The sequence below is a fragment of the Heteronotia binoei genome, chromosome 17, assembly GCF_032191835.1.
Source record: "Heteronotia binoei isolate CCM8104 ecotype False Entrance Well chromosome 17, APGP_CSIRO_Hbin_v1, whole genome shotgun sequence".
Classification (NCBI taxonomy): domain Eukaryota; kingdom Metazoa; phylum Chordata; class Lepidosauria; order Squamata; family Gekkonidae; genus Heteronotia; species Heteronotia binoei.
The window spans coordinates 25,499,832-25,788,189 of NC_083239.1; the positions used below are offsets into that span (position 1 = coordinate 25,499,832).

The window sequence follows — 288,358 nt, forward strand, 5'->3', positions numbered from 1 at the left end:
TGGTGCTCCATGGCCTGCACTGGCTGCCTATAGAGTACCGGATCTGCTTCAAGGTGCTAGTTCTGACTTTCAAAGCCTTACGCGGCCTGAGACCAGCATACCTGTGGGACCGTCTCTTCCCGTATATGTCCCAGAGGTTGCTTTGTTCGGCCTCCTAGGATAGGCTGACTGTTCCCGGCCCAAAAGATGCCTGTCTTGCCTCTACCAGGGCCAGGTCCTTTGTGGTCCTGGCCCCAACCTGGTGGAATCAGCTCCCTGTAGAGATCCAGGCCCTACCTGGCTTACTAGCCTTTTGTAGGGCCTGTAAAATGGAGCTGTTCCACCAGGTCTTCGGGTGAGGCGGCAGGCATATACCCATTAGATCGGTCGGCCTCCCCTACTGTATATCCTACTGCGCTGATTTGCTGCACTGTCCAGTTGCACCATTTCATCATAATTGTTCTGCTGAGCTATTTTGTTTATGGAATAATTGTAATTGCTTGTATTAATATATTATTTTAATGTGATTTGTATTTATGTTGTGCTCCGCCCTGAGCCCCTACGGGGGAATGGGCAGAATATAAATAAACATAATAATAAATAATAATAATAATAATAATAATAATAACAACAACTTATATAACGTTTTGTTTGGGGTCAGTCTGATTGGTCCTCAAAAATGGTATCACATGGATTTCTTTGCTTTTTGATTTTTTTGAATGGACCAATAAGCCTGCATTATTTTTTTCTATCCTTTCTCTGAGCTGGAGTTGCAGTTCTTTAGTTTTTAAGTCAAGAGTTTTTAAGTTGACCGAAAACCAAACATTCCTGGTTTGAAGTTGATCAATCATCTGTACCACCTTAAAATTGGTAAGGGGTATTTCTGCATATATCCAGTGCAGATGTATCATAGAAATGTAATTGTATAAACTCACTGTCTCCGTGAAAGCGTTTTCAGATTACAGTTATGCTTTTGCTGCTTTTGCTGTTATTCTTTTGCCAGGCTCTGTAAGTAGATTTCTGATTTATTGGAAGAGGTGATTCTTTTGACAGGGGCGAGTTGGAAAGATCTGACTAAGTGGTTTTCAATAAGCCATTGTGTTTTCTTTCTCCCTTGCTTCCAGCTATGGTGAGCCTCTGATCCAAAAATTTGGTAGATGCTTACAGTGGGTAAGGACCTTGAAAGAATAGTAATGGAAGCATACTGATTTGCACTGCCCTCCCCACCCCACCCACCAAAAAAACCCTTATAGTACAGTCAGTGACTACCCGCAGCACAGAATTGCTGCTTAAAAACTATAGCATGGAAGCTGTTTTAGTTTACTCAGAAGTCCTTTGATCTCTCTGTGTCTCTCCCCGCTTAACTTTAGTGTTTGAGGGAAGCTCTTTGAGGGATTTAGCAGATGTTTATATAGTGCTTAAGTGGTTTACATTCTGAACCTTTATTTGTCCACAGATCAGCATGAAAATTACTTTGTTGGGTGGGTCAAAGCTCTGCCATCTTATCAGTCTTCAATAGCAGTGCACTCTCCAGTGACTCCATAGCCAAGGGGCAAAGTGCTGAATTGGAATGTCTAAATAGGTTTAAATTTTGTTAACGGGGGCTTAAATAGAGACAATGCACTACTCAGCCACTACAGATGTTAAACATAAACAGTGAGCCTGTATTAGCAAAAATTATAGCTGTTCTGAATAATCATCGTACTTTGATTTATTTTTGAGTTTGGTATAGAACAGGGGTGGCCAAACTGTGGCTCAGGAACCACATGTGGCTCTTTCACACATATTGTGTGGTTCCCAAAGCCCCAACTGCCCCGTTGGCCAGCTTGGAGAAAGCATTTGTCTCTTCAAATCACTTCGCCTAGCCAGCCGGGAGCTTGAGGGATGCATTTAAAGTTAAAGTTGCTTTCTTTCCACCTCTCTTTCCTCCCTCTATTTTCCTTCCTTCCTTCTGTCCTGCCTGTCTGCCTGCCTTGTGGCTCTCAAACACCTGACATTCAAGTCTTGCGGCTCTCAAACATCTGATGTTATTCTATGTGGCTCTTACGTTAAGCAAGTTTGGCCACAACTGGTATAGAATCTCTCACTTGGCTTGGATAGCTTAGGCTAGCCTGATCTGATCAGAACTCGAAAGCTAAGCAGGGTCAACCCTGGCTGGGATTCAGATGGGAAGCCTCTGAAGAATAGCAGGGTCATTCATGATGTGAAGGCAGGCAATGGCCAACCACCTCTGAATGTCTCTTGCCTTGAAAACCCTATGGGATTGCCATAGGTTAGCTGTTACTTGATGGCAATAGGAAAAAAAAAAATAGAATACTCCAGATGTTTCTGTCTGCGGTCTTTCATTATTCTGTTCATGATTCTACCCCAGGTGTGTTGACTGAGGATTCTTGCAGGAGGGCTTTTTTCCTGAGGGAATGCAACAGAACAGAATTCCGGAACCTCTTTGAGGAAATAAAATTCTCAAAAAATGTTTACAAGTTCATGAGGGGCACCCATATGTTTCTCCTTCGTTTCCATCTTGAGAATTCCAGCACCTCTTTTTCCAGAAAAAAAGCTCTGCTTGTCTGGGTTTAATGTGTCACAAGGCTCTTGATTTTATATTGCACTGGGGACCCATGGCTGGATTTCCCCAACTGTACATTATCTGTAAAAAGTGGCCACTGGTGTGTGTGTGTGTGTGTGTCATAGTTGCCAGCTCTGGGTTGGGAATTCCTGAAGATTAGGGAAGTGGAGTGTGAGGAGGACAGGGTTTGGGGAAGAGAGGGACCTCAGTAGGATAGAATGCCATAGAACCCATCCTCCATAACCACCTTTTTCTCCAGAGGAACTGATCTCTGCTACCTGAAGACCAGTTGTAATACCGAGAGATCTCCATCCACTGTCTGGAGACTGGCCACCCTGTGTGTGTGTGTGTGTGTGTGAAAGAGGGATTTGACTGGGACTGTAGTGCTGAAGGGGGGGGGGTGGTAATAGAAATTGGAGAACTCTAAATAGGGTTGGTTGCCCCATGGCGCAGAGTGGTAAAGCTGCAGTACTGCAGTCCAAACTCTCTGCTCATGACCTGAGTTCGATCCTGGCAGAAGCTGGGTTCAGGTAGCCAGTTCAAGGTTGATTCAGCCTTCCATCCTTCTGAGGTCAGTAAAATGAGTATCCAGCTTGGGGGGGGAGTGTAGATGACTGGGGAAGGCCATGGTAAACCACCCCATAAAAAATCTACCGTGAAAACATCGTGATGCAGCGTCACCCCAGAGTCGGAAATGACTGGTGCTTGTACAGGGGACTACCTTTACCTTTTAAAATAGGGTTGCCTGTTCTCAGTTGGAAAATATCTGGATATTTGTGGGGAGGAGCCTGAGAAGGGCAGGGTTTGGGAAGAGGAGGGTATAGTGCCATAGAGTCCACCTTCCAAAGTGGCCATTTTCTCCAGGAGATCTCTTATCACCTGGAGATCCACTGTAATCCCAGGTGATTTCCATCCACCCCTTGAAAGCTGGCAACCCTGACAGTCACCTAGAAGCCCAGCTGGGGATAAAAGATGAGCAGCACCCTGTCTTTTTGCCGAGTGAGGCTAATATCAGCTCTCTTGAGTTCTGCTTCTATTGGTGAATGAGAGAGAAGGGCTGACTCCTTTGCCCCAATACAGCAGTAGTGTTGGTCCAGCCACTGGGAAGATGGCAAGAAAGCCAGGAGAAGGAGCAGGTGGGCTTCTACTTCTGAACATTTATTTCCCCTTATGGAACAACCCAGAACAAAGCTTTCCCTCTACTTTACTAAATAAGCTCAGGACAACAGTTGGTAAGGCTTGAAGGGGGAATGGAACCACACATCACTAAATAAAGCCTTCCCAGTTCTCCTGTTGCAGCCATGGACATTCCTATCATTTGAACCAGGGCAGCCAATAGCAAGCTCTGCTTTACAATGGTGCCTCCCAGTTTCTGAACAACTTAGTGCTTAGTTCTCATGGCCCTTTCTTACAAGCCCAGGGAAATGCTGAACACCACTTTTGAGGTCAGGCAGGAACTTTTCTCCAGGCCAATTTGGCCAGGAATCCTGGAGGACTTTTTTGCCATCCTCTGGGTGTGGAGCAGGGATCACTGGTGTTTGTGGGGGGAAGTATTTGTGAGTTTCCTGCATTGTGCAGGGGGTTGGCCTAGATGACCATGGAGGTCCCTTCCAATGACAATTCTATGAACTCATTGAGTGTTAGAAGAAGTGGCAGGCGCTCATGGGGCTGTATTGAGAAGCCTGACTTAGACAAACACTGAATAGCAACTTTAAAAAACACACACAGCATTTATTTAAGAGTGATTTATATGAATTGTGGCTGATATTACTATGTAAAGTCACAAATTGACAGAAATAAAGATTGCTTGCCAAAAGGTTCAACAGAATTCTGTTGGGATATGTGGGAATGTGCGTGCATGACTTGTACTGTTGCGAAGGAACATGTTGCCGCAACCTGCTGTACAGCTCCAAATGGATCAGTAGAAGAAAGAAGTGATCAATGAGCAATGGGCTGCCTGATCCCAACTAGCAAACTGTACTTGAGCCAAACAGGCAGGCAGTTGGAGCATCCCTAGCGGCAGTTCTAATTGCCGGTGGCTGTGAGGGCTTCATTTCAGAGCACGTGGCTCCCAGAACTGCTTTTCCAACCTTGGCCAAGTTTCTGTAAAACTTGAAAATTCCCAGCTGTGCATTTAAATGCTTAATGCCACATTTAAAATTCCCCTTCCTCTATGGATGGGGGTAGGGCTATCTGTGTTCTGCATATACCAGGAAGGGGAGAGAAAACCCTTAACCCCCCTTTTTCTTCAAAAAGGGAAATCAGATCAATATTCAGGGTCACTAAGCACGTACCAGACAGCCTGCAAAACGCTTTGAAGTTGATTCCATTCCAAGAGCCTTCGTTAGCAACAGATGCAGCTCGATCCTGGGGCATGTTCAGTATCTGCCCTTCACTTTAAACCTGTTAACTGGGACTGACTTTGGGCTGCTGGTGGAAAGTAAGTGCCGTCAAGTCACACCTGACTCATTGTGGCCCTGTAGGGTTTTCAAGGCAGGAGACAAACAGGTGTTTTGCCATTGCCTGCCTCCTCATCACAACTCTGCTGTTTCTTGGCTGGTCACTCATCCAAATACTAGCCAGGGCTGACCCTGCTTAGCTTCCGAGATCTTATTAGATCAAGCAAACCTGGGCTATCCTGGTCAGGCTGCAGATTATAAACTTGTAGGTCAGCCCATATAAGGCTTACTTGTTTAATTGTTTTTAAAGCATACCTTGCCTTGTTAGCTGCTGGTTCCCATCGCATTTTAACTATAACTCAGACTCCCCAATGTGGCTCCCGTGGCCACCATAGCACCTACCAGTTCCTTTCCTGGCACCCATGTTCCCTCTAAACTGAGTTAGCCTCCAGCTCACACATTTTTGTCTTAGCTCAGGAAGGATGGCCCCAGATCACACTAATTTATGCAGTAGATCACAACTTTAATGCCAGTAGCTCACAAAGTAGAGTTTTTGCTCACAAGACCCTGCAGCTTAGAGGGAACATTGCCTGGCACCCAATAAGTGTTTTTTTGAAAGTGGGTAGGTCCAGGAAGGACTTTTGCCCAGCAGTGCTTCTGATTGGCCATTGAAGATACTGGATTTATATCCCACCCTATACTCTGAATCTCCGAGACTTAGAGCGGTCACAATCTCCTCTACCTCCCCCCCCCCCGCCCACAACAGACACCCTGTGAAGTAGGTGGGGCTGAGAGAGCTTTTACAGCATCTGCCCTTTCAAGGAGAACTCCTACAAGGGCTATGGCTGACCCAAGACTGTTCCAGCAGGTGCAAGTGGAGGAGTGGGGAATCAAACCTGGTTCTTTTGATTGCAGCTTTGATTGGTGGTGGAGGTTTTTTTTAAAAAAATGTTGTTTGGGCAGCAGTAGATTACCTTTAAAATGATGTTGATACCTTAGCACAGTGGCATTCACTCATGAAGATTTTCCAGCTGAGCCACTTTGTGTGCACTAGGTGCTATCAAGTAACTTCTGACTTATGGAGACCCTATGAATTAATGATCTCCAAAACGTCTTATAGCTAACAGCCTTGCTCAGGTCTTGCAAACAGAGTTGTGGCTGTTGGGTCTGGTTTAGGATGGCTGGACTGGTCAGGCAGCCATCCTTACCTTTACCTAGCAGAGTGCTCTTTCGGAGCTTCACAGCAGTGTGACCTAATCCAGTGGTTACCACACTATCTCACAAATTGCACAGAGAGCCTTTGTTTTAAGTTAAGAAACCAATACTGGTGGATTTATTTAAAGAAACATAACATATAAGTGTAGTGGAGAGAAAGAGTGACTAAACTATTCTATCTAACTGGATGGCTTTGGATTGTAGGAGGCCATCTTCTTAGTTCAGTTCAGGAGGAGAGACACCATACTGTTCCTCCTGATGCATGCAGGGAAGAAAAAGGAAGAGGAGGAGAACAAAGAGGAAGTTCCCTGAGATTATGTTCTATTGGTTAGAGAGGGTGAGTGAAAGCAGAGCAGACAAGAAGAAGATATTGTCCTAGCGATCTAGCTTGCTCTGTAGTGTTTGTAGTTTTGGAGGACTAAGCCAGAGATATCACCAGTCTGTTCTTCTAACAGTGGCTTCTTTGACTGAGTCACTCCTTCTCGTGTTGGGTCTTCCTCTTCTCCTGCTGCCTTCATCTTTTCCCCAGCATTATTATCTTCTCCAGACAGTCTTGTCTTCTCACAATGTGAACAAAGTACAATAGCCTTACGTTTAATTATTTTAGCTTCAAGGGAGAATTCAGGCTTTATTTGATCTAAAACCCACTTATTTGTCTTTTTGACAGTTCACGATATCTGTAAAATTCTTCTGGTATCGCCTGCATAGAGCTGCCCATTTTCTCCATGCCTTTTGGAAGGGCCTGTTGCATAGCGAACAAGGATGTTCTCCGCAGCTGAGAACAAAACGTCTGGAAGAAAAACTTTCTCCAGTAGAACATGGCACTTGAGCCCGAAAGATTCTACAAACCCTAAGGGTATCATGGATTGAGAAATAACTGGAGATTTGTGGGGTGGAGTCTGGGGAGGGCGGAGCTTGTGGAGGGGAGTGACCTCAGCAGGATATAATGTCATGCAGTCTACCCTCCAAAGCAGCCATTTTCTCCAGGGCAGATTGTCTCTTCAATTATAATAGCAGGAAATCTCCAGGTCCCACATGGAGGTTGGCAACCCTAGTTCATGTCTCCTGCCTTTCTTTCCTTGCAAGCATGCTGGGAAGAGCAGGAAGAAGGTGAAGGAAAGAAGATTCCTCCACACATTGTCTCTTGGCTTGTCCCTCACTCCCATTCACCTCTTGGTCAGCTTGTATTTCTCGTTTCCATTTGTTTCACTCTGTTGACTGTGGTCCTGGCCTTGACACAGGTAGGGTCATAACTTTAGGCCATCTTCTTCTTGTCACATGACTTCCTGTCATGTGCTTGCCGATGTGAAAGACCATTGCCTTACTAGGACCCGTCAAAATATCTCAAAACAATAGGCAAGCCTTTTAGTTCAATAGTTCAGTGCAAAAAGGTGAGGCTGGAAAAGAGAGACAGATCCCCAAATTCTCCATGTGGTGGTCCTTATCAAAGGCTGTTGATTTTTTTAATTGCTTTTTAAGACTATTCTGCCTATATAGATGGATAGCAAAAAAGGAATGGTACAAGATGTCTTGGAAGGATGAGGGCACAGCTAAAGAGGAGACTCGGTCAGCTAAATCTGGCTTCCATTATCCTTGTGTCTGAGCTTGGGAAAATAGGAAAAGCCAAAGTGGGGGAGGTGTTAAATCACACACATGGCTTTCCTGCAGTTGACATAACAAGACATTTGCCTTGATACAAACAGAGATCCATTTGCAATTTATCTCTGCTCCACTTTTGCAAAACAACACATGGTAGCAATGTCTGGCTAAGTGTACCCAGCTGTGAGAACTAGGGTTGCCAACTCTGTGTTGGGAAATTCCTGTAGATTTGGAGGTGGAGCCTGGCCAAAGTGGGGTTTGGGGAAGGGAGGGACTAGGGATGTGCAAAAAAAAAAATCGGTAGTACACGGATTCGGAAATATACGGGGGGGGGGGGGAATACGGAATCCCATATATTTCTGAATTCCATAGTCGGAATAGCTGCATATACGGTAGATGCGCAGCTATTTCCGAATATACGGCTGCATTATACCCTAAGGGCCATTGAAATCAATGGCAAATAGGGTATATTTGAAGCTGCTTGGAGGGGAGGGGGTTTGAGGGAGAGCCCCCAAATTTACAGGGGACTCTCCCCTACAAACCCCCCAAGTCCCAAAAAGATTGGGCCAGGGGGTCCAATTCCTGGGGCACCCAAAGCCAAACCTAACTTCACACCAGAGAATCTCTATAGGACCCAAATGCACTATATACATCTATCTACTCTATGAACCCTGCCACAGAAAACACAATCTGCTCAAACCCAGATGCCAGCTCTCCAGCCCTGCCCCAAAGAACGCGGGGAGAGCTGGCCAAGCACAACAAGCATGCTGGCTCTGGGTCTCTCACCCAGGTGCCAGCTTCCCTGCCACAGAACACACAATCTACAGATGCCAGCTCTCCAGCCCTGCCCCAAACAACATGGGGAGAGCTGGCCAAGCACAACAAGCCTGCTGGTTTTGGGTCTCTCACCCAGGTGCCAGCTTCCCCCCCCCCCCCAAAACCAGAACCAGGAAAAGAGACAACAGGAGAAGGCCAAGAAACTCAACTGTTAAAAAAGTGGCCTTTTAAACAATGAAAATTGGGCCAAATAGCCCCCCCCCCCCAAGAACCAGAAGAGAAAAGGAACAACAGCAGCACAACACAGCAGCAACAAATCAAACACAGAATCCTTTTAAAACAGTAAAAAACTTAACTTTTAACAATACAGGAACTTTACCAACCCCCCCCCCCCCAAAAAAAAACCCTTCACCCTAACCCCAAGAAATCCAAGCCACCCAAATCAGGAAAAGTATAAGGACACTGCACTTTTAAAAGTCCTCTCACTAAAGTAAGATATGGGCAAATTGGCAAACCCCCCCCCCCGGTCCCCTCCCCCATCAGAACCCCCTAACCCTAACCCCAAATAAGCTACCCACCACCCAAATCTGGATAAGTAAAGGGACTCTGAGTCTTAAAAAGTCCTTTTATCAACTAAAATAAAAACAAGAACCCCAAGACTATCTAACCTTAGACGTCTTCTCTACTCCAGGCAAGTCTGGTAAGGCTGAGAGAGAGCAGCAGCAGCTGAGGCCAAGGGCCAGCACAGCACAATCTCTTTCTCACACCAACACACACCAACACAGCAGCAATGGAAGAGTCCAGCCAGGCAGACTCCTTAAAAAGGTTCTCTGGCCCTACAGAAAGCAGTTTCAAAAAATAGCACTGCTCTGTGATTGGCCAGACAACAGTGCTTACTTGGATACCAAGTAAGCAAAAGATCAAAAGAACAACAATGTTGCTGATGGCTGGGGGATCAGCTACACAACAGCCCTGCAAAGCATGCATTTGCAATACATTTTGCAAATGCATGCTTTGGATTGGCTGCTGGGGCTCCTCTTCCTCCTCCCCCCTCCCTAATCCCAGGGAGGCTATGGGAGAGGCGGAAAAAGGCTACCAAAGGCGGGAAAGGAGGCAAGCAGCTCCCCTGAGGCTGCAGAAGCCCCTTTCCCATCTTTTCCATGGATTTCCGTATACTTCCGAATATCTATACGGAAGTATACGGGGAGCCATACTCGGCTCCCGCATAATGGGCCCAATTGGATTCAGCTGTATGCGATTCCGTATACAGCTGAATCAGGGGTGATTTGGCGGTTGATTCAGTTCGGCCGAACCGAATGCACACCCCTAGGAGGGACCTCAGCAGCGTATAATGTCATGGAGCTCATCCTTCAAAGCAGCCATTTTCTCCAGGCAAACTAGTCCTTGTAGTCTGGAGATCAGTTGTAATTTTGGGAGATCTCCAGGCCCTGCATGGAGGTTGGCAGCACCAGAAATACACCACCTAACCTCGTACAGCTCTTCCTGGACTACACCACTCAGAGCACATGGGTAGGATTGTGCTGTTAAATGCATCTCCAGGTGCCCCCTTGTAAAGGGGAATTACCATCTTGTAAAAAGTAAGCATGTGAAAGTGAAAAAAAGTTTAGTTTCTGTCCAGCATGCCAGTCGTTTTTTAAAGGGCACATTTAATTCTGTAATACCCCTTTCCAAAAATCAGCAGTCATACAATCCGGAGAGGACTATTGGACACAGGGCTTTAAAGTTATTATTAGCAGGAACACAGTTCTGGCTGGCTTGGTGTCAGGGGGTGTGGCTTAATATGCAAATGACGTTCTGCTGGGCTTTTCCCACAAAAAGCCCAATGTGAAACCATGATGATGCCAGGAGGTGTGGCGTAATATGCAAATGAATTCCTGCTGGGCTTTTTCTACAACAGAAGCCCTCGTCGTCCATAATATTTCTGAACCTTCAGCCCAGCTGTAAGCTATACATGCTTCTGAGTCCTAAGTGCCTCTCTTGGCTGAGGGGTCCCGTCAGTCAACATGAGCAGAGCGTCTGGGCAGTCCTGATGGGGCGCAGTCATTAAGCTTCTAATCTGCAGTTCCTCATTTGGAAGATGGAAGCATCCAGCTCACAAAGGAGGGGACGTGTGCTAGGAAAGTGCTTTATTCCAGTCAGGACTTTAGATCACAGCAAAGGAATGTGATTCTGGAGAAACACTGAGTATGGTGGGGGGATGACTCACGCTAAACAACATACAGCTGGAGATGTGCTTTGGAAAAAGTCTTGGGGAGATGGCAGAGATGCCATTTCAGACAGAGTCCCTGTTCCCTGGATTGTGTTGTGAGTGGTTGGACCAGGATGAGAGGGTTGGAACTGCTGGGCAGCTGCTAAGGCCTCCTGGCCTTGGGACTGAAAGTTTGGCATAGTGATTAAAATGTTAAGTCAAGGATCCAGAAGACCCAGGTTTGAATCCCTGCTCTGCCATGGAAGTTCACTGGGTAGCTAGTCACTCTCTGTTGGGGTGTCATTGTGAGGGCACAATAGAGAAAGCAAAAATGTTGTTTCAAGTCATTTTGGGTCCTTATTGGGAAGAAAAGCAGGCTATGCACAGGGCTGTTTTTGAGCAGGAACACACAGGAATGCAGTTCCGACTGGCTTGGCATCAGGGTTGTGTGGCCTAATATGCAAATGAGTTCCTGTGGGCCTTTTCTACAAAAGAAAGCCCTGGCTATGCATGTTCAACTAGATACCAATTTCCCCCTTGTAGTTCTCTGGATGACCTTGGGAAGTCATACATTCTCATCCTGCCCTGCCTCACAAGGTTGTTGTGAGGATGAAGTGTGACAGGGAGACAGAGGAAGTTCTAGTGCATGCAGATTCTGTGTGTGCACACTCACTTGCCTGCTAGAAGTGGATATAGATTTAAAGATTAGTGTATGGCATAACACATAAAACTTCTAATTCTTTGCAAAGTTGGCTGATAGCAATTAAACAGTATACAATTTGCAGAGAACACGCGTACAATCTGTGTATGTTGTACACTTGATTTTTCTTTATATGTGTGCTGAGTAATTCTTTTGTGACATTCAAGTCATGTACAACTGACTGCGGAACTGAATGCATTGAACAACTCATTAAGCAGCCCTAGACTGAATGAAACCACTAGTCCGTCAAGGTCAATATTGTCTGCTCAGACTGGCAGCAGCTCTCCAGGGTCTCAGGCAGCAGGACTGGTTCTACATGTTTTTTGAGGGGGGGGGGGGCAAAATTTAAAAATGATGTCCCCTTTTGGGCCATTCTATCATGGTCCCATAGAATACAATGGACTCCATACCCAATTTGGCGCCCCCCCCATCGGCGCCCAGGGCAAGCACCCCCCTCTGCCGCCCCCTAGATCCGGCCCTGTCAGGCAGAGAGTCCTTCACATCGCCTACTGCCTGTTCTTTAACTGGAGATGCTGAGCGCTGAACTTGGAATGTTTGCATGCCAAACAGATGTTCTGCCACTGAGCCACAGCCCTTCCCAAACTTCACATTCATCCAGGAATTGGTCTCCAGTTTCACTTGTAAAGTGAAACACAAACTGGCTCTTTCTTACAAACACATTATCGGGATATTGGGTTACTATAGCAGAGTTTGCCCAGTCATAGAAGTGTGATACTGAGTCCAGTACATAAATCTCCCAGGAAATATATTGCAAAAAAAGGTAATTCACAAAAAAGTATATTGCAAAAAAAGTAATTCACAAAAAAGTAATTACACTTATTCAAGTAGATCCAGTTCACATTCAGGTTGCAGTCAAGAGAAGAGGAAGAAGCCTCAGCTAAAGAGTACTTTCCCTGTCACGAAGGGCCGGCTTGTCTGCCATCATGTGTGTGCGAGGATGAAGCCACTGTATCTGCAGGAGAGACCTGCAGACATATGTCTCCATGGAAGGCCATGTACAGAGGGAAGAGGACAAAGTGAGAGGAGGGGTCAGAGGGCAGCTCCCAGGTTAAGACAAAGAGGCCTCCCATTCAAGGAGGTAACGCCCATACACACTTAGAATGATGTAGTGCCCCCCCCCCCCGCCTTGTCCAGGTATGCTAAGTCACTCCTTCTAATACGTATACACAAGTACGTACATGCAAGATGAACTTGTGTTCACTGTAAGATGAACAAGAGTGGTGTTGTTCAGTGATTAGAGTGCCAAACTAGGATCTGGGACACCAGATTCCTCATTCTGCCATGAAGTTAATTGGGTGACCTTGGGCCAGCCATTATCTCAGTGTAGCCTATGGCACAGGGGGGTCGTGAAGATAAAGAGGGCTGAAAGGAGAAACCAGCATGCCACCCTGAGCTCTTTATGAGGAAGACATGATAAAAAGATTATGAAAATCAATCAATCAGGGCTTGAGTCAGTGTTCCCTCTAAGCTGAGTTCGCATGAGTGAACTCACAGCTTTTTAGCCTCCAGCTCACACATATTTGTCTTAGCTCAGGAAAAATGTCCCCAGAGCACAATAATTTATGCAGTAGCTCACAACTTTAATGCCAGTGGCTCGCAACTTTAATACCAGTAACTCACAAAGCAGAATTTTAGCTCGCAAGACTCAGCAGCTTAGAGGGAACATTGGTTGGAGTAAATATTTTCTTTCTAAAATTACACCTATTGTATTGTCATTCCCCACACCCCTCATCCAGTTTTTCTGGATCTGGAGCAGCAGCTTATGCTGATTATATAAAGCTAACTTTATTAGTGAGTCGCTGTGGAAAACTTCAGGCCATGTTAAGGTGAGCAGAGCTGCTGGAACTGTATTCTGAAAATAAAAAAGACCCAGGAGACTGAGGGAGGGGGGTGTAAAGTACATGCAGCCAGCCTTGAGACTCTTGATTGACATTTGCTGGTCAGATGGCAGATGGTAATATAATCAGCAATGTAGAGTCATGCAAAGAAAGGAAAAAACAGAGGAGGAGGAGGAGAAAGAGAGACACCTACTATTCAGCTGGCAGCCTCGATTCTTACGGTTCCCCTCCAGCTGGTATGGCTGTTTTCACACCAACATATGCAAACAAAGTTAGGTGCTTCTGCAGAGATGGTTGGGACCCACGCATCAGTTGCTTGGGTTCAATGCAAACTTATAACATGTGCCCCCTTCCCAGCTCCTGTTATATTGAAATATAATATAATGATTAAGTGCTGTCAAGTCACCACTCATTTGTGGTGTCCCCTCATGAAGTTTTCAAGGCAAGAGACATTCAGAGGTGGTTTGCCATTGCCTGCCTCAGTGCTGTGACCCTGGTGTTCCTTGGAGGCTTCTCTGCATAGCAACCCTGGACCTCCTTGGTGGTCTCCCATCCGAGTACTAACCTGGACTGACCCTGCTCAGCTTCTGAGATCTGATGAGATCCAGCTAGCTTGGGGAATTCATATTCAGGCCGCTGTGACATTCATACCATCTCCCCAAATGCAGGTTTTCTAAAATGTTATAAATCATAAAATTAAACTGGGCTTGCAATCTAGACCAAAGCGCATATAATACTTTTTATTAGTATAGTAATTAAGTGCCATCAAATCACAACTGTCTTATGGTGACTGCCACCCCCCGCACTGGGTTTTTCAAGGCAAGAGACTAACAGAGATGGATTACTATTGTCTGCCGCCATGTAGCAACCCTGGACTTCCTTGGTGGTTTCCCATTCGAGTTCTAACCAGGGCCGATCCTGCTTAGCTTCTGAGAGCTTGAGTCATCCAGATCAGGGTTCCTGACATTGTGGGACTTCATCAAGCTTCATTCTTTATTGCAGATGCACACTCTGACAGGTTTGCTCAGAATAAACAAGCAACCAGTGCTCAATTTAGTGTAGTGGTTAAAGTGTGCAGACTCGTATCTGGGAGAACCTGGTTTGATTCCCCACTTCTCCACATGCAACTGCTGAAGTGACATACGTCAGTCATAACTGTCAGAAGCTGTTATGTGAGAGTTCGCAGCCCCACCTACCTCACAGGGTGTGCGTTGTGGGGAGGGGAAGAGAAAGGAAGAAGAAGATGATACTGGATTTATACCCTATCCTACACTCCAAATCTCAGAGTCTCGAGCACCTTACAATCTCCTTTACCTCCCCCCCCCCCACGCCCGCAACAGACATCCTGTGAGGTAGATGGGGCTGAGAGAGCTCTCCCAGAAACTGCCCTTTCAAGGACAGCTCTGCAAGAGCTATGGCTGACCCAAGGCCATGCTAGCAGGTGCAAGTGGAGGAGTCGGGAATCAAACCAGGTTTTTCGATGCCCTTTCCACCAGGTACAGAGGGATAGGTTTGTTTCCCCGTTTGTAGTTAAACCAATGGCAGACGCGGACGAGGCATGTTTGGAGAAACTTTTGGTGGATGCAAGTCCAACTATCTCTAGACAGATAGCCAAATTTTGCCATTATCTTGTGAAGTTCCATACTAAGAAACAAGAAACTGCATGTCTTGTATGATCTCTTGGAATTTTAGTTTATAAATGTTTTTATATACTCTGATTTAAAGGATTTATATAAATTGGAACTGACTTGAATTTTAAAATTGGTTCAATTATATTTTAGTTATCTTGGATTGTATAGGTGGGGAAATGTTTATGTATTTTATTGTATTTTATGTTTTTTTAGGAGGGTATTTTATACTATCTTAGGTATTTTAGGAGGGTTTTATATGATGTGTTATAGTTTTTATATTGGTCTATGACTGTAATAAAGTTCATTCATTCATTCAATCAAACCAGGTTCTCCCAGATAAGAGTCCGCACACTTAACCACTTCACCAAACTGGCTCTTGAGAGTTTGCAAGCCACTCTGAGACTCCTTTGGGTAGTGAAGGGTGTATAAATCCAGTTTCCTCCTCCTCCTCTCTGTAAAGTCCCCCCCCCCCCGCCCCATATAGCAGGAATGCCCTTACCCAATGCATTTTATTTATTTACTGTTCATTTATAGAGGAAATTTATAACCTGCTTTTCCACTGTAAGGTTCTGAAGGCAGTTGTTTAAACATTTTAAATCACAGAACTGCAAGATGTCAATATATCACCTAAAAACAGACCTAAGAATCCAGGAGAGAAATATGAGATGGCTGCAGAAGTGGAAACCCTTCTGCCCAGTGAAGACTTTTTCTCTGCAGGAAGTTTGTTTTCAGAGTATAGCCATGTTGGTCTGCAGTAGAATTAGATGAGTCCAGAGCACAAGATTTCCAGGGTAAAAGCTTTCAAGAGTCAAAGGGAAATCTTGATTGTCTGTCTCTAAGGTACTACTGGACTCAAATCTAGTTGTTCTCTGCAAGACTTCCTTTCTTTTGATCTTCTCCCAGTGGGAGATTCCACATTTCAAGAGAAATCAAACCCATAATTAACTTAACCTGGTGCCAAAGAGATGTTAATATAGATGCCCGAGGAACTTGACTACAGTTCCACAAATAGGGTGCCACCACAGAGAAGTCCCCACCCAAAATAAATGCCCACCTAACTCCAGAAGGTAGAGGCGCACAGATAAAGAATCTTTAATAAAGATCTGATGGGAAGTTGTTTTGAAAATGCTTGGTCTAGAAATCCAGGTCTCTGCAATCTACAGTTTGCTTTTGGATTGCCAGCTATTATTTGGGAAGATGAAGATCCATCCCAGCCAAATCAGCAAGAAAACGAAATATACATTATTAATCAGAGGCATAATTGAGTCATGCATTCTCTCCGGGCAGTATAAAAGATTCCATCCTTCTTTGGCTTTTATAACATTCTATTATTTATTTGTAGATAAATTTTTATGCTACAGCCAAAAAAGAAAAACTCATGTAAATGTCATCCAAATATTGAATCGTACCAAGGAGAAGATTAAAATGATCTGCTTCTACAAGCACTTTCCCCCCCAGTTAATTTTCTGCTCATCTCATTGTGCCCAGACACAATATCTATGTTTCCAAGGCTCCCAGCCTTGGAAAAGTCAGTCCTTGGCAAAGGATGTTAGAATGACACTGCCTTATAATGAGCAAACCTCATTAGTTGGGGCTTATTACCCAATAATATCACTAAAACTTAAATAATCCACATTGTATATGGTCAGTGGCCTTAACAATAAAAGTCTGTCTGACTGCAATTTCAGTCCAGAAGCTCAGATTATACCTCTATCGTAAAAACCATTTGTGATCTTCTTGCCAGCTATTTGTGCTCTAGTATCAGCCAGGCTAGGCTACTGTGACATATTATACTGGGGGCTACCTTTGGAAGCTTCAGCTATTCAGCTGTTTTGTGCTGGTCCATGACCATAATAAACCACTTGTTCGACTGTTCATTTATTTAGTACATTTGCGTCCTGCCCTTCCTTCAAGCGGCTCAACAAGGTTCTCACAACAATGGCCTTGTGAGGTGGGTTAGGCTCAAGAGAGAGTGACTGGAACAAGGTTATTGTGCAAACTTGCCTAACAATTAAGATCATCACAGGAAATTCTTTTCTCAGTCTTGCTGCCTTTGGAAGGTAAAACAGACCAAAATCATGAGTAATCAAAAATACCACCCATACAATATAGCAAAGAATCTTATACAGGGCTTTTTTTGTAGCTTTTTTCCTTTGCATATTAGGCCACACGCCCCTGATGTAGCCAATCCTCCAAGAGCTCACAGTAGGCCCTGTACTAAGAGCCCTGTAAGCTCTCGGAGGATTGGCTACATCAGGGGTGTGTGGCCTAATATGCAAAGGAGTTTCTGCTACAAAAAAGCCCTGATCTTCCATATTTAGACTTCCACACCTGTTTATAACCACAACTTCAATCCACAACTTCAATATTTTAATTCATAAACACATATAAGAACAGAATAAAGTCCTTAAAGTCCATCCAAACTCCAGACTTGAAAATCCGAACTGCAGACTTGAAAGATAGAAAGTGCTTGTAGTAGAAAGTACTTGTAGTGCTCACATGTCCTTTCTTCCTATGGGTAAGGAACCTCTCATGCCTCCTCCTACAGAGATGCCCGCCTCAGTAATCCTCCATTTCAAAAAGCCTTTATCAGGGAGGGGTCGAGAAGAAATCCAAAACTCCAGCACTTCCAGATTGCATTTAAACATTACAAGCACCAATTATTTGGAGAAAACAATCTCCATTTGATGCAGCCTTTGGAAGGTAGACTGCTGACTACTGGAGATGGGGTCCTCTCTCTGATTTCACCCCTATTATGGAACCACTTCCTGAGGGATACTCACCTGATGCAGTCTGTGTCATACTTTACACACAGAGCAAAGTCCATCCTGCATGTCCAGGCCTCTGGAACATGTGTTTGCTTTCTATTTTTGTGTCTCTTATAAGTTTTGCAGTTGCTTTTTATATTGTTGCTGGTTTTAATGCTGCTGATTTTTATATTGTTGCTGACTTTAAATGCTGCTGCCTTTTATGTGGTTGCTGATTTTAAAATTCAGGTTTTTAATGCTGATGGTTTTGATGTTCCTGTTTTTACATGTCTGCTGATTTAAATGTTGTGGCTTTTATATTGGTAATGTTAATGCTGCTATTTGTTGATGATTTTTAAGGTTGCTGTTTGTGTTGTTGCTAAATTTAGCAGTGCTGCTTTTTATATTGCTTCTGCTTTTAATGCTGCTGCCTTTTGTCACTACTTGCTTTGTATGTTTTATATTTGTGGCAGCAAGGCAGCATATAACCTTAGTGACTATATTCCTCAAATGTCATCTAGTGTCAAGTCTATACATTGGGGGATGGCATAGTCTTCCTGGAACCATGCTACTTTCAAATGCAGATGTGGGATTCATGATTAAATGCTCTTTGGGGGGAAATAATTCATTACCTATACACATGAAGCTGCCTTATGCATGGGCAGATTTCTAGTCCATTGGCTCAGTTTTGTTGACCCTGGTCGGCACTGGCAGTAGATCCTTGGCTAAGAGGAGTCTTTTCTAACACTTGCTACCTGAGCTCCTTTAACTGGAGATGCTAGGAATGGAAACGGGATCCTCCTGCATGCAAGGGAAATCCTCTACTCCTGAGTCAGTCTTTGGCAAAGGATGTTAGAATGACGCTGCCTTATAGTGAGGCAGACCATTGGTCCAGTAAGCTCAGCATTGTCTCTGCCAACTGATAACAGTTCTCCAGCCAAGAAGGGGTTTTCCAGTCCCTGTCACCTGAGGTCCTTTAACTGGAGCCAAGAACTGAACATGTCTTTTTGCTTACACTCTACCACTGAGCCACAACTTATCTGCAAAAGGGAATCTATCAGAGGGGAAGGTTCTAGAACATCTTCCACAACATGCTCTTTTTTAATAAGGTATTTCTGGTCTTGTCTGTCTGACAACCTGATAAAGGAGTGACTCACACGCGTGGACAGCTCAAGCTGGAAGTGTGAACCACTTCTGTCCCGGCTTGCAAATCAAGAGGTTCCTTTGGGTTGATGTCAGATAACACAGAGTCAGTTGGTGTAGTGGTTAAGAGTGGTGGACTTTAATCTGGAGAATCGGGTTTGATTCCTCACTCCTCTACACAGTCAGCTGTGTGACCTTGGGTTAGTCACAGTTTTCTCAGAGCTATCTCAGTCCCACCTACTTCACAGGGTGTCTGTCATGGGGAGGGGAAGGGAAAGGCGATTGCAAGATGCCCTGAAACTCAAAATTGAATGGAGGAGTATAAATCCAGTCTCCTCCTGCAGTGGCTTCTTGGAAATCATCTATGATTTTCTTCCACAATGTGAGTGTAAACAAACCCTTTAAAACAGGGGTCCTTAACCTTTTCTGACCTGCAGACACATTTGGAATTCTGGCACTGCACAGTGGGTGCAGCAACAAAATGGCTGCCACAGGAGGTAGAGCCAGTTACAAAATGGCTGCCACAACTTAACTTCAGTAACACTGTGGATCCTTGCGCTGTGCTGGCAACTTCTACCAAAGCAACATTCTAAAACATCTGCATAACCAATCAACTCTCCAATAGCCAATTAGAAGCCTTGTTGCAGAAAAGCCCAACCTAGCTTCACCCACTTTCCAAAAACACTGGGCAGGTGCCATGGTGCCCAATGGCAGCACGTCGGAAAACCCTGCTTTAAAGGGTTTGGGAGAACTTGTTAGTTTGGCTGACCCATATATGACAATAGAAGCTGAGCTGGTACTTCTGTGCCCTCCAGTGAATACAGACCAACATTTATCCAGGCTCAAGGATTTTCTGCCTCCCATAACTCACGGCAGCCCAGAATACACCTGAAATCCTGTTTTGGTGGGCGGGGTTCAGTCTCCAATCCAAGAACAAGACTTGGGGATGAATGTTGTGGTTATACCTCATGATACCAGGTGCTGGGAGAACTCAAAAAAGGAGAATTGTGGCTTTCTCAGATTGCTTGTGAGCTGCTTCCCAGAAGCGCCTGGCTGGAAAAAGGAGTTTTGGACCAGGTGGACTTTTGGTCTGAGTCAGCAGGTTGTTCTTAGGTTCTTAGTGTCTGGGAATGAACATTTGTAGCCAGATTCTCTAAAGACTTCTAAGCTGGTTCAGGCAGGTTTAAACCTCCCCCTCCAAAAAGCATCTATCATATCCCCCATCAACTCTTCATGATGTCTCATCCTTGCCTGTAGCTGCTCCAAAGACGTCTTTGAGACATCTGGATGCTGCACCATCGAAGGCAAAGGTGGTGGATGGATGACACTACAATCCCATTCCATGAGAATGTGTCAGGAGCGAAGAGTGTTTTTAAAAGCTTGCTTGATGGGTCTTCTGAGATCCAGCATGACCTGTTGACTAAGCTCGCCTCTGATAGGGAGCAAAAGTTCAGGCTCAGAGGGAACAGACGTCAGCCAAGTTTGAGAAGGAGAATGTATTTAATGAATATCCCAGGGCCTTGAGCCAAGTAGTGTGAGCATTTGGAGATGGCAATCAGATGGCTTTTCAGAAACTAGTTAATACACAATAGTGGGGAGCTGAGAAGTAGGGCTGGATTTCCACTGAATGGTGGTTTTGAGGTTGCCTCAAAAGTCCTCAGCAACTACACAGGACAAAGCATGAAACGGAACATCTGCTAAACTTGGCAGTTTGCAAAGTAGCCCACAACATTGCAGAAGGAACCACAAATGGGGGCATTTCTTTGCCAGGTCGCTCCAGTAATCAGGAGGCTAAGATTTCCTTTTCTTGACCTATATTTTGTAACTTGCACATCTTTCATATATAGCCCCAATAAATTGCCCTTAATTAGATTAGTCCTCCGGGGGAAGAGGGAGATGACCTGCAGATTTATTCCCAAACTAGGCCTGTGATGAGATTTTTACAACATTGCCCTCCCCCAGTCCTGGACATCTAAACCCAGAGACATGAGAACTTTATTTTGAAAGTTAGAGCCTTGCCATAAAAGGGAAAAAAAGAGAAAATGGAAATTGAGGTCAAATCACTAATGCAAGTTAACGCTGCAAGTTGAACTTTGCAGCCGAGAACAGATGACCTGTTGCATGTAACACCACAAACAACAATATGCAAGCCAAAGAAATCAGCCATTGCTCTCTTTGCATTAAAGTGCTGGTTCTTTTCATGAAGCTCTGTTGACTCTGAACACAGGAGGTCCACTGAATTAAACCCACCAAAAGCAGCTGCCAAGACCGTAAGATGAACCTCTGTGGTGGATGGATAGAAAAAATTCCAGGGGGGTGGCTGGGTTAATCTGTTGGAGCAAAACTAAGCAGAAGTCCAGGGGCACCTTAAAGGCTTAACAAAAGTTGTGCTGCCATCAGCTTTGATGAGACAGAGCTTACTTTTTCAGATGACTGGTAACCCCCTTGACTGTCACATCTGGGATGCATGCTTGCATCAGATCAAAAAGCCGTCAAATAAGCTTGTGTAATAGGTTCATCGAAGAGCATTTCCCACAGTCTTTGGGCTGGCCTGACCAGTGTTCTGAGACGGGACTCCCTCTTACCTTTCTATTTCACCTTTTTAACAAGGAGCTCATACTTTGCTGTTCCTCCCAAGGAGGGATTTGAACCTGAGTCTCACAGTCTAGCCAGGCACTTTAACAATGGTTAAAGACCCTAATCAGAAGAGATGAAGTTGCTAGTTGCCTTCTTGCTATCCCCTTGTGTTTCCCCACACATTGCTTAGTCCATTGTTAACCAGAAGTTTGAACAAATACTAGTGATGGTTGACTTGGTACCAATCTGATAGATCACATGAGGAAGCTTTTCTGACTGGTGTGTCAAATTGTGTGATTTACTCCATATCTGCCGTTTGCTTGGCCTGGAGTTGTATCTGTGCTCAAGCATCAAAGCGATGGGTGGGTTTTTTTGCAGAAATCTACAAAGATGAGCGTGTCATTTTGATGTCATTAAGAGTATTGTTTGCTGTGTGGCATTTAATATGTCAAGCTAGGGATGCCAGCCTCCAGGAGGAACCTGGAGAACCCCTAGAATTACAGCTCATCTTTAGATTACAGAGCTCTATCCCCTTGGAGAAAATGGATGCTTTGGAGGGTGGACTTTATGGCATTGTACTCCTCAGAGGTCCCTGTTCTCTCCAGGCTCCACTCCCAGATCTCCAGGGATTTCCTAACCTGGATCCGTCAACCCTATCCACCCATGCCCTTGCCAGGTCCTACCTCTCTGTCAGTAGGGAGATCCTGGTGCTGCTCTGGAAGTCTTCTGGCACACGCGCTTTGTGTGTACAGTGTGATGACATCACCTGGAAGTGATGTCATTGGGTTGCTAATGTTACATGCAACACAAAACCATAGAGTTTGCCCAAAATCCAGAGTATTGCCGCACAATGTCAGTGATGCAATGACATCACTTCTGAGTGACATCCACATCAGGGATGTTGCAGCACAATGTTCCTGTTTGGGGGTAGGGTCTTTCCCTCTTGCCAGCTGGGGGTGGTGGTGGATTAGAGCCCCTCAGACCAGGGGATCCCCTGACTGGACCAGGGGTCTGGTGGCAACCCTACATCCCCCACCAGTGGCCAAGGTTGATCAGGCAACCCTATCTCAAGCTCAGTTAGCAGATCCAACAAGTAGGCTTCCCAATCCCCAGGTCCCAGCGGGGGATCCCCTGTTTTTACAGGCTTCCCCCCTGCCCTCAGCCAGCTGGCCGGCAGGGGGAAGCCAGGCCCCTACAGCCACCAGTACCTCTAGATAAGAAAACTGTAAACTGGTCCCATTTTTAAAAAGCCTCTGTGTGTGTGTGCCCCTTTAAAATTGAGCAGGAAGTACTTCATGGGGAAGGGTCAGAAGTAGAGCCTCCTCTTGTTTTGCTTTCATTTCACAGAGAGAGAGCGCGCGGTGTAGTACCTGTAATTGTCAGATGTCGTAGAGGAATCAGACCCAGTGAGTGAGAGAGAGAGTACTTTTCAGAAGTCTTTGTAGGGGAGGCAGTAATAGTGTGTCTGTCTCTGTGCTTGTTCTGCATTGTTTTCAGAGTCTTTATATAGGAGCCTGGTTATGGGATAGAGGAAAACTCCACCTCTCTCTCTTTTGTTTGCCTGTGTTAGGCTGAAGAACAGCAGTTCCTGTGAGTAAAGCCCCAGGGAGATCACAAAAATGTGAGCTTGCAAACTGCATTTTGGCTGCTTTTTGTGTGTTTACACTTTCATTTACTAGAATTGCAGCTATTGGGGGTGAGGAAATGATGACTATTCAGGTGAACTGCACTGCTATATTTTTGTACATTTATTTTGGAAATGGGAAAGTCTGGCTCCGCCCCAAAGTCTCCTGGCTCCACCCCCAAAGTCCCCAGATATTTTCTGAATTAGACTTGGCAACCCTACCAACAAGAAAGCTATCTATGTTATTCTACTCTCTTATATTTGCATTGTGCAGGGCAGGAAACACATGAAGCTGCCTTATACTGAATCAGACTCTTGAACAGTCACTTTAGTCTTCTGTGCTCTGAGCGGCAACAGCACTCCAGGGTCTCAGGCAGATGCCAACTGTAGGCTGGTAAATCCCTAGAGATTTGGGGGAGGCCAGTGTTTGGAGACCTGAGGGCATTCAGGTGGGGTATAAAGCCAAAGGAGACTTTGGGGGTGCAGCCAGGAGACATCGAGATGGAGTCATGTGCAAGGCTGTGACAATCGTAATTGAACTCCAAAGGGAGTTCTGGCAATCATATTTAAGGGACCACACAGCTTTTAAATGCCTTCCCTCCATTGGAAATATTGAAGGATAGGGGCACCTTCTTTTGGGGCTCATAGAATTGGACCCCCTGGTCCAATCATTTTAAAACTTGGAAGGTGTTTTGAGGAGGGGCACCGGATGCCATGCTGCAAATTTGGTGCCTCTACCTCAAAAAACTGCCCCCCCGAGCCCCAGATACTCACAGATCAATTCTCCATTATACTCTATGGGAATTGGTCTTCATAGGGAATAATGGAGTGCCCAGCAGACATTTCCCTCCCCCCCACTTTCTGATGACCCTGAAGCAGGGGGAGGGCCTCCAAACTGGGGGATCCCCTGTCCCCACCTGGGGATTGGCAAACCTAGCTGGGACTAAGTTGTTACTTTGCACTGACAGAAGCTGTGGGTCAGCAGGAAAGGTCCAATTACCTTTGCCACTGCCCCCTTTTTAAGTAGAAGGAGCTGGTTCAAGGGACTCATGCAGATGTCTGCAGTCATGAGCAGCATGTGCAGAGCCTTAAGGGTAGGGGCACAGTCACAGCTCTGTTAATTATGCAGAGGGTCAGATTCAACCACTTGGCATGAAGATCTGATGAACAAGCAAGTCAATAGGAGGCCCTCTACTCTCCTCCTACTGTGAAACTAACGTGGGCTGGATTTCCCCATAAGAACATAAGAGAAGCCATGTTGTATCAGGCCAATGGCCCATCCAGTCCAACAGTGTCACACAGTGGCCAAAAAACCAGATGCCATCAGGAGGTCCACCAATAGGGCCAGGACACTAGAAGCCCTCCCACTGTCCCCCTCCCCAAACACCAAGGATACAGAGCAACAACAGTCCTGCAAGGTACATTAGGCTTGAGAGAGAGTGATTGGTTATTCAGTGAACTTCCATGGCAGAGTGGGGATTCAAACCTGGGTCTGATTGCCTGCAACTGGACATGGTTAAGCTCATGTGCAGAGTTCCACCACCTCCTTCTGATGCTTGGGTAGACTCAACTTTAGCTGGTTTGCCACTCCTTAAGGGGAAAGGAACAGATCTTTGGGCTTAACAGAATGTGGGTTTGTGTTTTGTTTTTCTATAGAATGATTTACTTGGCCCAGCCAATCTCTGAAAGCACAAGAAAATATTTCCTGCAGGGTGGAGTGTATTGAAAGAGCCATCCCTGCAGTGTGAAATATAGTTTCAATCTTTCCCAAAGGAGGAAAAGGGCCCATCGTTCATCTGCATACAATGATTTATTTAAATCTAAGCCAGGGTTTATTCTCCTTCATCCTCCCTACACACCCCACCCCTTCACCTGCCAGCAAACACTCTGAAACGTCTTCTAACTGAAAGAGAGGAAATAAAAAAGGGAAAACAATAAGGAAAGAAAGAGAAATGACAAAGGGATGAAAGGATGATGAAAGAGAAGGAAGGAAGGAGAAGGCTCTGAATTTCAGAGTCTTAGAGTGTCTCACAATCTCCTTTACCTTCCTCCCCCACAATAAACACCCTGTGAGGTAAGTGGGGCTGAGAGAGTCCCAGAAGCTTTTCTTTCAAGGACAGCTCTGTGAGAGCTATCGCGGACCCAAGGCCATTCCAGCAGCCGCAAGTGGAGGAGTGGGGAAATAAACCTGGTTCTCCCAGATAAGAGTCTGCACACTTAACCACTACACCAAACAGGAAGGAAGGACGGACGGAAGGATGGACGGAAGGAAGGAGGGAAGAATTTTCTTTCTTATGCAGTATTTATTTTCATTTTCTATTTCTTTTTTATTGTCTTGTTTCTCATCTTTTTAAAGGAGTCACATAACTTCCTTATGGTTGCCAACTCCAGGGTGAGACACTCCTGATTCCCCATGCTCTGCAGCACAGGAACCTTTCCCACCATGCAGCCTTTCCCCTCCCTGCCTAACCCGTATCCAGCTGCACAGGGAAATATACTCTGGACTCTAAGCCCTTTTGCAAACTGCCCTGTGATGGCATTGAGGCTGATTAAGAACAACAGCAACAGGCAAGCCAGCCAATGTGCAGTGAGGAGGGTGTGGGTGGGAATAAAGAAATTACCCTGGAAACTTTCAAGGCAAACTAGTTCCAGGGCTGGGCTGAGTTGTGCCGGGTTTGAGGATATAGAAGAGTGACCCTAAACTCTAGAGCAGCCAGTACTTTTGTGTTAGCTGAGCTTTACTGTTTCTGATACTTGACAGTTCTTCCTCCCTGCAAGGGGCTAATGCAGGGGGAAAAGGCAAGGAGAGGGTGTATCAGCCCCCTCCCCATCCCTTCCCACAGCCGACATCATGGAAAATGTTTCTGGGCGCCAGCAAAACTCACTGGCATGCCTCCCGTAGCACAGCCGATTCCTCGTTGCTCATGCCAGCGGCAGGGTGAGAACTGAACACAGTGTCCCCCCCCCCTGCTCCCGACTGGCTCAGCTGGCCTGGTCTTCTCTTTTCCCCTCCTTTCTTCGGTCAATTACCAACTTCTTAACAAATTTGGTGACATCCAGGAAATGCAGAGACCTGTGTGACAGCAGCCTCCTTCTCTGCCTCTTGACATGTTACTATTCCAATCCCAAGAAAAGATCTGTGGCCATTTCTCTCAAGAGGGTCAGAGGCGAGAAGTTGCCGTCTCCATCCTTAAGCAGTCAATTCTCACAGCATTGTAAAGATTCCCAGATTTATTCTGGCAGAAAAAGTTGTGGGCAGGAGCCAAAATCTAAGGAATGGTCACAAAAGCTTAGACTACGGTGATCCTGCTGATCCAGGGTCCAAGCACTGGGGAGGGGGGGCTGCTTGGCCCAGAGGAGCCAGAGATAGCAGCTCCAGCTGCAAGACTGTCACCAGGATGGAGGTGACTTTAGATTCCACCTCCTCCCCTTTTACAACTCATAAACAGGGCTGGCCCTAGACCAGGGTGGCCAAACTGTGGCTCTTTCACACATATTGTGCAGCTCTTGAAACCCCCCACCGCCCCATCAGCTGGCTTGGAGAAGGCATTCCATTCTTTAAATCTCTTCTCTAAGCCAAGCCAGCCAGTGGCTTGGAGAATGCATTTAAAGTTAACATTGCTTTCTTTCTACCTCTCCCTCCCTCTCCCCAGCTATTTGTCTTCCTTCCTTCCTTCCTTCCTTCCTTCCTTCCTTCCTTCCTTCCTTCCTTCCTTGTGGCTCTCAAACTTCTCACATTCATATTTTGTGGCTCTCATATTCTATGTGGCTCTTACATGATGCCGGTTTGGCCTCCCCTGCCCTAGGCTGTCTGGCACCCTAGGCATGACTAACCTCTGGCACACCCCCTGCACTGATAACATCACCAAGACGCATCAGAGGTGCCCACTTCATCACCCCCAGAAGGCCAGCACCTTAGACCAGGGGTTGCCAATGGTAGCTCTCCAGATGTGTTTTGCCTATAACTCCCTTCAACCCAGCCATTGGCCATGCTGGCTGGGGCTGATGGGAGCTGTAGGCAAAGAAACATCTGGAGAGCTACTGTTGGTCACCCCTGCCCTAGACAATTGCCTAGTTTGCCTAGTGGCAGGGCCGGAGCTGCACATAAGACTGTTATCATGGAACCTCTTCCCCATGCTGTTTTGCAAAATGGGAGAGGCTTCCTGCCCCACTGAGGAAATATAGCTAAAGAGTGCTGTCAATACGCAACCGACTTATGGAGATCCAATCCTGTGGTTTTCAAGGCAGCAGACGAACAGAGGAATGGTTTGCTGTTGCTCTTCTCTGCATAGCATCCCACCTCTTCCTCGGCGGTCTCCCATCCAAGTACTAACCGGGGCCAACCCTGTTTAGAAAGATCTGTCAAGCAGCCAGCTTAAGACAACGCGGCAGGATTTTGAAAAGAAACAAATAGAGGTGGTTTGCCGTTGCCTGCCTCTGCGTAGCAACCCTGGACTTTGTTTTTTTGTGGTCTCCCATCCAGGGCCAACCCTGCTTAGCTTCCAAGCTATAATAAGATCAGGGTAGCCTGGCTTATTTATGCTGCTCTGGGGAAACATGCCAGAACCCATATCAGTACAAGTCTGCTTCTTCTCTATCAGGGCACATAGCAGCTCCCTAATGCAGACCAGTAAAATGGCACCGAAGGGGAGGAATAACCTTAACCCTCCCACATGCACTCCAGACGAGAACTGGGTTCCCCTTGTGCCTGCAAATTAAATGGTTTTTTTTAAAACACCCTTCAATGACCTTGAGCCTTTTGGTGTCCTTTCAAACAAGAGATGGGGCTGTGGCTTGGTGGTAGAGTATCTGCTTTACATGTGGAAGGTGCCAAATTCAATTCTTGTGATCACCAGTTAGAAATCATCAAAGTGATGTGAAAGACCCCCCACTTGAGTCCTTGGAGACCCAAACCCAGTCAGAGTAGACAGTACCGACTTTTGGGGGGAGTATTTGTGTGTGTGTCTCTGTGCATGCATCCCTGGAAGTCATGGCTGTCTTCTGCTGACCCCTGGGGCTTGGACATCCAGAGAGGTGGCTTCCTATTGTCTGCCTCTGTGTCCTGGCCTTGGTATTCCAAGGAAGGCTCCCATCCAAGTACTCGTCAGGATTGGCCCAGCTTAACTTCCGAGATCTCACATGGTCAGGCTAGCCTGGGCTACCTAGGGCAGGGCTAGACAGTGCAGACCATAGACCGATGGCCCAACCTCTACCTGAGATCCTGAAAAGCCGTTGCCAGTCAAAGTAGACAGTACTACCTAAGCCAATGGTCTGACTCAGTATAAGGCACTTTCATTCATTCAAGGACTGAATGCTTCTCAGGGCAGTTAATTTTCCCTCTAGCAAAAGTTTGCCAAGGTTGTAAAGACAGCTGAAAAATGTGAATGAGTTGGATGTATGATACAGAGGTCATGCAGTACGTAGTGAATAAACTGGAGATTATGTGGATACTCCATCACTGGGGTCAGATTGACTTTCCCACTGAATCATGTGGAAAATGTTACTCGCCTGTCGTCCTAAAAATGGATTGTGCAGGCTGAAACAGCCATTGAAACTGGGCCAAAGTCATGCAATATAAACTGGTCCATAGGCAAATGGCTTCAATCCCACCTAGAAAACCGTTTTACTTTCTTGGTGACTTTTTGGTCCATTTTTATTAATAACTTAGCAGTTTCCATCTTTTTGTTTGTTTACAGTATAAGAATTTGTTAAAAAGCCTCCTCTGTATGTGAGGATTGTGTAAAGGAGGGACTTTGAAGTGGACCGTTTTTATCCTTTTTGCATATTTTAAAATTTTGCAAAGCTCCCTTTTTTCAAATACTTTTATTCTACTGTAACAACCATGCCTAAATGTTTGAGTACTTTGGACATTGGATTTGAATGCATTGGCTTCTTAAATTGTTTTTATTGGTTATGTACTGTAATAATAAATAATCTCTCTTATGTTCTTATAAATTGTTGAGCAGACAGGTTAAAACGGATAAAAGGAAGTACTTCTTCACCCAAAGGGTGATTAACATGTGGAATTCACTGCCACAGGAGGTGGTGGCGACCACAAGCATGGCCACCTTCAAGAGGGGTTTAGATAAAAATATGGAGCACAGGTCCATCAGTGGCTATTAGCCACAGTGTGTGTGTATATATATAATTTTTTTTTTGCCACTTTGTGACACAGAGTGTTGGACTGGATGGGCCATTGGCCTGATCTAACATGGCTTCTCTTATGTTCTCTTATGAATCTGCCTCCTCTATAGAAATCCCTTGTTGGGATTCCGTGGCTCAGTAGTAGAGCATGTCTTTGGCATGCAAAAGGTCCCAGGTTCAGTCCCTGGCATGTCCACTTGAAAGGATGCAGTAGTAGGTGATGTGAACAACCTTTGCCCGAGACCCTGGTGAAAGTCTGAGTCGACAATACTGACTTTTGATGGGCCTAGGAGCTGATAAAGTGACTTCACGTGTGCATGCAAATCAGGTTTTTGTATCGTAGATCTGAAAAATCTCTGCAGGGGAACCAATTGCCAGAGAGCAGAGGAAGGTGCTAAAAAGGAACAAGGGGGAACTTCCACTTGGGATAGAGACCCAGCTTCTCTAGTCCTGGCCCTGGATCCTCCTGGCTATGATGCCACCACTCCCCCTTTCTAGCCAATGTCAACTTCGCCCTGTGGCTCTGGAGTAGTGAAGGACATGGAATGGTTCATTTTGTTTCGTAGTTTGTTGGTTTGCCCAAATTGGTGGTTTGTTTTGTTTCAGTTTTTTGCCTTCCCCAGTCATCTACACTTTACCCCCCAGCAATCTGGGTACTAATTTTACAGACCTCAGAAGGATGGAAGGCTGAGTCAACCTTGAGCTGGCTATCTGAACCCAGCTTCCACTGGGATTGAACTCAGGTCATGAGCAGAGCTTGGACTGCAATACTGCAGCTTACCACTCTGCGCCACGGGACTCTTCTTCATCCTCTCTTATTCCTTTTTAAATTCTAACAGCCGCTGCTACATCTCGTGACAGAGTTCCACCAGCTAAATCTGCATCAGATGAAAAAGTACTTCCTTTTCTATGTCTTGGATCCCATGTCCATCAAGTTCACTGGTTGACCTAGGATAAGAGAGGGAGGAAAAGATCTCTCTATCCTTTTTCTTTGCCATCAATCATTTTACAAACCTTCTACCTCATCTCCCAAACACACAGTCATCTCATTTCATAAATGAAAAGCCCCAAATACCTCAACCTTGACTCACTGGGAAGTCTTTCAAACCTTTGACCAAGTTGGATGGCTTTTTCTGCACCTCATTCCAGCTCCACAGCATCCTCTGTTTTATGATGGGCCAACCAGAACTTTGCTTGATACTCTAAAGGGAGCCGAAGAAGAAAATTGCATGGAGCCGACTGTGATTGACAGCCATATGTGGCAGTGTGCCCTGAGACCAATCTTTGATGATTCTCTGCAAATTCTGCCATTGTACCCTGCTGGAAACTGCATACACATGACTCTTAAGGGCTTCTGGGATTCAAAAGAATGGGGGGGGGGGGAGGGAAGAAACCATTCATTTATACATTGCACACTTAGCAGTTTGATCGGCTTGTGAATGAGCCAGAAAAAATATAATAGCTAATGACAGATGTTTTAACAGCATGTTTCATGGAATGTTCCCTCTAAGCTGTGGAGGCTTGTGAGCAAAAATTCTACTTTGTGAGCTACTGGCATTAAAGTTGTGAGCTACTGCATAAGAAGAAGAAGACTGCAGATTTATACCCTTAGATCAGTTCCGCAGGGCCTGCAAGACCGTCCTCTTCAAACAGGCGTTTACTAATAACTGAATTAATGTTTACCGTTAGATTAATAATGTTTACCGCCAGTGCTGAATTAGGAATGTTTTAATTATTGATTGTTTTAATGTGAATTTTAATGTGAATTTAATGTTTTATTATTGTATTGTATTGTATTGTTTACTTGAAGTGCTGTTAGCCGCCCTGAGCCTGCTTCGGTGGGGGAGGGCGGGATATAAATAAAATTTTACATTACATTACATTACATTACCCTGTGCTTCTCTCTGAATCAGAGAGTCAGAGGAGCTTTCAATCTCCTATATCTTCTCCCCTCACAACAGACACCCTGTGAGGTTGGTGGGGCTGAGAGGACTCTCACAGCAGCTGCCCTTTCAAGGACAACCTCTGCCAGAGCTATGGCTGGCCCAAGGCCATTCCAGCAGGTGCAAGCGGAGGAGTGGGGGATCAAACCTGGTTCTTCCAGATAAGAGTCCACACACTTAACCACTACACCAAATTAGTGTGCTCTGGGGCCATTATTCCTGAGCTAAGAAAAAAAATGCACGAGGCAAAAAACCCCTGTGGGCTAGCTCACACTAACTCAGCTCAGAGGGAACACTGTGGACTGGTTTCCAGTCTGCAGAGGGGAGGCAGAGAATGTGCCGTTGCAAGCTCACACTTGCTTTGTGGACTAGGCTGTCCAGGCAACCAGACCTGCTGCGCTGAAATGCTGGCTCCCAGCAGGAGCACTCATGATGCTCTAAAGGAGCTACAAATGGCTTGCCTCTGGACTTCAATGCTGGGTATCGCTCAGAAACGTTCCATTCATGGCTGCTCCCTCTGCTGGCCGCTCTGGGATGCTCAGGAGGAAGCCGGTCCAAAGTTGAGTCTCCCATCCATCCGAGCTCAAGCAGTGGCCGGCAGGGTGTTTGGGAGAGTGTGCTTAAGAAGGTGCTGTGACAGATGTGGTGCTAATCTTAGGAGAAAGACAGGAAGGAAGCAGTAGTACATCTTCAAACCTCCCTCTTTTGGCTCCGTTGCAAAAAATTAGACATATAAGGAACATGATTTTCTCAAGACGACCAAGAGGGTGTCAACAGGGCAGTTTGAAAAAGTGGAAATAGTGCTGGTGGGGGGTTGGGGGGGGGGAGTGAAGCTTCTTCTTCCTGTGTGCCATGCTCACAAGCAGGAAATGGCCCCTGTGCATCTGGGAGGCATGTAGAAGAAGAAGAAGATGTTGCATTTATACCCCGCCCTTCTCTCTAAATCAGAGACTCGGAGCGGCTCACAATCTCCTTTATCTTCTCTCACAACAGACACCCTGTGAGGTGGGTGGGGCTGAGAGATCTTATAGAAGCTGCCCTTTCAAGGACAACTCCTACGAGAGCTATGGCTGACCCAAGGCCATGCCAGCAGGTGCAAATGGAGGAGTGGGGACTCAAACCCGGTTCTCCCAGATCAGAGTCCGCACACTTAATCACTACACCAAACTGGTGTAGGGTTGCCAACCAACAGGTGGTGGCTGAAGATCTCCTGGGGTGACAAGGGATCTCCAGGCAATGTAAATCAATTCACCTGGAGAAAATGGCCACTTTAGAAGGTGGACTCTATGGCTTTATACCCCATTGAAATTCCTCGCCTCACTCAGGCTATTACACACCCCAAAATCACCAGGTATTTCCCAACTCAGAGCTGTAGGGTTGCCAGCCCAGTGTTTAATGTGGCCAGCTGCAGCCTGGGAAATACTCAAAATCAAAGATTTTGGGGGTGGAGACTGAAGAGGGTGGGGTTGGAGGAGTGGAAGCACCTCATTGGATGTAATGCCATTTTTCTCCAGGGGAACCAATCTCTGTCAGCTGGAACTCTGTTGTCGCTCCGGGAGATCTCAGGCCCAACCAGGAGGCTGGAAACTCTACCCCATGAGTGTCCCCCTAATAAATCCCACAGTTTCTATGACCCCATGGAAGCAAAGCCTGCTTTTTACTGTGTTTGCTAGCAGAAAGAGGCACACAAAAGGGATTCTGCACATGAAGACAAGTTGGATTTTGCAAGGCGCTCGCGAGGTCTCGCATGTGTGGCTCATTATGCATCAAAGGCTGCCCAAGTTGTTGCACATGGCACCAGCAGTCCCAGGCCCTGCAAACAGCCTGTAATTGCTGCCAGATGGGAACATTAAGCCTTGGATGAAGTTGGAAGGAGGCTTCTCTTAGCAGGATGGAGTGGCCGGTAGAAAGAGGCATGTTTGAAAGCAGTTTTTGGGTTGTTGTTTTTACATTTCTTTTGGTCGCTCCAGCAGCCACTTTGCCAGCCACAATTAAATGAATACCAAAATTATACCAAAATAAATGCTTTTTTAAAAACCCAGCAGGACTTGTGGTCGTTGCTGTTAAGTGAGGGGGTGTGCCCCCAAGATGCCCCACTGTAACTATCGGCCTGGTTGCGGGTCTTCCTGAAAGCATAAAGCCCTCACTACGCATTCTGCCAGTTTGTTGGTGGATATCACAAGGACTTCATACCAGATGCAGGGGTGCCAACTCTGGATTCCTGGTGATTTGGGAATGGTTGCCTGAGGAGGGAGCTCAGATGGGAGATGAAAGCATAGAATCTGCCCTCCAAAGCCCTCCACCATTTCCTCCAGTGGAACTGATCCCTGTCACCAGGAGAGGAGTTTAAATTCTGGGGAAACTGCAGACCCCACCTGGAGATTGGTAACCCTGTTTATGTGTGTGCCAAGAGACTCAGTTTGGTGTAGTGGTTAAGTACATAGACTCTTATCTGGGAGAACTGGGTTTGATTCCCCGCCTCTCCACATGTAGCTGTTGGAATGGCCTTGGGTCAGTCATAGCTATCATAGAGCTGTCCTTGAAAAGGCAGCTTCTGGGAGTGCTCTCTCAGCCTCACCTACCTTACAGGGTGTCTATTGTGAGGGAGGAAGGTAAAGGAGATTGTAGGCTGCTCTGAGATTCAGAGTGAAGGGCAGAGTATAAATCCAATATCATCATCATCTTTTTCTTCTTCCCTCTAGGGTCACTTGTTCTCCCACTCTAGTGGGAGAAGGTTGGGTGTCAGTTGTAAAACAGAAATGACCTCACCTTATTGGGGTGATGCTCTAGGATTCACCCAAAATTCTGTGATAAAACCATAGAGTCTGGGGGTGAATCCTAGGGTGTCACCCTGATAAAGTGTCATCACTTCCGGGTTTGCACTGGAAATAACATCACTGTGTCAGTGTGCCATGGATCATTCAGACTCTATCCCCCTGCATCTTGAGGGGGGGGGGGTAGGGTTAACAGCACTGGTGAGGTGGCCAACTGACCCAAAAAATGGCCTAGCTTGCTCTTTTGCTTTAAACATCTTAAATCAGAAAGTGAAGTATACCACAGAGATAAATGTTATCACTTAGCTGCTATAATCTGAATGCTGTTTATGACACAGCTATGCTAGCTAGCTGAAAAGCTGGCAACCTTAACAATATGCTGGTGGGAATTTAGCCAGGCCATGGCTATAGTGGCAACAAGAAAAAAAAATCTATCATTCTTCTGACAGAACAGCCTTCTGCAAATACAGCAACTAATTTGCTGAAATAATTAATTGCTGTCCAGAATAGCAGACTGGCTTCCATTACTTGATGAGGACCAAGGCAAAGAAGTTTCCCTAAGCCTTACATATAGGTAGAAAGAGAGTGGGGAAGCGCTAGGTAGAATCAAGATGCCTAAGTAACTCAGCAATAAGTATAGCTCAGATTGGAGTAATCTAAGTATAGCTCAGATTGGTTCTCTCCCAGGCTTGAGGAAGTCAGCTTCAATGCATCTGGAGATGTGTGTCGGCACACAGGAGCTTATCCCCAGAATTAGACTCCAGGAGGATTGGCTGCATCAGGGTTTGTGACCCAATATGCAAAGGAGCTCCTGCTAAAATTTCACCCCTGCTTCTGATCAACATGGCTACCCACCTTGATCGACTTCACAGGGTTACTGTGAGGATAAGATGGAGAGAAGAGCTGTCACTTAGAGGAGTCCAGGGAGCTGTTCATGTTGGCAGCAGAGGAGAGGACTCACAATAATGAGTTTAAATTAAAGGTGGGAAGGTGCTGGCTGGATATTAGGAAAAACTTTCTTACAGTAAAAGTTGTTCAACAGTGGAATCAGCTACCAAAGGAGGTGGTGAGCTCCCCCACACTGGTAGTCTTTAAGCAGCAGCTGGAAGAACATTTGTCAGGGATGCTCTATCCTGCATCAAACAGGAGGGCTGGACTAGATGGCCTGCAGAGCCTCTTCTAAATCAGTGATTCTATGAGAACATCATAAGCTGTTTTGGGTCCCCACTGGAGAAAAAGGTAAGGTGTAACCCTGCTTACTGCACCCCCATTTCATTGTCAGATGAAGTGTGCATGTACACGAAAGCTTAGATTCTGAATAAAACGGTGTTGTTCTTAAAGGTGCTACTGGACTCCAACTTTGTTCTTTTGCTTCAGACCAACATGGCTGCCCACAAGGATCAAAGTAAAATAATGTTTGCCTGCATTTCCATGTATGTGCGTGAAGACAGCCGGTGCTGGGTAGGGGTTAGGCCTACCCTTAGGGTGTCAGACCAGGATCTGGGAAACACAGGTTCAAATTCCTCCTCTGTCACAGAAGCTCACTGGCTGCTGTCTTTCAGCTGCTTCAGGTCACCACTGGGGAAGCAACGCAGGCTGTAGATAGTAAAAACCTAAATGCATCAAATTTTCCCACTCAAGAGATTTTACTTCTAAAGATCCCATAGAGGGAGTGGAAAGCTGAAGAATGAATTGATTTCAGCAGCTGATGGCATTTTAAAACAGTCCTTCTCAAAGGCAAACAAAAAATCACAACAGCAGTAATTGGCTGGGAACAAAGCCAAGAAAATAGAGATGGTCCCTTATGTATTGGAACCTTAAGTGATAAAATTGGTTGCATAATAAGTGGACAGCTTAAAGTGTTGAAACTGGATCCCAGGCTGTGGATTCCCAACTGCTAGCCTGATCTCATCAGATGTCAGAAGTTAAGCAAGATTGGTTCTGGTTCATACATGGACAGTAGACTACAAGGAGTTCCCAGGCCGCTACTCATAGGCAGGCAAGGGCAAACCCACCTCTGTTTGTCTCTTGCCTTGAAAACCCCACTGGGGTTACCATAAGTTAGCTGCAACTTAACAGCACTTTGCGCACACACCAAGGCTGGCAGGTTCCCCCTGACCACCAGTGGAGGACGGTGGAGTGTAGAGTTGCTGGATCCAGGCTGGGAAACTCCTGAAGATTTGGGGATGGGGCCTGGGGAAAACAGGGACCTCAGTGGATCACACCCTCTGAAGCTTCCCTTTTCACTAGGGGAACTGATCTATGGAGATCTGGATCTCTGGAGATCAAGTCCTATGAAGAAAGGCTGAAGGAGCTGGGCATGTTTAGCCTGGAGAGGAGGAGGCTGAGAGGTGATATTACCACCATCAAGTACTTGAAGGGCTGTCATATAGAGGATGGTGCAGAATTGTTTTCGGTGGCCCCAGAAGGTAAGACCAGAACCAATGGGTTGAAATTAAATCAAAAGAGTTTCCGGCTCAACATTAGGAAGAACTTCCTGACTGTTAGAGTGGTTCCTCAGTGGAATAGGCTTCCTCGGGAGGTGGTGGGCCCTCCTTTTTTGGAGGTTTTTAAACAGAGGCTGGACGGCCATCTGACAGCGATGAAGATCCTGTGAATTTAGGGGGAGGTATTTGTGAGTTTCCTGCATTGTGCAGGGGGTTGGACTAGATGACCCTGGAGGCCCCTTCCAACTCTATGATTCTATGATAGTCTGGAGGTGAGCTATAATTCCAGGGGATCCCCAGGTCCCACCCGGAGGCTGGCATCACTAACACACATGTACACACACCCCGAGACCACAAAGAACACTGCCCTTATACACCGAGGACTCTTGAAGACTTCCTACTGGAAACAGAACCCTCCACAGCTTCTGGAGCTGTATTGCAATGCTTTGATCTGAGGACTGACCCTTGGACAGAGACTCTGTCAAGACTATACTAGCCTTTGGGGCTAAAGGAAACCACCTGCTGCTTAAATTAATTATGTAAAATTCAACTGAAGCTGTGAGTGGGAATGAGGACACCTTGCTGTTATGTGTTGGGGGAAAATGCTTAATATGCTAAATTAAAGATGTATGTTGAACCAAGAAGACTCAGATATAGTTCCTTGCTTGGGTGTCTTGGGACTCAGCTGGACACTAGCTAAGTTCCCTGTACTTGGAACACTGAAAACACTCTATAAATAGGGTTGCCAACCTCCAGGTAGCACTTGGAGATCTCCAGGGCTTTTTTGGTAGAAAAAGCTCACAGGAACTCATTTGCATATTAGGTCACACCCCCTGATGTCACCATTGTTTTACACAGGGATGTTTTGTAGGGAAAGCCCAGCAGGGACTAATTTGCATATTAGGCCACACCCCCTGATGCCAAGCCAGCCGTAACCGTGTTCTTGTGTGTTCCTCCCAAACCCAGCTCTCCCCAGGCTCTACTCCCAAATATCCAGGGATTTCCAAATCAAGAGCTGGCAACCGTGGTTGTTAGATATTATGACCAGGGATGCTGCAAATAAATTCCAGCTCTGCATGGAAACCAGGAAAACCCCAGATTAAAGGGAAACTTCCACATCACATCATGCACATTCAGCAGATTTTCTTAAATGTGTTTTTTCTGGTTTAAAGGGGTGGCTGCGGGTGATGTGGTCATCAGGATGTCCCACACATAGCCATTCTAGCTGGTCAGGGGCGGGGCAAAGCTCCATTTGGCATACACCACTTCCCTTCCATTTTAACCCTTTATAGGGTTTGTTCTACTTTCCCATCAAGCTCTGCTGTAGATTACATCATAGGTCCTAGGGAAAGGAGGAGGCTGCAAGGGCAAGGCGACAGAGACCAGGGTGCAAGGCCTGAGGTTTGTGTAAGACTTTCCTGGTTGCTGCAGTTGTGGTAGGGATCCATTTTTGCACCCATTCCAGGAGCAACCTGTATGTAGACTGGGGTGGCCAAACTGTAGCTGGGGAGTCACATATTGTGACTTTCACTCATATTGTGTGGCTTTCAAAGCCCCTACCACCCCATTGGCCAGTTTGGAGAAGGCATTTAAAGTTAAAGTTGCTTTCTTTCCACCTCTTCTCCCCTCAATCTATTTGCCTTCCTTCCTTGCAGCTCTCAAACATCTGATGTTCTGATGTACATGTCTTGTGGCGCTCAAACATCCGACTTCTATTCTATGTGGCTCTTACGTTAAGCAAGTTTGACCACCCCCGATTAGACTACAGCCTCTGTGTATGGGCTCATGTCTTTATTTATTTAGCTTCATAGGGTTGCCATGAATTGATTGTGACTCAAGAACACACATTCACACACCACGCTATGTGACTTGCTGATTTTTAAAAGCACTTTCCGGTGGTGAGAATGGCCACTGTGGAGGACTGGAGCAATGGAAATGGTGCTGATGCTGTTGGACTGGGAACATTCTGACTTCCCCATCCACATGCCCTGGCCTTGCTGTGACCTTTTCTAAAACATTGCAAACAAAGCAGGATCCAGTGCGCATGAGTTGTTTGCCCCAACTTGGCTGTTGCTGGGGGGCCTGTCCCATTCACTTCCCCACAGCATTGTGCTGTTTCCACGGTGGTGGAAAGTGCTGTTGAGTTGTACCCAGTTTATGGCAGCTCCATAGGGTTTTCAAGGCAGGAGACGTTCCGAGGTGGCTTGCCATTGCCTGCCTCTGCAAAGCAACCTGGACTTCCTTGGTGGTCTCCCATCCAAGTACTGATAAGGTTGTCAGGTCTGTGCTGGAAAATACCAGGAGACTTTGGGGGTGAATCCAGGAGAGGGCAGAGTTTGGCGAGGGGAGGGGCCTTATCATGGTGCAATACCATAGAGTCCACCTTTCAAAGCAGCCATTCTCTCCAGCAGAGTTGATCTCTGCTTGCTAGAGATATGTTGTAAAAGCAGGAGATCTCCAGGCCCCACCTGGAGGCTGGCAACCCTAACAGAGCCAACAGTGCTCAGCTTCTGAGATCTGACAAGATTGCACTAACCCAGGGGTGGCCAAACCTGCTTAATGTAGAATATACATTAGATGTTTGAGAGCCACAAGATATGAACATCAGATGACTGAGAGCTGCAAGGAAGGAAGGAAAACAGATGAGGGAGAGAGAGGTGGAAAGAAAACAACTTTAACTTTAAATGCATTCTCCAAGCCCCAGCTGTCTTGTCTTGGAGAAGCAATTTAAAGGGACAAACACCTTCTCTGAGCTGGCTGATGGGGCGGTGGGGGCTTCAAGAGCCACATAATATGTGTGAAATAGTCACATGTGGCTCCTGAGCTACAGTTTGGCCACCCCTGCAGGGCAGGGCATGGGGTTTCTATGCACTTCCTTGATTTCCCCCTGCATTTCCTGGCACCTTTCCAAAACATGCCTTTGTGGGCATCCAGAATTGATCCGAACACACTTGTGATGCAGGTGTTTGCAAGTTTTGGCGGAAACTCTTGGTCAGACAGAAATGTGCTCTTAGGAAGGCTAACTGCAGAATATTTAGGACATCCTCCCTCCTCTACAACTGCACCCCACCCAAAGTTGGTTTTAATAATGTGTCACTCAATGCAAGGATTGAAAAGCTCTAGAAGAGAACGATCTGGCCAGACCGACGTGGATGTTTTCACAAGGGAAACAGACCCAGCTTTCCCTGACCTGGTTCCAATTATATAATGGCTTATATATTTATATAAAAAGATGGTAATATAATTATGTCAGCATTGTGCAGCTATGGAAAATACAATAATGTGATTATGTTTGTGCTGCATTCTTTTCTGAGCAGTACAAACTTCTGGCTCGGCTTTTAGCTGTTCTCTCTTTTTCTAAGATGTTTGAGGCTGGTTTCAGGGGGGTTTTTTATGGTTAGTTATGCTGCAAATAAGGATTGAAGTGAAAAATGCTTCATCTCAGAGGAGGAGATTATTGAAGGAAAGAGGTCTTCCTTCCTGGTGCTACTGATATTTACGGAGGTGTTGCAGACTTAGTTGTTGCATCTTGAAATCTGTTTTGCATCCTGCACCACCTGATCTAAAGGCTGTAACATTTCCCAATTTATTTTATAGGGAGGTGAACAAGCTGCAGACACTGGACTTTCCCACCATGCAGTGAAACATCTTTCTCCTCCCCCACACGTGGCTCCTGAGCCCAGGGCCGGTGCATCCCAGGAGGCCAGGTAGATGGCTGCATAGGGCCCTACCTAGCCTCGGGGGCAGCATGCCCCATCACCCCTGGAGCCCCTTCCCAGTCACTGCTGTGCTCATCCTTGCTGCACACCTCTCTGCCGCCCTCCTCCACCTCTCCACCTACTTGCAGATGGGTGGCAGTGGCGGGGAAGGGCCACTGGGAGTGGCAGGTGCACTTGGAGGCACTCTGGCTCTGAGCACCTCCAAACGTACATGCTACCCTGCCGACCCCACTCCGCTTTACTGGGTCTGTGCTTTTAGCGGAAATTTGGCTACCCCCGCTATAGCCTTCTGCCTTGTAAAGGTCCCTCCCTAGGCTCCATCCTGGAATCAGCAGGGATTTCCCAGTTCAGAGGTGGCAACTCTACGCCCCAGCGCATATTGAATATCCACCCTGATGAAGAGTTCTGGGCAGCTCGGAAGCTTGTTTCTTGCTTTGTGACCATTCCCTGCATCAGGGCTGGATTAACAATCAGGCCAAGTAGGGACTGGCCTATGGGCCCTCATGCCTTTAGGGGCATCGTGCCGGCAACATCACACACGGCTGCTCTAGGTGTTTCTGGGAAAACTCTATGGTTTTCCCAGACACTCTACCAATTTAGGAGGGGGGCTCTATGGTACAATAGGTACAATTTGCCCCTCCCAAATCACTACAGCGTCCAGGAAAACTATAGAGTTTTCCTGGAAATGCCTAGAGCGGCCCCACGCACTGTCACCGGCATGATGACATCACCCAGAAGTGATATCATTGTGCCAGCAACATCGGGGGAGATTTCCTCCGCTGGCCCAATGTTGGCTGGCGGCTTGGGAACCTCCAGGGCAGGAGAACCCCTGCCCGGCCCAGGGGCATAGGGTTAAGGTTAGCTTGGCAGCCCTACTTGCAGCCCTCCCAGCCTGCACACACAGCCATCAACTGAGCCTCTCTTTGCCCAACCTGCCTGGTCCAGTTGATGATGGCGTCATCGCCAAGTTTGCCTCTCTCTACTTCTCACCCGCAGCTTTGTCAAAGGGGCTTTGGAAAAGGTGCCTGCAGGCTGCAGCAGAGACCACGGGTGATGGGGCAGGGACTCCAACTCTGAGATAATCTGCGAGGGAGCCCCCGAGATATTGACTGCCTAGGGGCCTCCACAGGGTTTAATCTGGCCCTGCATGCAGCTGCCTTTATACAGATAGTGTGGGGTGGATAGCAGTGTTGTTCTGCAGGAGGAGAGCAAGGCTGGAGTCCAGGAGCACCTTAAAGGCCAAGAAGATTCCCAGGGTATCAGCTTTTGAGAGTCAAGGAGGCACCCTCTGTCAGAGACAAGTAGGAATGGGGATCCTGGAGCCCTGGGAGATGCCTGGAGATGTGGGAGTGGTGCTTGGGGAGGACAGGGTTTGGGAGGGAAGGGAGCTCCGTAGAGATTCGATGCCATAGAGCCACTCTCTGAAGCTGCCATTTTCTCCAGGGTGACTGATCTCTGTAGTCCAGTTGTTATTTCAGAAGAACTTCAGGCCCCAGTTGGAGGTTGGCAACTCTGTCTTGTGAACTTTGTGAGACATTTGCTTGGCTCCACTGGAGGAGAGAGGATGATGGCTAGATGGACCCTGGGTCTTATCCAGAATGGCTCTTTTTTTTTTTACCTGCTCTGACCGAGAGATGCCAGCCTCCAGGTGGGACCTGGGGATGCCCTGAAATTAGCGCTCATCTCTGGACTACAGAGATCAGTTCCCTGGAGGAAACAGCAGCTTCAGAGGGCAGATGCTGTGCATTGCATCCCACTGAGGTCCCTGTCCTCCCCATCCCCAAATCTCCAGTTTTGCAGTCTGGATATGACAACCCCATGCCCCCATCTCCCACCAGTGGCCAGGAGGGGGAGCTGGCAGTTGCGACTCCTATGGGAGTAGGGTTGCCAATCCCCAGGTGGGGGCAGGGGATTCCCCTGTTTGGAGGCTCTCCCCCCACTTCAGGGTCATCAGAAAGCAGGGAAGGGAGGAGGAAAATGCCTGCCAGGCACTCCATTATTCCCTATGGAGACCAATTCCCATAGGGTATAATGGAGAATTGATCCATGGGTATCGGGGGCTGTTTTTTGAGGTAGAGACACCAAATTTTCAGCATAGCATTCGATGCCTCTCCCCAAAACACCCTTCAAATTTCAAAAAAGATTGTACCAGGGGGTCCAATTCTATGAGCCCGCAAAGAAGGTGCCCCTACCTTCATTATTTCCAATAGAGGGAAGGCATTTAAAAGGTGTGCAGTCCCTTGAAATGTGCAGGCCAGAACTCCCTTTGTTTTTCAGTTAAGCTTGTCACAACCTTGCTCCTGGCTCCACCCCAATGTCTCCTGGCTCCACCCCCAGAGTCCCCAGATATTTCTTGAATTTGACCTGGCAACCCTATATGGAAGGTTATTAACTCCATGAAATCGCTTCCATAGCCCCCCTCTTTCCTTTTGAGCCCTACCAGATCACAAGTCAAGTCAATCTATTTAAAGGCAGAATATTTAAAGACTGATTACTAGCATTTTTTCAGGCATGAAGGCTTATCAAAACATCAATGGGGGAAGAGGGAGGGTGGAAGGAAAACTTCCCTGGAAACTTGCATGTAGACGATCATTTTGCTGCAGCATGAAAAGAAATTAAAATAAAAGCCAAATCCCAAGCTTGTTTTCTCTTCCCTGTAGCAGTTACATAATGCTCTCATCTAATTTTTATAAGGGAAATATAAAAATTGCCAGCAAAAATTTTCAAAAAAATAAAAATGACTCAGTATAAAATTCAAAGCCAAAACGCCTCACTTATTGGAAGTGTAAATTACTCTTTTGTCTAACACAGGTTCCCTGGAAATGTATGGCCCCTTACTATTGAAACATAACTTGAGTAAAATCCCTCAACAAAACAGTATTTGATACGAAAAGCAAAACAGCTGACTGCTAGCTGCCAGATTGGCAAACCCATCTTTCATTCCCCCTAGCCCTCTTTACTGCTGCAATTTGCTGAACTTGCTGTGATGTCATGGACTTTTCTCAAGCATACTGAAAGTGAGAGTGAGTGGGCTCATCCACAGAAGGCTAAGCCAGAACAGAAACATGTTAGTCTTTTTAAAGAGCCACAAGATTCCTGCTTTTTTTTTTTAAAGGGTGTGTAGGTTTGGAAGATCTCAGGTTTAATTGCCAATTCAGGCTGCACATAGAGCTTTGTTAAATAAGGAACTGCACACTCGGAACAAACTAGTTTGAGCCACCCCAGAAGGGATAGATAGGAGCAATTGCCTTTTTGCATCTGAAGTTGCGCAGTAGTGCCACCCAAGGACATGTGAAGACCCTGCAGCTGCTGGTCAGGGAGAGTGCTTTTAAGGAACAGGGTTTCTTGCACCATTTGCTATATGTATTACCCTGTTTTTACGACGCTGAATTATAGAGTTGGAAGGGACCACCAGGATCATCTACCCAGTCGCTGCATTGTTTATGGCATACCTTATAGGGTTCTAATTTTGTAATCTGTTTTGAATCTCAATGAGGAAGGACAGCAAATAAATACATGAGCAGAAGTGAGAATGTTTTGCTGACCTCTGGTCCCAGATTGCTAGCCCAGCATCTTTTATTCCTGCAATAAGAGGTTTTTGACCTTGGCTGCCCTGGTGAACACCAAGTGCCCTTTTAGAGGGGCAATTATGCCCAGCCCCATCTTTGAAAGATTGCTCAGGAGGGAGCTGATTAGATCAAAGAACACAATGGACAAAGAGCTTCATATGTCAGTCATCGCTCCGCAGTCTGTCATAACAAACTAAACTAGGCACAGATTTCGAAATGTTTGAACAAGCTCGGAAGCAATAACCCCAAGAGAGCTATCAAGGCTGTGATGTCTAGACGGTCAGGAGGGGGGCGTCTCTTCCATTTTGGATGAAAGCCTAGCTTCTTGGAGATCTCCCAGCAAAATGTCTATGGATGCAGATTGCTTCTCCCATCAGTAGATATGTGCACTACCTCCAAGAGTCCCTATTTATCAGGGACATCCCCTGCTTCGTAGAATTCATCCCTGGGCAATCACAGACCTGTGTTTTTGTCCTGAGCTTTGTCTTTGAGGACTGGCTTGTGAACATTTTGCCAGAATTATCATCCTCAAAACTCCAGAATCTAAAGAAGTTATAAATAGAGAGAGACAGGAGGAGAGGTCAGTGAATCTCATATTTGATGTGTATGCATGGGAACATAACAGCCTCATAACAGTGAGAGTGCATTCTACCCTGAAAGCCAGTTTGGTGTAGTGGTTAAGTGTGTGGACTCTTATCTGGGAGGGTTTGATTCCCCACTCCTCCACTTGCAGCTGCTGGAATGTCCTTGGGTTAGCCATAGCTCTCACAGAGGTTGTCCTTGAAAGGGCAGCTTCTATGAGAGCCCTCTCACCCCCCACTCCCCAATCTCACAGGGTGTCTGTTGTGGGAGGGAGAAGATATAAGCCGCTCTGAGTCTCTGATTCAGAGAGAAGGGCGGGTTATAAATCTGCAGTCTTTTTCTTCTTTCTCATGCTTGGAGAGGCTGAGTCTGGAGGCTGCCGACAGACTATGATGCTGGTTTCATGTTAGCATCTCTTCGGCTTAAAGCTGAAACGGCTTCTTGGGTTTTGTTCTTTAAACAGGGCCTGAACCGACAATTGCAGAGGAAATGGGCATTACAGTCGGTAGTTAGAGCAGAACCATTAATAATGTGCAATGGTGGGGGGCATGGGCAGTGACCCTTGTGCTGGGAATGGGGATGTTATCAGAATGCCCCTGATAACATCTGTGAAATGTTGGAAAGTATATTTGTGGTGCATATGCTGATCTTTGCAATGGCCTCTGTGACTGATTTATTCCAGGGTTCTATATGCCTTCGCAAACCAGCAATTTCCCATCAGGTCTGTGGTTTTAAGGAAACATTCTGCTTGAAAACTGGAATGGGGAAGACTTGACTTGGGAACGGGGAAGCTTCAAGAGCAGAAAAGACTTTAACAAAGGGGGGGGGGAATGAAGAAGCAGGATTGACTAGGAAAGAGAGGACCTGAATCAGAAACTGGGTGCTTTAAGATCATTCTTGTCCAGATGTTACAATGGCACATACTTGGAGCCTGCCAGTTCTGTTGTATGATATTAGTGCTGTCTTCCTTAATGGTAGCAACCAGCTGTCCATGCTAGGCTTAGAAACAAACTTCCAGGGTTGGTCAAATTTTGCTTCAACTCCTGAGGCATGTTGGGAGGTTACAATCATAGCATGGTTATGTTTACCTGTGTGACTTGATGGCTGTCCAGTGATCATCTGTGTATTCCCACATGGTAACTGGGCATGAACAATCCCCATGTAGCACCATACAGAGACTGTAATTATGAACTTATTTTCATTAGCAAGAAGTCTGGCTGGGTAGCTAATACTGGATCAACAGGTGATGTCAGAGGGCAAGCAACTTCTGCCTAGGAGAAGATCCAGAGGAATTTACAGATTCATCTCAAAATAAACACATTGATGCACTTTATTCACATTTTCTGAGTGAAGCATGGATGGCAGATAGCAAACACCACAAGGTCGTTTTAAAAAAATAGTAAAATTGTTATGTACGTGCCTTAAAGTGTGTACTTCCTGCTGGCTCATTGGAGCCAGGAAAGCAGAGCTTGGGGACTGTATAACAATGGGTAGTGGGATCCAAATACCTGCCGCCCTGCACCTATCACAGACCCCTGCCTGTTTGAATGAACCAATGGCAAGCTAGCGCGGGAGATTAGAGTTGTATATAGGTTTGGCCCACAGGCCCTTAGTCATTTGTGGAAGCAGCCATCACCATGCTGCCCCTAACAAAGAGCTGTCCTCACTATGATCTCGTCTCTGCAATGCTTTAAACCCACTATATAATAAAAATCATCTCAAATATTGTAAACCAAAGTCCCACAAAGACCTCCTCTGCTTTGCATGTGCCTCAAAGGCAGGAAGTAATATGGAGATTTCAAAAATAAACCCGCTCATCCCATGATGGACAGCATGTCAGAAACTGTAAAGCTTCCTCCTGCATAAATCCCTTCTCAAGGCATGGAAGCAGCGAGGCAGGAATTCTTGCAGCCAAACTAGCTTCTCCCCTGGGCCAAATATATATATATTTTGCTTTGCTTGTAAAGAGTATCATTGTCACTGAAATTCTTTTGTGTAGTATCTAAGATGATTCATTCCCCAGGGCAGAAATCTATGACCATTAGATTGTAAGGACGATAGTTTCTGATGGCATAGAATCTTTTTTTTTTTTTTTAAACTAAGATTCTCCAGTGAAAGGAAAAGGAGACAGGGGAGGGGGTGTGTCTCTCAACTAAATAAGGAACGCAAAGCAATGTACATAAATAGCAAAATTATTCAGAATGAAGATCTTCTCTTTGCTTTGATGGTCTGTGAAGAACAGTCCTTAAACCATGTCACACATGGAGTGACGGATTCCCTTGGGCGCATACATATGGATTAATAAAAATGGCTCTTCTTTTCTTGACAGATATTCCATCCGATGGACATAAATCCCTTGGAATCAAGCCACTTCGGCTTTTTAAAAAGAGTGATGGGATGCACACATAGAGGCTCCCACCCCCACTTACTGCCAAGCCATCTTAGCAACTTAGAGAAGATCCCATACCATACAAAATGGCAAGAACTAAAACAATGATTAATGTGCTTTTATTTGGGTGGGGAATGATGATACTCGCAATCATCCATAGTCAGTTAATCTCCATCTCTTGCATGTGGAGGGAAGCTTCTTTCTAAAGCCTGGTTCACCCATGTCGGAGAGGGAGGCAGCCAAGCTGAGAAGTGACAGAATGGATTGCATTGGCCTGCAAGCGAGGGATTCTAGCTTGGAATGTTTCTTTGCACAAAATCCTCCATTCCAACAGAAAACATAGCATGATAGGGAGAAAAGATGTAATTCCCTTTCTTTGCATGCCTGGCTAGTTTTTCGTCTGTAGGTGAATACGGGGGAACACCCCAAAGAATAACCCTCTACATCAGCATTTTACCACCGCTTTCTGTTGCTTGTGCAAACCGGATGGAGTGTCTTGATGTGGGTTTTCAGTTATTCTTCTTAAACTGTGCTAAAAATGAGGCAGCAGGAAAGATTTTGAGCCTCAACATTATAACTGAGGTACAGATTGGTTCGATTCTGTCTGGATTTGGAAGGAATAAAACTATATTGCTGACTTGTGGAATTCATGCCCGGCAGCAGAATTCTGCAAGGCCATAATACCAAGAATTCTCCTTTGACTCTAGCTCAGGTTGCCTCCCCTGCCCCCAGAGACCTCCTACCTAGCTTTAGAACATGCTCAGTAGCATGTGTGTTTTGGCCATTTCCACATGGACTATCTGACCCTGCTTCAATGCTGTTGGGAAATGAGTTCCCCCCCTTGCTTCCCCACAGCATCATGGCACATGGTTGCTAGTTTCCCTGACCCTGCAGCCGCCATTTACTTCCCCCTGCCACCTAGGGCTTTTAAATAATCGGCACTGTGATATCTTGTATGTATCTATGCAGGACTTTTGTTGAGCAGGAACACAGTTCAGGCTGGCTTGGTATTAGGGGTGTGGCCTAATATGCAAATGAGTTCCTGCTGGGCTTTTTCTACAAGAAAAGCCCTGTCTCTATGCAATGATACTTCGCTCCCTTCATTACTTTAAAAACGAAAGTTGAGTATTCAGAAAACCTGATATACATGTTGTAATGTTATATTGCTATTATATTCAATTGCCAATTTTAACAAAGCCCCCCCCCCACCCATCAGTGACACCACAGAGACAGGGGTCATGGAAAATGGCTTCCATGTGGTAGGAAAACCATGTGGTAGGAAAACCTGAACTATTAGGAAAAAGGTATCTGAAAAACAGGGGCTTTATTTTTAAAAGAAAGCGGGTAACTAATAGACCGTTATACACATATTGAGGAGGGGAGGAGTTGGTTTTATACATTGTCATTCACTACCCAAAGGAGTCTCAGAGCAACTTAGAATCACCTTCCCTCCCCCGCCCCCCCAAAACAGACACCCTGTGAAATTGGGGGGGGGGGGGAGAGGCTGAGAGAGCTCTGAGAGCTGTGACTGACTCAGTCACTCAGCTGACTTTATGTGGAGAATGGGGAATCAAACTGATTCTCCAGACTGAGTCTGCCATTCTTCACCACCACACCAAACTGGCTCTCCAGAGACTGGGGATAACGAGATGGTGGGGAAACCTGCCATGTGAAAGCTCCATTGATGCTGTACTGTCTCATTTGGCAGCAGTACCTATGGGGAAATCACACATGTAGAAACCACCGTTGTCTCCTCTGCTACTTGCCTGAGAGGTTCCAGATGAGGCAGTTCCCTGAGTTGCTGAAATTTTATACCAAGATTATGGCTGCTGTTTTCATCATCTTCAATTTTTAATTGTTTAAAAATAATTTCCCTTTTAAATACAGGGCCTTTAATATATAAACTCAGGGTCAACCTGAATGAGACAAGGGATCGGGACACTTTTCCTATGACAAAAGGCTAAAGAGACTTTTCATTTTGGAAAAATAGATGACTGAGGGAGGAAATGGTAGAGGTCTAAAATTATGCATGGGGCAGTCAAATCCAATGGCACCCAATGAAAGTTCATGCAGGAGAAGGAAGTGAGTGTCTGCTCTCCTACTCCTCAAATCTGAGTAGGCTATTGTGGCCTTAATAGATTCATGGGAGAAAAAGGGAACTACTTCTTTACCCAGTTCAGATGTCAAATTCATTGCCAAAAGGTCTATTGAGGGCCATTAGCATGGATGGCTTTAAAAATGTTTTAGATAAATTAATGCGGGAGAGGTCCGTCAGTGGCTGCTACTAAAAGGAACCCCCATGATCAGAGACAATAAACCAGCAGTAAACCATTGAATACTAAAGCCAGGTGACAGCAGGGGAAGGCCTTGGCTTCTATGCCCTGTTTTTGGTCTTCCAGAATAACTGGTTGTGTGTGATGGGATACTGGACTAGATGGACCACTTGTCTGAAGCAGTGAGGCTGTTTTATGCCAGTCATACCACATTTCCACTTCTGTATAACTACACTATGGAAGATGCCCTGAGACTTGGTATACAAAGCTGGAACAAAACCTCCTTTCACAACACTTCCTTGGAAGCAACCTGCCTTATAAAGAAAAATCCTGAATTGTGTTACTGTATGAATGTGCTGCCCTTTGCAAATACACCGAGTTCATTGTTTAACCAACTTTATTTCCATGGGAATGTGTCAGCTGTTTTACCTTGCAGAGAAAAGTATGCTGAATATGCCCTTTGGCAATTATCCTCTCTTACCTCATGAGGAATGTATTTTTAAAAATATGTATCTGACCCATATAATTTGATGCTTTCTACATAAGCATCTTGTTGTCAGTGCCCACTTCCGATTACGAAGAGAGATTCTCTCTACTGGCCTCAAATCAGCGATGGCACTTCTGTGTGGCAGGTTTTAAACTCCTTAACTTCTTATACAAAAATAGAAGGTTATGAGATGCATTGGTTCTGCAGACTTAGTTAATACAGTTCAAATTCAGCAGCCTGGTATACTGATTGAAGAGTTTTGGGTCATCATAACTTGTGATTTTTCTGGAGACCGGGGGGGGGGGGGGGACGGATGTGAAACGGATCTAACCAAAAGCCACTCTTCACAAGTGAACATGTCACAAAGTTGCCTATGAGGTTTATAAATTAAAACAGGTGGTTCCTTAAAAGATGTTGCCACTGTGAAAAAGAGCTGTGTGCCATGTGTCAACTCACACTTCTCCTGCCCGCAATGGAGAAAATGAAGATCAAACCTTTTCACCTTCTCTCATCTATTACATTCTTATTCCTTCCTCCTTTCAGAGGCTCAGGAGAAGATACGATTCTCCTCTCTCCATTTTTATCCTCTCAAAGACCTTGCGAGGGAGATTGAGTGTGCGACTGTCCCAAGACAGTCTCCCAGTGAATTTCATGGCTGAATCGGGATTTGAACCCTCATCTGTTCAATCCTCATCCAGTGCTCTAAAGTAGATTAGCTTCACACAACCAACCCTCCACATGAATTAATGTCTAGTTTTATTTGGGGCTGGAGAAGACACTTCTGGCCAGAGAGACTACAGCACAACAAGGAAACATGAGTGGTCACCTTGATTTGCGTGCAAGAGAGAGTCAACAAGTGTTATGTGGTGGAGCGCAGAAGATTTTCCATGTCTGAAGGGAGAGACTACATGCTTGTTATCTGTTTCATAGGTGACACTATACTTTTCTTTGGAGACATACAACTGCTTGCCTCTTTTCTAGTGTCAGCTCCTACATACAAGTCAGCACAACAACTACAGGCTGTCACAGGAAAAACAGCAATGGACAAAACTGATTTATTTGTGTTTCCTTTCCCTACAAGCTCTTTGTCAGATGACCTGAGTTCTTGGGTCAGAACCCTTGTCCTGCATCCCCTTTCCCCAAACAAAAGTCTTAGCCACTTTAGTAAACAAAGCAAAAAAAAAAATCCCTCTCTCAATAAAATATTTGCCTGTTGTACTGTGCAGGAGATTTGGGTAACTGGCCTTTGGCCCAGTACGATAGGCAAATACTCAAAGACCAAGAAGACTATAGGCCCACTTGGGGCCCAAACTCTCCAGTCTCTCAGCAACAGGCATAGAGCCTTTAGTGCACCTGCTTCAAAGAATAATGGTGCTTCAGGACATCCTTTTATTTTAAGAAGGCTGGAGTCAGCCTGTGGGCAAGCCTCACTAAAACAAACAGAAAAGAAGCAAAACAGCCATGCTTAAGAGACTGCAAACTTAGCAGAGGAGAAAAGCAAATTGCATGCAATATGTTGGCAGATAAGCCAGCTATGTGTATAAAAACCTGTACTATTTCTAAGGACATTGGATCTTTTTCCAAGTAAGATTTCTTGCCAAGAAAAGAGGGGGTCAGGAGCGGGAGTGAGAGAGAGTGAATGAAGCATCCATAAAATAGGCATTTAAAAAAACAACAACAGCCCCCTTGTTTTATCAGGGCTCCCTGGTATGTTTTGTGCAGTTCATTCAAAACAACTCAGCGCTCAAATGATGGGCCTGCCTTTTGAGCCCTCTCCTGTGACCTTTATTAACTGTGCCCTTCAACAATGCAGCACACTGCACAATCACCATACATGGAGGTGGACTTCATGTGGACCCCCTTTCCTCCCCAAGCAAATGCTGCTGGACTTCTTTTAAAAAAGAGACAAACACCAAAATTAATTGGCGGCATTTGGATAGCTGAAAAAGAAGGATTTCAAACTAGTCTGGGAAGAACAGATGCCTGAACTTCCCGGTAATAGGAACCAAACAACACTGTTTTGAAGACTCTCCCCATTCTACTAAAAAAACCCAAACCACTCTCAAGGCTGTGCAGACAGAAGACATCAAGGACTCTGGAGACAGCCTGGACTCTCTTTCTGTAGGCACTGTCAACAGGAAAGTCACTTTGCTTGATCGAGATTGGCTCCCCACCAATAGCAATACCTGGGATTCCTCTTATAACTGGAGGCGTCTTCAAGATCTTCACAAAAGATCAATATAACCATATCCAAAATTCAATTAGAAAAAAAAAGTAATAATCTCTTCCTAGAAGGGAAGCCACTGCATTCATTCCAAGTGGCAGAAGGGATTCCTCTTCTTCTTCTTCGGGATCCTTTCAGTAGATTCTACCCAAGTCAGTCTGAAATACAATTTAAGGCCATGCTGCCTTTCCAAGGTCCCAGCCTATTCAGAATTGGTTATGGGGGGGCTGGTGGACGCTCACTTTCCTCTGCACAAACTCCAACCTTGTGCCCCAGCTTGGTCAGGAAGGAGGTGTCTCAAGCTTCTTCAGCTGTCTTGAACATCAGGATGGCATTGTATATTTTCAGTGCAGGCCCCAGCTTGATGCTCAGGATCTTAACGATGTCTGACTGGTTTAGGAGAAGGAAAGCTTCGCCATCGATTTGCTGGAATGTGAGAAAAGGGAAATAAAGAAATGGTGATGGAGGACAAAGAGCTTCTGTGATGGACGGGCCAGAAGGGCTTAAGGCTGAGAACGGGCAACACAATCAGCTACACCTGCTAAAGCCCCTGCCATACCATTTCTCTTTCAATGGTGACTGTATGAAACTGCTCTGTGCCAAATCAGATCACTGGCCTTTCTAAGCTTGGCACCGCTCATCGACTAGGGGTGGCTCTCCTGGGCTTCATGCAAAGCAAAGTCTGAGAACTGCTTTGATTGAGGATGCCTGAGATTGAGCCAGGGACTTATTCTGCATGCAAAGGAGGCGGCTCTACCACTGTGCCACAACCCTTGCCTAATATGCCACAGACCATTTGTGAGTGGCCTCCTGTAAGAGAATAAATAATAACAAACTTACTGAGAAGAGGTGGGTATTACTCATAAAGCACTGGAACAAGTTTTAAGATAAAATACAATTATATGCCCTTGACTCAGAAAGTGTGATTGAATAGATTTACAGACTATTGGAAGTTACAGTATTAACTGGAAATACTATAATGATCTCAGGTGCGGGGAAGAAAGTTAATATTGTTGTATCTGAACTAGCTTCCCCTTTCACAACTTTTAATTTAATTTTAGAATATTGTTATTATTTAAGAAGGGGCTTTATGGATGATTGGAAATGCCCGGCAGGCCTCTCCTTCCTCACTGAGCACTTTATACTATTTTTAATTATTCATAGTTCTCTTTTTTGTATGGATGTGGTCATGCTATATTGGATGTTTTAACGTTTTGACTGCTCTATAAAATAAAACTTTTTTTCAAGGTCTGGTCCAGTAGAAAGGAACTGAATTCTTACAGGTCTTACTGGTCCAGTAACTGAATTTTAAGCAGTCTATGTACATAATTGAGCAGGGACTCCAAATGGATCAAGATGGGTAGCTGAGTTAGTTTGTCTCTAGCAGCAGAAAAGAGCAAGAACATAAGAACATAAGAGAAGCCATATTGGATCAGGCTAACGGTCCATCCAGTCCAACATTCTGCATAACACAGTGGCCAATAATTTTATATATATATACATACACACTGTGTATATATACATACACACTGTGGCTAATAGCCACTAATGGACCTCTGCTCCATATTTTTATCTAACCCCCTCTTGAAGCTGGCTATGCCTGTAGCCGCCACCACCTCCTGTGGCAGTGAATTCCACATGTCAATCACCCTTTGGGTGAAGAAGTACCTCCTTTTATCCATTCTAACCCGACTGCTCAGCAATTTCATTGAATGCCCACGAGTTCTTGTATTGTGAGAAAGGGAGAGAAGTACTTCTTTCTCTACCTTCTCCATCCCATGCATAATCTTGTAAACCTCTATCATGTCACCCCGCAGTCGGCGTTTCTCCAAGCTAAAGAGCCCCAAGCGTTTTAACCTTTCTTCATAAGGAAAGTGTTCCAAGCCTGTAATCATTCTAGTTGCCCTTTTCTGCACTTTTTCCAATGCTATAATATCCTTTTTGAGGTGCAGTGACCAGAATTGTACACAGTATTCCAAATGAGACCGCACCATCGATTTATACAGGGGCATTATGATACTGGCTGATTTGTTTTCAATTCCCTTCCTAATAATACCCAGCATGGCGCTGGCCTTTTTTATTGCAATCGCACACTGTCTTGACATTTTCAGTGAGTTATCTACCACGACCCCAAGATCTCTCTCATGGTCAGTCTCTGCCAGTTCACACCCTTGTATTTGTAGCTGGGATTCTTGGCCCCAATGTGCATTACTTTGCACTTGGACACATTGAACCTCATCTGCCACGTTGACGCCCACTCACCCAGCCTCAACAGATCCCTTTGGAGTTCCTCACAATCCTCTCTGGTTCTTACCACCCTGAACAATTTAGTGTCATCCACAAACTTGGCCACTTCACTGCTTTTGCATTTGGATCTCAACTCCAAATCATTTATGAACAAGTTAAAGAGCATGGGACCCAGTACTGAGCCCTGCAGCACCCCACTGCTTACCATCCTCCACTGCGAAGACTGCCCATTTATACTCACTCTCTGCTTCCTATTAATTAGCCAGTTTCCGATCCACAAGAGGACCTGTCCTTTTATTCCATGACTCTCGAGCTTACTAAGGAGCCTTTGATGACGAACTTTATCAAAAGCTTTCTGGAAGTCAAAGTAAACAATATCTATTGGGTCTCCTTTGCCCACATGTTTGTTCACCTCCTCAAAAAAATGTAACAGGTTAGTGAGGCAAGATCTTCCCTTACAGAACCCATGCTGAGTCTTCCTCAATAACTTGTGTTCATCAATGTGCCTACTCATTCTGTCCTTGATAATGGTTTCTACCAACTTTCCCGGTATTGAAGCCAGACTGACTGGCCTGTAGTTACCCGGATCTCCTCTGGAACCCTTTTTAAAGATGGGGGTGACATTTGCTACCTTCCAGTCCTCAGGAACGGAGGCAGATGTCAATGAAAGATTACATATTTTTGTCAGAAGATCCACAAGTTCAACTTTGAGTTCTTTCAGAACTCTTGGATGTATCCCATCCAGACCTGGTGACTTCTTGGTTTTTAATTCGTCCATCAGTTGTAGGACCTCCTCTCTTGTCACCTCAATCTGGCTCAGGTCTTTCAACACCCCTTCCAATAGAAGTGGTTCCAGAGCAGGTAAACACTTCTCATCTTCCACAGTGAAGACGGAGGCAAAAAATTCATTTAACTTCTCAGCCATTTCCCTATCCTCCTTCAGTAATCCTTTGACCCCTTGGTCATCCAAGGGCCCCACTGCCTCCCTGGCTGGTTTCCTGCTTCTAATATATTTGAAGAAATTTTTATTGTTGGTCTTTATTTTTTTTGCTATATGCTCCTCATAGTCCCTTTTTGCCTACCTGATCACAGTCTTACATTTAATTTGCCACTGCCTGTGTTCCCTTTTATTAATCTCACTTGGACTAGCTTTCCACCGCTTAAAGGAGTCCGTCTTACCTTTTACAGTTTCCATTACTTTGTTTGTTAACCATGCAGGCCTACTCTTATACCTGTTCAGATATCTGAGGAAGTGAGCGGTGACTCACAAAAGCTCATCCACTGCCACAAATTTTGTTAGTCTTTAAGGTGCTGCTGAACTCTTGCTCTTTTCTGCTACTACAGAGAATTCAGAGAGAGAGAGAGAGAGCCCACCCAGCATTTTCATAGCATTGGCACTGAAACTGTATAAAGGAGGAGAAGTAGAGGCCTATGGGAAAGGGACTGTTGTTTTCCCAGCCAGAGCAAAGGTGCAAGCACGTTTGCAGGCTACCTCTTTCTCCTTTGCAACAAAGAAGAGATAAACTGCTGGTGCTGGGTCACTTTAAAGAGAAGTACAATAAAATGAATACAGCACCAGACAGGGTGGGAGGGGGGTAGAAAGCTACTTTTAATAGCCTGGAGAGTGACTGGTCATTCCTGAGTGACATTTCACCTGTCCCTGCTTTGCAAGGCAGGGATACTGAAGAAGTCACAAGTCTTAATTGAAGAGGACTAGTGAGGGTGCCAGATTATATGCAAACCTATAAAATATGAATATATAAATATTCATACTAGAACTTGTGTCCTATGTACTACAAAACACAGAATGGTCAATTGCTGCTTAATATATTTAAGGTCAAGTGCTTAATGCCCCAAAATGACAGCCTATGCAAATATATTTAATAGACATTAAAATCTTTGAACAGATCAATGGAAAGCTTGCATTAAAAAGGTGAAATTTAGGAATTAGCTAAGTAGGGTGCCCATTTAACTAGGTTGTACAGCAATGCAAAAAAGGCTTTGACCTCAAAGTCACACGTTCTATATCCCTTCCAGAGTCCACAGTGTCCTCTGGAAAGCCACAACCTCCCTATTCCTCATCTTCTGGAACTGCAGCTAGGTTTACACAGGTAGAAGAAAGAGGCAGCAGGATCCCGAGGTGGTAAAATGGACAGCACAACTTCAGACTGTATGTGGTGGAAAGTTGTTTTTTAAACCCTCAATGTAGACAGAAAATGAGATCAACAGTGGAAAAAGTCCCCCCCCCCTTTTGGTCTTTTGTTTATTTCTCCCCCTGCAAATGCAGGGACACATTCTAAGACAGGGATCCCCAGGAGCCTCCTGCCTTTTTTTAGCACTCACCAAGGAGAGTTGAAAGAAGAGCTGGTTTTTATACCCTGCTTTTCTCTACCCTAAAGAGTCTCAAACTGGCTTACAATCACCTTTCCATCCCTATGACAAGCACCTTGTGAGGTAGGTGGGGCTGAGAGAGTTCTGTGACTGGCCCAAGGTCACCCAGCAGACTTCATGTGGAGGAGGAGTGGGGCATCAAACCCCATTCTTCAGATCAGAGTCCGCCACTCTTAACCGCTATGCCAAACTGACCAAGTGTTTTTACAAAGTAGGCAGGGCCAGCAAGGCTTCTGATTGGCCACTGGAGGTTTAATTGGTCATGCAGATCTTAAAGACACAGCACAAGAATCTTCACTGTATGACTGAAGATAAGCTGAGGAACCATTTTGTTTGGGGCTGCGCCCACCACTGTATCAGAATTCCAAAGGTGCCTGCAGGCTTAAAAGGGGACCCCTTTTCTAAGATACGATCCTCTGCTTGCAGGCTGAGTTGGTACAGCTCATTCTACTAACTCAGCTTTTGACCATCTGATTCTAATGGCATCTATGGGCTAGGCAGCCTAAGAAAAGGGCACACGGAAAAGCCTTCAAAGGGAGACTATGCTGACAAAGCCTTCAGGCTGCTGGAATATGTTACATGCGAACTGATGACCAACCACTAACCATGGTCCATGTAATACGTTTTATTAGGAACAACCAAAATGACACCAAACAGTGTGCAAGCTTCCGAGTTCTCCAGAGCTCTTTCTCAGTCTGATGTTCTCTGCACAGTTTTGCATCATTTTTGTTGGTCCAAATAAAAGGTGTTGCATGGAATGGGGTTTGGTTTTGGATTGTGGACTGGGATGACTGTAAACAGTTTCAAAATACTAACCTTCATGTCAGTAAGAGACAACAGTACAGAAACCGTTTGGATTTTGATGTGTGGCCTTTCATTCCTTTCCATTTGATGAACTACCAAAGGCAATGAGTTGCAAAGACCTCATCTGAATGCGATCCTAAGATGGGGGCATCACTCCCTAGCTTAGAAAGCCAGTTCGATGTAGTGGTTAAGTGCATGGACTCTAATCTGCGAGAACTAGGTTTGATTCCCCACTTCTCCACATGCAGCTTGGGCTGACAGGTCTGACTCAAGAAATAACTGGGGGTTTGGGGGATGGAGTGAGGAGCAATGTAGTGACAAGCACAACTGAACTCCAAAGGGAGTTTTGGCCATCACATTTAAAGGGACCGTACACTTTTTAAATGCTTTCCTTCCAATTGGAAATAGAGGATATGGGCCCCTGCTTTTGGGGCTCATAAAATGAGACTCTCTGGTTCAATCTCTTTGAAACTTTTTGGAGAGAGGCACCAGATACTGCATGGAAAATATGGTGCCTCTACCTCAACCCCCCCCCCCCCCCCGAGACCCATGGATTGATTCTCCATTATACCCTAAGAGAACTGGTCTCCATAGAGTATTAACGGCGTGCCCAGTGCACATTTCCTCAACCCCCCCACTTTCTGATAACCCTGAAGCAAGGGGAGGGCTTCCAAACTGGAAGATTCCCTGTCCCCCAACTGGGGATTGGCAACCCTAAATGTAGCTTCTGAGTGATGTTGGATCAGTCACAGTTCTCACAGTGCAGTTCTCTCAAGAACAGGTCTCTGAGAGTTCTCTCAACCCCACCTACCTCACAGGGTGTCAGTTGTGGGGAGAGGAAGGGAAGGAGACTGTAAGCCGCTCTGAGACTCCGAGTGAAGGGCAGAGTATAAATCCAATCTCCTCCTCCACCTTTGGCTCACTAGCAGTTCTGTTGAATCTACTTGGCTTTCTTTTATCATACTTTGCACAAATTTAGTCTCTTTTCAACTGCCATTTAGTAAATAAACTGAAAATTAAAGTGCAGCCACCCACTCCCTCCTCACTGCCTATCATTACTTACCTAAATACAGTACATTTGGGCAGCTCAATTGCTGCTAATAGACTGTTATAGCAGAGTTCAGCAGTTCTGTCACCCAGTGCTTTATTCCAGCCAGAATCTAGCAAAGGGGGTCTTAAAATTGGCTTAATTTCAGCCTAGCCTAGCTTGGATGAGAAATGTAACTGCCTCATGCCAAGAGGGGAATCTAGGGCCTAGCAGCCTTTATCTGAGGGATAAATACGAGAGTCACTATGTCTAGAAACACACTGGGGCCTTAAGATCAAATGGCAGTGAAACTGTACTTAAGAGCCAGGGTGGTTAAGAGTATCAGGTGAGGATCTGGGTGATGCAGGTTCAAATTTCCCCTCTGCCGCGGAGGCTTGCTGGGTGAAATTGGGCCATTCATACACATTCAGCCTAACTTTACTTCACAGGGTTGTTGTGAGGATAAAATGGAGGAGAGGAGGAATGATCTTTTAGTGCTGCCTCAAATCTCAGAATCGGGCTACGTGTCTTTCCCAAGATAATCTGGTACTGATCTTTTCCCCTTCTAGCAGAGGGCTCACAGTCTGAAAATAAGATTTTTCACATTTCAAGCAAGAGCCAGTGGGTCAGAAGTGCAACCAATTCCTGCTTTGCAGAATTATAAAAAATCAATACCGATAAGCATCCCTTCACTTTTAACCCTTACACGGTACAGCTGCTATTTATTAAAAAAAATAAGTCCATTCTTTATGTGTAGACTGGCTAGTTCCCAATGATTTACTGCAGATAGCAGGGCCACAAAGTAGCTGGTCATGGGAAGCAGAAACTGGCAAAGCCATCATAATTTAAACCCAAAGTGGAAGGTGCAGCTAGGGATTATAGAAGACCCCAGGGCCGCTAACACCATGGAAAATACTACCAGCATATAATTTTTCCTGCCCTTCCTTAGATGGCCCCGGCTAGTCCAGTCTCGTCAGACCCTGGGGTTGGCCCTGCTTAGTACTTGAATGGGAGACCACCAAGGAAGGCCAGAGTTGCTATGCAGAGGCAGGCAACAGCAAACCACTTCTGTTTGTCACTTGCCTTGAAAACCCAATGGGGGCACCATTAGTCAGCTTCAACTTGATAGCACTTTCCATTACCAACGTTTTTCCGTGCGAGGAAAAATTCTCACACTGAAATTCCCAACTGCAATAACTGCTGTGGGTTTACAGGAGCTGCAGCTCTCAAAGAGAATTAAATTGCAGATGGCTGTGTGGCCATCCACCACTGATGTTAACTGGCAGTGTTAAGAGCAGTCTTTAACTTTGCAATGGTGATATGTGTTACCATTGCAACTACTGTAAAAATAGCTGTTAGTATGAAGCCTAATAATAGTTGGATCACCAGGGTAGTGGGCACATCCCTGGTTTGTATCAAGAAATGCTAAAGGACGAAAGAGTGGCCTGCAGGTATCAAATGTTCTCCCAAAGAGACTGCACCATTAGCAAGATTTAAAGGTTGTCAAGAGGTCTTGCGCACAACAGTAATCTTAGCTTTGATAAAAGACTAGAAGGAACTGAGGAAAGATGTGCAAACAAGATAAATCCACAAACCCCTAGACAAATGAGAGTTCATGAGAAGAAAAGTCCACTGGGGGCCAGAGAGGGTTGTAGCTGTCTTAGATAATGGTTTGTCTGAAAAAGAAACTGTTATCTAGATTGCTTTGGGCACCAGTGGAAGAGGCCTGACTATTTGGCTACCATACTTTGGATCTAAAGCTTTTAATTAGTTTAATGGTAAATAAATTAATCAGTTGAATCAAACAGCAGCTTGCAAGGCTCTGTTTTGGCACCCAGTACACTGATAAATGTAGTGTAAGTAATAAATGTCACTGATTTGGCTGTGCAAGCTGCGGCTGCTTTGATTTGGGTATTTTTGGTAGAAAAGGATGGAAGTGTATGGAAAAAAAATATTTGGGGGAGGTTAGAAAGGGGAATTCTGACATATTACTAGTCAGTACAGGAAGGAACCACCCTGAGAGCAGGAAGTGAATGATGGATGGCTGTGAAGACAACTTCCAGCGTCTGGGAGGTGAACAGGAGGAGGAGGAATGTTCTGTAAGGTGGGAATGGTGAACCTCATAAGGACTGGAATGATTTCCCCACTGAAAATGGGACACTGAATAATGTATCAGCCTTATCTATCTCACAGGGTTGTGGTGAGGATAAAATGGATGAGAGGAAATTCATACAAGGTTCACTGGTTTCCCTAGGGTTGCCAAGTTCAATTCAAGAAATATCTGGGGCTTTTTGGGGGGGGGGGCAGGAGCAAGGTTGTGACAAACATAATTGAACTCCAAAAGGAGTTCTGGCCATCACATTTAAAGGGACCGCACACCCTCCATTGGAAATAATGAGGGATAGGGGCACCTTCTTTTGAGGCTCATAGAACTGGACCCCCTGGGCCAATCTTTTTGAAACTTGGAGGGTGCTTTGAGGAGAGGCATTGGCTGCTATGCTGCACATTTGGTTCCTCTACCTAAAAAAAAAAACACTAACTCACAGAGCACAGGTACCCATGGATCAATTCTTCATTATACCGTATGGGAGTCGGTCTCCATAGGGAATAATGGAGTGCCCAGCAGATACCCCCCCCCCGCCACTTTCTGATGACCCTAAAGCGGGGGGAGGGTCTCCAAACTGGAGGGTCCCCTGCCCCCACGTGGGGATTAGATACACATAGGCTACAAAGAGGAATGAAGTTGCAGCCAAATAAATCAAAACCACTCTGTGAACAATATTATTACAAAATGTAATTCATACAAGGAAAAAAGTGAATTTCAGCAACCTCATCATTTTACATACCGCATGTGCATATTTATGCACATATATACAACAGTGTGCAAATAGTTCAAATAATAAATAAGTCCAAATCATAAATCCAAAAAGAGTTGTTGTATCCCACCTGGGGATTGGCAACCCTAGGTTTCTCACTGAAGAGAAAAGTGGAATGTATAAATCCATTTTGGAATGAGCGGGATATAAATTGAAAGTAAATAAATAAATAAATAAATAAATAACATGAAGTAAATAAATAAAGCTGAAGGCAGGAGGGAGAGCAGATAAAATAAATGTTGGTGCTGAGGAAGCAGAAAAGGAAGCAGGGAAAGGGAAGAGATTATGGAGGTTGGCAGGTAGAGAGACAGAGGAAATAGGGTGGGGAAGGGGATATGGGGGAAATAAAATGACCATTCAAGCCCTTGTGCATTGTGTGTGTGTCCTATATAATTCCTGGCCTATCCTAAGTAACATAAACATAGACTATATTACACAGAAACACAAAAATGTCAAAAGTCCGTAATTTATATAATAAATGCAGCATTTTTGCTTTTCCGGAAGAAGAATTTGCCTTATTTGATGCATATATTTTATTTTTTAAAAAATTAAGGGAAATTACATAAAACTCTATAGGGGTCCTGTCTGCCTTTTAGAAATAGCAAGCCCATTTGATGTACCCTTTTGATGTATAGAGAAAAGACTCACTTACCTCTTGTCGGAACAAAGCAGCCTGGTCCTTGCAACCTGGCAAACGCTGGACAAAGCCAGCCACCTAAACAAGTATTGCAAACAAAATGAGGAAAAGTTAAAGGGAGAACTGGGAACCTGTCACCAAAAACACTTTATGAAAGCCGGACCGTTCCTGCTTTGCTAATACATTTGTATTCATTTGAACAAAATGTTGTAGGCATTAAGTTACTAGTTTTCAAAATTCAGGACCCAAACCAGAATATGGACTTCGAGTGTGGATTTTTACTGTGTAAGAATAGCAAATACCCAGTTGCAAAACATTATTTAGTGTAGTGTGAACACACCACTGCAAACATGAAGGCAAAGCAGAATCCCCTGCCCCCATTTTTATGTAGTGGCCTTGGGAGGCAGAACAATGGCAGTAACTATGGTTTTTAATTCAGATATTGTGCCACATCTATAGTTAGCACAAAGTATGGTTTGCAAATGAAATCACCGTTTCAGATTGCTGGATGGTTGTGAATCACAATCTGTCAGTTTGGTTACTGTAGGAAGCTGGTGTTGTGCATTGTGCAATGTCAGAACTAGCTACAAACAAGAACAGAAGCAACAACGAAGAAAGAGAAATCTTGAGAATAACCAAAACAGAGCTAGCACAACTACAAGTTGCTCATGCAATTGCTTGGGGGCACCAGCAAGGCAGCCCCACAGTAAAGAGGCACATGTCTTTGGATCATGCAATACAGGTGCTTGGGGCAGCACAGTAAATTGAGCTGGCTGTGGCCCAAAGAGACAAACTGTCACAGAGAATTTAAGAACAAGAGAAAGAATTTGGTGAACACATGTTTTGCCCCAGCTTCAATATTACTGGGAAGCAAGTTCCCCCACCCTTTAACACCGTATTGCAGTGTTTCCACCCACTTCCCAGGTTTCCCCCATCTTTCCTGTGCTCTTTGCCAAGCCTTCTTTGCTGTGATGTTTTGGTACAAACTGCAGAAAAAAGGGTGTGTGTGCAATCATGTGAAGAGGAATGTCCACGTCTTCCTGGTTGCATATACATCAGCACCATTTTTCCTGCCCCAGTTCCATATGGCAGTTTTAAAAAACAGTTATTGGCAATTTGACCAATCATTATGTTATCACAATCTGTCTATCAGGTTCTCTGAATTCTCAGAGTCCATTTTTAAGAAGCAAGTCCCTAGCTAGCCTCTTTGGTTGCACACATGTCTTTCCTCTTATACCTCCACAATGAAATGGACTGGAGGCTAACGTTTAAAAATGAAAGTTGGGAATTCAAAGAACCTGACAGACTGTTATAATGTTATACTAATACATTAATTGTAAGCTGGAAAAAGCCCCCCTACTGGGAGAGAGAGGCAGGGTGACTGCAGGGAAACATGTCACATGGAAGCTTCACTACTGTTGTGGGACCTTGCTTAGTTCCACAAGGCTTGCAAGACAGTATTATTCCAGCTAGCCTTCGACTGAATTCCTGTCAAAGGACATCTAAGAGCACTGAACGCCATCGGAAATTAACAATCTTAGCACCAACTTGTTTTTAACTGCTATATTATTGAATATTGTATTATTTTTAAATGTATAACTAATGTTATTGTGATTTTATTCTCTGTGAGCCGCCCTGAGCGTGCTCTGGCGGGGAGGGCGGGATTTAAATCTAATAAATCAAATTAAACATATTGCCATCTACAGAAACAACAGGGAAACCACACAAGTCCATCCTCAAGATGAAAAGTAGCAGGAATAACTGTCACAGTTATGTTATCTAAGGCCATAAGAGGTGGGGGGTGGGGGGAAGGAGAAGCACAAATTCCTCTACAACTGTTCACCTTAAACATCTCCAAGAAAAGAAGGCACGCTTGGATCGAGCAGCTCAGTAATCTGGAGCTCCCTAAAGGGAACAGTTCTGTTTTACAAACATTCTCTTGACTTTGTACAGAAGTGACATTCCTACTGCCAGTATCAAGGCACAAATAGTTACAAGTGACACTGCCACAAACAATTTCCTCCTTTGAAATTGGTTATCTAATGTCTTGCTCTAAGCTTCTGCAAGAAATGCGTTCTTGCCCATTCTCAGCCAATTTAAATTTCTCTCTTGGCTCTCCTTGGACAAGATTTATTTTCTTTACTCTCACATTGATGTTACCCAACAGCCAAACCCTCCCCTAAGGAAGTGGGTCTCATCCTAGTCCTGCAATTCACATTGACCCGTTCATTTTAATAATACTGTGGATGTGTGTGATTAAGATATCAAAAACAGCCCCAGTTCTCTTTGTATGACTGATCTTCATAACATGGGATGGGGGGATATGGGATGGGTACAGAACTGAAGCATTTGCATGTAAACAGTTGAGGGCAGAGGCAAGAGCAGATTGAGGTTAATACTTCTGAACAGCTTGCCATAAATGCCTGATTTCCCTACTGAAAGTTCCACTAAAAACTAGGTCCTAAAGACTGAAAGGTGAAAAAAACCCCATAACTTGGGCATTTTAAAAAATATATCCCACACCAGTGCAGATGGTGCTGCTAACCCAGAGGGGGGTGGGATCTCAATCCACCCAGAAAAGTGCTTAAATACTATTCATTAGTAACCACAAATAGTTTCCTTAATAGCACAAACCAAAGTAGGATTTGGGATGCTTTTGACATTTTGCAGCCATCCTCAATAAGAGATTTGGACAGGCTCCCCACCCCTGTATTAATAGCTCCCCGGGGATTAGCGATTGGGAGTTAAGAACTGTCATACTTTAATACATTTCATGATATAAACTCAGCCTCTCTTCAACTAACATTCGGGAAACATGGTAAGAAGCTTTAGAAAAATGGGGGGGGGGAAACCTCAAAACTCAAATGACAATTCTCACTAGAGGGAAAAGATTATTGAGAGCGAGCCTCTGCGTGAGGTCTTGAGTAGCTAACAGATCATTTTATGTTCTTCCTAGCAAATGAGGGGATGCTGCTAGGTCAAGTTGTGAAAATTAAAGACAGCCTCCTGGATTTTGCCTGCATATCACTCAAATAATGTTAGAAGTCCTCTTTCTTAAACTTCCAGCTCTAGGCATTTATGAGCATCTCATCAAGCCAGCTCTAGCTCTGCCCCTGTTATCTCTTCCTCTAAGGCTGATGGCTGAGCTTTACATTTCCAGATTCTGCTTCTTCCTTGGGACATCTGAAAGTGGACAAAAGGTGAGAGCTTCCACAATTGAGCCCATTTTATGGGCTGCAATCCAATGATCACTTTCCTGGGAGTCAGCCCCATAGAACAAAATGGGACTTACTATGGCGTAGACCCGCTTAGGATTTCTTCCTCAGACAGTACTATTATGGTCTCAGCAACTTCACTCTGTTATACATTTCCTTGAGTCTCCATGCTTCATGTTCTCTTCTCCACTCATACAGCACTTCATGAGAGTTTGTGTGTCGGGTTAAGATACAGATAATTCATTACACATTTGGCCTTGTTCAGCCATTCGTTTTGTTCTGTATTTGATGTACTTATGCCATTTCTTTTTAGTTTCATCTGTTTGATTGCTGAGAGGGAAGATGGCATGGTAGAGTCTAATCTCATCAGATTTTGAAAGCTATGCAGGGTTGGCACTTGGATGATGGGACCACCAAAGTAGACTGCAGAGGACGGCAATGGTAAACCACCTCTGCTTCTCGCTTGCCTTGAAAGCCCCTTGCTGGAGTTGCTCTCAGTCATTTGATAAGTTACGATTTACTGGATCACTTGGAATATACGATGATTAGCTTTGATTGCCATCGTATTGTAGTTGTTGGTTTTAAATTGTGATAGTTTCAGACTTATTTAAATATATATTTTATGGTTATGGTTATGTTGTAATCTGCCCTGAGCCAGTTTGTGGGAAGGGCAGGCTAGAAATCAAATAAATCAACTAGGAAAACTAGGATGAATTCCTTCCTTTGTCCTAAACATGCTGTGAAGAAGCAGAAGAGGAGGAGATTGGATTTATACCCCACCCTTCACTTGAGAGTCTCAGAGCCACTTACAATCTCCTTTCCCTTCCCTTCTCCACAACAGACACCCTGTAGGTGGAGTTGAGACAGCTCCGAGAGAACTGCTCTTGAGAGAACAGCTCTGAAAGAACTTGTGACTTGACCCAAGGTCACACCAGCTGCTGCATGTGGAGGAGTGGGGAATCAAACCCAGTTCTTCTAGATTAGAGTCCATGCTCTTAACCACTACACCAAACTGAATGTCCAGAAACTAAGTGAGAACAGCCTATCTGAACATAAGAATGCAAGAGAAGACATGTTGGATCAGGCTAATGGCCCATTCAGTCCAACACTCTATGTCACACAGTGGCCAAAGTCCAGGTGCCATCAGAAGGTCCACCAGCTGGGCCGGAATTCCAGAAACCCTCCCACTGTTGCCCCCTCTAAGCACCAATACAGAGCATCACTACCCCAGATGCCCCTAGTGTTTCATCTATAAAGGTAAAGGTAGTCCCCTGTGCAAGCACCAGTTGTTTCTGACTCTGGGGTGACGTTACTTCCACAACGTTTTCACGGCAGACTTTTTTATGGGGTGGTTTGCCATTGCTTTCCCCAGTCTTTTACACTTTCCACCCAGCAAGCTGAGTACTCATTTTACCAACCTCGGAAGGATGGAAGGCTGAGTCAACCTCAAGCCGGCTACCTGAACCCAGTTTTCGCTGGGATTGAACTCAGGTCATGAATCGAGTTTAGGACTGCAGTACTGCAGCTTCACCACTCTGCGCCACGGGGCTCTATACCTTACAGCTAATTAATTACAGTTTCAGCTAGCTCTCTCTCTCTCTCGGCTTGACTTCGCGAACGAAGATTTAAGAAGGGTGCAGCAGTCCACGTCTGCTGCAGGCTCGTTGGTGGCTGACAAGACCAATGCGGGACAGGCAGATCCGGCCACAGTGGCTGCAGGGAAAAGTCTGATTTGGGGTTGGTGCTGTAGCAGTGCGATTCTTCCTCAATCTTCTTTTGTCCTCAAGGACAGCTATGCGTGCGTTCTCAAAGGAAGAGACAGCCTGGTGGATGGTGTGCCTCCATGTTTTGCGATCTGAGGCTAGGTCAGACCACTGGTGATGGTTGATGCGACAGGTGCCAAGGGATTTCTTCAAGGAGTCCTTGTACCTCTTCTTTGGTGCCCCTCTATTTCGATGGCCGGTGGAGAGTTCGCCATACAGAGCAATCTTGGGAAGGCGGTGGTTTTCCATCCTAGAAATATGCCCTGCCCAGCGCAGCTGCGTCTTCAACAGCAGTGCCTCAATGCTTGTAACCTCCGCCCTCTTGAGGACTTCAGTGTTGGTCACAAAGTCACTCCAGTGGATGATGAGGATGGTGAGAAGGCAGCGCTGATGAAAGCGCTCAAGGAGTCGCAGGTGATGACGGTATAAAACCCACGATTCGGAGCCGTAGATGAGGGTTGTCATCACAACCGCTTTGTAAACATTGATCTTTGTGCCTTTTTTCAGATGCTTGTTGCTCCACACTCTTTTGTGCAGTCGGCCAAATGCACGGTTTGCCTTTGCCAGCCTGTTGTCAATCTCCTTGTCGATCTTGGCATCTGAGGAGATGATGCACCCCAGGTAGCTGAACTGCTGGACTGTCTTCAGAACTGATTCACCCACAGTGATGCAGGGAGGGTGATAATCTTCCTGGGGTGCAGGCTGGTGGAGAACTTCTGTCTTCTTCAGACTAACTTCTATGCCGAATAGCTTGGCAGCCTCTGCAAAGCAGGACGTCATATGTTGCAGAGCTGATACCGAGTGGGAGACGAGTGCAGCATCATCAGCAAACAGTAGCTCTCGGATAAGTTTTTCCATTGTCTTGGAGTGAGCCTTTAGTCGCCTCAGGTTGAACATGCTGCCATCGGTGCGATAGCGGATGTAGACACCATCGTCATCATCTAGATCTACTGCGGCTCTTTGAAGCATCATGCTAAAGAAGATCGTAAAGAGAGTTGGTGCGAGAACGCAGCCTTGCTTTACACCTGTGCCTATTGGGAAGGGCTCCGAGAGGTCGTTGCAGTGTCTGACTTGGCCTCGCTGGTCTTCATGTAGCTGGATGATCATGCTGAGGTACCTTGGGGGACATCCTAAACGTTCCAAGATTTGCCACAGGCCTTTCCTGCTAACGGTATCGAAAGCTTTGGTAAGGTCGACAAAAGTCACATATAGACCCTTGTTCTGTTCCCTGCATTTCTCTTGGAGCTGCCTGAGAACAAATACCATGTCGGTGGTGCTCCTGTTAGCTCTGAAGCTGCACTGGCTCTCTGGGAGGAGTTCTTCTGCAATGGTGGGCACCAGTCTGTTCAGGAGTATTCTGGCAAGGATTTTGCCTGCGATGGAGAGCAGGGTTATCCCCCGGTAGTTGAAGCAGTCTGACTTTTCCCCTTTGTTCTTGTGTAAAGTGATGATGATTGCATCGCGAAAGTCCTGTGGTAGTTTGCCTTGTTCCCAGCAGGTGACAAGTACTTTGTGAAGTGCGCTATGTAGTACTGTGCCCCCATGCTTCCAGATCTCTGGTGGGATTCCATCAACTCCTGCTGCCTTGCCACTTTTCAGTTGCTTGATGGCTTTAACAGTCTCTTCTAGGGTGGGGATCTCATCCAACTCTGTTTTCACTGGTTGAAGTGGGGTGAGGTGGATTGCTGAATCTTGAACTACGCGGTTGGCACTGAAGAGAACCTGAAAATACTCCGACCACTGGTTCAGTATGGATGCCTTGTCTGTGAGGAGCACTTGGCCGTCTGCACTACGCAAGGGACTCTGAGCCTGATATGATGGGCCATATACTGCCTTCAGGGCTTCGTAGAACCCTCTTAAATCACCAGTGTCTGCACACAGCTGGGTTCTCTCTGCAAGCTTGGTCCACCACTCGTTCTGAATGTCTCGAAGTTTGCGCTGGAGGTTGCTACATGCAGCGCGAAAGATTGCTTTTTTCCCGGAACAGGAGGGCTGAGTAAGATGTGCTTGGTAGGCAGATCTCTTTTTCGCTAGTAATTCTTGGATCTCTTGATTGTTCTCATCAAACCAGTCCTTGTTCTTCCTTGTGGAGAACCCAAGGACTTCTTCAGAGATCGACAGGATGGTAGTTTTTAGGTGTTTCCAGAGTGCTTCTGGAGAAGGGTCTGTGGGGCAACTGGGGTCCTCAATTCTTGACTGGAGTTTTGCCTGGAAGGCAGCTTTAACTTTGGCTGACTGAAGGCTGCCAACCTGAAGCTTCCTCCGAGGGATACCTCCTCTCCTGGGTGTGGGTTTAAAGTGAAGACAGAGATTGCAGCGTACAAGACGATGATCCGTATGATATTCCGCACTGGGCATTACTCAGGTGTGTAAGACATCTCGAAGGTCTCTTTGGCGCACCAGAATGTAGTCGATAAGGTGCCAGTGCTTGGACCGTGGGTGCATCCAGGTTGTCTTCAGGCTGTTCTTCTGCTGAAAGATAGTGTTGGTGATGGTGAGCTGATGCTCCGTGCAGAATTCTAGCAGGAGGCGCCCGTTATCATTGCAGTTGCCAATGCCGTGTTTGCCAAGTACTCCTTTCCAGGCTTCCGAGTCTTTACCTACTCTGGCATTGAAGTCGCCAAGGATGATCACCTTGTCCTCTGTAGGGGTCTTCCGTACGAGGTTGCGTAGATCAGCATAGAACTTGTTCTTTTCTGCAGGATCTGCTTGAAGGGTTGGGGCATACACACTGAAGAGTGTTGCATGTTGCTTGTTTTGAAGTGGGAGGCGCATGGACATGATGCGATCTGAGTGACCTGTTGGCAGGTTTTCGAGTTTGGAGGCAATGGCGTTCCTGACCATGAAGCCAACTCCAGAAAGGCGGTTCTCAGCCTTTGACTTACCCGACCAGTAGAGGGTATAGCCAGCACCATGTTCTTGAAGACTACCTTCCTCAGGGAAACGGACCTCACTGAGAGCTGCTATGTCAATATTCAACCTGAGAAGTTCGTGGGCAACTAGAGCAGAGCGTCGTTCAGGGCGACCACTGTCTACTGTGTCAAGCATGGTTCTGATGTTCCAACACGCAAGCTTTAGTCTTTGCACACTTTGTGAGGCAGGTGCATGCCTTTTCTTTGTTGTTATTTTTTGACCGCAAGTAAGGATGCCCGTTGACCGCGGCTAGCCAACTGGGGTGGGGGAGACGAGCTTTGTTTAGGCCACCTTTTCTAGGCCCCTCTCCGTGTGGAGCATGCAGTGCTGTCCCTAGATAAGGCTGCCTGGTCGTTCAGGGTGCTGCCGAAAAATGCTTTCGTCTCCGGGTCAGCATCAGGCGACCAATACCCTGAACCGCCTACATGCAGGATCGGGACTGCGGCTTCCAGTGGCATCTTCCACCTGCCGTTTCGCCCCTTGCCCATCGCTGCAGGACTTGGTGTGTTGTGGGTTGTGGATGTGGATATGCCCTTCAGGCCTGTGCAGAGGAATTTTTAGGTGAAGCACAGTGTGCGCAGTACTGGCTCCACCCTTTCACCTTGGGGTCATCTGCCATGGCCCAGTAAGCCGGGACGCCGGCAGCGAGTCCTCCAGGTGGTAGGTGTTATATTAACGAGCTCTATCTGCCCGGGTTTGATGTTAGAGTTTTCCTTCTCTTGGCTGGTGAGGTTGGTGAGCCCAGCCTGCCCATCCGGTTATACCGCCGGACATTCGGTCGCACCATGACGTGGCAAACTCTGTGAGAAACGGGGGGGGGGGGGGACCAGCGGGAAGGTGTTGCCATGGATGCAGTAATGCAGGAGAGGCCATTGCAGTGACCATCTGCCAGGCATAGCCGGACAGTGACCACGCGGCATTCACTACACCGGAAGGAGAGGCTATGTATTGCGCATACACTTTCCCTGGGGGGGGCAGGATACCCAAGAGGGAGCCCACCCCTCCCCCCCCCCAGTTTCAGCTATACCTTACAGCTAATAGCCACTGATAGATCTGACCTCCCACTATCAGAATAAAAAGGGAACTGAGCTAAATGCTAACTAACAGAAAAGACAAAATTGACAAACATTTGGTACCCAGATAAGAACAGGCACATAACTTGGAAGTAAGCCCTACTGAATTTAGTGGCACTTTCATCTGAGTAAATACATGTAGATTGTGGTGCATGCTTGGCACTTCCTCCATGGTAGCATAATGTCGATTTTTTTCTAGTAAAAGATGCTGACCTTTGAGAAAAGTAGATGTGCTAAGTATTTTAAAAACAAAGAAAAAACACTTTTCATCCTATTCTGATTGGTTAGAAAGCTCTATGCAGGAAGTGTTCTCTTACGATCTCAAGGCACTTTTAAGATGCTCAAGAACAGCTGGTGCAGTGCAGAAAAGAAAGCCTGCTCCTGGCTTTACAATGCAATCCTAGGCAGAGTTAAATCCTTTCAAGCCCACTTTCTTCAAAACCCTGAGAAACGACTTACAACTGCAGTGTAGGTTTATTTTGTCTTGCACAATAACAAGCAAAACTTGAAGAAATAATTTAACTGGATGAAAGCAGCAGTTGTGGTCAGAGAGACCACCATTAGCAATCTTCAAACCAGTTATTTAAAGAATTATAGGGACTATTAGGAAAGGGATTGAGAATTGAACAGACAATATTGTAATGCCCTTGTATAGATCTATGGTGAGGCCTCATTTGGAATACTGTGTACAGTTCTGGTCACTGAATCTCAAAAAAGACACCACAGAGTTGGAAAAACAGAGGAGGACAACCAAGATGATTAGGGGGTTGGAGCACCTTCCCTATGAGGAAAGGCTGAAGAGTCTGGACTTTTCAGTTTAAAGAAGAGACAACTAAGGGGAGACATGACAGATGCCTATGCAATTATGCATGGGGTGGAGAGAATTGACAAAGATAATTTTTCTCCATCTCCCAAAATATTAGAACTCAAGGGCATCCAATGAAGCTGATGGGCAGTAGGTTCAGGATGGACCAAAAGAAATACTACTTTACACAGAGAGGGATTAAAATGTAGAATTCGCTGCCAGAGGATGTAGTGATGGCCATAGGAATAAACAGCTTTAAAAGGGATTAGAGAGATTCATGGACAATAAGTCTATCAATGGCTACTAGCCATGGTGAGTGCGGGGAACTTACACGTTCAGAGGCGATAAACCTCTGAATCCTAGAGTTAGAAGACAGCACTAGGGGAAGGCCTCTGCCTCTATGCCCTGTAGTTGACTGTCCAGAGAAACTAGCTGATCACTGTGTGAGACAAGACATTGATGGATCATTAGTCTGATCCAGCAGGGCTCTTTTTATGTTCTTAAGAAGATGTCATCAATTCTATATTGCTAAATTCTTGTCATGTGCCTAAGAAAGAACACATTTTGCAAAGTTATATTTGCATTGGTCACATGAGCAGCTGCTGTACTGTATTTCTTTCATGCTCCCTATCCAGAAATGCAGCAACCTAGGGCAGAACTGTGTCACATTCTGTGTTGATTTTCTCCTCTTGAAAAAAAGGAACAGAATGAAGTTCTGGTTGCTCTGATATAAAGTGAAGTTTAATGTACATTTTCTTATTGAGGTTCATCATCCAAACATTATGTCCTGTCTATTTCTTCCTTGGAAAGTGGGAAACAATATTCAGGAGATTTGGTGCTATTAATAGATTTTACATCTTGAACACATAAGAGAAGCCATGTTGGATCAGGCCAATGGCTCATCCAGTCCAACACTCTGTGTCACACAGAGGCCAAAAAAACAGGTGCCATCAGGAGGTCCACCAGCAGGGCCAGGACACTAGAAGCTCTCCCACTGTTGCCCCCCAAGCACCAGAAATACAGAGTATCACTTGCCCCAGACAGAGAGTTCCAGCTATACGCTGTGGCTAATAGCCACTGATGGACCTCTGCTCCATATGTTTAGCCAATCTCCACTTGAAGCCGTCTATGCTTGTAGCTGCCACCACCTCCTGTGGCAGTGAATTCCATGTGGTAATCACTCTTTGGGGGAATAAGTACTTCCTTTTATCTGTTCTAACCTGACTGCTCAGCAATTTCATTAAGTGCCCATGAGTTCTTGTATTGTGAGAAAGGGAGGAAAGCACTTATTTCTCTACCTTCTCTATCCCATGCATAATCTTGTCACCCCTCAATCATCATTTCTCCAAGCTAAAGAGCCCCAAACATGTTAACCTTTCTTCACAGGGAAAAAGTTCCAACCCTTGAATCAGCAGTTCTGAAGTGGGCAAGCACTTCTCATCTTCTGCAGTGGAGACGGAGGCAAAAAAACGCATTCAGCTTCTCAGCCATGTCCCTATCGTCCTTCAGTAATCCTTTTACTTTACCCCTTGGTCATCCAAGGGCCCCACTGCCTCCCCGGCTGGTTTCCTGCTTCTAATGTATTTGAAGAAATTTTTATTGTTGGTTTTTATGTTTTTTGCAATATGCTCCTCATAGTCCCTTTTTGCCTGCCTGATCACAGACTTGCATTTTATTTGCCATAACCTGTGCTCCCTTTTATTAACCTCACTTGAACTAGCTTTCTACCACTTAAAGGAATCCCTCTTACCTTTTATATCTTCCATTACTTTGTTTGTTAACCATGCAGGCTTTTTTATATGCCTATTTGTGACTTTCCTAATCTGCAGTATATATTTTATCTGAGCTTCTAGAATTATAGTTTTAAATAGTCTCCAAGCTTCCCCAAGGGTTTTGGCCCTTTTTACCTTTCAGTTTCCTCTTCATATGCCAATTCATCTCAGATAAGTTACCCCTTTTAAACTTAAAAGTGGTTGTGTTGGTCTTTTGGGGCAACTCCCTATTTATACAAATGTTGAACTCAATTCATGTTTTACAGAGCTGTTCTAGGCAGAGTTATACCCTTTAATCCCATTGACTTCAATGGACTTAGAAGGCTGAAACTGCTTAGCTTGGCACTGTTAATGCCTCCATATCTTGTGGCTAGAAGGGGCTCAAACCTTCTTTGGTTGGCTAATATAAACTGAACTAATGCTTTTAAAAAACATAGTTATATCATCCCTACACACCTTTTGTACAATAAGAACTGCTAGTGACAGAAAAAAAGCTAGACAGGACAGGAATAGATCCCTTCATAAATAACCGCTATCACAACAAAACCCTTTTGACATTTCAAAGCAAAGCTGTACATACTAACATTTTAAACTGTCAAAATCTGGTTGTTGAACTTTTCAAAGATCACAAGCATAAAAACAAAAAATAATGTAAGTTTGATAATACAGAAAATTACAAAACAAAACAAATGAAGCTTCCAAAACTGGGGCAAGTGAAAATCGGATCCAAAAGACTTTTACTCAGCCCCATGCTGTCCTGGCAACACAAGAATTCCCTCTCTGCTGTCTTGAATCAGGCAGTGCAGCATGCGCTGTCACCACAGACAATTCACACAGAGCCTGACATGCATCATATACCAAATATGTGCTGTATCACTTAATCCCAACTGCAGGGGCAGTATCCCAAGTTGCACCAAAAGTATGCCATGATTTTTCCACTGTTAAAAAACCCCAACATAACTCTGACAGAATGAGTGTGCCTGCCAGCAATCATGTCACACTGTGGGGATGTTTTGTGACACAGCCATGCAAGCATGCGCAAGACCAAGCGTCAAGTAAAAGTGAGTCAGCAGCAGTAGAGAAGGAGGGGGGAAGAGAGAGAGACAGCATGCACACAGGAAAAAAAAGCTATTGTCAGCAAAGGCCCTAAATGGGGTAAAAGCCAGTTTTAAAAAATATCATGGCTAGAAACATAAGAATCAAGGCATTCATATCTTGTCTGTGTCCTGGGCTAAACTTTCGGCTGGACTACTACAATCCAGAACCAACTGCTGCAATAAAGCAGATAGATTAAAATGAAATAAAATCTTCACCACTGTATTAAAATAAATCTAATGAGCCAGAAGGGGAAGGGGGACCAGCAAGACCCACTTACCTCCTCCACGCTCCATTTGGCCACGTTCTTGGCTGTAAGGCCTGAGACCTCCGGCAGCAGCTTGCAGTGTTGCTCCCAACAGAGATGGAGGCGGTGGGTCGGGTTTGTGGAAAGGGACGGCATGAAGACAGACTGATGGAGGGCCTGCTGCAGAGCAAACGCCGTGTCTGAGGGGGAAGGAAGCAAGACGAGTCAGTCCCTGGTTGGGGCGGGGGGGAATCTGAAAAACGCAGGTACTTTATTCCCTGGCCGACTATGCTCAGGGCATCCCTCCCCTCCTTCCCCCCACCAAAAAAAATTGGAAAGGGAGAGGAAAAAAAGAAGTCCCTGTGCTGTCAGCTGCTCTTAGGGAAGAGAGGTCCTGATGCTAACATGGGAGGGGTTGCCAGCTTTCTCTTGCCAGGGTGGAGGAGGTTGGATAACTGCATCTTCGGTTGGGAATTAATGGCACCATTCCAGCTTACGGGGTGTTCCCAGCTTGCTAAAACCACTCTACATGCCAGTTAATGACAGGCACCGGCCACGTTCCAGGGGGAAAGACTCCAAGGTCAGGGAGGCTGGCAGTTCCCTCCAGACGTTAGTATCACTCTCCATTTGTCAAACAATCGAGGCATGGAGGGGGGAACCCTCCCTTCCTTCCTGTCTCTGTCCCTGCCCTCTACGCACCACGTATGAGATCATTTGGTTATTGCTGTGTCATGGTGCGGCAGGGATCTGTTGCCGACTGCATGATCCATCAAACAGCAGAGCCGCTGATGAACACGGCATAGCAACATTTTGCCAGCTAATAACACTGGCTAATTACGTTTGCTGTTCCTCCTCCTCCATCAGGACACGGCTCCCAGCTTAGAAGGCGATCCGAAAAACTGGGTCCTCCCTTCCCTGTACAAATTATGGGCAAGGTTTATGGTGACACCTAGTGGCAACAAGGGACAACTAAAACTTACAGCTTATGAGAGAGCAAGGGCTGAACTGTCAGAGAAGCTCTGTCTAATGTTGTTTCCACTATCTTGAAAAGATTTAAAGCAAGGGTCTGCACCCTATACCTCAGGGGCCAAATGTAGCTCAGTAGAGAATCAAATATGGTTCTTTTAAAAAGGAAAACTAAACCTTTAAATTAAAGTCCACTAGAGAAGTAGTTTGAATGCTGGCAATCAGAATAGTTTAACTGGGGGGGGGGCCTCATCGGAGCTTGGGAGTTAAGCAGGGTCGGCCACAGTCAGTACTTGGATGAAAGAAAGGGGTTGCTGTGCAGACAAAAGCAATGGCAGACCACCTCTGCTCATTGCTTGCCTGGAATGACCTGTGGATGGGGTCACTGTGAGTTCATTGTAAGTTTATGGCACATTCTTCTTTTTCTAGATTTTTATGGGGCTTTTTAGTGATGCTTTGCAGAAAAAGAGATGATAGAGGTGAACAGCTGCCAGGACGCCAAGTGAGAATTATGCAGATTTATCCCAGTGCATTACAAGAAATGTGCAGGGTGCTCTTGTGCATATTACTTCTTGAGAAAGCTTGTGAGTGCCACTGCTTAATAAAAGACTCAAAACAACCAGTGTTTGGGATGACAAAACTTTAAGAATAATTAATCACATTCTTATCAGTAATGTTAATCTTAAATTATGCAAATTGGTTCTTTTCTACTGGGTCTGTGTTGGTCACTTACTCTGAACACTGACATAGCTTGGCTCTTTAACTGCAAAGGGTTCTGATCCCTAGGTTAAAAAATATTAAAGACTTCATCCAAAAGCCATTAAAAGAAAACACACTTTAAGAATAATGGCCTGAACCACTACATAAATGTTTCAGATGGGATCCACCAACAAAGTAATGGTACAAAATGCCCAAGTAGAAATCCAAGATGCTATCTCAGTAAGGAGCATTAACTTGGCCTTGATGGATTAATCAGCTTTGTGAGAACAATTTATTTTTTTTAAAGGATTTGAGATTAAATTCTTCTTGCAAGTACCAAGGACAATGGAACATTGTCCTGAGAAATCAGAGAACCAAAATCCAGATTATCTTCACTAAGGTTTTCATTTCAACAGAAGCAAACTTACCTGCTCAAAATACTGTGTTTAATAGAAATGCTGAAGTCTTGTACCACTAACAAAATCAACAGAAACAAGCAAGGGGTGTCTACGTACTTGAGGGGTTTCTTGCGTATGTAGCAAATATGGCTTTGTAAATGAAGAAAAAGGAAAGTAAAAAAATCAGGCATATAATGGTAAGAGTAAGCAGAAGATTAAACTAAAAATGATGAGGAATTAGCATGGCCAAGCTCTTGGGAAGACATGGAATCTTGGAGGAGGAGATCTGGGGAAAAGATTTTTGGACTGTTCACCATTCCCTTGCTCTCAGTAATTACTAATAACAAAGCTGTAGAATTTCTAATTAAGGGGTCTCGTGGTGAAGAAAGCCTTCCCTGGGAGTTGCGCTGGCTATACTGATCAGTGGTGAATAGAGAGAGATACTTATGGATTGCCAAACAGCCACCTGAATTCTGCAGAAGCATTTAAAATTAATTTTAACAGCAGGGATTAGGAAAGAAAGGAAAAGTGAAAAAATTTAAACTTATAGCAAGCACACAAAATAATTGGTTTCAATCTTCCATTAGAACATAAGAACATAAGAGAAGCCATGTTAGATCAGGCCAATGGCCCATCCAGTCCAACATTCTGTGTCACACAGCGGCCAAATATATATATATATATATATACACACACACACACACACACACACTGTGGCTAATAGCCACTGATGGACCTCTGCTCCATATTTTTATCTAACCCCCTCTTGAAGGTGGCCATGCTTGTGGCCGCCACCGCCTCCTGTGGCAGTGAATTCCACATGTTAATCACCCTTTGGGTGAAGAAGTACTTCCTTTTATCTGTTTTAACCTGTCTCCTCAGCAATTTCATCGAATGCCCACGAGTTCTCGTATTGTGAGAAAGGGAGAAAAGTACTTCTTTCTCTACTTTCTCCATCCCATGCATTATCTTGTAAACCTCTATCATGTCACCCCTCAGTGGACGTTTCTCCAAGCTAAAGAGCCCTAAGCGTTTCAACCTTTCTTCATAGGGTAGGTGTTCCAGTCCTTTAATCATTCTAGTTGCCCTTTTCTGAACTTTCTCCAATGCTATAATATCCTTTTTGAGGTGCGGCGACCAGAACTGCACACAGTACTCCAAATGAGACCGCACCATCGATTTATACAGGGGCATTATGATACTGGCTGATTTGTTTTCAATTCCCTTCCTAATAATTCCCAGCATGGCGTTGGCCTTTTTTATTGCAAACGCACACTGCCTTGAAAAATCCCATTCAATAAAACTTAATGTAAGTGACCAAAGAGCTACACAATCTGAAGTGCAAGAATCAAATCTAGTAGCACTTTGAAGACCAACAAGATCTCCAGGGCAGAAGCCTTCAAGAGTCGAAGTTCCCTTCATCAAATACCAAAAGAGGCTTTATACCCTAGAAATGTTGTTGGTCTTTAAGGAGCTACAGGACTCAAATCTTGCTCTTCTACTGCAGATCGACATGGCTACCCAACGGAAAAAATCTGAAGGATTTGCAATAGTTTAAAATGACAACAACCAGTTAACTAACCTCTTCCATCAGTTTCTTGTTTCATTAGCTGGAACTTTATATAACCATGTGAGCAACCAATCCTGAAAAATATAAAAGAGAGAACAATAACCATATATTTGAAAGGACTTCAATATTTATGGAGAAGTGAGTTGTAGTCCCTGAAAGCTTGTGCCACAATAAATCAGTAACATCTTTTAAGGTGACCAGGCTGCACATTTCCCTCTAGAACTCTGCAATGAAAAAAGGCAGAGATTTACTTTTCTTGAAAGGGGTGGAAAGCTGAGAACTAGTACATTGTTGCCAAAGATCATTGTAAGGCTATAGTAAACTAGCAATTTCTAATTTTTCTTTTTAAAAGGCCTCTAGTTCAATGGCAGGCAGGCAGGTGATGATGAAAGTGCCACATGGATGCAAATACAGCAGTAATGAGAGCCACACAGAGAATCTTTGTTCAGAAGCAGCCTTAGTTTGGTTCCCTGGTTTTTTCTCTGAGAGAAAAAAAAAATCCGAAGATCATCTTCCTATCAACAAACCAAAATCTATTTTCAACACTTCTTTCCTCACTTTGAATGTAGCTGCCCCACAAATGTGGAATCTTATTAACAGCAGGTTTCACAGGCTGAAAACTTTTGCTGACCTTTTGGATTTGATTTTGGTGATAGCAGACGATTCTGATTCTGTCCAGTCCTTCTCGTGGCTGGTCTCGGACTGCTCTGATAGACTGTGGACACTGCTTCTTCCTGATCTCTCCCCATCTTGTGTGGAAGACTTTCTAGGAAGAAAATAATTTCTGTAAAAGGCAATTACCAATGATCTGTCTAGCTAAGCAACCAGGACAGGGTCATACAGACAGAAGCTGGCTTGGTTCTCAGTGGCTCCCACAGATTTCTTGGGGACAAAGAAAACAGGCTGTTGTTTGGGATGCAGCTGAGAAAGGGAAAAACCTCTTCTTCACTCCAGATATTGAGATCACCTGGGCCAAGAGATAGGTTTATGCCTCCACCTTGGTAGCATTTAATTGAGTACATTTCTCCACTTGCTCCCAAAGTTAACAGCTGGCATTCATTCTTATAAAGAAAAACACAAATGATGACTTAAAAAGAAGTTTGCAATGTGCCCAAAACCTGGTCTCCACTTTAATGCACAGCATTTCCAGTAGGAACCCAATGGAAGGAGCAGTATCTCTCTCCTTCCTGAAAGTTTTTCCAGGTTGTAGGAAAACAGGTTTCCAGTGTGGTGAACCCAACAATCCTCCAAGTAGCCTTCCTCTAGCTGAAGAGCCACTTTAGCTGAAGGCCCCATACTTTATTTTATGTAGATCTGTATTCCACCCTCCCTACAAGTAGACTCAGGAAGGATCACAATAGAAGAAAACACAATACAATAGTTAAAAGTCCAATTGTTCAGGAATTAAAACAGTTAAAAATTTAGAACCATCTAATATAATAATGAAATGTACTAGATTTCCACAGTCTCAGCTGGAGCCAATGGGCCGAGAAGGTGTAATCAAACTCAACTGGGCCACCTAAAATAGAATACTTCAGCATATTTCAGCAAAGGAGGCCAATTCAGTTTGGACACCTACCACCTCATTCAAAGGCCTGGTGGAACAGCTCCATTTTGCAGACCCTGAGAAATGGTAAAAGGTCTGGCAGGAGAGTATTCCACCAGGCCAGGGCCTAGGTGAGCCTAAGCAGATGGCCCTTGGGCTGGAGACAACTAGCATATGTTGATTAATTGAATGTAAGGCTCTCTGGGGCACTTATGGGAAAAGGCGGTCCCTCAGATATATCAGTCCCAGATGCACTGGGCTTTAAAGGTCAATACCAAGACCTTGAAGCAAACCCAGGCTTACAAGCAATAGAGTGATTAGCAGACATTCTCACATTCTGACATGTTACTGTTTTATTGGTTTCCCACGCTAATGCTACCCAGGTTTGCTCAATTTGTTAATTTTGCTATTCTGCCACTGGGTTTTAACTTTGTATCATTTTGCATTCGAAACCACTGCCTACCAGCTATATGTAACTCTGCTCACTGTCCCTCATTCCTCATCTGAAGAAGTGTGCACGCACATGAACGCTTACATTCTGAATAAAATGTTGTTGGTCTTAAATGTGCTACTGGATTCCTCTTTTGTTCTATTGCTGCAAACCAACATGGCTGCCCACCTAGATCTATCAGTTGGTAAAGGTAGTCCCCTGTGCAAGCACCGAGTTGTTACTGACCCATGGGGTGATGTCATACCATGACATTTTCTTTATTAGGAGGTGGTTTGCCATTGCCTTCCCCAGTCATCTACTCAACTGGTAGCCAGTGCAACTGGTGCAGTGCTGGCTGAATGCAAGCCCACACAGGTGATGCCATCAGCAAGCATGCCGTCACATTTTGCAACAGCTGGAGTTTCTGGATTAGCACCAAGGGCAAGCCTGCATAGAACAAGTTACAGTAATACAGCCTGGAAGTGACCATTGCATCAGTCACTTAGCTAAGTCCTAGGGGGAAAGGTAGGGTGTCAGTTGCCTGATCTGCTGAAGACGGTAAAAGGCAGACCTGGCAGCTGTGGTGACCTGGGCTCCCACAGAGAGCAAAGCATCCAGAATAACTCTCGGGCTCTTCACCTTCTGGGCTGGCACAAGGAATGCACTGTCCAGGGTTGGAAGCCTGATACCTGATTCCACACCACTCCAGCTCAGGTACAGGACCTCCATCTGTACACCAGTTTGGTGTAGTGGTTAAGTGTGTGGACTTTTATCTGGGAGAACCGGGTTTGATTCCCCACTCCTCCACTTGCACCTGCTGGAATGGCCTTGGGTTAGCCATAGCCCTGGCAGAGGTTGTCCTTGGAAGGGCAGCTGCTGTAAGAGCTCTCTTAGCCCCACCCACCTCACAGGGTGTCTGTTGTGGGGGAGGAAGGTAAAGGAGATTGTGAGCCGCTCTGAGACTCTTTGGAGTGAAGGGCGGGATATAAATCCAATATCTTCTTCTTCTTCTTCTTCTTTGTTGGATTAAGCTTCAGCTGGCTCTGCTGCAGCCACCCAGCCATGGCCTTCAGTGTCCCAGCTAGATGCTCTGGCATGGAGTCCAGACGGCCATACATCAACAGATAGAACTGGGTGTTATCTGCATATTGGTGACAACCCAGCCCAAACCCCTGGACTAACTAGGCGAGGGGGGCGTATATGATGTTAAGCATCATTTGTGAGACAATCGCCTTCTGCGGTACTCCACATTCAAGTGAGTGCTGTGAGGAGATCTGCTCGCCAAGCACCACCCTCTGTCCCTGACTGTGGAGAAAGAAAAAGATGATATTCGATTTATATCCTGCCCTATACTCTGAATCTCAGAGTCTCAGAGCGGCTTACAATCTCCTTTACCTCCCCCCCCCCCCCCACAACAGACACCCTGTGAGGTAGGTGGGGCTAAGAGAGCTCTTACAGCAGCTGCCCTTTCAAGGAAAACTCCTACAAAAGCGATGGCTGACCCAAGGCCATCCAGCAGCTGCAAGTGGAAGAGTGGGGAATCAAACCCGGTTCTCCCAGATAAGAGTCCGCACACTTAACCACTACACCAAACTGGCTCTACAGGAGAAAGACCACTGTAAGGTGATCCCCTGAACTTCTATTTCAGCGAGGCGGTGGGTCATAAGATTGTAATCAACCATGTCAAATATTGTTGTGAGATCTAAAAGCAGCAGCAGCGCTGATCCACCCGGGTCCAGATGCCTCCTGAGGTCACCCATAAGGGCGACCAATGTTGTCTCCGTCCCAAGGTCAGTGCAGAAATCAGACTGGAATGGATCAAGGACAGAGGGATCCTCCAGGAAAGCCTGGAACTGTTCAGCTACTGCCTTCTCAACTACCTTACTCAGAAGCAGAAGATTTGAAATTGGTGGTAGTTGGCTAGGACCATAGGGTCCAGTGTTGTTTTTTTTTAAAGTGGACAAATCACCCTACTGGGAAAGTCCCAGAAGAAAGGGACAGGTTGACAATTTCACCCAGAGGATGGGTAGTGGAGTGGGAGGATAAGGGCAGGAGCTACCCCTCTTTTTGCCACCATCCTCCTGCCTCCCCCCCAAACCCACCCCCCCCCCCAACCATCAGGGATAGCTTTGGAGCTGGGAAGAGAGTTACCCCAAATACAGCTTCTGGTTTGGGGACTCATTCCTTTCTTCTTGGTCAGGGTCTGGAGGCCAGGTCTGATTGGCAGCAACAGGAAGAAGGGTAACGTTTGGCCCATTCCTAGCAGTCTTAAACAGTGGTTGCCATAACTGGGGATGGCAGAAAAGGTGTAAAAAGGGGGCAACTGAATCAAGGGGATGGACACCTTTGCTATGAAGAAAGGTTAAAAAGCTTAGGGCTCTAAAAATGGCACATGCAAGTTTCCCTTTCTCACCCCAAAAGACCAATGTTGGCTGTTGTTTTTTTCAGGTCAGGTTCAAAAAGTGCATGGAGTCCTTGGTTTGGATTCATACTAAACGTTCTGCTAACAGAAGGGGTGTAGTAATTCCCAATTATTCCTCCTTCCTGCTGCAGATACTCAGTTTGCCTCTCATGTTTTTTCCCCAAGGACCCCCCATCCCCCAGAAGTAGGATTCCCGCCCCCCCACCCAGGAAAACTAGTGGGCTCCAGTTGGGGGACAGGAATGTTCTGTTCTGGTGGCAGAAGTGCCTTGCACAAGCAGAACATTTAGCCTGGATCCAAGCCCTCTGATGCAGAGTACGATTGTGTAATGTTGCCATCTAGTATTTCTGTGTATGAGACAGAAAACAGCCTGAATGCTTTTTAGCCAATACTTTCTGGTCAGCTGGAGATAAGGGCAGGGGGAGTGAAATGGAGTACGAATTTGTGGTCAGTAGGAAAACAAAAAAGCATTTATTTTAATACTACAAAAGAATCTCAAAGCTGTGCACAAACATCGTACAACTGGTATTCTGCTTTAGTATATAGGCAGAAAGGAGCAGGTGCAACAAAACTGGTATGTGCAAAGCTTAACAGGCATGTCTTAAACCAGGGGTGGACTGAACCGAGCCATGTGGGGCCTGGCTGGCCAGCGAGGATCATGGGGCTCAGCTGCACTGTGCAGCAGTCTCCCCAGGACCAAAGAAGGATCACAGGGCCCAGATGTACTGTGCAGCAGCCTCCCTGGGGCCTGGCCGGCCGGAACTGCTGCAGGGCCTGGAAAAGTTACTGCCACAGTTCAGTTTGCACTTGATTATCCCAGATGGTGTGGCCTAATATGCTAATGAGTGTGTGACCTAATATGCTAATATTAGGGGATATGGTCTAATATGCTACTAAGTTCCTGCTGGGCTTTTTCTACAAAAAAACCCTGGACCTATGCATTTGCTTAGTGAAGCGGGCCAGGTGTGTGTGTGTGTGTGTGTGTGTGTGTGTGCCAGATAAGACTCTCCCCACATGACTTCAAATAGAAAAAACAATTATTTGTATTAATTTTGCTGGCCTGAATCGTTCTCCCTTGGCAGAGCACTGTTTTTTAAAGTTGATAATTTTTTATGGCCCGCAAATGATGTTATAAATATCCATATGGCCCTTGGCAGAAAAAAGGTTCCCCACCCCTCTCCTGAACATTTAACCTAAGCTTCACCTGGACTGCGGAGAATCCTCCTGTAGATCGGAAAGTGGCACAGAAGGCTCAGGCTTCTTGGGCTTCTGAATACTGATATTTGGTAAAGGTCTCTCTCCACCTAGGCGATCCTGTAAGGAACTCTCTCTGTTCCGATTGGTTTCTGAGTAAGGGCATCCAATCAAACTGCATCAAAAGAACAAAAAGAGTTACCAGAAAATACATTTCTTAGAAAACTGAGCTGGTCCACCTCCCCTACCTCATGGTTACACTAAATAAAAATGATATAGCAAGGGAAACCCAAGGGCTGACAGCTTCTTAGAAACAAAAGTTTCGCAGACACAAACTACCCAGAAATACTAGGAGGTTGTTTGCCATTGCCTTCTCCAGTCATCTACTCAATTGGAAATACTGCAGAGAGTGTGAAGTTTCAGGCACAGAAAAAAGGAAGGCAGCTGCCCAAATGACCCTGCTCTTCAGTAACTCCATAAAGCTGATTGAGCTTGGGGAGATGTCAACACAAGCAAAATCACGCCCAAAATTCAGTGAATGGGACAGACTGAAAAGCTAGTCAGAGTTCGAGAGCTGCAAAAAAGGTCAATGGAGATGCACAGCATGGAGGGTCAAGAGCACAATGACCTAACTGAAGGCCCTGGACAGTTTGGTTAGGAAGCAAAAGGGGAAGGTGGGATTATGAACTGGCACATATACTGAATAGCATGTGAAATAGGTGCTAATCTTCCTTGGAGAGGGACAGTGGCTCAGTGGTAGAGCATCTGCTTGGGAAGCAGAGGGTCCCAGGTTCAGTCCCTGGCATCTCCAAAAAAGGGTCCAGGCAAATAGGTGTGAAAAACCTCAGCTTGAGACCCTGGAGAGCCGCTGCCAGTCTGAGTAGACAATACTGACTTTGATGGACAAAGGGTCTGATTCAGTATAAGGCAGCTTCATATGTCCATATGTTTTTGCTGCTAGCAGACACACTTATGTTACCCTGCTGATGGCCAAGGGCACATGCTTTTCATGAAAAGAATGTCTATTAACCAAGAGGGGGGAATCTTTCCATGCAAACTACCACTAATTCCAAGCAGCCAAAAACACAGCAAAGAATTCCCACATGCGTATTTACAAGATTTCTACATGTCAGGGTCAGGCTTTGTGACCGAGAACTCCTCAGCAGCTTTTAAGGTAGATAGCTTGAGAATTCTGTGAATTCATAAATAAGCAGACATCAGAGCTTTCAAAGAGCCTAGCTACACCTTATAACTGCAAAGGCACTGAAAGCAAAATTTGCATTTGTGTTGCCATCTTGCTGCTGGTATTCATTGGGGAAAGAAAACAGAAGAATTGCTGTTTGAAATTTACTTGCTCCTTTCCTGATAAACACCAATATACACAGAAAAACAGCTCAGCCAGCAGTGAGACATTACTGTTAGTCTTAAGCAGAGGGGTACTTCCTCTTTTTCTGTTTGTGCCCACAGCTCTTCCTAGGAGGGCAGGAAAAGCTGAGGAGTGAACTTCAAGCCACTCTGGACTTCCTGGCCAGTTGGGGCAGTTGTGGGTTGGAGGCCTTTGAGATCCTCAACAGACAAGAGCCAGCTGAGTTTCATCTGATAGTCAACCAGGTTCTATCACTGCTTTTCTGTGGTGTCAGTATTAAGCTTGTGAGTGAAAGCTATATGCAAAGCACAAGAGGGAGCTCAAGCACAGCATTTTAGAGCAAAGACATTTCATCGTATTTATTGTTTCAGTGAAACTGCATTATTTTAACAACAGGAGCTCGGCAATTAATACACCCCCCCCAATAAAAGTCCACTGGGAATTACTCCATTATCCCTCAGTCCACATACGTGTAATGTGTTCCATATCTGGGTCCCCTGACATGACCCATCCCCTGACAGCCAGGAGTAGGGCATCCCTGTCCCACTGCCCCTGATGGATCTGCAGTCCCTAGAAAAAGCAAAATTTGTTCAGGAATATATTTCATTTGACAGCCTTGTTTTTAAATAACTGGACATTCAGGGGGGAGATACAGTATCATGCATTATTTCTCTTCTCACCTAGTGGGAGCTGCAAGGGGTGTCCTGTTTTTGCACACCAGCCCATGGGGTGAATGTCTGGACTGTCGGCATCTATCCAGAAATCAAAGATAGGGTCCCAGCCATCGAAGTGTATCTAAGCAGGAGGCAAAATAACCAGGAGAGAAAAGGAAAATTAAGTTAAAAAGAACTAAATGTTAGTTTTTTAAAAAGGTCATTGGGTTGTACAGCTAACTTAACTGGAGTGATTCAAGTCAAGTTAGGTGACAAACACAAATTTATTTACAACCTAACACTTCACCAAAACAGTGAACCTGGAATAACCTCAAGGACAAGCATCCTTGCAGACCCTCCTCAAAGGCACTTGAAGAAAATGATCAAATTCCCCACCAGGTTCTGCCCACGGAATGTTCCAGAAAAATCCATGAAAGCTGCCATTTGGACTGGGCATTTCCCACATGCTTCAGAGGTCATTCATAAAACAACCCTGTGGAGGAAAACTCTGCATCAGATTATACCCCTAGTGTTTGTTTAAGTTGGGGACTTGACACTGCTACTTAACCACCAGGCTATGCCTCGATCACCTTGGAGACCAACAAGATTTTTGGGGTATAAGATTTCAAGAGTCAAATCTCCCTTTGTCAGATATGAGTTGAAACAGAAATCTCCAGCCTTTATATCTCAATAAGAAGGTGGGAGAGGTGTTGCAAAGAAGGAACCAAATTTTGGAACCACAGTTTGCACTGATAGAAGTTAGAATAACTCTTTCCTTCATGACATGAGGTGAAAACGTTAAAAAACATGAAGGGTATCAAGGAATTCTTCTGGACTGTCTTATGATAACTTCTGTTATTTTTCTATTGTGCACTAGTCTCTGGAGAAGACAAAAATCCATCTGTATTGTATACAAGGGGCTGCTAAGTTTGCTGTTGAGCAAATCTCCGGCAAAGGGACTGCAACCCCTGCACATTCCCTGAGATGATCAAATCTAGAACACCAATGACTACTATTTTCTCAAAGACATTATTGGGATCAAGGGTGACATAATTAAATAACGGCTCACAACAAAATACAGAGAACTTACAAGGACACACCAGGTCACACTTCCAATCTTCAGTCATAAAATACATACAAGCTTAATTGCTTGTTTAATTATACAGTACAACTCTAGCCCAAGGCGCTATGATAACCCACTGGAGCTAGTTTTCTGCACTGAAATAATCCAGGAGTTGTTTCATTGGTTAAAGGCAAATGTAGTAAGAAAAGAAGCCTTTAACAGTAAGCTGCAGGTTACAATAAGGTTTGAGCTTAAAACAACTGAAGCCATAATTATCCTGTAAAAAAAGCTTGCTGGTTTCAGTATGGGATGATAGTATCACACTGAGTTCCAGTAAGCAATACAAAATACAGAACTGCGCATCTGAAAACTGGAAGCACTTCCTTGAGAAGGATACCCAAGAGTTCCTTACACTGCCATCCTAAGGAGGGTTATATCATTTATTGCCACTGAAGTAAATAGGCTTGGGAGGGTACTATACAATTGTAATTGATAGGAATATTAATGGTCTTCACTAAACCAAATTAACTTCTCTAACAAACATTGGAGGCATGTTTTCCAGCATAGCCAGAGGTATTCTCATTAGCTTTATTTCCGCTGAATTTCATCCCAGTTGCATACATAACTACCATAACCTGCTCCCTCTCTTTCTGTGTACACATTCAAACACACACAGTAAGGATAAAGGTAAAGGTAGTCCCCTGTGCAAGCACCAGTCGTTTCCAATTCTGGGGTGACATCGCATCATGACATTTTCATGGCAGACTTTTTACGGGGAGGTTTGCCATTGCCTTCCCTAGTCATTTACACTTTCCCCCCAGCAAAGCTGGGTACTCATTTTATAGACCTTGGAAGGATAGAAGGCTGAGTCAACCTTGAGCCAGCTACCTGAACCCAGTTTCCGCCAGGATCAAACTCAGGTCATGAGCAGAGAGTTCGGACTGCAGTACTGCAGCTTTACCACCCTGTGCCACAAGGCTGCTGAATACACACAGAACCTCTGTTATATTATAGGGAAAAAATCTTTCCAGGATCCTGTTGTTATCAGGAGCATTTCAGTACAAAACAAGATGATTAATTGTTCATCAAGTCCCATAAAAACAACTTTATCTGTTAACTTATTTATTTAAAACATTTGTTAGCTACCTTTCTCCCTTGTGTAACTCAAGGTGGCTTGTGATATAAATAACACAAAAACACAGCAGAAGCAACAATTATAAAACTGATAAAAGTCACAGTTAAAACTTACCTCCTTCAGCAATATCCAGGACTTTAATTAAGCATCCCTAAATTGCTGGCACCTTTCCAATAATGAGTTAATGCAATGTTTGCTGCAACCAGAAAATTTTGTAACAATAATGGCCCCTTGGAAGTAATTGTCAAGCTAATTCAAAATTACACATTAACACATCAAATTCTAGCAGTAGTTTGAGAAAGAATTCCTAGTACTTTGAACCAAAAGATTTGTACAAAAGGACGGTTTCATCATATTATGTCTATCCAGCACGGCATTTCTGTAGCTTAAAAATACTGGTGCAGCAAAAGCCATCCTATGCATTAGGCCAACTGCCCAGGAGCCTTCCAGCAGAGCTGACTTCCAAAAGCTCGAGGCAGGCTGAGGGGGGAAGGTGGCAACTGAAGATGACCTCCATGGTAGTGCAGGCTGTTGGAAGCGAGCAACAGCTGGCCACATCAACCTGACTGGCTGAAGAAAGTGGAGAATGTATGTCCCTGAAGATGCAGGGATATGAGAGGAAGCAGCATTCCCTCTGGATGATGCCAGTTAGCTGAGAATTCTGGATAATGACTTTTTACTGCATTAAGTGAGTTTTTTTCCTAATCTCATGGGGGTCACTGACTAGTGGCAGACCCATTTATACAGGGTGTCTCTTAAAGATAAATATAGAAGGATGAATGTCTGACTTCTATGGGACAGTTCCCAATTCTTTGACCCAAATGTGTTTTGTAAGTATCCCTTTTACTGCAACATCTGGTAGATCAGGCCAATGGGGAAACTTCCCTAAGACATCTGCAGCTGTAACTGTATTAAGTTCTCCATAAGCAGCCCTTTACTTTTATCAACCCAGAGTAAAGCATGCTCCAACCATAAAAAGGCTATCCCTAATCAACCAATTCTGCTGCTTCATAGTACCATCAGAAACAGGAAAACACAAGAATGCCATTTGAATAGATTTCTGCATAGAACTGCTTTTTGCTGGAGAGCTTTTTCTTGCCTGAAAAATCATTCTTCTAGGTGCTTCAAATGATTGGGGGGGGGTGCTAAAATTCAATGGTACAGCATCTGTATAGCGTGCAGAAGTCCCAGGTCCTCAGTATCTCCATCTAAAAGGATATGGTGGCAGGTGATGTGAAAGACCAGTCTGAGCGGACAGTTTCAAACTTGATGGACCAATGGTCTGATTCAGTACAAGGTAGCTTTATGTGTTCATGTGTGAAGTTCAACCAACATCAGTGGATGCAAGACTTTAAAAAAAATGTCCAAGCTTTAGAACAGGCTGCTTAACTAAACAAATGTAGGAAAGTGAGAATACTAACTCTACCTCTCTCTTAATTTTCTGAATAACACCTCAAACTGTTATGGATATTACATCAATCTTATTTCTAAACATGCTGCACGAATTCAGTAATGCATAGAAAGATTTTTAAAAATGGAAAACTTCTTGCCTAGCCACTGAAACAGGTGAGGTCAAGTCACAATCCATGTTTTACTTTACTTTCATCAATGTTAGTAACTTGGACACGTCTCTAATTAATTTATGCAAAAAATAAATTGGTCATTGTAATAGATGGGGTAAAGAATCCAGATACTGCTGTAAAGGCATCAAAATAGGCTTGGATCCTATTTTACTGGAAGTAAGCTCATAGAATGAAACTGGACTTACTTCCAGACAGAATTTAGGATTGCTCCTTGTATCATCTACATTTGTGACAATTTTAACTTTGTCCTATTCCAAACTCCTTAATGCAAACATTACTTCTTATTAAGACAGTTAAAAGTTCTATCAGTGCAAGCAGGAAGCAAATTGTCCCCATGCCTTGTTCCCCATTGGTCAATGAAATAAACTCAGTTGATTCTGATTTGATTATACTTAAAACACTGCAAGCTGAATATGAATCATGGATAGCAGTACACACCCAGAGTATAGTCACAATAGAGCACTTCCAAAGACTTAAACAAATAAGTCCATTTAATGTAGTGACATTTACAAAAGAACTAAGGTTGCAGTCCTACTGATCTCAGCTTTATTGATGATGTTAATCACCCTTGAAATATTACCAGTCATATTTCTTCCTTTATTAAAACCAGCTTGACCTGAACCAATATTTCTAACCTTTAATGCTGTAGAGACTATTCAACTATGGCCAGTATTTCATGTTCCTACTTCTAACAAATTGGTTTAAACCACTGTGGTCTTTTCCTTTTAATTAAAGGATGAAATATTTTTACTTTGATCCCAGTTGCTGGGGGTAACTTTTTGGACAATACATACTCAGAATTTCAATGAAACTCATACTGGAACTAATGAAACTGGGGCTTTATTCTCTAGGGGTTTTTTAACCTCCTGAAGAGGGGATGGTACATTTGACTATCTTCAAACTGTAACTCTAAATGTTAGGTAACTTCTAGATATAACCAGATATTAATTTCTAGAACTGACGTTCTTTGATAGAGGTGCTTATATAATTTTTCCCCTTTTACTATAGCTGATGGTAATGTATACAATGACCCATTTTGACAACCCTTCCCTATACCTGTTTTCATTTTGCAGAAGAGAAATGAAGCAACATAAGAAAAACAAAACCCAAACCAACTTGAGTAAAGAATATTCTGTGTGCAGACAGGATCCATGCATTGCTATCACTGGGACTAGACTACTGCAATGAAGTCTACATAGTTTTCTTTTCAAAATCATATTTGAGACTACAGTTGGTGCAGAATGCTCCAGCTTGGTTATTATCAGGAGCTGGGTGGAGCACGTGTATTCCTGCAGTCACTCTATTGGCTGCTCATTAGTAAGTGGACTCTGTTCAATGCACTGGTTATCATGTACAAAGCCCTTCATGGACTTGGACTCCAGTATCTGCAAGACCATCTCTCCACCTGTGCCCTGTTGTGCAAATCTGAGCAGGGCCTTCTGCAGGGGTCACCCTGCAGATGAGCAAGTTCAATTGCCTGTAGACATGGTGTTCTCAGTAGTGGCCCCCACCTGTAGAAAGGCCCAGCTGAGGAGTTCAGGGAGGTTCTCATACTCCTGGCATTTCACAAATAATGTAAAGCAGAATTGTTCAGGAGGGCATTTTTATAAATGAAACAAGCAGCTTCATAATAGAAAACTTCAGGAAATTGTGTTGTGATTCTACTGATGTGGTACCATGCTCTACTTTATTTAACATGTCTTAAATACAGATGCTTTGTTCAAATGACTGTGTTGTTTCAAATTTATGCAGTTCCTAATCCTATTATTATATTGTTTATTAGATGTCTCATTTTGTTGACTGAGTTGACGTACACTGTGTAATCTGTTCTAAGATTTAGTAAAATGAACTATAAATACCATAAATATATAAAACTAGGCAAGAGGGGTTTGTTAGATAACCTCCCATCCAATCATCTATAATTTAAAAAAGGAATGACTATTATAGCAACACATAATTGGAGGACAGAACTAAAACCATCACTCCATAGAGTAACTGGCAAAAGGGAAACAGCAGCCATGGAATAAAGCCATTACAGTGTGTGACAGCACTTCTGCACACATTTAAGGTGAGCAAACTGTCCTAAACCAGCTGCTTCTCAAATGTATGCGGGGCGGTGGGCAAGGGAGGGTTAAAACTGATCGTCTCTGCTTGCCCTGCACTGCCTCTCAAATTCCACTGTTTGTCCCCATGATCTTGCCTCTCTTTGCTTCCTCTTTTCACAAGCTGGGCCTTGACAACTTTTCTTTGGCTCCAAAAAATTAGGATCTAGACTCACTTTTCATCTGGCAGGGTTTTCCATTAATGATATTTTCTAATTACTGCTAACTATCGCTAACCCAAATCCTAACCCTAAACTCTTCAGTTTCTTATGATGTTATTAAAGCTATGACAAAAGTGCTGTAGTTAATAAATATTCGGTAAGCCTGGTTGCCAACACCTAAACAAAAAGCTAAATGTTATTTAACCATAGCCTAACCTTTTCCCAATTTTTCATAATTCCATTACTGCTTTCAAAACCACAGTTTAATCGAATATTGGAACCAGTATAGAATGCAACTGGTGAGGAAAAAAATTCATGGTGTAAAGCAGTGATACTCACTCTGTAGCAGATATCCTGATATCAGAGCATCTACTTGTTCTGCTTGTTGACACTGGTGTCTTAAGAATCTCAGCATCTTGGCATTGGTCAGGGAGGCAAAGAGATCTACTCAAGGTAGGCTGAAATGTAGAACCAGGAACTGGAATATTTCCTGGTCGAGGGACCACTCCCCCAATCCAGCCTGGTGCGGCTGAGCCAATTTGCTTGAACATTTGCTATACCACTGATGTGTTCTGCTCTGTGAGAGGCCAGATTTTGTTCTGCCCAGGACACAAGGATAGTTGACTCCTGCTCTGGTGCCTCTCTGGTGATTCTCGTGCACCTTTTCCGTGATGTTGTCTGTCTGAATACATATGTTCAATCAAGACAGATGGTCTTGGATGTAAGAAGTGCCAGACAAGTTGCAGACAGCTCCAAAAGATTGATGCTAAGGGAAACTTCTTAATGAGACCAGGTCCCCTGCACATGGCCCAGTGTGCAATGGGCTCCCTGACCCATCAGGCTGGTGTCTGTTGTGATCTGTAGATCTATGGTCACTTGGAAGGGTTTGCCTACAAGCGTTTCTTGGTTGTCCACCAAAGGAGATCCTTCCTGTGATGACGACTGATGCTGACTCTGATGTGCTTTTGGAGGGTTATGAACCTTTGATATGGCAATGGTATCCACTGAAGTACCCAAGAAAGTGCCCAGGCCCAAGGGACTGTCTTGATAGTTGCAATCATGTAACCTAGCAGATGTGCTAGAATCATAATTGATTTCACAGAGTGAACCTGTTTCATGGTCTGAACTATCGTTTCTGCTCTGCCTAGTGGAAGAAACCCTTTTTTCTGGATTGAATCTATCACTGGCCTAAAGCACATGATGACTTAGGCAGGTGCTAGTTGGCTCTTCTGAAAGTTGGTTAGGAAGCCATGACTGGAGGGGCACTGGATAGCATCCTTGTTCTAGAACACGCTAGGCGCAGGGCAGGGTAGCACAGCTAAGGTGTGAGCAAGGCAAGGCGAAGGCATAACCTGACATAGCATGGTCAGATTCCAGTTTCTAGGTCATACACAGAGTCAACAACAAGAGCAGATTCAGGGCAGATTAAAAAATTGAGGTCCAGATATAGTCCAAAGGGTAAATGTTCTGAGAGGCAGGATCAGTAACAATGAGATCAATGGTAGCCTGGGTTGCTTCCACAGCCAGTCTCTCCCTCTCACCACCCTTTAGAGATGCTCATTTAGCCAGTGGGTTGCACCATGCAGGTGCATGCACTCGCTTCCCTACTATCTAGATGCAGTTGTCCCTGGGCTGCTGATCATATACTCCACCTTTTCTCCAGTATTTCATGACAGACCCTCTTCTGCCTATGTTCCAACAGTTTTGGAGAGGAGGGAGGCAAGGTGGATGGTGGGGTGCTACCTGGATCTGAGCCCTGGATCTGGGCCTAGACTGCTGGGATGCTTCTGTCAGACTGTAAATTGTTACTTGGCAGGGTAGAGTTGCTTTCTGCAGCAGCTTGTAACTGACTGTGAGCTAGGACCTCCTTCGCCTGCCTGTTCCTCCTCTGCAGAGCCCTCTGCCTCTTCAGGGTTGGCTGTGCTTAGCAGATCTATGATAGTCTTGAATGTCCCTGAGTGCCTGCTCTTGTGAAGGTGACCTTATAAGGAGGTCATCAAGCTAGGGATGGATATGGATTCCTTTGAGAAGCAGGCTTGCAACAAGTGAGATGATCAGTTTTGTGAATATTCAGAGCATTGATGCCAACCCAAATGGCATAGCCCTTGAACCAGCAGTTTTTTTTACTGAAGGTGAATCTCAGACATTGTCTGTCCCGGGGAGTTATGAGCATGTGAAGATATGTCTCAGTCAAATCGATGGAGGTCATGAAGTCCTCCAGTTGCAGGGCTTCCACGATGCTCTCCAAGGTCTCCATTCTGAACTTTCTGTGCCTCACAAACTTGTTCAAGAATCTGAGGACGATAGCTCTCCAGCCCCCATTCTTTTTAAGAACTATAGTCCCCATTCTTTTTGGGAACAAGGGAAACACAGAGACGTTGATACAAGCCCTCAAAAACAGCGGAGAATCCTCTTCTGAGCAGCAAGAAGAAGAAGATATTGGATTTATATCCCGCCCTCCACTTTGAAGAGTCTCAGAGCGGCTCACAATCTCCTTTACCTTCCTCCCCCACAACAGATACCCTGTGAGGTGGATGGAGCTGGAGAGGGCTCTCACAGCAGCTGCCCTTTCAAGGACAACCTCTGCCAGAGCTATGGCTGACCCAAGGCCATGCTAGCAGGTGCAAGTGGAGGAGTGGGGAATCAAACCTGGTTCTCCCAGATAAGACTCCACACACTTAACCACTATATCAAACTGGCAAGGGAGAGATCGTGTGGCCAAATACAAGCCAATTAATTAAAATATATTGAGTGGTTTGAGTAATGGGTGCATGTTCCATGATACCATTGTTGCCCTTGAACATCTAACCAAAGGTGATTGACTTATAACTCCTGTACCCCCATCACACAAATCCTCTGCCACCTCAGACATCAAGATCATCTCCTGGAACGTGGCTAGCTGGTGGAATAAGGCCAAGGACATTGAGTTCACAAGCTACCTTAAAGAGTTTGATGTTACATTACTCCAAGAAACTTGGTCACCATGAAAAAAAACAAAATAGATGTATAAGAACCTTTGCAACAATGGCACAGGTTTGGTGATGGCGATCTCCAGCAGATGTCTGATGGCATCCTGTGTGTGCTATCTCTTGGCTTCCCCCCAGTGGGGAACTATTTCACTGCTCAGATGACAGCCTTGAACAGATCTGAGGGACCAATACAGGCCATCCTGGCTGATCAGTACAGGGCACAGTTTTGGCACCAAAAATTGAGCCTGCTTCTACATGATCCAAGCCAGGTGATTTGCGGCCTATGGCTCTCTCCAGGAGTTCTGCCGTGGTAGGACAGCTGGGCAAGCAGGTTTGCAGGGATTTCCTACTCCGCTGCCTGGGGATCATCTCCCCCTTCTCTCCCTTGGAGAAAGTCCCATGGTCGGAGACCTCAGCTGCAGACATCCCTGTAACTGAAGCAGCAGGCAAAAGGCAAACAGCCTCAAGGAAGACTAGGTCAGAAGAACAAACAAAATTTGTTTTTTAAGCAAAAGGAAAGCTGCACAGAAAAGCACACATGTGGAAAAGAAAAACAAAGTGCAACCAAAGGAGCTTCTTAAAGGAAAATCTCAGGAGCTTTCTAAATCCACTGCTCTCTCAGGCAGAGGCAGGAAGAAGACTGAGTATGGGCTTCCCCTCCCCCAGAAATGGAAAGTGCAATAAATTTGCTGCGTCCAGGCATTGTGGGAAGAGGAACCCAGGCATATCAGAGTGTCCTCCTCCCGCTCAAGAGAGAACAATATTGCTTAGGCCTACACAATTATTTTTATTAGAGTAGCTGGTGAAACATAAATATGATATACTCCACAGCAGAAATTTTGCCTCTTTGAAGAGCAGTACAGTGTCTTCTTATGGGATTTAAGAATCTCCAACTGTCCTCTATTTTCCAGTCTTTTAACCAGCTCTTTAAAAAACTTATATAGGAATAATATGTGCAATAAAATTACATCTTCTTAACATTCTTAGCAGTAGTTCAACCAGTGTATCTAAATCGGTGCCAAAATGAATTCTCCTTCCTTAAACATCAAAAAATAATTGTTATATCCACTATAAGTATATTTCATGCATCTGATAAAGCAGGTGGTTGCTTTCTGAACTTCATGCTGGAATAAATCAGTTTACCCACTAAAATGCCATGGAACTCTTCTGGAATTTGAATTAAGTACCATTTTGCATACCCAACCACACACTCTCAGAAGGTGGAAATGAATGACATGGTTGTGCTAGTTTCCTGGTCTCTTGCATCCTGATATAGGCACCCTCAGAGACAAAACACTGATCTTTATGTGCAGCTGCTGCGTTTGTATATGCTAAACAGAATCCTGCTAAACAAGAATGGAAACATACTACCAAAAAATACTGTGGAAAACTCGCTGTTAACGTACCTAACACAAAATTTCCAGTCCCAGCAGCTGACAAGCCTCCATTTTACACAATGAGTTGAAAACAATGTGGCTGTGTTTATGTGCTGATTGGAAGATGGCAAGTGGAGTCAGTTCAACATAAAAAAACTGAAGTTAACCTGTTGGTCAGGCTCCCTTTGCAACTAACCCTCACAGGGTATGTGAGCTCAAACGTGTCACATTTATGTTGGATTCATTCAGAGAAACTGCTCAAGGGGAAGAAAAATCAATTTAACAAATGTCAGACTGCAATGAGCTACATTACACTATTATCCAGCAATACTAAAGCAAGAGGGTTGCACTTCGGGTGGGGAGGACACAACACAAAGATCAGGCTACCAACAATTCCATTGAAAGAGCCTGCTTTCTGGATAGCTTAAATGTAATGCATTCTTATCAAATGTTATTTTTGCCTCTCCAGTCAGACAGAGGAGCACTGTGGCTAATTGAAATTGAATGCCTACCTTGAGACGATAGTCATCCTTATCGGTTATAGTTGCCACTCGGATTAGCATGGGGTTTCTCTTGTCTACAGCCTCTAGTTTCATGTTAGTCTGGAAACCATGGGCTGGGCGCTGTTAAAAATAAGTGAAAGGGCAATATAGAGACAAACATCATTGAGGATAATATATACAGAATGATCCCAACATGGTGCCATGGTGCCCACTGGTGTGTTTGATGTCCATTTGCTTTTTTATTATTATTTTGGAAAAATCATCTCTCCCCAAAGCAAAGAGCCAAGCATGGCTTTCCTCCACTTCACTGAAATTGGAGGTGCTTCAAAAATCCCAGTGAGGAATCACATTTGGGTCTGCAAATGTGCCATCCATTCAGAGGCAGCTGCCCCCATCACAGAAAGCCATTTGATTTGGAACCTGCTAATGCTTTGTGATCTATTTTTGTGATTGGTCCTGCCTCCAAGGTGGCACCCACTATCTTTCCTCAAAATTCCAAAAGTGAGCATGGCCTCAACAGGGTTGGGGACCCAGGATTTAACAATCTGATCCATATAACACTTAATACACATTCAAAAGGATCACCTCCCTTTTATTAAAGACTAATTAATCCATAAGACCATCACCCACCATTCTGCAATCCCAACCCCACCTCTTCATCATTCTTTAAACAGGCCAGTTTTGAACAGAATAGTTAATGTTATTATTCCATGTCAGACTCAGTGATGTGCCTCAGTCATACAGGGTTTGGAGCAGACTATGACAAATGCCATGAGGGAAGATTTCTGCATCATGCATCTTCTATAGCAATCTTCCTGCCCTTAGTCTTCCTGTCAAGCAGAATTCATTATCTAAATCACAATGCATAATGTGTCCTCCACCCATTTATGTATTTGGTCGTTATTTTTTTGTTAACTCTGTACTATAATAATTAGCATGTATTGCTTATAGAGTTCCTAACAATAAAGTGTTGCCCAAAGGGGAAAAATATAGCCTTCTTTTGGATTATGGTACACTAATGCAAAACCAAAAGGAATTTTGACTAACCAGTTTAAATGCTCTTGCTGGGGCTGCCTGTGAACCAGTTTCTTCCAAATATTTCTCCCATGAGAAGCTTTTGAAATCTTTGTATTCTGGAAAGAAATTTGAGGCATGTTCTCAATCTTCTAGAACAGAAGCAAGCCACAGTACATGGCAATTAACCAAACACTGCAAGACTATGTCCTGCATAGAATTTAGCTTGTTTGGGAGCTCAAACTAGAAATTAAGCCACTTGCTCATTTTACTAATTTCATACAAAGTTAGCGTAACCTTCTAATGTGCAAGTTGCAAACACTAATATGAGAAGTAACTCTTTCTTTATTGCACACCAAGCCCTTGGAATCTGAACAGAGCTGGGAATCAGTGGCAGAACTGAAATAATCAGATTCATTACTGACAAAGACAAGACTTCCTATTGCTATCTGTCTGCAAGAACTCAGTTCAAACAAAAAGACTAGACTTCAATGCACTCTGTTACAGACTTATAAAATCAACTTAATTTCATGACTGGTTATTCTCCAAAGACAAACTACAGTCAACTACATTATTTTAATACATTTTTTCAAAAGGATATTAGAAGTGATGCACCCCACCCCCAAATGTCTAAATCTGTTTTTCAGTTATGAAAACTACTCCAAGAGGAGCAACATAGAGGGAACATCATTCTGCCGTGTCACAAATGGTATAGGAATGGCCTTCATGATTGATATGTTTGCCAGATCCCAAACAGAATAATAAACATAAAAGGGTTGTGTGTGGACTCCCCACAATTATGAAGCTGGCAGGCTTCTGGCAATCCTAACCAGGCCTTGCAGGGGACATAAGGACACAACTGAGTTTAGTACTTCATCAAATCAAACTCCTGCTGCCTCTCAATCTCCCTGGGAGCTATCCAAGGTCCTGCACCATTCTAGTTCAGCATTACAGGACTCTTGCTCCTTGTGTTGCACTTGACTATACCATTCTTGACTAAGTCCCTTATTGAATAATTTCCCCAGTACTTTGGTCTGGCTACAACAGACCCATATTCTGTTCCCTTTATCAGCAAACCGTTACATTTATTTTCCCTACTATCCCAATGCACCAGAATCTGGCATGGGTCTACTTATGTTTTCCTCTCTTTTCCAGATTTTGTACATTCACCATCAACAGTTGTACATAGTGTTAGATTCCGTTTCAATAGGCTTTCACTGATCTATAGCTGAAGGACCACACTTTTTTGACCCATATTCCATCTTTCTATCTTTTAGACCAAAGAAGTCACAGAAAGGATGTACTGCAATGCTAGGAGTTGGATCTTATGATTCTTCTGCTGGCACAAAGTGACTTGTGCAAGAGGAAATGTTTGATGTTAATGGAAGGAGCCAGCTCTGTCAACCTGCACAAGAGCTTTTGTATAGGCTATCAACTTCTGAAATTTCTTCACAATTTGGAATACTGTTCCCATTAAAAGGACAGAGCAGCAACCAGCATGATATGACCTGCAAGAAATTTTTAAAAGGAGCCTGACAATAAGGAGCATTGATCTGCCCTCCCCTCAACAAAGCATTCTCAGATAATGTACACCTGCAGCTCTGTAGCACGTTTTAATTGCAAACCTAATTCTGAAATTTGGCCAAAGAAAAAATCCAACTCAGAACCTTATAACATATTGAGTCGCACAGGAGATCACACTTTGCAAATATTTTCAGTGCAGTGGGAAATGGTAGGCTTGCAACATACCAGCTGGCGTTGTTAATGGCGTTCCAGTCTCTTGGCAGTAACCAACAGGTCGGATATAAGGGCTACTAGCATCACACCTGCACAAAGAAACCCACAGAAAACTGGCTCCACTCATTGAGCATAAGAAGGAGCACCAATATGCAAACCCTTTCTGATCAACAATCAACAATACACAGCATGCGACCTGGTAGGAATTTATAAAGCTATCTTTTTGAAGATTAAACCCACAGTTCTTGACATCTTTACTAATTAATGGAAACAAATGAGAAACTTTGTCCACAGGTTTGAGAATCAGAGGTGCAGAATTAGAAGGATTCCCTTTTTGATACAAGTGGATTTTTATCTCTCCCTTTGCACTGAGGAGCCAGAAGGGACAGCTGAAACTTTTTGAACCCAGTATTCACCCAAGTCAGGGATTCACACACTGAGAATCCTACCAAACTAACTCATAACCACATATTTATAGAGTCAATTCTGTGAATGGAAGGTTGAAACTTTATGTAGAACTTTCCTTCTGCCTTAAGCTAGGAGTCAGTTCCAGCTACAGCTCTGCAGATTTTTGCTGTTTGGATGACAATTCTCTCATGAAGCAGGAAAGTATCTTTTTAATGACCATGGGCACTTTCCTACAGTTTCATGGAGGTAAGAAGCAGACTGTAAGTTTTGTCCCTGCCACTAGGTGGTGGCCTCCTCCTTCAGTTGAGAGACTATATCCATAGACTTTGTCCATTACATTATAAAAGTAAAAAAAGTAGCACCTCAAAATAGAGATCCTATATATTGAACCAGATAAAGAGGACATCAGAAGCAAAGCCTCTGCATTTTAACACACAGAGAATGAATAAAGAACTATAAAAATAAAGAGAAACGAGCTTAAAAGCAAATGATCTTGAATATTAATTTGGCAGACAACCCATATGTATTAACAACAGCACACACTCCTTGTATTTGGAGTGGAGTAAGGAAGACCATCCTAACTTTGGTCAGAAGGAACTTCTATGATAATTTCTAACATTCCATAGTCCCCTGAAGCAGGAGAATGTCCCTTTAACAAATATAGCCATGCAGTCCAGGGAGATAAGAACTGCGTGCAGCTAGTACCTGCTGCAGAAGGACCCCCATGCCCAAATGTTACATCAGCTAAGGTGGCTAAGACCAGTTTGTAATAACTGACAAAAATAGACACCAAGGCCCAGGCCAGGTTGTTCCCTTTCAGATGTCCACTGCTGTTGCATTTGTGCAACACACAGAGAATAAATGAAGTGTTGTTGACTTTGGCATGTTTCCTATGGAGTAGGAAACATTGGGAAATCTATGTTAGATGTGCATTCTCTTAGGCATCTATTCAATGATGTTATTGGCACATTTTTTTCTCTTTAGCCACATGATGAAATGCTATGAAGAGAATGTCAGACCCCACACATGAAACTGCCTCACACTGACTCAGACCCTTGGTCCATCAAAGTCAGTACTCCAGGGGTGGCCAAACTCGCTTAACGTAAGAGCCATATAGAATAAACATCAGACGTTTGAGCCACAAGATCTGAACATCAGATGTTTGAGAGCTGCAAAATAAGGGAGGGAGGGAGGAAAACAAATAAATGTGGGGGGGGGGGGAGAAGAGGTGGAAAGAAAGCAATTTTAAATGTATTCTCCAAACCACTGGGTGGCTTGGCTTGGAGAAGTGATTTAAAGAGACAAATGCCTTCTCCAAGCTGGCCAATGACCAGGCAGAGGTCTTCCAGATCACCTACTGCCGGGGATTGAACCTGGGACGTCCTGCATGCCAAGCAGATGCTCTGCCACTGAGCCACAACCTCCTGTAAAGAGATGTACTCTTTGGGCAAACCAGTTCTCTGAGACACATTTGGATTTGGCCAACAGAAAGTATATCAGGTGCTTCTGGACATCAATAATTATGACTCGCTAATGTGCAGGCAGGGCCTTTCCAAACAAGTTTGGAATCTGATACATGAAGCATTATGTGACATCCTGGGATTCTTAGAGTGTCATGCTTCCAGTCATGCTTCTAGCCCTCAAAGATGCAGAAGATTTAAAAATAGAATTAGAGTCTGGCTCTGAATTCCCATTCTGATTCCAAACTACCCTGTAGGCTTTGTGGACATTATTTCCTCCCAAGAATCACTCTGTCTGGATATATACTGGACATCATTTCCTACCAATAATCATAGCTTTCATCCCAGTTGTCAAAGTGAATTAGCAGTCGATTATCCACCATGTCAGTAATGGTCGCTACGCACATTAGGGAAGGATTCTTTTTGTCTACTGCTTCTAATTTCATTCCCATTCGAAAACCAGAAGGCGTGATTGGCTGGAGATAAAAAATAATGGGGGAAATGTTTGTCATTCACGATTATACTTTCAAATATAGTTTTCAATTATGCTTTCAAATATAGTCTTCTAGGTTAGGCAAACAAAAAAACCCCTCACATTGCAGTTACATGAGGATATATATATCTATATAAATATGTACTGGCAAACTGGATCAACAGTAACATTTAGACAGAAAAACCACAAATATTGCCACCTTTCACTTTAGAAGCTGAATATTATGAAAACTGCATTATGGAAAAAAGTAAGCTTTTGGCATATGTTTAGGAAAGCCAGCTATAATATAGCACAGGCCTCTCATTAACTGGAAAAGACTGCAGTGACTGAAATTTCAATTTTTTTTTTTAAATTTTCCACCCAGAGGGGTCCCTGCAGACACAGACACATGCAGGAAGCAGTAACTGCCCTTGGGTGTCTATGAACAGAATGGCTGCCTCTGGCAACAACCCACATGAGTCCAGAGGTAGGGAAAAAACGGGCTGCCCCATGTAAATCAGAACCAGAGAGTGGCTTTTGTATTCATGGACATTCTGAGTCAGATGTTACTTTCTCCACAGGACTGCTCTGCATGGAAGCGTTATAAGCCTGTCTTCTAATTAATTGAAATCAACAGGAATTGACAACCATTACCAGGGTACAGATTGGATAAGATGCTACGCAAATGTACAAGCCAGGCTACTTGACAGAGTGGAACGAGAAGTAAACTAGAGCCATTTAAAACACAACTCTGAAGATACAGGCAGAGAAATAACACAATTTAAGGTAGGCATGAGTTTTGCCACATGTTTTCAAGCCAGGGAATGAGCTAAGCTGGGTGTTATGCACAACTAGCCCTTTTATTTGCCACCTTGTGAATCCTGATGCTTACTGGTCTGTTTGGAAATAAACTCTGCATACTAACTATGATGTGAGCAACTAAATAGGTTTCCACCTGGTCTGTTCTCCTCCCCATCTTGTTTCATAGATTAGCTCCTGTTCTAAGCAGCTGAAAAAGGGAACAATGCTACCCGGGATAAAGCTTTAAATAAAGGGCTTGAACAACAAGCGTAAAAGACATCAAAATCAGTATTATGACTTACTGTGCTGAGTGCCTTGAAAAGAGTTTTGGGGGCAGCCTGAGCTTTGCCATTCTTCAAATACGAAGCCCAATTAAATTCCCCTTCCTTGTAACCTAGAGATAGATTGGTAGATAAAAGCATTGTTTGATACAGGGATCTGCTGTACTCAAACTGGCTTTTGAGAAATAGAAATTATGTGGGAAGAATTTGAACTTTGCATGATTGAAGTCCTTGTGGAAGCGGCAGGCGTGCAAGCCTTCAGCTCACAGACTTCTCACTTTCTCCTGTTTTTTAAATACATTATTGGAGCTCTTAGTCATTAATTTGAAATGTCAGAAACCTCTGGTAATTAGAATAATAGCAAGAGAAAGCACTTAATACATTACTTAAAAAGCATATTATTTTAATGCTTCTTGCACAGCAATTCTGTGCAGAGTTACACCGGTCTTAAACCCACTGCCTTAAATGGAGTAAGTGTCCTTAGACTGGAGTAATTCTACATAGGACTGTACTGCTAGTGCTTGACCCTAGCAAAATAAACTCACCTAGTTTTACCTATTCTAGGGCTCTCTAAACGTGCTTGGAAAATGACAGTAATAATTGATGCATATTAAGAAATTAACAGGTTCCCTCTATTGGTTATTGCAGCTTTTTTGTGATTATACATGCACCAGAAAACCACTACTCAGCAGTGTATTTTCAGCATGAAAGAAAATATTTAGCTGCTTGACATGTTACAGGACAGAAGCAGACACATGGTACATTTCTAACGTGTTATCTCTTTCCACTTGTGTGGAATGACCAAAGATTCTGATTTTTGTTATTTCTTCCCATTTTAAGCAGTTAAAGTAGGGTGGATTTAATAGGAAATGCTCTCTCATTAAGGAGGGTCCTTGTATCCAGAGATGCTGATAATCAAACACACCATAAACAAACAACACCCAATCCATGTACCTTTAGGAGGAAGCAGTTTGTGGCCTGTTTTTTCACACCAGCCCACAGGGTGGATGTCTGGAGAATCAGCATTAACCCAGAAGTCATAACACTCAGAATAGCCATCAAAATGCAATCGCATCCTGTACCCTTGTATCTGTAAATGTGAGGCAATACAAGTTTATCCTCTTTTGTGCTATCTGCTTTGAAAAATGGCTAGATTTGACATTTCTGCTTATACTAGACCAAGTCTTTTTCTTCCAAAAATAAATCCTGAACAATGAAGGATATATTTTAAGAGAAATAATACACCTATCCATAGATGGGACCAGCAAATCCAGATTGATGTGCCCCTGCAATCGATCTCTCAGTAAGTCAGGCACTGCTTGCGATGTCCAGAATCACAATGAAATAGATAATTACCCCACTATGAATTTTGTTTTACATAGACCATTAAAGGATTAGCTGCCAAAATTAACTCAGATACATACCCAGCAAAGACACGGAGGGGGGGGGCGGGGGAGGGAGACAAAGATTTTTCTAGATTGTCTGGCCTACCTGTCAATTATCTTTCAGACTGCTAATACTTTTTTCAAGCTTTGACTTTTGATTTCTTTAATCAAAATGGCAGCACAAACAAATTTTAAAAAATATTTCAGAGAAAAAACATATTTAACTAAAAAAGAAATGAACTATGTATTATAACATGGTTTCAATATATTGGTTTAAGGACAATTCTTACATCTTTCTACTACTTGTCAATTTCTCCTGCCCCATTCTAGAAAACAGACAAATACCTCAGCAACAGAAAGGACACAAAATAAAGATGGATGTTCAGGATCCAGACCCTCTAACTTCATTCCAACTTTAAATCCATTCTTATTTTGTGGAAAGGACTGCAACTGCAGGGGAAAGGAGGGGAATGTTATTTTACACTGTAAAAAATGCACACAAAAGAGTCCCTTAGCACTTTCAAGAAGACCAACAGGTATAAACTTTTGGGTGCCTGCACACTTCTTCAAAGAGAGCGGGGAGGGAGAGAGATGGATGGAGTCCTATGGCACTTGGAGAGATCCCCATTTCCAGTTCTAACAGATGGGAACAGGAAGAAACCTAAGAGCACAGCTTCCATTCCTTATTAGTGTAAGTGAGCAAGAGTCCAGTAGCTCCTTAACAACTAACACAATTTGTGGCAGGGCATGAGCTTTTATGAATCACTGCTCACTTTTCAGATACAGCTAGAATGTGTCCTTATCTCAGAGAGTGAAGTGATTTCAGATGCCAAGAGAACTGCTATTCTTAGGACAACTGAATGTCCTGGAAGGTTAAAATATTCCCCACCTCACTAGTTTTTGAATGTTGTAGTTTCTAATAGCAGTAGAAAGAGTAAAAGTCCAGTAGCATCTTAGACTAAAAATGTTTATGGTAGGGTATGTGCTTTCGTGAGTCACCTATTCAGGCTTATTTCTGTTTATTCTTTGCATCCTCCTGGACTGAATTAAGACATAGGGTTCCTATCTTATTACCAATGCCGATAATTATCCAAGGAACAGGCGTACTGGTTGTTTTACAGGCTACAATATTTTTGTGGGTTTTTCTTCTTTTTTTGCTCTCAAGTCGCATCTGTCTTATGGCAAACCCATAGGATTTTCAAGGCAAGAGTCACAAACAGAGATGATTTGCCATTGTCAACCTCTACAAAGCAACTGTGGACTTTCATGGAGGTCTCCCACCCAACTACTAATGAGGGCTAACTCTGCATAGCTTTTGAGATCTGATGAGACTGGCATATCCTGGACTGGCTAAGTCAGGGCTAGGGGTATGTGCATGGTATATACTGAGCCAAATAAATACCCTCAAAATACTATTGGTAGTTTTGGGGTATTTATTCAGCTGAATCAGATTTTCTGATCTAATTTGGCTACCTATCTAGCTGAACCCAAATAAAAGCTAATATCATTCGGCTTTTATTTGGGCTTACCTTCAGTATCCGAAGTGGCACAAGTTTACCCACCTTCCAGGTCAACTCATGCCACTTCCAGATTCCTCACTCATGGTTTGGCTTTTCAAAAGCCATTTAAAGGGAACTTTAAATACCTTCCCTTCCCTCCCTGAGTCACTATGCAGAGGTGGTACATCTCGGCAAGTGAAGGGAAGGTTAAATGCCTTCCCTTCATTCGCTGAGAAATGCCACCGCTTATATTATTATACAGTATAATGTATTATTATATACAATATTATATTACATAAGATATACTATATAATATTATTATATAGTATTATATAATATATAGCTCTGGGTGCTTTGCTATATTGCAGTATCAAAACACAGAGGGCCACACCTGCCTGGCTCTTCCTTCTAGTTCTTCTAAGTTGCAGGATCTCTGGGAGGGTTAGGATATGACTACTTGCACTGTTCCTTTCATTTTTAAAAAAAATTAACGTGCTAGAATGGCAGAAGCAAATTAAATCTTTGATGCTGCATTTGAATGAATGAATTAATAGTATAAATATAATAGCATAAATTTAAGAAACTGCAAACCTCTTTGAATAGTTTAAGTGGTGCGGCCACCATCCGTTCTTCTTCTAAGTAGGAAATCCAGTTCCACACATACTTCTTTCCAGGAATAACTAAATAATTAAAGACAGAATGAAAAAGTTCAGGTTTATGAGTGGCAGTTAAGCAGAACATGATGAAACACTCACAACCTGCATGATTTGGGACCAGGGTATCTCAAGGACCATCTTCTCTCATACATTCCTGCCTGAGAATTAAAATTGTGGAGAGATGCCATCCTGACTGTCCCACCACTTAAAGATACTCATTTGGTGGGTACACAAGACAGCAAAACATTGGAACTTACCTGAAGGTTTCTTCTCTTCAGTGGGGCGAAGTCATCCAAGCTAGTTAGATCATGTCTCCTCTTGCTCCAGGTGGGGCTCACAAATCAGCGTGGACTGAATTGGCTCAGAGTGAGGCCTCCAGTCTTCATATAGTAACTCCATGACAGATATTGTGGCTGACTAGGCTTCTCCCCCCCACCCAATGAGGTGTGGATGACTTCACTCCACTGAAGAGAAGAAACCTTCAGGTAAGTTCCAATGGCTTGTTCTCCTTCAGTAGGGGAAGTCATCCAAACTGGTTATATCCCCAAGCTACAACCTGAGTGAGATCCTCATTTTTATCTTGTCCCACCACTTGGTAGTATACCTTTCTACCAGATGAAGCATGCACAGATTTTAACTGATCAACTTCAGATTTTAACCAATCAACTGATCTAGGGAGCTGATCAACTTCCCCCAAAACACAATAATTTTCCTATTAAATGCAGATCTTGTTCTGTTTGCCCCCTTGTGTGGGAGACAGATTTTGTAAAAATAGGCGACATCAGTACCCATTTAAATCAATACACGTGTTGTTCAACTAAAAGATCTGTGTACTTAATTGAGGTATGTAAATTAAGGTAGTATGTGGGATCCAGTATGCATTCTATTAGGGTATGTATGGCTGAACATAAGTCGAGAATACACTGTAAAAATTATGATGCACCATTAACTCAACATTTTGTAAATATGAATAATAAATGTGATGATTTTAGATTTCTCATGTTAGAACATCTTGAACCACATTGTTATTCATGGATTGAAACACGTTGTCTTTTGTTACAAAAAGAAGCACAATGGAGATTCGTAAATTGGGACACATCCATCCAGAAGGACTTAATTCAACTTCGATCATCATTTATTTAGGTTGACTATTTGAACTTTATAATGATCCTGTCACTTTATGAAAGCTATGGCATTCATCCAGTTGTGTATGGTTAAGGAAATTTGTAATTGTAATGGAGTATATTTATTCTTGTTGTAAATAACAATGTTTAGGGGAGGTATTTGAGTAATGCCAGCTTTTGCCAGTTGGAATTTTGTAATCAGGACCTCAATGAGTAACACTAGTATTTGGATTGGTGAGTGATTGTATATTGGGGTAGTGTAGGTGTGTTGTATTGTTTTATGCATAGTGTGTTATTTTTCTTTTCTTTAGACATTATTTCCTGAAGGGTTTAATCCTGAAATGTTGCACTTAACCAGAAGTCACATTGTGCACTATATTTCATATTAATCTACAACTTTCTTCCTGGAACGGACCCTCCATTTCATGAGCTACATGTTTGAACTTTCATTTTCAAGACTGCATTGTTTATAAATAGGAGTCTTAGTATACTTTCATTTGGTTTAATCAGAAATGTGGCAATGGTGTATGTGATTATGTATTCAATCATGATACAAATGTATTTGTAGCGTCTTAGGACACAGATTTGTTTTTTGTTCCTTTGCTTCTTTCTGTTTTATCCTACCTTTGTATTATATTGCATCCTCCAGTCTGCAGAGAAAAGGCAGAAAAAATGTGGAAAAAAACTAAGCAGCCACCCGATTGCAGAAGCCACTGGGAAAGGCCTCAGAGAGGCTTCAGGGAGAAGAAACTCCTCTGCTACACTACTGCCTCTGCTTGGATCACCTCCTTGTTTGTGTTGGAGGTTCTTATCCCATTGCACCATGTAACTTGGGGGTGGGTCTCACCTTTAGCTCCACTCCTCTCATTCCCTGCAGGCCTGGAAACCACTGAGTCTGCATGGGATGGACCACCTTCTGCAATCTCCTCGTGGTTGTTTGGAACTAACAGATCTCTGCCAGGCTTTTTCAGCATAGGGACCCGCTGCAGAATGACCCAAACCCTTGGGTCTGCCAGCTCCAACAGCAACTCACACTGCTGCAGATCCATCCAACACCGGTCAGTCTCAACTGCCTCCCCATTCTTTCTTAAGACTGGCAATGGGGCCCTTCTTCAAGGTCTTTCCATCTTCCATACCAAAAAGGTAAGATACTCCAAGAGAGTGGGTCTAGGCTTGGACCTGGTAGATCTCAGCCAGGCATTTCCTGTGTAGTGGGCAGGGGGTGGGGGAGAGCAGTTGTGGAACGATCGGAAGCTTTGGAACTCCCAACACTGATGGTGGTTTGTGCCACTAAAAAGCTACCTGCTGTTAGTCAGTCTCTGGTGCCTGGAACTTCAGGCAAGAGAGGCTTAATGGTCACTTTTTTTGTTTTAAGACTAGTGATGACAAGGCTCTTCTTCAAAGCTTTTCCATCTTCCATACCAATAAGTCAAGAGTCTCCAAGGAAGCAGTGCTAGGTTCAAGTGTCCTGCTGGAGCAGCATAGCTATCAAAACTGGAGGGCCAGCCTCGCTCTGAGCCAATACAGTCTATACAAATTTGCATAGCCCTGCCTGGAGAGAGAGGTGTGACCTAACCATTTTGGATGACTGAAGGAGAAAGCTTTTTCTGTGGTAGCCCTGCAATTATGGAACTACCTCCCCGGGGAGGTACACCTGGCCCACTCATTGTTAATCTTCAGGATGCAGATGTAGACAGCTTCGTTCAGAAATGCGTTTGGATTGATTTAGCTTTTACTATCAAAAGTTCTAACTACAGTTTTTAATGTGTCTTTTATGCACTTTATAATTGTTTTTATCATTTTATTAACATTGTAAGCCATCTTGAGTTCCGCAAGGGAGAAAGGCAGCTGATAAATGTTTCAGATAAATAAATAAATGTTTGCTTGTTTTTAAAAAATTCACTTGCATTTGATGGACTATCTTTCACATTTATAATAGGGGAACAGCAAGTTTCATGAACTGTTCAATATCTCAAATGCTACCATTTCCCCCTAACTAAATACTTGGTAAGAGAACTAGTGAAACAATCAAAACCATCTGTTACTTAAAAAGAAGAATCAGAAAACTTAAGTTGTGTATATTTTTGCAGGGTTTTTTTTCACACTTCTAAGTAGCTGAAATTTGCAAACTGACGAAATAGATCTTGGATGCCCAATACAAAACAGCGAGCCCCATTAGTCCTTGAAAATATTCTGAAAACTGGGCAAACATAGACATGTGAAGGCAAAGATAAATGGCAACCAGAAGATTGTGAAGAATGAATGGTCTATGAATCCATAAATCAATACAAAGAATAAATACTTGAGGAGGCAGTGATCTAACCTAAGATGATTCCCACCAAGAGCTCATAAAATATTTCCAGCCTTATGGTCTATAAAAGCATCTTTCCATTCCTGAATTTAATGTTTATCATCCATATATAGTTTGATGCTCATAGAAGGGAACACAGCCTGCTGAAGCCAGACAAGTTTTGGCCTACTTGGCTATTCCATTTGACAGTTGGTGGAATATCATTCCTAACCATTAATTTTTCAAGCCTGAATATATTGGGATATATATTATCTATCATCCGGGCCTTCTTCATTGCAAAACTATCCATTTTGTAGCAGCTGTTGAACATTAAGTAGTAACAAATCCAAGGTGCTTCAGCTTACCTTGCTTAATTGGTTTAGCACTTTTACGGCTTTTCAGATTCAGTTTCTTTTCCTAGACACAAAGATATATTTAAAAACTGTAAGCAAACATATACAGACCTTCCTGTTTCCCTCTTCATAGACTCTGGACTTAACTAATATGCTTTCACTTCAAACAGCATTCTGAAGGATTCAGCCTGCTACTTTACAAAGCATTATGTATTACAGCAAAAGTAGGCCCTCACAGGTCAGCAACAATATATGCTCAACATAAGGGGGGACCAGGATATCTCAAGGGCTTTAAGATCATCTACTGAGGCTATGCCTCAGATATTCCCATCTTTAAAACTGGATGGCTAATAAGAGACAGGGTCTTGTTGGTTGAGGTCCCTGATAATACCCAGGCACATCTGCCAGGCATCCACTGACATTCTGGTACCTATTTAAGAAATTTTAGGCACTTTCTGACTCTGTAGAGGTTCTGGTTTTCAGTGGACAATATTGATTTAATATTTTTTTTAAAAAATCTTTTTTATTTAATCTTTGATTATATTAGCTTGTTTGATACTTTTATGTCATTCTTATGGCTGCCAGCCACTGGGAACCTGAAATAATTGTATCATGCCATACAAGGGACTGCCCTGGAAGGTACTGTGGAAATTCCAATTAGTACTGAATGCAGCTGTCCATCTCTAGATGGGTGAAATGATGGTACTGGATTTATACCCCACCCCCCACTCCAAATCTCAGAGTGGCTCACAATCTCCTTTACCTTCTCCCCCCACAACGGACACCCTGTGAGGTGGGTGGGGCTGAGAGAGCTCTCCCAGAAGCTGCCCTTTCAAGGACAGCACTGCAAGAGAGAGCTATGGCTGACCCAAGGCCATTCCAGCAGCTGCAAGTGGAGGAGTGGGGAATCAAACCCGGTTCTCCCAGATAAAAGTTTGCACACTTAACCACTACACCAAACTGTCTCTCACATTTGCCCTGCACATTTGATGTTTGCAACAACTGCACTGCCTCACAAATTGTTTTGGGGATCAATTCAGTGTATTGATGCTTACCTTTAACGTCCTTCAGCAATTCTTCTTGAAGAGCTACTTCTCCTGGTATCAACTACCCACCTCTCTATGCATCAAGCATCCTCTAACTAAAGGCTTCACAATAGCTGCTCCAGCAGTCCTTCTGATCACAATCTGAAGAGTTCCTCGCTAGAACGCTGTCCTTTGCGGACTTCAAGCCTTTGGAACTGCCTCTCAGAGGAAGTTCATAGGGCACTTTCTCTTGGTGTATTATGCAAAATAGGTCTCTTGAAGAGGAGGCATTTGACATTGGGTGATTACTGGTTATTTATTAGCATCTTGAGTGGGTCCTTGAACTGCTGGTTTCCTGATGTTGTTGGTGTATTGGGGTCATTTATGAATTTTTAAAAAATTGTAAATACTGTTTTACCTTCTGTACTTTACTACAACCCACAGGTCAAATTTAAAAAAAAACAACAGGGAAGTAAATTAAAAATATTTTAAATTTTAAAATTTGCAAAAAAATTAAACATCTCAAATACATAACTAGTCATTTAGCATGTGTGTGCACGTACTCACACCTATAAATCAGCCATTTAAAATGATCAACTTCAAAGCATTCTTTGACTGCAAAATTACACTGTCTGCCTAATTTAAAAAGCCTACTAGCTGGCACACAGCTGTGTTCAGTCACTGAATGTAGCCTCTTGTCTATGGGGTCATCCATTACCTCCTCATCATCTGCATTTTCTTCCTCATCGTCAGAATCCAAAAGCAACTTCCTCTTCCGTCGTAGACGCTTCGAGGGTCTCTCAGTTTCATACACTTGGCCGCTACTTGTCTGATTTCCATAGTCAGGTGGGGAGCACTTAGAAACTCTACCAACAGATAGAATAAATCATAGAATCACAGAGTTGGAAGGGACCTCCAGGGTCATCTAGTCCAACCCCCTAAATACCTCCCCCTAAATTCACAGGATCTTCATTGCTGTCAGATGGCCATCTAGCCTCTGTTTAAAAACCTCCAAGGAAGGAGAGCCCACCACCTCCTGAGGAAGCCTGTTCCACTGAGGAACCGCTCTAATGGTCAGGAAGTTCTTCGTAATGTTGAGCTGGAAACTCTTGATTTAATTTCAACCCACTGGTTCTGGTCCATATATGACAGCCTTCATGGAAAGCATCTATGCTTGGTCATGGATGAGAAAGGAGTCTGGGTTCAATGCTTTCAAAAAGGGCATGTGTTGGGGGTAAGCAGGGTTAACAGGAGGAATGTCCTTATTTCATCTCCAGAATTGGTTCAGTACAAACAATGGTACTTCAGGTGCCCCTCTGAAGAAATTTGATGGCACTGCAATTTAGACAACTATTATTCACTGGCTCCCTAATTAGCAATTAATAGACTTTAAACCAATTATGTACAAGAATGTCCTCCTGTACAGTGCAGGTCAGTCACACAGTAATGCAAACTGCCTTGAGGATGTGTGTCAAACTTTCCTTGGAATAGGAGCAAAATGCTTAATACTGAAGTGAGAAGGGGAAACATGCATTGTAAAGGTTAAAGAACACTTGTGTTTTCATTCAATATAAGCTGCTGAAAAAGTAAGGGATATTTTTTTCCCATTTTTCTTAAGACAATCCCATTACTTTTTTTGTAATACAATTTGCCCTACTTATGCTTCAGTCTTATGACCCGCTAGTCCAATTTTTTCCTTGTCACTTCCCATTTGATAGCTTCTATTCATGTGTGTTTTCACAGAGAAACTGAAAACATATTCATTTTTTGGCTGGGACCAGGTGTCAAAGTAAAGGTTGTATGAAGCAGACAGGAATACACACTCCCTATTTGAGTGAAAAGCCTCACGTTCTGTCTTCAGTTTCTTAGGTTTGCTATCTTCCCTCCCAATTTACAAGGGCAGCCTCAACATTTCATTGAGTACCGTAATTTAAGAGTATGAAAGGCACTGTGGGGAAACATTTAAGATGGCAACACACACCGTATGTAGTTGGAAGTTAGAGGAAATATTTTTAGCGTATTGTTTACTTAAGCAGCCTTTAAAATATTTGGGTAATCTGATAATTCAGACAACTAGAGTGCTCTTTTCATAGCATTATGGTGATCTGGAACTATGGTGATGTTCCTTCTGAAGATGTGGAGAAAGCATGCAGAATTAATTCTGAAAGTCACACTGAACCTGAGCTCCTGAGCTCAGCCTCTGGCTTCCCACTGCTGATGGGGAAAATTACTTCACCCCTTTCAAAAATGTGAACCCAACTTTTACTCTGAATCCTCTTATTCCTTTATGAGAATATTTAGATGCTGTTACCCAGCAGTCTCTTGGATATTTTCTTTTAGTAGACAGAGAAAATTGATATCCATTTGCAAAAGCCATTCCATTGCATAGTTACTGCTCGTACCCTCATTTCAGTTTTCCAATACCCCTTTTAAAAATATGGATGTCAGAACTGAAGACAATTTTTCAGTAATAATCTCCCACAGAAAAATTCACAGTGAGGTTGGGGAACAAGTATGTGAAGTCTGAATTCTCTTCAAATTTAAAGGTGGTTCAATCAGTATAGTTTGGGCTGCAGCGACACATAGAAAAATATTCCAGAGAAAAAATACCCATGGGTGCCCCTGGCAAAACATTTGTCAGATGCTAATATGGTATCTGACATGCAACAAAATACATTTCAATCAAAAACAAGAAGCAGAAGAAAGAAGAACAAGGTTGTCACCTGTCTTTATGCTCCTGAGGGCAAGAACGGGGATTCTCAAAGCCATCCATTTGCCCAGAACAATTGAGACTTGCACAAGTATGGAACTCAGATCTGGGAATGTTTTCTAGGGATGCTGCAAAAAAAAAGGGGGAGGGGATTAGCAATTAATTCAACACTAAAGTACACGGGAGCACATTTTATGTTATCTCCCATTAACAGAACCTCATGAACTTCTGCAAGGGAGTTAATCACCACATAATTCTCATATGAGGCACAAACATCTGAAGCCTCTATGATAGTTTAATTGCAAAGACACTTTTTATTCACAAAGGCACTAAAATGTCCAGTTAGCAGTACTTTCTCCACAATGCCCCATAACTTTGGTGGTTATAAAAATATGACATTTGGGATTTTATAAAAAAGGATAATGGCTGTAGAGGTCTATACCATGGAAGTGACATGTCCATCAATAACAAATGGCAGGGGGATTAGCTGCAGCAAAAACAACAGTCTTGTTGAACACATTTATTCTGGCATAAAATATATTTTTCTAAGCATATCATTAAACAGAAATATCTCCTAAGACTGCATTCAAAAAAGAAAAGAGTGATTTAAACAGAAGATGAAAACCATATACATGCACTTATTAACTGTCTTACATAATATTAAAGTTTTTCAAGTACGATAAAACCTAATAGCTCACTTTAAAAAAAACCAGCTTTCCAATTATAATAATTCAGGCATTGTAAATTTAAACAAATAACTGTGATTTTATACAAAAAACTGTGCTCATTTTTGCGTGCCTTATACACCTCTAAGTTCTGTATTCTCTCTCTGCAACTTAGAATCCCATGAAAAATCATAGCAGGGGAATAATTCCTCTCCATTCTCATAATTTCCTCTACCTAATGCTTAGCTGATCTCAACAATCCATCTCTTCTAGAGCATATTTAGTCCTCATTGGGATGTTTTATAAGGGAATTCATTCTTTTTGTTAATTTATAGAGTCACATTTTTCTGCATAACTGAAGAATCTCTGGAGAATACAGAGAGCTCTACCTTGTCACTGGGTGATTTTTCACTAGCCACACAGGGGCCCAGCAGTTTACTATTAGATTTATGTTTAGCCATAAATCTAAAATTTGTTTCAGAAACTAGAGCAGAGCCAGGATAGAACACTCAAAAGTCAGGAACATCCACAAAAGTTACATGGAATGTGAAAATGCCAGATGGAAGGATATGGTGATGTATGAACCCAAACTAAACGTTAGCTTATCAGATCTATTTGAAATACGGTAATATGGATCCACAATCATGTACAGTGATATATAAGATAATATTACAAGATCCTGGGTGCAAACTTGTCTCGATATCCTCTTGATATCTTCTTCAGATTGAGTGAAGAACAAGGATCATAACTATTCAATCATACCATAGAAGAAAACAATAATCTCTTGCTAGTCCTTGCAAGAACGACAAAGAGAGTCAAAACTACACTAAACTGAATTTCTGTCTTCAAAGTGATCTCACAAATGTGAAGGTAAAAAATAATAATAAAAATAAAAAATTGTCAATACAGGACATTTCCTCTACTTAAAATCAAAATATGAGCATCACCCGCCTCAGAACAGTGCTCCTACCTTCACCAGCAAGGTTAAACTACTCTGGAATAAAGCTATGACACAGAGATAATATCTCCATTATAAAAGTAGGGGAGTACCTGAGAAACAGGTGAAGAAAATACAGGTTCACAGATATATGGATGCTTTGAAAACTATGGTACATCCATTCCAGATTTGTTTAGATGTACACGCATCCATATAAATGTTGTACATAATGTGCAAGTATAACAATCTATAGCATTATCATAAGAAATCCTGATCTTTAGGAACAAGCTCTTTCTATCAAAAATTGAAGATTGCTAATAATAGATCTTATTTAAGGCAACAGGAGAAATCCTGCCTCAACAAGGGCGTTAGAAACAATCTATCTTGCCCATGAGCTCTCTTCTTGATGAAATTCAGCACAAGATGGACCAAAGAAGACATCAAAAGTTGTTTTTAAGTACACCAGTGGTTGTCCTGGAAGATGTAATGTCTTAATTAATTAACCATAATGCTTAGAGAATCTGTCCCTAAAGATCAGTATGAAATGCAGCTAGTATTAACACTAAATGAAGAATTATCTACAAAATCAGAGAACGAAAAATTATTAGAGTCAAACCAGCACAGCTATGGGACAAAACCTTTTTTAATGCTGTCAAGTCATAGTTGATTTATTGTGACCCTGTAGGGTTTTCAAAGGCAAGAGACAAACAGAGGTGGCTTGCCATTGCCTGCTTCAGTGTAGCAACTCTGGACTTCCTTGGAGGTCTCCCATCTAAGTACTAACCAGGGCTGACACTCCTTAGCTTTCAAGAGCTGACAAGATCAGGCTAGGGAGGCCTATCCATGTCATGGAACACAAGTTCATATAAAATCATATATCATTGGTACTGGAGTTACATGTGTGTATATGTATATATATTTAAACAAACACATCAGCCTCATCTTCTTTTTTCATTATATATCCCTCCCCTCATCTTAAGGCTCACTCACCGTCAGGATTTCGAGCAGTTATGATGCTGGAAGCAGAAGAGGTAGATGCATTAAGGAGGACTGAACTGGTAGTTATAGCTGAGGCAGACAGGCTTTTTGTAGCTTTTGTTTCAGCTTCAGTAATGATCTCCAGTGTTCCAAACTCACTTAAACGAAACTGCGGGGGGGGGGGGGTAGAGATAAGAACATGAAGTAAACATGCATCCAATGGCTGCAAACAGGGTTTCAAAAGAACAATAATGTTTTTTAAAACTTAACAACAAAACAGGCAGATTAAGACTGAAAGGCATGACTGACAAAGAAACAATATTAAACACACTGATAGCAGCAACTGCCAGGACACCATGGACCAAGATGAAAATGCGTATCGATCTACTTTAGGATTTGTGTAGAAAGCGACCACTGGGATGAATTAAAACTTTTACAAGCATAACAAGGAATAAGTACATACACATTCAGGGTTCTTTACAAATGTAATGTTAGTAAGACTAGAGTCAAATAATCAAGATCAAAATCCTAATAAAGATAACATCCAGTAACTTGAAAATGACAGTCCAGTAGTCCAAACTAGCACGATTTTTTCTTGCTGCATTCCTACAGCATCATCCTTTAAAAGAATGCATGCAGAACTTATCTAGAAGGAAAGCATCCCCCATATAAATCAGAAAATGAAGCACTCTTTTGGGATGCTCTGAAAAATGTAATGTACTTTAAAGTGAGAAAAGCAAGCTACTGTTGTAGCATCCTTTCTATGCTTCCCCCTAGCCTCCTTATGATACTTATACACTATTAGACACAATTCAAATTATTACTTCCAACTCCTTTGAACAATTCAATCAAAATTAAGCACATTAAGATCACTGACTTAAGTGTGGGAGAGGTGCAGCTCAATCCTATGCATATTTGTTAGAAACCACCGTCAACTGAACTTTCTCCAGTGTTAAGTGTACATAGGACTGCAGCCCTCTTCGCTGAAATCAACAAGCCCTCAAAATGCTTCACTGTCATTGAATCATGCCCCCAGCACATCCATGCAGGAGCAAATAAATAGCTCTTTAGTTACTGAGAGGCTTAGCAGCTAAGGAAGGCAGAAAAAGATTTCGAAAGATATAAACATATGTTTGAAGCCTTAGAGACTGAAGGACACTTGAAAAGTAACAGTATTTGCAACAGTGTTGCACTTAAGCAATCTTAACACTTCAAAAAACCCTAAATATTGTTATAATTGTGTGGCTTGCAAGGCAACTGCATGACAACAAGGTATCACTTTTATTTCAGTGAGAGCAAAAATGCAGCCAAGCCAGACTGTTTATCAATAATTATACACTGTTTCAAGTACATTGATTAATAAATAGAAAAACAACAACAGAATGAAAAATGCCAATGTCAAGTGTTCCTTAGAAACACACAGCTAGATTTTCTATAGAAAGGTTACAGTGTGAATCTCAGTGCAGCTATGATACAACATTAAACGCTGAAGTATATTAAATATTGTATTGGCCAGGATTTCATGTCGACAATGTATTGATAATAGTTCCTTTTATGCTTACCATTTAAAGATCAAGCAACAGTGACCAGAAATTACTCTCATGACAGAGTAGTGACTTTTAGAATTACCAATTGTTAGCTGCTATAGAAAGAGGTGATATAATTTAATTCATGTTTTAAAGAGTCTCAACTCATAAAGTGTAACTATCAATATCTAACCCAGATCAGTGAAGTGGAGGAAAAGATCAGGGTGAGAAAAATGTACTCTGCCTCTAAGGAGACACTATTCACATGGTAAGGAGTCTTGCCTATAAAAAGCCTTTAATATTATCCAACAGTCTGAGGACCTTTTTAAAGTGATGAACAAATTTTAATGTAAATAAGATTCTATAAATCCTATTAGCAGATGGGGCTAAAGTTAGTTCCCAAAGAAGACATCCATGTTCTAAATCAGTATGCCTCTAAATACCAGATAGCAGGAAACAACAGCAGAGGACAGCTGTTATCCTCAAGCTTTCCAAAAGCACCTGGATGACCATTGAAGGCAATCCTAAGCAGGTCTATGCAGAAGCAAGTCCCATGTTATTCAATGGGCCTTACTCCAAGGAAAGTGTCTTACGAATGTAACCTGGATTCTGGACTGGATGGGCCCTTTGCTTGAGCATAGCTCTTCTTACAAAACAGTCTGCCTTTAAGAACAGATATTCCAACAAACTATCTTTGATGTGATGGCTGTCCCATGACATTTAGAACTAAATTCAAGTCCAGTAACACCTTTAAAAGACCAACAAATTTTTCCAGGGTATAAGCTTTCACGAGTCAAAGTTCACCTAGGTCACATACTTAGATGAAGGGAGCTTTGACTCATGAAAGCTGGAATTCAGATTTTGTTCTACTGCTACAGACAAGCACAGCTACCACCTGAAACTATTTTTATAGATGACATTGTAGGCTCACTGTAATTTCAGTCTTCAGTTCAGCATTTCAGGACAGATTATTCCACTCATCTTTTTATTCTCATTGTACAATCACCTGCTGTTAGTGGTAGTCACCAGCTTCGAATCCTGAGCTCCACATATTCAAATGTATGCGCAGAACCTTAATGAAACTTGTGGGTAGGGCCTTGAAGCTAGCACAGCCAGCTTTATAGTATGTTTTGTTTCTAGTTATTGCATTCTAAAAAAATATCCATAGCTATTGCTCTGCAGTCTAGTAGAGCTGGCACACAAGTGAACTGATTCATCAAATGCTGTCAGCTGACCAAGGCTAAACAGCAATACCCCACAAAGCCATATATGCCATTGTATAGATGGCAACCAAGAAGAAAAGTTGATCAATGAATCATTCACATTTATAAGATATATGAGCAGCCATCATGAAGCAAACCAATGATTCATTTAGTCCAGCATCCCATTTTACACAGTGGCCAACCAAATGTACGGGAAAGCCCATAAGCAGCATGTGGAAGTCAAATCCTTTTCTTGCGATTAACCGCAACCCCAGCACTGGTACTTGAAAGATTTTTTTGCCTCTGAACGTAAAGAAATCCATTTAGTCATTGTCGGTAACTATCACTGATCCACACAACCCGTGTGAACACATCTAATCTAAGTCAGCAAAACTAGGGGCCATAACTACACTGCATGCAATGATGTTTACATACTTGGGTGGTCTGCATTTACCTCCCATCAAATCCACTGGGTGCATGCAAGTTTTAGCATCATGGGGGGGGAGGGGAGGAAGAGAGAGAAAGAGAGACCTCTCTAGCCACTTCAGCTACCCCATGCATAATTTTATATAGAAATCTTCCCAAACTTCATTATGAATTATAGTAATTCACTGCACTTTTTCAAACTTTTTTTTCATCAGCCAAAGTACATTTCTTCCAACTGTGTGCACAAAAAAATTGTGATTTTCTTAAATACCCTCCCTCCCATTGCCAATTTTGACAACTACATCCAGTACTGGAGGTACTCTGACTCTTGAGGAAAACAAGTCTTGGGTTGGGAAGGTGTGATGTACTGCAGGAAGAGGCAGGAAAATGTTGTTCTGCAAGCTGAACATTCTGGATCTAACCCATCATTTCACAATAGTTACTTAAGTAATTATTACAATTAACATACATCAAAACCTGTTGATGATTTAAGTATCCTTGTTGCTGTCAAATTAAATATTTATAAGTTATTTGATAATATCTGACCAAATATTTTTTTTAATAATTGAATATTCAGTCCTAAGTACAAAGTGAGAACAAACAGCATCCTCTGCCTCAACAATTACTTCCACTTGGATTTCTCTCCTAAGTAAAGTGACTTTGTGTGATTGAAAATGCATAACCCTAAGTTTGTTTTTATGCAGAGAATGTTAAGCTATTCTTCTTAGCTGACATCTCATCTCCAGAAACCCCAGATATGTGGTAGGAAAGAACAAACAGCTAAATCACTATGCATCTGGAAAAGTCAGCAAAAATTAACTTTTTAGAAATCTAGCAACTCCATTCTCAGTTTGCTTTTATTACCATGGCTACAATTCACATCATGAGGTCAATACATTTCACAGCATGCCTTTTCTCTATCTTGACAAAAGAATATTTGGTAATGTAACATGCTACTAAGTTAGGGGCTTTTTAAACCCTAACCGCCTTTTCCTTACTTGTATGTTGCTACCAGGCAAGGTGGCAATGCCGTCTTTCCAGTCTAAGGCACCCATAACATCGAAGTCTGCAGTCTGGGCGATGGCTGGTTTTTTCTCCGATAGATTCTGTTCCATCTTTCAGCTTAGTCTTTGGTTTTTTAAAAAAAAATTTAAGAAACAAAACTAGGCTTGAAAAACAAAACAAAGCAGGTACAAAATCAACACACTAGTCGCTGACATTCACCATTTAATAATGATTTATTCTTTTTGCTTTCAAGAGCAAAAGGCTTTCAAAGATGAAACAGTGTCGACCTTCCCAATGAGACACGTATCCATGCTGAAGTCCATGCAGATGTTAAATGATATGTTTGGTGATGTACCTCTCACTGGCTCCCTGTGTGTTGGGAAGACTGGTTTGTACAGTGTCAATGCTCACCTTACTGGAGGAGATCAGTACATTTATAACTTCAGGAAGGAACCAGAGCTGGTAACTCATACCAGAGTTTCCACATATGAGGACCTTTTGCATCTCCAGAAAAAGGTGTGGTGTGGAAGCCATCTGTGTGGAAGCCATCTGCTCGCCTAAGTAAACTTGTTGGTCTGATTCAGTGAAATACTCATGTTTATACCAGTAATCCCTAAACTGTATGCTATGAGAAATAAATGAATGGAACTATTAAGAACTCCTGTAAAGGCAGCATGTCCATCCATGAGAACTTATTGCTCTGATCTTGACTCCTTCCAGTCTCTTTTAACAGCACTTAGTTTGCTACTTCTTTGCACCAAGTATGACTGAATCATTCCAACTTTAAATCAGGAAGAATGTATGCCTTCATTGTTCCAGATCTAGGAAACACTGACTAATGCTCTAAGGGTTGAATCCAGCAGCTCTTCTACTGGTGAGAAAAAGGGAGTAAATGTCCCCTTTGACAACCCAAAATGGCACTTGGACCTGCATGTACAAAAGACATGTTGGATGGGGAGAGGGGCATTGTAAGAAGATGAATTCAGTGAGAGTGAGCAACAAAACTGGCTGGATCTCACCCTATATTCCAAATGTACAAACTCACACATGTTCAAATAACCACTTTAGATCTTGTGGCCCTATTTCTGAGCTCCTTTCTATGTGGCGGCTACTCTGCTAACAGCCTAATAGCTATTTTATGCTGCAAGCTAACACGAAGAGCTTCAAAGCTGTGATGTTAGCTTCTATCACTGACTGCAAACTTGAGGGTAAGGAGTATTTTCCCCAATAATGTATAGCCTCTAGCCATTCTGGACACTTTAGTGTTTAGAGTGCTGGTCTAGGAGCTGGGGAACCAAGGTTCAGTTCTTCAATCAGCCATGAAAGCTCCCTAGGTGACTTCTGGCCAGTCACTCTCACTTAGCCTAATCTACTTCACAGGGCTCTCTGTAATGAGGGCAAAACAGAGGAGAGGAGAACAAAGTACATCACCCTAATTTCCTGGGAGATAAGGCAATATAAAATCTAACAGACAGAGCAGGGTTTAATGTATCCCAGGTGCCAGGAAGCCTAGAAATTTCATTGCTGCACCTAGCATTTAAAAAATAATTATTTTACTTTAGCATCTCTCTGCAGATCTCAGTGGAAGCGGTGTTGCTGGAAAGTGCCATCAAGTCACAGCTGAATTATGGTGACCCTGTAGGGTTTTCAAGGCAAAAAAACTTCAGAGGTGGTAGGCCATTGTCTATCTCTGTGTCACAACCCTGGTATTCCCTGGAGGTTTCCCATCCAAATACTAGCCAGTATCAGGTTAGCTGCAGCTATCCAGGGCAGGGCTTTGGCAAAAGTACAAAACTAATATATAGTTTGCACCAGAGTTCTGTTGTATGACATAAAAAGAAACATGCAAGCCACAGGCTGTTTATTTGCAAAGTTAAATTTACCCCATTCAATGGTGGCAGATGAATTCATTTAAGTTTCAAAAAGCAATACACATTGCATTTGTAATACATGATGGGCAGAGACCCATGTGCCGCCTACTTTGGTCACCCCAAAATCATGTTAGAATATGCACTAGGAGCTTTGCTTTCATCACATGAGAACTTCAGCTTATAATCATAGTAACTAACAGTGCAAGCCTCAGCAGTGTTATACTGGCTGCTAGCTATATTGGCTCCTATTTTCAGTTAAAATGAGCTTTTCTAAAGAAGAAATGAAATTAAAAGAAAATGAAGAAATGAAGTTAGAAGCTAGATTTTTTGTTGTGGTTTACTGATACATGATAGCACTTTTGCTATAGCATTGATAAAGTCACAAGAAATTGGGTTTCATGGTAGCAGTAATTAGAAAATGTTGTCAATAAAACACAAAACTCTGACAGGTGAAAAAATGAGCCTTAAATTTTGGGGCTGGCTGTTGGATCCAAAGAAAATTTGTCAAGGCCTTAGACAGATATAATAATTATTATGAGGAAAAAATAACTAATATGTCTTTGATAGTATAGCAAATAAAATTTGATGATTAAAAATTGCTAATCCCTTTAGCAGCACTACCCCTTTATAACTATGCTAAATTGATTTCAGCAAGAAACTACAGATGTCCAGTTCAGTTCAATCCTGAGATAGTAGAAATGGGCTTCCTGAGGGAAATCATACTGCCACTTCACTTGAAGCATTCTCATTTCCTGATGTTCACAGACAGAACTTTATGTCACAAGATAAAAAAAAATATGAATGTTTGAGGAGCAACAAATCCTTCTGTCTGAAGAATCACACATTTCTGATTCAAACTGCTCAGGGAACTGTTTGTACTGGTTAACACAACCCTCCTTTGTGAAACAGACACGGTCCTGCCAACTATCTTTTAATAAGGCTATGGCTTCTAAACAAGGGAAATATTTAATCTGAGGGAAGGTCAGTCTACTTTGAGGATGGTATCGTGTCTTTAGATTTCAGTTTCAAAACGCAATACACCACTGCTTTTGTAACACATAATGGGCAGAGAAACCCATGAACTGCATACTTTCGTCACTACAAAATCATCCCCTTCATCCATTGATTAGAGGATGCATTGGGAACTTCACTTTCATCACATGAGAACTTCAGCTTATAATCACAGTAATTAACAGTGCAAGTCTCAGAACCAGGGGTCATTTTGTAGAAAACTAGGTGGCGGAGCTCATTCAGGGATTGTTATGCAGCTGCACCTACTATTCAATGGACAAGGTAGGTAGGTGGGGAAGAGGAGGGGGAACTCTCAGAAAGGTTCAGGAGCTGTGCTCCTGTGAGCTCCTGCTGAATTCAAGAACTATTATACTCAGAACTATTATACCTTCTAAACCCACTGACTCTGGTGCACTCAGAAGCATGCAACTCTGCTTAGGAGTGCAATGTAAGTAATAAAGTAATGTGATAACAAACTTTCTATCACCCTCAAAATCTTCTTCACTAGCTAGTCCAAAACATTCAAGAACAAGGACTGGAAACACATAAGATTTTGAAGTTTGTAAAATGAACCCTACCTATCTACCCTTTTTCACAGTATTTGTTTGCAGTCTGAATTCATGTTGTGTAATAATACAAATCACTTTAAAGAAGCACAATCACTTTAAAGAAGACCCCTGTGTTTTATCTTGGATTAACATACCAATCCATTTGCTATTTTAATAAGTGCATGCAAATGGAAATGCTAACAGCTTGCAAAAAGTACAAAAAGTACATCTCATTCAGCAAAAAGTGCAAAAAGTACATCTCACTCACCTCTTTAATTGTTAACTATTTTAAGCTGATAAAATGTTACAAAATGTCTGTTAATTAAAAAAAAAATTAAATTGGATCATTTTTCCCTAATTATTGTAAGTTTATTATTCTCCAAACTATTCAACATATAAGCCTATTCATCAGATAGCCGTGACTGGCTACTCCTTGCTAAACCAGGGTTTCCAACAGGCTAGAGGGAAAATGTCCTGCCTCTTTAAATACAGGCTTAATGTGTAGAAATGGGTAATTGAGGCTTTCATGACATGGAGGTAAAATGTCAGCATCTGATGCTAAATAACAGGATGTTTTTCTCCAGCCAGTTGAGAATGCTATGATGCATTTAGGGGAATGGTTAAAAAATTAAAGAGCCCAATGGTTAAAAAATTAAAGGCCCTGTTCACACAGCGTGTTGAGTCCATGTTAAACTGACCCAGTTCTATTCCAAATATCTTTGTTCCGGATATTATCGATCAGACTACCATACTGCAATTTGAATCACTCCGCGGTGAAACCGTCTTCTGCCATCCACACAACGGCACCATGCAGTTCTTTTTTTCCTCCACTATCATGCGAATGCGCACAGTATGCGCATATGCGCATGCACATAGGTTAAAACATTATGTGGCTACGCAGTTATGCGCATATCGCTAAGTAGTAAAAAAAAATGGCGACCATAAACTGGATGTCTGAGGCTCCTTTTGGTCTGGGACAGCCTTCAGACATCCGGAAGCTGGTTAATATCACAGCAGAACTATCCAGACGGAGAAAACTATGAGGTGAAACTGGAGAACTCAAAAAACACCTCAGGTAACAAAATAATCCGAGAAGGATGGGGGGGGGGCCCTACCATGAGTTAATACCAGGAGTCAGATGTTGCTATCCGATCAGCCACTTCAAATCCAGAAGGAAACAGCAGCGACATCTGATTATACTGTGCGTCTGAACAGGGCCAAAGAGTTAAAGAAAAGCAACTGAAAATTTTAAGTAGTATTTAAGGGCAACCCACACACAGAGGAATCTATAGTAGTCTAGCAACAACCTTACAGTTGCACAAATCAGCACAACCAGGCCAGCTGACTCCAGAAAACATTTTTTTTTAAAAAGGTAAATAAATGAAGGAACTCTTAGCAGTTATGTTAATCTGCTTTTTCAACAACAAGGCTGGGTCCAAACACATATGAACATATGAAGCTGCCTTATACTGAATCAGACCCTTGGTCCATCAAAGTCAGTATTGTCTTCTCAGACTGGCAGCGGCTCTCCAGGGTCTCAAGCTGAGGTTTTTCACACCTATTTGCCTGGACCCTTTTTTGGAGATGCCAGGGATTGAACCTGGGACCTTCTGCTTACCAAGCAGATGCTCTACCACTGAGCCCTCCCCTGCTCTTCCACACACCCAAGCTCTTGACATTTATAAGGAGCAGACTTTTCCCATCCAGAGTAGGCACAGCAATTCCTTCAAGGACATCAGACTTGCCAACCAGCATCACTTCTGTTGTCTGGACTCAGTTTTTGCTAATTGTACCTCAGCTATTCCAGACAAAGCATCTAGGCACTGGCCTTGGACACAGAAAGCTATTTCTGGAAGTTTAGTTAATGAAATATAACTAGGTATCACTAGCAGACCAATGACATCCATACCCAAAATTAAGAATGATCTAATGTAGAGACCTAATACAGATATTAAAAACCATATGTGAGAGGACAGAACTATGCATTACTCAAAAATCTCCAAGCTTTTGGTTTGCCAAACCACTGTGAGTTCAATCAGGCAAAGATGACACTATGGCAGATGGGAGTGCTCTTCTTAAAATCATGTTCAGGATTAGTTTTCAATGGTTTTTCTTAAATATTTTCAGAGCTGTCCTCTGAGAGTATACAAATGTCAGTTTCAACAAAAGCAGTATTTAAAATGGTTCAGGAAAAAACATTAGATCAATCACACATTATCTGGTGCATGGGCCATGTACATAAGAACATAAGAGAAGCCATGTTGGATCAGGCCATTGGCCCATTCAGTCCAACACTCTGTATCACATAGTGGCCAATACACACACTGTGGCTAATAGGTAAAATTTTAAGTCTTCGCTGTAGCTTTTATAAATGCACTAAAAACTATAGTAAAATATAACACATGTATTTATAACAATAATAACAACTTTATCAGAACAATCTACAGTACAGCCAAGATAAGCAATAAAACAAAACCAAAAGTGCAATGAGAGAAGATAGCAAAATTCACCCTGGAATCCATCTTGAAAAATTAGGAAGTTCTTAAGTCAAACAATCTTAAGTCATATAAAAGAATTATTCTCTTCCCTCTTAAAACAAATTCTTTTATTTTTATAACCAAAAACACTTCTCATGATCCTGGTCTGGAATGATTTTAGGGAAATGAGGTGAGGCCAGGTTTTGTAAAAGGCCTCTCATAAATTAAAGTTAAGACATTAACTTAAAGCCCAACAGCTATTGAAATTGAAGTGAATAAGCCGTTTGGCAATTTCTTCAGGGCAAGTAATTACAATTACAATATTACAATATATCAATTGCATAATAAATTATTTAAAATAGATAAAATGTATAAAATGGGTGCTAAATTCTGTAATCATAATATCCACAAGATGGCTAGATGTCCACATGTCAGATTAATCGGGTTCTATCTCGAAAGCAAGCTGGAAAAGAAATGTTTTGCAAGCCCTGCGGAATTGGTTCAGGTCCCGCAGGGCTCGCACCATCTCTGGAAGGTGGTTCCACCAACGAGGGGCCATCACTGAGAAGGCCTGCTCCCTAGTAGCCTTCAACCTAGCATCTCTTGGCCCAGGGATTGTTAGTAAGTTCTGAGAGCTAGATCTCAGTGCTCTCTGGGGCACATATGGGGAGAGGCGGTCCCTTAGGTAGGCAGGTCCTCGGCCATATAGGGCTTTAAAGGTAATAACCAGCACTTTATAGCGAACACGGTACACAACCGGCAGCCAATGCAGATCCCGCAGCCCAGGCCGTGCAGGTTCCCACCATGGTAGTCCCTCCAGCAGCCTGGCCGCCGCGTTCTGGACTACCTGAAGTCTCCGTGTTCGGTATAAGGGCAGCCCCATGTAGAGGGCATTGCAGTAGTCTAGTCTTGAAGTGACCGTTGCGTGGATCACAGTTGCTAGGTCGCTGCGCTCCAAGAAGGGAGCCAGCTGCCTCGCCCTCTTGAGATGGAAGAAGGCAGATCTAGCAGTGGCGGCTATCTGGGCCTCCATTGATAGAGAGGATTCCAGTAGCACTCCCAGGCTTTTGACTTTGCGCACTGGTACCAGTGGCGCACCATCAAAAGCCGGTAGGGTAATCTCCCCTCCCGGTCCGCCGCGGCCCACGCAAAGGACCTCAGTCTTCGCCGGATTCAACTTCAGCCCGCTCAGCCTGAGCCAGTCAGCCATGGCTTGTAATGCCCGGTCCAAATTTATAGGGACATCACCAGCCCGGCCGTCCATCAATAGATAGAGCTGGGTGTCATCTGCATATTGATGACAACCCAGCCCATACCTCCGTGCAATCTGGGCAAGGGGGCGCATAAAGATGTTAAACAACATCGGGGAGAGAACTGCTCCCTGGGGCACACCACAATGAAGTGGGTGCCTCTGAGACAGCTCCCCCCCAATTGCCACCCTTTGTCCCCAACCATCAAGAAAGGAGGAGAGCCACTGTAAGGCTAGCCCCCAAATTCCTGCGTCGGCGAGGCGGCGGGTCAGCAGCCGATGGTCGACCATATCGAACGCAGCCAATAGGTCTAGCAACAGCAATACCGCCGAGCCGCCTCGATCCAGTTGTCGTCGGAGGTCATCCATGAGGGCGACCAGGACTGTTTCCGTCCCATGGCCCGGGCGGAAGCCGGACTGGCATGGGTCTAAGATGGAAGCGTCCTCCAGAAATTCCTGTAACTGCATTGCCACAGCCCTCTCGATAATTTTGCCCCAAAAGGGCAAATTTGAGACCGGCCGGTAGTGCGCCAATTCGGCCGGGTCTGATGACGATTTTTTCAAGAGAGGGCGGACCAATGCCTCTTTCAGGGGTGTTGGAAAAACACCCTCTGAAAGGGATCGATTTATAATATCCCGTATAGGATATCTTAATTCCTCCTGGCAGGCCTTAATTAGCCAGGAGGGGCATGGGTCCAGGTCACAAGTCGTGGATCGTGCAGTACCAAGAATTCTGTCGACCTCCTCCAAGCTGAGCGGGTCGAAGCAATCCAGAGTTAAATCAGAAGACACGCATTGGGCTTCGAGTTCACTTACTGCCTCCAAATTGGCAGGGCAGTCATGGCGGAGCGATTGGACCTTATCCGCAAAAAAATTCGCAAAAGCCTCACAGCCAATCTCCAATTCCTTAGCTTTTAAGTTGCCTTGAGGCAATGTAGTCAGGTTCCGAATTATTCTAAATAATTGGGCTGGGCGCGAATTTGCAGATGCAATCTTAGCCGCAAAGTATGTTTTCTTTGCGGCCTTGATTGCCATCTCATAGGACTTCATAAACTTCCTATAAGATGTTCTAGTCACCTCGTCACGAGTACGCCGCCATTGCCTCTCTAGCCGTCTAAGGCCTTGTTTCAGCTGGCGTAATTCCGGGGTATACCACGGAGCCAGCTTAGTCCGAGGCCGCAGAGGGCGCCGAGGTGCGATCTCCTCGATGGCCCTAGAGAGCCGGCTATTCCAGGTCTCAATCAGGCCATCGAGGGAGTCGCCAGAGGGCCAGGGGTCCCGCAGAGCCATCTGGAACCGTTCCGGGTCCATTTGGCTCCGCGGGCGAGCCATAATCGGCTCCTCGCCTAAACAGGTTTGGGGAGGCATATCTACACGGGCCTTGAGGGTGAAGTGATCCGACCATGGCACTACCTCTGCAGTTATGTCGCTCACTACAATCCCAGCCGCAAAGATCAGGTCTAACATGTGTCCGGCCTGGTGGGTGGGGGTTGCAACAAATTGAGAGAGTCCCAGTGTCGCCATGGAAGACACTAGGTCCGCCGCCTGACTGGAGGACGGGTCATCAGCATGGACGTTGAAGTCACCCAGGATTATCAGCCTTGGGTGCTCCAACGCCCAGCCTGTCGCCGCCTCGAGCAGGGACGGTAAGGCGTTGGCTGGTGCATTAGGCGTACAGTACACCAGCCAAATCGCCAACCCCTCTCCATCCCCCCACACCAGACCGGCACATTCAATGCCCTCAATCTTTGGGGCCGGGACCGCCCTGAAGGAGTAAGCCTCCCGTGCAAATAATGCCACTCCTCCCCCCCGCCCGCTAGTCCGCGATTGGTGGAAGACTGAGTAACCTGGGTTTATGAGTAACAAGCTGCTTTTAAGGCCCTTGCAACTATGAATCTGGAGTTCCTGCTGGCTATCCCAGAACATCACAAGTGGGTTATAATGTATTATACAGGAATTTTTAAACAGAGGCTAGATGGCCAGCAATGCTGATTCTGTGAACTTAGAAAGATCATGAGAAGGAGAGCAGGGGGAGGTACTTGTGATTTTCCTGGATTGTGCCAGGGATTGGACTAGATGACCCGGAGGTCCCTTTCAATTCTATGATTCTATGAATCCCACCAACTTTTCAAAATATACTAGTTTTGACTTCCAATAAAGCTATACTGGGAACTGTGGACTTCCAATAAAGTTATACTGGGAACCTACATGGAACAAAAACTATGAAGAGCATGACTGCAGTGAGGAGAGGTCACCCATGAGGAGAGACTTCTTCTCCTACTGCCAGAACAACTTATAGGATTCACCTACCTAACCCCACACCTCCTGCCCCAGCACTGATGCAGTCCATTCATCTGTTCCTGCCTCAGCACTGATGCAGTCCATTCATCTGTTCCTTTTCACAAAGTTGGTCTGCAAAAGTCAAATAAAACTTTTAACTATCTGACATTAAATGGGCACTCTTTAGTGCACAGATGCAAAGATCTTTCATTAAATATATTGCAAAGGTGGTTTTACTGAATTCGAACCAATAATAAATGTTAACAACTAGATCTTAATGTTAAGCTCTCCACCGCTTTCCCCTGTCATTGCCCCCCCCCCCCCAAAAAATATTCAGGAATAGCAATGGCATACCTGAAAAAGGACAAGTCTTCTGAAAAGTGCTTCTTCAGACAATGTATAACTAAGGCAAAAGCTATGTTATCTGGCATTATCCAGAATGCTCAGTTAACTGTGCCCACAATGTAAGTTCTTCATCAGCCACCATACCCTGCACTCTTAAGTGTAAACATGTCCCATGCCAGCCAGCCAGATTGATGCCTCCAACTGTTGCTGGACTTCAGTCAGCAACAGCTGATATCAGCCTCTAGTACTTCCTTCCCCTTCTCTGCCACAGGGTTCCCAGGTAGCTGGCCCACTTGTCTCCCTGCTGTGTAGGGGGAAAGGTCCCTCCTGGTGCTGGTGCTGTCACCATTCCTCTAGGTAGGGGCTGGGAAAGAGCAATAAGCCTGAGCATCCATCACATGATTAACTGATAGCCTCCGGTGCTGGATAACAAAGCTTTTACCCTAATTTGTGCCACTGATGTAGTGATGCCTACTAGCTTAGATACCATTAAAAGAGGATTAGATACATTCATGGCAGATAGGTTCATCAACTGCTATTAGCATAAACAGTTAAGTTTTGTAAAAATCCTCTTCAGAGACCCTAGGGAGCCAATGTGCTTTAAAGTAGTCAATACTGAAAGACAAGTGTTTGATACAGTATAAAGTAGATTCAGGTGGGTAGCCATGTTGGTCTGAAGTTTGAGTTCAGTGGCACCTTTAAGTTCAACAAGTTTAATTCTGTGTATAAGCTTTTGTGTGCATGCACATGAAAGTTTATACGCAGAATTAAAACTTTGTGGTCTTAAAGGTGCCAGTGGAGTCAACTTTTCTTCCACAGTATATAGTTTCATATTTTCAAATTGCCTACATGTTTGGAAGGCAGGATATCTCTGAATGCCAGTTTCGCGGGGGGGATACACTTTGGCTTCTATGCCCTGATAGGTGCCTTACAGGGCTTATAGTTTCCTGTAACTGGAAACAGGATGCTGGATTAGATGGACCCTTGGTATACTCAGGTCTTCTTATGTTAACTGTAGACCCAGGTAACATCAAAGTGAATATGCTGGTCCCAGATCTTAAATAGTATATCAACTCATGCTACTAAGCTGAAACAACAGCTGCCAATATGTAAATATGTAAGTGACAATGTACTGGTGGTGTTCCACAGTGTATTTAGAACCTTACTTAAAGCTTTCTGAGCTTTATTTTGTTTTTTTCCCCTTCAGACAGTCAATGTGTGAAATGTGTTGCTGAACAGGCATAACTTTAGATTCATTACACCAAAATATTTTGTTGTATTGTGCGCTGGATGATGAAGACTGGTCATAAATAAATCATATGCCAGCTCAGGAGGAGAACCCTACAGAAAGGTAGAGCTAGAACAGGAGTAGCAGCATGAGGGAGAAATTTCTAGACACTAAGATGGACATAAAGGAGAAATACATGGTTGCATGCACAAGATAGGAGATGGATAGTGTAGAGGATGGCACCGATCAAACGTATGCATAACAGGGTACAGAAGAAGACAGGGATGAAAGCCCCATAGCCTGCTGATTAAAAGGGCAAGGTAACAGAGCAAGGACAGATGCACATGTAGGAATTTACCACTGATCTAATGCTTTTATAATTGCCAGGGTGAAGAAATTCACTGATTAGTTCTTCAAACTACAATTAGGGTCGCCATATACCTAAGCAGATGAGATAACTGCTCTCTTCTCTATTTTGCAGTCAGCACATCATCCTGAGTGCTGGCAGAATAGCCCAATCAGTACTTGCCTGAGTTTCCTCTTTGCTGTGCACATTTTCCAAATCAGCAAGTCTAAATTTGACAATCCTTATTAGTTATCTAATTTATCTAGTTTAATGAAAGTATTCAAGGCAACTCGCAATTAAAAAAAATAAATTAAAAGAATTTACTAAGTGTTATTAAATCCTCACCTCAGTAAAAATATTCACCTCTGTTAAAAAGGAAACATTCAGTGTGTGTCACATTGAAAAACACTGTTTTAGAACTTGCAGAACAAAGTTTGAGTCCAGTGGCACCTTTAAGATCAACTAAGTTTTATTCTGAGTATAACCTTCCATGATCATGCACACTTCTTCAGATACCCACCTGATACGACTACCCACTTGAATCTATTTTCAGATGTTGTTTGCAATTTTATGGTCTCCCCTGTAACTTGACAGTGTCAACCATCTCTTCAGTGGCACACCACACCGCACAGAAACTGCACAGATATGCCCCAATTTGGAAGGTGTTTCAAATGAAGAAGCCTAATTCTGTGCACCACCTACCTTGCCAGGTTGGAGTTACAATCATAAGAGCAGTTTCTTGGGTGTAAGCTCCATTGTATAAAATAAGATTTATTTTTGAGTAGACTTACTTTAGAATTGATCCCAGGGTATATATTTATAAAGGCCATAACAAACAACAGGAAACATCCTGGCTAAAATCTTACCAAGCGCTGCTTGTACAGCAAAATCCAAATAAATTGCCATACTTAGTAATACTTGGTCCATCTAATTGTTAGTATACATTCCTGATATTGGTTCCAAGTGGGAAAGCAGATGATCCGTGTACACATGATCCTCTAGACAAGGACCACTGTGCTACAACTCAAAAGTTACAAGAAGAAAGCTACTATCACAAAGGGCATCAGCAATTGTTCTTTCAGTAATGTTCCTAGTTACATTATCACAAAACCTCTCCTGCAACACCCCTTGTTAAATGATATATGAAGGCTTCCTCTTGCTCCTTTATTGGGAATTCTTTGCCAGGTTGGGGTGGGGGGGGGGAGACTTTCCTGAGATTAGCACTTTCCAGTGTTGCCAAATAACCTTTCCAGTAGAAGTTGCCAATGAAAAAGACATGGCTACCAACAACCTGAAGACAAAAATAGAAGCTTAACCTGTAGAAATGTGCAGGTAAAGCTTCATGGCATGGAAGTAAGTAACATTAAGCTTTGCCCTGACCAGGATAGCCCAGATGAGCCAGATCTTATCAGATGTTAGAAGCTAAGTAGGATTCAACCTTGGTTAGCACTTGGATGGGAGACCACCAAGGAAATCCCAGGTTGCTACACAGCAGCCAATGGTAAACCACTTCTATTGATCTCTTGCCCTGAAAACCCCACTGAGCCACCCAAAGTCAGCTATTACCTGAGAGCATTTTCCACCACAAAGCTTATATTAAGGGGACAGAACATTTTGTCTGCAGCCTGTTGACAGTCCTAGACAAAGAGATGATTATGGACATCAGCTTAAGGATGATGTCCTGTGTTGACAAGTAAAGCTAGTTCTTGATGGTCAAGTTACTGCAGAAGAATTGAACATATCAACATATGAAGCTGCCTTATACTGAATCAGACCCTCAGTCCATCAAAGTCAGTATTGTCTACTCAGACTGGCAGCAGCTCTCCAGGATCTCAAGCTGAGGTTTTTCACGCCTATTTGTCTGGACCCTTTTTAGTTGCAGATGCTGGGGATTGAACCCGGGACTTTCTGCTTACCAAGCAGATGCTCTACCACTGAGCCACTCTCCCTCCCTAAACAAGAAACAATTAAACAAGAAACATACTACGCAAGCCTAGAGAAAGCTATCACCTCTACTTCACAATGTGTCTACAAAACAAAATCATCCCTCTGCTAGGATGATCTTCAGTTATTTACGGAAATCTTTATAAACCATCTTTCCCACCGTTCACAGTGCCTCAAGGTGGATCTGAGCAAACAGTTAAGTTTTCATATGTGCGATATAGAGATAATATAGTTTTAATTTCATAAGAAACAACACATTTCCCAATATTGCTATCAGTGGAATCCAATGAACACTTAGCTGGGAGATAAACCTCACTGAAAACAATGGGAGTTAACTTCTGAGCATACCTGCATAGGATTGTTCTGTCTCTCTCTTTAAAAGTTAGTCATCTTTACTGTAGCAATAAAGTAAGGTCAAAGTCAGGCCCTCTCTACTTTTTACAGGGTAATGACAGAGTTCCTGCATATTGAAGTTACAGAAGCCTGAGCTTCCTTTTAAAAATAACAGGTTGGTATCATCAAACAGCTGCTCTTTAACGCCCTGCTGTTTGAAAGATAAAGAGGTTTAAACGTTTCTTTTAAGTCCAGGAATTGTATCAGGCTCACTGCAAGAATGATACTCAATAAGACTTCAGAAAAACCTGTTTTGCATCCTTCACATTCTTGATCTTTGCACCCTTCCCTTTTTCAGAGACACTGGTTAAAAATGATACCCCCAGAAAGGAAGGAACAGACATCTAAGCCCTGCCTCTCTAGGAGCTACCTGGCTTCAAACTGCAAATAAATATTTAGAAACTCTACATGTTCAGCCTGCCTGCAAACAACATGCTTTCTTCTCTAATGCCACAGCAGTGTTGTTTATCTAGGGGCAAAATGCCTATTTGAACCTGCTTTAATAATCTGGGTTTTTTTAGTATCTGCATTTTGTACACTATCCAAAATACTTCCCCCCCCATCTATGGCAATCTTCACTTAGTAAAACTATACATGAATGTGGAAAAGTACACAAAGTAGGAATGGCAGAGATGGGAAATGGTTGTTAGCATAGCTGGCTTTCAAATTGTTCCAGAAAAACAGCCTGCATATTGTTACATTCCCCCACAACTGCTTAAAACAGAGATAAACATCTGATAACACTAGAATTCCCGTTCAATAGCACCAAGACCAGCAAGCTTTTTGGGATATAAGCTTTCAAGAGACAATACTCCCAAAGGGATCTAATGAAGAGAGCTTTGACTCTTGAAAACTTATACTCTGAAAATCTTGTTGATCTCTAAGGTGCTACTGGACTTGAATCTAGCTGTTCTACTGCAAACCAGCACAGCTATCCCCTGAAACTATCTTATATACTTGTTTGCAAACTGGTCTACTTTCAAAAGCCCTACTGCCTGAGTACCAGTTCTCCTTGGTAAAGAGTGACTTTCTGCACATAACTCCTCTAAGTAAGGACTTTCAAGCACTTACTTTTACAAGAATTTGCACCCCATATTTCCTTATGCTCAAGGCTGCTCATATAATAAGAAAATACTGCTATAACTGGAGTAGCAAGCAAATAGTGAACTCATACATAACGATGCGCATGCCACTGGCCTGTACACAACTTTCATAACAGAGGCTGGTCGTTAGCCCTCACTGCAAGAAGCAATAATGTGTGGCAGTTGGGAAGAAAAAGTAATAGATGGAATCAAGCAATCCATCATTAAGAATGCTTCCTGTGCTTGTTGTTTCACCCTCATTTCAGTTAATTTTAAACAAATGCAGCATAAAGTTCAGTGTGGAAAACGGCCAGTGGACAGTGATGGCTGGCTAAATTAAAAGCAGTTTCTTGACATGGCTTAATTAGCACATCAGATACTGAAAAGTTATTCCTGAAAATTCTGTTTAAGCATAGTCACAATGGATAACATTTACATGATATATTTGTGTTTAATTAAAGGAGCCTTGACAAAAACTGAAGGCAGGGGACATAATGCAGGTCTACAAGATTTTAGGTTCCCATTAAAGATTAGTTCAACATCCTTTTCACTCAGGCACATATCACTGATATGGTGCTGGATCACAGAAAAACACTTCCTACCTACCCTACTTCTGACTAAATCTGTGCACCTTTCTATCACCCATCATTCATATTTCAATTAACTCGAGACTTGACTGCTTCAATATGTGCCGTATAAAGCTGCCCGTGAAAAGTATTCACCTTTTCCGCTTGTGCAGAAGATCATCTGCCATCTGGAGAAAACCATCTGACATGGACAAGTTGTTAAGAACACACCACATCAATAGTCCAGTATCTACACTAGCTCCTCCCTCCTCCTTTCCCCACAAGAATGAAAAATTCACTTTTTTTTTAATCTATAAAAGACATAGCTTGGGCCTAACATGATTCACAGCCTGCCTCATCCCATAAATTCCATAGCAATATTAAAGATCAATGAAGCTCATTCTCTTAAGGATACCATCCACACGTCACATTCTAACTACTGAAGTTTACAGAGACACTCACTTACCATCCCCAGTTATGGAGTACCGACTTAGACTGGCCACAGTCTAAGCATAAGCACCTTTCAGAAGCATTGTAAGGTCTTATCTTTCAGGTGTTTGTTTAAAGCCTACAGAAGACTTTTCTCTGATGAATGTTGATTTTTTTTCCCTTTTGAGTTGAGACATATTCCATGAAAGGTATATTTCTAAAAGAGCCTAACTTAAATTGAAATCAAAACTGAAATATATATATATATATATAAACAAGTTGTTAAAATATTAGTTACTCTCTCATGGATTGCTGCCTTGTCATGGTGAGAGGGCTTGCGCGGTTCAATGAGACTATGGGCTATGCCATGCAGGGCCACCCAAGATGGACAGGCCACAGCTGAGAACCCAGACAAAATGTGATCCACTGGAGAAGGAAATGGCAAACCACTCCAGTATCCTTGCCAAGAAAACCCCATGAACAGAAACAAAAGGCTAAAAGATATGGCGCTGGAAGATGAGCCCCTCAGGTCAGAAGGTGCCCAATATGCTACTGGGGAAGAGAGTTCAAGTAACCACAGAAAGAGTGAAGCGGCTGGGCCAAAGCTGAAAGGACGCTCAACTGTGGATGTGTCTGATGGTGAAAGAACAATTCGATGCTGCAAAGAACAATACTGCATCGGAACATGGGATGTAAGATCTATGAATCAAGGTAAGCTAGATGTGCTCAAACAAGAGATATCAAGACTGAACATCGACATCTTGGGAATCAGTGAACTAAAATGGACGGGAATGGGTGAATTTAACTCAGAGGATCACTACATCTATTATTGTGGCCAAGAGTCCTGTAGAAGAAATGGTGTGGCCTTTATAGTTAACAAGAGAGTGAGGAAGGCAGTAATGGGATACAATCTCAAAAATAACAGAATGATCTCGGTCCATATCCAAGGCAAACCATTCAATATCACAGTAATCCAAGTCTATGCCCCAACCACTGATGAAGAAGAGGCTGAAGTGGACCAGTTCTATGAAGATCTACAACACCTTCTAGAATTAACACCAAAAAAAGATGTCCTCCTCATCATAGGGGACTGGAATGCCAAAGTAGGAAGTCAAAAAGTATCCGGAACAACTGACAAGTTTGGCCTTGGAGAACAAAATGAAGCCAAGCAAAGGCTAACAGAGTTTTGTCATGAGAACAAGCTGGTCATAGTGAACACCCTCTTCCAACAACCTAAAAGGAGACTCTACAGTGGACATCACCTGATGGGCAACACAGAAATCAGATTGATTATATACTCTGCAGTCAAAGATGGAGAAGCTCCTTACAGTCAGCAAAAACAAGACCTGGAGCTGACTGCGGCTCAAATCATGAGCTACTCATCACAAAATTCAGGCTTAATCTGAAGAAAACTGGGGAAGCCATTAGGCCATTCAGGTTTGATCTTGATCACATCCCTTATGAATATACAGTGGAGGTGAAGAATAGGTTTAAGGAACTCGAGTTGATAGACACAGTGACTAAATAACTATGGATGGAGGTTCGTGACATTGTACAGAAGGCCGCAATCAGCACCATCCCAAAGAAAAAGAAATGCAAGAAAGCAAAGTGGCTGTCTGATGAGGCTTTACAAGTAGCTGAGGAAAGAAGGAAACGAAAGGCAAAGGTGACAAGGAATGATTCACCCAACTGAATGAAGATTTCCAGAGAACAGCAAGGAGAGATAAGGAGGCCTTCTTGAAGGAACAATGCAAAGCAATAGAGGAAAATAACAGAATAGGAAGGACAAAAGATCTCTTCAAGAAAATTGGAGAAATCAAGGGAACTTTTTGTGCAAAGATGGCCATGATAAAGGACAAAAATGGTAGAGACCTAACAGAAGCAGAAGAGATCAGGAAGAGGTGGCAAAAATACACAGAAGAATTATACAAGAAGGATCCCAATGTCCCGGACAACGATGATAGTGAAATCGATGAGCCAGACATCCTGGAGAGTGAAGTCAAATGGGCTTTAGAAAGCATTACTAACAACAAAGCGAGCTGAGACAATGGTATCCCAGTTGAGCTATTCAAAGTCCTAAAAGACGATGCTGTTAAAGTGATGCACACATTATGTCAACAAATTTGGAAAACACAACAGGGGCCACAGGATTGGAAAAGATCGGTTTATATTCCAATTCCAAAGAAGGGTAATGCCAAGGAATGTTCAAACTATCGCACCATTGCACTCATTTCATATGCCAGCGAAGTCATGTTAAAGGTCCTACAAGCTAGGCTTCAGCAGTATGTCAATCGGGAACTACCAGAAGTTCAAGCTGGGTTTCAGAGAGGTAAAGGAACTAGATATCAAATTGCCAACATTCGATGGATTATGGAGAAAGCATGGGAGTATCAGAAAAATGTCTATTTCTGCTTCATTGACTATGCTAAAGCCTTTGGTTGTGTAGATCACAACAAACTCTGGAAAGTCCTTAAAGATATGGGAGTACCAGACCACCTCACATGTCTCCTGAGAAACCTGTGTAAGGGTCAAGAAGCAACTGTCAGAACGGGATATGGAACAACTGATTAGTTTAGAATAGGAAAAGGAGTTTGACAAGGATGTCTATTGTCACTCTGCTTATTTAATTTATATGCAGAGTATATCATGCGGAATGCTGTGATGAAGCACAAGCCGGAATTAAGATTGCCGGGAAAAACATCAATAACCTCAGATATGCAGATGGCACTACTCTAATGGCAGAAAGTGAGGAGGACCTAAAGAACCTCTTGTTGAGGGTGAAAAAGGAGAGCACAAAAGTAGGCTTGAAACTCAACATCAAAAAAACGAAGATCATGGCATCTGGCCCCATCACACCTTGGCAAATAGAAGGGGAAGACATGGAAGTAGTGACAGACTTCACATTTCTGAGATCCAAGATCACTGCAGATGGTGACTGCAGCCATGAAATTAAAAGACGTTTGCTCCTTGGGAGGACAGCTATGGCGAATCTGGGCAGTATAATAAAAAGTAGAGACATCACCCTGCCAACAAAAGTCCGTATAGTCAAAGCGATGGTATTCCCAGTAGTAATGTATGGCTGTGAGAGCTGGACCATAAGGAAGGCCGAGCACAGAATAGATGCTTTTGAGATGTGGTGCTAGAGAAGACTCTTGAGAGTCCCTTGGACTCCAAGAAGATGAAATCAGTCAGACCTAAGGCAAATCAACCCAGACTGTTCCCTGGAAGGTCAGATGCTGAAGCTGAAGTTCAAATACTTTGGCCACCAAATGAGAAGGGAGCACTCCCTGGAGAAGATCCTGATGCTAGGAAAGACAGAAGGCAAAAGAAGAAGGGGACGGCAAAAGATGAGATAGCTGGACAGTGTTACTGATGTAACAAACACGAATTTGAGCAGACTTCTGAGGATGGTGGAAGACAGGAGGGCCTGGCATGACTTTGTCCATGAGGTCGCAAAGAGTCAGACTTGACTGTGCAACTGAACAACAAAAATATTAGTTAAGAATATTTTGGGGTGAATATAAAACTTTAAATATACAATTTATCTTGAAGACATATTTTGCAAAATTATGAATCAATACATTCCAAACTGACCATGGTAAACACAAAATTGATCATGATTTAAATATGGACAGAGTACATTTAACATTCAATGAATCCTATGTCTCAATGGGCAGCAACTGATTTCTTAGCAAAAGTACCAAAGGGTTGGATTTATCAATATCCCCTTACAAAAGTATTAACAGTTCAGCACCTCCAGAAGATTACTTGAATCCAAATCAGCCAGATGAAAGGGAACCAATTTACTCATCAGCCTACATCAGTGGTGTCAAATGTCCAGCCAGTGGGTCAGAACCAGACTACCCAGGGCTTTAATCAGGCCTGTGGCTCTTTTCTCCCCTCCTCCGCCTCCTGTCCTCACCCTTTGAAGCTTCAAGGCTGCCGAAGTTCATTTGGTAATTGCTTATTGTCTCTGTTGTTATTTTCCTGAATTTATCTGTCACATTAACTATTCCACTTAAGTTCATTATTATGTTTTTGCTATGCCCTGAATTCAAAGTCTTCTATACTATATTTTGCACTGAGATTCCAAATTCTTTGCTCCAGCACCTTGGCCCGCAGATTTCCTATTCTAGAAAGAGCAATATTTTACAGAATGCCAATCAGAAGCCAAGTCCAAACTCTATAAAAGGAAGAACTGTTTGATTATATATTGCCATAGAAGGGAACAATATATGTTTGAAGGGGGAGTCTATCCTATGCAGAGTTATACCCTTCTAAATCCAGGACCTAGAAAGGTGTAACTTTGTTTAGGATTACACTGTAAATTGTGCTACTCAGTACGTATGTATGTATGTATGTGTATATATAAGCTGAAATTTTTTACCTCTCATTAACCTCTTCCTACATATTTAGATGGACCTTGTTTTGTTGCGCTAACACTGAGCACAATTTAACTATACCATAAATGGTGATATATAATGAAATATTTATTTAGCTATTTTAAAAACTTACTTGGAGAAGGAGGAAAGGAAATAAAAATCCTATAACATGGGTTTTTAAAAGGCTGTTTTAATGGTTATAGTTCTCCAGCCAGTTGAAGGCTTACACACCGTAAGAAAATCAAAGGACTTTACTGAGTTTTGGGAAATGCAAATATATATTTAATTCAGCAATGATAATTTGATGAGATTGATCTACAAACTCACCAAGTAGCAGTTCCAAGTGCTTTACCTCCTATACTACTGGCATCACTTGCAGGCAGAAGGAATTTCAGGCTTGATTTCTGCTGCTCTGCAAATGTCACTGCTGCAGTGACTACAGGGTGTAGTGAAACTCCATGAATACAGTACAATCCTAACCAGATTTAAGCCATTCTAAATCCGCTGCAAAGGAGCCAACATGGTCCTGACTCTAGCCTGATCTGCAAAGTGTAGACTGAGCTGCCTTAGATGGCTCAGAAGCCCTACCCAAGCCTACTGAACTGCCAGCCTGACTCCCAGTTGTCAGCTTGGACACTTCCTCCCTTTCATCTCTCTAAGAAATAATTAAAATGGTCACTTATTATAGCTTCCTTAATAATGTAGCCTGATGAAAGAGGATGATTGCAACAAGTTAAAGTCTTGCCTACGGTGCAAGATGTTTATTGTTCACTGACTGTAATGTGTTCTCCTGCACTTTGCCATTCATCCCATTAAAATTAACATTGTCGCTTGCTGTGGCAATAAAAGATAAAATCATAAAGCAAGAGAAAGCCATGTTAATCAGTGTGAATGGGAAGCAATTTGCAGTCTGACAAGAATTTACACGGGAATTCTTTACAACTCCAAATACACAGATCAGCTTCGCCACCTTGATTCATGGAGAGTTATATTTTTGCAACAAACTCTTCCAATGGGAAATATCCACAGATGGTAGAACTACTCAATTCATTGACATCAGCATTGAATCACATATGTTGGACACTTGCTGCTTTTTATCCCAAAATCAAGGGTATAAATTCATTCATATCAACAGGGAAACTGACTCTCTTATATTCCTGATGGGCTATTGAAGTTGATTCTTATTTATTTATTAAATTCATATTCTGCACTCCCCGTGAATGGGCTCAGGATGGATCACAAGACAAAGAGTAAAACCATATAAATAAAGCAATACAAATAAAACAGTTTAAAACAAAATAAAAACAGAATAAATTTACAAAATGCAGGAGTTTCCAACTGAGTCACTGGTCTTCAAAACTTCATAATATGAGCTGCATGAAGATGGTAGTTTCAGCATCCTTCTGTGCTACTATATATTTTTGCAAACAGGTGCAATGTCCTGTTCCTTCAATAAAGGCATAAGTGTGGACAGCTCAGTTTTTCAATAATATCACTTGATCAAGCATACCATGAACACTCCACTAAAGAAACAGCACATTTTTCTTCAGTCGTGTTATTATCCCGACTTGTAGTAATCTTGAAAGTGTTCTCTCGTTGGGCTCCAAGAATTCATTTGACTACGTATTTCTCATTTGTACTTCTCAAACATTCTTTTTTCGTTTTCACAGTTTAAACATGTATTATCCTATTCCCCTAGCAAAAAAGTAACCAATATTTAAAATCTAAGGAGACAATGGTGATGGTGAGAAAAAAACCTAATCAAAAGCAAACTCCTAACAGGAAGCATCAAGCTCTATATAATGACAAGTATGTCTTCAATATTTGCAACATTGTTCAAATTACCTTTTTGTTTACTATTTTTTTGTTTACTAACATACTTGAAATGTTGATATAAAAATCTGGTGCTGCAATAACAGGATGAACCTATGTTAGTTTGGATGAATTTCCAGTGCAGCCATATGCAATTTCTCCCTTAGTAAGTGCATCTAAGGGTGTGGTCAGATGGGCAGATTGCCACAGCAGTATCTTGAATTTTGGGGTGGTTTATGTTGATCACACATTGCCCCCTGTGCTGGCATCATAGTACCAAAGGCCTATGGTTGGTTGTCCATATCGCTAACACTCCACAACCACGGACCCTCAGTTGGGTTGGGTCCCCCCCGCAACTTCCTGCTGTGCATGCACAGAAGCATACAAGTGCACACACGCTCCTGGCCAGTTCTAAGGTGGGCTAAAGCACACATCAGAATGTGATTGGGGAAAATGAATGTGCCAAAAATGGAGTGGAACAATCACTCCACTCATGCATTTCCATGGCACACTGGGGCAAACAGACAGCTGAAAATTCACCAGGAAAGCACTTTGCCAGGGAAGCTGCCAGGGAAGAATTTGCCAGTGGCTATTTAATTCATGTGGGAGTTGTTTTAACAAGAAGAGGCACAGGAGCCAGATGTGCGTGTGTGATGGTGGCCATTTAGTCTAGAGGAAAAGGATGGCTATGTCGGGCCAACCTGCTTGTGTGATTGCACTCTCAGTCTGTAATGGCCTTATATCATAAGGCCATGCATGTTTCTAGAATAACTCTGTACAGGAGAGCCAAAACATACACAGGAAATAATTTCGATATAATTTACATGCAGTGTATTATTTGACATGCCCAAAGACTGCAAATGAAATGTGACATCAATTACCGTAGATATGCAAATACCATGTGTGGTAGTCTACAGACTATTAAAAATCTCATTGTAAACATGTGCTAAACCAATGCTTCCCACTATCAAGAGACTAAACATGTCCAATAGTGCACTTAGTTACATAAAATCAATGTATAACAAATCCACGGCTCCTCTCCAGAGCAGACTGCAATGAACTTTGCTGTGTATATGTGTTAAGTGTAATCAAGTAACTTCTGACTTATAGAGACCCTATGAAAATAGCCTCCAAAATGTTCTATCATTAGCAGCCATTCTCAGGTCTTGCAAACTGAGGGCTGTGGCTTCTTTTATTGAATCAAACCATCTCATGTTGGGTCTTCCTTTTTTTCTGTTGCCTTCAACCTTTCCTAGCAGTATTGTCTTTTCCAGTGACTTGTCTTCTCATAATGTAACCAAAGTATGATAACCTCAGTTTAGCCATTTCAGCTTCTAGGATGAGTTCAGGCTTGATTTAGTCTAGGACCTGCTTATTTATCTTTTTGGTGGTCCACAGTATCTATTAAACTCCCTCCAGCACCACCTTTCAAAGAAATCTACTTTCTTCCTATCAGCTTTCTTCATTGCCCAACTTTCATACTCATACATACTAATGGCATGAATTAACTAGAGGGCCACCAGCAACACATCCTTACACTTAAGGATCTTTTCTAGCTCCTTTATGGCTGCTCTCCACAGTTTTAATCTCCTTCTGACTTCTTGGGTGCAGTCTCCCTTTTGCTTAATGATGGAGTCAACAAATAGAAAATCTTGAACAATTTCAGTTTGTTCATTATCAACCTTAAACTTGTGTAATTCCCCAGAAGTTGTTACTTTTGTCTTCTTGATGTTGAGCTGTAACCTTGCTTTGGTATCTTCTGCTTTAACCTTCAACAGTAGTTGTTTCAAGTCTCCACTGTTTTCTGCCGATAATGTGGTATCATCTTCATATCTCATATTGTTAATGTTCCTTCCATCAATTTTCACTCCACTTTCATCTAAATCTAACACAGCTTTCCATATGATGTGTTCTGCATACAGACTGAAGAGACAGGGAGATCAAAAGCATCTGTGCCTTACACCTTTGCCAACTGGAAACCATTCTGTTTCTCCATATTCTGTCCTAACAGTAGCCTCTTATCCAGAATACAGATTGCACATCAAAACAATCAAATGTTGTGACACACTCATTTCCTTCAAAGCCAACCATGGTTTTTCATGACCCATACAGTAAAAAGCTTTGCTGTAATATATGAAATACAAGCTGATTTTCTTCTGCGATTCTCTCATATGCTCCAGTAACCAATGTAACTTTGTAATACAATTTCTAGCGCCACTTCCACTTCAGAATCCAGCTTGAACATCTGGCATTTCTTGTTCCATATATGGTAACAGTCTTTGTTGTAAGATTTTGAGCATCACTTTACTTGCATGAGAAAACACAATGGTTTGATAGCTGCTGCAGTCTTTGGTGTCTTTTTTTGGAATTGGAGCATAGATGGAGCATTTCCAGTCTCTGGGCCATTGTTTTGCTTTCCATATTTGTTGGCACAATCCTACTGATTTTGATGGACTCAGTTTCTACCACTTGTAATAGCTTTGCTATACAGTAGTTATTAGTCATATCCATATTAGAGAAAGCCCAGGATTCTGAGGGAGCAATCCTAAGCAGGCCTACTCATATGTAAGATCTCCATTATTGACTGGTGCTTACTCCAAAAAAAGTATCCTTAGGATAGCAGCCTGAAGCTGCCCATGCCTCTCTGGTTGGGGATTTTCATCATCATCATCATAGTTTATTACAGTCTCAAGACCAGGATACAGTATAAACATAATATTGAGAAGTAAAAACAGACATAATATACAAAGTAAAATCTAAGTTTAAGAACCTTTAAAATGCAAATCCCGCAGTCTAAGTTAGGGATTTTAAATTTTCGAAATCTGGAAATTAGCTGTGTGGCCTTTGCAAGGTTCTTTGCAGATAAAGTCATGTCGCTCCACCATGACCTTCCAGCCAACTTTGATATAGTAAGTGAACTGGAGATTCCTTGGCCATCTCTGGGTTCAGTTTCTGATTCCTACGACTGGCTCTCTGGAACCAATGTTGACAGAGTTTGGGGTGCTGTTCAGCTGACCACCTGCCCTATGACCCATGCCCTTCATGGATGGTAAAGTACAGTGGTGAGGTGCTACAAGGCCCTCTGGGGAAGACTGTCATCCCTGGGCTCAGGGGCTTTCCCAGAGGGACTATAGGAGATGGTAGTTGTTCCACTCTTAAAAGGACCAACTTTAGATCCTATGGATCTGTCCAATTACTGCCCAGTCTTGATTCTTTCGTTTCTGGGCAAGGTGATTGAGAGCAGAGGCTGAGCAGTTCCAGCAATTTCTGGATAACACATTGGTGTTAGATCCCTTCCAGTCTGGCTTTCACCCTGGCCATGGGATGGAGACAGTACTGGTCATCCTCACAGACGATCTTCATTAGCAGTTGGATCAAGGTGGGTTGGCACTGCTGATACTTCTAGATCTTACAGCAGCGTTCAACATGGTCAGTCATACATTTCTGACTCACCACCTAACCTATGTTGGAATCCGTAAGGTAGCCTTGCAATGGCTTACCTTATTCTTCCACAGCTGGGGACAGAGGGTGGTGTGGGGTGAGGAGGTATCCCTGAGACACCCACTTGTATGTGGGGTACCACAAGAGGCACTCCTCACCCTGATACTGTTTAACATCTATGTGCGCCTCCTCATCCATCTGACATGAAATTTCAGGCTAGAGTGTCACTAGTATGCTGATGACACCCAGATGCTTCTGTTGATGTGTGACCAGCCCAATACTGTTCCTGTGAATTTAGCCAAGGGTCTAGAGGTCATGGCTGGATGGCTAAAGCAGAGTTGGTTGAAGTTGAACCCAGATAACATGGAGGTTGTTTGGCTGGATTGGGGCAAACAGCAGTCAGGTTGCCAACTCCCAGCATTTGATGGGGTGCCACTGATACTGGCACCAACTGTCAAGAACCTGGGCATTACTCTGGACACCCCCTTGTCAATGGAGGCCCAAGTTGTGGAAGTTACTAGGCTGGCATTTTTCCATCTCTGCCAGGCCCAGAAGCTGGCTCTCTAACTGTCCTACACTGAACTAGTCTCAGTAATTCATGCAATGGTCACCTCCATAACAGACTACTGTAACTCACTCTATGCGGGCCTTCCCTTGGGGTTGACCCGAAAGCTCTATCTGGCCCAGAATGCAGCCACATGGGTCCTGACTGGGACCCCTAGGATGGCACATATACAACCAATGCTACGTGAACTGCACTGGTTACCAGTGAAAAAACGGAACAAATTCAAGGTGCTAGCATTAACCTTTAAGGCTGTGGTGGACCGGTCCTGTGTCTGCTAGCTGGCCCTGCCCAGCCCTTCCCGGTATGCTAACCCGAAAGGGCTGTTTCACTCTGCTGCCTCAGGGTATTTGCTGCCACCACTGTCCCTGTCTGGGGCTCTAGTTAGGCTGGACAGCCTCCTAACCTCCCTCTGGATTCACTAGGAACCCTGCTCAAGGCTTCCCATAGAACTTTGGGGTTCCCCTGGAGAGTTGGCAACCAGCGCTTTTGTCACCTCTCTCCACTCTAGGGATTCCCCAACCTACTCCTTGCATTCCAAGTGGTTGGGGGAACTACGTGGCACAGAGGGACTCAAGATTATAACAAACAAAATATTTATTTACATTATATAACTATTTACGGATATTACAAAAAGTGAACAGAAGAAACAAATCAGTAGGAAAAAATGCTCCTTCTCTCCCTGTTACAATACTTGCCCTAGCTGGATGTCATGCAGGGCAGGCACTTTACTTAGATGGTTGCAAGTCTGACCATACCTTCTCAACTGACTAACTGCCAACTTTTACTGTCCTCCAAGACTGAAATGCCAACTTCCCCTGACAACTTTAACTGACTGACTGTTTTCCTGCCCAAAATCTCCAATATAAAATCCAGCTCCCGCCCAGAAACTGGTCTACCCTCCTGCAACCTTCTGGGAGATCAGCTGAAAAACTTCTGTCTCTCTAGGAGGCCTCCTCAGAATTGTTGCTTCCAGACAGGAGAGGAGGGGGGGGGGAGGGAAGAGATTAGGCCCAAAGTCTAACCCCAGTTTGACAGACTCCTCCAGCCAACTCCCAGACAAATTCAAGGTGCTAGTATTAACCTTTAAGGCCATTCGCAATCAGGGACCACATACCTTCAGCACCACCTCTCTCAATACATCCCCAATGGTAGTCCCTGGCCTGAGAGAGGCATGGTGGAACTCTGCCAGAGAACATCTGTGTCCTGCAGAAATTATTACCTTTCCACAGGGCCTACAAGGCAGAGATGTTCCACCAGGCCTTTGGTTGAGGACAGTGATGGGATGATGCATAAATTGGCGCTCTCGGGTTCTCCTAACCCTTACCTACCTTCAGAAGTTGGAGAATGGTAACATTCCCCTTATGTGCCATCTCCATTGTTTTAAACTAGATTTAATTGTATTTTAACTGTAATTTAATTTAATTTTGAACAGTATTTTCTAACAAGACTAATAATTGATTTAGATAGTTTTCTCCTGATGCAAGCCACCCTGAGCACTGTGTGCAGGGAAGGGTGGCCTAGAAATCCAAAGAATATATAAATTAAAAAGAGAAAGTGATCACCAAGAAACCAAATGCTGATAAAACACCCTGCCAGAAAAGAGGTGACAATCCCACATACAAATAGTGGACTACTGACCAAGTCCATCCAAATGGAGAGAAAAATGTAAGAGATTGAAATGATGGTAATAGTGTCCTTCTAGAAAAGCCTTCTTTTTTTGTTCTTTGCTATTTCCCTTTGCTTTCCTTTCTGCCACTCCTTGCCACTCTAAGGCACCGTTCAGATATAAAAGCAAATCTTGATTGGCTGCTATATGATCAAGGTGGGTAATCCTTAGGCATATACATGTCCCCTGCCTGCTAGGGATGCCAGGCAGCCTTCTGGTATTCCAAGGAGCTTTGGGGGCAGGGCACAGGGTACACATTTTATCAGATTGGACATCATTTTCACTCACTACTGTTTGTCCTACTGTCCTGGATGCAAGGTCAGGTGGGAGGGCTAGACCATGAGAAAAATGCCTGCTTGCCCTCCAGCAAACTAACAAATGATTTCCATTTAGGCTACTATGGCATTACCAGCAAGCTATACTTTGCTTTCCGCCTGCAAAACCAGGATTACAAACTGGAAATAATAAACCATTCTTTTGAAACCTCCTGGTTTGCAGGAAACACACCAACCACAGTTTACCAGAGTCTGGATGTAATGCCAAACTACAATTTGCTGTGAAGGCAGAATTCATTCACTAGATCACTGTGCACTGTGCACAAGGAGGTACTACCTGAATTCCAGAACCACTCCACCTTGTTCATATCTGACTAAGCCTTAATGAACTATTTCATCATCCCAGCTCATCCCCCAGGTACATGAACCTGCAAACGGAGACTGGTTCCACAGAAAAGCAGTGAAGTTCAAACTCTTGACTGAGTTTATAATCTTATAACAGCTTGCCAAGAGCTTCAAGAGAGCAAGCAGCTACAATCCAAGTGCTCACTTGCATACACAAGTCCTAATGAAATTAAAACTTGGATGTCACAACATCCAACTTCATGCTGGATTGTGGCCAGTGATTTCAAGACATAAGTTTATATAGCTTTAAAACAAGACCAAAAATGCCTTTAATTTTCAGTGAAAATGTATAGAAGAAGATGAAGATATTGGATTTATATCCCGCCCTCCACTCCGAAGAGTCTCAGAGTGGCTCACAATCTCCTTTACCTTCCTCCCCCACAACAGACACCCTGTGAGGTGGGTGGAGCTGGAGAGGGCTCTCACAGCAGCTGCCCTTTCAAGGACAACCTCTGCCAGAGCTCTGGCTGACCCAAGGCCATTCCAGCAGGTGCAAGTGGAGGAGTGGGGGATCAAACCCGGTTCTCCCAGATAAGAGTCCGTACACTTGACCACTACACCAAACTGGCTCCATAATTGTTAATAATTATCTTTTCTGACAATAAAACAACTTTTCCACCCTATCTTTTGCTTCAAAATAATTCATTTTTAAATGCAAATGTAGGGAGTATTAAGACACTATTAAAATATTTACTACAACAGGGAATAAAAGGATTTCAGAGGAGGTGGGAGTCTTCCACTAAAAGACTGAAGTGGACAAATCCAGCCATGCAAATCCCTCTGAGAAGTACCTAAACAAAGCACATTATAAGAGTAACAGTGTGCATATGCTTTCACATATACTGTCTCAGTAACCATCACAACAGTCCTGTAAGGCAAGTAAGTGTTGGTATACCCATGCTATAGGTGAGGGGTATAGAGAGCAGTTTACCTAAGGAAATTTCATGGCTGAGATAAGATTTCAACTAATTAATTCCAGGCTCACATGTTTAGCCAGTTATTTATGAACATGCCCAACGCCCATAGAAGAAATAAAAAAGCAAATACAATATAATAAATCACTATAATAAAAACTGAGAATTAAGCAAAAAGGAGGGGGGATAAAATTTCTACTAAGTTATTATTTTCAAACCCTGTACATGTAACCTGATGTCCCTAGGCTGTCTGAGGCCTCTTCTTATTCACAGCCTGGGAATTCCAAACACCAATTGCATGCAGGCTGTTCCAATTTCCTAATGGAATGGAAGGAAGATGCCAGTGGGTTGTAGTGGTCAGACTGTCAAGACTGAGACCAGGAGAACAATGTAAGCTACTGTGGGTCCCCATTGGGGACAAAGACAGAGAATGCATGCATTATGTTCTGCATTGCTTTTCTTCACCCTCAATTCAGGAGCGGGCAGCGGAGATGGCATCCATTTTTCCTGCCTGTTACAACCAGCCAGGCATGATGCCTGCATCCCAGACTCCCTCAGGAACAATTCACAAACTGCATTTTTGGAAGTGTATATCTAGAATAAACCTGGGGTGCAAATGCAGGATGGTGGTGCAGACAGAACTGCACTGATCAGAGAGTATGCATGTGATGAAGTGCACACAGGAGGTGTATACATTCAGGTTACCTGGGGGGGGGATCTCCTTTCCCCTTAACAGAGGCTTAATGGGATGTTATTTCCAAGGTGATGTTATTTACTTCCATGCAATTGAAAGCTTCAGCTGTCCATTTGTCTAATTTCTGTCCCATCTCCAATGGCCAATCAGAAGCCCCATTCATTTTCTAAAAACACTTGGCAGGCACCAGGGAACTGCTGGGAGGTACCATGGGCCCCATGGGCACCACATTAGGGATCCCTGCATTAAGCCTCTGTTAAAGAGACAGGGCATTTTTCTCCAGCCCCATTGGCAACCCCACATACAGAGAGTTTAAGGTTACAGCCATGTTGGTCTGCAGCATGAAACTAAGATTCAAATCCAGTATTGTCTTAAAGGCCAACAAGACTTCCACAGTGTAAGTTTTCTAGAGTGAGAGCTCGGATGAAAGATGCTCTGATGCTGCTGAGGTGCCTTGAAGACTAATAAGGATGAGATTCCCTAGAAATCTTGTTGGTCTTTAAGATGTTACTGGACTTAAATCCTACATACAGAGAGAGCATGCATGGTATAAGGGCTACAGGAAGACCAAGAAAGAACAGCATGCAACATGGAGTGCAGCAAGAATTAGAAAAATAAGAGTGTAAGACTCTTGATGTGGATCAAGAAAAAGTACAAACACTATGCACAAAACACTATGGTGAGAAAACAAAAAGATTGTACAGTAAGAGGCAGAGAGTGCACAGATGCCATGGAGTGTATAAAGTATGTGGGCTATGAGGAACTCCTAGGGCGAAGAGAAAGAAAGAGGCGCCAGATGATTAACAGAGAGATCACATGCAAACACTAGGGTAGCTGAGGGCGCACTATGTTATGTAGGGACGGACAGCAGAAGAGGCTGTGTGCATTATGATTGAAGGCTGCCTTAACTTGTGAGTTGCAGAACCAATGCAATCTATGGGCGGTAACGGGAGGGCAAGAAGGGTGCATTATGACACACAGACAGAACAAAAACACATGCGCTGTTGGAGTACGGGCAGACAGTACGGTATATTGTGGAGTAAGAAGGGTTAAGATAGACTGATATACGGGGGGGGGGGGGGATAATGGCTATTACACTGGTTTAATATGCCCCCCCCACCAGCGCCTTTCTCTGGCTGAACTGCAGCCCTTTTGCATGGAAGAGGCCCAGAGCCTTTAACCCCCCCCCCCCCGCTCGTTTTCAATCGCCGAACAATAATTTTAATTTAAAGACCCTCCCAACAGTCCGCTGGTTTCCTGCGAGGGAGGAAGAGGCGCTCGTGGGCAAAGCGTCCCCCCCCCTTCAAGATCCCCAAACCGTGAAGTTAAATTTGTTGAAGAACTTGGTAGGTGTTTGTGAGAACGAAAGGGGGAGGCAGAAAACAGCTCCCCCCTTTCGCCCTGTCCCGCTCCAAAGCGCAGAGATGGCAGAAGAACTCGCCATCCTCTTCCACTTCTAAACTTCCCCACCGGAATTTTCCCGTGAGGGAGAAGGAAGGAAGGAAGGAGGCGCCCCCTCCCTCGACACTTATGATATGCCCCCCTCCCGTCACAAAATGGCGGGAAGAGCATGAAGTGTTTATTTCACCCTCCTCTTTTCGTTCAACTCAGTTTAAGACACCGAAAGTACAAAGCAAGCAGAAGGAAGGGGGAGGGGGGGAGAAAGGAGAGGTTAAAAAGCGCTCCCGCTTTCCAGATCTTTTTTCACCACCCTGGCCACTCACCCTTGCCTACAGCCGTCTCGTCCTTTTAATTCACTTCACTAAAAAATATATATATATTTTTAAATAACATTTTCTTCAGCGGTTGACTTGGAGCGGGTACAGAGCATGCGCGGAATCACCGAGGCACGGGCCGTTCCTGCCGCGGGCCGTCAACGAAGCATTGGAGGGAGGGGCGCCAGGCTGAGGCGGAGGGAAGGCGTGGACGGATTGGTGGAGCTCTTGAACAGCGGGGGCGGGACTTACATTCAGTAGAGGGCAGGTTCTTGGAGTATTGCTTCATAAACAGTACACTAGTTACACTACTTTGGTCATGAAGTAGTGGTAACTGCAATTCTAATGATGCTTTCCTGGGGGTAAACTCCATTGGCTTACTTTTGAGGCAACCTTCTTCGGATTGCTCCCATTGGCCAGGAGGCCCTGTTTGCCGTGCCCATGTGTCTATGTGCATCCTTCTCACACCCACAAGCTCTTTCAGCAATCATGTGTAGTTGCTAGGACTGTCTGTACACCTTTTCCCCAACAGCATTTGGTAGTCCATGCAGCTGGATCACAGGGTTACCAACCTCCAGGTATGTCCTGGAGACCCCCTCAGAATTGCAAGTGATTTTAGATGGCAGAGATTAGTTCCCCTGGAGGTGTATTTTGTTATAACCCCTGGCTGCATCAGAGAGTTGTCTCTATGGCATCTCCCATCCTCCCTGTCAGGCTCTGTTCATTAATACTATTGCCAAATGCTGATTACTAACCATATTGATTAATGCCTAGATGTGCTTACTAACCCAGGGGTCAAAGTAGCAAAGAGGGAGGGGGGAAAAGTAGAGAGTAGCTTCCCAGGAATATCAAAGGTTGCCAAGTCCTCTTTGAAGTAGGAAGTATGTGCCAGATTCTCACCTCCTCCCTAGAGGCAGCAAGGACATTGCCTCCAGGAAAATGTAACCACCAACTGAAAAGATAAGGGGGGAACGTTGAGAAAACTCTCACATGCAAAAGTAGCCTTTTGTTTTGGGAATGGGGGTAGAAGCAATCGCTTTGATGTAGAATGTTAAAAGCCAATGACTTGAACTGATCTCCATCAGTTCCAATGCCTACCAAGCTGGAGTAACTCTGAAGTATCCAATAAATGCAACTTTGTTTCAAATACCAAGTCTGCTTATTTGTGAGCTTCAATGAAGCCCTGCCTGACACTCCCCAGGCCCCACACCCAAATCTCCAGGAATTTTCCAACCCAGAGTTGGCAAGCCTAAGTAGGGAAGCTGTTTTCCCTGGAGTAGTAGGCAATTGGCTGCCCTCTGAGCTCCAAGCTGTTTGCTCCTAGTGGGAGCATAAAAGTTGCACGATGTTGCAATACCAGTTCTGGCTGTATCCAGGAGTGAGGTCGCAACACTCTAGGAACTCCGTAAATCTCTTATGGTTTTATCACAAGGATAAAGGAGTTCATAGAGTGTTGTGATGTCATTTGCAGGTACTCAGCTGGATGTGTGGCATCACAATATCATACAACACCACCACCCAAGGCTAATCCCTGCTCCAAAATATTCCCGTCCCGCTGTCGTGTCTGAGGAAGTGTGCGCGCACATGAAAACTCATACCTTAAATAAAACTTTGTTGGTCTTAAAGGTGCCCCTGGACTCAACATTTGTTCCACTGCTTCAGACCAACATGGCTGCCCACCTGGATTTCTCATCCAACTGGCTACTGTAGAGGACAGGTGGTGGCTTGAAGCAAAAAGATGGGGAAGGGCATGAAGAAAGGTGGCAGGAAAGATGTGTGGATGGAGGTGGTCAGCAGCAGTGGGCCCCACCAAAGCCCTGGGCCCTGGCACCTGCCCCACAATTAGGGTTGCCAGCCTCCAGGTGGGACCTGGAGATCTCCTGCTTTTACAACTGATCTCCAGCAGGCAGAGATCAGCTCCCCTGGACAAAATGGCATTGCACTATGCTGAGGTCCCTCTCCTCCCCAAACCCTGCCCTCTCCTGGATTTACCCCCAAAGTCTCCAGGTATTTCCCAACTTAGACCTGGCAACCCTACGCCTTAGTGCAGGGGTGGGGAACCTCCATCCCGAGGGCCATATGTGGCCCTTGAGGTCACTTGGTGTGGCCCTCGGGGATTGCTGGGTCGAACTGAGCCATATGGCAGCCTCTCTGGGGCCTGGCTGGCCAGCAAGGATCGTGGGGCCCAGCAGCGCTGTGCAGCAGCCTCCCCAGGGCAGGGATCACAGGGCCCAGATGTACTGTGCAGCAGCCTTCCTGGGGCCTGACTGGCCAGCCAGAATTGCTGCGGGGCCTGGAAAAGTTACTGTCGCAGTTCGGTTTGCACTTGATTATCCCAGATGGTGTGGCCTAATATGCTAATGAGTGTGTGGCCTAATATGCTAATATTAGGGGATGTGGTCTAATATGCTGCTAAGTTCCTGCTGGGCTTTTGCTACAAAAAAGCCCTGGACCTATGCATTTGCCTAGGGCGGCAGGCCATGTGTGTGTGGGGGGGGCAAATTAGGCTCTTCCCACATGACTTCAAATAGAAAAACAATTATTAGCATTAATTTTGCTGGCCTGAATCATTTTCCCTCAGCGGAGCGCTGTTTTTTAAGTTGATAATTTTTTATAGTCCGTGAATGATGTTATAAACATCCATATGGCCCTTGGCAGGAAAAAGGTTCCTCACCCCTGCTTTAGTGTATGCTGATACCCACCCTGGCTCTCGCCAACACTGTTAGTGTGAATGGTTAGGACATTATTCATGTTATTGATTGTACTGTACTGTGGCATACAGCTTGTGTTGGAGAAAGCCCTCTCCAAATTATTAATGTAAATATGATTAATAATGCTACAGTAGCAACTCGTGCTTAGCAAAATCTTTTCCAAATTATTAATGTTACTGGTAATATTGAGGCAATTACTGGTGTTTAAGAAAGCCTTTAAGAAATTACTAATATTTATGATGATATTTCATCAACAATTTGCATTTATGAAAGTTCTTTCTAAATGGCTAATGGTAATATTGATCATGTTTGGCAAAAGCTAAGGTTTAAAAACTTTCTAAAATATTAATATTAATAACGCATCAGGAACATATCCTAAGAAAAGCTGTGTTAAATTTAGATGAAAGTGGAATAAAAATTGGTGGAAGGGATATTAACAATATGAGATATACAGATGATACCAGATTACTGGCTGAAAATAGTGAAGACTTGAAATGACTACTGATAAAGGTTAAAACAGAAAGTGCTAAAGTAGGATTACAGATGAACAACAGCTTTATCTGTTGATGGGCAGCCGACCATACACCATCAATGCTCCCTCTAAGCTGTGGAGTCTTGTGAGCAAAAATTCTACTTTGTGATAGGGTTGCCAAGTCTAACTCAGAAAATACCTGGGGGTTTTGGGGGTGGAGCCAGAAGATGTCACAGCAGTGCCATTCCCCTGAATACAGTCTTCATTTTGTCATCCCCCAGCAACTGGCTGCACTTCCACTCTCTCTCTCTCTCACACAGATACACACAGCAGCCAAAATAAACTCAGTTTGGAAGCACACACCTTGTGGTCTTACTGGGGCAATTTACTCACCACGGGAGTTGTTGACTGCTCTTTACTTAACCCAGTTTGTCAGACCAACACAGGGAAACCAGAAGTTACTATTTTAGTATGCAAATGGCTTCTTAAAGGACTGTAAAGCAAATGGAGGTTCTGAGCTCCTTCCCTTCCCTTTCAACAGGCACATTGTTCTGCAAGCTTGCCCCATCCCCGTTCAGCCTGGCTCGAAGATTTAAAGGCACACACACCTTTCTAGAAGCAGCTGTTCCCAGCATCTTCTTATGCCTTTTGAGGTTTGAAGGCACATGGAAGCTTTTGGGGAAGGATTTCCCCCCGCTGGCCAGCTGACGGAGGGCTTGAAAGAGATCTTTTGGGGATTGGCAAAGTCTACTTTGTGAGCTACTGACATTAAAGTTGTGAGTTGCTACATAAATTAGTTTGCTTTGGGGCCACTTTTTCTGAGCTAAGACAAAAATGTGTGAACCAGAGTCTAAAAAACTGTGAGCTAGCTCACACTAACTCAACTTAGAGGGAACACTGGACACCACCCCAGCAAATTTGGTTGCAGGGTTGGAGGAAGTAGTGGGATGGTTGAAACAGAGACTGAATCCTGGTAAGATGGAGGTTCTATGGCTGGGGTGGGAGTGGTGATACAGATCAGGGATGTCAACTTCTGGCCCTTGATGATATGCCCTTAAGACTGGCACCAACTGCCAAGAGTCTGGGTGTGATCCCGGATACCTCCCTATCATGAAGGCCCAGGTCACAAATATTGCCAGGCTGGCATTTTATCAGCTTCACCAGGTCAGGCAACTGGCTCCTACCTATCCCACTCTGATCTACAGTAAGAATGTGGTACAGATCAAGCCAACTGTGTAACACAAGAACAATTCATTTGTGCTAGAGGTATCAAAACAATTTATCAACAACAATTAAAGGTACAGTACACATAAGGGTTTGTAGAATCTTTTGGGCTCAAGTGCCGTGTTCTACTGGAGAAAGTTTTTCTTCCAGACTCAAAGCACAGCAGCCAAGAAGGTCAGAGCGCCTGCTCCGGCTGCAACGCCACTGAGGATGTTCTCCGCAGCTGAGAACGAAACGTCTGGAAGAAAAACTTTCTCCAGTAGAACAAGGCACTTGAGCCCGAAAGATTCTACAAACCCTAATGATGTTACCAGCCGTGAAAACCTGAAATCTTTGATAGTACACATAAGCTTCACATAAATTCACTAATATCAAAAATTAATTCACTACTCAAGTCCTTGGACATAAGTCTCTGAGTCTCCAAGCGTAATCTTGAAAGGTAGTCCTCACAAAGTGTCAGTCACCAGAGAAAAGCCACAGTTGGAACAGAGACTGGTTTTGGCTATGCGCCTTGATCAGTCATGGATTTCTTGGCAATTTAATGCTTAACGACTCCTCCTAACGCAACACAAGATTAGCCAATAAATCAAACAAATATTATCACACACCATACACCAGTATCCATACTCCACTACTCACCACAACCATCAAATTTCTCATAAACGGGGACCCCAGTCCAATTATTTCAACCGGAAAAATCTCACAGAATTTCTCAGCTGGTAACGTCCCTCCATTTCACAGTTCCTATGTCACCATTTTTAAGCATACATCATCAAATGGTTACAGCTGTTGGTATTATTCCATTTTAAAGAGGTATCACAGTTCCATTACATTCCAATATAAACATAGCTAAAATCATTTCAGAAACACTTCCTATTACAAAAATACAGATAAGTCAAAGTTTTGATTCAATCCCATTGGCGCCATTGTTTTTAAAGTGTGTATCCAATGATATTCACGTCTTAGTAAATGTCTTTGGATATCTGTTCGTACAAAAGGATGGGCATCAAATTTCTCTAATACTAGAAAATAAAAATCATTCGGAGAATGCTGGGCATCCATAAAATGTTGGCAGAGGGGAACATCTATTTTTTGAGTTTTCAGACGTGAACGGTGCTTACAGATCCTAGTACGGATCATCAGTGCGCACTGATTAATTAATTTTGCCACACTTTACGAAAAAGTTAAATGCATCGACCAAGTGTGCAAGCAAAATAATTTTTGTTGTTCAGTCGCACAGTCAAGTCCAACTCTTTGCGACCTCATGGACAAAGGCACGCCAGGTCCTCCTGTTTTCCACCATCCTCAGAAGCCTGCTCAAATTCATGTTTGTTATGTCAGCAACACTGTCCAACCATCTCATCTTTTGCCGTCCACTTCTTCTTTTGCCTTCTGTCTTTCCTAGCATCAGGATCTTCTCCAGGGAGTGCTCCCTTCTCATTGGCCAAATTATTTGAGCTTCAGCTTCAGCATCTGACCTTCCAGGGAACAGTCTGGGTTGATTTCCCTTAGGACTGACTGATTTGATCTTCTTGCAGTCCAAGGGATTCTCAAGAGTCTTCTCCAGCACCACATCTCAAAAGCATCTATTCTTCTGCGCCTTCTGCCAACTCTCACAGACATACATTACTACTGGGAATACTATCGCTTTGACTATACGGACTTTTGTTGGCAGGGTGATGTCTCTACTTTTTATTATACTGCCCAGATTCACCATAGCTGTCCTCCCAAGGAGCAAACGTCTTTTAATTTCATAGCTGCAGTCACCATCTGCAGTGATCCTGGATCCCAGAAATGTGAAGTCTGTCACTACTTCCATGTCTTTCCCTTCTATTTGCCAAGGTGTGAAGGGGCCAGATGCCATGATCTTAGTTTTTTTGATGTTGAGTTTCAAGCCTACTTTTGTACTCTCCTCTTTCACCCTCAACAAGAGGTTCTTTAGGTCCTCCTCACTTTCTGCCATTAGAGTAGTGCCATCTGCATATCTGAGGTTGTTGATGTTTTTCCTGGTCATCTTAATTCCAGCTTGTGCTTCATCCAGGCCAGCATTCCGCATGATGTACTCTGCATATAAATTAAATAAACAGGGTGACAGTATAGATCCTTGTCGAACTCCTGTTCCTATTCTAAATCAATCAGTTGTTTCATATCCCGTTCTGACAGTTGCTTCTTGACCCTTATACAGGTTTCTCAGGAGACATGTGAAGTGGTCTGGTACTCCCATATCTTTAAGGACTTTCCAGAGTTTGTTGTGATCCACACAATCAAAGGCTTTAGCATAGTCAATGAAGCAGAAATAGACGTTTTTCTGATACTTCCGTGCTTTCTCCATAATCCAGCGAATGTTGGCAATTTGATCTCTAGTTCCTCTACCTCTCCGAAACCCAGCTTGAACTTCTGGTAGTTCCTGATTGACATACTGCTGAAGCCTAGCTTGTAGGATCTTTAACATGACCTCGCTGGCATGTGAAATGAGTGCAATGGTGCGATAGTTTGAACATTCCTTGGCATTACCCTTCTTTGGGATTGGAATATAAACCGATCTTTTCCAATTCTGTGGCCACTGTTGTGTTTTCCCAATTTGTTGACATAATGTGTGCATCACTTTAACAGCATCGTCTTTTATGACTATGAATAGCTCAAATGGGATACCATCATCTCTGCCCGCTTTGTTGTTAGTAATGCTTTCTAAAGCCCATTTGACTTCACTCTCCAGGATGTCTGGCTCAAGGTCATCGATTTCACTGTCATGGTTGTCCAGGACATTGAGATCCTTCTTGTATAATTCTTCTGTGTATTCTTGCCATCTCTTCCTGATCTCTTCTGCTTCTGTTAGGTCCCTACTATTTTTGTCCTTTATCATGGCCATCTTTGCACGAAACGTTCCCTTGATTTCTCCAATTTTCTTGAAGAGATCTCTTGTCCTTCCCATTCTATTATTTTCCTTTATTGCTTTGCATTGTTCCTTCAGGAAGGCCTCCTTATCTCTCCTTGCTGTTCTCTGGAAATCTGCATTCAGTTGGGTGAATCTTTCCTTTTCCCTTTCCTTTTCGCTTTCCTTCTTTCCTCAGCTATTTGTAAAGCCTCATCAGACAGCCACTTTGCTTTCTTGCATTTCTTTTTCTTTGGGATGGTGCTGATTGCGGCCTTCTGTACAATATCCCAAACCTCCATCCATAGTTCTTCAGGCACTCTGTCTATCAACTCTAGTTTCTTAAACCTATTCTTCAACTCCACTCTATATTCATAAGGCAAAAGAATAGTGTACCTTATAAAATATGCATGTTCCAGGCTGTATATGGGGTCCTCGGTAAGGGCAGTCTGTACTAGGATCTATGAGCACTGGTCACGTCTGATGCTCCCCTTTGCCAACATTTTATGGATGCCCAGCGTTCTCCAAGTTAGAGCCCAATGGCACCTTTAAAACCAACAAATTTTTATTCATGGTGTCAGCTTTTTTGTACAGGCACACTTCATGAGACAAACTGGAATGAAACTTACTAGTCCATACATATAAGGCAAAGGTTAAACAGCAAATTAGCATACACTCGTACAATATAATTGAGCCCCCCAATCTCAAACAACTTTTCACCCACAATAATGCAGCATCTATTTTGAACACAGACTTTGGTACCAGAGCTTGCAATAAGCCCAAAGGTCAACCTTGCTGCCACATACACCTAGACAACACCATCACTGGACCTAACGACATCAACTACATCATCTCAGGCTCATTCACTTGCTCATCTTCTAACATTGTATATGCATTAAGTGCCAACAATGCCCTTCGGTTCTCTACATAGGACAGACAGGTCAAACCCTACACCAAAGGATAAATGGATGCAAATCTGACATCAGGAATCACAAAACTGAGAAGCCTGTAAGAGAACATTTCAACTTTCCAGGACATTAAATGGGTGACCTCAAAGTAGCTGTTTTAATGCAAATGAACTTAACAGAATGGAAAGGGAAATTGCTGAATTACAAATTATTACAACACTTGGAACAAACACCTCCCCAGGACTCAACGGAGATATTGCTTTTTTATGTTTGCATCTGTTAAAGCATTTCATTATATTGTATGGTGATTTGGTGTTCAACCTCTGCCTTATATGTTTGGGCTGCTAAATTTCATTCCAGTTTATCTGAGGAGGTGTGCCTGCACACAAAAACTCACACCCTGAATAAAACTCTGTTGATCTTAAAGGTGCCACTGGACTCAAACTTGGTTCCAGCTATTAGCACTCCTTACTCCTTCCCCCCCTCTCCAAGTGAGGCAGCAATGCAATTGGTTATGTTTGCATCAACTCTTAGGCAGATTGTTGTTTTACTGTGCTGTTTTACTGTGTTTTTAATTGATCTGACTTATATGTTCTTTGGCTGGATCTTATGTTATTTATTTGTTTGTTTTCTTTTTATTTGTACCCCACCCTCCCTACGAAGTGGGCTCAGAGCAGCTTACAAGTCATGTAATCATGATAAGAACCAGAGATAAAAATTTAAAATCCAGACATCCAAATTCAATTCTAAGCTAAAAAACCAAAGTTATCAACAATAATAACACAAAAATTGTTATACATTACCCTGACCCCTGTTTTTACAGGGGAGGGTGATTCAAAATTTAATGAAGAAGAGGAGGAGGAGGAGGAGCTAGTGAGGAATTACACAACCTTTAGGCTAATGATGAAGAGACTGAAATTGTTAAAGATTTTCTATTCCTTGACTCAATCATTAACCAAAAGGGAGACTGGAACCAAGAAATCAGAAAGTGATTGATAATGGGAAGGGCAGCCATGATGAAGAAACTAGAAAAGATCCTTAAATATAAGGATTAGGGATGGACATAGACCAGGAAAATGGAGGTCTGTGGAGGTTCGAGGTTTGTGAATTTCACGAACCATGAATTTCCACAGACTTTCTTGGTTTATGAACCAGTTTGTGGTTCATGAGGTCTGTGGGGACCTGGAAGTGGGCACAGAAATACATCTTGAGCTCAGTCACATGGACCACTCCAATGGATCAAATGGGACACTGCCCAAAAATCCTGGTCCACGGGCAGTCTGTCAGAACCACAAATGGACAGACCATGAACTGGACCCTGATTTGTGACAAAATTAGATCTGTGGACAGTGTCACTGGTAACTAAGATCAAGACAATTAATACTATAGTTTTTCCCATTACTATGTATGGGTGCGAAAGTTGGACAGTGAAAAAAGCAGACACAAAGAAAATTGGTTCATTTGACTCACTTGAAATGTGGTGTTGGCAGGACCGGACCTAGACTGTTTGGTACCCTAGGCAAGGCTAACTACTCTCCCCGCCTCGATAACCAATTCTATCCTTTGGGCCCATAGGATAGAATGGAGAGATTGGGCTGTGGCTGCATTATGGCCCTAGAGAAGGGTTTAAAGTTTATAAGCCCTTCTCTAGTGTTATGCTGCAGCGACAGCCCAATCTCTCCCCATAGGATAGAATGGACCCCATTTCCCCCCCCTGCTTTTGTACCCCAGGAAGCAAATGCAAGAAGAAAGCCCCACCTCTTGGAGACTCCAAGAGGCACCGGGAGGAGGGAGATCTTTTTCCTGCTTTTGCACCCCAGAGTGCAAAAGCAGGAAGAAAGCCTTCCGGTCCAAGGGGTCCAAGTCTGTGCCCCTGGACCAGCGGCACCGGATGTGATCACCTAAGTCACTTACTGGGAGATCTGGCTCTGGGTGTTGGAGGAGAGTTCTATGGATACTGTGGGCCACCAAAAAGTGGGTTCTAGATCAAATCAAGACTGAACTCTCCCTGGAAGCTAAAATGACTAAACTGAGGCTATTATACTTTGGTCACATTATGAGACGCCAAGAGTCACTATTAAAGACAAAACTACTAGGAAAAGTTGAAGGCAGCAGGAAAACAGGAAGACCCACTGTGAGAGGGATTGAGTCAGTCAAGAAAGCCATGGCTCTTGGTTTACAAGACCTAAGCAAGGCGATTAACAATGGGCCATTTTGGAGGACATAATTCAAATGAACCAATTCATAGGCAACTTGATGACACACAGCACATCAGAAACAACATATATTTCAGAAAGCTTTTTTCAAATTATTAATGCTAATGTCAATAATGATGGCACACATCACATCTGGAACAACATAAATTTAAGTAAGTTTTTAAAAAGTATTAATGCTAAATGTCAATAATTATTCACCAATAGCTTGTATTTTAGAAAAGCTTTCCCATATTATAAATACTGTTGCTTTGGTGACAGTTTGTATTTCTGTATATACACATACATGAATGGTCAAGTTGCAACCATCCAGCAACAGGCTTTCAAGGCAAGTGAGAAGCAAAGGTGGTTTGCCATTGCATTCCTTTGCAGGGTCTTCCTTGGTGGTCTTCCATCCAAGAACGGACCCTGCTTAGCTTCTGAGATCTGATGAAATTGGCCTGTACAATACCATTCCACATAAGCCTGCTTTGGTGGGGAGGGCGGGATATAAATCCAATAAACCTAAAGCTGTGGCTTGTAATTAAGATATGCATTTCTGAATTATTAATGTTAATATGCATAATGTCTTGACAACAACTAGTATTTATTTAGTATCAGAGATATCTTTGAATAGTGAAAATGACTTCGTAAGCAGTGGGGTCAAAAGGCTGGAAAAGTATTTTGTATTATAAATGGAACAGGGTTAGGCTGTTATCTTTTATTCTTTTGTATTATGTTGTTTGTATAGCATTATTTTGTAATTTTCTATTCCATGTATATATGTGTGTATGTATTATCAGTAGTATGTACTAACTGTTTTCCCTTCGTTGTTTGTTGCATATATTATACCATTTTTATTGCATTGTCAATGAGAAAAATGGACTATAAGTGAAGTAAACACACACACACACACACACACACATATATCCTTCCTCCCCTCCCTCAATCAAAGGAGGAAATGTAATGTAATGAGATCCCTGGCCTGTTCACCACCAATGTTACATCTAAGCTGTAGTGTCTTGTGAGCAAAAATTATACTTTTTGAGCTACTGGCATTAAAATTGTGAGCTACTGCATAAATTAGTGTGCTCTGGAGTCATTCTTCCTGAGCTAAGACAAAAATGTGTGAGCTGGAGGCTAAAAATCTTTGAGCTAGCTCACACTAACTCAGCTTAGAGGGAACACTGGTCACCACACGTGTGCTTTGCCATGACAGTTAAAAGTTCTGCAAAGATATAGTGTGCATTCTTGATTAGGGCGTTGATATGGTCTAATGTGTTCAATGAAGCTGTCAACAGCTTGCACAAAATGGTTTAGCCAGATCCATTTCTTTCCCCAAATATACACCTAGGGCTTTTGAGCATATACTACAGTTTTTAATGACTCGGGATGTTTGGCACGCTGTCATGATTGCTATGCCACTTTGATTTTTGTTCCCATTCCATTTGTTCGAATGGCTTACCTCCATAATTGGAAATGCTTTATTCCTCAGTTATGTTTGAATAGTAAAACAATAACTACACCCACACACTCACACACACATAAAATGATCTCCCTCCCTCCTTGGAGCTGTAAAATACACACAATAAAAACAAAGCCTCCAGCAGGCCAGAAGCTGTGACAATTTAAATGAAATGGGATCCAAAGAAGATTATAAGAGAGTAGTTAAATGGTTCACTTGAAGTCCATGTAAAAATAGTCTTGATTGCTAGAATGAGATACTTTTAAAACTCGCTATTAAAATTCACCTGAAGCAAGGACATATTTTTTCCCCCTTAATCCTTGTGGATTATTTGCCTTTAGGTTCCTGATCCTTTAACAGTTGTATAGTTCCTAAGTAGGGTTGTCAACCTCCAGGTGAGGCCTGGAAATCCCCTGCTAATACATCTGGTCTCCCGACAATAGAGATCATTTTCCCTGGAGAAAATGGCTGCTTTAGGATTCCATGGCATTGTACCATGCTGAGGTGTCTCCAGGACTTTTTTGGTATCAGGAACTCCTTTGCATATTAGGCCACACATCCCTGATGTATCCAATCCTCCTAGAGCTTACAGTAGGCCCTGTACTAAAAGCCCTGTAAGCTCTTGAAGGATTCCCTACATTAAGGGTGTGTGTCCTAATATGCAAAGGAGTTCCTGCTACAAAAAAAGTCCTGGGTGTCTCCCATCCCCAAACCCTCTCCAAAAATCTCCGGATGTCTCCCAGCCCCAAACCGACACCCTATTTCTGAGTCTTGGTCCGTATATATACGAATGCATACATATTTCAATTTAATCGGTTTTTTACAAAAAGGACTGAATTGCATCCACTCTCCTGAAGTGAGATCCATCAAACCAGAGCTTTTTTTGTAGCAGGAACTCTTTTGCATATTAGACCACACACCCTGATGCAGCCAATCCTCCGAGAGCTTACAGTAGACCCTGTAAGATCTTGGAATCTTGGCTACATAAGAGGGTGCGGCCTAATATGCAAAGACGTTCCTGCTACAAAAAAAGCCCTGCATCAAGCTGAGTTATCATATAACCCATGCTGAAGTTACTTGTGTGAGATCAGCCTGGGGTTTGCCTAATATGTAAGCTCTATGCTATATTTCATGAGGGAGTATATCATATAACTCTCTGGTTCGTAACAGAAGCCTCTGACATCAGAGCTGGATCTTTGTGTGGGATTGGTGAAATGAGCTCATCACTCTTAGAGAGGAGGCTAGCTTAGTTCCAGCTCCATTTGCAAATAAGTGGTTCTAGATAAAATCAGGCCTGAACTCTCCCTGGAAGCTAAAATGACTAAACTGAGGCTATCATACTTTGTGGGTGCTTTCTACAGAACCCTTGGTCTAAAGGAGTTTTCCAGAAAATCAACGAATAATTTCCCCCTTTCTTCCATAATACTCATAAAGCCTCATGGTGCAGAGTGGAAAAGCTGCAGTACTGCAGTCCGTGCTCTCTGCTCATGACCTGAGTAAGATCCTGGCGGAAGCTGGGTTCAGGTAGCCGCCTCAAGGTTGACTCACCCTTCCATCCTTCCGAGGTCGGTAAAACGAGTATTTTGCACTTGCCTACGTTAAACTACATTTGCCACATTGACACCCACTTGCTTAGTCTCAACCAGGGGTGGCCAAGCCAGGACTCAGGAGCCACATGCAGCTCTTTCACACATATTGTGCGGCTCCTGGAGGTTGAGGCTTGAGTAAGTGTGCATGCATAGCATTGGGACCTCAGTCAGCCTCTGAGTGCCAACCTATAGGTAGGCAACTATTTCCACCATATGTGAAGGAGGGGGGAATAGACAGACTGGCAAGCTCTTCCCCTCCACCACAGAGATCACCCAGACACCTAGAGCAGGAAAAGAGAGTGCAAGAGCTGAGGGAGAAAATTGAGCACGTAGGGGAGGGAAGCTATTGGCTGAGCTGCTGAGTCCAGTATTAAGAGTTTTAATAGACATGTGTGTGTACATGTTGCGGCTGTCAAATATCTGACATTTATTCGTTGTGACTCTTACATTAAGCAAATTTGGCCACCCTTCGACACTTGACAGATCCCTCATAGTCCTCTCTGGTTCTCTGCTGGAATGGCCTTGGGTCAGCCATAGCTATTGCAGGAGTTGTCCTTTAAAGGGCAGCTGCTGTGAGAGCCCTCTCAGCCCCACCCACCTCACAGGGTGTCTGTTGTAGGGGGAGAAGATATAGGAGACTGTAAGCCGCTCTGAGTCTCTGATTCAGAGAGAAGGGTGGGGTATAAATCTGCAGTTTTCTTCTTCTTCTTCTCCTCCTCCTCCACCCTGAACAACATCTGCAAACTTTGTCACTTCATTGCTTACTCCCAATTCCCAAATTCATGAACAAGTTACCAAACCCTGCGATACCCCACTGCTTACCCCCACCCACTGTGAAAACTGCCCATTTATACTCACTTTCTGTTTCTAGTTAATTGACCAGGCCTTGTCCTCTTATCTTAGCTGAGTTTACTTAGGAGTCTTTGATGAGGAACTTTATCAAAAGCTTTCTCAAAATCAAGTTGTGCACCATTGCTGTGTTAATTACTCTACAAACAGAAGTGTCCATGGCAGAGTCGGGATTTGAATCTGGGTTTCCCAGATCCTAATGCAACACTCCAATTGCTATACCACACTGGCTCTTCTAACCCAGCCAGCTGAGATAATGCTCTCTCTCTCTCTCTCTCCCTCTTTCTCATATTTTTTTATTTTATTTTATCTTCATGTGTGTGTGCATGTGAGTGTGCACCTGGAAATCATGGCAACTTCTGGTGACTGACCCCTACTGGGAACCTGGAGGATATTCAGAAAAGTGACTGAGTAAAGCCTGCTGCTGCCCTCCCAGCTCTGGTATTCTAAGGAGGTCTCCAGATACTTGCCAGAGTCAACCCTACTTAGCTTCCAAGGTTTGATGAGATCGGGCATATGCTAATTTAGCTTAGAGGGAACGCTGTTTACAACTGTAGTTCCCAAATGCAAGTAGATTCAAAGCATTTTATGGAGGTTCCATGTGCATCCAGGACCATGATAAGGACGACGGCCTCCTGGGGTGCTGTATTGGGCACTCCCATGTGACTTGGTGATGTTACCAGTGCAGCGGGGGGGGGGGGGGTGCCAGAAGTTAGCCTTGCCTAGGGTGCCTGACAGTCTAGGGCCAGCAATGGATAGACTGTTTGTAGTACGTGTTGTTGAGTTGCTACTAATTTATAGCAACCCTATGAATTCATAACCTCCAAAATGTCTTGTCCATAACAACTTGGTTCAAGCCTTGCAAACTGAAGGCTGTAGCTTTCCTGTACTGAGTTAAGCCATCTCATGTTAGGTATTTTCCTTTTCCTGCTGTCTTCAATATTCCTAGCATTATTGTCTTTTAAAGTGAGTCTTGCCTTCTCAAGAAAGCATGACAGCTTCACTGTAGTCATTTTAGCCTCTATTAGGGTTGCCAAGTCCCCAACTTCCCAGAGCGGGGGACTTTCGCACTCGCGTGAAGCACGTGCACAAAACAATGATGTCACTCGGAAGTGACGTCATCACGCTGGTGATGCTGCATGCGGCCGCTCTATGGTTTTCCTGGATGCTCTAGCCATTTAGGAGGGGAAACCTCTATGGTACCTATTGTACCATAGAGTTTTTCCTCCCAAATACCGGGGACTTGGCAGCCCTAGCTTCTATGGAGAACTCAGGCCAGATTTGATCTGGAACGCAGTTTTGCCTTTTGGGCAATCTGTGCTATCTGTAAAACTCTCCTCCAATGCCACGTTTCAAATGAAAGACAGACTAGGAAAACATAATTCTCCTACGATGTTATCCATGGTTCAAGCTAGATCTGCTTTCCTCTTTCCTTGATGGTCAGGGACAAAGGGTGGCAATTGGGGGTGAACTGTCCCGAAGGCACCCACTTAATTGTGGGATGCCACAGGGGGCAGTGCTCTCCCCGATGTTATCCAACATCTACATGTGCCCCCTTGCCCAGATTGCCCGGAGGTATGGGTTGGGTTGTCACCAATATGCTGATGATACCCAACTCTATCTACTGATGGACGGCCAGCCTGACTGTGTCCCAGAAAATCTGGATCTGGCGTTGCAAGCTATGGCAGGATGGCTCAGGCTGAGTAGGTTGAAGTTGAATCCAGCGAAGACAGAGGTCCTTTGCCTGAGTCGCGGCGGTCTGGGCAGGGAAATCCCCCTACCAGCATTGAAAACGGCACGCAAAGTCAAGAGCTTGGGGGTGCTACTGGAGCCTGCCCTATCAATGGAGACCCAGATAGCAGCCACTGCTAAATCCACTTTTTTCATCTTAGGCGGGCAAGGCAGTTGGTCCCCTTCCTGGAGCATGGCGACCTGGCAACAGTGATCCATGCAACGGTCACCTCGAGGCTGGACTACTGTAATGCCCTCTACATGGGGCTGCCCCTGTGCCAAACCCGGAAACTACAGCTAGTGCAGAACGCAGCGGCCAGGCTATTATTGGGGCTCCCTAGATGGGAGCACATACAGCCGGGGCTGCGGGAACTGCACTGGCTGCCAATAGTGTACCGGATTCTTTAGAAGGTGCTGGTTATTGCCTTTAAAGCCCTACATGGCCAAGGACCTGCCTATCTTAGGGATCGTCTCTCCGCATATATTCCCCAGAGGGTACTGCAGTCTGGTTCTCAAAATCTATTGGTGAAAGTCACTAGAGAAAGCGCCTTCTTGATTGTAGCCCCCCTCTGGTGGAACCAATTGCCAGAGGAGGTGTGGGCCTTGCGAAGCCTTGCCCAGTTCCTCAGGGCCTGCAAGACCACTCTTTTTCAGCTGGCCTTTACTCAAGAAGGAATTTACTGTAGAAGGAATATCGTTGCCATGGAAAAACTGTAAGCTGCGTAACTTCAAGATTTTAGCACCAAATCAACTTAGATGGTCTTAAAGTATGATTTGGTGCTAAAATCATACATTATAAATCAAATATGTAGGCATGATTTATAATATGCATTGTTTTAATTGTTGAAGTTTTTATGTTGTGAGCCGCCCTGAGCCTGCTTTGGCGAGGAGGGTGGGATATAAATTAAATATCATCATCATCATCATCATCATCATCATCATCATCATCATCATCATCATCATCATCATCATCATCATCATCATCATCTTAGCAGCTGCCATGAAATGGAAAGCTGTGCACAGCTGTAGTGCTCATGTGCAGGTGGGACAGATGGACCTGACAAGATGTAACCTCTAGAGCAGGAGCTCCCAACCATTTTGAGCCTGTGGACACCTTTAGAATTCTGATACATGCATGGTGGGCGCAACTACAAAATGGTTGCCACAGAAGGTGGAGCCAGACACAAAATGGCTACTGAAGCTTACCGTCACTCACACAGTGGATATCCTTGAGGCGTAGTGGTAGCTGCTGCCAAAGTAGCATTTAAAAAAAATATCTACCCAGTCACTCAAGTTTCTAATGCTCAATCAGAAGGCTTGCCGGGCAGATGCCCTACTTTGCCCTGCCCACTTTCCAAAATTGCTTGGTAGGCACTAGGAAAGATGCTGGCAAGCACCAATGGTGCCTGTTATGTCTGGGCTATGGAACCTAGAGACTCTGTGTGCTTCATCTCTGCTAACAACAGAACATCTGGATTGAAACAGCTGCAGTCTGGTTGGATGGGCTGCCTTGGGACACCTACAGGGGGCTTGTGGCTCACTTTAAACAGACCGATGGGTTGACAGCAGGGTGGACCTTCACTATATATAACCAGGCTAAGTTCCGGGGTTTGCATTCTAGTTTTTTTACTTGTATATATTATGCTGAATCACTAGTAAAGATGCTGATCACTACTCTGGGAGTCTTCGTTCTTTCCATTGAACCCAGTATTTAACAGTGTCCATGGGCACTATGTTGCTCTAAAGACCACAAGCAGGATCTGAATTATGATGACTAGGAGTCTGTGCTACCCAAGTTTTAACAAAGAGTTCTAAAAGGCAAAAACAGGGACAGTGCTGTACAGGGACAAGGTGCTGTCCCTAGACAATTAAGTTCATTTATTTAGTGCATTAGCCTGAAAGTCATAGCAATTAATACAATAAAACATTAAAATCATCACAATACATCTGACCTATAAAATCAGCACGACGTCTAATAGATTCCACGTTTAAAAAAAAAACATAAAAATGATAGAATATTGGCATTTAAAACCCAATGATAACCCAATAATAACACACTAGTATTTAGTAACATTTGACAACCTAAAACAAATATCAGTCCCAAAACCAAATACCAATACCATTGACCCAGAGTGAGACAACAACCAATTAACTTAATAGCGAGCTGTTATGATTAGGTTTTTAATTTTGTGTTCACAGTAGAAGTCATAAATTTTACCACACTAATTGCAACAAATTTATCTCTGTCTGTCAACAGAAACATTACTTTAACGTGATCCGGCTTCCCTAAGAGTCATGATAAAATGGTCCCAAGAAATCTAGCTCGTTGTAGCGTGTAATCAGAGCACTGAAGTATCACACGGGTCAGATCTTCCATATGTCTATAATCATATGAACAGACTCTTTGGTTGCATGGAGTCCCATTATTTGGCCTTTCAGTATTGCTAATGGTGAAATATCCAAATGTGCCCCAGTTCAAATCTTTCTAAGTACAAAAGCCATTCAATTGGTAAAATAAGCTGGTAGAGGCAAAGGGAAAGGAGAAAAGTGCTTATAAAGCAAAGCTGTCCTCAATGAAGCTAATAATTTATAATCCATTTGGAGACTTGCCTCGGATCATTTTTATTATCAATTTTACAGTGTAAAAACTCAGGGTTTGTCCCTGGCAAATAGTAACAGTGAAGTTTAATGCAGTTTTTAGGAAATTCTGATGGAAACTGGCTATGAAGGTACATAGAGCTTCTTTGAACTTCAGACTATTTCTTCTCAGAGGATAGCTCCCTAACAAATAACTTTGGTCAATTCCTTCCATGCTGTTTCTTTGCCTTAGTAATGTAAAAGAGTAGTTTGACTTTTTGATAGCGAGAAGTTTGAATTCAGCTGGAAAGAGATGTATTAGAAATGTTTTAATTATCTACAGCAACTGATACTCAATACGGCATCTGCAGATATTTCCCCAAACCTGATTGCCCCTTCCCTGAAGCAAACAATTAATTTTTGCTTTCCTCTACCTCAGAGAACAACAACAGGCCTCACTTTTGGGTCTGCAGGGAGTGCCCATTTGGAAATAGCTGTCCCCATCAGAGGAGGCTGTGTAGCTCAGAACCTCCCAATGTTTGTGTTTGGAAGAAGTTTGGTGAGTGATCCCACCTTGGCAGCCATTTTGCAGTGGCACCCACTGTCCTACCTGAACATTCTGTGTCCTTAGGCTCAGGAGGGCTCGGAACATCTGCTCTGACTGCAGAATCAGGAACTAGAACATGATTCCAAAAATCAAAGAGAAAGAGAAAATGCTTAAAAATAACAAAATTCTATACTAAGACTGAGCCTTTTCCCTGAATCACAATAGTGGAAACTTTCTAGGGTTGCCAAGTCTCCTCTTTGTCACAGTGGGGGATTTGGGTGAGACATTGTGCACAACATTTCCGATGCAATGAGGTCACCCAAAAGTAATGACATCACATCAGCAACGTCATAGGCAACCCTCTGGTTTTTGGCAACACTCTGGTTTTTGTTTTGTTTTTTGCTTCAAAATCATAGAGTTTGCCCCAAAACCAGAGCACTGCTGCATGACATCCTTGGAGTGATGACATCACCCACAAATGTCGGGGATGTCATGCAATGTCACTGTTTGGGGTGGGGTTTCTCTCTGCAGCCAGCTGGCCAGCGGCGAACCAAAGCTCCCAAAAGTAGGGGAACTGCCCCCCCCCCCCAGGACCTGAGGGCTTGCAACTCTAAACCTCTATTTTGTTTCGATCAAGCTTATATTTTTTCTTACCATGGTCCTGGATGCACATGGAACCTCCATAAAATGTTTTGAATCTACTTGCATTTGGGAACTACAGTTGTAAACAGTGCTCCCTCTAAACTGAGTTAGCATATGCCCGATCTCATCAAACCTTGGAAGCTAAGCAGGGTTGACTCTGGCAAGTACTTGGAGACCTCCTTAGAATACCAGAGCTGGGAGGGCAGCAGCAGGCTTTTTTCCGTCACCTTTCTGAATATCCTCCAGGCCCCCAGTAGGGGTCAGTCACCAGAAGTTGCCATGATTTCCAGGTGCACACTCACATGCACACACACATGAAGATAAAATAAAATATTTTTATTGCAGTATTTATTCAAGTAGATCCAGTTCACATGCATATTGCAGTCAAAAGAAGAGAAAGAAGCTCAATCTAACAAGTACTTTCGCTATCACAAATGGCCAGCTTATCCAGCATCATGCATGTGGAAGTAAGAGGGCATTGTATCTACAGGAAAGACTTGCAGAGGTGTGTGTCTCCATGGAAGGCCATGCGCAGGGAGTGAAAGGATAAAGCAAGGGAGAGGAAAGGTCACATGGCAGCAGAAGACAAAGAGAGGCATCCCATTTGAGGAGCTGAGTTGCTAACTCCAACAAACTGCACATATGCAAACATTACACCTGAGTCCTTTTGTGTGCAGCAGAAGGCACAGACAGTACATCAATGCATGCCCTCCAAGGGCTGATTCCCATTATCAGTGAGAGCATCCCAGCTGGGAGAAGACTCTAGTAGGTGTAGGATTCAGTCCTCATGATGCAGGCTTTTGGCATACCTCCATCAATATATTGGTAGTTGAAAGTGTTCATGAGCAAAAAGCATGGATCAGAACCATGCACATCTCCAAAAGAAGTACCAACCACCTCGTCCTGAGCTGGTTCAACCAGAAGTCAGCATCTATAGTCAGCATCTATGCTTGCATTTGACCGTGATGGCATGAACTAAAAGCTTAAAAGATCTAGGCTCCAGTCCCCAGCCTGCTTTTGTTGAGAACATTTTGTTGATGTCCTGCTTTGCTTTACAGGAATTATCTGGGGCTAATTGAGAGTAAGCAGCTGAGAGACAGTGGTGATGGTGTAAAGTGCTATCAAATCACAGACAGAAGAAGATGAAGAAGAAGATATTGGATTTATATTCCGCCCTCCACTCCAAAGAGTCTCAGAGCGGCTCACAATCTCCTTTACCTTCCTCCCCCACAACAGACACCCTGTGAGGTGGGTGGGGCTGGAGAGGGCTCTCACAGCAGCTGCCCTTTCAAGGACAACCTCTGCCAGAGTTATGACTGACCCAAGGCCATGCTAGCAGGTGGAAGTGGAGGAGTGGAGAATCAAACCCGGTTCTCCCAGATAAGAGTCCGCACATTTAACCACTACACCAAACTGGCTCTCCAGCTTATGGTGACCCTGTAGGGTTTTCAAGGCAAGAGATGTTCAAAGGTGGTTTGCCTTTGCTTGCCTCTTCAAAGCAGCCCTGGCCTTCCTTGGTGGTCTCTCATCCACAGGGCTTTTTGTAGAAAAAAACCAGCAGGAACTCATTTGCATATTGGACCATACCCCCTGGTGCCAAGCCAGCCGGAACTGTGTTCCTGTTTGTTCCTGCTCAAAAAAGGCCTGCTCATCCAGATACTGACTATGATCCACCCTGCTTAGCTTCTGGGATCTGATGAGAGCAGGCTAGCCTGGGCTATCTAGGTAAGGGCCTAGAGATGGTACTGTTGGAATAAAAAGCACTGAGAATTAGAATTGTTATTGGGTTTTGAAAATGTTCCTTCGAGTAATCAGCATACGGTCCTGAATTAAATTGAAGGCAATGTCAGGGACTTGTTTCCCCCTCGCCTGAGATATTTCTAAATAACCCTATGTTGTTGGGCTTCTTAAAGTCTTTCTGTATACCACTTTTTATTAATCCACAGCAAAGCGTTATTTGGTGCTTTTGATTATGCAGGGTGCACAAAATACATATTCATGCACTCTTTTAAATGCAGATTAGTTATCCAATAGGTGGATACATGAGCAACGCTTCCCTCCCTCCTCCTCCTAAATTTGTTCCGCTTTGACAAAAGGAGAGGGGAGAAAATTCTTTTATAGTCAGCCATAGCTGCCTTTCTCTACCTTTCTGCCCTATCAAGAAAGTACGTTCTCAAGCAGCATTTTTCATAGAGAGATTTTGGAAGCTGAGAGATAAGATGTGTGCTTTGGAATAGTCTATACATAAGCGATAAAATTCTCATCACAGGTTGTGTGTAGGTTTGGAATTCTGAGTACGACAACCAGGCCAAAACAAATTTCCACCTAGACTGTTGCTGTCCTGGATAGGAGATTACTTAGATTGCCACATGCTCCAGGCAGAGACCCAGCATGGTCTATAGAAGTTAGAATATCAGACTAGAATCTAGGAGCTGGTGGGAATGCCCAACTGCACAAAAATTTTGGAGACAAGTTCATTCTCAAATCTGTGACATAATGTCCATAGAACTCCCCTACTCTCCCAATTTTTTGCTATTAGATCATTAGGCGGATATATGCATCCAACATACATCCAAAGTACTGTTATCTAATCTTTTAGCAGCTGCTAGATTGACTATAGCCAGTGTCTGAAATCATCTGTCCCCTCCTTCTTTAAATTTATGGTATGCTGGGGGCGTGGCATGCTCAGCTGAGAGGAAGACGTGTTTTGTTTGAGCTCCCGGTAGAATGCTAAAGGGAATTAAGTATTCCTTCTTCTGGTGATAAAAATAACAAAGCCTTGAAGACTTTAAAATAAGTCGGTGATAGTTGTGAAGTGGGAGTCTGGAAGTTGGCCAGAGGCTAAAGTTAAAACTAATTGGTGCTGAGAGAAACGGCAATGGCGACCTCGGACTCAGAAGTTGAAAGTGAAGATAAGGTAATGAAACCAAAAGACTTTCAATTAGAAGTTAAGAGAGCTGTGGAAGCTGCCAAGAATAGCATTATTAAGGCAGTATCAAAGATTGTGGATGAAAAAATAACTAATTTAGCTGAGGCCGTTGAAGCCATGGCAGAGACTGTGAATAGTGCATGGGAAATGGCGCAGCTAAATGAGAAGAAAATTAACTTGTTGCAAAAACAGTCCAGACAGTTGGAAAAGCAAAATAAATACCTTAAAGATAAACTGATGGACTTGGAAAATCGGGCCAGAAGGTCAAATTTGCGGTTGAAAAATATTCCAGAAACGGAGGACATGGATAATGTGATTAAATGGATGGCTGAAATGCTCCCAGACTTAGGAATTTCAAGGGAAGATTTGGATCGTATTCATCGAGTTGGGAAGCAGACAGCTGAGTGGAGGTGGCCGAGAGATGTGATAATGTGTTTTGGAAAATATACATTAAAGGAGCAGGTGCTTAAAGGCATGAAGGCCTTGGATAGGCAAGATAAGTTACTGTATAATGATAAAAAAGTGTTGGCTTTTGAAGATTTATCACAGGAAACAATCAACAGGAAGAAAAAGTTAAGAGTGTTTACCAAGGTGCTGCAGGATAAAGGAATGAAATACAGCTGGAGAATGGCACCCTTTGCTCTGAAAATGGTGCATGAAGGAGTAGAGCTGTTTGCAGAAGATCAGAAGCAGATGGAGGAGCTATTTAAACGTGTGGGACTGCAGCTGCCTAAGGACTACAAGCATTCCCCTGACTGGGACTCAGAAGGGGAAAATAGTTTGGAAGAGCAAATGGGGAACACTCAGAAACAGAAGAAGAAGAAAAAGGAGGAAAAAAAGACTTGGGACTTCAGGGAAAGGACTAAGACTAAGAAATGATTGAGGGAAGATGGATTAAGGAAGAAGGAAAGAAGATAGAAGGACCGGAATAGCTCAACATGAACAGTTTTTTTGGTTTTTTTTTTAATTGCTGCTGTTGCTCTTTTTGAGTTTACAGTGTGGGAGAGATGTCTTTTTTCTCCCCCCCCCCCCCAATATGGATGTTAGTGGTAGCTGGATGTCTGATGTGTTTAGTGGTAGGATTGGGAAGAAGATGTGTAGATGGTGGCTGATTGGGATGATGTTGGTATGTTTGGATGGTGTGATTGGGGTATGGATGGATAATTGGGACCTAAGGGGTGAATGGGTGGATTATGAATGGAGTAAGAAGGTGAGTGAATGCATATTGGGTAGAATTCTTTATACAAGAAATATGCCACGAGCATTGGCATATTGCATTTTTCTTGGATGGGTAGAATTGGTAATGGAGGGTAGGTGGAGGGTAGATAAGCAACATCAGGTGGGGTTGGTTAAGGGTGATTGGGGTTTAGAATTCCAGGCTGGTAGAGAACAGAAGAGATATGGGGAAGAGCTATGGTTAGGTATAATATGATAAAAAATGTTAATGTTATATGTACAACTCTTAATGTTAGAGGGCTAGGAAATCCAGTGAAACGGGCAAGAGTTGGGAGATATATTCAAGAGTTAAAAACAGATGTGCTGTTCTTGCAGGAGGTATATAATGGGGGGGAAAGAGAGATGAATTTCCCTGGATTTGGGAAAGGAAAGAAATTTATTGCTCCAGGCTCCTCAAAGAGCAGAGGGGTGGGAATAGTATTTAATTCTAAAATAGATTTTGTTGCAGATAAAGTAATGAGAGATAAGGATGGAAGGTTTATTTTTGTACAGGGTCATTTGGAGGGAGAGCCGGTGGCTTTAGCTTCTTTGTATCTCCCTAATGTGCATCAGTTGAATGTATTGTATAGATTTTTGCAGAAGTTTGAAAAATTTTCACCCTATACTAAAATAATAGGGGGGGATTTTAATATTAACTTGCAGGGGAAAGGTAATGTTAAAAAAAGGAAGGCGGAGAAATTTAAAAGAATGTGCGGGAAATTTGGTCTGCTAGAATCATGGATGGAAATGTTTCCTAATGATGATGTATATTCTTTTTACTCTGCCGTGCATGGAACTTACTCAAGATTAGATGGAATCTTAGTCTCTCAAGAAATGAGGAATTGGGTAAAAGATATGGAGATCGGGATGATTAAGATTACTGATCATGCCCCTGTTTCAGCCTTTTTGCAAATAGGTCATTGTAATAGATCGTATAATTGGAAGTTTAATCCATGGTTAGTGGCAGATGAAGAAAGTAAGTGTAACATTAAAAATGCAATGGAAAGATATTTTGAAGAGAATAGGAAATCAGATACTTCATTAACAATAGTATGGGAAGCAATGAAAGCCACTATTAGAGGTGTGTGTATACAGAATTTGGTGAGATTGAAGAAGGGTAAAGATAGGAAAATTAAAGAAGTAGAAGAAGAAGTTAGAGTATTGGAGGAGAAATTTAGGAAATCTAAGAAGAAGGAGGATAAAGAACAAGTAATTAGGAAAAGGGAAGAGTTGAATGTATTGGATGTTAATAGGACTACGTTAAAATTATGGTATAACAGACAGAAGTATTATGAGTTTGAAGGGAAAGGAGGAAGAATTTTAGCAAATAAAATTAAGAAATTTCAGGTTAGGAAAAATATTAAGGCAATCAGGAACGATATAGGGTTTTTGGAAACTGAACCTAAAATGATACTGGAGAATTTTATAGAATTCTATAACAAATTGTATGCAAACAAAGGGATTAAAAAGGAAGATATAGAAAAATTCTGTGAGGGGTTGGAATTTTTAGAATTAAGTGAAGATAGTAGGAAAGAATTAGATAAGGATATAACGGAAGAAGAAGTTAAGATGGCTATAGATTCTATGAATATGCAATCTGCACCCGGACTGGATGGTTTTAATGCGGTATTTTATAAGCATTTTAAGGATATATTGGTGCCTCATGTGACTGAATTGTTTCAAGGAATTTTGGATGGATCTCCTACACCGCCTACATGGTTGGAGTCGAGATTGGTGTTAATTCCGAAACCTGGGAAAGATCAGACTTTAAGGGATTCATATAGGCCAATTTCAATCACCAATATGGATTATCGAATATTTGCAAAGGTTATGGCAATGAGACTCAAAAAATATATTGCACAATTGATAGGGAAAGAGCAATTTGGGTTTATGCCTCAAAAATATTTAGTAGAGGCAGTTAGGAAGGTGATGGGTATGGTTTATTTAGCTAAAAATAAGGATTTGCCGCTTACGCTTTTGGCGTTGGATATTTATAAGGCCTTTGATTCTGTGGATTGGACATACATGAAGACTATATTTCAAAAGTATAGGTTTGGGGAGAAATTTCAAAATATGATTGAGGCAATATATTCTAAATCTAAGGCGTTGATAGGAGTTGGTGGTTCAGTAGAGGGATATGTTCAGGTATTGAGTGGTACGAAGCAGGGATGCCCTTTATCCCCTATGTTATTTATTTTAGCATTGGAACCGTTAGTGAATAAATTAAAAAAGGATAAAAGAATTATAGGCTTTGAAGTTCCAGGGAAAGGGAAAATAGATGGGAATCTCTTAACAATGTATGCAGATGACATGATGGTGACAATTAAGGATGTGGAGCCCGCAGTGGCACCTTTAAAAAAGATACTACAGGAATTTGAGGAAGTGTCAGGGTTAAAAGTGAATTTTTCAAAATCTTCAATGATGTGTGTTAATGTAAAACCAGGGTTACAATTAGCAGCTTCAAAAATTTTGGGTATTCCCATAGCAAATAAAATGGTGAAATATTTAGGGGTTAATATTCCTAGGAATATTAAAAAAATATTTGAGTATAATTATAAAAAAATCTGGAGTGGAATTCAAGTTAAAATGAGAGACTGGAGGAAGAGGAAGGAGTCAATTAGTACAAGGAATGCCATGGTTAAAATGTTTCTAGTTCCTAGGTTGACTTATTTATTTTATGTATTGCCTTGGCATATACCAGAATACGTACTGAAGAGATGGCAAGGAGATATAGATAGATTTGTTTTTGCATCAAAGAAACCAAGGACAGCCAATAGGTATAGATATTATGGTATTAAAGATGGGGGATTCCCAATATAATTTACTATTATGATGCATATCAATTAAGGCACTTAATGATTTGGTTGGAGGGAGAGTTAGGAGAAGAGCTGAACGGGATAGAAAAGGAAAATTTAGAGGTAGTAGGAGGAAAGGAAAGTTTATTTGATAGAACGAAAAGGAGGAAGAAGATAGGTGATAAATTATCAACCTTTATAGGGCCCAGTAGGGTATGGGAGAAGTGGAAGAAAGAACTCGCTCCGGAGATATCATCTATTATCAAAATGTGGTACTATGATAAATTTGCTCCATTAAGGGGATCACTGTCAAAGGAAGTAGGAGATAAACTGAAGAGGATTACGATTCAAGAATTGAAAGAGGTTTGGGGTACTGATGGGGTGAAGAAAGAGGAGTATAATATTTTGAATAATATTAATTGGTTGTTAAAAAGTCAAATCTCCTCATTGCTGAAGGAGGAAGAACTTAAAAATATTGGTAAAAGAATTAATACTCCCTTTGAAAAATTGGTGAAAGAGTATAGAGAAGATAAGTCAAAAATAGTTTCAAAATTGTATAAGATTTTATTAGGTACAGGGAAATCCCCGAGAGAATTTTTGAAGGAACATTGGGAAACAGATATTGGAGATAAAATTTTAGATGAAGATTGGGAGAGGATGTTTAGATTACCTCCCTTTGTTACAACATCTAGGTTAGTGCAGGAGCAGGGATTGAAGATGATACAGAAATGGTATTATACACCCATTAAGATGTATTATATTTCTAAATCAGGGAGTAAAAATTGTTGGAGGGAATGTGGAGAAATTGGAACTTTCAGTCACATGTGGTGGGATTGTCCCTTAGTGAAAAAATTCTGGATGCAGGTTGGCATAGAGATGACAAAGATTATGGGATGGAAAATAAGTATATCCAAAGCAATGGCAATTATTAATTTGGATGGTGTGGGATTAAGATCAAAAGAGGATAGTAAATGGATTAATTTGATGTTAGTAGCAGCAAGACAAGTGATAGCAAGGAATTGGAAAGAAGCTGAGGAATTGACAATTAATCACTGGAGGGATAGAATGAATAGTATAATTATTTTGGAGTATTTAACGATGAAGATACGAAGAATGAATGGATTAAAGGTTAGGGAACAGGAGGAGGGATGGTTTAGGAAGATGGTGAGATATTTGGAAAAGTTTAAACAATTTAAGACGATTGGTTGGTTAATAAGAAAATGAATGGATAAGATGTTTAAATAGAGTGACGGAGTTGTATTTGGACGGAATGTTAATAGTTATAAATTTATGGAATATTATAATGTATCTATGGCCTGGGACTCTCACAGAGGTGGATTGGTGGTGGAATACATAACAATAAAAATTTTTATAAAAAAAAAAAAAAAAATTATGGTATGCTAAGTTATGGGAACAATTTCTAATGAGTAGTATAATGGACAACCAGTTCTTTTTGGAGTTCTTGGTATCATGACTCATGTAGATCTTTTGGAGCTATGGTCACCAGTTTTGACTCTCCTTTCCAATAAAAGAGTTCTTCTTATAGATGTTTAACTTTTTAGTGGGATCTCGTGTTCCTGGACTTAAAAAGATGGCATTGAGTGTACATTTTTATGGTTTGATATTAGAATTTTCCTGTATGGATATGAATTTTTTTTACTATTTCAGTCTATATCTGGACTATGGCAATGGTGTTATTCTTTGTGTATCTACTTTATTTGTTTTAATTTGAAAAAAACATAGGGGCTCTAGGTTCAAATCTCAACTCTGCATTGGAAGCTTGCTGGGCAACCTTAAGCCAGCCACTCCCTCTCAGCAACAGGTTGGCTGTTGCTAGGTAAAATGAACAATGTAATTGGGGAGAAAGGTGGGGTATAAGTCAAGTTTACCCTAACAAACCCCAAACTTATCTTCCCCCATAATGTACAATGAAAACTCTTGCATCTCTTTTACACTAAAATCCATCCGTCATCCAGAGAAGTCCTCCAACAACCCTTATGCTGAGAAATTGTCTCATAGCCATGCAATGAGATTCATGGTTGAGTGGGATTTCAACCCTTGTTGGAAGTAGAATTGTAACCAAGCATGGAAAGGTAGCCTGGTGTTGTGGCTAGTGTTCTAACATCAGCCAGGGAGACTTGAGTTTAAATCAAAACTCCTTTAAACCCCTACTTACTGCTCCCCACTGCTCAGCTGTTTTTTGTGGCTTTTGCAGGAACGAGAAAGCAGGGATTTAAAAGGATTCCTTTAAATGTCTATTTTCTGCTCCCCATGGACTGTTCAGTTTGTGGTTCGATTTGTAGTCCAGCCACAAATGGAACCACATTTCCCTGGTTCATGCCCATCCTAAGGAGTGGGCTGAATGGGGATGTGGGTGTGATGGGCTGAATGGAGGTGTGAATGGGAGTGTGAATGCAATGGCCTGAATGGGAAGGTGGGGTGTCATTACTGGCAAGCTGGGTGCACTGGCATGTAGGGTTGAGAGAACTAGTGGACTTTCATTGATTGAAACTAGGGGATGCAGGCTGACAGCCTACAGTTGATGCTGGCCAACCAAATGCAGTGGAAGAGCCTGGAGGATGCCAGAGGAGAGAAGTGCAGGAGCCAGCCTGCTTACTCTGTGTTTGCCTTGCAGGGATGTCCCAGGGTGGAGTTTGGGTGAGATGTGCCTGCAAGCCATCAAGCAAGTTGTGACATTTAAGGCAGGTGAGCAAAGTTGACCAACTCCTTGCCTCCCTTTCTTTCCCTCCTGATCCCCATCTTGTTTGTGACCTGCCAGCTTGAGAGGATGGCATACTCGGGGGTAGTCTGGCAAGCTGTATTGGCAAGATGAAGAGAAAGAGGAGGAAGGAACAAGTCGTTGTGTTCTGACTTGTCCATTGCAGCAGAGGTATTTTGGGATAGTGGTTGGAATATCATGTTGGGGAGCCTTGGGCTCCCTTCCATACTAAGTCACGTGGCATGGCCCCTGACTCTGGGCAGTCTCTGTCACTCAGTCTGGCCTAATCACCAAGTTGCTGGGAGGAGCCAATTGTGGTAGGCAAGAACCATGTAGGCCTCTCAAACTCCATGGATAAAGGGAGGGATGACATTGCGACCCACCAAACAGGAATTAGTGTATTTTGGAATGTCATGTATATGGCTCATCACATACTCTTTCAGGGAGCAGGAATGGGAGTGAAAAGGTCACCCAGCAGGCTGAGGTGAAAATGGCCCTGAGTCCTCAGATTGGCCTTCAAGTCCTGCTTTTTCTTTCTCCACCAGACTGAGACAAGCTGGCAGATCAAGGCCAACAAGAGAGGAGGAGAGATGAAGCAGATAAAAGGGCAATGTGTGGATGAATGGGAGATGATCAAGAAGGCAAGTTCTTCCAAGAAAGTGGGAGGGCTTTCAGTGTAATCAAGAGCAGGTCATTTGTGACTTGAAGCCTAGTGGGATGCCACGGCCTGAAGCTCGTGATGGCTGACAGAAACTAGCAGCAGTCAGCTGGTGGGTGCAGGTGGATATTTGTAGGTGGAAGCTGGGAGGAGGGATTGTGCTTGGACAGAGGGTGAAAGTATGAGCAAATGGATGCTCATTCCTTCAGCAGGACAGAGCTTGGGTGCTGGTCCTTTCAGATGAACAGAGCTTAAGAACCCATCCCTTCAGATGGACAGAGCACAAAGATGGACAGAACTGGGGTGCCTGTTTCTTCTGATAGACACAACTTCTTTGTATATGTATGGGGATGGGCACAGACCAGCTCATGAACTAAAGTTCGTGATGAATTTTAGCTGGTTCCTGCTTCGTGAACTGAAGTTCGTGGTTGCCTGCCGTCACAAACTTTTACAAAGTTTTAAAGAGTTCATGGCGGTTCATGCTCAGTGCAGAACTCAGGAATTTAAAAGGACTCAGTCTCTTTAAGTCCCTGCTTTCTGCACAGCTGTTTTCTGTGGCCTTCTCTGAGACCAGAAAGCAGAGTTTTAAAAGGACTCAGAGTCCCTTTAAATCTGTTATCTGCTCCCCATGGACTGTTTGGTTTGTGGTTTGGTTCATAGTTCAACCATAAACCAAACTGCATTTCTTTTTCTTTTCCCTGAGCCAACTAGAAGCCACCCCACATGCTTGGGGAAGAAGGGGTTATGCCAACCTTATGGGGGCATGATGCAAATCTTGCTCCAAATTTCTTGGTAGCTTTAATTAAGCTTTGAAGAAGGCTGCTTGGGAATGCAAAGAGAAGCGAGTTTTGCCCTTCTGTATTACTGTCTCTAGGGCTGTGGCTAGACATGTTTGCAAAAAGATTTGGTTTGGGTTTTGGAAAACGGGCTATTTGTTTGCAAAAGGACAATATAAAGCTTTGAGAACTGCCTGGTCAAAAAGAAGGAGGGTGGCCCATTTAACGCTGACTCGCTAATCCCCTAGATGTGTGCCCTTCACATCAACAGATTTTTTTAAAAAATTTCTCCCGAGCCTGAAAAGGTAATGCTTTGAAAAGGTAATGCTTTGGTGAGACCTGCCTAAATGCCCTAACAAAGTCTATTTAGAGGGTCCCAACCTCTCTGCCTTTATGCTTTTCAGGCAGAGGCTTTCTTCCCTCACCACAAAGAAGCCCAATAAAGGAAGGTATTAGCGGCCCAAATCTCCAAGCAGGATTTAGCACATAAAAAGGGTTGGTTCTTGCTTTTTAAAAAAAGATTCCACAGGACTGTTTTTAAACAGGCATTTTCTTATTCTGCAGCCTCTTTCAGGGGAAAGAGTTTTAAACCATATCTTTAACCACAACCAGGACCTCTTTTTTTGAGCAGGAACACAAAGGAATGCTGTTCCAGCAGGCTCGCCGTCTGGGGTGTGTGGCCTAATATGCAAATGAGTTCCTGCTGGGCTTTTTCTGTAAAAAAAAGCCCCTTGCGAAACAATGGTGATGTCAGGGGCGTGGCCTAATGTGCAAATGAGCTCCTGCTGGGCTTTTTCTTTTAAAAAAAAGCCCTAACTACAACTCAACTAACTGCTTGGCGAACCCTTTTTTTATAACAAGTCCTAAAAGGGAAATTATAGTCTGCAATTGCTCCTTGGTTGGGCTCATCAATGTACTAACAAAGAAATCTGCATCATTTTCCTTTTGTCAGGCTCTGGGTCTTCTCACTCCTGCTTCAGGTCAGACTGACTGACAGCCCATATTCTGTGACCTTTGATCCCTAGCTAGCCTCTAAATTCTGTTCCTTTTAATAGAAATTAAATCTAAAAAGTGAAAATGACATAGATTATATGCAGAGCTCTTTTTTATAGCAGGTATGCACAGGAATGCAGTTCTGGCTGGCTTGGTGCCAGGGGGTGTTGCCTAATATGTAAATGAGTTCATATTGCGCTTTCTCAACAAAAATCCCTGTGCAAAACAATGGTGACATCAGGGGGTGTGGCCTATATGCATATGAGTTCCTGCTGGACTTTTTCTACAGAAAATCCCTGATTACACAGGTAGCATGGGCATCAGGCTCAAAGGAGTCAGTAAAGGCTAGATAGGCTATTTCCTGAACTTTCCTTCCATCTACAATGTTGCTTGTCCCTCTGTTACCCAGAATGCTCTTCTTAGGAGTTCCTTCCTCCTGGCTTCTCTCTCTGTGTGAGGGCTGGGCATGCTTTGCTTTGGTCCCTATCCATCCTAACTCAATCTGCCACAACCACTACACTATGCTGGTTCTCACAAGAGAAGAAAAACTGAACCTCTGCCAAAGTGGAGGAAGAAATCCATTGTTCTGAAGGTACCAAATTCCATAATGTTCCAGTTCAAGAAGAAAGCCAAAAAGAACTCGTTATGGAAGACAACATTCCTGAATGGTAAGTCAAGCCTTAGCCAGCGTGGAAGGATAGGAAGTCAGGAGAAACCACATAAATGCACAGAGTGGAATGACATCAAAGAATCCGCACAGCAGTTAAACACAACAGGTGTAGCAATTGCAGTTGTTTCTCATAAAGGTTTTTTTTAAAGGTGTGCTTCTAAATGGAGATCTTTGTTTTATGGCCCTGCTGGTTTCACTGGTTGTATGGTTTTATTGGCTGCTTCTGTTTTTCAGTCCCTTGATTTGTCAGTGTTTTATGGACTTGTTATGATTATGAAGTCCAGGATTATTGTTATGATTATGAAGTCCAAGAATGTCCAGGGTTGCTCCATAGAAGCAAGGAATAGGAAACCTCCTTAGTTCCTCTTTAGCCTTGAAATGCCACAAGGGGTCACCATAAATCAGCTGTGAATTGATGGCACTTTACACACATACACACACAAGCTCAAAATAGATGATGTTGCCCATTTTGAAGAGGGTGTATTAGCTAAAATCCACTAAATCGCTGGTCCTCAAACCATGGATTGGGATTGTCAGGTAGATTACAAGTACCACCTGCACAGCCATGAACACTTCATAGAACCACCATTTTTTTGTTTTTGTGGCAGGACCTTTTGTCAGGGTGCCCTTACCTGGTTGGTCCAGGCTAGGGGGAAGCCCTACCCCAACAGCCACCACCTGGCATGACATCACCAGCATGATGTCATGCAGAAGTGATGTTAACATGTCAGAGACGTTGCGCAGTGATGCTCTGGTATTTGGGACATAAACATAGAGTTTTTGCCCCAATTGCCAGAGCATTGCTGCACAATGTCCCCAGCATGATGATGTCACTTCTGCATGACATCATCATGCTGGGGACATCGTGCATGGTGACATTGCCTCATCCTGGAAAGCTCGCACCCCCTGCTGCTGAGAAGATAGGACCTGGCAATCCTAGGTAAGACTGGGGTGAACTTAAGAAAGGGCCTTCTTGGTCATCATGGCACCAAAATTTTGGAACTCCTTCTCCAAGGAGATTCATCTGTCTCCCACTATTGTTCTCATCTTCCAGTAGGTGAAGACTTTGTTTTATTTGCCATACTCCCGATAATGGTTGTTGGCCTCTCTCTCTGCTTTTTGTGTTTGTGTGTGCTTATATGTTTATATTGAATTTGTTTTAAATGTTCTTGAATGCTGAAATGTTTTAATAGCCTGATATTTGCCGCCTTGGGGACCCTATTGAGATGAGAAAGTAGCAGATAAATGTTTTAAATAAATAATAATAGAGACTTAATGGGTGGAAATGGGCAGCTGGAGCTTTTCATGGTGAGAAGTTAAACAGTCTTTGGATAGTGGATCAAATGAGAAACACCCATTTGTCTGAAGGTCTCTTTATTAACAGTAACAGTAACTGTTAATAACAGTAACTGCAGGGCAGGTAACTTGGCTATTAAGAATAATAATACTTAACCAAGTTGTTTCTTAGCTGTGAGGCTGAGAAAAGCCTCCCCGCTCTAGAAATAACTTGGTTAAGTATTATTATTCTTCCTCCTACTCTCCTGCTTGCTCTAAGGCCAATTGGCATAGCCTCTTAAAGAGGCAGTACACAACAGCATCCCCTCTAGGTAGATCTAGACCTGACATTTTTGCTGTCACTGTGGTCTTCCCCTTTGACTTGATTCAGCTGCAGTCTCAGCAGAGGAACCCTTTTCCATAAGTAACTCAGTAATAAGATTGCCACATCCTTGCATTTATGTAGGGTGATTTTTATCTGCAGGATCTGGATGGCCCCCTCCAATTAATGCTAAACCTGATGTTGGTGGGTTAAATTCCTTAGAAGTTTCCATTGAAAAATACCCAGCAATAGTATCTATCACTTGATAATTGTTTGTGGATCGAACGGATATTAAAGGGACAGCTGGAGAGACTGGTTTAAAAGCTGGCAAGCACACCAGTCTTATATAGGAAGAAAGACGTGATAAAAATTAATAGATCATCCAAGGCTTTTTTTGTAGAAAAGGCCCAGCAGAATCTCATTTGCAAATTAGGCCACACCCCCTGACACCAAGCCAGCCAGAACTGCATTCCTGTATGTTCCTGCTAAAAAAAAAGCCTTGAATAGATCCACATGGAAACCGTTCCCTGCACTTCTGATTACTTTTTCCCACTAAGCACCAGTCTAAGATCAACTGTCCCATGGCAAAGTATCATATGGCTTTACTGAACTTTTAAAAACATGTCCTCTCCTGCTGTGCTCCTGCATATGTGGCCATAAAGAGAATCTCAGGCTTGGGGGACATGATTATTTCCACTGTAATTATCCCAATCATTGTGTTGATTGTTGGTCCAACTGAAATATTATGGGTTTCCAGAGGTTTTCTGAGAGCAGTAAGGAAACATTTAAATTCATCATAGCAGCTGATCATTCCTTGCACCCATCATTCCTTTTGAAAGAGGCCTATATAAACCTTTGTTCTGCTAAAAGTCAGGGCTGGCATTTAAAAAAGGCTGGTCTGTATCAGCTGGATGCTAAATGCTGGCTTGACCAGGGCCGGATCTGGGGTGGGCAGAGGGGGGTGCTTGCCCTGGGTGCTGAAGGAGGAGGGGTGCCAAATTGGGTATGGAGTCCATTATATTCTATGGGACCGTAAGATAGAATGGCCCATAAGGGGCTGCCATTTTTTAATTTTGCCCCCCCCCCTCAAAAAACATGTAGATCCGGTCCTGGGCTTGACTAACACTGGAGCCACATATGGGTTCTTTGTATGCTATGGCTAATGGAGTCCAGTTTACAATTCTTCTTTTAACCAATGGCGAGAAAACAGCTTTACTTTTAGATCCATGCAGGAAAGCTATAACAGAGTAGATGAACGCAGCACATAGAAGAATTTAATGTAATAGAGAAACCTCTTTTGGAAGTAGATCCAGGGGAGCTAACCGTGTAAGTCTATTGCTGCAAAACTGTAAAGAGTCCAGTAGCACCTCTAAGACTAACAAATTTTATTGCAGCATAAGTTTTTGAGAAAAACAGCTCTCTTCATCAGATGTATGAAGATGCTCCATGAATCTATTGAAGAGAGCTGTTTTTCTCAAACGCTTATGCTACAATAAAATGTGTTAGTCTTAGAGGTGTTACTGGACTCTTTACTCTTTTGGCAGAGCCCTTTGGTCTCAGCTTTGCAGAAAGTGTGCCTAAGACTCCTAAAGATGCCAGACTCCAGGTGGGGCCTGGAGATCTCAAAGAATTACAGCTCATCTCTAGACTACAGATATGAGTTCCCCTGGAGAAAATGGATGCTTTAGAGGGTGTACTCCACTGAGAGTTAGTTTGGTGTAGGAGTTAAGTGTGTGGACTCTTATCTGGGAGAAATGGGTTTGAGTCCCCACTCCTCTACTTGAAGCTGTTGGAATGGCCTTGGGTCAGCCATAGCTCTCTCAGAACAGTCCTTGAAAGGCAGCTTCTTTGAGACCTCTTAGCCCCATCTACCTCACAGGGTATCCTGTTGTGCTGAGGGGAAAGGAAAGGAGATTTAAGCCGCTCTGAGATTCTGAGTGAAGGGAGGGGTATAAATCTCTTCTTCTTCCTCTCCTCCCCCTCCCCAGGTTCCACCACCAAATCTCTAAGAATTTCCCATCCTGGAGCTGACAACCCTACACTCCCTACTAGTGACCAGAAGGGAATTAGTAACACTAGTTCCTTGGGAAATGTGTCCTTAAATTCAGCTGTGAAACAGAGATTCTGTAATGATGTCTTTGTTGTCTTTTTTTTGTGTGTGTGTGAATGACAGCATGCACCCATTCTGCATCTCTGGACGTTTCCTCTTTACACTGAACTCTATAAATGCAATTCCACCTCTTCCACCCCTGCTCCCATCACATTATTATGCATTGTAGCTGTAATGTAATGGCAAGGTGATGATTGGCTGTGCAACTGGTATGCAGATGGATACAGAATCTCTCTTCCTGCTTTTGCTTCTCTTTCCTGTATTGTTTCAGCCCATTGGAAGCATGTTCAAGGTACCCAGGGAAATATAATTGTTAGCATGTCTAATAGCTTAATATCCACCACCATTGAAGATTACTTTTCCCAGGGTTCTCTTGGATGTGCTTCATAAGCTACTGAAACAGTGTGTGAGGTACTAAGGAAGATGGGATGAGGTGAGGCAGGGGCAGGATCCTCTACCTACCTCTGCTTTGGCTGACCAGCTGGCTGGCTGACCACTTAGCAGCAGCCAGAGCGCTCTGTTAAGTGTTGTAGAGTGGTGGAGTAGAAGGGAAGGAAACCAGGGTATATCAAGTATAGCAAGTGTTCTGAATAGATGTAGATGAGAAAGGTAGCTTTATCTTCTAATCATTCAATCACAAACATCAATCTATCACCAACAGAACAATCCCCCCCCATTAGAATAATAATACAGTAAAGCATGGGAAAGAGGTTGTAAAGGAAAAGGGGAAGAGGGGGAGAAATGGAGGGGGAACAACAAGGAAATAGAGGGGGTGAAAGCAGTGTCCTAGCTTTGTATCCTGGCATGCTGATTCACCTAAGGTCATCTTTTCCCCAGAATACCCTCATTCTCACCCCCTACGCTTTGACCCAAGATGTCAACCAGGGTTAGTTTGGCAATTCCTCTCCCCACTGGTTTGTCATTTTCAGATTCTTCTGCAAAACTGAAGCTGACACCTCTCTCTCTCTCTCTCTATATATACACACACACACACACACACACACACACACACACACACTGTCCCTGGTGCCATTCCTACCCCACTGATATTTTTTTATCCATATGGTGAGGCTACCCATGGGAATGTGGCATGATTTGATTCTGTAAGCCATAGCCTTGAAGGTCAAAGATCACACAAATTTAAGCTATACAAACCAACACATCAGGGATTCCTCAGGCTTGTGGTCACCCCAGAGCAGTTTGCCCCCTTAATCTCCTCCCTGCCCCACCCCCCTGCATGCCTGCTAAATCACAGGCTGTGCCTGTTCCTATTCATCCAGGGAACCCTTATGTTCTGATTCCTGCCCCCAGTAACTCAGTTTGTTTTTGCCAATTGGGAAGCACCCTATTAAAATGTTGTTTATGTTGTCAGGTGCATAAATCTTACTTTGTAAGTATCATGGATGAGTCCTGGTGTCGCTAGGACCCAGGTTTGTGGTTTAGACTTAAAAGAAAGCCCTGGATGCTTTTGAAACACAAAGGTAGTTTCTATTAAGATAGCTGCACAAGTGACTTTCAGTCGGATAAACTGAGTCCATCTGCTAGGTCACCATCATGACACAGAATGCCGCAGATACATCCAAGAAGCTTTGCAAATGGTTAATAATTTTGCTTGCTTCCACCAAGGCTCTGTAAAGTGGGCCAGCCTTCAAACTGTGCTGAGCAAGCAGCTTCCCAAGGCATTTTCCAGCAAGGCTCCCACCCTGTGAGCTTTCATTTTCTATCTTGCAGCCTTCTACATACACACACACACACAATATAAAATGATGGCGCATTTGTAGCAGTAGGCAGCTTGCGAATCAAGGATGGGACATGACTTATAGAAAGACAAAAAAAAATGCAGCATGCACCCACTGTGCTGCCACTGAAAATGATTAAATATTGCTTTTTTATGTCTGGCTGAATACCACATAAACACGAAAAGCAGAAGGGGTAAAAACAAACATTCTGCCCCATTAAGTCCCGCATATATTTCATGTGCTGAAAATTCACTTCAGCCACATTTCACTTAGAAAAGATATGCTCTAGAACAGGGGCCCCCAACCTGGGATGGGTACTATGGTGCCCACTGATACCTTTTCTGGTGCCCACCCAGTGTTTTCAGAAAGTGGGCATGGCCAGGTATTTCCAGCAGAGATCTGGAATAGTCATAGGAGAGCTGACATACTGTTAGGTGTTTCCTAGCTAGCTCAATAGGCATATTTGTGTGTATGTACACAAAGAAAATATTTTTAAACAACACTTTCATTTTTCAAAAAGCATCCTGAGAAACGGAGCTTCTGCCCAAAATGCAGAAGAGCTAGTCAGTTATTCCTCCTTGATCTTTTATAATTTGCTCAGCCTCCTGTGGTCACCTTTTTGTGGCTGCGCCCACCACCCTGTGTCAGGTTTCTAAAGGTTCCTGCTGGCTTGAAAAAGTTGGGGACTGCTAGTCCTCCCAACCATTTGTACCTTACATCACACTAATCACTATCAAAGAACCTGAGTCCTGCCATAATAGAAACGAAAAGCCAAGTTTTTCTAAGGACATTTGTATGTTTACAGGAATTCTGTTGTTATAGTTATCATTTATGTTAAGTTCAAGATCATAAATAGCAGAAGGACAATGGATAATCCTTGTTGGGTAGGATCAGCAGACAGTGGCAAATCAAATAAAGGCAGGGAGAACGGGGATTAAGAGAAACACTGAGTCTCCAAGTTTACTAGTAGCATATGAAAAAGGTCATAGGACGATGGCATGGCCCACCGGAAAGGTGGAAATGGAGACTGGAGGAGAACAAATTCTTAGTAATTGCTATGAAAACCCTGCATCCCGCCTAGAGTACTGCCGAGTCCCACTGGTGTATCACCAGCAGAAAACCACTGCTCTAGAGCACTGCATTACACAGGCTTTCCTCAGCTAAAACACATTTAATTGAAAGGATTTCAGTACAACTCAACCAGCTGAATCCAGACTTAATTTTCCACTAACAGGAGGGGAGGTATAATGCAGATCCCCCATTGGCCCCTTGTGCCAGTCCTGAAGATCCCCCAGTTCCACAGGAGCATTTTGGGGAGATCAGCAGATTGCAGGGGGCAGGAAAGACCTGTCTTGGTGTCAGAAGTGCCTTCTGTCATCACTGGGGAGGGCCTCTTCTCCTTGCTTTCTACTTGGTCCTGCATATCTGTTTCCCTCTCCAATCCCCACATCACTGCAATCTCTTTACAGTCCCTGCTGCATCCCATAGTGATACTGCCTCCACCTCTTTCATGATTCCAGTACTTGCAAGCAAAGTGAAAAAACACTGGGTTGCTGGGGAAATGTTTCTCCAGCTGTACTGAGCATGAAGTGCTGCTCAGAGTCTACTGGGAACTTAATGGACTTTGAGAATGTTAAGCATAGTAATGGGGGGGAGGCTTGAAACAACCCATGGCACTAAGATCTTGAACTCTGTACTTAACAAGACTTTGCATTAGAGATGACAGGACAGCTATGAAATCTGAAGAGAAGCGAACGAAAGCCTTTAAAAATTGGTTCAACTAAAGGCAATTACTGGAGCTGGGGGAACAGTAGTAATTCCGTACTTCAGTTGCTCGCACCATGTTTCAGAAGCAGTGCTTTATAACTGGCTCCAAGCCAAGAATGCTTTTCAGGAATGAAGAGAGTACAATCTCTGAGCTGTCTGGAAGCAGGGAAGAGGTTGAAACCTGTGAACAAGAGCAGCACAGTGGTCCAACTAAGTCTGGTATCCTGTCTCACAGTGGCCAACCGCTTGCCCTGGAAGGCCAGCAAAAGAAGACAGAGACCAAAGCTTCTGCTGATGTTGTCTCCAAGCACCACTATTGAGAGCTTTAAGGTCTCTGAATATTAAGGCTTTTAGCCAGCACTGATGGACCTCTCCCTCCATGAATCTTTCCAACCTTGAGCGTGGGGCAAGGGAAGATTAATATCTAAGCCAAATCAAGTCACATTTGTAATGAAGAAAAGCAGCAGCACCAAAATGAGAATCAGAGCAAGGAAGACAACGAAGATGTATTTTTTTTGGGGGGGGGGGGGTGCCCACTAGCATTTTAAAGATGAATTTATTCAGCCTTTTGTGTTCTGTGGAACTTACTCTAAGATGGAAATGTTTGAAGTTTCGTTTTAGACTGTTAAATGTTTTAAGCTGTTTTGATGTTGGGCTGGCTTTTTAAGGGCATGTTAATTGAAATGATTTATGCTATTTCAGCATGGTTTTAATTGGTAAGCTGCCTCAAGCAGGGTCTCTGGAGAGGTATAAATTCTCCAAACCAATTGCAAAAGCGACAGATGGAGATGTTTCTACATCAAAGTCCAGATTCTGCTACAGCTTGAAGACTTTCTCATGCCTTGGCAAGGTGGCCAGGAGTGCTATCAGCCACATCTGATTCACCAAGGGTGTTACTAAGACTCGGCCAGTCTGGCCGTGCTGACCCATGCTTTTGTAACCTCACAGTTGGAAGATTGCAACATGCTCTATGTGGGACTGCCCTTGAGGACAACCTAGAACCTATTAGTCCAAAACGTGGTAGCCTATTGCCAGCAGCTAGCCACTAGGAACATACATTGCCCATTTTGAAACAGCTATGCTAACTGCCAGTGCTTCCAATTCAAGATGGCAGTTATTACCTTTAAAACCCTTCATGACCTGGGACTACATATTTGAAGGGTCGTCTCCTTCCGCATGTCCCTGTGTGTCACCTATGGTTGTCAGGCAGCCATCCATTGGCTGTCCCATCACTCTGTCTGGCATCAAGCAAAGCCTGGATATTTTCCATCTTGGCTCCCTGAAGAGGGGTGGTTTGGAGGGGGACGTCCTTGGAGATCTCCAGAAGGCACTGCAAGGCCTCTCTCTTTCTTGAAGAGGTTTGAATGGCAGGCATCTTTCAAGGGGAAAGGAGATTTGAGGATTTGCTATTTTATTTTTGGTTTAACTTAAAAGTGTTTGTTATTGTAAGCCACCTTGAACACACAGAAAAGCGGGGTGTAAATGTTTTAATAAACGGGGGAAAAAACCTGGGCCGAAGGTCCCAGGACATGTTGCTTTCACTGATTTATCAAATCAACACACAAACCGTGGGCAGAGACCTCTGCTCCATGTTGCGTATATGAACAACCACTTCCCTGAAGATTTGAGTGGCTCAACTTAACATCTGTCCGTACGTGCTTCAACTAATGCCAATTGACAAATAAAGATGTTAAGAATAGCCCCTTGAGATTTGCTCCAATTCAACACTTGAATTGAAAACTCCAGGGATTGCGCTTAACACTCCTTCTGCCAAGGTACCTGTATAATAATCACCGAGGGACTTCCTCGCTCATCCTGCTGCTGTGTAGAGAGCATGGAAATCCTGTCAACAGGCTTCTAACCTTGTTCCTCTCCAGTTAGTCTAAGCAAACCGTTGTACAGACTGCTGCAATAACTGCTCACGCAACTTCTTTCTAAGGAGGGTCAAGGATGCTGGCTTTGTTTCTGTTGAAAAGTGGAACCCCATCCGTGGCTTGTCAGCACCTGAATGTAGTGATGTAATAGCAGTTAATCCAGGGGGGATGTTATCGTTTGGAGCAGCTCCCGCACCTTTCAGGAGACTCCTGGCAAATAATCAGCTTCGTTTTGAAACAGACACAATACGCTGTCAAGCAAAAATAGTCTTTATTCAAATTTAATGGAAACAGGGGTCACTGTACTTTTGCAAGACGGGGAAAAATAAAAAAATATAAAACAAGGATATTGTCACAATACCAGAATGTGGAACTCTACCTTTTTTTTTTTGCTTCCTTTCCTATGGTTTTACTGTTATCTATTTTTTTCCTGACTTTTTGCTATTCACAACTCTGCAAGTCCAAAATATATGAAAGGGGCGGGAAAAAGGAATATGAAATTTAAGACTTTTGCACTCTTTCACTAAATGGCATATACATCAAGGGGCATCAAATTTTAAGGGTAAATTGTTGAACGTTACCATACCTACCTAGAAGTCATCATTCCAATCTGAGAAGCCCATCAAGAATGCGGTGTTCGCTCTCTAGGGCCATTCTGGAAACCCCCGGGGGGGTGGCTTACAGTGCCAGCACAAGGCTCACCACCTCTCAGACCAGAACAGGTACAGAGAGGGAGCACCAGGCCAAACAGTTAAAGACACACTACTGGGGAAGGGGAATTAAAAATGTACAGCAGTGCCATGTGTTCTACTCCAATCACTTGTGCTACAACTACCAAACATGTACAAAAAAGGAGAAATTCTCTCTCTCTCTCTCTGACAGAGCTCTAAGTGGTGGGGTTGCAGCAAGTTTAGGAGCTGGAACGAGACCTGGACCTCGATCGGGAATGTGATCTAGAGGCAGACCTCGACCTAGATTTGGACTGGGACCTTGTTTTTGAGACCGATTTGGACCTGGAGCGAGATTTCGACTTGACATTTTGTTTAGACTTGGAATTTGACCTTGACCGGGATTTGCAACGGGTGTCCATTTCATCACCCTCGGTTTTGGCTTCCTTTTTGTCAGATTCTGCTTTTGTGTGCTCCTTGTCCTTGGAGCGAGAGCGGGACCTAGACCTAGACCTAGACCTGGACCGCTCTTGGTCTTCTCGCTTTTTCTTCTTGCTGCTCGATTTGCTGTCTCGCTTGCTCCGCCTCTTGCTCCGCTCACTCCTGCTGCGGCTCCTGCTCCTGCTCTCCTCCCTGCTCCGCTTCCTGCCTTTCCTCTTGTCCTTACTCTTGCTCCGGCTGCGGCTCCTGCTCCCCTCTTTGCTCCTGGCCATGCTGCTGCTCTTCTCTCTCTCCTTACTCCTACTACTCCCCCTTACGCTCCCCCTCTCCTCCTCTTCTTCTGCTCTCTCTTTACTACCGCTCCTACTCCTGCTTTTACTCTTACTCTTTTCCTTGCTGGGACTCCTGCTCTTTGCCCGCTCCTCGTCATCGTTTTGAACCACATCCTCGGGCTTGTCTTTGCTTTTGCTGCGGGACTTCTCTGCACTTCCACTGCGGCTCCTGCTCTTGTCGTCTTTGCTTGGACTCCGACTTTTTTCCTTCTGGCCTCCGCTACGGCTTTTGCTCCGACTGCGGCTCTTGCTTCTGGACTGGGATCCAGACCTAAGAACGTATGAAAAAAAGACAGTCTTTCCTGCAATCACTGGCAATGTCATTTATACCGTTTCCCCCCACCCCCCCATTGGGAAGAAAGCAGCTTACAGCGCCAGTCTTCTTGCTGAATGCCTTTTGTAACAATGCACCCGCCGTCAGTTAATACTTTAAAAATTCATCACATAGGACTGGTTGCAGAATATACATAACCAAAACCTATCTAGCTTGTGCAGCACTCATACATGTATCAATGCACCATAAGCACAGCAGCAAGCATTCAAGACAGTAACTGGAGACAGAAATGCTATAGCAACAGAAGTGGCTTAACCAGATTTTAAAGCTAGCAGGAATGACTGGGAAATTTTAAGACTGGGGGGGGGGGGGTTTAACTGACAGCCAATACAACCCCACCTCCCAAGCCTCTGATAATAAAAAAATTCTCAATCGGTCTTATGATGGGATCACTACGGACGCATCAATTCCGCAATGCCAGAGACAGCAAGATTCACTGGGAAACTATATACCTGGATCGTGACCTGCTTTTTGAATGGCTGCTTTTGCTACTGCCACTACGACTTCGGCTTTTACGAGAGTGCCTGCTTCGAGAGCGAGACCTGAAAGCGAAAAGAATGGAAGCACTGAAATCTCTACAGCTGGCAGAAGAATCTTTAGACATGGTGGAGCCCTTCCCCCCAGACCCTGGGACTAAGTAACTGCTGCTGTCCAAACAAAAAATTTCAAGTAGTATTTCCAGAATGTATTTCTACTCTGCACTTCCAGAATGTCTAAGAGAACAGAATAGCAGGAGAACTCAAATTCTGCCACAGTGAACTTTTCTTAAGCTGAGGACTTTTCTTAAGCTAAGGAGACCAAGTGGAAAAGATGTAAATATTTATTTATTTTCAGAGGGTAGCCATGTTGGTCTGCAGTAAACCAGTTAAATTTGCATCCGCTAACCCCTTAAGAGACCAACAAGAATTTCAGTATATAAGCTTTCAGGAGTCAAAGCTCCCATTGTCAGACTTCTGTCTTTCTCTACGCAAATTTGATTATTTAGGATATTTCCATGTCGCCTCTTGAGGGTCCCGTTTGAGGCAGCTTACAATTAAAACCACCACAATAGCAGAAACAAGACACTGGACAGAAGCAGCATAAGAACTGGCCCTAAAATGGAAGCAGACCATTAAAAAGCTGGTGAGATTTAAAAAATCCCTAATTAAAAGCCTGGGTGAAAAGAAGTGTTTTGTCCTGGTAAGTAAAGTAGGTACCAGGAGAGCCTTAAGAGGGAGGGCATTCCAAGGGCAAGGTACCACCACAGAAAATGCCATTTCTCCTTGACTTCTGAAGGTAGGGGCAGAGGGAGCAGTGCTTAAGTGGCAGGTTTTAACTGGTGGGCTGGATAATACAGAAGGTGCCAGTCTTTCAGGTACCTGGGCCATAACCATTTAGAGTCTTAAAAGTAAGAACCAGCAGCATCCATTGTGCCAGAAAACAGATAGGTAGCCATTGAGACTACAGGAAGAGTCTGAAGAAGCAAAAAACAGACGGCTATGGGAAGAATACAATGTTAGTTGTTTATCCATGACATACACACTACTAGGCATTAGCCCCCCCCCCCCCCCCATTATTTGCATCAGGGTTAAATACACTGCCAATTTGCCCAGACATGAGTCAACCAAGAACAATTAAATGCACTGTTCTAGTGCTGCACTACAGACATTCTGGAGAACAAGGCAACGGTTCGTAAAGGTTGCCCGGGCTGATCTCTCATTCAGACAGAGGCTACCCAGGCACATGAAAAGCTCTGGCAGACAACTTTTCCCTCATGTTCTTAACTCAATAAGAGGTTCCACCAGAATATGTTGCTTTTGGAAGGACGCAAGTACATGTCTGCACTAACAATTAACACTCAACAAGTACAAAGGGTAGCAATTTATTAAGATAAACCCTATGAAGTAGGGAGAAAGACAGGGTGGAGTTTTAGCCATTGTCCAAAAGCCATGTAGAGAGGCCCACTTTGCCAACTTAAGAGATCTGGTCAGGAATAAAAGTCATATGGAAGGTCCTTTCTCCCCCTCAACAATGAGGAAAGAAAGTTACTTGTGCGACAGCATCCTGTTATTGAAGAGACACAGCAAGTAGTTGCTACTCACTGTCTAAGTAACTGTGTCCTAAGTCCTGATAAAGCAGATTATTCCCAGTTTGTAGAAAGAAGGTTGGTATGGAAAGACAAGCCTAGCATTTTGCAAATCCATGACCAGGCAACAGGCAAATCTAGCAGTGCAATCCTTAATAGTTCTTCCAGTCTAAATCCATTGATATCAAACAGCTTCGCATTGAAGCAACTCCACATATGATTGTATTGTAACAAGGCTAGAAGTGCACATTTTAAATATCCATCTGTTTTCACATCACTAACCTTATTGTTGCGGTGTTCCTCTACAGCAGCCCCACAGAAGCGTGCCATACGGATTTTATAAACAAGAGTGAACAGACCTACCTTGAATGAGTTCGACTTCGAGAGTAAGAGCGTCGTCGTCTGGATCCAGGTCTGTCTTCAACCAGCCTTATTTTTCTACCATTTACTTCGGTCCCATCCAGCTTTTCCAGTGCTCTTTTCATGTCTGAATAGGATTTGAACTCAATCACCCCTTCATTCTTTCTCCCTTTGTGCGCGTCGGCATATGTCACTTCGCCTGCCTGACGCATATAATCCTAGGGAAGACAAGAGTACACAAAAGCTTATATTTCTAAATCTAGAGGGCACCTGTTTTGCCCACCCCACTACATTCGATTATGCACATCAACAGTGGGCTTGGCTTTTATGCTGTGTGCAGAAGAGAACGGCTTGGGTTATCTTGATCCTCACCTCAGTACCTATTTACAAAAAAAAGGTTTGAACACGTGACATTTCAGTCACGACTCATGATAAGACCACTTACAGCATACGATAAATTATGCAGATTGCAAGCCCCACAGTGTGTCTAGCAGTTTCATCTCATCCTTCCTCCAAAACACTCAGGAGGCCACACGTGTCCTTCCTTACCCTTCAAGTCTAACAACATACTTGTGAGGAAAGTTTAACAAAGCAGGGGGGAGGGAGGAACTGGGCTAAGGTCACCCAGTAAACATTAGTTTTCATGGGTCCCCTAGATCAGGGGTGGCCAACGGTAGCTCTCCAGATGTTTTTTTTTGCCTACAACTCCCATCAGTCCCAGCCAGCATGGCCAATGGCTGAGGCTGATGGGAGTTGTTGGCAAAAAACATCTGGAGAGCTACCGTTGGCCACCCCTGCCCTAGATGCTAACCTGAGATGCTAAACACTATAACACACTGACTCTCTCTAGGGAACACATTTATTGATCAATTAGAAAATCTGTATGTTATCTCACCAGACCTGCTCAAAGCAGCTCACCACAGAAACAGATACATACAACAGTACAGTGCTGACCTGGATTGCCCAGACTAGCCTGATCTCATCAGATCTTGGAAGCTAAGCAGGATCAGCCTTGGTTACAATTTGGATGGGAGACCACCAAGGAAGCCTATCTAGGGTTGCTATCCAGAAGTAGGGAATGGCAAACCACCTCTGTGAAGTTTCTTGCCTTGAAAACCCTACAGGGTCACCATAAGTTGGCTGCAACTTGAGGACATTTTACACATACACACACAAAAAACAGTACAACAGATTTGTATCCAGTAGCATCTTACAATTCAACAAGATTTGGGGGGTGTATAAGCTTTTGAGAGTAAAAGTTCCCTTCATCAGGTATGACAGTACGTACAACTAGAAGATTAAGAAGAAGATATTGGATTTACATCCCGCCCTCCACTCCGAAGAGTCTCAGAGCGGCTCACAATCTCCTTTACCTTCCTCCCCCACAACAGACACCCTGTGAGGTGGGTGGGGCTGGAGAGGGCTCTCACAGCAGCTGCCCTTTCAAGGACAACTTCTGCCAGAGCTATGGCTGACCCAAGGCCATTCCAGCAGGTGCAAGTGGAGGAGTGGGGAATCAAACCCGGTTCTCCCAGATAAGAGTCCGCACACTTAACCACTATACCAAACTGGCTCTCCTAAGTGACAAAACAATAGCAGAGCCATTCTGAACAGGGATTTGACAAGCAACAGGGAAGGGCTGCTTACTCTGTGGAGCCCCAGGCAGAAGTGAAGTGTTCAGAACCTACCCATCATTAAATTGCCAAACCTCACTCCCCATAAGCAGAGGTGTGTGTTAAGTGCCATCAAGTCACTTCCGACATGGTGACTCTATGAATTAATGTCCTCCAAAATATCCTATTGCTAATAGCCATTCATAGCTCTCCCAAACTGAGTGCCATGGCTATCATGATTGAGTCAATCCATCTCATGTTGGGTAGTCTATGTCTTTTCCTGATGCCTTCAACTTTTCCTAGCATGCTAGTCTTTTCTAGCAACACCTGCCTGTGATCAAATTATGATAGCGTCAGTTTAGCCGTTTTAGTTTCCAGGGAGAGCTCAGTCTTGATTTAGTCTGGAACCTACTTATTTGCCTTTTTGGCAGCCCATGGTATATGTAAAACTCTCATCTGACACATTTCAACAGAATGTTCTTTTTTCGCTGTCCAACCTTCCCACCTGCACACAGTAATGGGGAACACTGTGACATGAATTAACTTGACCTCCAATGCCAGTGACACGCCCTTACACTTAAGGACCACCAGCTACGTACCTTCAAATCCTGCCAACTGCAACGGCTTGACAGATTTTCAACGATCAATCTGTATTCAGTACGGGTCGGAGGACCGTACTTATCTCTCCCACTTCTTCTATAACCATATCCACCTTTAGGAGGCGATAAGCAGATGGAAATACTTCAACTAGGGTACTGGAGCCAGGTTATTTAATATATATACCACCCCCCACCCCCCAAAATAAAACAAAAACTAATCTACCCAATATGTTAATAAATACATTTAAATCCTCCCCACCCACTAGTCTGAACTACATTCTCCTTTCTTTGAAATATATATGTATATATACGCTACAGCGTCAGACATTAAAAAGGTGTACTACATATATATATATAGAATATGGCTGTATATTTTACAGTTACAATTAAAAACCCAACATGCAGCTAAATTTAAGTTTAATAGAAATTAACTTTTTTTTTTAAAACAAACAAACAAAAAACCAAATCACTATAGTCAGTTACTAATGTTACTTACATTGATTTAAAGTTTTCTGAATATTTGCCATGAATAAAGGTTTTCAGGCACCTATTTCAGTCTAATCACATCTGTCTCTAACCCTTGGGGTCCTCACCACCCACGTCTAATAGGACAAGGTTGCGGTCGTCACATGGCTTCCTTTTTTGGATCAGCCAAGGGCCACAAAGGTCAAAGAGCCACTCATGGAAAGGCAACCCAGGGTCAGCAAATGGAACAGGCAGTCAGTCATCTTAGCCTCAAAGGATTCTTAATTGAAACATTGAGGTCTTTGTTAAGTCTATGTTTAAAAAATCACATTTACAGACAAAACCATTCATATATTTACAAAAAAAAATCAAAGAAAAATCAAAGCTCATTTAATTTCATTTTACATCAGTTAAAATGCAAAATTCATAATACACATTACTTTGATAGAAACAACAGTTAAACTTTTTAAAGAAATAAAAATTACATCATTTTAAAAATGTTACTTTCAAATAGAAAGGAAAAAAAAATATCACCAAGACAATGGTAGGTTAGTGCTTACTGCGTCCAGAACCATAACTGCTGTCACGGCGCGGACCTCGGGCATGCTCGACAATGACACGCTCCCCACAAAGATCTTTGCCGTTTAGCTCATAAACGGCATCGTCGGCATCTCGCACGTCATCAAACTCAACAAAGCCATACCTGGGCAGGGGGCCAGACAAAAAAGAGCTCCAGAATTAACTGTTTCACCATCCCTTCTGACATTCAAATATGAGAGGGGTGAAGATGCGGGCCAAAGGTTCTTGCCAGGTTTCCCTCCAACACATGGAAGAAGAGGTCAATATACTATCAGGAAAGCTTTCGATAGAAAATTTTAAAAAAATTCTACCTCCCAGCTCCATCTCTGGAAAATAAGCTTTTAGAATGCGAGAATTAAAAAAAAAAAAAGGAATCAAAACTTGCTCCTATCTTTTTCCAACTTTATTTTACATTATCATTTTTTTAACTATATATGTGGCTGGCTCCCTTCTTTTTCATACCACACATTTAAGACAACATCATTCAATCAGTCAGAGGGAGTAACAGGTGGAGTTTTCAAGTAGAAAGGGCCTGTGTGCCCCATCCAGTGTTGTATGATGCAGTGTCATACAACAGAATGTTTTCCACAGAATTTTCTAGAATTTTTATTTTTACTTATATAATTCATTTATATTCATACTTTTCTCCTCAAAGGGAACCTGAAGCAGCTTACAATATTCTTCCCTTCTCCATTTTATATTCATAAGAAACCTGTGAGGCTAGGCTCTGTGTGTGCGTGAGAGTGAGTGAGGGACAGAGGGAGTGAGGGAGAGGGAGAGAGAGAGAGAGAGACTGGCCCAAGGTCACCCAGTGAGTATTCACAGCAAAGCAGAGTTTTGAATCTGGGACTCCCATATCTTAGTCTGAAACTCTAACCAATAATCACACTGGCTTTTTGTAGGCTGGCTGCAGAATTGTAGCAAGTAACAGGGCGGGGGCAAGTCACGTAAGTCATGCAGTAGCAAGTTGTTTGGTGGTTGCTGACAGGCCTAGCCCTGCTAAGTCCTCCCTCAGAGGTCAAATAGCCACAGAAAGGCCGGTCCCCTGCCTTTTACTGACAGAAACCAAAGCCTGAAGGGTGGTAATACTGTTGTTGTTGCCTAGCAACTCCCACAACAACCACTGGGTAGGTATTAGTTTTTCAAAGCCACAGACACTGCTTCTATTATTTAAGTGGTTAAATCCCCCACTGGTGGGTGCGTGTTTTAAGAAAAAGATTTCAGATTTTTCTGTAAATCTGGGGCTTTTTTCAGGTTTCATCTCTCTTTTCTGTTCATGGCCCAAGTCTCTGGATTTAAGTATCCACAGATATAGCCAAATTAAGAATTATGCACATTGATAAATAAACCCTTTTAACTGAGGAGTCACCATAGTTGTCATTTCTATGGCCTACCACTGGCCTGAGAGCTGGTCCATGCTTGCTGCTTCATGTTCTGTGCTACGTTGTTCTCTTGCTTTTTTTTTTAAATGAGGCTGGATGCTGCTTTTGCAATGCGCCATTCTTATGCTCTGTCAAGTTCTTTGCTAGTTTTTTTTTAACATTGTTTTATGTGTTTTAAAAATGTTTTTATGCTTGTATTCTGATGCCTCAAGCAAGACTCTGGAAAGGCATCCTAAGAATTTTCCTAAACATATACCACTGCCAGCATCCAGCCTCAAGCGTACTCACCCTTCCCATTCTACACAGCAACACACAGCCCATTCACATGGGTGCCGGTAGGTTAGTGAGCTGCATTTTCATGAATGATATTATGGTTCTTTCTTAGTATCCCTCAAGAAATCTCTTAGGCTGAGGACCTAAATAATTGGGCATGCACAGTGTGCTCCAGGAGCTACCCTCAAAAAGTATACAACTCATTGCTGTGTTTCTCCAAATTCATTAATGACATGCTTTCCTTCATGAAACCAAATAAACATCTTGGCTGTAACAGAAGTTCTGGAGGAAGCAAGCAAAGAGCATTCAGCCTGGAAACTGAACAGTCAGTTGAGGGAATGAGACTGGATGGAAGGGAATGCAAACAGCCAGAAGGGCTGAGAACTTGGGTTGCAGCAGTGAGCCACCCCATAGTATTGGCTATGTCAGAGGAGATGAAAGCACTGCAAATTAACTGTATTCTATCATTTAGTACATGCTGCCTTGGGGATCCTTTAAGGCTGAAAGCAGGGTATTAATTTTTTTTAAAGTACAGAAAATTATAAATAAGAAATAAAAAGTACTGCAAATTAGTAGTGTGTGGGATGCCTACATAACTCACCCAGGTTCTGTTTCCCTTATAGCAGCTCTTACACAGGTACAGTGGGAGGTCCAAGCAACCACAGTACGTCACTGGAGGATCAGCTGTCATCAACTTTGCCTTTTGACTTCAGACAGTACCATGATGTGTTTGGGTAGGTGAGAGAGGGACACAGAGAACAAGAGCTGTTCTCTCAGTGAAGCATTGAGGCTACCTGACTCCAGTCTCCTTGGCTAGCAGCCAGCTGAACATCTCCAGTTCTCACTCTGTAGCCACCCTTTTCTGCCTTCTAGTCTTTTCTGGAAATCAAGGAAAAAGCTAAGTGGAACTGCAGCCACCAAAGCTCCAACTACAAAGTCTGCAGCTAAACAAAAGCAGTAATCAAAGCATCCAACAGGAAAGCTACTGACCTGAGCACCTTCCTTATTTCTAATGGGACTTGACTCAGCAGCCAGAAGCTCTGGCACTCATTCCAAATTTTCCATTCCAATATAAATATGTAAATGATATCAGCAAAATTTAACATAAGAACATAAGAGAAGCCATGTTGGATCAGGCCAATGGCCCATCCAGTCCAACACTCTGTATTACACAGTGGCCAAAATTTTATATATAAATTTTATATACACGTATATAAACACACTTTGGCTAATAGCCACTGATGGACCTCTGCTCCATATTTTTATCTAACCCCCTCTTGAAGCTGGCTATGCTTGTAGCCGCCACCACCTCCTGTGGCAGTGAATTCCACATGTTAATCAACCTTTGGGTGAAGAAGTACATATGAACATATGAAGCTGCCTTATACTGAATCAGACCCTTGGTCCATCAAAGTCAGTATTGTCTTCTCAGACTGGCAGCGGCTCTCCAGGGTCTCAAGCTGAGGTTTTTCACGCCTACTTGCCTGGACCCTTTTTTGGAGATGCCGGGGATTGAACCTGGGACCTTCTGCTTCCCAAGCAGATGCTCTACCACTGAGCCACCGTCCCTCCCCTGAAGTACCTCCTTTTATCCGTTCTAACCCAACTGCTCAGCAATTTCATTGAATGCCCACGAGTTCTTGTATTGTGAGAAAGGGAGAAAAGTACTTCTTTCTCTACCTTCTCCATCCCATGCATAATCTTGTAAACCTCTATCATGTCACCCCGCAGTCGACGTTTCTCCAAGCTAAAGAGCCCCAAGCGTTTTAACCTTTCTTCATAGGAAAAGTGTTCAAAACCTGTAATCATTCTAGTTGCCCTTTTCTGCACTTTTTCCAGTGCTATAATATCCTTTTTGAGGTGCGGTGACCAGAATTGCACACAGTATTCCAAATGAGACCGCACCATCGATTTATACAGGGGCATTATGATACTGGCTGATTTGTTTTCCCTTCCTAATAATTCCCAGCATGGCATTGGCCTTTTTTACTGCAATCGCACACTGTCTTGACATTTTCAGTGAGTTATCTACCACGACCCCAAGATCTCTCTCTTGGTCAGTCTCTGCCAGTTCACACCCCATTAACTTGTATTTGCAGCTGGGATTCTTGGCCCCAATGTGCATTACTTTGCACTTGGCCACATTGAACCTCATCTGCCACGTTGACGCCCACTCACCCAGCCTCAACAGATCCCTTTGGAGTTCCTCACAATCCTCTCTGGTTCTTACCACCCTGAACAATTTAGTGTCATCCGCAAACTTGGCCACTTCACTGTTTACTCCCAACTCCAAATCATTTATGAACAAGTTAAAGAGCAATGAACAATGAACAAGTTAAAGAACAAGTTAAACAATGTTAGTAAAAGAAGTCAAGTATGCCATGCACAAGCATTGTGGGTTGTCCATGCTTCAAATCCCACATTTAGCCCACTTAAGATGACTGATTCGCAGCACAACAGTACATGTAACAGACTATATTTACATATGTGGGGCAGAAACTTTTCCATAGAAAAATGTAACATCGAAAGATTTTCCACTCCCTTTAGAATAATGACAATAAATTATTTTAATTTATGAATCCACTGATTAGGATAAAAGGCATGTTTGTACCTCAGCTGTTAGCCTCCCCATTGTCCCCTTTTGTAGATGAAACGGGGGGGGGGGATAATAATATAATAAACATTTTTAGTAAGAGAATGTGTGGCTTAAAGAAGGGCCCAAAATTATTTCTTTCTCTCTCTTTTCCAGGATATTTGTAGCATCAAGAATGGAAGGAAGAGTACAATGTCCTTATTTAAACAGAGTTCCGGAAGCAAAGTTCTAGGCTGCTTCCCTACGCTCTTTCAAGAAGTGAGCAAAACATTGGCAAGGAGGGGAAATGGGGGCTCACATGGTTCCCATTCCCGCAGCTGGCCAGGCAAGAAGATGGTTGCAAGCTTGAGCCAAATCCTTGCACCACTTCTTTATGCACTGCAGCGCTTTCCTACTAAATCCAGGAATACATGGAAGGTAGCTGAGAAGTGGCTAAGGGCACTATGACAGAGGGTTGGATCCAGAATAAATTTCCCAATGGTTGAAGGGAATTTTTTTGCCTCACCCCTCCTATTACAGCCCACTGATCTCCATAAAATGCTGCTTCTGGGAGACATAGGAATGTCAGGGGTGTGTGTCCTGCAGTAGGTGGAAATTGCCAATTTCCTATGGAGCCTCTCTTAATCCTGCAATAATTCAGAATCTTTTGAGTTTACAGCGTTCTTTAAACAAAACACACCTCTGTCAGAGCTGCACGGCTGAAGGATGCTGAAGGAGCTCATTTTTGCAGGCATTTAATTCCTAGTATCAGTCTGGCACTTACAACAAGTGAGGAGGAAGGAGAGAGGATTCAAGCTGGCTAGTGAAGGCTTATGGATGAATCTGTTTATTTTGTCAACTCCAGTCTTGCAGCAAACTCTATGCGTCTGTACTCAAGACTGTTTTTGTTCCACTAGCTCAAGAGGAAATCTAAGTTCCTATGAACAGCATGCGTAAAGATGAAAGTTCCTGAACTACAAACTTCAAGGGGGGGGGGTGTCTAAGACACACATTGCTGAAAAATTCCCCAAGAAATGAATTCCCTGCATGTTTAGAGCTGGCCTATCCAGTAGAAGGTTAGACTGGGATTCTTCTCCCCAAAGTATACTCAGTGCACAGGAAGCGTTCTGTAGCCAGAAGGAGCTCAGAAGTCACTGTTCTAACAGGGGCCTATATCCAAGAGAAGTGTAAAGACTGAAGCTCTAATTAAAATAAGCAGCATGAGCCAATATTTCTGATCTGCATATGACATTCCAGTTTCACTTTCTGTCTGTGCTCAGCCATTAGTTTCACTGATGGTTCTAATATGGAACACATTTTCAGATCGAACAACTAAAATTAACCATGGTCATGAACCTTGGGAGCCAAAGTCTCCAACAACATTCTTTTTGCAGTTCACTTTTAATTATTACCTAAGAAATAAATTTTTAAAAAACCGAAATAAGGCAAACCAAAGTGATCATAGAAAAAGCACAATGCAAGCTGATGGACATGAAGGTTTTTTTGTAATTAAAGAATTGTCATGTCTCCCGTATGACTTTCTTTGCGCTCATTCTAAGTATGTGTGTCCCCAATGCAGCCAATGAAGTAAACTCTAACTCACAAAAGCTTATGTTGGAACATGTTTTGGGGGTGTTTAATTTACTCTACTTAGAAGCTTGCCTTTTATGCCGAGAGACTTGAGTACCACTGGACTCCCGTTGTATTTTGTGGCTACAGATGAATATGACCACCAATCTGAAATTATTGTTCTAAGTATGTGACACAAGATACTTTGTTCCTGCAAATCTCCTGATAATGTTGCATTCTCAAAAGTAGCAACAAGAGTCAGAAACAAGGTTTTTAAAATAAATTATTACATTAGGTAATTTTTATTCCAGAAGAAAACCTACTCATGAACTCCCCAGTAAACCACTTCCTTTCCACTTGTAACACTACAACTGGAAGAACTATAACCCATCACTCTCGCTGCTCGAATTAGATATAACTTTGCTGCTGCACACAAAAGTTGCTGAACTAGCTTTTCAGCATCCAAACTATATTTACTCATCAGTGGGAATTTATGTGCTGCTGAAAAGCATGAAACAATGGTTTCGCCTTGATGAATCAGTTTAATGTCTATCTCAGGGATGGCCAGTGGTAACTCTCCAGATGTTTTTTGCCTACAACCCCCATAAGCCGCAGCCAGCATGGCCAATGGCTGGAGCTGATGGGAGTTGTAGGCAAAAAACATCTGGAGAGCTACCATTGGCCACCCCTGTAGTATAGAACAGAATTCTCGTTTTCTACAGCTGACAGTCAAGTCCTGAAGAGGTTCATGAACAGAATAATAATGCTGCCTGCCTTCATCATCTGATAACCATGGATCGCAGAGGCCCTATATTCAACGCTTGAGAAAACTTCTGCAGCTTATGTATCTTTAACTTTTGCAATTTCGTATTACAAGGCAAAATGTTATAATACTGAAAACAATAGATTCTTCAGTAATCTTATTATTAAAAAAATTATAACATTAATTGTTGCCCAAATTATTTAGATTTAAACAACACAAACCTTGGAACAATTGTATATGTCTACAGTATAAATTCCCCTACCCACTGATCTCCCAAATTTCCCATTTTTTCCATTGGAAAAACTGAGAATATCCTCCAACTTTTTAATGCTGTGAATGAATGAATGAAGACAAGGTTTTTTTCATTCAAGAAGAGGTTTTTCAGCGCTACCTCATTTTTCAATTGCAAAAATGCATTTATCTATATTTTGATGTGAAAAACTTGCCTTTAATAGCATTTTACTCTTTCAAAAACAGAAAATATATCATAGGAGTTTCTTTTCAGTGTTCCCCCCAACTTTTCCATTGGAACCTCCCCCCGGGGGGAATCATCCCCCCCAATTTTTCCAGTTCCTCACATCTCTAGTTCCAGTCAGCAATTGTAGCTAATAGCTTATGGATAAAACCCATCCTCCTTGAATTTGGGCAATGGTGAGTTCTAGCAAATATTTAAAAGAAAAATATTGCTTTTCCCGTGACCACTCAATATATAAACTACCAGAGTTAAGTTCTATCTCCTCGGTATTCAAACTGTTGAATTTTCTTTTCCCAGTCAACTTCTAAATTACTTTTAAAAAAAAACTGCTTAAGTAGACATAATTTATTTTTCCACATAGGTTTTCAGAGTCTCAAAATCCTTCACTAAGCAATCACAATACAGCTAATTCAGGCTCCAACAATGAATGCACAATTTTGTTCCATTTAGCAGCACTTTGTACTTCCTTTGACTATGTTATCATTCTGTTGGCTATTCATCCAGTCTGAAGAATTTAATTTTGAGTTGTTCATAATTTTAGTTGGGATTTCACTATCTTGAATAATTTGGTATCATCTGCAAATTCTGCCATCTTGCTGTACAACCCTGCTCTTAACTGTTTGTGGCACATTACACCAGAAGTTACATTTTCACTTTGTGAGAATCACATGTGCCAAGTGAACATGAACCATAAAAAAGATCTTACATAATCTAAGGCAGAGGTCCCCAATCGCCGGTCCATGGACCAGTACCCAACCAGGCTGCACAGGAGGTAAGCAGTGGGTGAGCGAGACCTAGTTGCAGGAAAACAAGCTCAGGGCTCCACTGATTCTGCATTACGATGAGTTGTATAATTATTTAATTACATATTAAAATGTAGTAATAGAAATAAAGTGCACAATTGTATCATCCCATTGCTCCCTCCCCTCCAGTCCATGGAAAAATTGTCTTCCACGAAACTGGTCCCTGGTACCAAAAAGGTTGGGGACCACTGATCTAAGATACTTGCTGTTCTAAGACAATGGAATGGAAGATGCCACAGCTGGCTAGTGGCTCTATTACCACCTTCCAGTTAAGACCTGGAGCTCTCCAGGAATTACAACGGATCTCCAGGCTACAGAGATCAGTTCCCCTGGAAGGAATGGCAGCTTTTGAGGGTGGACTCCATGGAATCATATCTCCACCAAGTTCCTTCCCCTTCCCAAACTCCATCATCTCCAGATACTGCCTCCAAGTCTCCAATAATTTCCCAGGCAGGAGCTGGCAAGCTTAGGTTCAATTTATGTTTTGAGCAAAATTTTCAACAGTTAAAACTATTCAGAACTCAGTTGCCGACAAATGCAGAATTACTTCCAGTTTTCTCAAAAATGTGCCAGCTGCTCCAACAAGGAACATATGGAGCATAAACAGAAAACTTGAGTGCTCACATAACATCTCCACATTTTGGGAAGCAGCAACCAGCCACTGAAATGGATTCTCTTGAAATCTGAACTCTCAAAAACAGAAGTGAAGCCACTGCTATTTTGTTAATCAACAGTCAGCTCCCAAAACATCTCTCGGCAATAAAAACAGGAATATAAATTTTGCCAGGGTGCGGTGAAGAATTCTCAACTGGATTTAAATAACAAACCCAAATTTCAAACCCAAACTCTGGTGCTACCACAGGGTTTGGCATGTTAAAGACATCATTATTAGATCTAAGCTTCAGCCCCAAGAGAGCACATTTATTAAGTCAGATTAGGAACAAGAAGACACGGGTTCAAATTCCCACTCAGCAATGCTGTATGCCCCTGGGTCAATCACTTTCTTTTAGCCTGACTTCCCTTACAGCACATGGCTCTTGGGAAGACACCATGATGTACATGTAAGCCGGAGTGCCTTAAAATTGGGTGAGATAACCATAGGTGCCAGTGGAAAATATTGGATCTGTAGCTAGAAGTTTAATGGTGAAAGGGTCAGCCAATGTATAGTAGTGGTTAGAGTATTAGAACCAAGACAACCTGTGTAGAAATCCCCACTTGCCTTTAAAGTACTAACAGACACTAACCATGCCTGTATTGCTTTCTTAGTCAAGGCCAGTATCACAGGCTTTGTACCGAGGATGAAATGGAAGCAGCAGAAAACAATGTAAGGCTTAAGCCATCTTTTCCTTCCTTAAAGGAAGTATAAAAAAGCAATCAAATACTGACCAGCACAGGTGAGGCAGCTGAGCACCCAGAAAGCAAACCCTTTTGAGTCACTTAAAAACTTATTTTACATTATATTAACCAGCAAGAGCTTAACAGGGAGCGCCCATGGCTCACCTGTTTTACCCCTAGTTCAATTCCTAACATTCCCAATTTAAAAAAGTGGGTAGGATTGGCTAAGAAGTAAGTCGGGCTAAAAGGGAGATCTGAGACCCTGGACAGCTGATGCTGGGCAGGGTAGCCAATACTGACTTCAGCGCAGATCTGACTCAGGTTAAACCCGCTTTACATGTGCGTGACAATTTAAAAGCAAAAAACACAAGTGCTTATTACTCATCAGTAACCCCAGTGCCTTTGTATTTACTGGACAAACGAAAGGCTCTTTATATAGAAAAAGGGCAAAGGATATTCCTAAATGTGGTTGGAGCCCAAGCTCTTTTCTCCAGTTCGCCCAGGCCGTTGCTCGTACTGGCCACGATATCGCTACAATGCTAATATTACAGAAAACAAACGTCTTGCCGGTAAGAACCCCTGCTCTATTTTGACAGCATGTGATAACATTTTTGAGTAAGCCGCCTCGGGGGTAGGTGGAACCAGCAGGCGCCGAGCAGATGTGGAACCGGTATGGAAGCAGCCTGACTCGCAGGCCCGAGAGGAGCCCCGCCACCTTCTTGCTCCGACACCCACCCCTCAACCAACCCACGACAGCAGAAGGCGGCCCTCCCCTTCGGATGCCCACCTGGATGGGTGCATGTGCGTGGAGGGAGCAGCTGTTAGCAGCAAAGGGGAGAAGCGCGCGCGGGAAAGGACGGAGAAAGGGTACGCATGCGCAGTGAGTGTCCAGGCCGCGCTGACAGGAGGCGAGGAGGAAACAAGGGGGGGGGGAGAGAGAATGGATGGATGGATTCCGGGCTAGGCCTCTCGCGAGGAAGCCGGGCCGCCTCACCCGTTCTTGAGATCCACTTCGAGGATTTTCCCGTAGCCCTTAAAGAACCGCTCCACATCCCGCTCTCGGGCCTGGTAGCTGAGGCGCCCGATGTAGACCCGCGGCATCTCCACGGCCCCCACCCTGCAGGGCCCGCACCGCGAACGGTGGCGGAGGCGACTGAGTCACTCGAAAGGGGAGGGGCGGCCAGCAGCGGCCTTTTTTTTCCTCCCGCCCCCTTTCGTCCTCCCTGCGCAGGCGCGCGAGACAGGCGGGCAGCGCGACGTAGCGCGTTTTGTGACGCAAAAGGGGCGTTTCTCGCCGAGCGCTGCCGTTTGCAGTTCGGGACGCCGCTGCCGGTTCTTAAAGGGACCGTCAACAGCAGACCGATCCTAGGGAAGCGTGGAGAGGAAGGTGGTGTTCATTGCTATATACGGGCGACGTCGGCGATGAAGAAGACTAAGAAAGCCAGCTTTCAGATTTTTGCTAAGAATGGCAGGCAGAAATTCAATAGGTGCAGCTTCCTCTTTGCATTGATGGGAAGCAACTACATTTTTTTAAAAAAAAAATCGCAAAAGCAAGATAGTGACATTGACGTTCCTCCGGGGTTTCGCCTTTTTTTTTTTTTTGTCTCCACCTTGACTCTAAAGAGCTCAAGGCGGGTGGACATAGTTCTTGTGTGCTGCTCCGTTTTATTATCGCAAGCGGTGAGATACATGAGGGAGCGAGAGAGAGATTGCTGAAAGCTACCCGGGGAGGTCAGTGCAAATTTGCACCTGAGTTTATCTGTTTATTTAGGAGATGCTTATGCTGCCTCTCTAGTATTACAATTTTAAATGTACATCATTGTATGAGGAAAGAAAAGAAAAAAAAAACCCAAGGCACCAATGCAGCCCTCCTCCAGCAGAAAAAAAGCACACCAACAAACTGGGGGCTTGCAAAGAATTACAATTTGGAAATCCCATCCCACCCCCTTAATCTCGCCTTCTGGGATGCTCTAAACTCTTGGAGTGAGGGGATTGATTTCTCCTCTGTTTGTTTTTTCCTTTAACTGAAGCACAGCTGCACTCAGTTGTTCATCCCTCTGGACTATATTCAGCCCTCTGCAGGCCATTCTTAAAGCCCCTCTGGGTTAATTTACAAAGATGTATTCTGCGTACCTGGCAGGTCCCCAAAGTAGAGCAGTGATATTCACTCTGTGGCTCAGGAGCTGCATTTGGTTCTTCTGGGCACTCTTCCTCCATTTGGTACCTGTCCTGAGTTCCAAGAAAGTGGGCAAGTCCCTCCTCTGGTGGGGCTTGTGGTTGGCAGGTGGATTTCCCCTTGAAACAGCTGCCAGAAGTCAGCTGCAAACGTGCCTGAGGTGCTGGTCCCATGCCAAGGGTGGAAGTACGTACATGTGGCTCTTTGGTTGATAGTAGTTGCGAATGTGGCTCTCTGTTAGCTAAGGAGAGGGTACCTCTGAGGCAGATGGGGCAAATAGAGACAAGGGCTCTATGTTCTATCCTTGCAAGTTTATAATTTTTGCAAGTATATCCTGTGCTCCTCGGATAATACTCACTTCCAGTCAGGGCTTTTTTGGTAGAAAAAGCCCAGCAGGAACTCATTTGCATATTAGGCCATACCCCTGATGCCAAGCCAGCTGGAACTGTGTTCCAGTGCGTTCCTGCTAAAAAAAAAAACCCTGCTCCCAGTGAATAAGAACACTGTGGTTTCAGGAGAGTAGATGTGTTGGTCTGCAGTAGAAGAGCTAGATTCGAGTTCAGTATGTCTTTAGATTTTCGGGTTGTAAGCTTTCAAGTGTCAAAGCTTTCTTTGTCAGACACCTTTATCTGATGAAGGGAAATTTGACTCTCATAAGTTTATGCCCTGAACATTTTATTGGTCTCTAAGGGGCCACTGGACTCAAATCAGGAATGTCTTTAGTTGGACATTGATCCAGATGGGCAAAATTTAGGAGGACATCGCTAAGTTTCCCATACTATATCTGGCTAGAACATTGACAAAGAAGTGCAAACTTGAACCATTGGTCTGCCTAGCACCATATTTTCTTCACTGCCAGGCAAACAATTTGCAGACAAATGGCTTTCTCAACACCAGGAACTGAACGTGGATCTTTTATGGAAAATACATGTTGAAGCTCTGAACTAAAGCACTGCCATCCTAAGCATGTATACTCAGAAGCAAATCCCACTGAGCTCAGTGGAACCTACTCCCTGGTAAATGTATTTAGGATTTCAGCCTTGGGCTATCAGATTCATCTAAGCCAGGATTGTCTCTTCTGACTGGCAGCCATCTTGGGTTTCCCCCATCACCAAGGGAGAAAAATGAGGTATTAATGGAATCAGTCACTTTCTCCCCAAGATCAGTTACCAGATTCAGTTCAGGGTTCTGGTTCTCATCTGCAGGGTTCTCGGTGTACACGGATCCACATACCTGCAGGACTGCCTCTTGCTCAGCTGGGTAAAATCATTTGAAGGTGTCACCCTGTGTTAGCAGTCTGCTCTTTCCAATAGATGGGCAGTTGGCAGCCAGAGAGAAAAGGAAGACAAACACCATGTAACATCACTCCAAATAAATATTAAATTTAACACACTGCCTGGCCTAGAAATGACCCCACAAGGAACGACAAGCAGAACATCAGTCTGGGATCCCATTTGGAAGTGAATCAGGAACTGAATTCCAAACAAGTGTCTCCCACTCTAAAGGTAATGCATATTTTATGTCCATGGATTAATCAGGAAAACAGCACCGCATTTTGAAGTAGCTTCTTTCATCCCTCATCCTGACTTCCCCTTTGGCACCCTTGTTAGCATATCTATGACACCTAGAAGTGTACTTTGAAGGTCATCAATGCACATCAACTGCTATATTCTTGCTCTGGGAGGTTCATCAAGGATTACTCAATTCTTTGATCTCCCTCTAGGAAAACCATCAACCATTTGTCCAAGTCTCTGGGAACCTTCCTGTAAACATATTGAGGTATTGTTTTAGGAGCAAACCTGGCAAAGGGCCTAAAGGTACATCTTTCCTATAAATATCTGCACTCATCTTCAGCACACACAGATTCTTCTTGACATCAGTTTCACTATGTGAAGTGCTGGTTGCTTGTTGTTCTCTCTGCAGACCTGAACCTTCAAGACTGGTAAATATTGCCTATCCTAAACCACTATTTCCCCCACTACTTCCTTTTATTTCCTTGGCTAGTTCTTGTTGTACAGTGTGCTAGCACGTGTATTGTACTTCTTTATTATTTTTCAATAAAAACACTACCAGTTGAACACCAGCCTGGTTTATTTGAGACTTCTTTAAGGGAAGGACCTCCATATACAAAGGTGGAGATCCTTGTGTTACCCTCCTCTTGCCAACTCAAGACAATTGCTAACACAATTAAAAAGGCCAACACTATGCTGGGGATAATTAGGAAGGAAATTGAAAACAAATCAGCCAGTATCATAATGTCCCTGTATAAATTGATGGTGCATCCTAATTTAGAGTACTGTGTACTATTCTGGTCACTACACCTCAAAAAAAATTTTAGCATTGGAAAAAGTGCAGAAAAGGGCAACTAGAATGCTTAAATGGTTGGAACACTTTCTCTATGAAGAAAGGTTAAAGTGCTTGGGGCTCTTTAGCTTGGAGAAACGTTGACAGAGGGGTGACATGATAGAGGTTAACAAGATTATGCATGGGATAGAGAAGGCAGAGAGAGAATTACTGTACTTTTCTCCCCTTCTCCCAATGCAAGAACTCATGGGCACTTAATGAAATTGCTGAAGAGTCGGGTTAGAAGGGATAAAAGAAAGTACTTCTTCACCCAAAGAGTGATTAACACATGGAATTCACCGTGACAGGAGTTGGTGGTGGCTACAAGCATAAACAGCTTCAAGAGGGGATTGAATAAACATAAAAAGCAGAGGTCCATCAGTGGTTATTAGCCACAGGGTATAGATCAGGGGTGGCCAATGGTAGCTCTCCTGATGTGTTTTTTTTTTGCCTACAATTCCCATCAGCCCCAGCCAGCATGGCCAATGGCTGGCGCTGATGGGAGTTGTAGGCAAAAAAAATCTGGAGAGCTACTGTTGGCCACCCCTGGTATAGATGGAACTGTCTTGGGCAGTGATGCCCTGTATTCTTGGTGCTTGGGATGGGCAGCAGTGGGAGGGCTTCTATTGTCTTGGCACCACTGATGGACCTCCTAACGACACCTGTTTTTTTTGGTCACCGTGTGACACAAAGTATTGGACTGGATGGGCCACTGGCCTGATTCAACATGCTCTTAACTCTTATGTTCTTAACTTATTTCCCCACTCAATTAGGGTAACACCTGCAAATGGCTAAAGATCAACAGCTCCCAATTCACATGCATTCTCTGTGGCCTGAAGAGGTCAGGGAGGCATCCACACTTCAGCTGTCCTGCGGAATGTGCAAAACATGCTCTACTGTTGTGCTACAGCCCCTGTGCAGCATATGCTATATTTCTGAGCCATAGAGTGCTGGCCTTCTCTGTGATTGAGCTGCACTAGTGAATCAGCAGCTAATTGTCTTGAAGTTTGCTATGTGGAATTCTTGGGAGGGCTATGCACAGCCAGCTGACTTCAAAGCTGTAGGCTAGATTTTAGCTCCCTCTCAATTTCAGACTTTTGCATAGTAAGCCATTTCTGCTGAAATAACACATTTGACAGGGTTAGACCCTAAGCTACAAAACAGATTCTGCTGTGCTTTGTTGTTGTTGTCTAGCTTAAAAATATGATGTGTGGTCCCCTCCCTCCCTGTCTCCAAGTCTGGGTGTATATGAAAAATGACAGGTCTCTTTCAATAATACTTTCCTTCCTATGCTAAAAAGATTCCATCTTTTCTCATAAGGCTGCAGGCTGGAAAGCTTCATTAGCTACCAAGCCAGAAACCTATTTTTCTAACTAATGGTATTTCCCTCAGTTTTCATTTCTTTCCCACTAAAAACAAAATGACCTGCAGAAAAGATAGAGACAGAGAACACCAAAGAGACCAGATTACATGGGCAGCAAGCGGTTCTGTTCAGTCACTTACTCTTGTGGTGATAGAACCACAACTGCCTTGACGAGAAGGAAACTGTAATACCAAAGAGGAAGACTGTAGCCGCATGAACACCCATGGAACAATAATTAGGAATAGATTTTCCTGTGCTGTCTAGTTCCCTGAGCAGTAAGAAGTTCCTACATGTGCATATACCTTAGCTACAGGAGTGTCCCCCGGAGTGCATGCACACACATGTACCCAGGGATAATTATTACTGGAATCTTTTGCCCTGAGCTAACCCAGTCATGTCAGATCTTGGAAGCTAGCAGGGTCAGCCCTGGTTAGTATTTGGATGGGAGCTCTCCAAGGAATACCAGGGTTGCGATGCAGAGGCAGGCAACAGCAAACCACCTCTGAACAGCTCTGACTTTGAAAACTCTAAGGGGTCGCCATAAGTCAGCTGTGACTTGACGGCAAAAGGAGGAGCATCTCTCTTATCTCCAGAGCACATACACACACCTATCCAGGGAAAATTATTTTTTGAACCTTCTGCCAAACGCATACCAGGGTCCTGATTTGTCAAATGCCTCCTATAAAGTGTGCAGATTCTCAGACATGAACAGTCATGGGCTTCATGTTGACCGTTTCTTGAGAAAACTAATGGGATAGGGAATTAGTGAACAGAATACAAGGTGAGAAGAGCATCTGAGCACACGTACATGTGCAATATCAAAACTGTACATTCCAACTGACACTGAATTTTAAGCTGAGCAAATTGTACCATCAGAGAGAGATTTAGATGGGCAGCCATGTTGGTCAGAAGCAACATAATGAAGTTTGAGTCCAGCAGCACCTTTAAGACAACAAAGTTTAATTCTGGGTAGAAGTTTTCATGTGCCTGCACTATTCTTCAGATACATTGAAACAAGACTTCCTCAACCATTACGTATAAGTAGACAGAAGGTGCATCTCGACTCCAATTAGTTCTTCCTGGCAATTAACCCCCCTTTACCTATATGTAATGTCACATGAAAGCAAACAATGGCAAAGCACCTCTGAACTCCTCTTGCCATGAAAATCCTACGGGCTTGCTGTGACTTGATGGCACTTTTCACCACTACAGCTGAGACATGTCCATCCCCACCAAATCTGGAATCCCCAGCCTGCATTGTGACCAGGGTTTATCGGGTAGAAAGAGCCCAGCAGGAACTCATTTGCATATTAGGCCACACCCCCTGACACCAAGTCAGCCAGAACTGCATTCCTGCTCAAAAAAAGCCCTGACTGTGAGTCACAATTTGTGACAAAGATGTCTACCTCCGTTCATCACACAAAAACAGCAGGACGTAATGCCATAGAACCTACCTTCCAAAGCTGCCATTTTCTCCAGGTGAGCTGTCGTCTAGACTGACAGCAATTCCTGGAGAATTCCAGCCCCAGCCTGGAGACTAGGAAACGACAGGTTCCATGAGACCAGCCTCAAAACCACAAAAAATTCACAATAATAAATGAGTAAATAATTTTAAATAATTCTACATGCAATTCTCATATAAATCCAAACCACATTTGAAATGAGAAATCCAGTAGATGAGTCAAAGAAGCTGTTTCATATAAAGAATCCAAAAGTATAGTAAGTTAAATCAATCACAAAACAGGAATCAAATGCGGCAGACCCTACTTGGATAGGCCCAGAACCGTGTACTGGCAATCACTCCTAATACTGCTGCCCTGCTGCTGTCTTTGGTTACTGGGAAAGCGGGTTAGGAATTTTGTCTAGATGGTTGACTCATATGATGTCCCAGCAGCTGCTGAGGCCTGTGAAATCATCGCAGTCACAAACTGCCACAATCCACAAAGTTCCATGGGCGGGCTGATATTTTAGTCAATGCCTCTCTTCATAGCTGCAGGCTTCTTGCTTCTTCCCTCCCTCCTCTTCCTCCGCTGATCTCTCTGATCTTTTCCTAAGAACCACGTGTTGCGGCTTCAGAGCTTAATTGCCTCTTTGAGACGAGACCTGGTTCTCTCATCCTGGTGCATCTCAGCCTTCACCTGCACTTCGTGTTTGGGGGGCTGCTATGAATGGTACCTTTCCATGGCTTTCAAGAAAGCAGGGCAGCTGCCATCAAGGTAAAGGGCCTTCATATCCTTGGGGAAAGGGGAATGGGACAAAGTGGGCACAAAACTGGCTGCTGCAGGGATTGGAGGTCAAGCAGGGATTCCGTCACTCCATCTGATCCTTATTAGCTTGGAGTTGGATCATCACAGGGCTCAGGATTTCTGTTCTCTAGCTAAATCTGGGGCTGAGGAGGTGAGGATTCTTTTTTTTTTTGGAGGGGGGGGGGAGATGCAAAATAATGGAAGACATGCAACTACTAGTAGAGACAAGGAGCAAGGTGGGGTACAGCTGTTCTGACCACAGAACGAAAGGCAGGTAAGCATCAAGATAAAATCAACTATATTTTATTTCTTTTTGTTGTATGTTGGGGGGATCATCTTAAAACACTGGAGGGATATGTTGGGGGGAATCATCTTAAAACATTGCAAATAGCAAAATACAAAAAAGAAAAAAGAAAAAATGCTTTGCTTACAGAGCCAGTGTGGTGTAGCAGTTAAGAGTGTTGGACTAGCATATTGGAGACCCAGGTTTGAATCTCCTACTCTGCCAGAGAAGCTAGCTGGGAGACCATAGGCCAGTTGCCCAGTCTCAGACTTTGGGCCAGTCACACACTCTCAGCCTGTTGTGAGAATGAAATAGAAGACAAGAAGAATTGGTTTTATACCCCACCTTTCGCTACCTGAAGGAGTCTTGGAGCGGCTTACAACCTCCTTCCCTTCCTCTCCTCACAACAGACACCCTGTGAGGTAGTTGGGGCTGAGAGAGCTCTGAGAGAGAGAACTGCTCTTGAGAGAACTTGTGACTGACCTATGGTCAGCCAGCTGGCTGCATGTGGAGGAAGAGTGGGGAATCAAACCCAGTCCTCTGGATTACAGTCTGCCGCTCTTAAGCACTACACTGATGTCATATGCTTTGGGTCCCTACTGGGGAAAAATGGCAGGTCATAAATGTATTAAATGAATAATAACAACAACAACAAGCTAATTCAATAAGGAAACCTTATTGCATAGAGGAAAAATACATATGAGGAGGAGATTATCCTAGAATTTTTATGCCTAAATCCTGTCGACAAAATCCTCTTTTTTAACAACTGCCAATTCACCATGGGATCTGATTTCTCAAATATGCAAAAATTAATGTATTTTCTATAATACATTAAATCTGACAGGCAATCATCCTAAGCAGATATTGAAGGTGGACCTCTTTTCTTTACTCCAGTTCAATGCTATAGCTATTTCCACAACCCTCAAGAAGATCAAAATATGTCTTTTGCTTCGTCCAGCAAATTGCTTCCCGCTCTAAAGGGAGACTGTATTATGTCTCTGTGATAGCCCCTGCGTGTCCCAGAAGAAGTAAAAAATGTTCTTACTCTGTTGAGTTTTCAACTACATAATGAAGATTGTTTTTGTACAGCGCTTTTAGCTGAGGGCTAAACTTTCTGATGAGGGGTTCAGAAATTAGGTTATTGATGTTAATGATGTCGTTGGTATAGAACACTGATTTTAATGGTTTTTATGAGCTGGCTTTAATTGTTTCTCTGGAAGTTGCCCTGAGTCCATATGGGAAAAAGAACGTGCTGTTGAGTTGCAACCAAATCATGGAGACTCCATCCAGGGGGCATTCCAGGCAAGAGATAAGCAGAGGTGGTTTGCCATTGCCTGCCTCTGTGTAGCAACTCCAGTCTTCCTTGGTGGTCTCCTATCCAAATACTAACCATGGCCAACCCTACTTAGTTTCCAGGCTCTGATGAACTTGGGCTAAACTGGGCTATTCAGGATGCTATAAGACAAGCGAGGCCAAACTTTCTTAACGTTACGAGCCACACAATAAATGTCTGATGTTTGAGAGCTGTAAGACAGGAAGGAAGGTGGGGAGGAAGGGAGAGGTAGAAAGAAAACAACATTAACTTTAAATGCATTCTCCAAGGCTTGGAGAAGTGATTTAAAGAGGTAAATGCCTTCTCCAAGTTGGCTGATGAGATGGTGGGGCTTTGAGAGCCACAAAATATATGTGAAAGCCACATGTGGCTCCTGAACCGCAGTTTAGTCATCCCTGCTATAAGAGAAGAAAGATGGGCTTAAAATGTTAACATACAAAAAAAAGAAAAGAAAATATACTGTTCCTAGATATTTTTACAGAAGTTTTGGCGTAGAGCCAGTTTGGTGTAGTGGTTAAGTGTGTGGACTCTTATCTGGGAGAACCGGGTTTGATTCCCCACTCCTCCACTTGCAGCTGCTGGAATGGCCTTGGGTCAGCCATAGCTCTCACAGGAATTGTCCTTGAAAGAGCAGCTGCTGTGAGAGCCCTCTCAGCCCCACCCACCTCACAGGGTGTCTGTCGTGGGGGGAGAAGATATAGCAGATTTCAAGCTGCTCTGAGACTCTGATTCAGAGACAAGGGCAGGGTACAGATCTGCAGTTGTCTTCTTTCCTCACCAAATAATTGGACACAATCAGAATGCACTCATAAAGCCTGCTTGATTATTCAGGGGATACCAACCAGGGATTTTGTATCAGGACCCCGATCAAGGACATGGTATCAGGAAGTTGGGGTGTATATGAGAACAGGACCTTGGCTTGGAAGCAGAACATGGGCTTGGTATGCAGGAGGTCCCAGGTCCAGTCCCCTGCAGGACAGAAGAGCAGGTAGGAGGCAATGAGAAAGTTCTCTGCCTGAGGCCTTGGAAAGCAGCTGCCAGTCTGAGTAGACAATGCTGACCTTGAGAAACCAATGGTCTAAGGAGGTGTAAGGCAACTTCATGTGTTATCAGGTGCCTGCTGAAGTGCACAGCCAGAAAAAAGATCCAATGAAGATGCTGGGTTGTCTGCCCATTTCACAGGGGGAGAAATGCAAGAAAACTGCAGGGGAAGAATAGAGCAAGAGAACTGAGCTCTGCTTGTTCCTCCAGGCACACCTTGATATTGGCTCCTGAAATATCACAGTGACTTCTTCTTGCTCTCGTTAGACCCTCTTGACATAAAAGGGCTAAAATTAGTCTCAACTTTGATCTCTGGAGCATGGTTGGGATGGACAATACAGCCACCATTGGCACTGGGGAAAGGTGAGGAGAGGGGAGGAGGCTGGATTGGATATCTTGTACCCTAAGAAGCTAATGCCAACAAATGTGAGATGAATAATATATAATGCAAATGCCAGTTTGGTGTAGTGGTTAAAAGCGGCAGACTTTAATTGATTCCTGTTTGATTCCCTCCTCCACATGGAGCCAGTTGGGTGACCTTGAGCAAATCACAGTTCTTTCAGAACTCTCTCAGTCCCTAAAAACAAGTCTAGCTCGCCATCTAGTGGTGCATAATGCCAAGAGCTAGGATTTCTCAGGATCACCTGACTATTCTACACACAATGCCACATGATAATTATTATCATTATTATTGTTAATTACTACTGGTACCATTTCAAAACCACTCTTCCTTGAAAATCAGCTACAGCTCCTTTACTCAAGATTTCAGATCAGACCCATTTCTGTTTCTTTTGGATGTAAATAAACTATTAACATGTCAAAGCTATAAACTATTAACATGATTCCGGAGACCCAAAACAACTTTTGCCAAAGTCTTAATGCATCCCTCTGCAGTTTCATTTGCAAGTAGGGTTGCCAAGTCCAATTTAAGAAATATCTGGGAACTTTGGGGGTGGAGCCAGGAGACTTTGGGGGTGGAGCCAGGAGACATTGGGGGCGGAGCCAAGAGCAAGGGTGTGACAAGCATAATTGAACTTCAAGGGAGTTCTGGCCATCACATTTAAAGGGACTGCACAAATTTTTAAATGCCTTCCTTCCATAGGAAATAATGAAGGATAGGGGCACCTTCTTTGGGGGCTCATAGAATTGGACCCCCTGGTCCAATCTTTTTGAAACTTGGGAGGTATTTTGGGGAGAGGCACTAGATGCTATACTGAAAATTTGGTGCCTCTATCTTAAAAAACAGCCCCCCCAGAGCCCCCGATACCCACGGATCAATTCCCCATCATTCCCTGTGGGAATCGTTCATGGAGGTGCATGATGGCTCTGGGGGGCAGGGTTTCCCCCGCCGGCCAGCTGGCTGGGGGAGGGAGGAAGCCTGTAAAACCGGGGGATCCCCCTCTGGGACCTGGGGACTGGGAAGCCTATTTGCAAGAATTTGCTCAGCTGTTCCCAAAACTAGAAGCATCGAGGATTGAGCTGCTCGTGGCACCCCAGAACAGAACTCACATGAAGTTCCAAACACTGGATATGACAACTGGTCCATGATGGTTAGTATTGCCCACTTGAACTGGCAGCAGCTCTTGAGAGTCTCAGGCTGAGGTTTCTCACCTGCTTCCTGGTTCTTTTAACTGGATATGCTGAGGTTTGAGCCTGGGATCTTCTGGGTGCAAGGCAGAGGCTCTTCCTCTGAGCCATAGTCCCTCCCTGATTCATCTTTCTATGAACTATTCTATTCTGTCTGATATTCCTAGAAGAAACCAGGGCTTTTTTGTAGAAAAAGCCCAGAAGGAACTAATTAGCATACTAGGCCACACCCCCTGATGCCAAAGCAGCTGGAACTGCATTCCTGCTTTTTAAAAAAAGCCCTAGGAGCAACCTAGGGCTGCCAAGCTCCTGCTGGGGACGAGAGGCCTAACCCGCTGGCACAGAACAGGCTGCCAGGGGATCCCTGCCCCCAAACAGCCCCGTCACCACACAATGTGCCCAGCAAGATGTCACCTAGAGGAAGTGACATCATCACACCAGGCACATTGTGCTGCAGATGCTCTAGGATTCATGGTAAAACTTTATGGTACCATAGAGTTTTGCCATGAATCCTAGAGTGTTCACGGCGTGACATGCCCAGCGTGATGATGTCACTTCTGGATTATGTTGTTGTGCCCCGTATGCTATGCGTACGCGAGAAAAGAGTCCCCTGCTGGAGCAGAAGAGGGACTTGGCAACCCTAGAGCAACCATATGTGTCTAATCATCATATAATATAATTAAGTCCTGCCAAGTTACAACCAATCTATGGTGACCCCTCATGGATTTTCAAGGCAAAAGACAAGCAGCGGTGGTTTGCCATTGCCTGTCTCTGCATAACAACCCCACACTTCCTGGGTGGTCTCCCTCAAACAGCTCTGTTGTGCCTTGCTTGCAATGTCTCTTCCTCCTCCTCTCTTCCCTGTCCTGATTGTAGTCACTCCCAATCTCTCTGTAACACATGCAGGTTTCCCTAGTAGGTTTGCCAGGTCTCAGGCTCTGGCCCTGAGAGCCAGGTGTTAGGGCTTGTTTCTCAGGGCAGCTGGATGAAAGCTCAGTCAGGACCTCAGCAATTGGCTGATCATCTGCTCGAAGGGCAAGGCAGTGGAGTCACTACTGCAGCCCAGCAAGAAATGCTCATTGGCGTAGTGCCCGTTCCCAGTGGGTGGCCTGTCAACATCCAACACACTTGAGTTCAAAGGGCCTACTACAGATAGATTAATCCCAGATGGCTAGTTGCGTTGGTATGTAGCTGCAAAATAAAAATAGGAGTCCAGTGACACAGTGGGGTGGCAAGTGCTGTCCAGTCACAGCTGATTTACGGCAACACTGGACGTTTCCCTGGCAAGAGATGAACACAGGTGATTTGCTACTGCCTGCCTTTGCATAGCAACCCTGGACTTCCTTGGTGGTCTCTTGTCCAAGTACTAACTGAGGCCAAGCCTGCTTGTCTTCTCATCTGATGAGATCAGACTAGCCTGGGTCATCCAGGTCCTGACAGCAGAGGCTAACAAAACTTATCCCAGTGTTACTTCCAAACTGAGAACTGTCTTCATCAGATGTACATGTGGGACCTGGAGATCTCTTGCTTTTACAACTGATCGCCAGCTGGCAGAGATCAGATCCCCTGGAGAAAATGGCTGCTTTAAAGGGTGGACTCTATGTCCTGTACCATACTGAGGCCCAAACCCTGCCCTCTCCCAGATCCACCCCCAAAGTCTCCAGATGTTTTCCAATACTGACCTGGCAACCCTATTAGTGACACATTTCCATATTTGTGCTATGGCTATATATTTCACACATCTAATAAAGTGAGCTTTGACTTCTGAAAGGTTACACTACAATAAATTTTGTAAGTCTTTGAGCTGCCATTGGACTCATATAGGAGGAGCACATTTGCAGAAAGAAGGCTATATATTGTGGGGCTCACGCATTTGAGCCCCCGATCCCACAAAGCCTGAAGACAGAAATGTGGGTGGATCATGCATTTGACATATCAGCCTGAGCCGCCCACATTGTGTCTGAAAGGCTAAAAGGGCACAGACATCTTACACTCATATTCTCGCTTCCTTTTGCTGACACGTGTATTCTTGATAAATTGCTGGCTGTATCGAATCTTGGGGGCTATGAAGACATAACCTCATGCCTGCTTCCTGCTTCATTAACTGCCTGAGATGTATAAATAAAACCAGGACTTGCAGAGAGCGAGCTTTCCTCACTTCCTCAATACACGTGTCGAGAGTCTTCATTCCTACAATATATATACATTGTTGGTGAACACAATAGGAAATGTCCCACATCTTACCATTATTTATTTAACTTTTTTGGAAACACACGTTCTTAACATAGCGCTGCTGTCAAGTGTAGATGGTTTTGAAAAGACAATACATATATATCTTTTTTTTCCCAGGCAAGAAAAATGACAGGTGCAGGTTGCAGTCAAAATTAAGGAAGAGGGAAGATTTCCCCCCCCCCCCTCCAGAATCATTCAAAAGCCATGGGGCTGTATAATCTCCCCACACCCCCATGGCATTTTCCTGTCCTCCTACATGTAGAAACTTGTTTTGCACTACTACCAATGGCTAAACCCCACCCCCCTTGCTTTTTCAAGCCAGTTTGTTGTAGTGATTTAAGTGTTCAGACTCTTATCTGGGAGAACCGGGTTTGATTCCCCACACTTCCACTTGCAGCAGTTGTCCTTGGAAGGGCAGCTTCTGGAAGTGTTCTCTTAGCCGCACCCATCTCACAGGGTGTTTGTTGTGCAGGAGGAAGGTAAAGGAGACTGTGAGCCGCTCTGAGATTCAGAGTGTAAAATGGAATATAAATCCAATATCTTTTTCTTCTTCATTTAGAACCCCAAGATCAGCCTTCAGTGGCGGCACAGGGCTTGCAGCTCCAATGGTTGCCTTAATGGCCTCCCTGTGGAGCGCCTCCCCTCCCCCTTGCAAACAAGGCTTAACTTGCTCTCTAACTCTGTTAGATACCAAACTTTTCTCTGCAGAAAACTAACGATGAAAACAACAGCAACCAGCCAGTGTCACATTTGTACTGATCATTTGTGGATATTTTTCTTTCTGCTGCTTTGGTTTTCAGACGATCGTTCTCCATGTACTGCTGTGCTTACTCACTTTCTACACCATCTATTACATGATCGGAAGTGTTTGCTGCGGGATGTTCAGGTGAGGGCTTCTCCATCTCAGGCTACGGGTGTTAGACTTGACCTCTCTGTTTCGGCATCTTAGCAAGCCTTCTGTCTTCATTAAGCTCTCCCAGGGCTTCTCCACCGCCCCCCCCCCCCCTCTACTCTGCATAGCACAGTTCTGGCACGACTGTTAATTACAACACAGGCCATTTATTTTCATTTCACTCCAGCTTTTTGTTGATGACACATCAGTTTGTGTGTCCCTAGCATCTCCCTGGCACCAGAATGCATAGGGCTCATTTTCCAGCTCTATAAATGTGTTTTTATAAGATCACTTAAAACAGAGGTTAATTCCTGATAGATAGCCACAGTAGTCTGTTGCAGCGGAATGAAATGGGATTCCAGCTGCACTTTTAAAGACTAATAAAGTTTATTCCAACGTGAGCTTTTGTGAGCGTATAACTTTATACATATTGCATTGGATGAAGGGAACTCTGATATACGAAACAGGGTTGCCAGGTCCAACACAGGAAATATCTGAGGACTTTGGGGGTGGAGCCTGGAGGTCTTCCCATTCCCTATAAATAAATAAATGAATAAAAATACAGCAGTGCAGTTCCCTGGAATACAGTTTTCATTTCCTTCTCCTCTTTTTTGCCTTCAAATGGTTCCACAGCAGCTGCACCTCCACTAAATGAAAGTGAACACACATGCTCACAAAGCAGCCAGAATAAACAGTTTGCAAGCCCACATATTTGGGAAAAATAAACAACTTTACTCATGCTGATTGTAACAGTCTGCTGTATTTCAAACAACTTCTTCAGACTGAAGAGAGCAGTCTAAGTGCTGGAGTGTTACTCCATCCTATAATCAGGTTCTAGTTAACTCTTTACTGTCCATTTTACTATAAACACAGCTTCTGAAAGGAATGCAAAGTAAACAGAGGGACTGTGCTAGCCTCTCTTCTTTTCTCACATGCTTCACACACACACTGGGAAGAGCCACCTGGGTCTGCCTGCTCACCCTGCCCATGCAGCTTTTGAGAATTAAAGGCACACACCCCTTCCAAACAGAAGCGGTTTACAAGCTTCTTCTAAACCTGCTGAGATGGAAAGGCACACCATGTTTGTTGGGGTGGGGCTTTCCCCTGCCCGCCAGCTGGCTGGTGGTGGCGAGGAGCCTACAAAACTGGGGTTGGGAGCTGACAAGCCTAGAGCATATACTGGAATTAGAGTTGCCAACGTCCAGATGCTATTTCCAGCAGCTAGGTGACCTTGCATCAATCACAGTTCTCTTAGAACTGTTCTCTCAAGAGCAGTTCTCTCAGAACTCTCTCAGTCCCACCTACCTCAAAAGTGTCTATTGTGGAGAGAGGAAAGGAAGGAGATTGTAAGTTGCTCTGAGACACCAAGTGAAGGGCAGGCTTTAAATCCAACTCCTCCCTTTCTTCTCCTATTACAAGGGTGGCCAAACTGTGCCTCAGGAGCCACATGTGGCTCTTTCACTCATATGATGTGGCTCTCAAAGCCCCCACCATCCAATTGGCCAGCTTGGAGAAGGCATTTGTCTCTTTAAATCATTTTAGAACATAAGAGAAGCCATGTTGGATCAGACCAATGGCCCATCCAGTCCAACATTCTATGTTACACTGTGGCCAAAATCCCAAGTGCCATCAAGAGGTCCACCAGTGGGGCTAGAAGTTCTTCCACTGTGCCCCCCCAAGCACAAGAATACAGAGCATCACTGCCCTGGACAGAGAGTTCCAACAATAAGCTGTGGCTAATAGCCACTGATGGACCCCTGCTCCATATGCTTATCCATTCCCCTCTTGAAGCTGGCTATGCTTGTGGCCACCACCACCTCTTGTGGCAGCGAATTCCACATGTTAATCACCCTTTGGGTGAAGAAGTACTTCCTTTTATCAGTTCTAACCTGATTACTCAACAATTTCATTGATTGCCCACGAGTTCTTGTATTGTGAGAAAGGGAGAAAAGTACTTCTTTCTCTACCTTCTCCATCCCATGCATAATCTTGTAAACCTCTATCATGTCACCCCTCAGTTGATGTTTCTCCAAGCTAAAGAGCCCCAAGTGTTTTAACCTTTCTTCATTGGGAAAGCGTTCCAACCCTTTAATCATTCTTCTCCACTAACTGGTGGCTTGTAGAATGCATTTAAAGTTAAAGTTGCTTTCTTTCCACCTCTCCCTCCCCCCATCTATTTGTCTGCCTGCCTTCTTTACAGCCCTCAAACATCTGATGTTAATGTCTTATGGCTCTCAAGCATCTGACATTTATACTCTGTGGCTGTGACGTTGAGCAAGTTTGGCCGCCCCTGTTCTATTACAACTGACCTCCTGATGACCAAGATCAGTCCCCCAGGAAAAAGTGGCTGCTTTGCAAGGCAGACTATATCCTGCTGAGATCCCTCCCTCCCCCAAATCTCACTCTCCTCCGGCTCCACCCCCCTCAACTTCCTGGTATTTCCCATCCCAGAGTTTACAAGCTTAACTGGAAACCATTTTGTTAATTTTAAAACTGCCCACAGGACTCCTGCTTTTGTTTAAAACAGAACAATAATTCCTGCTTTCACTTTAATGTACTTTGGGTTTACGCCATGCAGTTAAATATAATTTCCCCATAACATGAAGTGGAATTATGCTAGGTAGGCACAAACGGATTTTAAATGGAAAACTGTTCATCAGCCAGGAAATTCCCCAAAGTGCCCCTCCCAATTAAAAAAACCTCAAACAATTAAAAACGACTAGCATTAAAATATACATCATTGGCTGGTTTTAATAACAACTATTAAAATAAACAGGCAGGGCACAAAACCATGCAGCTCATAGTGAAGCAAAGGAAACAAAGCAAACTGTCAGTAGCACCATAGAGACCAACAAGTGTCTCAAGGTATAGGGATGCCAACCTCCTGGTGGGGCCTTGGGATCCTCTGGAATTACAGTTCATCTCCAGACTGCAAAGATCAGTTCCCCTGGAGAAAAATGGCTGCTTTGGAGGGTAGACTCTATGGCATTGCACCCCTCTGCGGTCCCTGTCCCCCTCAGGCTCCATCCCCAGATCTCCAGGAGTTTCCCAATCTGGATCTGGCAACCCTACCACACTACCCACTGCTGGTGGCCAGGGTGGGACTTGGCAGTCCCAGGGTATAAACTTTCAAGGGTCAAAACTCTCTTTGTCTGACACAGTAGAGAAGAAAATTGCCCAATTCGGAGAACTTGGAGTGTGTCTGATGAAGGGCAGGATTCCTAACTCTGGACTGGAGAGTATTTTTTCCCCTTCACCTAAGTAGGCAAAAGGTTCAGAAGGTGGAATTTACCTTTGTTCTGGGTTCATTTACTTTACCTGGATGCTGTGATCTGTGCGAGAGCCTTAACTCCTCTGCAAAGGGGTAGTAGAGAGTTTGAGGATGTGTTTGCTCCACCAAAGGTTTTGGAGTGTAATTTAGGTAGACTCATGTTTGTGTTTTCTGGGGCTCAGGGGTGTTTTTTAAGGTAAAGGCACCAAATTTTCAGCATAGCATCTGGTGCTTCTCCTCAAAAAAACCCCCAAGTTTCAAAAGATTAGACCGGGGGTCTGCTTCTATGAGTCCCAAAAGAAGGTGCCCCATCCTCCATTATTTCCAGTGAAAGGAAAGCATTCAAAAGGAGTGTGCAGTCCCTTTAAATGCGATGGCCAGAACTCCCTTCAGAGTTCAGTCATGCTTGTCACACCCTTGCTCCTGGCTCCACCCCCAAAGTCCCCAGATATTTCCTGAGTCAGAGTTGGCAACTCTATCAAAACAGCTGCTATTAAGACTTTTAAAAACTTTCAGGAAATCTGTGGACATGACTCAATTTATTTATTAGTCCACCTTTCTCACTGAGACTCAAGGCAGGCTACAGAGCACAGACTGAGAAGGGGAAAAACTAGGCTTCCCAACCCTCCCACCCTGGCGGGGGACCCCAGGATTTCCAGCCTCTTCCCCCGCTCCCCAAAAAAACGGAAGTGGGGGGAGGGGGAGAAACGGCGACAAGGAGTGTGGCCCGGTGAGTGGCAGGGGCGGCGGGACCGCGGCGATTGTCCTGGGCTGGCCGCCCTTTGGCCGCTTTTGGCCTTGCTCCCCCCTTTTGGAGGCTCCCACGGGGAGGAGGGGGCATCTGGGCCGGGCTGGCTCCTCAGCCTCGTCCTGCCCGCCTTCCTCCCTCAGCCCCGCAGGCCGCCTGCCTGCCTCCCGACCCCTCTTGCCTCCAGCGCCACCTCTCACGGGCAGGCCCGCACTGCCGCCTCCCTCCCTGCTTCCCCGCTCTCCTCACTGTGGCCCCTTCGCTTTTTGATGGGGAGCCTCCGCGCCGGAGAAGGAGGGCTCGGCGCCCTCAGGCATGACGAGGAGGCCCCGCTGCGGGCCGCCACCAGCCACCGCCAGGCCCTGAGAGGGCCCCGCTCTGCCTTCCGTCCATGGGGCACTGGTGGTCGGGGCCGGCACTGACGCTGGCCTTGGCTTGGGCCCTGGCCGGCCTGGGAGCCTAGAGCCACACTGAGGGTGAGCCGGGCGCTGTGGGGAAGGTGGCCGGGTGGGCCGCTTCGGAAGCGGGGAGAGGAGGGGAATGTCTGCTGCTGAGCACACCGTCGGGGAGAGAGAACAGCTCCCGTAGGGGATAATGGAGGGTGGATCTGGGACTGTGGCCTTGGCGTTTCAGGCAGAGGGACCAGATTTTCAGCATGGCACCTGGTGCTTCTCCCCAAAATGCACCCCAAGTTTCAAAAGCATTGGGCCAGGGGGGTCACTTCTGCAAGCCCCCAAAGAAGGTGCCCCCATCCTCCATTATTTCCAGCGGAGGGAAGGCATTGAAAAGGTGTGCGGTTCCTTTAAATGTGATGGCCCTTTGGAGTTCAATCATGCTTGTTACAACCTTGCTCCTGGCTCCACCCCCAAAGTCCCCAGATATTTCTTGTATTGGACTTGGGAACCCTAGGAAAAACTGGTAATTACAGTATAGGACCTCAAATGAACAATGTACTACAAGTAAAAGTACAAAACTGAATGACAGTGTAGGCAACAATGTGATCATACAGTAATTTTAGTGTTGCCAGTCCCCAGTTGGGGACAGGGGATCCCCTGGGTTTAGAGGCTCTCCCCCCTTCAGGGTTATCAGGCAGTGGGAGTGGGGGTTAAATGTCTGCTAGGCTCTCCATTTTACCCTATGGAGACTGATCCCCATAGGGTCTAATAGAAAATTGATCTGTGGGTGTCTTGGGCTCTGGGAGGGGGGCTGTTTTTTGAGATAAAGCCACCAGATTTTCAGCATAGCATCTGGTGCCTCTCCTCAAACCCCCCCCCCCCCCCAGTTTAAAATATTGGACCGGGGTCCAATTCTATAAGACTCCAAAAAGGTGTCCCTATCCTCCATTATTTCCAGTGAAGGGAAGGCATTTAAAAGGAGTGTGGTCCCTTTAAATGAGATTGCCAGAACTCCCTTCAGAGTTCAGTTGTGCTTGTCATTATTATTTATTCAATTTATGAATTAGCTAACATAGTTGTGTTTGGAGGCAGTGTATGACTTGAAATCTGACATAACACTTTAGAGTTTGAAAGCATTTACAGTGTCTTGTCATTCTTACAACAGCCTTGCGAGATAGGTCAGTATTACCTTTATGAGAGCAGTTTGTCTTAATGCCACCAAGTAGGAACACATCAGAGGTAAGATTCTTTCCAACTAGTGTCTCCCCCCCCATTCATAGTCAGTCTTCTTGCCTCATACTTGGAAATAGAATATTGAAGCACACAAACCTGGGGCTTATTCAGTAAGGCAGTTTTTATCTGGCAAGTTCCAAGAGCTGGTAGACCTGTTGTCCGGAGGCAGGTCTACTTTGACTGATTCCAGAGAAAATGAAGGACTAGGGGCTACATAGGGCCCAGCCCAGCCCGGCCCTTCCAATTCTTATTTTTAAAAAATGAGATAATGAATGTAGCCTCTTATGCAGGGATTCCCAACATGGTGCCGGTGAACAACATGATGCTCACCAAGTGTTTTTAGAAAGTGAGTGAAACCAGGTGAGGCTTCAGCCCAACAAGACTTCTGATTGGCTGCGCAGTTTTTTTTTACAAAGGTGCTGTGGTGGCAGCTGCTGCCGAAGCAACAAAGATCTTCACTGTATGATCAAGGTTGGCTGTAGGAGCCATTTTGTGGTTGGTTATACCTCTTGCAGCGGCCATTTTGTGTCAGTCATCCAGTGGGTGCACCCACCACACTGTGTTGGAATTCCAAAGGTGCCCACAGGCTACAAAAAGATTGGGAACTCTTGCTGTAATTAATCCTTTCTAACCTTAAGTCTCCCTTCTCTCTCTTTCCTTTACAAGGCTTAACTCCTTCGATGCACATCTCCCTTTTGAATTTAAAACGGAGCCATCGTACTCAAACCCCAACTATCTGGGTGAGCCTGTGCTGGAGAAGAGAGCTCTTCAGGCCCCCAGAGATGAAGCTGTTGATGCAGGAGGAGAGGGCTGGAGAATATGATGCAACTCCACAAATCTAGAGGGACAAGAAGGGGAGCCTTGAGGAAAAGAAATCTGCCCCTCCTCTACCTAATTGCCTGATTTTTGCTCCTTTTTCGCTAACCCTCACAGTCATAAACAATTGCTTCCTCCCTGAAACAATCTGGTCATTATGGTTGCCAGCTCTGGGTGGGGAAATATCTGGAGATTTGGGAGGTGGAGCCAGAGGAAATTGGGGAGGGGGAGGGTCTTAAGTGAGGCATAATGCCATAGAGTCCACCTTCCAAAGTTCCAAAGGGAACTCAGTAGAGTTGCCAGGTCTTACCTTTGCACTTGTGGGGGGATTGGGAGGGGGCATTCCTGGAGCAGCAGGGACATCACATGATGTCACACAAAAGTGATGTCATTGCATTGGGGACATTGTGTGATGACACTCTGCTTTTTGGGCAAAACTCTATGGTGAAATTGCCCTCAAACCATAGAATTTTGCCCAAAAGCAGAGCATTGCCACATGATGTCCCCAGTGTGATGATGTCATTTTTGTGTGACACCATCATGTTGGGGACAGTGCCATGCAACATCATTGTTTGGGGGTGGGGTTTCCCTTGCTGGCTAGCTGGCCAGCAGTGGGCAACCCCCCCAAAAGTGGGGGATCCCCTGCCCCAGTCTGGGGAATAGGAACCCTGGAACTGAGCACTATCACTTGGAGATCGGTTGTAATACCAGGAGATCTCCAGCCACCACCTTGACTTTGTTTCTCCCCCTTACCCTAAGAGGAAGCTTACCTTTAATGCCATATATGTATTTGGTGATGATGGAGGTAACTGCTGTCAAGTCACCCTGAGTTATGGAGACTCCATTTCAGGGAGTTTTCAAGGCAATAGACGAAGAAAGTTGCTTTGCCATTGCCTGCCTTTGGATTTCTTTTTTTCTTTTCTTTTTTTAACTTCCAAAACAATCTTTTATTGAAACTTATATATAATACAGAATACTTGTGATATCAGATTGATTCAAATAAGAAATACATTTAAAACGATCAACACCCCCCCACCACCCTTCCCACCCCATCACCAAGAGCCTAAGGGTTACCAAAACATAAATTCAAGTTTCTCATTTCAATTCCCACACTTTTTATACATAGATACAGTGGGTTCCAAATTTCTTTAGTAGTTGAATAAGACTGTCCTCTCAATTTCATTGTTAAAATATCTAATTCTACTGCCTCTAATAACTTTTGTACAAACTCGTCCCTTCTTGGGATTTTTGCAACTTTCCAGTACCTGGCATATAAAATTCTAGCTACAGTGGCAATATACAACAGACGTTTTTTTCCTAGTTTGGGGAGTTTTTCTTTTATTATACTTAGCAAATAAAATTCTGGTGTATGCGGGAGCCTTATTTTAAAGATTTTTTGGCACCAGGTATTGACCTGGGCCCAGTATTTCTTGGCATAGGCACACTGCCACCAAATGTGGAATAAGGTTCCCTTCACCTTTCTGCACTTCCAACACTTGTTAGAGTAGCTTGGATAAATCTTGGCCAGTCTCTCTGGGGTCAAGTACCATCTATAGGCCATCTTGTACAGATTTTCTTTAAATTCATTGGCTGAGGTTAATTGGAGGTTGTGTTTCCAAATATTTTCCCATTCTTCCAATTCCATATTGTATCCAAAATCACTCAGCCATCTGATCCAGCTCTCTTTGACTGTTTCATCTTGCATTTTGTTCATTAGTAGCCAATTGTAAATTTTAGATATTAGTTTCTGCCCGTCATATATTATCGTATCCAAATCGTTAGGCTTTTTATAGAAGCCTGTTTTTCTATCTGTCTGGAACCTGGAGTTAATTTGTGTTTTAGTCCACCAATCCAATTTAATATTGTCGTCTAAAATCAAATTATGGGTGGTGTCCAGCAAGCCATTGTAGTTATAGTTAATATCCCAGGAGTAGAGATTGGGGTGCTGGGATGCCTCCACCGGGGAGAGCCAGAGAGGAGTTTGTGTATAAGTCGTTTTCCTTAAAAAATTTGGGGCAGTATCCGGTTTTAAGGTAAACAGAACTAAAACCCAATTTTTAACACAAAACTTAACAAAAGAACAAATTATATCTCTGGAAAATAAATCAGGTTTCAGATGGGAGAAGAAAGTGAAATACCTGGGTGTCAGAGTGACAAGCGATTTGAGAACACTGCAAAAAGATAACTATGAAAAAATCTTAAAGGAAATCCAGGCTAATTTGAACAGATGGAAGAGCCTACAAATCTCCTTGCTGGGAAGAATAGCCTCTATCAAAATGAATATACTCCCTAGAATACTTTTCCTATTCCAGACGATCCCTATTTCACTCCCCCAGACCTTCTTTCAACAGCTAGACAAGATGACATCGGCCTTCATTTGGCAAAGCAAAAGACCAAGAATAAAACTTAAAATTCTTCAAGACAGTAAACTTAGAGGAGGCTTAGCTTTGCCAGAGTGGAGAATTTACTATAAAGCTTGTTGCCTTGCCTGGGCGAAGGAATGGATACTCTTGGAAAATAAGAGATTGCTGGTGTTAGAGGGGGCAGGCTTAGTCAGGGGCTGGCATTCATACATATGGTACCAGCCCCCATTGGAAAATAATAATTTTTTCCGTCATGTTATTAGAAAGCCTGCCTTTGGATTTCTTTGGTCATCTCCAATCCAAGTACTTACTTACTAAGCTGACCCTGCTTAGCTTCTGAGATATGATAAGACTGGGTTAGTTTTGGCCATCCCGGTCAGGATCATATTTATATTATGAGTTTGTATTTTTCCACAAACCTGGCAATTATCCCATGTTCTCAAAAACATACGCCACTTGTGCATTTAGAGGCAATGGCTAGAGCCAACCCTCTGAAGAACAACTGACAGAGAAAGGGTTTTCTGTATCCATTATTGACGCTGGTCCTACCTCACCAGGCAGGCTTCACAGATTGATAACACATTCTCATTGATTCAGAGGGACTGTTTTTCATCAGGAGTACCTTTCCAATGAGAAAAAAATGAATACTTTCTAGGTTAGTGGCTAATGGGTGAGGTAGGACATTATAAAATTATGGATAGGGTGGCAGAAGCTGATAGAGAGAGCTTTATCTCATTCTCCCATTATACTAGAATTCTGGGATACCCAATGAATATGTTGTCGAAGGCTTTCATGACCAGAGGCCATTGGTTGTTGTAGATTTTCCACGGCCACACAGCCCAGAAAATCTACAGCAACCAAATACCCAATTAAGTTGATGGGCAATAAGTACAGGACAGGCAAAAGAAAACCATTCTTTATTCAATTAATTAAACTGCAAAATTCACTGTTGGTGGAGGCAGTGATGGCCAGAAGCATAGATGGCTTTAAAAGGGAGTTAGATTCATGGGGGATAGGGTTCATCAAATGCCTGTTAGTCCAGATGAGTAAAGAGAACTTCCATAGAATCATAGAGTTGGAAGGGAGCACAGGGTCATCTAGTCCAACCCTCTGCACAATGCAGGAAATTCATAAATACCTCCCCCTAAATTCACAGGATCAGCATTGCTGTCAGATGGCCATCTAGCCTTTGTCTTAAAACCTCCAAGGAAGGAGAGCCCACCACCTCCCGAGGAAGCGTGTTCCACTGAGGAACCATTCTAACGGTCAGGAAGTTCTTCTTAACGTTGAGCTGGAAACTCTTCTGATTTGATTTCAACCCATTGATTCTGGTCCTACCTTCTGCATGGTGCAATTCTGCACCATCCTCTATATGACAGCCCTTCAAGTACTTGACGATGGTGATCATATCACTCCTCAGCTGCCTCCTCTCCAGGCTAAACATCCCCAGCTCCTTCAACCTTTCTTCATAGGACTTGATCTCCAGACCCCTCACCATCTTTGTTGGCCTCCTCTGGACGTGTTCCAGCTTGTCTATATCCTTCTTAAATTGTGGTGCCCAAAACTGAACCCAATACTCAGGGGCAATAAATTTCAGATAGGAGGAAACATCCGGGGAGGTCCTTGGCTTCTATACCCTGTTTGTTGTCCATCAAGGGCAACTGGTTGGGCCACTAGTTTGATTTCAGCAGGGCTCTTCTTATGTTCTTCCTGCATTTCTGGTCAGGAAGCAGAGAAAGGGGGATTTTGTTTAGCTAGCTAGCAATACTGGAAAATCATTTTTCTATCTGAAGTTTTAGTGTACATTTTTTAAAAATAAAAAACTTACTACTTCTCTTTTCCTCCTTCCCCAGTGAATGTCATTTCCATGGAGATCACCTTTTTTAGCAGTGGCCTCTTCTTTGCTATGATGCTGAAACGGTGGGTTTGGGACTATGCCCTCACAGTCACCTCCATCCACTTGCTGTTGACCTGGGCAGGTGAGTTGACAGATGCTTTGAAGCTGACAAAAGGAACCTCTCTTGGCTTTGAATGATAGTTTTAAAGTACCAGAGCTAGGGATGATTATGGATTTCTCACCCTGAAAAAAAGAAGAAAGTCTTCATTTGGATTTCACTTTGTGCAAATCATTTTTTTTTTTTTTGGTGCTCATTTTCCTTTTCTCAGTTTGATGCTTTTCTAGTGAAACATACAGGGCTGGATCCAGATGAAATTGTCAAATTCTACCAATTCCCCCTCTCTGCTACAGACCCATCATGCTGGTTTTTTAAAAAATAAATACAAAAACAAGTTTATTTCAATAAACAGATTATCAGGATCAAAGTCAAAATAATAATCAAAATTATGATCCAACAAAGTCAGCTAGCCACCAATAAACCTCCAAATGAACCACAAGTACAAACAGTGCAAAAATCAAATTAAAAACAAATTAATGCCACACCAGTATATTATGTGCAGTTGAACCAAAATTCCCACAAGAAAAGTAATCCAGAAAAGGGGACCACTTGCTAAAATAGTTGATCTTCGATGTAGAGTATGCCTTCCTTCTAAATTATGTGTAATTGTGTCCAAAACAAAATACTCCCAGCATTTGTTTAACCCGGCCACCGATGAAGGAGTTGAATTTTGTCTCCAGTGTAATGCAACAGTGTAATGCCGCATTGAGCAGCAAAGAAATCAACTCCTCCTTTAATTCAGGAAGTCTAAAATCATCCAAAATGTTTAGGAGACAAATTTTAGGGGATAATGGAATCCTTACTCCCGTAATAACCCTATCATACTGTTCCTCTGAGTCCCCTTTCCCCATAGAGCTCAGTAGGAGTGGGAAGACAGGAAAGTTCCATGCCATGAATGGAAAATTTTGTCTGGATCCAACCCACAGAGTTCAACCTTTTAATATATATATATATATATATATATATATATATATATATATATATATATATATATATATATATATATATATATATATATATATATATATATATATATATATATATATATATATATATATATATATTATTTATAGTCTCCCTTTCTCACTGGGCTTCAAGGCAGATCACACAGAGTCAGTCATCCAATCAATAGGATGGGACATTCAGGGAACAATTAAATAGGATTTAGGTTGTAGAACCAACCAGAAATCGAAAAAAACCCCAGAACTGAAACAAAGCATTAAGTGTTAACATGACACATGAAATGATGCAAGAGTACCTGGCAGGATCCCACTTACCGCAAACTATACACAGTGGTATAGACCACAGTCCCTAATAATTTGTTCAAGTAACTTTGTATTTCGTACAGCATTACTCTGTTGCCTACATAGAAAAGCCCTTTTGAATAATTCAGTTTTGCATAGTTTATTGAAAGCCAGGAGAGATCAGTAGAATAAAAATTTGAATCCAGTGGCACCTTTAAGATCAACAGGGTTTCATTCTGGGTATAAGCTTTCGTACACACGAAAGCTTATACTTTGAATAAAACTTTGTTGGTCTTAAAGGTGCCACTGGACTCAAACTCTGCTCTGTTGCTTCAAACCAGCTACCCACCTGAATCTATCTTCATAGAAGGAGAGACCAGTGTTATACACATTATATGATTTATATATACACCTCTACTCTATTTTAATATCCATCCCCCTGATTACAAAAAGGAAACATACCACACCACAGCCTGGACTAGTCCTGGAGGTGCTGGTCCAACTCATTCTGGGCCAAAAGGCCACAAAGTTCAGTGTTTCTTACTCTTTGGCTTGTGTTAAGGCTTATTCCTCTGGCCCAGGGGTGGCCAAACTTGCTTAATATAAGAGCAACATAGAATAAACATCAGATGCTTGAGAGCCACAAGACATAAACAAATATTACACACATGTCTTTATTAAAATTCTTAATACCTTCTTTGCACAAAAAGATAAAATACGTATATGTATGCACTTTAGAACGCAACCATGCTAGAAGCAGATATTTTTTTTAAAAAGCTGGGAATAACAGTCTCCAAAAGACTAGCATAGGGAAAGGCACCAGTGGGAGAAAGAAATACACTTCTACCAGATAAATCATTGACTACCATTGTCACCATTATGCATTTCTCTTTGTCTTGACACCAAGGTTAGTAAATACAGCTCTTACAAGAGCTATCAAACTAAGGGGGAACCCTGCGCCACTCTCTTTAATTCCATCCCTCCTTGGGTGTTGCACTCTCTTTCCCCGCTCTAGGTCTCCAGGTGACCTCTATGGTAGAGGACAAGAGCTTGCAAGCCCGCCTATTTCCTCCTTTCCCCTCTTTCTCTGTTTCACACTTGGTGGAAATAGTCACCTACCTATGAGTCAGTGCTCAAAGGCTGACTGAAGTCCTGATGCTAACACTTACTTGAGAGTAAGCAGAAGTTCCTCCTTGACCTCTGGGAGCCACACAATATGTGTGAAAGAGCCACTTGTGACTCCCGAGCCACAGTTTGGCCACTCCTGTTCTGGCCCTTCCCAAGTTTAAATACCTACAACAGGAAGGGAAACAGAAGCTCAGTTTAGATTCCCAGATATGTTCCCCAACCCTGCCCCCCCCATAAACTGGATGGCCCTTACATGAATGACCAGGCCTGTAGCCAGGATTTTAAAAGTTGGGGGGCATGTAAAAAAGTCAGGGGGCGCATAGAGGTTCCCCTCCCCTGGCTGCCACTGCTATGACTCAGGGTGCCTGACCTTTCCTCCTGCTACCACCAATTGAGGACTCTTTAAATGGCATGGAAGGGGCAGTGCCTGCTCCTGGGTAGGCCTCCTGTGCAATTTAAATTGTAGGGGGTGACCACCAGCCTCTCAGCTTTTACCCCTGGAGGTGGAGGGAGGGATGGCCAGGGCACCCAACAGGAAGTCAGGGGGCAAGGTCCCCACAGCCCCCCCTGTAGCTACAGGCCTGTGAATGACAATGACAAAACTGGTAAAGATGTGCCATCCAAACCAACAGTAAAAAGTTGAGGATGGAACCCGCTTGGAAGAATGAATATAAAAAGAAACAGAATATGGAACATGCTCTCATCTTTAACTTAGTATAGCTGAAGAGATAGCATCTAGGTTAGATGTTAGCAGACTGGCTTCAGATCCCTGCTCAGGGCTATAACATGCATCCTTCCCTTGTATTTTCAAAGTAGCTTCAGAATTTTATTCTACAGCTTGTTCATGGGGGGGAGGGGTGGTGTTGTGTCCTAGGCTCAAATGGGAGAACTGTTACTTTTGGAGGGAACTGTTACTTTTGGAGGGAAGCTGAACAAGCCAAAGCTTGTACTCCACACCAGGGTTCCAGAGAAGGCCTAAGCGTGCCCAATCAGGGGAAGGATTGAAACATAAGTAGCCAATCAACATCTAGGCTCATACTGTACCCTGATAGGCCCTTAGGCCCCTGTAAATAGCCAATCCATGTACATAGTTAAGGACCAATCAGAAGGGGGCAAGAATTGTATAAAGGAGCGGGAGGTTTGAATAGAGCTCAGTCTGTGTTCGTGTTCCTGAAGTAAAGCTTGCTGAAATCACTGTCCGACTCTGGTCTCTTACTGCGTCGACCCCAGTACTTTACACTGGCGACGAGGATGGGATGCCAGTAAGAACCAGCAACAGAACCAGGAACACGGAAAGGCGGCTAAATCCAAGCCATCTGGGTCCGCACCTCCGCTCTGCGCACACCCAGGCTCGCAAGCCGCCCAGACACGCTGCCAAGAATGGAGGCTCCAGCCAACCTCCTACAGCCCTTTAGCATCGATCGCCCCGAGGTGTGGGACTCGTGGGTCGAAGGCTTCCAGTCATACCTGACCTTCCGGAAGATTACAGAGACTACCATGCAGAGAGCTCTGCTTATCAGTACGTGTGGCACGGAGACCGTGGACTTAGCCAGGGCTCTTCTCCAACCCAGAAAGCTCTCAGAGACGCCGGTGGAAGACATCATCAGTGCTCTGGAGAAGTATTTCCAGCCCCAGCCAACCAAGCTCACCCGGCACTGGGACTTCCGACAAAGGACACAGAAGGCAGGCGAAACCACCATGGCGTTCTTGACAAGCCTGCGCCGGGTGGCAAGCCGATGCAGTTTCACAGACCTCAATGAAGCCCTGCTCGACCAGTTTGTATGGGGCTTGAGGGATGAAAAACTAGTACAGAAACTCCTGTCCCTCTCCGAGTGCGACCTAACAAAGGCAATCGACGTGGCCACCAGCTGGGAGAAGGGCAGATCAGCAGAGCCGCGGCTGACAAGACAGGCTGCGACACACCAGATCAACCCTGAACCATCTACAGAGGACTCAGACGAGGACAAAGCTCTACAAACCGGCTATCGTTCAGCAGGAAGGAAGACCACCCATGTCCCACAGGGCATGAGACACAAGACACCACCTGCATGTGCAAGTTGCGGGGGCCAGTACGAGCGGAAGACCTGCCGATTCCGGAATGCCACCTGTCGACTCTGCAACAAGGAAGGCCACATCGCCTGTGCCTGCAGATCCACATCCCGAGCACGCGTCCCGCAAAGATCTGCGCACTCCGAAGGCCAGCCAGACTTCGAGACCGACGCTCTCCACGCCCACCCATACCCGATACAGTACCTACCCTCGCCAGTCAGGCCCTTCAAAATCCGGGTCAATGTAGGGATCGGGGGGGGGGTGCCCTGCCAAATGGAGGTGGACTCTGGGTCAGCATCATCTATTATAGCGGCAGAGACATTTTTTAAAATCCCCACCAGGCTGAGGCCTCGTCTCAGGGACCCGGGGTTTACCTTAGTGGACTTCCAGAAGAATAAGGTGCCTATCTTGGGAGTGGGCCCGGTCCCAGTCCAATACAAGGGGTTCAAGGGCCAGCTACAAGTGCTAGTGGTCAAGAACCACCTTACAAACCTTTTGGGTCTCGACTGGTTCAAGCCCCTGGGAATAGAGATCAGGGGGGTCAATAAGACTGTCGGAGTGGACTTTAACAAGGTTTGTGAAGAGTTCCCGGCCGTTTTCGATGGCACCTTGGGCTGCTACACGGGTCCCCCGGTTACACTACACCTCGACCCCACAGTGCGGCCTATTAGGCTTAAAGCGCGGCGAGTTCCATTCGCGCTCAAGCCTAACATCGAGGAGGAACTGGATAAACTGATTGCACAGGGAATACTAGAGCCTGTCACCCACGCAATCTGGGAAACTCCCATCGTGACTCCAGTCAAGCCCAGTGGGGAAGTGCGGATTTGTGCAGACTATAAGTGCACCCTCAACAAGGCTCTTCAGGCCCACGCATACCCTGTGCCCATCGTCAGCCACGTTTTAGCCACCCTAGCCGGCGCAAAATTTTTTGGCAAGTTGGACTTGGCCCAAGCTTACCAACAGCTGCCGGTGGATGAGGCCACGGCCAACGCCCAAACAATTGTGACCCACCGGGGGGCCTTTAGAGTAAAGCGGTTGCAATTTGGCGTGAGTGTGCCTCCGGGGTTGTTCCAGGAACTCATGGACTCTCTTTTAAAAGGACTTCCCGGAGTCACTCCATTCTTCGATGATGTGCTGATCGCTGCAGCCTCGCCTGAAGAATTCGCCGCCCGCCTTAGAGGAGTCCTACAACGTTTTGAAACAGCCGGCCTCAAGGTCAAACGGGAGAAGTGCCTCCTGGGCGTGGATCGGGTGGAATTCCTGGGGTTCTCCATCGATGCCCAGGGGGTCCACCCCTCCGACGCCAAGCTGCGTGCCATCAGAGATGCTCCAGCGCCCACCAACAAGCAAGAACTCCAAGCCTTCCTCGGCCTCCTAAACTTTTATCATGCTTTTCTCCCCCACAAGGCAGCGGTGGCCAAACCCCTGCACCGGCTTCTAGACAAGAACCGACCCTGGGCGTGGGGCCGCCAGCACGCTAAAGCCTTCCAGGATATCAAGGGCCTCCTGATGTCCAACTCCGTCCTGGCCCATTTCGACGAGACCCTGCCCTTGGTCCTTGCATGCGACGCATCCCCTTATGGCGTGGGGGCAGTTATGGGCCACCGACTCCCTGATGGGACCGAAGTCCCTATCGCGTACTACTCGCGGACCCTCTCGTCAGCGGAGCGGAACTACGCCCAAATCGACAAAGAAGGGTTGGCAGTTGTGGCCGGCGTCAAAAAAATTCATGATTACATCTACGGCCGGCCCTTTACCCTCTATACGGACCACAAACCCCTCTTGGGCCTCTTTGCATCGGACCGGCAGACCCCTCAAGTGTTGTCCCCACGGGTCCTCCGTTGGTCCATTTTTCTAGCCGGCTACACTTACACCCTAGTGCATCGCCCGGGCAAGGCAATGGGCCATGCTGATGCCCTGAGCCGCTTGCCCTTGCCTGACGTGGTTCCCGATCCAGCCCTGGCTCATCAGATCCTACTGATGGACATGCTTCCGGACAGGCCATTGCTCGCCCGCGACGTTGCTGCCCGCTCCGCTCGTGATCCAGTCCTCTCCCGTGTCTTGGACTGGGTGGGGAGGGGGTGGCCCAAGGGCTCGACTGGGCCGGAATTTACTCCGTTTGCAGCCTGGAAAGACGAACTATGCACCCACAAAGGCTGCCTACTATGGGGCAACAGAGTCGTCATCCCCAAACCCTTGCAAGACCAAGTGCTTAGAGCCCTGCACAAGGCACACCCGGGCATAGTCCTCATGAAGGCTCTCGCACGGAGCTATGTCTGGTGGCCCGGCCTCGATGCAGAAATTGAGGCTTGGGTTAAAAGGTGCCCGACATGCCAGGTGTCAAGGCCTGACCCCCCACGTGGCCCAGCGCAACCATGGGAATCCACCAAAACCCCCTGGTCAAGACTGCATATGGACTTTGCTGGCCCCTTCCATGGGCGGACTCTACTCATACTAGTGGATTCATACTCCAAGTGGTTGGAGGTGGTCCAGGTGCCCTCGCCATCATCGCAGGCGACCATCACGGTTCTGAGGGCCATCTTTGCAACCCACGGGTTGCCGGAGACCATCGTCACCGACAACGGCACAGCATTCACGTCCGCAGTGTTCCAGGACTTCTTAGCCAGGAACCTCATCAGGCACATTCGCTCTGCCCCGTTTCATCCAGCCACCAACGGCCAGGCAGAGCGGATGGTGCGCATGGCAAAGGAGGCCTTGAACCGTCTGGGCCCCTCAGACTGGCCAAAAGACATGGCGTGTTTCCTAATGGCCTACCGGACCACACCCACCGCCTCCACAGGTCGCAGTCCAGCCGAACTCCTCATGGGCCGCCGCATCACCACCCTGCTGGACAAGCTGCACCCTGACTGAGCCCCAGACAGGCGACCGGCACCGGAACACCTTAAAGCCCCCAGAGGCTTCTACCCAGGTGAGACAGTGTGGGCACGGAACTATGCCACCACTGGCCCCGCCTGGCTCCCTGGAAAGGTGGACCACGTCACCGGACCGGTCTCCTATGCAGTGACCTTGGAGGGTGGACATCTCCTGAGGCGACACATCGACCAACTCCGTGGTCGCCTGCCTGCCGGGGAGCCAAGGTCAGAGGCTCCAGATCCGGACAACGTAAGTCCCCATGAGCCTGACACAGAACAGGGTTCCGTGGAGCACGCTTCGGCCCAGCAGGAGGAGACCCCTGACCGCGCAGCTGAACCCAGGTCTCCCGGGGCCGCCGTCCCAGATGTCTCCAGCTCTGCAGCCGCGGAACCACCAACCGAGTCGGAACGCCCAGTCCCCTCGGAGCTCCGACGCTCGACACGAGACCGCCGCCCTCTGGCATATCTCCAGGACTATGTCACTTGATAGCTGGAACTATGGGGGGAGGGGTGTTGTGTCCTAGGTTCAAATGGGAGAACTGTTACTTTTGGAGGGAACTGTTACTTTTGGAGGGAAGCTGAACAAGCCAAAGCTTGTACTCCACACCAGGGTTCCAGAGAAGGCCTAAGCGTGCCCAATCAGGGGAAGGATTGAAACATAAGTAGCCAATCAGCATCTAGGCTCATACTGTACCCTGATAGGCCCTTAGGCCCCTGTAAATAGCCAATCCATGTACATAGTTAAGGACCAATCAGAAGGGGGCAAGAATTGTATAAAGGAGCGGGAGGTTTGAATAGAGCTCAGTCTGTGTTCGTGTTCCTGAAGTAAAGCTTGCTGAAATCACTCTCCGACTCTGGTCTCTTACTGCGTCGACCCCAGTACTTTACAGGTGGGGAAGAGAAGTTCATCACAGAAGGCTAAACAGGACATTTCTCATCCCAGAATGAGGAAACAGAAGTGAAAACTCTGAAATGACTTTTGATCTGCATCATATTCAAGGAAATCATGTTAGGATAATGGGAAGGTGTTCTCATATTCCGGGGTGTATAAAAATGCTAGTTCCTAGCAAAATATCCCATACAAAGTCCAATTTATTTAAAATATTTCTCCTTTGCAGGTTCTACAAAGATGGTTACTGAGGTGCACCCCCTCCAGTTCTCAATGGTTAAAATAATTGCAGTTGAAGACAGGGTTAATCCACCAATTAAAAAACAAACAAAGAAGAAGTAGCAGTGTTAAAAATATTTCAGAGGCCAGTAACAGTAAACACATCCTCAGGAAATGAAAGGTTTATAAAAGCAAATGCAGAGGAGACAATCAGGAAGAAAAAGCCCCATGATTTTCAACAACAAAAGCAACAAGCGAATGTTGCCACATTTGAGCTGTCTATTTGCAGTCATGGTTGATCAAAACAAACCCATCTGTGCTTTTTTTTAACTTTTCCATTTCACTAATAATAAAATGTTCAAAATGTTTAACAGGACTATTGTACGGTGCAGTCAGGGCTCTTTTTTTGAGCAGGAACACAGTTCTGGCTGGCTTGGTGTCAGGGTTGGTGGCCGAATATGCAATTGAGTTTCTCTGCAAAAAATGATGTCAGAGGGTGCGGCTCAGGGCTTTTTTTGTAGCAGGAACTCCTTTGCATATTACCCCCCCCCAAGTTTACAGTAGACCCTGGAATAAGAGCCCTGTAAGCTCTAGGAGGATTGGCTACATCAGGGGTGGTGGTGGTGGTGGCGTAGCCTAATATGCAAAAGAGGTTTTGCTACAAAAAAAGCCCTGATGTGGCCTAATATGCAAATGAGTTCCTGATGGGCTTTTTCTACAAAAAAAAAGCCCTGGGTGCAGTCATAGAACTGCTCTATGCTTGCATTTCAGTAGAATGCACAGGGAATGTTATTGTAAGCATCAAACCAAAAATTAGGCATTTGGGCCAAAATGCCCTTGCCCAGATTGAGGGGAACAGAATGGTTACCTATGGATAATCAGATAAATCAGAATGGTTACCCACAGATAATCAGAGAAATGTCAGCAGAACAGAACAAGGCAAATTCTTGTATCCTCGGCAAGGAGCATGTAGATTTTTCTTGGCTGTCCAACAGTCTGGTGGGGTTAGATCCAAGCGGGCAGCCGAGTTGGTCTGCAGCAGTTGAACAAAGCAGGAGTCAAGTCACACCTTAAAGACCAACCAATTTTTATTTAGAACATAAGCTTTTGTGTGCTCTTAAGCACACTTCATCAGACGAGGAATCCAGCACAGTGAGCAAAGCCATAGCTGAGCAGAGCCATACATAGCTGGTAGGCAGTGGCCCAGAATGCAACATGGTACAGATTTAAGAACCAATGACAGTGAAGTAAAATTATCTGGTAGGCAGTGGTTTAGAATGTAAAATGGTACAATGACAGAAAATTAACAAATTGAGCAAACCTTTGATCTGAGTAGCATGAGCATACAAAAGCAACAAAACAGTAGTATGTCAAAATGTGAGATTGTCCGTCAATGACAATGGGAGATGGGTTCAATATATGTAATGGGATAAGCAACCAAAGTCCCTGTTCAAGTGTGTCAATACAGCTAAAAGAGAAATACATTGGATAGTGATGTTCTTGTCCACCTAATTTACTTTTTACCATGTAAACATAACTCTAGTTTGCCATAGGAAAAAGAAATGCAATAAAATATAGTGAAAATGGGTAAAGCATATGTAATGAGATATACAGCCAATATCCCTATTTTGAGTAAGTCAATACAGATAATTATACTGATAGACAATTCTGGTGGGGGCTAGCATTTGTTATAACATCCACTGTCATGGATTTGAGCCCACTTCAGATGTCCATGAAATCCCTAATAAGTGTTGAAGGTGTAACAAGCTTCTTTTCCTGTCTCAGACTAAACAAAACTAATTTGTTTACAATCATGTTGCTGCAGAAAGTAAAAGCCAAAGCCACAATCTGTGTAATTCCTTTATTAGGACCAGAGCTGCCTTTCAGAAATTAGCAAAGGTCCCAGGGCCATTTGCCTTTGCTCTTCTGAACATGACAGAAGATCTGACCCTGGAAACGATCTCTTCCCTGTCATGCATTAGTTGACATTTTTTCTCCCCTGCATATACATTTGATCAGGGGTGGAATTCTAGCAGGAGCTTCTTTACATATTAGGCCACACACCCCTGATGGAGCCAATCCTCCCAAAAGTTTACAAAAAAGAGCCTTGTAAGCTCTTGGAGGATTAGCTACATTAGGGGTGTGTGGCCTAATATGCGAAGGAGCTCCTGCTAGAATTCCACCCCTGCATTTGATCAAATAAAACAAGTCCTGAGGGTTACTGAATGAGTTTCTTAGAATCTTGGATTAGGGGATTAGAAAAAGTAATGGAGAAGGAGAGGATGGTCAGAGACTGGTACGTAAGCTCCATATGCAAAGGCTGTGTATGCCACATGCCTGGAGCAAATAGCATGCAGTGTTTTCCAGTTTCTCAAAAAACCTCTGTAGAAAATGGAATGCTGAACTAGATGGATACTAAGGTTATTGTTTGTCTAGGATGCCAAAAAAAACCTTGGGCCAGTCCTGTATGGGTCATCATACCAAGTCAATTTGGACTTGTGAGTCACCACAAAAAGGTTGGGAACCACCAGTCTGCATAGCTCACTGGAGACTCCAGGGACTGAACCTGAGACCTTCTGCATACCAAGCAGATGCTCAGCCACTGAGCCACAGTTCTTCCTTTCCTTTTGAGAGCATCTCCCCCCAGGAGACTCAGCCCAGCCTTCTGCTTTTCCCCACAGCAACAGGCTGCCTGGAAAAAAACCCCCTAAGGATTGTGCTTGAATATGCTTTCAAGAGAGTATCAGTTTCAATTGAGTTTATTATATATGGCCATTGGCCACTATTCAAGAGAATATGAACATTATAGAGTAGGGGTGGCCAAACTTGCTTAATGCAAGAGCCACATAGAATATACATCGGATATTTGAGAGCCACAAGACATGAATGTCAGATGCTTGAGAGCCACAAGACAAGGAGGGAGGGAGGAAAGCAAATAGATGGGGGAAGGAGGAGGGAGAGAGAGGTGGAAAGAAAACAGCTTTAACTGTAAATGCATTATCCAAACCACCAACTGGCTTGGCTTGGAGAAGTGATTTAAAGAGTGAAATGTCTTCTCCGAGCTGACTGATGGGGAGGTGGAGAGCCACACAATATGTGTGAAAGAGCCACATGTGGCCCCCGAGCGACACTTTGGCCACCTCTGTTATAGAGAGACTTTTCTAAATGCCTTTGCGACCACCATCTTTCCCACCCAATCTCTGCCTGTGCTCATTTTCTGTCCAATTTTGAGCCATGTGGAACTGCTTTCCTGTCCAGTCCATCATGGCTGCAGTTTATTTCTCTTCCAAGGCAACTTCAGCAAGATGGGGCATAACATGTGCAGCCTGCCAATGGACAGGAAAGAGAGACCCATCACTTCTGTGATACCCCTAGAGGTGCAGTGCCCCTCCTGTTGGGTTTCAGGGAGGGCGCTTATTGAAAAATGAATCACTTAAGTCCTAAAACAAAGCAATTTTGTTGAACGGGGAGGTGGGCACGTTTCTGGGAGAAGGGATGGTGCTAATCTTGAGACGCAGATTTCCGCAAGCTTTCCTATTAGGGCCACTGGATCTTCTTCCTCCACGGGTATGATTTACGTTTGCTGGCTCCCGATGTGATAAACTGCAGCTGCTCTGGCTGCACAAGCAAAGCTGTTTCTCTCCCCAAGTCACAATTTAAAGAGAGAACTTCTGGGCTTCGGGATGGAGATGGATGGGTGAAAGGAGTAAGATAGGCAAATTCACAGATGATTGATGAGGCCTGCATATGGGAAGCAGCAGCATGAAGAAACAGATGGACTTCGCCACGGAGAGAAGCTCTGGTGTTATTTGTGCCAGGCTGGAACAGAGCAGTATTTCTGGATCGCGCTAAGGGGGTTAAAAAGCAGCCCTGTACCTTTATCTGAAAAACAGGAAGGAAAGAGGAAAAACCTAGACCCCAAACCTGCGAAAGGTCTGCAGACCTCAGCACACGTACCCAATGGTGGTCTGTTTTGCTCAGCACTGCGGCTCCCTCGCTCACAGGAACATAGTTGAGCTGGACCGGACTGAAGGTCTGGGACTTCTTTTGGGGGTTGTGAGTGAGGATGCTCTATTTGAGGCTTCTTCTGGTCCCACACCAGTGGTTGACTGCTGTATCATGCAGGTGTGCAAAACTGCTGCTCTGTATGCTCAGATTTTGAGGTGGATGTGTGAGGTTGCTGCTTACACACTAGGGAACCACTGTCAAGCACAGAAGCCAATATTGCTATCTCCCTATGTGAAACTGCCAGTATACCCAGAAAAGCCCTAATCTGTATCCCCTCCCCTATTTTCTTCTTGGCCCACCAAGCTGTCACAGGTAGATGTTTGAGAACCAGCATGGTGTGGCATTGAAAGTGATGAACTAGGATCTTGGAGACCCAGATTTGATTCCCCTCTTTGCCATGGAAGATAGCTGAGTGACCTCAGGCCAGTAATATATTGTCAGCCTAACTTCTTTGTGGGATGGTTGTGAGGATAAAATGGAGAAGGGGAGAGTTTTGTAAGTTACTTTAAGTCCCCACTGGAGAGCAAAGGTGGGTAGAAATGAACTAAAAATACGAAGAAAGATGTGCTTCAGTCACCACTTGGGCCAAAATGATTGTTTACTCCTGAGAGGTGGTCAAAAGAACATAGCTCTTTGAACTGCAGCTGGTGCATGTACTTTTCAAAGGTTTATTTGTTTCCTTGTGTAAAGAGATGGTATCCCCAATGGATTGGGTGGCAGGGAGGAGGAAACACATGTTCATCTAGTCCTTTTATGAAAATTCACTCCAGACACCGAACAAGATTAAAACTCAGACCCTTGGGCAAGCATGTTCATGTTGAGATCTGAAGAGCTGAAGTAGGATTTGGGCTGCTGTTCCTTGGCTTTTAGCTCTACCTCCCTGCAGGGTGTAAATGAGAGCTGTCAGTGAACAAATTAATGGTAATCAGAACAGAGGGTTTTTTTTTTTTAAGGAAAAATAACTAGGGAATATCTTATCCAGATAAGGGTTTAGGCCACTACAACTTTAGATTTCAACATGCCCAGGGCCCCCCCCAAAGCAGGAATGCAGTTCCAGCTGGCTTGGCATCAGGGGGTGTGGCTTAATATGCAAATGAGTTCCTGTTGGACCGTTTCTTTTAAAAAAGCCGTGAATGTGCCATGTTTCCATTGGCATTGTTGAATCAGCTATTCTAGCACATACCAATGACCCAACCCTGTCTGGGAGACCTGTCCATGGCTGTATGAAAGAACCCAGCCTGGAAGGGATAAAAGGTGTCCATAAGAACATAAGAGAAGCCATGTTGGATCAGGCCAACGGCCCATCAAGTCCAACACTCTGTGTCACACGGTGGCAAAAAAATTTATATACACACATACACTGTGGCTAATAGCCACTGATGGACCTGTGCTCCATATATTTATCTAAACCCTTCTTGAAGGTGGCTATACTTGTGGCCGCCACCACCTCCTGTGGCAGTGAATTCCACATGTTAATCACCCTTTGGGTGAAGAAGTACTTCCTTTTATCCATTTTAACCTGACTGCTCAGCAATTTCATCGAATGCCCACGAGTTCTTGTATTGTGAGAAAGGGAGAAAAGTACCTCTTTCTCTACTTTCTCCATCCCATGCATTATCTTGTAAACCTCCAGTATCCTACATTGCACCAGCTGATAATCAAACATAATAAGCTTTGTTGTTCTCTTCTGGTAGGGTTCGCTTTGCCATACTATTGTTCCCCATTAGTTTGATTTTCCGATGCCATTTATACATAACCGGTGCAGAAAACAATATGAACTGTTTTATTAATTTAATGGGGGAAGAATTTGGCCTGAGGACAAAGAAAATGGCATAGGTAGTCCTGAGTTCAATTCCCAGAAGGGAGAAAAAAATGCATCAAGGTGGGTATTTTTTTCTAGTCAAATTTTGCAATGAAGAAGTTATCCCCAAGGTGTTACATGACACTCATTTCTTTGATTCACCCCACCTTCCACCTCTAAGGGCAGGACTACATACTGAATAGAACATGCAGTTCTATCCCTGTATGGTGTAGTGGTTAGGAGAGATGGACTCTAATCCGGAGAACCGGGTTTGATTCCCCACACTTCTACATGCAGCTGCTGGGTGACCTTGGGTCAGTCACAGTTCTCTCGGAGCTGTTCTCTCAAGAGCAGTTCTCAAAAAGAGTTCCGCCTACCTCACAAGGTGGCTGTTGTGGGGAGAGGAAGAGAAGGAGATTGTAAGCTGCTCTGAGACTCCAAATGAAGGGTGGGGTATAAATCTCCTCCTCCGGGTTTGCAGTTTAAGTGTTTCATCATTTTCTACAGGAATTTACCAGCCCTCCACTGGAAAAAAGTACAAGGGAGAGAAGAGCGAAGCAGCCCTGTCTCCCATCATTGACCTCTGCCTGTAAATTGCAGGCTCTGCCGCTGCATTCTGTTAAAAGCAAAGACAAATTGTTGCAGAACTCAATGGAACCCTTCCAGCCTTTGCATACAGCCCCCCTCCCAAAACCCATTAACAGCTATACACTTTACTGACAATATTTGTACCACATTTCAGAGAGATTAGAGCTGTGTCCTGATAACCTGTCATTTATCTCTGGGCAGCACAAATTCATCCTGCTGCAAGGCTTTCAAGAGGATGGGATGGAGAGATGCTGCTTTCCCCTCCTGGCCTTTTTACAAGAGACTGTCAGAAAAAGGCTCTTCTTTTTCTGTGTGTGTGTGTGGGGTGGGGGTGGGGGTGGTGGGAATCCGAGGCAACTAAGAGGCCATCTTGTTCGGACAGTCACTCTGGGATGATTCCACTAATTCATCTTACCCTGCTTTGGGGCAGATTTCAGCATGCCTCCTGACAGTCTGGACTGACCTGGCACACATTCAAACCTGTGCGCTCTGTGGGCCAAAGCTCCTTTGGTGTTGGGGACCCCATCACAGCTCCCCGAGATCTGCTTGAGCTGAAGAAGAAGAAGATGATATTGGATTCATACCCTGCCTCCCTCTCTGAATCTCAGAGTCTCACAACAGCTTACAATCTCCTTTACCTTCCTCCCCGACAACAGACACGTGTGAGGTGGGTGGGACTGAGAGAGCTCTCACAGAAGTTGCCCTTTCAAGGACAGCTCTGGGAGAGCTATGGCTGGCCCAAGGCTAGGGTTGCCAAGTCCAATTCAAGAAATATCTGGGGACTTTGGGGGTGGAGCCAGGAGACATTAGGGGTGGAGCCAAGATCAAGGCTGTGACAAGCATCACTGAACTCCATTGGGAGTTCTGGCCATCACATTTAAAGGGACGGCACACCTTTTCAATTCCTTCCTTCCATAGGAAATAATGAAGCATAGGGGCACCTTCTTTTGGGGCTCATAGAATTGGACCCCCTGGTCCAATCGTTTTGAAACTTGGGGGGTATTTTGGGGAGAGGCACTAGATGCTATACTGAAAATTTGGTGCCTCTACCCCAAAAAACAGCCCCCCCCAGAGCCCCAGATACCCGCGGATCAATTCTCCATGATTTTCTATGGGAATAAATCTCCATAGGGAATAATAGAGTTCCCAGCAGACATTTCCCTCCCCTCCCCCGCTTTCTGACGACCCTGAAGTGGGGGGAGGGCCTCCAAACCAGGGGATCCCCTGCCCCCACCTGGGGTTTGGGAACCCTACCCAAGGCCATTCCAGCAGCTGCAAGTGGAGGAGTGGGGAATCAAATCCAGTTCTCTCAGATAAGAGTCCGTGCACTTAACCACTACACCAAACGCAGCCACTGAAGCTTTCATACTGAGGGGCACATGAATATGTGAAACGGCCTTTTAATTCAATCGGACTCTTGATCTGCCAAGGCACTATTATCTACTCAGACTGGCTAATGGTTCTCCAAGGTCTCCCATACCTATTACACTTTATCCTCTTTAACAGAGATGCTAGGGACTCAACCTAGGTCCTTATCAATGCTTCCTCTAAACTGTGGAATCTTGTGAACAAAAATTCTACTTTGTGAGCTCCTGGCATTAAAGTAGCAAGTGAGTGATTTGACTACTGCATAAATCAGTTTGCTCTGGGGCCATCCTTCCTGAGCTAAGAGGGAAATGTGTGAGCCGGAGGCTAAAAAAGCTGGCTCACATTAAGCTTCTGCTTGCCAGAGAAATGCTCTACCATCGAGTCACGGCGCTCCTTGCTTTTAACAACATGCCTTCATGTTTTCCTCCCCAATCAAAAATGCCCATATTGGCTGTTTAAACTCCAGGTAGGGTTGATAATCATAATTACTGGGTCCCACCCCAGCCAGGGCTTCGAGAGGTACTCCCAACCACAATAAACATTGTGATTGGTTTTGATTGTTATGCTGTTGCGATTTTATCATTTATGTTGTGCTCTGCTCTAAGCCCCTATAGGGAATAGGCAAAATATAAATAAATAATACTACTACTACTAAGCTGGACAAACCAATGGGCTGACTCCAGGTATATAACACAAGTTTGCATGCTGTTGATTCACTAAAAGGAAGCCTGTGCTGCAGCTATTCCATGCCCATTCTAGACTTAATTGCCCTTTCAATAAGGACCCAGACACAATGAAAGCTATTGTGGAACCATACATCAGGATGTTGTGTTTACTGGGAGAAGGACGGTCATATTACTCTCATCTGAAAAGCAGAAATGGCTCAGCCCCCTTTCAAAAATCCTCAGCTGCAGCCTCTCAATTTGTAAGACTTTTTAAAGGTCCCCAGTACAACACCCCCCCCCCCCGCTTTTCGCTGCACAATATACAATTCCCTGCTCCCTCCTTTGACTCCTGCCTGCTTGAAGGAGTGTTGTTTTGGCTCCCTTTATGTGCCGGAGGCTGCTTAAGACATGCATCTACAACAGAGGCAGCAAAGGCTGGAGCCTGGATGCTTCAACCGCCTTCCTCCCAGCTGCTGTTAGCAGCTTCCACTTTTTATCAGGTTAGCTGTACCCTGCAGTATCACTATACGGGCATGCTCTTTTGACACAGCAGCTGAGTGTTCTAACCTTTTTTTCTCTTCCCCACAGTGATGGAAGAATTTCCTTTGGTTTGGCAATGGTGGCTGGCACTTGGTAAGGCTGGGTTTTTTGGGGTAATTTTAAAACTCATTCAAGACTTAAAGTGGTGGCATAACAACCGCATATCAAAAGTCATATTTATTCATTTGTGTAGATATTCATGCCCTGCTTTCTTCCACAGCAGGGATCCAGAGCCGCTTAATATCATTCTCCTCAACTTTATCTTCACACCAACAACTGCATGAAGCAGGTTATAGCGACCGGCCAAGGGTTACCCAGGAAACTCCCATAGTAGAGTGGGGATTCGAACACAGGTCTCCCAGAGTCTGATCTCACACATTCACTGCTATATGGCACCACTCGCACTAATTTTTATTAAAATATATACTACAGATTCCCAGAAACCTTCCGAAGGGGCTCTGAGAAATAAAATATTTGTAATATACTCAAAATACTTTGTAAAGTATATTTATTTAAAACATTTGTGTCAATAAAAATATTGCAACATCTCGAGTGGCAGTGCAACAAAACGATTACGTAATTTGAACTAAATTAGAACAAACTGGGAAATCCAAGCTTTGGGAGTTCACTATATTATTCATTGCTGATTAACATTTGTTATTACCCTATGTAAAGTTTTAGTGGGCTGAGCAGCAGGCTAGCAGTTGGGAGACTTGGGTTCTAATCCCAGCTCAGTTCACTGACTTTAGAGCAGTCACTCTCACTCAGCCCAGCCTACCTCGCAGGGTTGTTGAGAGGCCCCAATGGAGGAGGATGGGTAAGCTACATACGCCCTCTCAAAGCTCCTGAGAAGGGCAGGTTGTAATTGTAATACATGCAGATTAAGAAGGCTAAGGCTGGCTCTTTGCATAGTTCTTCACAGCCCCCATGAATACAAAGACATTCTCAGTGGCAGTGGAGCATCTACACACCAGCTTTTCCCTCCACGGTTCCTTTCTTCAACCTGGCTGTGGCCATTGTCCCTCACTTCCCCTGAGGAAAAGAGGATCTGCCACAAAAGGGGCTAGCACTGCCTTTTTTAAAAAGGTGGTCATTCAGAGAATCCAGCCTACGGATTATAATGCTATAGCAACACATTGCCTGCCAGTTTTTTCTAACACCCCCCCCCCCCAAATGTCCTTTCATGGGGCAGGTTAGTGAAGTCAAGGACAACCATGTCTTCTTCCAAAATGCAGATTTCAGCCCACCTGGCATGTGACACACATGGACTGCAATTTGTCCTGAAAAGATTGCACCTAACCAGGGCTGGGAAAGATCATGGCAAAGTTGGGAACAATACAGAAAATGGGATGGTTAGGGGATGATATTATGCCATTGTGGGAGGGAGGCACCATTATTCCACTCTGTTGATGTCAAACTACAGCAGAACCTTAGACTGGAAGGGGCTCAGATTAGACAACTGATTTTAAGTGCTGCTCTTTCTTTGTCTCCTCCAGCCAGCGGCCTCTTCCTCATGATTTGCAACGGAGAACTCATCACCTATTTTGCATACTCCAACTCCAACAGCCCTGGCTGGGACAACTTTTTTTAAAGCTCACGTCAAACTGCAGGGCTCACAAAAGAGATCAGAGTGCTTCATTCTCCCCTTTAGCCCACTTGGATTTGCAGAGGGAAGCCGCTGCATTTTTGTTAACGTGAAGAAAGCTGGTTTAATACGAGAGCAGATGTGCTAGATCTGACCAATGGTCCAGCCCTGTCCCACACCTTCTTTCCTGTCGCCTTCGGGGAGCTCAAAAGTAGGGTGTGAAAGCTAAAGCCTCCCCCTGTTGCAGTCTCACAATTGATACACTATCTCAGAACATGGAGATGGACCAACCCTCCCTGATTTTTCCCTAATCATCCTTTAAAAGCTGTCTAATCTAGTGGCTGTGGCTACAAACATAAAACCACACCCTGATGTGGATGCTCCAGGCTAGCCTGATATTGTTGTATCTCAGAAGCTAAGCAGGATTGGCCTTGGTTAGCACTTGGATGAGACCACCAAGGAAGTCCAGGGTTGCTACATAGAAGGTAGTGGCAAACCACCTCTGATCCTCTCTTGCCTAAACCCTACCTACAGGGTCACCATAAGCCAGCTGTGACTTGAACAGCACTTTCCACCACCACCAACTGGGAAGTGAACCCCCGTGAACAAAGTAGGATGGACTTCCGAGGAAGCACACATGCATGTAAGACCTTGCAGTAAGGAATTCCATTAGTTAATTCTTCTTTCAGGAAGACCACCCGCAATGAGACAGTAATTCTTTAAACCCAAGGCAGTAGACCTTGCATCTTCGCCACTGTAGAAGACTAGCAAATACAAAAGTTTGCTATAACCCCCTTCTCCACTTGAGAGGCCAGCCAACATGGATGCACAAAAGATGAAATTTTTTTTTTCTCGATGAGCAAGCCTGCCAAGTTTCTCCATGGGCCTGAAATCTTTGCCTTGCTATTTCTAACTGATGCAGGACTGATTTGCCGCTTTACCGTAATTAATTCACACCCCAACCGCCTTGCTAAATATCAGCCTGACAGTTTGCACGTCATTTGGGCGCAAGCTATGAAAACCTTCGCCGTAGCCAAGCCTGAATGCACCAAACTATTAAAAAGATGCCGTGGGAGATGGGGGGAAAAACCCCCTCTAGAGGTGGATGCATGGCTAAGTAACGCGACTGGGCAAGCTTTAAAAAGGTGCCGATCTTATTGCAGAGCCTGGAGTCGAAATCCCATCACTGATCACTCAAGCTGGAGAGCTTTATTGGAAATGAAAATCATTGGCATTTCAACAGTCATTACACAGTCTTTGGTTCTGCACCAAAAGGTTTGCAATCAAATACAGTTTTGCCCGCATTTCAAGCTACTATTGTCTTGACAGAAACAGTCCAAAACTTTCCTACGTGCTGCAATACAGCTCCGGAAGGGGTCATTTCAGGACCGCTGGCTGCATTCTGGTCCATCGAGGCTCATGCTGGGCTCTTGCCATCTCAGAGTTCACCGGTGGGAGATAAATCACTGATTGGCTGGTTGGTCCAATCCCTGACAGGTTGGCCACAGCCCTCTGGCCTTGTGTGGCCCATCTCTTAACAGGTTAATGCTATGCATTGGAGAAGGTAACAAAGCTGAAAAGAGGGAACTAGGGATGGGCATGGACTGGCTAAAATTTGTCACGAATTCAGGCCAGTTCATGGAGCGATGATTGCAAACTGAAGAACCTTCATGAACTTCCACTAATTTTGGAGCACTTCAGTGGCAGGACCACCACTCAGTAGTTTTGAAACCCCTGCTTGCTGCTCGCCACAAAAAGCCATGGGGAGCAGAAAGCAGGGGCTTAAACTTTATATGGCTAAGAAATCAGTATGAACTGAGTTGGTTTGTGAACCAACACCCCCCCCCCCCCCGCATTTGAATTGGTTCATGGTATGGGTCCTTGGGTAGACCATGAACCAAACAGTAAAAATGTGGTTTGTGCCCACCCCTGGAGGGGACCAGCTCCCCCAAAGGATACATTTGTATAGCACTTTTGGAAGTCATTCTTGTGTCTCTAACCTTGTGTGTTGCCATTCTGAGGGGAGCTGAACATACACTGAGGATGTGGGAATGGTTCTATTTTGAAGAAGCCCTGTAATTGGACTGGGAATTTTCCCAGTGTCTGGTGCCAGCTCCCACCCCTGACTTAGCCCCATCCCACTGGGCAAGCCTGTGTTGTGAAGGCCCTTACTGAGAGGGACAGGCAGGCAGCAGGGAACTCAGGAGCAGTGGCCAGCCCAGCAGGCAAGGCCCCAAATGGGTAGTGGCCCCCACTGTTGCTGGAGAGGAATCTGCAGACTTGGCAGCCCAGCAGTGGCCTGTAAAGGTGAAGGACCTAGGTAAGGAGATGGAGGAGGAAGGCCAGGCCTGATAACTTTAAAGCACAGCAGGATGACAAAGAACAGACTGCCCTGAGAGCCACCCTCCGAGGGGGTGAGGCCAACCGTATCAATATGGGAGGCTTCCAAGCCAGACCATGGAGGAAAAACTGAGTGGGGCACACAGTGCCAAAGACTGAGAGAGAGCAAGGGTGTGCTCCCTCAGAGGGTAAGCAGAGGACCAGGTGCCAGAATTGCCTCTCCTCCTCATTCTGAGGCCAGCAGGGAGACTGGCCCAAACGCATTCAGGGTGCCAGAGGGCAGGCAAGCCAGTACAGCAAAAGGGAAGCCTCACACACAGCAAGCTCCCCTCAACCGTAGAAAACCGCTCTGAGCTGAACGGGCAAAGACAAAGAGCTCCTGTAAGCCACAGCTGCTGTAGGTTTTATCACCTAGAAATTGAAAAAGCTGTCTTAAGAGGGAGAAATCTTGCAAGCGGCATCTCAGACTCTCCAAGGCGCCCCACTCCCCCATACAAAAAAAGCATTCTGACTGCAGAAACAGGTTCCAAGGCATGGGGCAACTGTGCTATGCTGGATGAGAGTTTGCTACAGGGGGAGGAAGGTGACCTGATCCAGAAAACTGGGGACACACGTGACACTGAACTTCATGCAACCTTCATGAAAGGATCTGGAAGTTGGTGCTCTGAACCTGTATATGCCTCCAGCAGTCCTGCATCCTGGTCCAAACCAGAAGGCAGATCTTTGGCTACAAAGGCAATGTACGCTCCCCTGCTTGCCTAGACACAGAACCTTTGCCCCCAACACAGCTGTTGTTGCCATCTGGATTACACATTCAGTCTACAGTCGAGACCATTTGGTCTTTGCACTCCTCCCTCTGCAGGGAGTAGCAGGCACAGTGGGATTTCAGATCTTGCAGTCTTCAGAAACAGAGCGGGCCGAGAGCAGACTCCCTCCTCAACTGACCGCTGACCAGTCAGCTTCACATGCGGAGGACCTGCTTTGCCGTCACGTAGGGTGTCGTGGCCGCCTTCAACGCTATTTGGTAATCCGGCAGTGGGACCTCTTGGCAGGCAGGCGCGGCGAGCTGGCCCTTCCGAATGAGGGCGCACAGGTCTGCAATCATCCCGCTCAGTTTCTCCTTGTCTGCAGGAAACAAAGAATGGCACGACTGAGTCAACTTTCAGATTAGATTTAGGCAGCCCAGCTATAGGAAGGGGAGGGAGGGGGTAACTGCAGACAGCGACAGAATTGGTTTTTAGCAACCGAGGAGTCAGAAGTGACATACCAGCAATGCAGACAAATTCCATTATCGGGTAATGGAATCAGAAGTACTGAATTCCAATGCACTTCCACTCGGCTTTTATGAGTGCTATTCAGGGGCTGCCTTTAAAAATAAATTACTTGCGCTGTGTTAAGAACTGCGTTGGTGGGGTGGCGGCACCGCTCTCCGGACTGGCTGTGTCACAACTGACCCCCAAAGGAAGCAAAATGCAGCTGGAAAAGTAATGTAAAGCTTTTGTTGCCAATGAACATCACTTGGCACTATTAAAAAAATCGAGGAGGTTAGAGGAGAAACAGCAGGTAGGAGCTGAAGCCAGCCTCCAAACTTTCAATTGTGGCAAAGACAAGAGGCATAGAATTCTAAATCAGGGATGGCCAAACTTGCTTAACATAAGAGCCACACAGAATAAATGCCACATGTTAGTGAGCTACAAGATATGAAGATCAGATGTTTGAGAGCCACAAGACATGAATATTTAAGACATGAAGTTTAAGAGCTGCAAGGGATGGAGGAAAGCAAATAGATGGGGAGGGAGGAGGGGGAAAGAAAGCAACTTTAACTTTAAATGCATTCTCCAAGCCACCAGCTGGCTTGGCAAAGTGATTTAAAGAGAGAAATGCCTTCTCCAGGCCAGCCGACATGGTTGTAGGGGCTTTGAGAGCCACACAATATGTGTGAAAGAGTGAAAGAGCCACATGTGGCTCGTGAGCCACAGTTTGGCTACCCCTGTTCTAAATTGTGGAGAAATTCACTCCACTTAGGGCTACATCATGCTATTGAGAGTTTTGGGACTGCAACCCGACACCCCCCCTCTATTTATTCTAAGACGTTTCCCTGTCTGTACAAGGATAGGAAATAGGACAGTGGTTAATTGTTTTAACATTCCCATCCCATTGGTGGCTTTCACGAGCACCGATTACTTAAGGACTGGTTATACAAAGGCTTCTAGCTGGCAGAGAACCATTTAAGGGTCATCTAACACCCTGGCAGGAATGTTACACCTTAGAGGTAACAGAGACTTGAGAATTCCAAATGATAGATAGTATTCTGAATAAAACTTTGTTGGTCTTAAAGGTGCTACAGGATTCCTTTGTTCTACTGCTTCAGACCAACACAGCTACCTGCCTGGATCTTTCTGGAAAGAACATTAACAGAAAGGACTGACCCACAAGGGAGTGGGGAAGACAGAGGAGTTACATTCCCTGGACATGATGGGAATGGGGTGAATTTTGGGTGATTTAATCAGGGGATAACTTGGAGGAAGGAGCTCTCATACCTGGGCTCCTTGTTGATGCAAAAAAAGAGGCAGGCAGCTATAACAAAGTTCAAGGTAATGGGTGACGGACAACTCTGAGAATGAACAGACTACTTTAAAAAACAAACGTCAGGGAATGACTACAGAAGGGAATGAGGAATCCGTGTTTGCACTTCTACTGTGTAACCCTTGCTCAGTCCACAGCTGTGCAGAGTATGTGTGTAGATATCTTCCTGTAAATACATTTTTTAATTTTTTTGAATGCTGGTGAAGTTTGCTCTTTGTAACCACGATGAGCCCCACTTAAACACATTCCTGAAAGGGTGCCAGGGGAAGGGAGGTGCTTGGCCAGCAGACGGCTAGATCCTCAGGAATGCACAAGGGCGGTCAGCTGTCCCCGCGAAAGCCGGAGATGCAGGAACATGACGAGGGCAGTGAACAGGGACATGGATGATGGAATGCTAGCACATCTAAGCAGGAAATGCTGCAGTTGAGCAGTGGGTGGCAGAGCAGATACCCAGAGTGAGGTAAGGAACCCCTCTGGGAGGCAGGTTGAGAGAGCAGCGCCAGGCCAGACGGAGAGCTGGGAGAGCCACTGAGTGTCTTGATCGCTCAGTGGACCCGTAGTAGAATGGAACAGTGAAGCATTCTGTGACAGTAACAGTATCTAGAACCATTGATAACATGGATTCAGGTGGGCAGCTGTGTTGGTCTGAAGCATAGAATAGAGTTGGAGTCCAGTGACACCTTTGTTGGTCTTAAAGGTACCATTGGACTCTAACTTTATTCCATTGATAACATGGTAAGTCTCCTCCTTCCTAGTGCTAGATGGCCCAGGAGGAGACTTAAGACTTCTGGGGGAGGGGGTGCTAAGACATGAGCAAAGCTGTATTCTCCAAGGCAGGGATAGGCATTCCCTGGCACATGTGCCAATAGCAATCTATAAGACCATTCTTTCTAGGCACCCAGAGCCAGAGCAAGCAACTGAAGCTGCTGGGGCTAGTGAGGACGGACCTATCCTTGCCTCCTGGAACAGCATAGCCACCAGTTGAGGGCAAGGCGCATCCATGAGGTCTTGCCAGTGCTGCTGAGGCTTGGCTTGCTTCAAGTGTGTCCAGCCCAGGAAAAACCTCATCTCTACTCCCCTTTCTGTTTGCCAGCACACCAACATCTTGGCAGGAAGATGTTACAATTTTTTTTGGCAGCAGCTGGAGGTTAGCTCAGAGATGACAACTCATGTATATGAACATTGAATGTTTGCAGAATAGCATTATTAAGACAGTGATACACAATGAAAGATGGTTAAATATGTATGATTGTTCTTGACTGTTCTTAAAAGATGCTTCCTGATAAACACAGCAGTTTGAAATACATTAGGGTTTAGTTCAGCTACCTTAAAATACAAGGAAAGGTGGTATATGTTTTCATAAATAAATACAGTTTAGATTTTTAGATATGTCTTTCCCCTTATACCTCCACAATGGAAAGGGCTGAATAGGGGTTTTTTTTTAAATGAGAGCTGGGAATTCACAGAATCCCCAGAGTTACACTTATTGTAATAACGGTATAATGACATAACAGTATGAAATTGACAATTCAGAAATGAACAACAAAACCCCCCGTGGTGAGGAAAGGAAGTGGGTATTGCATGGGCAGGGTTAGAGAATGCCTGCTATACAGGTGAGAAAATCCAAGTTTTTCCACTCACACAGCAGCCATCCCAGCTTTACTATTATCTTTCCCAAAACGTTGCAGCAAAACAGGCTGGAGAAAGAACAGAGAAAAGCTGTGGGGAGCCCATTGAGGCATGAATGCACTAAAATGCTGCAGGGAAGCAGTGGAGGGGAAAAGGCTGGTTTTTTTTTTTAAACTTTGTGTTTGTCTGCGTCTTTTATAAAGTTTATATTTCTGCTAGCTAAGCTTAAATAGGTCCACACATGGCCCAGCCTAACGCAGCCCAGCCCGACAAGGTCTCATTTATGTCCGATCTGGTCCTCAAAACAATTAGTTCAACAGCCCTGCGCAGGCTTTTCAAGGTGAGAGCCATTCAGAGGTGGCTTGCCATTGCCTTCCTCTGTGTAGCAACCCTGAAATTCCTTGGCGGTTTCCTATCCAAAACAAACCATGGCCAACCCTGCTTAGCTTTCGAGAACTGACAAGATCAGGCTAGTCTGGGCCATCCAAGTCAGGGCAAAGATTATAACGCAATATGAAAATTGTGGTTTTGTCAGAGATGTTTTTACTGGGATTGCCACCGACAGAAGAAAAACGCAGAGATCGGAATGTGCATGAGTGTATAAGCTTGCAAAAAGGAAGTATGGCCAGTGGTTCAGGAGTGAAGAGCCATAAGGAAGAAATAGGGAGGTATTGTCCATTTACTGGCTACCAGAAGTACCTTTCGGAGCATTTTTATCCCTTGCAAAACCTACCTGCATACTTGATTTTTTTTGAAACTCGCCCGACAATGTCAAATAGGATGCAACTAAGCTGATATAAATCTCAGGATTCTGAGAAGCTGCCAAGCTTTGAAATTCATGGCACAGGAACACAACTTTCCAATCCCTGGATGTAGTTAAAAGCCAATTTATTCTTTTTCCAGTAAGCCTTCTTGGTGCTCTGGCACGGACAGGATATCCTCCTGAAGTGCTGGGGTCTTCAGAAACCTTTCAGCTACCAGCACAGTTCCAGAGGGCAGGGTGTGTCGGTCTGCAGTAGAAGACCTAGGTTCGAATCCAGTCGTACGTTAAAGAGACCAATGAAGTTTTCGGCGATATAAAAATTTTTGAGAGTCAAAGCTCCCTTCTGATAAAGGTATCTGACAAAGGGAGCTCTGATTCTTGAACACTTACGGCCTGGAAATCCTATTCGTCTTTAATGTGCTACTAGACTCGAATCTAGCTCGGCTTCTAGCACAGACTCTTAAAAGCAGAGACAAGCTCAGTAGAAGGAATGCCCTAAAACCTGGTGGCTTCTTTCACTTGTTTTTATAGACAATCAGAAAAGCAGCCTTTTGACATCCACTGCTCTTCTGGGCTGCTCTTAGGAACACCACTAATACACACTACCACTTACTCTGAGCATTGTCCTTCTTCCACTGGGTCATCCAAAAACCACGAAGCCTTACGTCCTTAAAAATCAGCACGCTCTGCAGAAGCAAGCAGAAGAATTACAGCTCATTGAAGAAGCATTGGAGCAGAGCAGCGGTCCCCAACCTTTGGGGCTCATGGGCAACTTTGGAATTCTGACACCGTGTAGGGGGGGGCACAGTCACAAAATGGCTGCTGCAGGAGGCGGAGCCAGCTACAAAATGGATGCTGCAGCTTACTTTCAGTCACACAGTGAAGATCCTTGTGCAGCGGTAGTACCTGCTGCCAAAGCAATGTTTTTAAAAATCTGCACAACCAATCAAATCTGCAGTGGCCAACCAGAAGCCGTGCTGGGCAAAAGCTTTATGTACTTTCTAAGAACACTTAGAGGGTCCCAGGAAATCTGTGCCATGGCGCCCACAGGCACCACAAAGGGACCTCTGTAATAGATTTTTTTTAGGAGGATATTTGGGTCTTCGAACAGCATTGTTCCCAGGGAGAGAAATGGCTGATCGCAACAAATGGCAAATACAATGGGAATGAATTCATTCAAGCTGAGCACCAATGTGATGTAGCAGTTAATGTGTCCAATCAGGGGCAGGGAAACTCATGGCACCCCACTCTGCCATGAAGTTCACTTGGTGACCAAGGGGCACTCAGCCGAATCTATCCCACAAGGTTGTTATGAGGATAAAGTAGAGGAGGAGTGAACCACAAATACTGGCCTGCAGTTATTGAAAGATAAGTAGGGTAATTTTTATTCAGTTCATAGAAACTGTGACCGATTTTCCACTAGCCTTACCTGGCTCTCACTCTCCTCAGCGGGGCTTCCACTGGATTTCACACAAGCTGCCCAGAGGCTGCAACTCACTCTGCCTCTTTCGCGCAGCAAACAAGATCCTCTAAAAACCAGTTTCTGTTTGCTGCACGAAAAAGGCAAAGCTAGTTGCAGCCCCGGGGCAGATAGTGTGAAATCTGATGGAAGCCCTGCGGAGAAGAGGGGTGTGAGAGCAGCATAAGGCTAGTGGGAAATCGGTCTCTGTCTTTCTTCCCAACAGTGTCCCAAAGCGACTTACACTTTGTCCCTCCATTTTAGCCTCACAACCATCCTGTGAGGTAGGTTAGGCTGAGAGAATGTTGCTTAGCCCAAAGCCTCCTACTGAGCTTCCCTGGGCAGAGTGGGGATTCAGTCCAAAATCTCTCAGCTCCTACTCTAGCCAGTACAACCACACTGCAAGAAACACACAAACGGCTATGCGAGAGGTCAGATGAATGTAAAAAAAAAAGGCAAGGGAACCAGAAGGCTTACAACTACTCACCACGGGGATCATCACAGGCTGCTTTGACATCCCACCGTAGGTAACCATGGTCCCTTTATGTCTGTCGGAGGAGTCAAATGAGGTTAGGGAGCAAAAAGAGACAGGCAGCCAGTTCCAGACAGCAAGCCTATTCTCTCTCATCTGGCCAGCTTCCTCCACCTCTATGTTGTTCAGCAGTGCCATGCAAGCATGGCCACCAGTTCCTTTCACCGTGGAGCCAAGGTTGCCTTCATGAGTTTCCTTGAAGATCCCCCATCCAAAGCACTAGCCAGATCCAGACTGGCTTAGCTTCTGCAAATCCACCATATCGCATGCTTTCAGGCCATGTCCAGGGACCAAATATTGAAATGCTGTTACCACTCTCAAGGATCCACAAAGTAAAAATTAAATAACCAGTGTGGTCTGGGAAAGTGAGGCAGGGCAGGACCAAAAAACCACTCACTGACGACACCCCCCCCTCCAAATTCATGTACTTGTGACCTAAATGTTATGCTTTAAGGAGTCTCTCTCTTTTCAGAAAGAACTGGAAAAGCCACGGACTAAAATCTTCAGATCTGCCAATTTTTTTTACTGTCTAAAAAGCTAATGAGTCTATAGATCCTGGCAGACCTTAAAAGTTCTGTCCTGTAGCCCCAGCCATTGAGGAAAACAGCCTAGCCCAAAACTCTTCTCTCCCAAGTATCAGTCTATATTTAAAATTGTAAACTCCGAGGCACGGACTCGTCTTCTTGTAGAGTGCACTTATGTTGCAACAACATTTGAAAAGCGAAGGCACACAAAGGGGAGTCTTGTGGCTGCTCCACAGCTTGGGAAACATGTTCTCTTAGAGGCATGAAGCTTGCATTTTCTTTTCCCATATGCCAGTAAGAGCGTTTCTACTAGAATTTCAGTCTCCCTTTAGCAAATGAGGCATTTTTCTGACCGGTCATACCTCTGCAACTTTCAGTGCTACCCAAGCTGAGCTTTTGCAAAAAAGCTTCACACCACTGCAAGATGTTTGAATTCTGAGCTGGATCTTCTCCTCATGAAGGGTTTGTTTTTAAAAAAAAAACACTTGCTGTAAAATTTTTAGGTCACCCACAACTTTGTTGCCCCAAAGGGCACACAAACAACACACTTGTCCATTAAAGCAGGGGTGTCAAACCTACAGCCCACAGGTCAGAACTGGTCCGTCCAGGGCTGTAATTCAGCCAACGGCTTTCTTTTCCTCCCACCCCCTCCCCTGCCTGTCATCAAGCTGCTGCTGAATGCCAAACATCCCAGCTCATCTTTTCTGGCTTCTCCTCTGGTCAGAAGCTCCATTAAGATATCTCTGGGCCCAGACAAATTACACTGGGAATAGAAAATCCATTCTGCAATTTCTTTGTAACTTTTTTGTGCTGCAATGTATTTCAATGGAGCCCATAAAAGTCAAGTGGTATTCTTCGCTCCCATTATCTCTAACGGGCCTTAAAACCTCTCCCATTGTTTTTAATGGGCAACCCTATCACTCCATTTAGTACATTCCCCAGAATTATTACCTCAAACCACACTGTAAAAAAACCCTGAGACTCCAGAGAGCCACTACCCCTTTGAGTAGATCAGGGTGGAGGAAGAAGTCTGCAATGCCCAGCCATTTAATGTTTTCTTAGGCTCAGAGCATTTAATATGTTTAGTTTCTGCTGTGATCCTTGTGCTTTTTCTTGATGTTTTATTCTAAAAGTTGCATAGCCAAATCTCACTATTCCTCCACCTCTCTATTTTAGGCAAGCATCTTTTAAGGGCAGGGGTTTTTTTTGAGGGGGGGGGGAGGAAAGATGTCAGTTATCAAAGACTGTTAAATAAACAAAATATGGCAAGTGTTACTGTTTTAAGCATGTTTGTATTTTAAAAATTTAACTGTGTTTGCCTCTGTCCTTTATAAACTTTATATCTCTGCTACCTGGCATTACATTTTATGACTCACAAGGCCTGGCCCAACATAGTCCCATTCATGTCAGTTCTGGCCCTCATAACAAATGAGTTTGACAGCCCTGCTTAAAGCTTCCTTTCCCCACTGCCTTATCTAGTGACTGAAGGCAGCTTGGGTGAGTCTGTAACCTCTAAAAAAAGGAGAGGTCTGTAGCAGGCAACAGGCAAACAATTTGACTTACTGCAGATGGCGCAGCATCTCGGTGGCATTTTTCCCTCCCACTGCATCCAGCGCTAAGAGGGGCTTAGGGATTTTCTGGATAACAAGAGGAGAAAAACAAATTAACTTCTCACACCCCTGCTCGCAAAGCTTTTGTTCATGAGGAAAGAATTAACAAGTTGGTGCTGGAGTATTTACTGACCCAAGAGACCCAATCTCCACCAGTTGCTAAATATTTTGCTGGGGGGGGGGAGGGGTTTTTAATCTTCCCACCCCTACCACTTTCTTGGTCTCTCTCCCCACCCTACCCCGCCCCCACTAGGGAGCTGTCATTTGCCACATGGGGCAGGAAGCCTACAGGTAACATACAAGAACATGCATGTTTTTTCCTAGCAGTAAGTGGTAGCTTGAGACGCTGCTTGATTTATTGTTGATTGTAATCAAGAGAAGGGCTAATTCTCCACGTCCATGGCTGGTTCCAGCTCCCCTCACATTTCTACAGTATGATTACAGGTTTCCCAAGTCAGAGGTTCCTAACCTTTTCAGAATGACAAGAAAAGTCTAAATTTACTAGGTATGGTGACACATCCAGGGCCAGCCCAAGGCTTTTTGGCACCCTAGGCAAACTATGACCTTGGTGGTCATCTAGCCCAGCTTTCCATTTTCTATATCAGCCAACCAGATGTTTTTGAGAAACTAATGAACACTGCACAAAGGGTGCAGCTGCTCCCAATATGAAACCCAAGCAACTGACATTCTGAAGTACATCAGTTTTGTACACGGAGGTTACATTCCAGCCTTTCACCACCCTCTTCTTCTCCATTATTCCCTCCAAGTCACATCTAGCTTGACAATAAGGTTTCCACCTTCCAGGGCCAGGATTCTTGTAGTCTCAAAGGAGGTTCACACCCTAGATCCTGATAGATTTCATTTGGCACAGAAGATTAACCAAGGTTGATCACTGTCAGGTCTCCAAGAGATTTGTGTTTTGACCAAATACAGAAATAAGGCAGCCTCCAGACAGGAAATTAGTTGTATTCAGGGAGGCGAGGTCTATTGCTGATTTTGAGCAAGGATAGCTAAATGGCAGGTGGGCAAAAAACGGGAGGCTTAGACCTCTGTGTGCCCTTCTTGTAGGCCCAAGGACACCAGGTTGGCCAACATAGGAATCAGGAAGTAGATGCACCTTTGGTTTGATCCATCAGAGCTTACCTTACATGGGAGCCATGAGTTAGACTAATTGTAGATGCTATCCATGTTTTTTAATAGGACCTAGCAACGACCCAAATACATCTCTCTCATTATGGGCCACCCCTCAGCGTCTTTCTCCAAGACACTTTGCACTTTGCTCTTTCAATCCACTTTGCAACTGGATTTCACTGTGTGAAATGGGAAAAACAATCGCAAAAGTGAACAGTTAGTGGACCGAAAGTGCATTATTTAGAATGTGTGAATGTGCCTGCTATCAGATGCTGGATACTAGATGGTCTGATTCATCATTGCAATCCAGTTTTCCCTTGGTTCCCGAACAAACCTAATTCATGCTTAATACCTGAAACAAATCCTTCATTTCTGGCTTTCTCAACGCCTCTTCTGTGATGACACAATCAGCCCCAAGGGATTTCAACCTGTCTGAAAGCTCCTGGAAGTTGGGTCTGGCCAGGAAGGACAAATAAAAGAGATCCAAGATGAAGTTAACACTTGTTTATCAGGCCAAGTTGCACGGAAGAAAAGGGAAGGGTATCGCTGTTCTGTAAGGCTTCGTTGTTGTCAGAATTCTGGCTAATGGGCAGACCCCTGCATGCCTACATGCACTGAGAGAAGAAAGTCATTCTTCTGTTCTCCTGGTATGAGTTGTTGGGGAAACCACTACCCAGTTGCTCAGTTGGGTTTCACATACATTTTGCTCAAGAAACTGGAATTATAAACACTGGCACCCTTCCCAGCACCCTGCTGTGACAAACATATGAAGCTGCTTTCTACTGAACTGGGGCATTGGTCAGTAATTCAATATTATCTATTCTAACTAGAAACAAGTCTCCAAGGCCATGGCTGCAGGAAGGTCTCTCTCAGTATTTTCTCAAGATCCTTTAACTGGAGATTTTGGGTATAGAACCCAAGACCTTCTGCATGCAAGGCATCTGCTTTGCCACTGAGCTACAGTGTCCCTTCCCCAGAAATATCCCTTTTAACCAACATTTAAAAGTTCAGCTCTGACTGACGTGGCCCAAAGACTGGCATGCAGTTGTAAAATTACCAAAAGTTATGGAGTCAGAGCGAGACACCCCCTCCACGTCAGGATAAAAGAGCAAGATCTATTTTGCATTGCAGCCATTATTATTATTAATAGCGTGTGCAATATTAAAATATTATTACAGTTATTGTCCATAGAACAAGTTACTTAGATGCCCTTCTTGCAGGCTTACATTCTAAAACAGAGATAAGGAGTAAAACAGGAAATTGAAAATATGAGATGAGCTGGGGAAAATAGAGAGTGGAGAAGAAGGGGGTGGGGGGGGAAGAGATGCTATTCTTCAAATTAAGAACCCAAGGTTTTCCCTGGCCGCCAAGTTACCCTAAATATAAGCAACATGTGGTGGGTCTGCAATATAGGGTGGTGTCCTCAAGTTGCAGCGTTCATAGTGACCCTATAGGGTTTTTAAGGCAAGAGATAAGAAGAGGTGGTTTGTCATTGCCTTTCCTCTGAACAGCAACCCTGGGTGGTCTCCCACCTGAGTACCAGCGGTGGAATTCTAGCAGGAGCTCCTTTGCATATTAGGCCACTGTCAGGCTCTGTAACTTTATCATACTGAAATTATAGAAATTATAGAATACTAACCAAATGGACTCTCCATACTAACCCACAGCCTTTTGTTATACTGTTATATTGTAGCTAGCATGCATATCAAAGGGGGGACGTTTGAAGTGCTAACTTTGTTTAGGTTGTAAAAGGAGCAAAGGAATGTGACCGTTAATAGATATCACCGCTGGCCAGCATCTTCCCAGAGGCAAAAAGATAAGCAGAAGCTCTCGTGTGAAAGTTTGCACCTTCACTCCCCATTGTTTTGAGAAAAGTGTCTTTGTTTAGATATTGCATTGATGTAGATTCCATAAGACTAAGAGACACCCATTCCCAGGTAATAGTCTCAACTTTTGTTTCCAGCTATGAGTTTCCCATAAAGTATTACATTGTCTCAATGAATACAGCCTTGAGTCTCCATCGCCTGACAGCCACACCCCCTGATGTAGCCAATCCTCTTGGAGTTTACAAGGCTCTTTTTTTGTAAGCTCTTGGAGGATTGGCTATATCAGGGGTGTTTGGCCTAATATGCAAAGGAGCTCCTGCTAGAATTCCACCCCTGCTGAGTACTAACCACGGCTGACTCTGCTTAGCTTCCAAGATCTGGCTAGCCTGGGCTATACAGGTCAGGGATTGAAATATGGGAATTATGCCTCAGAGAAACTCCCTCTCCCTACTAGATGGAGTGAAGCAGTTAACTAAGAGAGCTGGACAGGGCAAAAAACACAGGGTGGCTTTCTGAAGAGGCGATCTGCCTACAGAGAAGTTCTGCAACACACTCACCTATCTCTGACCACATTTATTGTTTTGATGCCCTTGGCTGCAGCAATCTGGATGACAGCCTGTCCTGCTCCGCTGTTGGCCGCGTTTTGAATGACAGAATCTCCTGCAGACAAACAGATGCGGCGCTAGCTTAAAATTTGCTCATTATCTTTCATTCTCAAAACAGCTGCAGAAAGATGGGCAGCCGTACAGCATCCCCCCCCCCCCCCCAAATGCCAATTCATCAACGTCCTTTATTCCTTATTCGGAGGGACCATTCTAGACGTGAGGAAGTGGCTCAGTCATCGGGTCCCCGCACCAAGATTATTTTAGCAAGGGAAAAACAACTTGGCTCCCGTTAGTTCTATGGGCAGTGGCGACAGTGTGGACAGGGAGGTTAAAAAGATCACGAATTGGTAACAAATGAAAAAGAACCCTTGGATGTCAATGCTCCCTCTAAGCTGTGGAGTATTGCGAGCAAAAATTTTACATCTGCATTAAAGTTGTGAGCTACAGCATAAGTTAATTTGTTCCGGGGCCATTTTTCCTGAGCTAAGACAAAAATGTGTGAGCTGGAGGCTAAAAAACTGAGAATTAGCTCACACTAACTCAGCTTAGAGGGAACACTGTTGAGTGTGCACATGATGAGGTTGATGGAGAAGGAGAGCACACAATGAACAAAGAGAATGTTTGTGACCAACAGAACAAAAGCCATTTTTTATTTATAGCCCATCTCCTCCTAAAGACTACAGGCATGTGATGTGTGTGTGTTTGTGCAAAGTGCCATCAAGTCACAGCCAATTTACGGCAAGACCATAAGTTTCCCAAGGCAAGAGATGAACAGCAGTGGTATGCCATTGTGCCTGCCTCTGCAGAGCAGAAACCCTGGGCTTCCTTGGTGGTCCCCCATCCAAGTACTAACCAGGACTGACTTTGCTTAGCTTCTGAAATCTGACAAGCTCAGGCTAAACTAGGATATTCAGGCTGCAGGTAAGAACAAAGCTGCCTTCAGTTCTCTCTATTCCCGGCCACCAAAAGTCACATGGGGAAGGGGAAGAAATCCTGCACCACATCTGGACAATGCTTAGGTGCTACTTTTAGCAAAGGGGGGGGGGGAGAAATTCACAGCTGAGAAGCAGCCACCAAGAGTGCTTTTCTGCATGCTCTTGCAGCCAAGCTCCAACAAGGAGGGTGAGCCAATGTGCTCCTAGGCACCTGTACTCCCAGTTTCTCCCTTTGCCCTCACCAAAAATTCCAGCAGCCTTCCCATCCCTGCAAAGCGAAAGCATGTCCCAGCTTTATACAGCCGGCTGCACAAGTAATAAGCGGAGTGTTGTGTGTCTAAAGAATCCCGCACAGGGAGCACTAGTCATTTTGAAAGCTGGCACATGATGATCACCACTGCTCTTTCTCAGCATCTGGCTCTGCCCCAAGGGCCCTTCAGTAATATTGCAGCTCTGCTGACCAGAGTTATATTGTTATGAACAACTCCCCTCTCTCCACACACCTTAAACTAAAACCGTCAGTTCCTTTTGTCGCTCAGTGCTTCTGCTATAGCTACAGGGGTACCCAAGTAACAAATCAGCCATTTGTTCTTGTCCCCAAAGCTAGAGAAAACAATACTTGCCCAAGGAGTCGCTTTAGAAAAGAGAGAGAGAGCTCTGCCAAACACTTACCTGGCTTCAGGGTCACAAAGTCGGACAGCATCCGTAAAGCTGTGCAGGGGTTGACGCCCAAGGTGGCTGCGCTCATCAGTGGGATATCGGGGGGTATTTTCAGCAGCTTCTCCACCTCGAAGACTGCCTCGGTCCGCCAAGTCCCTGAAGCACAGGATGAGGTGCAAGGCCAAATAAGAAGCTGCTGTAACTAACCTGTTACAAATCTCCCAAGTTTTTAAAAAAGGTCTAGGAGAAACACATTAAAGGCTCTGGAAAGAAAAGATCATGCATGCCAACAACAGTGATTTGCTTGATGTTTCTTTCTCTGCCTTTGCAAAGGTTAATGAAGGATCGAGCTTTGCTTATGTCCCAGATATATCACTAGGGGTCACTCTTTAGTATGATTTTGAGCAGGATCTTGGTTGCAGATCCAAACAGCTCTGCATAAGAGGGCAAATGCGAAGTTCTTTGTACATTGGTATCCCTCCCTTCCTCTAAAGAGCCCAGAGAGGTACACAGGCCCATATCATTTCATGCCCTGTACAACCTTGTGATATATGAACACACTTGAAACTGCCTTCTACTGAATCAGACCTTCGGTCCATCAAGGTCAATGTCGTTTACTCAGATTGGCAACAGCCCCCCAGGATCTCGGGCAGACGTCCTTCACATCACCTACTGCCAGATCCTTTATTTGGCGATGCCAGGGATTGAACCTGGGTCCTTCTGCTTGCCAAGCAGATGCTCTACCACTGAGCCCTGGCCCCAAGGAGGGTGAGGATGAGAGAGAAAGAACCTGGCCCTAAGCACCCCTCCAAGAGAGTCATGGCCCAGTGGGGACTGGAAACCAGGCCTCCTAGATCCTAGAATGACTCCAAACACTGTACCACTGTACCGTCAAAAGACATTGAAATTCTCCAGTTAGAATCCACCTCGCCCTACAGCATGCTCTGATTCTGCAAGTCGGCCAGGGAGGCACCGGCTGAATGGTTTCCAGCAACTGCTGTCTTCACCTGAAGCATACTGAAGTAGTAAAGCCCCCAAATCCTATTACTTGAGATCGCCGTGACAAAATTGGTGATATGGAAGATGCTGGAACGAGCCAAACACAGCCACTTCACTTCTGACAGCAGCAACAATGAAAAACGCTGCCCAGGGTGTCTTTCATGCTCTTCACAATTTCATTTCTCTGGCATGAAGAATTCACCCTTGTGAGCTCATTTTGAAAGTGCAGGCATCAGTGTGAGAGACAGCAGGCACAGGTTTGGGACTCTACAGATCGGGGCTGGATTCCCAGATTGGCAATAGCATTTCTGTAAATACCAGAAAAGCCATTTTCCTCCAGAGCAAGAAGGGGACGCTGCTTCCTACAGTCACTGTTCATCAGAACGACACACATGCTCGCATGTTGAAAAAATTGCAAGTCAGACATCTGTAAATGTTGTCATCGACCCGCCTGTTAGCTGGGCTGTCTGCATTCAGACATGATAAAATTGGGCTTCGCTGGCAGGCAGAAAACCAGGATTTCAAGCAAGAGCCAGTAGCTGATTTGCGAACTGGAGTTTGTATTTACTGCAGTTTGCTGCTGCAGCCTTCAAACTGCCACATCTCCTTTTCTCAATATTGTAGCATTAATTTACATTGTGGACTCTTGGGAGAGGGAATTATGTTCTAATATTCCGTCCCAAGGGATGGCCAGATGGCACATCTACCACCATACTAAAGATAAGTGGGTCTAGGTCTGGTCAGTGCCTGGATGAAATCACTGACATCCAGTGTGCTGAAGCCATTACAGTGTCAGACTTCTAAAGAAAGGTAAAGGTAGTCCCCTGTGCAAGCACCCAGTTGTCACTGACTCAAGTGGTGATATCATGACGTTTTCTTGGCAGTCTTTTTATGGGGTGGTTTGCCATTGCCTTCCCCAGTCACCTACGCTTTACCCCCAGCAAGCTGGGTGCTCATTTTACTGACCTTGGAAGGATGGAAGGCTGAGTCAACCTTGAGCCGGTTACCTGAACCCAGCTTCTGTTGCTCAGGTTGTGAGCAGAGCTTGGAGTGTAGTACTGCAGCTTATCACTCTGCACCACAGGGCTCCCTATCTGACTTCTACAGCATCAGTGATCTAGGAGTCCCAGGTTTGAATCTTTGCTCTGCTATGGAACCTTGCTGGCTTCCTCTCACACTCTTATCCTAACTTACCTCACTGAGTTATTGTGCAGATAAAATGCTGGAGAGGAGAATGATATAAGCTACTTTGGGATCCCATTTACATTTATTTATATCCTGTTTGAGACTCAAAACAGCTTAAGAATATCATTCCCTCTTTCTCTTTTTCCTCACAACAACAACTCTGTGAGGTAGGTCAGGCTGAAAGTACGTGGAGGGCCCACTGGGCAGAAAAGCAGGGTAAGAAATGAAGTAAATAAAAACCATCACAAGGCTGTGTCGAGTCATATGATGAAAGGGCAGAAGAAAAAGCCAACATTTGAATTAGTAAATTCCCACCTCTGGTGCTACAGCCCAAACACGTCCATCATAATTAGGCCCAAGCAACCTTCTCAAAGGCTGCCTAAGGATTGTGTGACAGACAAAATACATATACTGCAGACATATTTGCTGCTTAGCTATATTTGCAGCCAAGGACACTGGATCTCCTTTATATGCCCAAAATCTCAATTTGATAGGAGGGATGAAGAGGTTGTTAATTTGTCTTCTGAGATTCTCAGGCTGTGGCTGAAGACAGTGCACGAGGTGTTGGAAGTCTTTGCTGAGGGGTTAGGCTGGCAAAAATGAGGGAAATTCCTAAGAGGGGAAAGCTAAACTGGAGTCCAGTTGCACTGTAGAGACTAATGAGGTTTTGGAGAATCAAAGCTCCCATTGTCACATACTGAGAGGAATTGAGATCCCCGAGCCCTTACATCCCAGTTGGAAGGTGGGAGGGGTGTTGGAAAGAAGGCAGTCAGGACACAAAGGTACCAATCAAGCTAATTTGATTTGATAATAGGGGAGGGACGGTGGCTCAGTGGTAGAGCATCTGCTTGGGAAGCAGAAGGTCCCAGGTTCAATCCCTGGCATCTCCAAAAAAGGGTCCAGGCTAATAGGTGTGAAAAACCTCAGCTTGAGACCCTGGAGAGCCGCTGCCAGTCTGAGAAGACAATACTGACTTTGATGGACCAAGGGTCTGATTCAATATAAGGCAGCTTCATATGTTCATAACTTGTATCCTAACTCCCTTCTTTTCCACATCCCTCCTTCTGACTGGGATATAAAACAAAGAAGAGATTGGATTTATACCCTGCCCTTCAGTCAGAATGGCTTACAATCTCCTTCCCTTCCTCTCCCTACAACAGACACCCTGTGAAGCAGGTGGGGCTGAGAGAGCTCTGAGAGAACTGTTCTGAGAGAACTGTGACTGACCCAAGATCACAACAGCAGCTGCATGTGGAGGAGGAGTGGGGAATCAAACCCAGTTCACCAGATTAGAGTCCACAGCTCTTAACCACTACACTAAGCTGGCTCTCGGGGATCTCCATTCTGACTTGTATCTGATGAAGGAAGCTTTGATTCTCCAAAACTTATACCCCTCAAATCTTGTTGGTGTCTAAAGTGCTACAGGACTTGAATCCTGCTCTTCTGCTACAGACCAACATGGTTACCTTTCTTAAACTATCCTAAGGGAGAGGGGGATGGAACAAAGTGTTTGTTTTCTTTTCTTCTCCACTTACCTATGGGGAAGATACTCCAATTTTCTTTTTTGATTTGTCTTAAAGCATTTAAAATTATTATTTTTTAATTAATTCAACTCACCCAGTCCTGCATCCGCTGGGATCACCAAGTCGCCTGGCTTCAGGGAGGTAACATTACTGCCAACCTGCACCACCTCTCCGACACCTTCATTCCCCCCAACCGCAGGGAAGTCTGGGAGAACAGCGTACGACCCTGCAATGTGATCAGAACTAAATTACCCTTTCCCCTCACCCTTCTGTCAGGGTGTGGGTCTGCAGTTCCCTCCATTTTAATGCGTGAGGAGGGTTAGCTTCATTGGCCCAAGGTCACTCTGTTAAACTTCAACAGCAGAGTGGGGATATAAGGTCAGGTCTTTCGTGGTCCTCGAACAACCACTGCACTCTGAGTGCCACAAACCTCCAAGGGATGACTGGCTTTAAAGTGCTTTCCATGGTTGCTTTGGATAACAGTTTATATAACAAGATCCATTAATGAGTGGAAGCAGGGCTTTTTTTGTAGCAGGATCTCCTTTGCATATCAGGCCACACACCCCTGATGTAGCCAATCCTCCAAGAGGTTACAGGGCTCTTAGTACAGAGTCTACTGTCAGCTCCAGGATGATTGGCTACATCAGGGGTGTGTGGTCTGATATGCAAAGGAGTTCCTGCTACAAAAAAAGCCCTGAGTGGAAGTCATAGAGATGGACTTCTACAGCATGCTGCCTTCCTTGTTCTTGGGGGATGCAGACAGTATGAGGACAAAGGGGACAGGCTTACTGGGATAGGAGAATCTACAGGAACTGTCACCCCATCTTCCAAAGCCTCCAGAACAGCATAGCTGGACATACCTTTTTTTTTGGTAATTATAAAAAAATTCCATCTCAAGGCCAACCTCACTTATGGGAAACCAGAAAGTGCTGTCAAGTCATAACCAACTTATGGTTAAGCCCTGTAGGGTTTTCAGGAAAATGACACGGTTTGCCATTGCCTGCCTCTGCAGAGCACCCCTTGATTTCCTTGGTGGTCTCCCATCCAAACACTAACCAGGGCCATCCCTGCTTAGCTTCTGGGAGTTGACGAGATCAGGCCAGCCTGGGCCAGGGTCAGGGCAGCTGATACTGATAAATACACTGCAGATGCATTTGCCACTTCTCTGTAGTTTGCAGCCAAACTACACATGTGCTCACACATCTCAATACATGCACAGTACTTTTTGGACAATCTGCTGCCTGAATTTTTTTTTTTAAAGTAACACCTGAAGCAGCTCTTAGAAGACTTCTCGTTTCCAGAGAGGCAAAGTGGCTGTTACAGGGAAACAGGAATGGCCAAGAAAGAGTTGGTTCCTATAAATCTGTGTATAATCTCAGCCAGCATATATTGTTCAATTTGGGCGAAGTGTCTGACTGCAGGAGTTCAGCTGCTGCATGCAGAAAATTTACTTTATTAGCGGTTTGCCTTTCTTGCTGAGACTTAAAGGTAGCTTTCAAAAGCCCCAGGTGCCATCCTTGGCAATCTTCAAAGGAACTCATGCAGCAGGTGTCAGAAAAATGTTTCTTTGCCTGAGACCCTGGGCAGCTGCTGCAGGCCGGAGCAGACAATACTAAATTAAACGATTGAGGATCAGTGCAAAGCAAAAAATGCATAGATTATTTACCTTGAATCATATTAATGTCTGATGGATTGATAGGTGCTGCAAGCATTCTTACATGGACCCCAGAAGCTCCCAGCTCAGGTAAACTGACATCTTTTAACCTGGAAGGAAAGGCACATTTTAATCTGGAAGGAAAGTCAATGTTACTTTGAAGGTTCTCCTTCTGTTCCTCCCTCCCCTGGAAAGTGTTTCTCAAGTTTTTCATTACTATTCGTTGGCTGCTTTAAGGACATATCACATGGATGTATATGAAGCTGCCTTACATGGAATCAGACCATTGGTCCATTAAAGTCAGTATTGTCCAACTGAGACTGGCAGAAGCTCTCCAGGGTATTGGAAGTATATTTTTTAAAAATCACCTACTGTCTGGTCCTTTTAACTGGAGATGCTGAGAATGGGTTTTGTGGAGGCATAAATATCAGTGTTTTGTTTTTTAAAGCTGGTTACTAGTTTTTGTATGTTTTGAAGGACAGTGAATCCAATAATATTTGTTGATTTTTTTAATTTTATCCATTTTGTCCCAATGTTGATGCCATGACTGTTTCTTCTTCTGAGCTCTTAGACTGCAAATTTCTTGTCTGCCTTCACATTGACTGTTCTCCCTGGTAACCAAATACATTTGGTCGTTGTTAGAACTGCTGTCTAGCATGCTGGGTTACCACTCCCAAGAACCATTTCTGTGAAAGTCACACAAACACATGCATTCTTGTTTCCCAATGAATTAGACCAGGGGTCCTCAGCCTTTTTGAGCCTGCAGGAACACTTGGAATTCTGACTATGGTGGCACAGCAGCAAAATGGCTGGCACAAAATAGCTGCCATGGGAGGCAGGACCAGCTACAAAATGATTGCCACAGCTTAACTTCAGTAACACAGTATAGATCCTTGAACTTTGGCAGCAGAGCTACTGCCAAAGCAATATTTTAAAAAATCTGCACAGCCAATCAAATCTCCAATAGCCAATCAGAAGCCTTGCAGGGTAAAAGTTCTACCTGGAGCCACCCACTTCCTAAAAAGACGAGTGTCAAAAAAGGTGTTAGAGGTCACGACAGTGCCCATGGGCACCATGTTGGGGACTCCTGAACTAGAGCCACATCATTCATTTTCTCTGTAATCATTTCACAACCCCACAGAGGAAGAGAGATTTGTTTATTTTCAGAACTAGAGTTAAGACTGATAGGCTGAAGCATCCCAAAAAATGACAGGACAGATTCTTAACATGCACACAAAATGGAAAATACCCAGTTGGTTCCAATAAGGCATCTCCCAACAACTTTGAAAAGTAACAAGAAAAACCTCATAACTAAAAAGTTTATTTCTATTGTTACCCTGCTATTCAGCCCTCAAAGCAATTTATGGTAAGCAAATAAAAATACAAACTCCATGATATCATAACACTGTAAGATGCTATAAAAGGACAATAATATGTACATAAATACAGTAAGAGCATATTAAAGACCTCAATCAGAGTAATGCAAATTAAAAAGAAACAAGCTTGTATATTTAAAAGCAGCAACACCAAGTTAAGGCCATCCTTCTCAACAAGAGACCTGGTGGAAAAGCCAGGAATATGCGACTTAAGGAAACCTGGGTTCAAATCAATATTTCATCATGAAGCTCGGCTGCACTCTCTCTCTCTATTTACAGGGCTGTCGTGAGGATCAAGAAAGAGATTAGATACACCACCCCCGAGTTCCTTGGAGTAAGGATGGGATCAAAAATACAAATCAGTCCAAATAGATGGGGGGTTGCTGGATCTCATGGAGGAGGATGTTCCAGAGAAAAGGAGCCACCCCCACCCACTCAAAGGCTTGACTCCTGGTGGGCGTCAGTTGAGTGCCCAATAGTAGAGGCACTTCTCAGAAGACCAGAAAGAAGACGACAACGACACTGGATTTATATTCTGCCCTCCACTCAGAGTATCAGCGTGGCTCACAATCTCTTTTATCTTCCTCCCCCACAACAAACACCCTGTGAGGTAGGTGGGGCTGAGAGCTCTCACTGAAGCTGCCCTTTCAAGGACAACCTCTGCCAGAGCTATGGCTGACCCAAGGCCATTCCAGCAGGTGCAAGTGGAGGAGTGGGGAATCAAACCTGGTTCTCCCAGGTAAGAGTCCGCACTTAACCACTACACCAAACAGAGAGTTCACCTTGAATCTTGCTGGGAAGATTCTGTAAGCCAGGAAGAGAAACAGTAGCACAATAGCTGGAGTCCTGGATCTGGTACAAGAGAGGTGAGTGTGTGTGTGTGAAAGAGAGAGAGATGCTTCTGACATAGAATGACCCTATGAATTAATGTTGTCCAAAACCCTGACATGGTGGTGGGGGGGGGCAGGGTAAATATGGCTGCGGACAGTGCAGTCAACTTGCAGCTCAGTTATGGCAACTCCGTAGGTAAGAGACAGACAGTAGCAGTTTGCCATTCCCTGCCTCTGCGTAGCAAACATCAAGGAGAAAAGCTGCTAAGGTCTCTTCTCCTGTGCCCTCATTCAAGTGCTCCAAGCACTCTTCATTCAGTACCGGGAGGGAGCCGAGAATGTGGATGTGAACAGCAGATTCTCCCAGAACCACATAATTTTTTAAAAGGGGGTTGGGTGGGATATAAGAATGATTACAAAGCCCTTTGCAATGCATTTGGGAAGGGGAGAGAGAAAATAACCTGGAAATAACACCCAGGTGCCCTTGTGGGTTTTTGGATCTCCTCCTAAGCACCACTCGATCAAAGCGAAAACCAAGAGAGAGGAACAAACAGTGCCAGGAAAGGCACCTGCCAAACTCACAAGCCCTTAATTCCACAACTCTACAGCACTTTAATTCATTTTTTGCCAGGTAAGGCCAGAGGGGATCAGGCTCCAAAGCATGCAATTCCAAGTTGTAAAATAACTATTAGGTGCAGGGATTCGGGTTTTATTTTTGTTTTGGTCTCCCCCTCTCCCTTTTACCAAGTTCCGTTGACATTCTTGCATGAGCGTTATCTATCACCAAGGAGACATTAGCATTCCTAGTGTTGTTTAATTCCTTCATAAAGAGGAAGATCACCCATAAGCTGAAGCGGTTTGCATGAAACTGGCCTCGGAAGGAGGGTTGTTTCAAAGCAGCGGCTCCAGCCCCAGCACGATTACAGCTCTGTTCAAAAGCTTTAGGATCCTGACGCTTTACAACCAACTGATCACAGGCATGACGGCCAATTTGCAGACACAATTTACTTTTTTGGAGAGGAGGGGGAGAAAATTTCTGCATAAAGCCTGAGTGTGTATACCTACACCATCATCTGCTAGTCCCAAATAGCATCTGCGCTATGTTTGGAGAGGCTTTATTGCTTAGCTCAGCTCGGAATAATAGCTCATCTGCTTGTGCTCAATCGGAGCAGAGTTATGTGTCACCCATGTGGCTCAGGTAGAGATATTCTGTTCTCAGCCTTGCTCAAAGGCACCACAGTACTGCTTACTTACCTGCATGCTACAGACTGCAAAAGCTCTAGACTGGAGTGCCCCTCTGCCGGCCTAGGGTCAATGGAAACGGATCTACACAACCTGTCTGGATGCCACTCTGACAATCTCCAGAAGGGTCCCACACCCCTCTAGCACTTTCTCACCAGCCCTCCTGGTGTGGTGCGCATGGTCCATCCAGTAGTTCAAGCTGAGAGGCTTTTCCTAAGGCCAGCCAGCCAGCTTCATGGCAGTGTGGGGATTTGAACCCAGGTGCTGCAGACCCTACTCTGACACCCTAAATACTACATTCTGGCATTTGACACTGGTCACATCCTAGCAACATCTCTCCTCTTAATACTGCACAGGTGTGATGCTTTACAGATGAGAAGAAAACAGGTCCTTGGCCCAAAGAGGTGACAGTCAAAAATTTAACACAAGGGAAACAGAGGGAAATTAGGATGGATGGGAAGTGAATACTCTTACTGTATGTGCTTACGACTTGTTTCCTTAGGCAAGGCATGGGACAAGCTGGGCTTTGAGAAAGCTTCTGAAGCAGGGTGTTGTTGTTATTGTTTAAAAAAAATTATTTAGACTATTTCCATTCTGTCTCTTTAGAGTCCTGCTTGGGGTGGCTTAGAATAACTGCTATGTTTAGGAGAACAGCCACCATATGGGTTTTTCATTTACTGTAGCAATTTTGCAATACTGATTTTTCAGTTGCAGCATTCCCTGAAGATTCTCTATGCATCAGAAGGCGGTGGCCTGGCAGAGCTGTGAGCATTTTCACATCTGACAAATTCCAAATCCTGCTGGCACGAATGTGTTCGCAAACACAGTGGTGATATGATGCCAGCTTAAAACCAAAGGGAGGCGCCTCCTATCCATTCTGCAGAATAAGAGCCAGGCTACACCACCAGCGCTGCTTGCCTAAAGAATATCCCCTGTTCATTGCATTCTTCATTTCCATCGCACAATGCTAGCAGCAACTGCTCTTTCTCCTTTAGAGATGCAGACTCTGTCTGGGATAGGGATCATCCTGGAGCTTACAGTAGGCTCTGTACTAAGAGCCCTGTAAGCTCTTGGAGGATTGGCTACATCAAGGGTGTGTGGCGTAATATGGAAAGGAGTTCCTGCTACAAAAAAAGCCCTGGCTTTAAAAGCATTAAACCAAACTCCAGTGCAGAAGCTGAACACATGGCCCTTTCTCCCTTCTAACCGAAAGAACCATAGCCTTTTAATCAGAGATGCAAGGAAGACAGCAATAAGTTGGGAGTAGTCCAAGTGCTGTTCTATGTAACTGGGGCAGCACTATAGCAGCTGCCCCTTGACTTTTCCATCTTCAATAGCAGTGATTTGTCCATTCACCAATTTTACTCAGCAAAAGGCAAGTGGCTAATTACAAATCCCTCTGATGAGACACAGGATGAGTCATCCCGGTTGCTAATGGAGGATCAGGCAATATGAAAACCCAGAATGGAAGAGAATTCAACCCAAGCCCCTCATCTCAAAACTTCTGCACGGACCAGATTTTTATACTTAATTTACAACTCCCTTGAAAAATTGAAGTTATAATGGAAACGCTGACAGACCATTAATTACAGCATTGCCGGCAAAGTATGGTGGGGACCTAATCACCCAAATTTGCTTGAATTTATTACGCTGTTCGGCTGAATAATGGCCACGAGCCACAACTGATCAAGTAAATTGCATAAGAAATCCATTGCTTAATCTAGACCAGGCGAGGCAGGGAATTTTATGGCCGATGTCATATTTGATTTGGTTGCGGGACAGAAATTAAACATCACTGTGGCACTTTCAAGAAGTAGCACTAGGGGGGGAGGGGGGTTTAGGGAGAATACAGCAAAGGCTCATCTCTGTCAAAAGTGCAAGATGCATACACGCAGCCCAACTTACCCACTTTTCCATCTTCCACTTATCTCTACTGCTTCTTGTCACAGCTTCTGCTGCCACCGTTTCAACTTGCCCATTGCCATCTATGCCCCACCACTACTCATCTTTTCTCTAAAGTTTGTCCAGGCAATCAACCTGAGTTGCAACAAACGCTTTGGAGAGACTGGGCTGCTAATTAAACCTCCCAGGCTTCCTCTGTTGCACCGTGTGGCAAAGCAGGAAGGAACGTAGCCAAGGGGCCCAGCTGAGGGATGCAAACAGATTGATCGAGTGACCCTTTAAAAAATCTAGTTCTGTTTCTACAACACATCCCCCTTGCCCATCTTGTGGAATGGCCTGCCTAAGGGTGTCCACTCTTCTTCCATTCCACCAATAATACATTTAAAGAATCGTTCAAAAGAACATTTTGATAAAGGGAATAGTAGGGTTATAGAGTTCTTCCCAAGTTTCCATCTGTATTTCTTTATTTACAGCCTTGTGCTTTTTCTTGATGTTTTATTTTTAAAATTGCATTGCCAAATTCCACTAGTCCCCCATCTTTCCAACTTTAACTATTGGAAGAGTATTTTTTTTAATTTTATTAATGGGAGTTTTAAGCTTGTTTGTATTTTAAGTTTAAAAAAATACCTTTAATTGGGTTTGTCTGTGTCCATTATAAAGTTTATATCTCCACTACCTGGCATTATATTTTATGACACTCATGGCCTGGCCCCACAAAGTCCCGTTTGTGTCAGATCCGGCCCTCCTAACAAATGAGTTTGACACCCCTGGACTACAGTCTGTGCCATGGTGTACTGTACTACCTATTTATTGTATTATTGTATTGTATTATTATTACTACCCTACTGCAGGGGTGGCCAATGGTAGCTCTCCAGATATTTTTTTGCCTACAACTCCCATCAGTACCAGCCATTGGCCATGGGAGTTGTAGGCAAAAAACATCTGGAGAGCTACTGTTGGCCACCCCTGCACCTACTGCATGGTTTTCTGCTTCGGTCATTCTATTTTCTGCACTACTTGACAACTTACATTTGATCTTTTTTAAATATTGTTTCTTATTTTTGTAATTTTAGTCCTATTGCATTGCTTATTAGATCTCTCCTGTTGCCTGACTGCATTATTTTACACCGTTATTTGCTTTGAGTATCAATGAGAAAGATGGACTGTAAGTAAATACGTGCAGTAATTCCAACAGTCATCTAGAATAACCCAGCTGTGCTTCCCTGGTGTGGTATGTTATAGTGTTAGATGAGGATATGGGTTCAAATCCACCCTCTGCCATGAAGGAGACCTTCAGTCTATCACATATTCTCAGCCTACCTTGCCTCACAGGGGTGTTCCTGGGAGAAAACAGAAGATAGGATATGCAAACCTATGCTCCTTGGATAAAGGATAGGACAAAAATGTAAGAAAAAGAAATGGACTGTATTATTGCTGAGGGTAAGGGATGTAAAGACCGGGGGGGGGGGGGGGAGACCTGGAAAAATTCACAACCCTCTCAAGCCATTTTGAGAACATGGGAAAAATTCCCTTTGAAATAGTTTCTCATTTGGAATTAAACACTGTTAAAAGCCAAAGCTCTGCTTACTCAAAATGTTTTGTGGGAACCATGCAGCATGAAGATATTTTTGTGTAAACTGCACACACACACACACAACATATTTTAAAGGATAGGTACTGTTTAAACATTACTTTTGCCTATTCACAGACTGTACGTGATAATATACTACTGATAGAGAGTGTTTTTCCACTGTTAATCTTTAGCTCTATAACTAAACCTGCCAGTAGTCCCTAATACTGTGATTGCATAAAGACCATGAAGTCCACATAATATTCTTCTTTTATTTACTGGGAAAAGTATAGATTCTTTTTTTCAGCTTATATTTTTTCCTTCTCAGATTGCAAAAGCTAAGCTACATGTCTATCAGTACTATAAGGCAGTCTCTTTGTTTTAATTTTGGTTTCTTGACCATTTTGAAAAGGCGTATGAGCACCATTCAAACTTGTTTCATAACCCCAAACCCTCAAAACCTGAAATTCACAAAATGGATATCTAATTCTAGCAAGTTGTGTGTGTGTGTGTGTGTGTGTGTATGTAGAGTGTTGGCACATCACAGCCGACTTATAGCAATCCTAGCAAGGCGCTTTAAAGGCAAGTGAGATGCAGAGGTGACTTGCCACTGCCTTCCTCAGCAGAGAGTGGTCTCCTTTCCAACTACCAACCCTGCTTAGCTTCCAAGATCTGACAAGATCAGGCTATACCGTGCTGTCTTTCCTCTCATTCTGGCAAACCGAAGACAAGAAAACATGAACCTATCTTATCCCAAGTCATACCATGGATCTATCAAGGTCAGTATTCTACGACTGGCAGTTGCTCTGCAGAGTTATCAGGTCTTTTTCATCACATGTTACCTGATCCCCTTTAAACTGGAGATGGTGAGGATTAAACTGGAGATGGTGGGGATTAAACTGGAGATTGTGGGGATTGAAGCAGATGCTCTCCCCACTGAGCCATGGACCCTCTCTTTAGCACTTTGAATGGTCTACAACTAGATCTACATCAGAAAGAACAACAACTAAAATGCAGCCCTCATTTTGAATCAAGAATGAGAGCCTACATCCAGGATTTGAGCTGAATCAGAAACTGACATTTAGAATTGCGGATTTATGCATTTAATATTGCCTCCCTACCGCCGGGCCTATTTTTGCGCTTTTTAAAAGCAAGAATATATATTGTAATGTATCAAGGAGTTTTAAAAAAATCATATTTATGTATGCTTGGAGGATTTAAAATCCAATTGCTAGCTCGACACTGACTTTTTAATCCTGCCTAAAAAGTTTCGCATGAAGACTTGATTATCCCCTGCCTTCCATCAAAGTGAGAAAAAAAAATTGTCACCCCTACTGGGTGTTATCACTGACGAGGCAGCCTTAGTGTCAGGTCTACTTAACACAAACATTACCTGCCTGGGTCGCTAGAAGACTTTAGTAGTCAGCTAAATCTTCCACACAGAGCCAAAAGACAAAATAAAACCTGAACTTACAATAATCACCGAGCATATGTTGGCTGGCAGGTTTGAGCTTCATGTGGCAAATTTAAAAAAGTGTCAGCTTCTCAGAGGTAAGAGGCAGAAGACTTGCATCTCTTTTGAGTTTTCAAAAGAATCTGCACTCTCCAGAGTCATAATTTCTTCATTTTGACATATTTTCGACAAGAACTCAAGGAGAACACACAAAAATCAAGTTCTTAGTAGAGTTCCGGGAAGCTGTTTGAATTCTTTTACTATGCACTACATTCTACAGAGATAATCATTAAAGTTGATGGCCAGTAACAAAGAACAATTTCTCCCAGCTGCCTGGAATTTGAGGTCAACAGCTAGCTACTAAGAAAACAGAATACAAAATGAGGAAAACTGCAATAACAGAAGTTAGGGCAAGTGAATTTTCATGCATTCTTCTGCCATCATATGAATCAGAGAATTTGGGGTACCTCCGCATTATTTTACTCACAGTAGGACACACAGAGAAATCCACCTGAAAAACAAAAACCACTAACATCCTGGCTACTGCTCCTGAAATGTCACTGCATACTTGTCAAATGGGCCAAAACTAATGCTTAGAATACTTTAGCCAGCTTCTTTTACATTTCCTATTTTGCAGCTCATAAGGGCTGATGATATAGGAGACAGAAAAATGTCTTTCAATCTGTTTTCTTTTCCAGCTGAGTTTCTCCCACAGATGGCGTGTGCGTGAGAGAGAGAGGTTATGCTGCCCTGGTTTGGAAATGAGTTAAGAGAAAAGGCATGTGCATGCATGTATGCTGGCACATCTGATGCAATCCCTCCCACAAGATCAACATTTAAAATTCAGTTAACATAATTCTTAATATATCCCTGCTCCGTTTCAGCCTCCACAAAGGCAAGCAAAAAAAAAAAACTATGCCAAAGAATTTTACAGAACTCAGGCTGCAATCCTAAACACATTAACAAGGGAATACATCTAACTGAATACAATTGGATTTATTCCTGAGTATACATGCTTGGCTTGACCAATCTCTTCAGATCTCAGAAGCTAAGCGGGAGTTGGCTTGGATGTAGTTTTTCTCATGTCACATACTTGAAGACCACCACGGAAGTCCAGATTGTTATGCAGATGCAACCAATGGGAAACCACCTCTGTTCTTGCCTTGAAAACCCTACAGGGGTCAGCTGGGATTTGATGGCACTTTCCATCACCATACATGCTTAGAACTGCAAACTGTCAAAAGCTCACTTCTAGCATTTCAATGTTAGTTGAGGCAACCAAGGATTTACTGTATGTATTTTATTCTGTAGAGCCAACAGAGCTAGTTAGAACAATAAATGCTTTACATGAACATAAAACAAGATTGCAGCAGCCCAGAAATATCAGTGCCTCTTATAAATTCCTCAGGATCTTCATAAAGCCCAACAGTGCCTCATGGGAGAAAGCTGGCATAGCAGTGTCAAGGTTCAAGACCAAGTTACCAAGCAAGACCTTTACTTCTGGATCTCAGACCTCACCCCATTGAACCACTACTTTCATCAAGCCATTAGATCTTTGAAAACTGTATAAAACAAAAATATACACACATAATTCAGGTGTACGTTAAGTCAATTTCAGTTCAGAGAAAAACAAAATGATAGTTCACATTCTCAAATTATGTTGAAGTTAACTCAAATTAACAGCTGAAGTATAACGCTGAAGAAAAACAGCAGGGAAAAGACAAAGATTTGACTGAATATACAGAAGAGGCTTTTGAATTTAGGACACTTGTGTTAAATCAGACTCTATTTTCAAAGAGCAATGAAAGCCCTTAACAACTGCACATGAAAGAAAAACAAACAAATCCTGTTCTTACTGCAGAAATGTTCTGCAATAAAATAACACCTGTATTCCCACTACCTTCTTCCCTCCTTCACCTGCTCAGTCAAACCTTCTCTGGCAAGAATATCTGTGTCCTGAGAGATGGCGAAGGCATCCATCACCTGCCCCAATGGCACCACTGCTTGCAAAGATTCCCTCCTGACTTCCACAGCTGAAACTTGTATTTCTTTTAAAAAATTCATTTGGATTCTACATTCACAAATTTACTTGGATTCTAACACTCTTCCTGTGTTCTCCTGAAGATCATTGGGTAAAGAAATAAGCACATGGTCCACCTCAATTGAGCCTTCTCAGATCCAAACTCAATGCTTGCATCTGGTCCTACCCTGTTCATTTGGATTCTACATTCACAAATTTACTTGGATTCTAACACTCTTCCTGTGTTCTCCTGAAGATCATTGGGTAAAGAAATAAGCACATGGTCCACCTCAATTGAGCCTTCTCAGATCCAAACTCAATGCTTGCATCTGGTCCTACCCTGTTCTAAAGA

At 44.0% G+C, this 288,358-nt stretch overlaps 4 protein-coding genes across 8 annotated transcripts in view; 1 reads left to right on the top strand and 3 right to left on the bottom strand.

The window, feature by feature from the left end:
* Positions 1-51,096: 51,096 nt before the first annotated feature.
* Positions 51,097-152,242, bottom strand: LOC132586423 (lethal(3)malignant brain tumor-like protein 4). 2 transcript variants are annotated; one of them, XM_060258505.1, is made up of 22 exons: positions 152,179-152,226; positions 120,525-120,654; positions 116,385-116,541; positions 113,806-113,920; positions 111,801-111,948; positions 110,070-110,121; positions 106,226-106,314; positions 104,481-104,585; positions 103,705-103,840; positions 102,772-102,863; positions 101,521-101,672; positions 99,341-99,417; positions 97,625-97,710; positions 96,587-96,697; positions 85,713-85,827; positions 85,503-85,602; positions 83,677-83,841; positions 78,706-78,840; positions 78,087-78,148; positions 74,475-74,641; positions 61,574-61,636; positions 51,097-52,002 (listed from the first exon to the last, which is right to left on the bottom strand). In XM_060258505.1, the coding sequence occupies exons 2-22, from the start codon at positions 120,639-120,641 to the stop codon at positions 51,874-51,876; spliced, it is 2,373 nt and encodes a 790-aa protein (XP_060114488.1). In that variant the 5' UTR covers positions 120,642-120,654; positions 152,179-152,226; the 3' UTR covers positions 51,097-51,873. The 2 variants fall into 2 exon arrangements, with proteins under 2 accessions (XP_060114488.1, XP_060114489.1); XM_060258506.1 differs by lacking the exon at positions 120,525-120,654 and having other exon boundaries at positions 152,179-152,242.
* A 41,802-nt stretch (positions 152,243-194,044) lies between these two features.
* On the bottom strand, positions 194,045-211,701 carry SRSF4 (serine and arginine rich splicing factor 4). 2 transcript variants are annotated; one of them, XM_060258507.1, is made up of 6 exons: positions 211,413-211,701; positions 201,228-201,370; positions 200,203-200,315; positions 197,994-198,208; positions 196,018-196,107; positions 194,045-195,502 (listed from the first exon to the last, which is right to left on the bottom strand). In XM_060258507.1, exons 1-6 carry the CDS (start codon positions 211,517-211,519, stop codon positions 194,701-194,703), a joined length of 1,470 nt encoding a protein of 489 aa, XP_060114490.1. In that variant the 5' UTR covers positions 211,520-211,701; the 3' UTR covers positions 194,045-194,700. The 2 variants fall into 2 exon arrangements, with proteins under 2 accessions (XP_060114490.1, XP_060114491.1); XM_060258508.1 differs by lacking the exons at positions 201,228-201,370; positions 211,413-211,701 and adding an exon at positions 200,699-200,873.
* A 6,703-nt stretch (positions 211,702-218,404) lies between these two features.
* Positions 218,405-255,678, top strand: LOC132586148 (transmembrane protein 244-like). Of its 3 annotated transcripts, none has more exons than XM_060258116.1 (6): positions 218,405-218,516; positions 225,823-225,908; positions 232,228-232,301; positions 236,594-236,719; positions 254,116-254,160; positions 254,288-254,619. In XM_060258116.1, exons 1-6 carry the CDS (start codon positions 218,469-218,471, stop codon positions 254,434-254,436), a joined length of 528 nt encoding a protein of 175 aa, XP_060114099.1. In that variant the 5' UTR covers positions 218,405-218,468; the 3' UTR covers positions 254,437-254,619. The 3 variants fall into 3 exon arrangements, with proteins under 3 accessions (XP_060114099.1, XP_060114100.1, XP_060114101.1); XM_060258117.1 differs by lacking the exon at positions 254,288-254,619 and adding an exon at positions 255,564-255,678 and having other exon boundaries at positions 218,409-218,516; XM_060258118.1 differs by lacking the exon at positions 225,823-225,908 and having other exon boundaries at positions 218,411-218,516.
* Positions 255,679-256,835: 1,157 nt separating this feature from the next.
* The window catches only part of MECR (mitochondrial trans-2-enoyl-CoA reductase), a 32,836-nt gene continuing 1,313 nt past the window's right edge, over positions 256,836-288,358 (bottom strand). The window contains exons 2-10 of the mRNA XM_060258509.1: positions 277,626-277,723; positions 276,054-276,185; positions 272,265-272,408; positions 270,610-270,712; positions 268,579-268,681; positions 267,049-267,122; positions 264,917-264,977; positions 263,584-263,656; positions 256,836-259,117 (exon numbers count right to left, since the gene is read on the bottom strand). Coding sequence (XP_060114492.1) covers positions 258,954-259,117; positions 263,584-263,656; positions 264,917-264,977; positions 267,049-267,122; positions 268,579-268,681; positions 270,610-270,712; positions 272,265-272,408; positions 276,054-276,185; positions 277,626-277,723 — 952 coding nt within the window. The 3' untranslated portion in view covers positions 256,836-258,953. The remainder of the gene's footprint in view (positions 259,118-263,583; positions 263,657-264,916; positions 264,978-267,048; positions 267,123-268,578; positions 268,682-270,609; positions 270,713-272,264; positions 272,409-276,053; positions 276,186-277,625; positions 277,724-288,358) is intronic.

What these genes read in the sequence shown, in the direction of transcription:
- LOC132586423 (XM_060258505.1), bottom strand. Translation starts at nt 120,641, where the DNA reads ATGGAACAGAATCTATCGGAGAAAAAACCAGCCATCGCCCAGACTGCA. An exon ending in AAAATGCAGATGATGAGGAG is followed by an intron (nt 110,122 to 111,800) that starts GTAATGGATGAC and finishes CTTTGTGTCTAG; the next exon opens with GAAAAGAAACTGAATCTGAA. An exon ending in CCCCTTGCAGCTCCCACTAG is followed by an intron (nt 85,603 to 85,712) that starts GTGAGAAGAGAA and finishes TGCTTTTTCTAG; the next exon opens with GGACTGCAGATCCATCAGGG.
- SRSF4 (XM_060258507.1), bottom strand. Translation starts at nt 211,519, where the DNA reads ATGCCGCGGGTCTACATCGGGCGCCTCAGCTACCAGGCCCGAGAGCGG. An exon ending in GCAGTTGGCAGGATTTGAAG is followed by an intron (nt 198,209 to 200,202) that starts GTACGTAGCTGG and finishes TGTCTTCCCTAG; the next exon opens with GATTATATGCGTCAGGCAGG. An exon ending in CGAAGTCGAACTCATTCAAG is followed by an intron (nt 196,108 to 197,993) that starts GTAGGTCTGTTC and finishes TTTCGCTTTCAG; the next exon opens with GTCTCGCTCTCGAAGCAGGC.
- LOC132586148 (XM_060258116.1), top strand. Translation starts at nt 218,469, where the DNA reads ATGGTACCTTTCCATGGCTTTCAAGAAAGCAGGGCAGCTGCCATCAAG. An exon ending in GCAGGGCAGCTGCCATCAAG is followed by an intron (nt 218,517 to 225,822) that starts GTAAAGGGCCTT and finishes TTTGGTTTTCAG; the next exon opens with ACGATCGTTCTCCATGTACT. An exon ending in GTTTGCTGCGGGATGTTCAG is followed by an intron (nt 225,909 to 232,227) that starts GTGAGGGCTTCT and finishes TTCCTTTACAAG; the next exon opens with GCTTAACTCCTTCGATGCAC.